This window comes from Moschus berezovskii, chromosome 5 (genome assembly GCF_049115385.1).
Source record: "Moschus berezovskii isolate FMDL1 chromosome 5, NW_MosBer_1.0, whole genome shotgun sequence".
NCBI classification, from domain to species: domain Eukaryota; kingdom Metazoa; phylum Chordata; class Mammalia; order Artiodactyla; family Moschidae; genus Moschus; species Moschus berezovskii.
Genome location: NC_142464.1, coordinates 80,395,247 through 80,683,604, shown reverse-complemented (window position 1 = coordinate 80,683,604; position 288,358 = coordinate 80,395,247). Strand labels below are relative to the sequence as shown.

The following is a 288,358-nucleotide window of genomic DNA, read 5'->3' as shown; positions in this document are numbered from 1 at the left end:
CGCTCATCTCACACACTAGTAAAGTCATGCTCAAAATTCTCCAAGCCAGGCTTCAGCAATACATGAACCGCAAACTTCCAGATGTTCAAGCAGGTTTTAGAAAAGGCAGAGGAACCAGAGATAAAATTGCCAACATTCACTGGATTATCGAAGAAGCAAGAGAGTTCCAGAAAAACATCAATTTCTGCTTTATTGACTATGCCAAAGCCTTTGACTTTGATCACAGTAAACTGTGGAAAATTCTGAAAAAGATGGGAATACCAGACCACCTGACCTCCCGCTTGAGAAACCTGCATGCAGGTCAGGAAGTAATAGTTAGAACTGGGCATGGAACAACAGACTGTTTCCAAATAGGAAAAAGAGTACGTCAAGGTTGTATACTGTCATCCTGCTTATTTAACTTATATGCAGAGTACATCATGAGGAACACTGGGCAGGATGAAGCACAAGCTGGAATCAAGATTGCAGAGATCTTAATAAAGAGATCATTAAATATCAATAACCTCAGATATGCAGATGACACCACCTTTATGGCAGAAAGTGAAGAAGAGCTAAAGAGCCTCTTGATGAAAGTGAAAGAGGAGAGAGAAAAAGTTGGCTTAAAGCTCAATATTCAGAAAAGTAAGATCATGGCATCTGGTCTCATCACTTGATGGCAAATAGATGGGGAAACAGTGGAAACAATGGCTGACTTTATTTTTTTGGGCTCCAAAATCACTGTGGATGGTGATTGCAGCCATGAAATTAAAAGATGCTTACTCCTTAGAAGGAAAGTTACAACCAACCTAGACAGCATATTAAAAAGCAGAGACATTACTTTGCCAACAAAGATCCATCTCATCAAGGCTATGGTTTTTCCAGTGGTCATGTATGGATGTGAGAGTTGGACTATAAAGAAAGCTGAGGACCAAAGAATTGATGCTTTTGAATTGTGGTGTTGGAGAAGACTCTTGAGGGTCCCTTGGACTGCAAGGAGGTCCAACCAGTCCATCCTAAAGGAGATCAGTCCTGAGTGTTCATTGGAAGGACTGATGCTGAGGCTGAAACTCCAATACTTTGGCCACCTGATGTGAAGAGCTGACTCATTGAAAAGACTCTGTTGCTGGGAAAGATTGAAGGCAGGAGGAGAAGGGGAGAACAAAGGATTAGATGGTTGGATGGCATCACTGATTCAATGGAGATGAGTTTGAGCAGGCTTCAGGAGTTGGTGATGGACAGGGAGGCCTGGCGTGGTGTGGTCCATGGGGTCACAAAGAGTTGGACACAACTGAGCGACTGAAGTGAAACTGAACTGAACTGAACCTAAAATGTCTGATTTCTTTAGTAAGAATAACTGTCAAGAAAATAAATACACAAATCTTTAGTGCCTCCAGTGTATAATCCAAATATAAGACTATTTTGATCATTAAAGAGATCACTCCAATATGGGAAGTGGTCACTTTTGTTTACTACATTCTGAACTTTTTACCTGAGAAGCAAACAAATGAGCTACATGGATAGTTTTTTGTTAGTTGGAGAGGGCAAAGCAAGACTTGTTTTCAGTTCAGTTCAGTCTCTCAGTCGTGTCTGACTCTCCGCGAAAATTCACACACCATACAAATCACCCATTTAAAGTGTATAATTGGATATTTTTTAGCACATTATATTGTTATTTTTAAAAACTAAAATATATTTAGTTAAATATATTTACACTAAATTAGCCATTTTAACCATTTAAAAATGTATAATTCAGCAATATTAACTACATTTTCAATGTTGTGTAACCAGTACCACCATCTATCTCCAAAACTTTTTCATCATCACAAATGAACAGTATCATCACCAAAAGAAATGCTACAACTATTCAGCAGTAACATCCCATTCCTTCTTCCTCCCAGCCCCTGGTAATCTCTAATTTCTGTCTCTAATTTTGCCTATTCTTGGGATTTCATATAAGTGGAATCATATAAGATTTGTCATTTTGTGACTGGCTTATTTCACTTCACATATTTTCAGTATTCATCCATGTTGTATGGCAAAATATATTCCACTGTATGAATATACCATATTTTGTTAATCCATTCATTTGTTGAAAACAACTTGGGTTGTTTTCATCTTTTGGCTACTGTGAATAATGCTGCAATGAACACTAGTGTACAAATATCTATTAAAATCCCTGCTTTCAATTCCTCTGGGTATATACCTAGGAGGAAAATTGCTGGTTTGTTTAGTAATTATGTGTTTTGCTTTTTGAGAAAAGGCAAATTGTTTTCCACCATGGTTATAGCATTTTACATTCCCACAAGCAATGTAAGAGAATTTCAATTTCTCCACACCTTTCCCAACACTTCTTATCTTCTGTATTTTTTTTTAAATAGCCATTCTAGTAGTAGTGAAATTGTATCTCATTTTGGTTTTTATTTACATTTCTCTGTTTTTTTGGGCTCCAAAATCACTGCAGATGCTGATTGCAGCCATGAAATTAAAAGACGCTTGCTCCTTGGAAGGAAAGTTATGACCAACCTTGATAGTATATTAAAAAGCAGAGACATTACTTTGCCGACCAAGGTCCGTCTAGTCAAGGCAATGGTTTTTCCCGTGGTCATGTATGGATGTGAGAGTTGGTCTGTGAAGAAAGCTGATCGCCGAAGAATCGATGCTTTTGAACTGTGGTGTTGGAGAAGACTCTTGAGAGTCCCTTATACTGCAAGGAGATCCAACCAGTCCATTCTAAAGGAGATCAATCCTGGATGTTCATTGGAGGGACTGATGCTAAAGCTGAAACTCCAATACTTTGGCCACCTCATGAGACGAGTTGACTCACTGGAAAAGACTCTGATGCTGGGAAAGGTTGGGGGTGGGAGGAGAAGGGGACGACGGAGAATGAGATGGCTGGATGGCATCACCGACTCTGTGGACATGAGTTTGAGTGTACTCCGGGAGTTGGTGATGGACAGGGAGGCCTGGCGTGCTGTGATTCATGGGGTCGCGGAGAGTCGGACACGACTGAGCGACTGAACTGACTGAACTGAACTGAATGAATAATAATGCTGAGTTTCTTTTCTTGTGCTTATTGTACAACCTCTTTGCGGAAATGTCTATTCGAGTTTCCTATTTTTAAATTGGGTTGTTTGTCTTTTTGTTACTGAGTTGTAGGAGTTCTTTGTATAGATCCTTATCAGATATATAACTTGTAAATATTTTCTTTCATTCTGTAGGTTTGTTTTTCACTTTCTTAATGATGTTCTTTAACGCAAAAGGAACTCTGTTGAAGTCTAATTTATCTGTTTTCTTTTGTTGTTCTTCATTTTCATGTCATAAAATCCACTGCTAAATCCAAGGTTCTAAAGTTTTACTCCTATGTTTTCTTTTAGAAGTTTTATGCTCTCATGTTTTGCAGTCAAATCTTTAATCCATTTAAGGGATGTTTAAAGTGTAAGATAGGAGTTTAGTTTCTTTCTTTTGCATGTAGATACCCAGTTTTGCCCACATTTGTTGAAGAGTTTTATTTTTCTCCTTTGAATGAACTTGATACCCTAGTTAAAATTCAGTTGGCCATGGATGTAAGAGTTTTTCCGAACTCTCAATTCTATTCCATTGGTCTATGTATCTGTCCTTATGCCAGTACTATACTGCTTTGATCACTGTACCTTTGTAGCAAGTTTTGAAACTGGGAGAGGTAAGTCCTCTAACTTTGTACTTCTTTTTCAAGATTGTTTGGATATGTTGGGCCCCTTGTAACTCCATATGAATTTGAGGATTGACTTTTCCATTTCTGCAAAAAAAAAAAATCATTGGAATTTTTATAGGGATTATACTGATCTGCAGGTTGCTTTGGGTAGTATTGACATCTTGACAATATTAAATCTTCCTATCCATGAACATATAATGCATTTCTACTTATTGTGGTCTTTCAAGATACTTCTTGATACCCCTTTGTAGAATAATAATTTAGGCAAAACCATCTAAATCCTTCCAAAGTTACCAAAGAACACATAGGCAAGAGTCCCAAATATTGAATGACTGCATTAAAGCACATTTCACGGCAATTCACAAAGCATCACTTTATTTTCATATAAATAATAGTCACCGATAAAGGGAAAAAACAAAATCATGACTATCAATATTTACTTAGGGAACCATTTTCATAGAACACTGATGAAAGGACATAGTATATGTATTCAGAGTGGCAGAGGACACAGGGACAAGCACACTAAATTGAAGGCATAAAAGCATATTCTCATAAGGACCAAGCAATCCTTGTTGTTGGAGGACCAAATGGAATCATCATTAATGTAAGTAGAATCAAAGTTCACGATCTGTAAGTCCTTCTTGAGGTATGCATGATTCAGCTTGTTTACAGTCCGAGCAAAGGCATATTTCGAAGCACAACTATATGCTTCCAAACTGTACACTTTCTTGAAGTGCAGATCAAAGAATGGATTGTCCTAGAAGAAAAAGAGAGCCAAGATTTTGTTTGTAGCTAAGAAAGTAGCTAGATTTCCTGGATTCTCTCATATTCTTTCGTATGCTTATTGATTGTAAGATATAAAACATATTTCCAAAAATCTAGAAATGAGTTTTCCAAAGCTACCTGGTTCAAACATATTGCTTCTAAAAAGAATAACAATAAGAAAGACCATTTTGAAGCATCTTTGATTTTTCAATATGCAAATAAAACATATGTTAGAATGTGTAGTTATCAAATCTTCCCAGGGTAGTGAATTGGAGAGGATGGAGGGGATGGAGAAGAATAAACCCACTTAGCAGACTTCCACAGGGGAGAAAAGGAGAAACGTTTTCTCAACTAGCAAGTTGGTCCTTTTTGCTATTTCAGTGGTAGAAGGGGGAAATACAGAATCAGCATTTGGCATACATGCATGCATACTTGCTAAGTCTCTAACTTTCCAGGTGGTGCTAGTGGTAAAGAGCCTGCCTGTGAATGCAGGAGATGCAAGAGCCGCAGTTCGATCCCTGGGTCAGGAAGATCCTCTGGAGCAGGAAATGGCAACCCACTCCAGTATGCTTGCCTGGAGAATCCCATGGACAGAGGAGCCTGGCAGGCTACAGTCCATAGGGTTGCACAGAGTTGGAAACAACTGGCGTGACTTGGCAGGCAGGCAGCAGGTAGGCAGGTCACCAACTTGCTGGCTTTGAAGTTAATAGCAAGGAATTACTTTTAAAGTTAATGACAAGGATCATTAAATTGTTTGACTGAAACTGACAATTTGACACTGACTCATTGGATTGAGTTAGGCTCTGTACTTCTAGTGGAGATGCTTTGGGAAAAAGTAGGCATCAAATCTGATCTAGGTCTACATGGTAAAATAATAATAACTGCTACTGTTACTAATAGTAGTAACAGCAATGCCTTGCATTTATGAAGTGCTTTTTCAATTTATAAAATGCTTTCAAATTCATCATCTGCTAACTTCTAACTCTCCTTGAGGGCAGAGTTTTTAAATCATTTATCTTTTGTGTTCCTGGTGCTTACCCATGGCAACAATGAAATTCTCAACAAACACATGTTGAACTGAGCTGAAAGTGAAGTGAAAGTGAAGTTCTCTCAGTTGTGTCCGACTCTTTGGGACCCCATGGAATTCTCCAGGCCAGAATACTGGATTGGGTAGCCATTCCCTTCTCCAGGGTATCTTCCCAACCCGGGGATTGAACCCAGGTCTTGCGCATTGCAGGCGAATTCTTTACTAATTGAGCCACAAGGGAAAAAGAGAAGTGGAGGTAAACATTGTCCTAAATGATAAGGAGGTAGAGAGAGACAAAACCAAACAACAGTACTAATAATTTGTTGTTGTATAGTGTGAAAAGCTTATAAAGTGAAAGTGAAGTCGCTCAGTCGTATCCGACTCTGCGACCCCATGGACTGTAGCCCACCAGGCTCCTCCGTCCATGGGATTCTCCAGACAAGAATACTGGAGTTGGTTGCCATTTCCTTCTCCAGAGGATATTCCCGACCCAGGGTTTGAACCCAGTTCTCCTGCATTGCAGGCAGACACTTTAACCTCTATTGCAATTTTTTAAATAGGAAAATTCTTGCAGCAGGCAGGAAAAAAAGAACAAGGGTTTTGAAGTGAGACCACTGTTTTGACACTGATATAACCATGGACAAGATCCTTATCAGATTTGGCCTTCACTTTTAGATAGGGTTGCTATGAAGTTTACATGAGGTTAATCATATAAACTGGAGAAGGCAATGGCAAGCCACTCCAGTACTCTTGCCTAGAAAATCCCATGGATGGAGGAGCCTGGTAGGCTGAAGTCCGTGGGGTCGCTAAGGGTCGGACACGACTGAGCGACTTCACTTTCACTTTTCACTTTCACACATTGGAGAAGGAAATGGCAACCCACTCCAGTGTTCTTGCCTGGAGAGTCCCAGGGATGGGGGAGCCTGGTGGGCTTCCGTCTATGGGGTCACACAGAGTCGGACACGACTGAAGTGACTTAGCAGCAGCAGCAATCATATAAACTGTGACCCTAGGATGGAGCTTAATGAATGATAGTTCCTTTTCTCAGATCTGCCGCCAGAGATTATGATACTGGTGGTAATACCACCTTGCTTTGCACTATTACAATTTTTTAAGAACAAAGCAATATTTAAAGAATGTACAAGAGTGATGTGATTTTAAGTGCATTTCCCCAACTCACACCTTGCAAAATGTTTCCTAACTGTCATAATTGCCAGTTGAAAGACACTTGTGCAGAGAATCTCAATGAAAGGAAATTACACCCATTCCATCACCAGATACTAATCACACTTCTTATGTAGTTTCCTCACAGAACCATTTGCTCCTTGTCATGTAGAAAATATGCTTTATGTTTTTGAAATACTTGGAGAGGATTAAGTTTTTCCATTAGCCTAGTAAGTGAAGTCTAAGCAGGCATGAACATAGAATACACATCTGTCCATCCCTCCCTCTTCTTCCCTGCTTCATTCCTTCCTTCCTTCCTCTCTCCCTCTTCCCCTTTCTATCTCTATCTTTCTTTGATAGAGCTAAAAGGGAATCTCATAGTTCATCCTATAATCTCTTATTTATAATAGATTATAATATAATGTACTGTAATTGTGAATAATAGTTTCCAGAGGGTTGTAGCCCAGGTCACACATGTAGTTATTGGCAGAGCCTAGATGAGAGCCAAGCTCTCAATCAGCCCAGCCCCATTTCTTGCTACATCATCCTCTCTCCTGTTGCACCACAACAGCCTCCAAGTCCCCCATCATTTTGATTTCTGCAATATAAATTGACTTCAGTTTCAATTCCATTCCATTTTAAAGTTGACAACTTTCTGGCTTCAAATAGCTCTCTTTAAAACTGTATCATTGCTATTGAGAAAAATATAATAAATGCTGACTCCTGAGGATTCAATTACAAGAGGGAAGAGAAGTGGAAATTCCCAGAACAACTGAGATATTTTTACTTCATCCACAGGAAAGAAATATTTAAAAGAACTACACTTTGGATATTACAGGTTTTCTTCTGACAGTTTAATATTTTAGGTCCTAAAGAGATGAGAAAATTAGAAATACTCAACTTCTCTTTTGTATCTATCTAGTTCACTATGAAAGATAATGATCTTCAAATATGAAAGGGAAGAATCAACAACATAGAAATGAAATTAGATGCCAGAAAAGTGGGGATAAAATAGAGCAGAGTTCGCTGCTTCCAGTGTATCTGAGTTGACAGGCTTGATTAATACATTCCTTGGCACTGACCAAGCTCGTAGAAAATAATTATGACATCAGTAAATATTTGAGAACTTACAGCAAAAGAAGAAAATGGTCAAAAAAAAAAAGAAATGGGAATGGTTAATTCCTAAAACTACATATTAATGAAATTGACATTGATTTCTGATAAAATTCAATCCAACACAGAACTTTTGGCAAATATATAAAAGTATAAAGAAGATAATAATTTAAAAATTATAATAATCTTATCACACAGAGATAATTATTGCTAAAGTACTGGTTAGTTTCATATATGCATATACATACATCTATATATTTTTGTGTTAAAATTTGAGGTTCAGCTTTCAAGTTTTTGATACTATGATAGGTTAAATATGTAAAATAAGATAATACTATAGAAAAGTTTTATATCAGGTGACTTTTACAAAACGTATTAAATGATGAACAATTGTGTTCTGAGGTATTCTTTTGGAAACATGATTTTTAATGGCCATGTAATGTTCCAGCATATTGACATGCCAAAAATATTTATTTCCTAAAGTGTTGAACGTTTAGGTAGAATGTCTTGCCAGAAAAAATGCTATGTATTACTTAGGAAAGAAAGTAATGAAATCCAGCATACTTTCACCAAGAAGTCCTGTCAAATATACCAAATTTTAAAAACAGGATTCCTGGAAGATAACAGCAGATAACATATATTGATTTCAGTAAAGATCTTAAGGGTAAAATTTAGATATTCAGACTAGATAAGTAAGGCAGAATTAAGTACTTGTGTCCATCTAACTTACCACTTATCATCAGAGCCTAGCAAGACCTAATATACCATAAATTCTCAGTGCATGAACAAATATAAAAATTTGTATAAATGGTAAACACCAAGTCCAAAGAAGATGAGTTAATAGATTTGGAGGTAAAATCTAAAGTAGTTAGATTACTATTAAATGTATTAAATCCATTACTAAAGTAGTTATTTGACCTTGGGCAAGTCAGTTAATCTCTTTATGTCTCATGTTCCTCATCTGTAAATCAGGAGTAATGCTAGAATCTAATTCATGGGTGTGACAATTATATGAAATTATATCTAGAAAGAGCTTTTTGGTTCCTGTCATTTGATAACCTTACTTAACGTTTACTAAGTGTGAGATGGTAGCATGTAGCAGTGCTACTAGTAATGGTAATAATAGCAGTAATTATGATAACCTATCAGTTACCCAAAGGTATACTTAGGTCTGCCTGCTTCATCATTTTTATTATTGACTTGAATGAAGTGCTAAATGCTGTTCAAATTAAATCTGCACCATACTACAGTGAATGTTAACAAATCAAAATATTAGAAGATTTGATAGGTGGGAACAATAGACCAAACTAAGAGTATGGCATTGAATAGGATGAAGAATAAGTGAGCTTAAATTCTAATTCATCCAACAATAACAGAAGTATTTGAATCCCTAATATCTGTTAGGCAGAAGGCTACAATAAAGATGAAGAGTAAGGGTTGCATTTTCTTATTCAGAGGGGAGACAGAGTAAGCCAACAATTGCAGTTTGTTGGATTATTTACATCCATAATGCAATGGGGTTGTAGGGCTCGGGGACATGAGTAGGACTTCACTTCAAGGAGAACCTAAGAATGGGGTAAGGGACGGAGGTGACTGGCATTCTAAGTCCCAAGAGTCAGTAGTTAAGTACTTTCACTGTATAAAGTTTTAGGGAGAATGACCAGAGATAAAGGAGCCAGATGATCAAGGGCCTTTATTTACATTTTATCCTAGGTACATAGAGGGTATGGCAGATCCGGTTAAAAGGCAATTCATGCCCAAAAGAGCTGAGGGCTCAGTTGAGTGTTTAATAGAAATAAGAATTCAGGTCAAAGGAATTATAAACAGGTCACACTAACTCTAAAGTATTGTATTTAATTCTAGAAAAACTGAAGCATTTCAGAGGAGAGAAAATAGCATAGTGGAAGGTGTCACTGCATAAAATAACAACAGTGCTATTCCCTCTTAGTGTTTGTATGGTTCTGTCATATTATCTTATTTAATCTTCTTATGAACATCATTTAAAGAATTAATGGTTATATTTAACCCAGAAAAGAAAAACTTGAGGGAACCTTATAATTGTCTTCAAATATTGGAAAGGCTGCTATGTGAAAGCAGGGTTTGGCTCGTTCTGGTTGTACCAAATTGCAAAACCAATGGGTAGATGTCATAGTGAAGCAGATTTTGGTTAGATTAAGTAGAAGGGACTTCTCCCCTGGTGGTCCAGTGGCTAAGACTCCATGCTCCCAACACAGGGGGCCCGGGTTCCATCCCTGGCCAGGGAGCTAGATCCCACATGCTGCAACTAAGACCTGGCATAGCCAAATAAATAAATATTAAAAAAATAATAAAACATAAGTAGGACATGTAAAGATAAAGGATGGCAATTCAGAAATAGAATGGACTTCTTCACGTGGTAACGAGTTTTCCATCAGTAGAATTTAAGGAGAGACTTGGGAGAACCACTTTCGAGGGGTCAGGTGAGAGATTACACACTCTTTCTCTACTCTCAACACTGAGGCTGTAGGATTTCCTAGAGTTATCAGTCCTTCTGGAGGATCAAGCAGCTAACTGGCAGTACCATCTGAAGAAGGTGAGGAAAGGAATTCCCACAACTTGTGGAGGAAGTTGGGATCAGGAGAGAGTGGTGAAAGTGTCAGATATTTAAAGTTTTAGAACAGACTAGAAGATTTTGTTTTACCTGTTAAGAAGCACTTGGGAAAGACACTTCTAAAACTAATAGATAAAATTCAAATTTAAACTCATAGAAACAGAAAAAACAAACCAGTAGATCATCCCAGTAGATTAAACCGTACTACTTAAGAACAATATGTCATCTTAATACTCAGTATATGTCAACAATGTATGAAGTAGGATATTGACCATCAAGATCTCCAGCATATTGATTCCATAGCTCCCTTACAAAACATAACACTTACTGTATCTGCTTCTTTTCCATCGATCATCTGCAGATCATTCAAAGACCACTTTTTGGTTACTTCATATTTTTCATCTAAACCTATTCTGTAGTGTTTCACCATAATTATTTTTACTTCTTCATTTTTAGTCACTGTAGGACAGAAAAAGACTTCGTTTACATAGACTCTTGCAAGATAATAAATTATTCACCAAGTCATAGTTTTCTGTATTTATGTATCTGCTTTTCATATAATGAACTTGAACATACACTATATCTGCACCCTAGTTGTGAACTCTGAGGTATCTGAAGCTTCATGAATGTTCCCTCAAATTTGCTCACTGTTCTATCAGTGTGTTAACTTTATTTTTGCTACAGTTGTGGTCACATACAGCCGCGGTAATGTCTGTCAGATAGAACACCGAGCTCTCTGCTTTCAGCTCTGAGCTTTGTGGTAGAGGCTGGAGTTCAACTCAGGGCAGGAAATAAGAGGCTTAGCGTGAGCATACAGTCAGTGCCAAAGTGTTTACCAGAACAAGTTGGAATTTTAATTTATGACAATATAAGAAAATGAGGTCAGGAAAGTAAACCATTCTGCTCACCCAGCAACCAACTGTGGAAGAGAGAGCATGCAAATAATATGCACACTTTCTTTTAAAGTTGCTGTGTGATTTTAGATGCAGGACTGCTTGTAACACAGCTTTTACTAACCTATTTGGTATTGTTTGAGGTTTCTAATCTTCTCCAGAGTGTATCTAAACTTCTAGTATTTGAAATGCGCCATTGAGACAAAAACTTTAGTACTATATTTTGAAGGGTGTGGGGAAAGCATTGCTTATTTTATGTGAACGACATAAGGGAAATAATTCTCTGGCCTTAAAATCATTGAGTTTGGTCTCATATGAACACACTAGAAGAATCAGCATTTGATGTTAGAACTCCTGAATTGAAAGTTCTCAATGGGTTATCAAGGGAGTATTTCTTAGGTATCCATAATTTGTCGGACAGAACTGTTACGATTGCCAATGGGGGTAAATGATTGACTGCCCTCTGGTAACTTATGGTTTTGTTGAAGAGAAAAGGCTAACAGACATGTCATATAAAATATGTATTATGAAGGTACACAATTATATCATAGAGGATTGGCAGTGGGAATCGAATATCTTAAGCTCTCAAGATGGTTGATATCACTTGGAGTGTGGCAGGCTGGTTCTGTCTCCTCAGAGTGAGACTGGAATTTGTCTTTGAGGAAGACTGTCTTTTGGTTCTAGAAAGTATCACTTTGGCCTGGCTTCCTAGTTAAGAAGATGAAAACAATATATTACAATATAGTCACAGTAATAGATCAGCAATTTGGAACAGAGTATATGCTCAACAGGAGTTCTTAGAAGAAAGAATATTGGAAAAGTTAAGGAAAGAATTATGGAAGAGACAGAGTTGGAGGTAGAGCTTTTAAATTAGTCCAGTTTCAGAAAGGCAGGGATGATACTGAAGGCATTTCTAGGTGAAGAATATATGAGAAACTGAGAGAACAATTGACCCTGAACTTCACCAGGTAGGATTAGAGACAGTGGATGGCATAGATTGATTGGTGTTAGCACATGATGAAGGATAAGGTTAACTAGGTTGTGAAAATGTTTTGAAAAGTGACAGAAACCATTGTGGACTTGTGGTGTTGAGTCCCCCCTCTGGTGGGAAGGATGGAAGTCTGGCCTGGATACTGAGGGCTCTAGAGTTGGGGCTGGTGAAGAGATTAGTTATCCTGAAAGTGCAGGTGATACTGAAATTAAGGCAACCAGTTGAGCTTTGAGTTCACAATGGACCTGAACTCAGTCTCCTAGAGAAGTGAATCTGAGCAGGTTGACAAATCTAAGGGGGCACTGTGTCAGGAGTTCAGCGAAAGGTCATACAGTAACACACATTCAATAAATCTCTTTCCTTCTTGAGCAAGAGACTAATACAGAGGCACCTCATTAGAGGAGTGTTTTTCGGGGATCAGTGATGCCCAAGAACATTGAAGAAGAAAAGAAAGAGGAACTGGAGGTCCATAGAAGAGGCAGTAAATCTTAGTGGGCTCTGGCATTAGACATTCTGGATTCAAATCATGACATCATCTCTTACACTGTGGTCTGAGCATATAACTTAATCATAAAGAGATTAAACCTCAGCTGTCCCATGTTGTAAAGTGGACATCAGAGTGATACAGACTCACAGGGTGTAAAGATTAAAGTATGTAAATGATATAGGATAGTGCATAGTTTATAGTGATTGTTTTTGTCTTTGTTTTGTTTTATGAGGTTGTTGGAATCTAGGCATAAGATGTGAGCAGCAAAAATAGAAGTAGCAAATCTAAATAAGATTTTAAATGAGGCATTGACAACACTTGATGGAAACAACACTGGATGGAAATCAAAATACAAAAGTATGGAGGGTGGACTGGTTGGGCAGAATAGTGAGTTTAGTTTTTGACATACAGGTGAGATCCATAAAGTATCTGGGAGGAGAAGGAGATGGAAATATGGAGATGGAGATAGTTAGGAATGGAGATATGGACTTAGGACTTTTCTGTGTAGACAGTTTCCAAGACTAGGTTTATAGGGAAAAAAGCAGAGGAAAAAGGTAGGATGGAGTAGAGAAGAAAAAAAGGTGCCAGCCGAGAGGTCTAAGAAGGAGCCATCAAAAAAGAGACAAGCCCAACAGTGTGATGCTACAGGAAACGGACAGAGAGTTTCAAAGATCTGGAGACAATCCCGTGAAGTCATTTTGTTGGGTAAAAAACAGAGTTCAGTCCTGGCACTCAATCTGACTTGGGGAAGATCATTGATTTCCTCCTTGAGGGCAATTCCTCTATAACAGGGAGCGCAGAAGACAGCTTGCAGAAGCCTCCTTCATGGACTGGCTAACACTGAGTGCCTATTGTGTACCAGTTCCTATGTTATGTAGGGTTTAGAGCAAGAAATAGGAAGGGAATAAAGACTATGATTTAGAGCACATATTCCAACAGTTTGGAAGAGGAGGGATTGCATATTTTGAGGACAAAGGAGTGATTGAGGGCCATGTCCTGAGGGGACCAAGGGTGGAAGGTTTTAAGTGGAAGATTTTAACCCTGGGTAAGAAAACTGACTCAGACTCTGTGAGTCTCCTGAAATTGTATGCAAAACTTGGTGGATTTCTGCTCATGTATACTTATCCAGCCCTAAAAATGATCTACTTCCACTGGTCTAGATGTTAGCTTTGGGAAGAGGAAAGGAAGAGAGTTGAAAAGAAGCCACTTGGTTAGTGAGTTGACGTGGAGGCACAGTAGCCTCTGTCATACTTGCTAAGGACAAGCTCTCAGAGGTGGTTGCTTCCACTAGAAGGCAGTTGTCTGTCCAGACAAAGGCTCTACCTCAGAATCAAATGATGACACTCTTGTCGGACTAGCTGCCTCACTGGCTTCTCAGGAAGTGGGAGAGGATAGGGATGGGGAAAAATAACTGGATACTGTATAAAAATATCATTTGAAGCAAATTCATGGTCTCATTGACCTGTTAGGATAACCAGCTCATTAACTGCAGACCCACTAATTTGTTTCATTAATTTGATAACTATCTGACTGCCCCTTTTGTACAAAGTCCTGGGCTAGGCACTGAAAAAAATGTATTCCTCTACAGCACAATTCATGTTCCCACTGAGATTACAGAGTGTGGGGCTTCAGAAAGAAAACACATGACTACAGTCCTGTGAACGAGGAATGAACAGGTCTTATAGGACCATGGGGAAGGGATATCTGCATCCCACTGGAGGTCTGAGAGAGCTTCTTGACAGGTTTTCTGAGTTGCAAAGGGCCGTGAATGAATAAAGGGGTACTGGGAGTTCTGAAACAGCATGTGCACAAAAGCATAAGATACTTGAATCTTCTAGTCCTCACAGGCAATTACCATTGTTAGCATGACATGGGAGAAGGAAATGGCAACCCACTCCAGTGTTCTTGCCTGGAGAATCCCAGGGACGGGGGAGCCTGGTGGGCTTCCGTCTGTGGGGTCACACAGAGTCGGACACGACTGAAGTGACTTAGCAGCAGCAGCAGCAGCAGCAGTAGCAGTAGCATGACATGTAGGGGGAATAGGTGATAGGAAACGGGGAAGGCAGGACCTGGTTCCTGAATGGTCTCGAATGCTAGGTTAAGGAGTTTAAATATTATCCTGAAAGTTATATATGTGGGGAGATTTACAGGGGGTGTTGTTGTCACTGAAGGACTTTAAGTAAACAGTCAAGCTGAAGTTTACATTTTAGAAAGTTTTCTTCAGCAGTCCTATAAAGCTGGGGTCCCCAACCCCTGGGATCTAATGCCTGATGATGTGAGGTTGGATCCGATGTCATAATAAGAGAAATAACATGGACAATAAATATAATGTGCTTGAATCATCCCTAAACCATCTCCCTTTTGCTCCAGTCCATGGAAAAATTGTCTTCCACGAAATGATCCCTGGTGGCAAAAAGGTTGGGGACTGCTGCAAGGATGGGTGGAAGGGAGGGAGTGAAGAAAGAGATAAGAAGATAGGATCGACTAGTTATCAAGTTTTCTTACATCAATGATCACTGTCCCACTAACTACAAACTAAGAAAAGAGCAATCATGCTTTAAAAGTTAACTTTTTGATACAATGATGCAGCACAGAGACAGTACTTCCTCCTTGACTTGGCAAAAGAATCTCCTCTGTAGTCAAGGAGGTTCCAAGAATTGTCTTTAGCCAAGAGTTGAAGAAGTCTGCTCAGGCTGGAGTAGACCCAACCCCTCGTCTCCATGCTTGAGCTCTGCTGCCAGCTAAAATTAAGTGGCCATATCCACATTAATGTAGTGGCAGAGTGGCAACTTATCCCACGGTCTTAAAACAGAAATGTGTTTGTATAGTTAGAATGTTGCACAGTTGGTTTTAGTGACAACAGATGTATTATTGCCCAATTATGATTTAGTGATATCTATAGACCCAGGTCGGAGAAGGCAATGGCAAGCCACTCCAGTACTCTTGCCTATAAAATCGCATGGACAGAGGAGCCTGGTGGGCTGCAGTCCATGGGGTCACTACTAGTCGGACACGACTGAGCGACTTCACTTTCACTTTTCACTTTCACACATTGGAGAAGGAAATGGCAACCCACTCCAGTGTTCTTGCCTGGAGAATCCCAGGGACGGCGGAACCTGGTCGGCTGCCATCTATGGGGTCACACAGAGTTGGACATGACTGAAGTGACTTAGCAGCAGCAGCAGCAGCAGCATAGACCCAGGTAATTTCAGAATGAACCTATTCCAGTGTCATTATTTTAGTTAGCATTTTCAGAATAGCCATCTTAACCTCATGCCAACCACTGATTTTCACTTTTAATTTTGTAATAGACATTATTGTTAATAATTGCCTCTATTATCATAGTAAAACATGCACTCATGGTAAAATTGTCATTCAGGAGGCTAAGTGGAAAGAAATTGGCCAATGATCCAATATAATTAGGCAGATAAGAGGAAAAGGAGCAACTTTTAAGTAAGCTGTACAGAAATATTTAAACACATAAACTACCATCATTTCATAATCCTAGAGTTATATAACTACTTTCATCATTGAAATTAAGTAATGGGGGAAATTATCGTGAGATATTAAAGACAAGAAGCCTCACTGAAAATGTTTTAATGTATTAGTTATGTCTTGGGATTGTTGAAAATGTTATTATTGATTTAATCAAAAGGTAGCTTTCAAATAAATTATCTAGAAATATTTTAATCAGATTGATTTGGGGGTAATACTTGGTACTACAGATTTAATGTTTGTTCCCTCTAATTCCTATTTTGAAATCTAACCCTCAAGTTAAGTCTATGGTATTAGGAGGTGGGGTCTTTGGAAGGTATTATTGGGATTAACACCCTTATAAAAAGACCCCAGAGAGCTCTCTTGCCCTTTCTGCCCTGCAAGGTCACAGGGAGAAAACAGTGATCTATAAGGACAAAGATCCTCACCAGAACTGAATCTGCAAGCACCATGTTCTTGCATTTTCCAGCCTCTAGGAATGTGAGAAATTAATGTTTGTGCTTCATAAAACACCTAGTCTCTAGTATTTTATTTTTCCTGTTAACATTTTTATTTGACACTCTTATTGTTAATATTATAAATGATTTGACAAAATTATTCAATTTTCTGCTGCACAGAGAAGTTCTTTTGGGCATCAAAATGTAATATGTATGGAGAATTTATGCATACTATTTTCATAATTCTAGCAATACTGTTTATTTTCAAATTAATTATCTATAGAGAATATTTTTCAAAATATATGTGAATACTTAAAAAATAATCTGTAGTGCAATATGTATATAATTTATGTATAAACTATATAACATAAATATACATCTATGTATTTACTGTATATTTTATTTTTATTGTAAATATTTATTTACAGTGTATACTATGTTTCTACATCTCAGCATATGTTTTCACAATACATTTTTTTCTATATATTTTAACAATATAACCCTACCTTTTATTTATTTGGAATATAATTTATCAAGTTTGCTTTTTTCCTAGTTAGGATTTAAGAAGAGAGCATCAGCTCGGTGCTCTTTGAGAACCTAGGGGGTGGGATGGAGCGGGGAGGGAGGTTCACAAGGGAGGGGATACATGTATGCTTATGGCTGATTCACATCATTGTACAGCAGAAATCAACACAACATTGTAAAGTAAGTATCCTCTAATTAAAAATAAATTTTTAGAAAAGAACACTATGTGCAAATGTTGCTGTTTAATTGTTAAGTTGTGTCCAATTCTTTTGAGATCCTGTGAACTGTAGCCTGCCGGGCTTGTCTGTCCATGGATTTTCCCAAGAATACTGGAGTGAGTTGCCATTTCCTCCTTCAGGGGATCTTCCCAACCCACGGATCAAACCCATCTTCTACACTGGCAGGTGGGTTCTATACCACTGAGCCACCAGGAAAGCCCATGTGCAAATGTAGGTGTTATTGAATATTAACTGAATATTAAATTGAATAAGTAATAGTGTTTCCCCCTATTTCACAGCTGGCAGGTGGGCAAAGTTGAGTCATTTCACTCCAGCTCTGTCTGACGCCTAGCATTCCAAGGTCTAGCCCACCATGCGATGCTACTTCCCATCCAATTATGGCTAATGCTTTCTATGCAATTTCAAGTCTTTCAGAATTTCCTTAACTCATTTGCATTCTCTTCATTGCACAAGTGACCTGTCTCTTTTTGTTCCTGCACATGATAGAGCCCTTCCCTCCTTCGTAAAAAGATGTTGCTTTTAACTCCAAGGATAATGACATTCTGGGTGGTTGCTGCTGCTGCTAAGTCGCTTCAGTCATGTCCGACTCTGTGGGTTAGGTGAAGCCAATTCCAAGGGAAAATGACCATGCAAACCCTGAGGTGCCATGAAATTCCCAAGGTAAGTACTAGCAAACTACAGAGAGGGAAATGGAATTTGTAATGTTTGTTTTTTGACCTTGATGAAGTAAAGTATCCAGGTAACAGTAAATTGCAATCACCTGGTTGGGAGACCCTTACAAAAGACAGATCAGATAAACAGAAAGTGTAACTTATTTAAACGTATCTTATTTAATCTGAGAAATGTGTAATGGGATTTAACTACCCTAGACTCTTGGCTTTCACAAATTTAGAACTGCTGGATTAGAGGCTACAAAGAGGAAATCATAACTATGTGTCTCTCTACTCCCAGAAGGTGGCCAACTTTCAAAATCTGGAGTTATCTGCCTCCACAATTGAGATATGGCCTGTCTGATTCCTCTCAATGGAGTTATTTTCTGAGTAAAGCACAGCTAAAGATTTAGAACTAGCAAGCATCACTCCGACTTTATTTTAAATTACTGTTCTGTCTAAATGCATTTGAGATGGTCATAAAGAGATGCTACATTTGGAAAAGTGCTCTCAAATTGATGGACGTGATACAGAGGACAGCCATGAAACTGGTGAATGAAAATTAATTTTAATGTTAACTTTTACCTGGAATATCACAATACCATCTCCTCTTCCTCACCTCTGAGACAATCTTGTTTTTCCCTTACTTCTTACATAAGAGAATCATTGAATTTTACTAATGAAAGTGATCACTTACTTTATTTGATCATTTTTCAGGTGAAAACTTTGACCCCTAAAGAGGTTTCCTTCACACATGTTAACAATGCCAATACCTTTTAACCAATCTTGATTAAAAGGGTTCATGTCATTTATGAAAAAAGACAGCAGGTGACCCCAGCCCACAGTGTCTTTCTCAGAACTTGAGGATATTGGGGGGAAAAATTACATCCATTTCCAAAATTTTAATTCTAGGAGTGTTTTTTTTCCCATGCCAGATAGAATAAGTTCAGTTAATTATATTGTTGGAGGGGGGCATTAAGATACATCTAGTAAATTAGATTTAAATAATTATTGGTAAATACATAAACATTATTATGATTGCTTTATTTTCATAGGATTTAAAACAATGTGTATATACTGTAATGTTACATGATGAGTAATTAGCTTTATAAAGAATTACAATAGGAATAAAATTATTAAATTTTAATGTTGGAGTAAGCATTTTCTCTAATACATTAAGTCAAAATATTTTAAGATATAGTGACCTGATGGTTTGAATATAATGCAGTTTCTAAAATTTTTTCATTTGATCTTTTTCCATAATTTGACTTTCTTTTTCCTGGACTGAGGAAGTTTTGTACCTGGCCTCACACTTTTTATTTGGCAAAATATACTAGGTAAAGTATAAGATAAATCTTATTATTCTTATTATTAAGTAGATATTAGTATACCTGTTAGAGATTATAGGATTTTAAAGAGTTCTTAGCACTTTCTTTAAAGATGTTCTACTTCTCTTACAGTACTCTCTCTTGACAACTTTTGCAAGTACTTTTAAGCAAAGTATCAGAAAGGGAAGTATAATAGACTTTCTGAAAATGTTGAACTGTGTGCCTTAAAAAGCAAAGTGTACAATGAAAGTTAGGTTTTCTAACCTCTTTCCTTAAGCCCCTGAAAACTATTAAAAATCATGGATTAGAAAAAGAAAATGCTGTATATTAAATTCAGTAGTGGCACAAACATTTCTAAGTTCAGCACAATAATTACAGGTTAGGTAAATCATAATTAAGTGAAAAAACTTATACCTACTTTTGGACAATTTTCATGAATGTTTAAAACATGAGGAAAAATATTTTAGTTGAATAGTTTAGAGAACATTTCCTTAAAGGTCCATCTTCATGAACTAATTTCTACCATTAAAATATTGTTTCTGTGAGCATACTGTGAGAAAGAATTTTTAAAAGATCATTTCTCTTTTCGAAATAAGCCACCAGGAAGTCTAAATAAACCTCAGAAGAAAATCTTAGGTCTTTTTTTTCTTTCCCAGCATGAAAAGAGAGAATGCTAGTTTTCCAGACTGGTTGGAAATACAGCCATATAACTCAGTTATCCAATATGTTTAAAAATATACAGAGAGCTTTCTGTTGAATTTTTTAAAATGAGCTCGTACACAAATAAAACTGTTTGCCATGCAAGTGAATTGAATAAAAGATTGGAGACTAATCAGATCAGAAAAAGCACATGCCCAGTTTCATTTCTGAACAATTAACCAAAATATTAATACGATACATTTTGCCTTCCATTTTAGCACTTACAAAAATGCTGTAAAATCCGAATTCTTTATCTTGCCATAGCTAAATTCTATCACAAGAAGATACATGTGCTGTTACTGTGTAGAAAAGTAAACACCCCCAAATGCCCCTCTATCACCTAAGCCTCTCAGGGTTATTTACATTTTGAAATGATAGCAGAAAGAACAGATTACCTGACACACAGAGGTAATACCTGTCCTGGACCGAGAACTCTATTTCAATAAACTCGTACAGATTCTGTGAGAGTGGCTTAAACAGTTTCTTCTCCAAGTCCTCCTTTACCAGTGATGACATTTCCTCCAGTTCCACTTGGCCTGAGGTCTTGGCTCCAGCTCACTCTTCTCTCTTTCTGTTCCCTAGATTTCTTATTTTGGTTTGCAGCTCCTCGGTGAGCCCTGCCCACCTCCCAACCCTCACTCTCAACTTCTCGCTCCTGGCCAGACCCAGGCTTTTGAGAGCACTCAGCGCGGTCAGACCCCTCACTGCGGTATCTGCCCAGTGGCAGCAGCAGCAGCAGCAGCCAAAATACAGCAGCCGCACCAGCCCCACCGTCACTCTCCAGCATCCAGGCTCAAGGAGGCTGCTCTCTGGAGCTCTCCTGTGGTTTGTTGATGGGGAACATATTTATGAACACCAGCAGATACACTTGTGGAGTCCCCTGGTCTCCCTAGCCTAGTAACCCTTTTCCCCTTTCACATGGCTCTGCAGGGGAAGACCACTCCTTCAGTGTGATTCCATTATATAAATCAGCTGTCTGGCTCTATTGATTGGGATCATCTTCCATTAAGAACTTTGCTATCATCCGTGAGAGAAAACGCCTCTGTGCTTGCTCCTGACACTTCCAACAAGTCTTTTTCCCTCCTCTCTTTCCCCTTCTGCAATTCATCCAAACCTTTGTTTCAGGAGAGTCACCATCAATTCCTGGGTCCAAATTATTTTTAAAATGGGCTCCCTGTAATGTTATTCATTTCATTACTCCCAAAGAATTCCCTAGGTGCCTCCTGGGGCAAAACATGGTATCTGTTTCTTGGGAGGCTGAATTTCCTATCCTTGAGAAGCTTGTAATTTAATAAGAGATGAGCACACCAAATAATTGTAAATATGTAAAAGTGATAAATGGCACAAGAGGAAAAGGAATATAGAAAAGATATTTGTACCTGGAGAATATCAGAGGGTGCTATGGGTAGAAGATCTGGAGAGGGAAGTATTTAAATGGAGGAACACATTCTGTGGAAAGAATGTTGTGAGGTTGTGTCCATGTAGATATAAGCCAGCGGGTACATAGGGAGGCAAATTACTCAGAAGAAAAGACTTCCTTGCCTATAAGACTCATAGATTAATGAACTTTTGGGTTAACTGAGGAATTGTAGCTTGGATCCTAAAAGACCCACAAGAGTGGACTCTAATTTCTAAGTCTATGAACTGTCCAGATCTATTCTATTCTTAGGATTCTTTTTCATAGACCAAGGAACTCTTTTTCTTTTAATTTTCAGTTTGGAATCTTGCTTCAATCACTTCTCAACACAGTCATTAAAATTTTTACATTCTCTTGCAACCACAGAATTATTTATCTGCTGAAGAAATCAGGGAGTAAGTGCCTATCTGTCCATAAGTAACAGGATCACAATGTTCAAATGATATCAGAACTTTTCCCTTTGGCACATTAAAGGAGGGTAGGTCTCCACAGAGTTCGGGGCTAAGGTAACTCATTGGTTTCTGGAATTACAGGCCTGAAATAGTTGGGAGAATACTGACAAAAGTTCTGCTTTTCTCAGGGCTGCTCTGTGGGTGCCTGAGGAGGTAGTGGTAAACACTGTGGATACAGGGTGGGCCCTAACTCTGTGTCTTCATCAGATTCACGTCCCAAAGCCCTTTTGCTTCAGCAAAATATCATGGTTTTGTCCATCCTCATACAAGTAGGTCTTGGAGTAGCCTTCAGGAGAGGAGGCAAAATATTGTTAACTGGCAGGAATAAATGTCAGACTCTGTGTGTTGGTTTTTGCAGTATATGTCATTTAACCTTTCAAGAAAGCTAAGAGAGAGGTGTGATTGTCCCCATGTTTTCCTCTTAGGAATCAGAGTACTCTGTGGAAGCATGGTAGGCCTCCTCAAAGCTTGATGAGGAAGATGATGCACCTCTGTCTCATACTTATTTATTGCTTCTATCTTTGGTAAGAATATCCTTAGTAGTAAAATGTTATTGCAACTAAATATGCATTCATAGACCCTGAACTTAATACCTTCCTGTGTGTGATTATATACCAGATTGGAAAATGCCAATCTTTTATATTTCTTAAACTTTTATTTGAAGGAATGAGGACCATGTTGGTACTAAAATATTTAACCTTTTTATACACAAAAACTCTATTACTATACCATATCATATTTTATTTAATCCAGCAAATATTTGCAGCAAATATTTAATCAAGGTATTGCTTGATAATTCTAGCTTAGGAACATTGTATGTGTGTGTGCATGTGTGTGTACATGAGTTTGTACAATGGACTGAATGCTTATTATGTCCCCAGATTCATATGTTGAAACTCTAACCCCCAATGTGATAGTACTAGGAGGTACTAGGAATTAGGAAGTGAGGTCTTGGGAGGTCATTCAGTCATGAGAGTGGAGCTCTCATGAATGTGATTAGTGTCCTTAAAAAAGAGATCCCAGAGGGCTCCCTTGCCTTTTCTGTGAGGAGGATGCAGGATAAGAACCAGGAAGTAGTTCCTCACCAAAAACGGAATCTGTTGGCTTGAACTTAAACTTCCCAGCCTCCAGAACTATGAGAAATAAATTTCTGTTGTTTAAGCCATTCAATCTGTGGTATTGTTATGGTAGCCTGCACAGGCTAAGTGAGTGTGTGTGTGTGTCTGTGTGTGTGTGTGTGTGTGTACACGCTTTGATGACTTAGGATAGATTCTAAATGGATGTGCTTTGTAAGATATTTTCTTTTGTTTCTATTTGCTTTTTTCTTTTATACTCCACATAGTCCCCTAACTCTGACTATTGTAAGAGTTACTAGAGAGGATAGCCCTGTCCCTGAGAGGAAAAGAAATGTAATTCCTTCCTTTCATGCCCTCTCTTCCCTGACCTCTTAACATTCTGCGATGAGGACTCTCTGAGGGTCTTGGTACCTCGGATTTTGGTTCATCACTAGTATTGCAGAATGTGTTAGAATAGGAAGGCTTCGGCAGTTCACAATCAGTGCCAGAGTACTCATTAGGAAAGGGCTTCTCTGACTCAGCCAGAGAGGGAGTACATTTCTTGCTCAGAATACTCTAGTGTCATTTTATAAAGCTTTGGATTTACAGAGGCAGTTTGCTTTTAGAAGTGAAAAAGAAGTTCTAAAAGTACTCTGTGAAAAAAATTTCTTTTCACAAGATATACATACAGATCCATTTTCAGGAAAGAGTTTGTATTTTCATACAATTTCACAAACATTTAAAGAAAGAAGAAAAAGGGAAGGTTTATATTTTCTTCCATAGGCTATAGAGTAATATAAGTTTTTGTTTTGTTTAAATTTGGTTCCATGGAATACATGATTTATGTTCATAAAAAGGCTACTTTAATGTCAGAGGTAATGAATATAATAAAATTATTTTTTATAGAATGGCCTCTTTTGTGAGTGCTAAAATAGATATAGCAGTTAGATGCTTCCAAAGAATATATTTTTTTTTAATTTTGGAGATAAAGGAATTTCAAATTAGTTAACAGAGAGAAAGTCGCATTTACTTGATATCCAACTAGTAACAGCAACTTCATAATAAGAGCTAACATATAGTGATTACTAGGGCTTCCCAGGTGGGGCTAGTGGTAAGGAACCTGCCTGCCAATGCAGAAGACAAAAGAGACAGTTTTGATCCCTGGGTTGGGAAGATCCCCTGAAGGAGGACATGGCAACTCACTCCAGTATTCTTGCTGGAGAATTCCAGGGACAGAGAAGCCTGGTGGGCTACAGTCCATAGGGTCCCAAAGAGTTGGACACGACTGAAGCGACTTAGCACACATGCATGTTGATTATTTATTCAGTGTTAGGATCTATTCTAAGAGCTCTACAGATGTTTGCTTATTTAATCTTCCCACCAGTCCTACGAGGTAGGTATTATTGTTATTCAAATTTTACATTTAAGAAAGCTTTCATACAAGTATCCGCTTACCTATCTCATATCCCGTTTTAATGAGACTAGATTTGAATGGCCACAATTGTGCTCAAGATTCATCCTCTGAACCATGGGGTCACGCTGCCTTTTTCTGATTTGACCATGAGCAGTATTTTAAAACTTTGCTATGAAGGTGTAGATCTATCTTTTAGGACATTTAATCTATTAAAAAAAGGTACCATTTTCTTGTCTCAGCCTTTTTTCCAGCTGCCTTTTCATTTTTATACTTTTTAATTTAGCCTGTGTCCACAAAGATGTTAGGACTAGTAAGGATGTGTGTTAGTCACTCAGTCGTGTCCGACTCTTTGTGACACCATGGACTGTACAGCCTGCCAGGCTTTTCTGTCCATGGGATTTTCCAGGCAAGGATACTGGAGTGGGTTGCCATTTCCTTCTCCAGGGGTTCTTACCGACCCAGGGATCAAACCCGGGTCTCCTGCATTGCAGTCAGATGCTTTACTGTCTGAGCTACTAGGGAAGCCCTGTAAGGATGAGCTCTTTTCATAGTAGGTGCTTAATAAATGTCTCTTAAATGGATTAAAATGCAGGATCTCTGGTGGCTCAGTGGTAAAGAATCTGCCTGCAATACAGGAGCCGCAGGAGACTTGGGTTCGATTCCTGGATCAGGCAGATACTCTGGAGGAGGGCATGGCAATCCAGTCCAGTGTTCTTGCCTGGAGAATCTCATGGACAGAGGAGCCTGGTAGACTTTTGGGATCTTAGTTCCCTGATCAGGGATTGAACCGCACCCCTGACAATGAAAGTGCCAGTCCTAACCACTGGACTGCCAGGGAAGTCCCATAATCCTTAGTCTTTTATTGTTTAGCCATTCTTAATCTAAAGTTAATAACTGCTGTTTTGTAACTGTTCTCCGTTCAAAGAGCCAATGTGGTTTCTGTCTCCAGACTGGATACTGACTGATGAAAAGGTCCATCAGTTTCCTCTGAAATTTTACATAGGGATTCTAGAGAAAAAAGATCATTCTCTCCTTACAGAATTGAGAGCCGTAAACATAAAGTAAGCTTGAAGCCATGGTTCCCAAGCGCAGAGAAGCTATTTTGAGTTAAAAAAACACACACACACAAAGATGAGGTCATGCATAGAGATAAATATATGTGAGAGACAAGCGAAGATGGAGAGAATTCTGATGAAGTCATTTGATTCCTTAGAACCAGCCTTGCTTGAAGACAGTTTTCCAGTCATATTATCAGTAAATTCCCTTTATTTTTTTTAAGCAAGTTTAAGTTAGATTTATGTCTCTTGAAATTGAAAGAACACTGATTATATTAGAAAGTAGTTTTACCACTGAAGAAGTAAGCACTCATTCATTCATTTTTTGGTTTTAACAGTATCTTTAGTTTTTAAAATGATCACTTATTTAACTCTTGTTCACAGTCTCCCAAAAGCAGACTCAGAAGGTGTCTGCTGTGAGCCCTTCTTCACTGAAGGGGGATTGGGGCATGCATTGCAGTGTCCATCTCAGGGACACCTACCTTAGTCTGAGAACCTTCCTTAGTGACCACCACAAATGACACACAATCATATATTGGAGTTGTCCAACTCCAAAAAAGTTTAAGAGTCCAAAGAGGGGAGGTGTTAACAAACCTTTATGGTATCTCTCCATATTATGCACGAAGGATCATGGTGGATGTTAGGGACACAAAACTAAATAAACTCCCACATTTTAAAGGAGACTGTATCAACTGTGTGCTTTATATTCTGTATTCTTTTGGTTTGACATCTGGGGCCTTGCTGACCCTAGAAGGGTCACACCCCCATCACCTTCCTTATCAGGTTCTCATACTCTGGGCCACCTGTCATTATCGTTTGAGGCCATGTACCAGACATCTAGGGATAGCTGTCAGTGTTAGTCACTCAGTCTTGTCCAACTGTGACCCCATGGACTAGCCCGCCAGGCTCCTCTGTCCATGGAATTCTTCAGGTGAAAATACTGGGATGGGTTGCCATTTCCTTCTTTAGGGGATCTTCTCCACCCAGGGATCAAACCCAGGTCTTCTGCACTGCAGGCAGATTCTTTACCTCTGATTCACCAGGAATAGCTGCTAGCCCCAATGCCTGCTGAAAGTAATCAAGCCAGCCAATCTTAAGCCTGCTTACCCTATTTTGTTCCTTCCTTTGAAAACTACAATAAACATCCTAGCTCATGGTTTTTCCCTCCCCCGCTGCCTCCTGACAGAGCTCGGTGCTTCTCTGAATCTCCCTCTGTGGTGTGGCATAGCATGACCCCTCCTCTTGGGATCTGTGAATATTACAAACCGTGTCTCTTTGGCGGCAATTATCGCCTGACCTACTGATCTTTACTGAACCTCCAGTGTCCTGTTTCTATACTATATTTAAAAACAGACACCATATTAGGGCAATTTTTTAAAATGTTTCCCAGTCTTAATTAATCATTGGAAAAGAGGGCATGCCCACCTATTCACCTCTGCATCCTTATCAGTAACTCAGCTGCTGTTAGATATTTATCCCCCTGGATTTCCAAACAGTGTTCATCTCATATCGCTTATATTAATTGCTTCTATCTGAGTTCTACCAACTCCACTCTACTTCAGGCTCTTACTGACTGTCCCCTAGGCTCACTTTTCTGATCATCCACTTCATCTTTCCTTCTTTCAGGCTTTTGTTCATGGTCAGTTCAAATGGCACCAGACCCACAAAGCCTCTCTTGACCCTCTCAACTAGGTGTAGGCCTTCCCTTTTATGAACTGCCACACTGACTTTTTTCAAATTTAATCACATACTTAACCTCTTGTTCTAGTCATCTGTGGCCTTGTTTTAGCTCTCTATCAGACTGTGAACCCTTTAAAGGAGAGAGCCATAAACACCTCTATATTCTTAGCTCCTGGGCTTCCCCAGTGGCTCAGTGGTGAAGAATCCACCTGCAATGCGGGAGCCACAGGAAAAGTGAGTTCTACCCCTGGGTCAGGAAGATCCACTGGAGGAGGAAGTGGCAACCCACTCCAGTATTCTTGCCTGAAAAATTCCATGGACAGAGGAGCCTAATGGGCTACAGTCCAAAGTGTCACAAAGAGTCAGGCACTACCCAGTGACTGAACACACATTCTTAGTTCCCAGCACAGTGCCTGGTAGCAGGTGTTCCATATTGTTGAATGCATAGAAGAATTTGTTGTTGTTGTTCAGTCCCTAAGTCGTGTCCAACTCTGCCACCCCATGGACTGCAGTATAGAAAAATACTGGACTGTAAATTCCTTGAAGTCAGGGACCATGTTTTACCTCTCTTTGTTTATCTTGCCACAAGATCTTGCCTATAGTTGATGTATAAATAGTGAGTTGAGTAAGCCGGTAAGGGATGTGGAATAGGTTGTATTAATAATCCCATTTGAAGGATAACAAAACTGAGATTTAGGGAAGTTAATGCTCTTCCCAAGGTCACCAAGTTAGTGTGAAGTAGTGTAGCTGGATTAGAACCAGGCACTTTGCCACCTACTCCACCAAAACTTCTCACTACTTACCATCACAATAATAGCTTACATCCTGAGTCATTCTTACATCCTAGGAGTTAAGGATGTCCTTTCATGGGGTAAGATCTCATTCTCTATAGTATATGTTTTTGTGGATTGAATGTTTATGTCGCCCCAAAATTCTTACGTTCAATTCTATTAGGAGGTAGGGCCTTTGGGAGATAATTGGGTCATGAGAGTAGAACCCTCATGATGGGATTATTGACTTTATAAAAAGAGGCTACACAGGGAAGCCTGGTGTGCTGCAGTCCATGAGGTTGCAAAGAGTCAGACATGACTGAGCAACTGAACTGAACTGAACAGCTAGCTTACTCTCTTTCCATCATCTGAGGACACAAGGAGAAGTCACTTGTCTCTAACCCACGTAAGGGCTCTCACTAGAAATGAGACCACGCTGACACTTTGATCTCAGACTTCCAGCCTCCAGAATGATGAGAGTTAAATGCTTGTTGATAAGCCACCTAATTTATGGCATTTTGTTATAATGGCCCTAACTAACAATGACATGTGTTTTTGAAACCCTCTTGATTTTCATAAGATTAGAAATGTATCATGACCTTTATTGACAACAGATACTTTGATATGTCTCCATTATCAATCTAGTAAAAAGTGAAGATTTAGAATAGCATTTCTGCATAAGATGAGGAATTGGCAGTTATGAAGAATTTAGCATTATTTTCTTGAGAATAACATATTGTAAGTTGATCTGAATCTTTTTGAATTCCCAGAATTTTGACTGGCTGGGTTTATTCCATTACCACCACCCGCCCCCTCCACAACCTTGGCAATATCTCATGAGCTATTGATAAATTATTAAGCTCTGAAGCAAACTGAAGTGCCAGGATTAACCATAAAGCTGTGTATTCATCAAGGTCTAGTCAAGAGGCAGAAAACACAATGGGTTATTTTGATGGCAAAAAATGTAATATGAACAACTGTTGACTAGATATAAAGAATCTTTACCTGAAAAGATAGAAGCAGCACTCAGCATCATGGATGCAGCAGGAAAGCAATGGCTACCCAAGGACTAGGGGAACGAAGTAAAGAATTTGAAATTATTAAAAACCTAAAAACCTAGAAACTTGGAGGAGAAGCCCCTGGAGCTGAAAGTCAGGTCTCTGAGGAGGGGTGCTGTTAGACTTGTGTGTTGAAAAGTATACCTGGGGTTGTTTTTAATCGGGTATGGTAAGACATGCAGACAGAAATGATTTTCATGCAGGAGAAAGTTTATACTTACTGATGTCTGGGAACAGACAGCACAACATTCTATGCAGGGTCACATAGGGAAGCACCAGGGTGGGTCAGGAGACCGCTGGCACAAGCTTTTATTGTGATCTCTTCAGGAAAAGCAAGGCAGGGCACATTAAACAGTTTAGGATTGAGTAGTTTGAATAATTTATTCAGGCCCTGGGCTATAGGAGTGGTTTCTAGCTATAAGTACTGACTCTAGAGTGATTTGGGGCAGGGGGAATATTGGCTTGGGTGTGAGAGTTTGATAAAGGAAGTTTTTGGGGTATGGTCTCTGGATTGGTTGCTTTGTATATAAAGGTATGTTCATGGCAAGTTGTTTGCCATCTCTAGAAATTAGCTAACGCTGGGAAAAGCAGTCCTCTGGGGTCTGCAAGCCCCTCACCCCAGTGTCAAAGCATCATAAAATATAAAAACTAAAAATAATGATTAATACAACTGGGCTGACTATGGAAAATAATATGGAGGTTCCTTAAAAAAACTAAAAATAGAGTTGCCACATGATTCTGTGATCCCACTCCTGGACATATATCCAGAGAAAACTTTAATTCAAAAAGATATGTGTACCCCAATAGCAGCACTATTACAATCGCCAAGACATAGAAACAACCTAAATGTCCAAGAATGGACAAAGAAGATGTGGTGTACTGCCGGGATCCAGCCTCGGCAGAGTCCAGGGATACCCTCAGGATGAGCAGCATTGGTGAGAAAAGAAAGAAAAACAGGCGAGTCGAGTCTTGGTAGAGTGCAGGATCAAGACTGCTTTATTTTTCTACATCAGTGCTTATATATACCCTAAAACCAGCAATACTAAAAAGGGAGGAGGGATTGTCTTGATAAAATTGTGCCAGGAATGCAGTCATAGACCATCTTCTAGAACAGTCAGTACCTTTACGCATAACTCTTAAACAATGGGCTCTTAAGACATCAAGGCCACAAGGCATGAGAAATGGCTTTATTTGTGAATCAGTTAGTCAACTGTAAAAACTATTAGCAAGCCTTATCTTGGGAGCCTCAGTTCTGGGCAGACTTTGTGACTCCCTAGGTAGCATGGTATCTGTTTCTGGGCTCTACCCCCATACATCTGCAGAGATAATTTTCTACACTAATACTATATGCTTATTCATTTTGTTTCCGGAGAAGGCAATGTCAACCCACTCCAGAACTCTTGCCTGAAAAATCCCACAGATGAAGGATCCTGGTAGGCTGCAGTCCATGGGGTCGCTACGAGTCAGATACGACTGAGCGACTTCACTTTCACTTTTCACTTTCACACATTGAAGAAGGAAATGGCAACCCACTCCAGTGTTCTTGCCTGGAGAATCCCAGGGATGGGGGAGTCTGGTGGGCTGCCGTCTTTGGGGTCACACAGAGTCGGACACGACTGAAGTGACTTAGCAGCAGCAGCATTCATTTTGTTATCAACCTTTATCTCTATGTTTTCTTCTAGTGTACTCCCAGGCACACCATAGACAGGGGGCAGGGAGACATATCAGCAAGCCCTGGTATGTGACCTTGAGGGCCAAGAGTCTCATGAGCTCCCTCCAGATCTCACTGTAAGGGGCCCTTCTAAACTCGTGAAAGGCTTTGGATCTATTTTGCTTGTGGAGTGTTTAGGCCTATTGTTAGCAGATTTAGTTTTATGCCAGGGGCACTTTGTGCAGTGAGCATTCCAAATTCTAAATTGACATTTATAACCCCAACAGAGCCAGAAGGGTTAGGATGTTCTGTGTAAAAATATTTTCTTCATTCCTGGCCTGTTTATAGGGCCCATACACCCCCAGGGACTGTATTGCTGGCATGCAAAGGCTTCAAGGGGGATATTTGAGCAGGAGTCAGAATTCTTAGAAAGCACAGGGGACTACCAAGCATCAGAAGAAGAAAAGATGGAGGCCCAGGAGTGGATGATGGGGCAGCCCCGAGAAATCCCCGGAGGTCTGGATGGCCTTGCGTGCCAGCTCCTCAAGCCAAGACCTTGTCATGGGCGGGGTCTCTCATGCCGGCTCCCGACAGTGTACACCTCAGAATACAACGGAATACTACTCAGCCATAAAAAGAATAAATAATGCCATTTATAGCAACATGGGTGGACCTAGAGATAATCATACGGAGTGAAGGAAGTCAGACAACAAATATCATATCATATCATTTATATGTGGAATCTAAAATACAACAGAAATGAACTTATTTATGAAGCAGAAACAATCTCGCAGATATGGAAAGCAAACTTACGGTAACCTAAGGGGAAGGGGGGAGATGGATAAATTAGGAGTTAGGGATTAGCACATACAAGCTACCATATATAAAAAGATAACAAAGTCCTACTGTAGAGCACAGGGAATTATACTCAATATCCTATAATAAACCATAATGGAAAAGAATATGAATGAGAATATATATAACTGAATCATTTTGCTATACACCAGAAACAAGCACAACACTGTAAATCAACTGTACTTCCAAAAAATATACATCTCCATCAAAAAAATAATAAAGTGTATAATTTAATGGTAAAAAATACAGCTGGGCTGGTATTTCTGAGTTCCAAGGGCCTCAAGCTGCTTTCCGTTCCGTTCCGTCGCTCAGTCGTGTCCGACTCTTTGCGACCCCGTGGACTGTATCCTACCAGGCTTCTCCGTCCATGGGATTCTCCAGGCAAGAATACTGGAGTGGGTTACCGTTTCCTTCTCCAGGGGATCTTCTCGACCCAGGGATCGAACCCAGGTCTCCTGCATTGGAGGCAGATGCTTTAACCTCTGAGCCACCAGGGAAGCCCTGAACTATAAATATACCTCCTCCCTCCTTTGGGGTCAGAGAGGGTAGCTAACATATACCTCTCAAAGAGGAGACAGTTTCTGCCCTATTCACTAAACTTAATAACAGTTCAAAGACTCTACAGTAGAAGTGATTGCTTATGTATTCTCGATATCCTAAAAGAATATACACACCTAGCTCCTTACCTCACTTGAAGACTTTCTCTTCTAGATTTTAGGTTCATTACTAAATATCATATATCTGTGGATAGCAAAGATGTGAAGCTACTTTTTAAACTGGAGACAAAAATGGGGGCCTGTGATGAGCATTATAGTTACTTTCTATCTCCTCTCTGTTTCCTCTGTCCCCCCCACCATTGCCTCTCCACCAGGAGATCTCAGGGAAAAAAAAAAGCAAAAGCAAAAAACATTTACCCACAATAATTGCCAGCTGACATTGTGAAAGGATATTTTTAATTTCTAGAATTTTGCTTCTCCAGAATTTGAACTCTTATGATATGAGTTGGCTGAAAAACAGAGCCCAAGACAAAGCATTCATGTGAATGTTTTATTGTGGGGCAGGGTTGGGGGGAGGCTGGGGCAATCCCTGGACAGCAGGAGTGAGGGAAAAGGGTGTGTGAGGCAGAGAGGGAGGGTGGATCATTACTGCCCTGGCCACAGGCTTCAAAAGAAAACAGCTGGTACTATGGTCCCATTAGCTGTCTCCAGGTGGGCCATTTGGAGCCCCTGCATGTTGAAGCAGTTCTTTGTGAGAAAGAAGTGAATTTATCTGTTGATTTCCTCCTTATGACTCTCATCGGTCAAAATTTGCCCCAAATTTGTTGTGTTACTTGACCCCATTGGACATCCAATGGGAAATTTGTATCCCATGCTTCACAGCCCAGAGCCTCTGTAAGTCTGTAAGAGCTTCTATGATGGAAGTCACACTAGCCTCCAGTCTTCCACTTAAAAGGATGTTACTTCAGCAGTGCTTGGAGCAGAGGCAATGGTGGCAGGGGCCAGATTTTTTAAGTGACAAGTGGCAAAGAGACCATGTGAGGATGCACATAAATTGCATCTGATGTTGAAAGTAATGTGATTGTTCAGTCACTAAGCTGTGTCTGATTCCTTGTGACCCCATGGACTGCAGCACGCCAGGCTTCCCTGTCCTTCGCTATCTCCTGGAATTTGCTCAAATTAGTGTGCTATTAATTTGCTATTAATGAGTCAGAGATGCTATCTAACTATCTCATCTTCTGCCACCTTCTCCTTTTGCATTCAATCTTTCCCAGCATCAGGGTCATTTCAGATGAGTCAGTTCTTCCCATCAGATGGCCAAGCTATTGGAGCTTCAGCATCAGCCCTTCCAGTGAATATTCAGGGTTGATTTCCTTTAGAATTGACTGGTTTGGTCTCCTTGTTCTCCAAGGGACTCTCAAGAGTCTTCTCCAGCAGCACAATTTGAAGGCATCAATTCTTTGGCACTCAGACTTCTTTATGGTCCAACTCTCACATCCTTACATGACTACTGGAAAAACCATAGCTTTGACTGTACGAACCTTTGTCAACAAAGTGACATCTCTGCTTTTTAATATGCTGTTAGGTTTGTCATGGCTTTTCTTCCAAGGAGCAAACATCTTTTAATTTCATGGCTGCAGTCACTGTCTGTTCTGATTTTGGAGCCCGGGAAAATAAAATATGTCACTGTTTCCACTTTTCCATCTATTAATGGTAAGGAGTAAATCAGAGGTTGGAAATATTTGTAAATACAAATGAAAGTAATTGGAGAGATGAAAAGTTCCAGGACCATATGTCTGGAACATGGATTTATAGAGCATGTGAGACAGAAGTCTCTAGCAACACATGGAACAAGAGTGTGTTGTGCTAGGGGAAGGGGCGTGGAGGGGCAGGGCAGCCCTGCCTCAGGAGACAGGAGACGCAGTCCCAGTGCCCTGTCTTCCCTTAGCTGTGGCATTATCTTGAATTTGTTTCTTCCCTCTGAGCCTCTGTTGCCTTATTTAAGAAATGAAAGAGAATAAAAGCTGACACTTTTCAGGCCTAAGATATATGTTTCAGAGAAACCATTTTGCAGGAGTAATTTACACGTACAATCTTCTCAAATTTTACTATAAAAAAATGAGGAATTATAGTTAAGAGCATCACCAGACAGAAACTCATTTTTAACTTAATACATGTACTAATGGATCTGACAATGAGCTACTGCCCTGGGCAGTCAGCCAATCTGACTCTAGGCCTGACTCTGTCAGCAGAAAGCTATCAGTTCAGTTCAGTTCAGTTGCTCAGTCGTGTCCAACTCTTTGCGACCCCATGAATTGCAGCACACCAGGCCTCCCTGTCCATCACCAACTCCCAGAGTTTACCCAAACTCATGTCCATTGAGTCAGTGATGCCATCTAACCATCTCATCCTCTGTTGTTGCCTTCTCCTCCTGCCTTCAATCTTTCCCACCATCGGGGTCTTTTTAAATGGGTCAGCTCTTCGCATCAGGTGGCCAAAATACTGGAGTTTCAGCTTTAACATCAGTCCTTCAAATGAACACCCAGGACTGATTTCCCTTAGGATGGACTGGTTGGATCTCCTTGCAGTCAAAGGGACTCTCAAGAGTCTTCTCTAGCACCACAGTTCAAAAGCATCAATTCTTCTGTGTTCAGCCCTCTTTATACTCCAACTCTCACATCCATACATAACCACTGGAAAAACCATAGCCTTGACTAGACAGACCTATATCGACAAAGTAATGTCTCTGCTTTTTAATATGCTGTCTAGGTTGGTCATAACTTTCCTTCCAAGGAGTAAGCATCTTTTAATTTCATGGTTGCAATCACCATCTGCAGTGATTTTGGAGCCCAAAAAAATAAAGTCAGCCACTGTTTCCACTCTTTCCCCATCCATTTGCGACGAAGTGAAGGGACCAGATGCCATGATTTTTGTTTTCTGAATGTTGAGCTTTAAGCCAACTTTTTCACACTCCTCTTTCACTTTCAACAAGAAGCTCTTTAGTTCTTCTTCACTTTCTGCCATAAAGGTGGTATCATCTGCATATCTGAGGTTATTAATATTTCTCCCAGCAATCTTAATTCCAGCTTGTGCTTCATCCACCCCAGCATTTCTCATGATGTACTCTGCATATAAGTTAAATAAGCAGGGTGACAATATACAGCCTTGATGTACTCCTTTTCCTATTTGGAACCAGTCTGTGGTTCCATGTCCAATTCTAACTGTTGCTTCCTGACCTGCATACAGGTTTCTCAAGAGGCAGGTCAGGTGGTCTGGTATTCCCATCTCTTTCAGAATTTTCCACAGTTTATTGTGATCCACACAGCCAAAGGCTTTGGCATAGTCAATAAAGCAGAAATAGATGTTTTTCTGGAACTCTTTTGCTTTTTTGATGATCCAGCGAATGTTGGCAATTTGATCTCTGGTTCCTCTGCCTTTTCTAAAACCAGCTTGAACATCTGGAAGTTCATGATTCATATATTGCTGAAGCCTGGCTTGGAGAATTTTGAGTATTACTTTACTAGTGTGAGAGATGAATGCAATTGTGTGGTAGTTTGAACATTCTTTGGTGTTGCCTTCCTTTGGGATTGCAATGAAAAGTGACCTTTTCCAGTCCTGTGGCCACTGCTGAGTTTTCCAAATTTGCTGACAAAGCCATAAGATCACCATAAATCAGTAGACATTTGCCTGTGGGCTTCATCAAAGCAAATGCTCTGGTCTCCTGTCACATTGGTCAGAGTCCCAGTGTTTGCACAGACTACCTGTGTGACCTCGGCACGTTACTGAACTTCTCTGACTCTTTTTCCTTCTCTGTCTAGTGGGGCTGACATGAGCAAATGCACATGAAATGTATGACATAAGTGTACACACTCAAGGGTTTCTTTAGTATTTCTTTAGTTGTAAAAAGAGGAAGTTAGATCTGTAGATCCCAGGGACACATTCTACTTTAACATTCCATGATTCCATACCCTGATTCATTATTTAGTCACTCCAAATGCTTAATGAGCATTTATTACATATGCAGTCTGGGCCACCTTGCCTTCAGGCCCATCCAACCTGGTTGAGACAGTCACATAAGATTAGAAACCACACACAATAATTTACACTACTGTAACAAGGAGTGATACCTTAAAATCATAGTACATTTTATTTATAGAGTACTAAGGGGTCTGGTCAAGAAACACCTGGAGTAACTGGCAAATTTGGCCTTGGAGCATGGAATGAAGCAGGGCAAAGGCTAATAGAGTTTTGTCAAGAGAATTCACTGGTCATAGCAAACACCCTCTTCCAACAACACAAGAGAAGACTCTACACATGGACATCACCAGATGGTCAACACCGAAATCAGATTGATTATATTATCTGCAGCCAAAGATGGAGAAGCTGTATACAGTTAGCAAAAACAAGACCAGGAGCTGACTGTGGCTCAGATCATGAACTCCTTATTGCGAAGTTCAGACTTAAATTGAAGAAAGTAGGGAAAACCACTAGACCATTCAGATATGACCTCAATCAAATCCCTTATGATTATACAGTGGAAGTGAGAAATAGATTTAAGGGACTAGATCTGATAGATAGAGTGCCTGATGAACTCTGGATGGAGGTTCGTGACATTGTACAGGAGACAGGGAACAAGACCATCCCCATGGAAAAGAAATGCAAAAGAGCGAAATGGCTGTCTGAGGAGGCCTTACAAATAGCTGTGAAAAGAAGAGAAGCGAAAAGCAAAGGAGAAAAGGAAAGATATAAGCATCTGAATGCAGAGTTCCAAAGAATAGCAAGGAGAGATAAGAAAGACTTCCTCAGTGATCAATGCAAAGAAATAGAGGAAAACAACAAAATAGGAAAAACAAGAGATCTCTTCAAGAAAATTAGAGATTCCAAGGGAACATTTCATGCAAAGATGGGCTCGATAAAGGACAGAAATGGTATGGACCTAACAGAAGCAGAAGATAGTAAGAAGAGGTGGCAAGAATACACAGAAGAACTGTACAAAAAAGATCTTCCCGACCAAGATAGTCACGATAACGTGATCACTGACCTAGAGCCAGACATCTTGGAATGTGAAGTCAAGTGGGCCTTAGAAAGCATCACTACTAACAAAGCTAATGGAGGTGATGGAATTCCAGTTGAGCTATTACAAGTCTTGAAAGATGATGCTGTGAAAGTGCTGCACTCAATATGCCAGCAGATTTGGAAAACTCAGCAGTGGCCACAGGACTGGAAGAGGTCAGTCTTCATTCCAATCCCAAAGAAAGGCAATGCCAAAGAATGCTCAAACTACCGGACAATTGCCCTCATCTCACACGCTAGCAAAGTCATGCTCAAAATTCTCCAAGCCAGGCTTCAGCAATATGTAAACCGTGAACTCCCAGATGTTCAAGCAGGTTTTAGAAAAGGCAGAGGCACCAGAGATCAAATTGCCAACATCCGCTGGATCATGGAGAAAGCAAGAGAGTTTCAGAAAAACATCTATTTCTGCTTCATTGACTATGCCAAAGCCTTTGACTGTGTGGATCACAATAAACTGTGGAACATTCTGAAAGAGATGGGAATCCCAGACCACCTGACCTGCCTCTTGAGAAACCTGTATGCAGGTCAGGAAGCAACAGTTAGAACTGGACATGGAACAACAGACTGGTTCCAAATAGGAAAAGGTGTACGTCAAGGTTGTATATTGTCACCTTGCTTATTTAACTTATATGCAGAGTACATCATGAGGAACGCTGGGCTGGAAGAAGCACAAGCTGGAGTCAAGATTGCTGGGAGAAATATCAATAACCTCAGATATGCAGATGACACTACCCTTATGGCAGAAAGTGAAGAGGAACTCAAAAGCCTCTTGATGAAAGTGAAAGAGGAGAGTGAAAAGGTTGGTTTGAAGCTCAACATTCAGAAAACAAAGATCATGGCATCTGGTCCCATCACTTCATGGGAAATAGATGGAAAAACAGTGGAAACAGTGTCAGACTTTGTTTTTTTGGGCTCCAAAATCACTGCAGATGCTGATTGCAGCCATGAAATTAAAAGACGCTTGCTCCTTGGAAGGAAAGTTATGACCAACCTTGATAGTATATTAAAAAGCAGAGACATTACTTTGCCAACCAAGGTCCGTCTAGTCAAGGCAATGGTTTTTCCCGTGGTCATGTATGGTTGTGAGAGTTGGACTGTGAAGAAGGCTGATCGCCGAAGAATCGATGCTTTTGAACTGTGGTGTTGGAGAAGACTCTTGAGAGTCCCTTATACTGCAAGGAGATCCAACCAGTCCATTCTAAAGGAGATCAATCCTGGATGTTCATTGGAGGGACTGATGCTAAAGCTGAAACTGCAATACTTGGCCACCTCATGCGACGAGTTGACTCACTGTAAAAGACTGATGCTGGGAAAGGTTGGGGGCGGGAGGAGAAGGGGACGACGGAGAATGAGATGGCTGGATGGCATCACCGACTCTGTGGACATGAGTTTGAGTGTACTCCGGGAGTTGGTGATGGACAGGGAGGCCTGGCGTGCTGTGATTCATGGGGTCGCAGAGAGTCGGACACGACTGAGCGACTGAACTGAACTGAACTGAAGGGGTCTGGTGGCTCAGAGGTTAAAGCGTCTGCCTCCAATGAGGGAGACCCGGGTTCGATCCCTGGGTCGGGAAGATCCCCTTGAGAAGGAAACGGTAACCCACTCCAGTATTCTTGCCTGGAGAATCCCATGGACGGAGAAGCCTGGTAGGCTACAGTCCACGGGGTCGCAAAGAGTCAGACACGACTGAGCGACAGAACGGAGAACGGAAGGGGTCGCAATATACAGCCTTGACGCACTCCCTTTCCTATTTGGAACCAGTCTGTTGTTCCATGTAAAGTTCTGACTGTTGCTTCCTGACCTGCATACAGGTCTCTCAAGAGGCAGGTCAGGTGGTCTGGTATTCCCATCTCTTTCAGAATGTTCCACAGTTTATTGTGATCTACACAGTCAAAGGCTTGCGACGAGTTGACTCACTGGAAAAGACTCTGATGCTGGGAAGGGTTGGGGGCGGGAGGAGAAGGGGACGACCAAGAATTAGATGGCTGGATGGCATCACCGACTCTGTGGACATGAGTTTGGGTGAACTCCGGTAGCTGGTGATGGACAGGGAGGCCTGGCGTGCTGTGATTCATGGGGTCGCGGAGAGTCGGACACGACTGAGCGACTGAACTGAACTGAACTGAACTGAAGGGGTCGCCAAGAGTCGGACACGACTGAACGACTGAACTGAACTGAACTGAAGAGACGCCGGCTCCAGCCGCGCGCAGAAGCGTGGCCGAAAAGAGCTACCCAACGCCTGAGGTCAGGGGCGGCGGCCGAGAGGAGCTGCCCCACGTCCAAGAGGCGGTGGCAGGAGGGCCGAGAGGAGCTACTCCACGTTCAAGGTCAGGAGGGGCGGCCTTGAGGAGATACTCCTCGTCCAAGGTAAGGTGCAGCAGCTGCGCTTTGCTGGAGCAGCTGTGAAGAGATATCCCACAACCAAGGTAAGAGAAACCCAAATAAGACGGTAGGTATTGCGAGGGGGCGTCAGAGGCCAGACACACTGAAACCATAATCACAGGAAACTAGTCAATCTGATCACATGGACCACAGCCCTGTCTAACTCAATGAAACTAAGCCATGCCGTGTGGGGCCACCCAAGACAGGCAGGTCATGGTGGAGAGGTCTGACAGAATGTGGTCCACTGGAGAAAGGAATGGCAAACCACTTCAGTATACTTGCCTTGAAACCCCATGAACAGTATCAAAAGGCAAAATGATAGGATACTGAATGAGGAATTCCCCAGCTCGGTAGGTGCCCAGTATGCTACTGGAGATCAGTGGAGAAATAACTCCAGAAAGAATGAAGGGATGGAGCCAAAGCAAAACCAATACCCTACTGTGGATGTGACTGGTGATAGAAGCAAGGTCCAATGCTGTAAAGAGCAATATTGCATAGGAACCTGGGATGTTAGGTCCATGAATCAAGGCAAATTGGAAGTGGTCAAACAGGAGATGGCAAGAGTGAACTTAGACATTCTAGAAATCAGTGAACTAAAATGGACTGCAATGGGTGAATTTAACTCAGATGACTATTATATCTACTACTGTGGGCAGGAATCCCTTAGAAAAAAATGGAGTAGCCATCATGGTCAACAAAAGAGTCTGAAATGCAGTACTTGGATGCAATCTCAAAAACGACAGAATGATTTTTGTTTGTTTCCAAGGCAAACCATTCAATATCACGGTAATCCAAGTCTATGCCCCAACCAGTAACAATGAAGAAGAAGAAGTTGAATGGTTCTATGAAGACCTACAAGACCTTTTAGAACTAACACCCCCAAAAGATGTCCTTTTCATTATAGGGGACTGGAATGCAAAAGTAGGAAGTCAAGAAACACCCGGAGTAACAGGCAAATTTGGCCTTGGAGCATGGAATGAAACAGGAAAAGGCTAATAGAGTTTTGCCAAGAGAACATACTGGTCATAGCAAACACTCTGTTCCAACAACACAAGAGAAGATTCTACCCATGGACATCACCAGATGGTCAACACCAAAATCAGATTGATTATATTCTTTGCAGCCAAAGATGGAGAAGCTCTATACAGTTAGCAAAAACAAGACCAGGAGCTGACTGTGGCTCAGATCATGAACTCCTTATTGCCAAATTCAGACAAAAATTGAAGAAAGTAGGGAAAACCACTAGACCATTCAGATATGACCTAAATCAAATCCCTTATGATTATACAGTGGAAGTGAGAAATAAATTTAAGGGATTAGATCTGATAGTTAGAGTGCCTGATGAACTCTGGATGGAGGTTCATGACATTGTACAGAAGACAGGGACCAAGACCATCCCCACGGAAAAGAAATGCAAAAAAGCAAAATGGCTGTCTGAGGAGGCCTTACAAATAGCTGTGAAAAGAAGGGAAAACAAAGGAGAGAAGGAAAGATATAAGCATCTGAATGCAGAGTTCCAAAGAATAGCAAGGAGGGATAAGAAAGCCTTCCTCAGCGATCAATGCAAAGAAATAGAGGAAAACAACAGAATAGGAAAAACAAGAGATATCTTCAAGAAAATGAGAGACACCAAGGGAACATTTCATGCAAAGATGGGCTCGATAAAGGACAGAAATGGTATGGACCTAACAGAAGCAGAAGATATTAAGAAGAGGTGGCAAGAATACACAGAAGAACTGTACAAAAAAGATCTTCATGACCAAGATAATCACAATGGCGTGATCACTCACCTAGAGCCTATTTTTTTGGGCTCAAAATCACTGCGGATGCTGATTGCAGCCATGAAATTCACAGACGCTTACTCCTTGGAAGGAACGTTATGACCAACCTAGATAGTATATTAAAAAGCAGATACATTACTTTTCCAACCAAGGTCCGTCTAGTCAAGGCTATGGTTTTTCCTGTGGTCATGTATGGATGTGAGAGTTGGACTGTGAAGAAAGCTGATCGCCAAAGAATGGATGCTTTTGAACTGTGGTGATGGAGAAGACTCTTGAGAGTCCCTTGTACTGCAAGGAGATCCAACCAGTCCATTCTGGAGGAGATCAATCCTGGGTGTTCATTGGAAGGACTGATGCTAAAGCTGAAACTCCAATACTTTGGCTACCTCATGCAAAGAGTTGACTCACTGGAAAAGACTCTGATGCTGGGAGGGATTGGGGACAGGAGGAGAAGGGGATGACAGAGAATGAGATGGCTGGATGGCATCACCGACTCGATGGACATGAGTTTGAGTGAACTCCGGGAGTTGGTGATGGACAGGGAGGCCTGGCGTGCTGTGATTCATGGGGTCGCAAAGAGTCGGACATGACTGAGCGACTGAAGTGAACTGAAGACTGATGACCTATCCAATACATCATTCTGGTAAAAGGCACTTTTGTCAGTGTTGGAGGACATGTTTATGACAGATCTTTACAGTTTTTTAAAAAATTATTTTAAACATACTCATTAGTATGTGTTCAACTTATAGCTGATGGATTATTGTTTGAAGAAGTGTACACATGGAGTTTTATTCTAAAGTCTGAATGAAGCCTGGTAAATTATATATCATTGCTTAGTGTTCAGTTCAGTTTAGTTCAGTCGCTCAGTCGTGTCCGACTCTTAGCGACCCCATGAACCACAACACTAAAGGCCTCCCTGTCCATCACCAACTCCTGGAGTTCACTCATACTCATGTCCATCGAGTCGGTGATGCCATCCAACCACCTCATTCTCTGTCGTCCCTGTCTCCTCCTACCCCTAATCACTCCCAGCATCAGTCTTTTCTAGTGAGTCAACTCGTCGCATGAGGTGGCCAAAGTATTGGAGTTTCAGCCTTAGCATAAGTCCCTCCAATGAACACCCAGGATTGATCTCCTCCAAAATGGACTGGTTGGATCTCCTTGCAGTCCAAGGGACTCTCAAGAGTCTTCTCCAGCACCACAGTTCAAAAGCATCAATTCTTCGGCGATCAGCTTTCTTCACAGTCCAACTCTCACAGCCATACATGACCACGGGAAAAACCATAGCCTTCACTAGACGGACCTTGGTTGTTTTTTAATTATATCATTTTTCTAATGAGAAAAAATTAACATTAAAATTAATATTAAAGAGGTGATTTGAGTTTAATTGAAGTGGAAATGTTTTCTGTTTCCATAAAGGTCACCATGGTTAGGTTTTAGACTCAGTACCAAAAAAGGATGCTGTTTTTTAAATCGATAGCAAAGCCTTTCTGGCTCTTCAGAACAACATTGAATGCAGGATTCAAAAAATCCTGTTCAGTTTGAATTATGAGGATAGAGGAGAAAATTTTGGAATGTATGTTATTTCAAATGAGTGTTTGGATTAGAAAAAAATTCACTTTTAACAAATAATGCTAGGAAAAACAGGAAAATCTGTAGTATTATTGTACATTCAATAAAACATGCAAAAAAATAATTTAAGAAGTCTTAAGTCAAGACTCCCAGAAGTTTTTTTTAAGATATTCAGAAAGATGCTATCATAAGGTACCATGTGTTGTGATGGACTTCCCGATAGCTCAGCAGATAAAGAATCTGCCTGTAATGCAGGAGATGCAAGAGCCCCAGGTTTGATCCCTGGGCCGGGAAGATCCCCTGGAGGAGGTAATGGCAACCTACTCCAGTATTCTTGCCTGAAAAATCCCATGGACAGAGGAGCCTTGTGGGCTATAGTCCAAAGGGTCTCACAGAGTCGGACATGACTGAATACTGAGCACTGTGCTGTGATGATGAGATGCTGAACTTTGATTTTGAACGTGTTGGTTCAACTCTTTAATCTGCTACTCACTGTTTTAGATCACCTTGGCCAAGGACTCTACTCTATGATTTGGTTGTCTGTAAAATTGAAGGATTAAAATTTTTTTTCAAATCAGTTAGGATTGTTGTTTAAAGTATTATCAAAATTTTACATGCACATAGTTTAAAGATAAATAGTTTCAGAAAGCTTGTTTGAAAACAGCATCCTTTCCCCACCACTTCCCATCTTCAAAGGAAAACACTTCTAACTTCTATTTCTTTTAATATTTTCCCCTGTGTCTCTATGTTATATGCTTAAATTTCTTATTTTTAAAATTGTGGTAAGATATACATGAGATTTTAACCATTTTAAACATACAATTAAATGGAATTAAGTATATTCACATTGTTGTGCAATCATTATCAGTACCCATCTCCAGAATTTTTTTCATCATCCCAAACTGAAACTCTGTACCCATTAAAGTGTAAGCTTCCTTGACTCCCAGTCCAAAAAATCTCCATTATGATTTCTGTCTCTACATGTTTGACTATTCTGGGAACATCATGTAAGTGGAACCATACAATATTTGTCCTTTAGCGTCTGGCTTCTTTCACTTGATATCATGTCCTCAAGGTTTATCCCTGCTGTAGTATGTGTCAGAATTTTCTTCCTTTTTAAGGTTGAAGAATATTTCATTGTTTGTATATACAATGTTTTGTTTGCCCATTCATCTGTCAGTGTACATTTGGGTTGCTTCCACCTTTTCGTTATTTTGAATAATTTTGATATGAACATGAGTATACATATATCTGGTTTAGGTCCTCTTTTCAATTCTTTTGAGTATAAATGTGAAAGTGGAGTTGCTGGATCATATGTGTTAAGTGGTAACACTTAAATTTAATTTTTTTTGAGAACTTAACAGCCTGTTTTCCATAGTGGCTGGACCACTTTACACTGCTACCAGCAATGCACAAGAATTCCAGTTTCTCCACATCCTTACTTGTTCTTCCTCTCTTTTTAAAAAATATTCAAAGTGTCACCAATTTGTGTGTTGTCTTTGTGTGGGACTATACTGATCTCTATACCATTCGAGTCTAATAAATGTGCTGCTGATGTGAGCACTTTGTATGTTTTTTCTTTCTACTTGCTGGAAGAGTTCCTTAATTTTACCTTCTAGCCCTTCTACTGAGGTTTAATTTCTGCTGCTATGCATGTAATTTCCAAGAACTTTTGATTGATGGTATCAAACATTCATGTTTCTTTCTCAAAAGAACTTTTTTTTTTTAACCTTGCCTTTTTTAGAAGACTTTATTTTTTAGAGCAGATTTAAGTTTACAACAAAACTGAGAGGGAAGTACTGAGATTTTCCATATACTCCCTGCCCTCACACATCAACATTACCAGAGTGGTACTTGGCGTAACCAAGGATAATCCTATGTTGACATCATAGTCCCCCAAAGTCCGTAATTTACATTATGGTTCACTCTTGGTGTTGTACACCCTATGTTTGGAGCAATGCTTAATGACAAAGCCCATCACTGTAATATTGTCCAAAGTATTTCCACAGCCTGAAAAATCCTTTGTGTTTTGCTTATTCATTTCCCCTCCCACCCACCATTACCCCTGGCAACCACTGATCAATTACCTTCATTGCTTCATCTTTTTTAGAATGTCATATGTTAACAGTTGGAATCATAGAGATTTTCAGATTGGCTTCTTTCACTTAGTATTATGCATTTTATGATTATTCTATGTCTCTATGTCTTTCCGTGGCTTGATAGCTCACTTCTTTTCAGCACTGAATAATATTCAATTGTCTGGTTGTACTACAGTTTATCTATTCACCTACTTAGGGACATCACAGTTGATTCTAAATTTTGACCATTATCAATAAAGCTGCTATAAACACCTTATGCAGGTTATTGTGTGGGTATGTTTTCAACTGCTTTGGGTAAATACTAAGGAGCATTGTTGCTGGATTGTATAGTAAGAATACATTTATTCTTGTAAGAAAACAAAACTGTCTTCAAAAGTGGTTGTGCCAAGGTTGCATTCCCACTAGCAGTATACAAGAGTTCCTGTTGCTCCACATTCTTGTTTGCATTTCATGTTCTCATTCAATGCTGTGGATTTCGGCAACACTAATAACTATGTAGCAGTAGCTCATTGTTTATTTGCACTTCCCTGGTGACATCTGATGTGGAGTATCTTTTCATATACTTGAGTTACTTGTATATCTTCTTTGGTAAGGTGTCTGTTAAGGTCTTTTATCCATTTTTAAGTTGAGTTGGTCTTTTTTCTCATTGTTGATCTTTAAGAGTTTTCATATATTTTGCATAACAGTCCTTTATCAGATGTGTCTTTTGCAAGTGTTTTCTTGCAGTTTGTGGCTTGTCTTCTCATTCTCTAGGTATTGTCTTTCACAGAGGCGAAGTTTTTAATCTTAATGAAGTCCAGATGATCAGTTCTTTCTTTCATGGATTTTGTCTTTGATGTTGTATCTAAAGAGACATCACTGGATCCAAGGTCACTTAGGTTTTCTCCTATGTTATCTTCTAAGAGTTTTATAGTTTGGTGTTTTACATTTAGGTTATGATCCATTCTGAGTTAGGTTTTGTGAAAGGTGTAAGGTCTGTGTCTGTACTCCTTTTTTGCACGTGGATGTGTAGTTGTGCCAGCGCCATCTGTTGAGGTGACTATCTTTGCTCCATTAGACCATCTTTACTCCTTTTTCAGAAAATCATTTGACTGTATTTATAAGGGTCTATTTCTAGGCTCTCTATTCTGATCCATTGGTCTTTTTGCTCATTCTTTCACCAATACCTTACTGTCTTGATTACTAAGTAAATTTATAGTAAGCCTTGAAGTTGGATAGTGCCTTGTTCTTTTTTTTGGGTGAAATAAATTTTCTTCTCTGTCTGGGCACTTTAACTATATCTATTTAAGGCACTATTTTGCTCCATGGTCTCTTTTTTTCCCAAGTTGGCTCCCCACAACCACTTCCTTTGTTTTCGTTTCTGTCTTTTGTGTCACAGACTTTCCTTTGGCAATCTGGTGATCCTTGGTCATCTCCTCATATTTAAGGACTCTGAGCAGATTGGAAGCTCTGGGTTTGTTGACTATGAGATTCACCGAAGGATGACCTGGCTGGAAAAATTTGTCGAATCTATAGATACTATTTTGACTACTCAGGTTCTCTAGAGAAATATTTTCTAATTTCCTGCTTCAAAGATATAGCCCTGGTTCCCTTCAACTGGAGCTCATTTAGCAAAAACATCGGGGAGGGGTGTGTGTAGGGTCTTGTCAACATTCAGTATACATTCTGTTAACACTTCTGAGTACTGAAGTACTCTCATCTGGGCTGAGCGTCCCCTAGTCCAGAAGCTCTGTTTTCTATCTCCACAGAGTAAACTTCCAGAATTTGGATGGGGTGGTGGAGAAACATCTGATCTGCTGCATCGAATGGGAGAGAGGGGTCTGAGGGTCTAATTGCTTCTTAAACAGAAATCAAGTCATTCCCTCAATTATCCTATGTTTGCCCCTATTTCAGAGGCACTTGGTGCTGCCAACCTTGATCTGGATCTTCCTGGGATTCTGTAATGGAACTGGATTGCTTCTCAACTTTCCCTCTGCAGCTTCAGGATTTAGGTCTAAGTGAGCTATCTGAGTCAATTACCACTCATTCACTGTTTTCAGGCTTATAGTATTTTGTTGCTATGCTTCTTCTGTCATCCTTTTTATCTTTTGTATCTTAACACAATCTTTTTACTGTCATTTTGGAAGAATTTGGAGGGAAGGAAATTAAATATATAATATGTGCTTAATCTTCCATTTTTCTCGAGTATGCTAATGTATTTTTTAGTTATAATAGTCTGTGAATCTAAGATGGATGATAGATTGTAAAAAATCTAATCTCAATTAGGCAAGGCTGTGCTGCACAGAATATAGATTTTCCTAACTACTGGGGCTTCCTCTACTAGCTGCTCACTTGCTTGGTTCCCTACTGTCATAGCACATGGGGGCAGAAGGTATGGTGAAATTCCCAACAACCTGCTTTACAACTTCATTTCCGGCAAAAAAGACTACAGAAAGGAAAATATTAAGGGTCATGACTGAAAGTGAGGGTTTACTGTTTTACATTATTTATGGTCTCTTAGCTTACAATTCGATTCAATATTTTAATGTTTTAAAACCATATTTCTTTGAGGGAATTACCCTGGCAGTCCAGTTGTTTGGACTCTGCATTCTCATTGTCGAGGGCCCAGTTCAATCCCTGGTTGGGCAACTAAGATCCTGCAAACCAAAAATTTTGTCCCCCCGCCAAATTAATTTTCTTTCAATTGGTAATAAGCAAAGGAATGTATCAAGATGTTGTATTTATTAAAAATACTTTCATGTGTATCATATGATTAGATCAATCACATGAGGCATGTTCAAATAAAGAAACTGAGGCATGAAAAACAGTCAGATAACCTCCTTAAGTATATATAGCTAGTGAGTATCTTTTTGGAAGAGGGTCAGAAAAATCAGTTTTCTCTTTCATCTATGTCTACTGGTAGCGATAAGAGGGTGTTCATTCTCTCGGAGCAGTCCAGTTTATGGAGGAGAGTTGGCAGCAGAACTGTTACCATCTGTAACTGCTATTTATTTAGTATCTACTAGGTGCTTGTATTGGAGTTTCAGCTTTAGCATAAGTCCTTTCAATGAACACCCAGGATCAATCTCCTTTAGAATGGACTGGTTGGATCTCCTTGCAGTCCAAGGGACTCTCAAGAGTCTTCTCCAGCACCACAGTTCAAAAGCATCAATTCTTCGTTGATCAGCTTGCTTCACAGTCCAACTCTCACATCCATACATGACCATGGGAAAAACCATAGCCTTGACTAGACGGACCTTTGTTGGCAAAGTAATGTCTCTGCTTTTTAATATGCTATCTAGGTTGGTCATAACTTTCCTTCCAAGGAGTAAGCGTCTTTTAATTTCATGGCTGCAATCAGCATCTGCAGTGATTTTGGAGCCCCCCAAAATAAAGTCTGACACTGTTTCCACTGTTTCCCCATCTATTTCCCATGAAGTGATGGGACCAGATGCCGTGATCTTCATTTTTTGAATGTTGAGCTTCAAGCCAAACTTTTCACTCTCCTCTTTCACTTTCATCAAGAGGCCTTTGAGTTCCTCTTCACTTTCTGCTATAAGGGTGGTGTCATCTGCATATCTGAGGTTATTGATATTTCTCCCAGCAATCTTGATTCCAGCTTGTGCTTCTTCCAGCCCAGCGTTCCTCATGATGTACTCTGCATATAAATTAAATAATCAGGGTGACAATATACAACCTTGATGTACTCCTTTTCCTATTTGGAACCAGTCTGCTCCATGTCCAGTTCTAACTGTTGCTTCCTGACCTCATGCGACGAGTTGACTCACTGGAAAAGAGTCTGATGCTGGGAGGGATTGGGGGTGGGAGGAGACGGGGACGACAGAGTATGAGATGGCTGGATGGCATCACCGACTTGATGGACATGAGTTTGAGTGAACTCCAGGAGTTGGTGATGGACAGGGAGGCCTGGAGTGCTGTGATTCATGGGGTTGCAAAGAGTCGGACATGACTGAGCGACTGAACTGAACCGAACTGAACTGAGGTGCTTGTATGAGTGCATGCTAAACTGCTTTAGTCATGTCTGATTCTTTGTGCCCCTATGAACCATAGCCCTCCAGGCTCCTCTGTCCATGGGATTCTCCAGGTTAGAATACTAGAGTGGGTTGCCATGCCCTCCTCCAGGGGATCTTCCTAACACAGGAATTGAACCCGTTTCCGACTCTGTGCAACCTCACAGACGGCAGCCCACCAGGCTCCCCCGACCCTGGGATTCTCCAGGCAAGAACACTGGAGTGGGTTGCCATTTCCTTCTCCAATGCATGAAAGTGAAAAGTGAAAGTGAAGTCCCTCAGTTGTGTCCAACTCTTAGCGACCCCATGGACTGCAGCCCACCAGGCTCCTCTGTCTGTGGGATTTTCCAGGCGAGAGTACTGGAGTGGGTTGCTATTGCCTTCTCCGAAAAACTTGTTGAGGTACACACAACTTATACTTGCAGGAACTGGTCTTTCTGACTTGAAAGCTTGGGTTCTTACTACACACAGCTTCCTCCAGGGCATACAGGTGAGAGGCTTAGTCTAGTGGCCAAATGGAGGAAAACGGGTGATTACAATACTGTATGCTAAGGGCTGTAGTGGGGTTACGGTATGGTGTTATGAAGGCAGTGGGACTACTTAGAGGAAGTCATCAAATCAGAGGCCTGGTGGGACAGTAGGAGCTAGCCAGGGATGAAAGGGCAAAAGAGCATTTCAGGTTGAGTAGGCCAAAAGACATTCTTGTACCTGGGGGAAGTCAGAGTAACTGAGCAAAGGCCATGGCTGGAGATGGAGAGATGGACTTGGTGAAGAGAAGAGAGGCTAGAGGGAAGTGTGGGGGGCAAGTGGAAAGAGCCTTGGAAGTCTATGGAGGGAAGTTAGGTGTTTATCCTCAGGCCAGTTGGGAACATTTAAGGGTTTTTAGCAAGGGAGGGACATATATAAAAATTTGCATTTTTAAAGACCATTCTGGTAGCTGCATGAAGAATGGATATGAGAGGGACTGGAAAGGGGGAGAAGTTGAGAATGATTTTCAGATCTTTTCATTGGACAAGTGGACAGAGTGGTGCCATTCACTGAGTCAAAAATCAGCCTCAGGATAAAAGTCTATTGCAGTATCTAGGGATGTGATCTGATTCATTAGATTCGATTTTGTACAAAAATTCAGTGAATGTTTAGCACTAACTGGACAGACCTATGTTCATAACCATGATCTACATCAGGTTCAGAATCAGTTTAAATCTTAAGAGATGTGGGTATCTTTGTACTTATCCCCGTATACTCTCCCATTAAAAAAAATCTTGATTGTGTTTCAGTTCAGTTCAGTTCAGTCGCTCAGTCGTGTCCGACTCTCCGCGACCCCATGAATCACAGCACGCCAGGCCTCCCTATCCATCACCAACTCCCGGAGTTCACTCAAACTCATGTCCACAGAGTCGGTGATGCCATCCAGCCATCTCATTCTCGGTCGTCCCCTTTTCCTCCCGCCCCCAACCTTTCCCAGCATCAGAGTCTTTTCCAGTGAGTCAACTCGTCTCATGAGGTGGCCAAAGTATTGCAGTTTCAGCTTCATACTGCTTCTTAAAAATTAAGTTGAATTATACAAGCAACAATGGCTTTCATTGATTTACTGTTTTAGGTGAGTTTCCATCTAAAAAGGGAATACCAACATGAGATTTAAAAAATATGTATTTATAACACCTGGGGCGAATTCATGTCAATGTATGGCAAAACCAACCAATATAATATTGTAAAATAAAAAAATAAAAAATAAAAATAAAAAAATGTATTTATATTGTCAAATTTGCAATTTTTCTAGGTACTGTACTAAAAACGTACAAAATTGAAGGAGTAGTGGAATCACACAATACAACTTTTAAAAACTGGTATGATGGCATGGTAAAGAAAATGTTACACAATGTAATATACTTACTTATTGATTTCTTCCTCTAATATTTATGATCTTTAGAAAATGTTACTGTTGGTTGTTCTTGGCATTGTGTAGAACATACAGTATTAAAAATAATAAAATTACAGAGCTGGAGAGAAATTTAGATAATTCAGTTCTCTCATTTTAGGATAATGGACATAGAAAGTCCCTACAGCTGAGGACTCTGAGCAAAAGAATGTCCACTCCTTTGGTTAGTGATACAAAAATCACTGTGTCCTTCGACATTCAAACTATTATAGGAAAGGAAATTGACAACTTGAATCTTCATGCTCTTTCATTGCAATGGAAAGGGGAAAAAAATACAGTTTTGTGGAGAGGATTTGTATTGTCTCTTAAATATATCATTGAATCTTAACATCTGTTTTTAGATGCAATAAAACTCCACAGCTGGTTTGGGAAAACAATAATATGAATCTTCATATTAAAGGTGCCAATAGCATATACATATGTAGGATATTGGCTTGTAAAATATGAAATGGAAACCAATTAATAGGTTCGTCTAGTCAAGGCTATGGTTTTTCCAGTGGTCATGTATGGATGTGAGAGTTGGACTGTGAAGAAAGCTGATCGCCGAAGAATTGATGCTTTTGAACTGTGGTGCTGGAGAAGACTCTTGAGAGTCCCTTGGACTGCAAGGAGATCCAACCAGTCCATTCTAAAGGAGATCAATCCTGGGTGTTCATTGGAAGGACTGATGCTGAAGCTGAAACTCCAATACTTTGGCCACCTCATGTGAAGAGTTGACTCACTGGAAAAGAGTCTGATGCTGGGAGGGATTGGGGGTAGGAGGAGACGGGGACGACAGAGAATGAGATGGCTGGATGGCATCACCGACTCAATGGACACGAGTTTGAGTGAACTCCGGGAGTTGGTGATGGACAGGGAGGCCTGGCGTGCTGTGGTTCGTGGGGTCGCTAAGAGTCAGACACGACTGAGCGACTGAACTGAACTGAACTGAACTGAAAGTGTGCCAATGAAACTGTTACTATTAAACATTTGTGGAGCTTAGAATGTTTGCAAAATATTTGTCATTTGCATAACTAGTTTCCATACTTTCTAATAATGAAATGTCTTCTTGGAAGTTGGTAAAAAATATAAATCAGTTTTAAGAGATACATAAGAGCTACATATTTCATATACACTTAACAACAATGTATATTCTAAACAGTATACTACTGTTATGGCAAAAGAAGGGAATAAAAACTTATGTTTCCCTCAGAGACAAAGCGAAGTAGGTAAATTTATTTAAATAAACTTTTGACTGATAAAATATTGTTTCTAACATGTTCAGTGACTGGTCTCAGACAACATAAAACTCCTCATTATTAGAAATTATACAGCACTGTAGACATTCTTTAATAAATTCAATGCAATATTTAGTGTATCTGATGCATCATATATGGTATAGGCTAGAGTCTGTGTATGAGAAAATAGAAAATATAGATTTTGGTTTCTGTCCCTGGTTCTTGGCACAGTGCTCCCCAAACCCTTGTGAATTCCTAAGGACAAAAGCACTAAGAAGGATCTTTCAATCTACTGAATCAGTGGGCTCCTACATGGTTCCTGGATGAGGGCTGGTCACCAGAAAGAACCACATCATACTTAGAAGCTTGAAATTTTCAAGCCGGCTCCCTACTTCTCCAGAGAGGAGAGAGGGGATGAAAACGGAGTTAATAATTCATTGTGCCTACTTGAGGAAGCTTCCATAACCCCAACAGCAGCATTTGGAGAGCTTCCAGATGAGTGAATACATTCACCTATGGAAGGGTGAAGCCTTCCCTGGTGGTTCAAACAGTAAAGAATCCACCTGCAAGGCAGGAGACCTGGGATGGATCCCTGGGTCAGGAAGATCCCCTGGAGGAGGACATGGCAGCCCACTCCAGTATTCTTGCCTGGAGAATCCCCATGGACAGAGGAGCCTGGCGGGCTACAGTGCACCGGGTCGCCGAGTGTTGGAAGCGACCTGGCGACTGAGAAACAAGAGAAGGAAACCCGGCCGAGAGGCGGGGCCGAAGGCGAGCCCGCCCCCGCCGCCTGTTCAGGGGGAGCTGAGCGCGCCGGTCGCGGGGAAGGTGAGTCTGAAGGCTCCGGTGACCAAGGCCGGGTTCCGAGCCCCTCGGATTCGTCCCGGCCGCGCCCGGCGGGGGCCAGGGGAAGGCTCCCGCGGGCGGCCAACATCCTGGAGCACGTCTACGGACTGACCCGGTGCGTGAAAAGGTAACAGCCGCCCAGGTGCCTGCAGCGGCCAGGGCCGCCTCTCCCACGGCGTTTTCCCCTGGTTCCGAAACGGCGCCGGACCGGAGGCGCACCAGCCGTCTCAGCGAGGCCAGTCCCCTTCTCGAGTTCTCTGGCAGTTCCTGCTCTCTCCTGGGAACCCTGTCTAGTCCACGCTGACCCATCCCAGTTTCTTCAGTCAGATACGAAAAAGATGTCAGTTTGGTTTCCAAAATTAGGAGAAGCAAAGCAAGAGTCTAATATTTCTGTTTGCCCCTGGAGAACGCAAGAATTGGTCCCTGGGATTTAAATGATGCTCCAAGTATGGTGTGTGGTGTGGGAACTCCCTGCTGCTTAAGGAAGACAGGTTTCATAGTTGGGGCCACACAGTGTAGGTGAGGGGGGGGGGTTGTGTTTAGTTTGGTTTTTCTGACACTAGGTGAAAACCATCTATTGAGGACCTCCCAGAGAAATAAAAATCAGCTGATGTTGAGGTTGCACCTTTCCCCCTCTTTGAGGAGAAAGAGGAAAGTTATTCTTACTTGATTCTGAACTTGGAGAAAATGTCAGATGCTTGGGCAAAAATCTCACTCCTGGGTGTGCAGCTGTGTAGGGCATTGGCTTGCACCTGGGCAATGAGAGGCCTGGTGTGGCCACCTCTGAAAAGACAACAGCAGCAATAACATTGTGATATTTATTGAGTATATGCTATGTGCGATTCTAAGTGAATTGCATATACTATTTAATACCGAGTGCTCTTTTGAGAGCTTTAATGTATTATTATTTAGTTTTGATGAGTATATGAATTAGCTGCTGCTGTTATAGTCCCATTTAACAGATGAGAAAACGAAAACAAGAGTTTTTCAAGTGGGTAAATGCCCCCATTCTCCAGCTGCTATGACTATAGGCTCCTAACAGCTCACAGTTGCACCTCCTTTCAAGAATTGCCCTCACTGATGGAGGCTGCCTTGCCGGGAAAAGCCCCAGCGGTTACATCCCAAGGCTTTTGGTGATGCTCTGTAGCTAAGGATTGCTAGGAGGGCACGTGCCTGCTCCAAGGGGAACCGCTTTGCAGTGCATTCATGGTCTACAGCTGCCTAAGGGATCAGGCTGGGGTGGGCTACAGCTGGGCCCACATCTTTGCTTCTTGCCTTTGGCTGTCCTGGTCGCCCCATTTCCTTATAGTTTCCACCTGAGAACCTCCCATCATTGCACACGAGTCTTTGTCTCAGGGTGTGCTTCTGTGAATCTCAACCTGAGACAACTGCTCTGCTCTGCAGCAGGCATACCTTGGGTTCGGTTGCAGACCACAGCAATAAATCAAATATCACAATAAACTGATTCACATGAATTTTTTGTTGTTTTCCTGTTCATAAGAAGTTATATTTACACTATACTGTAGTCTGTTAAGTGTGCAGAAGCAGTATGTCCAAAATAATGTACATACCTTAATTAAAAAGTACTTTAACGCTAAAAATTGCTATCCATCATCTGAGCCTTCAGCAAGTAGTAATCTTTTTGCTGATAGACTTACTCAATGCAAGGTTGCTACAGCCTTCAATTTGTTTGGGAAAAAAAGCAAACCAGTATCTGTGATGTACAATAAAATGAAGTATGCCTGTACTCGGTTGTGAAGTTTTCAGAGTTTTATTCTTAATTTCCTAGCAGGAATTCTATAGAAATAGAATCCATCAGTTTTAAGCATATATGTATCAGATGACGTTCTCTTCTGGTTAATATGTAAAGAGATATATAAAGGAAGTTATGCTGCTAAAATGTTATTTTATTTACATAAAGGAAATAACAGTATGGCTTCTTTTAGATGCTGTTTGGTCAGAAAAACACTATTTCTACCAGGGATGGAGGTGGCCAGAGTAGGTGATAGATGAGTATTCATTGATTTCTTGATCGATGAACCTGATTATGAGAAGGAGATATGTTAATACTGTTTTTAACAGCTTTATGGGGGTATAATTTGACATGGTGAAAGTGTATATTTTGATAAGTTGTTTTATGCATATGCCCACAAACCGTCACCACAATCAAAATAATGAAAAGGTACATCACTTTTCAAAGTTTCTTCAGCCTCTTTCTGGTTCCAGGCAACCAATGCTTTTGTTTTAGTGACATAAAGTTGAAAAAAACCTCAGAGGTCATGAGCTTCAGTAGTTGGGCATGCCTGAGCACAGGCATGCAGGGATTTCCACTGGGTAAGAGCATGAGGTAAATTGACGTAACTAGGGCCAGCCAGCCTGCTATCTGCATGTAATAAAGAAGATGGATACAAAGCTGGACACTGATGACAACTTTGGCATCAAGGCAAAGATTCCATGTGTGTGGCAAATTTTGATGAGTTTCAGGTAAACTTTGGGATAGCCAGGGGTGTTGTTACAATTAAAGGAGGCCCTGTGAGGGAGTGATGCCATCCTTGAAATGCACAGCCTAAATAAAAATATACAAATAAACCTCCACCCAAACTCAGAACTCCCAGTCAGGTACTGGAAAAGGAAATCTCCTGGGGGGTGGGGCAACTGATTTCTGCTCTTCAAGTTCATGCCCTCTTGGTTCTCTTACTGGCTGCTGCTGGATACAGGAGACATACTTTCCCCTTTTAACCCTTTGGCTCAAGTTTGCTACCTTGTGGTCCAGCTCAGACATGTTTAGAATGTTCTGAGGCACTGCTGAAAGCTCTGGCAAAAGAAGCAGATATAACACAGTGAGAGCAGATGTTCTAGATAATCCGGCATTTAAAACCTAGTTTTCTATCTTTGCTTTATGAGCCTTTCTCCCATGCCTGGAAATCCCCTTTTTTGATTCCTCAAAGTTCAAGCCAAACGCAGTTCACTGCTAACTCTTTTCACCTCTCACTTCTTTGCTCCTTTATGGAAGATTCTTAGAGCACAGCAACTGATGGTTAGCTTCATAATCTAGCCCTTGATCTTAGCAATCTAGATCTCAATGGTCTAGATCATTGCTGTCCAATAGAAATATAATGCAAGTCACAGATGTGAGTCTCACATTTAATTTTAAATTTCCAGTGGCCTCATTTTAAAAAAAGGAGAGAGGGAAGCAAATAAGTGAAATTATTTTGTAGTAATATGTTTTCAACTCAGTGTCTCCAAAATCTCATTTTAATAGGTAATCTATATAAAAATTACAGTGGCATATTGTATTTACATTGTTCTGTACTAAATCTTTGAAATCCAGTGAGTATTTATAGCTCATCTCCATTTGTATGAACTGTATCTACATACAAGTCTAGCTATAGCATCATGGCCTGGATCCACAATTAGCTGAATGTTCTGTGAAAAAGAGGCATAGAATATGCGTTTTCTTTTGGACACACTGAGTTTGGGGTGTAAGCTTTTGGAAATGCAATTCTAGAATAGCAAGACAGCACCTTTCAACTTCATTTGTCAGAGCAACATGTACCACCTCCTTGTTAGTTCCCAATTCCATCCTGTCCTTTGAACCCACACCTTAGAATTTTCCCCTCATCTTAACTTACACTAATGTATGTTCTACTCCAGTCAGTTCATCTTTACATTATTCTCCATCAAGTAAGTACTTATTATATACCCTTTTCTATTTACTTATACCCATGGGTAGAAGAACCTGGCAGGCTACAGCCCATGAGGTCGCCAAGAGTCAGACACAACTTAGCAACTCAACAACAATAAACTTATTTTGTCTCTCCTTCAGGTACCTTGAAAAGAGTTGAGCAGAAGAATGGGCACTATTTTACTTGAACATAAAAAACCATTCAGCCAGTGAACTGTTATTCAGCATGAGCAATTATTCTAAACATAACTTGGTTAGTATTTCTTAACTTCATGCTAATTAATAGCTATCTAGTTTTAAGAACCGGCTGCCCTGGTGGCTTATTGGTAAAGAATCCATCTGCCAGTGTAGGAGATGTGGGTTCAATCCCTGGTTCAGGAAGACTCCCTGAAGAAGGAAATGGCAACCCACTCCAGTATTCTTGCCTGGGAAATCCCATGGACAGAGGGGCCTGGCATGTTACAGTCCAGGGTCGCAAAGAGTCGGACATGACTTAGTGACTAAACAACAAGTTTTAAGAATAGCAAAACCTGTAATATCTCAAAAATTTTTTTTCTAATTGTAAAAGTGATGAATGATAATGACATCATTCTGGTTAAAAATTTTTTTTAAAGGGTGATAACGAGCAGTATCTCAAAGATAAAAAAGAAACGGACACTTTTATCTGTTGATGGTAGTAATATAAATTTCTACAGGGATTTTGGAGGACAGTTTGGCAATATGCTTTACAGTTCAAAATGTGCATACCTTTGTCTCTGCCATTCCAATTTTCGAAATTTATGCCACAGGAATAATTGGATAAGTGCACAGATTTGTGTGTGCAGTAATATTGATCCTATTATTGTTTGTATTTTTTAAAAAAGGAAACAACTTCCTTTTCAACAACTATTTATTGGACATTATAGTAGGTGTGCATGCTCAATCACTTCAGTTGTCTGACTCTGCAACCCCATGGACTGTAGCCCACCATGCTCCTCTGTCCATGGGATTCTCCAGGCAAGCATACTGGAGTGGGTTGCCATTCCCTTCTCCAGGGGATCGTCTTAGAAGATAGCCTTCAGTCAGTAACACTATTTTGAAACTGAATTCTGTAGGTAAAAAGGAAACATCTACTCGTGTGTAGTTTCACAGTCTGGTGCATGTGATCACTGTTCAACTGAGTTGACAGGAGAGTAAGTTACACTCATGGGGTCCCTCATACTGATAACAGGAAATATCACTTCATCATACAAACCCTCTCAGTTTGCTTTAATGGTCCTGTTGTCTTAGTTATAATCAAATTTGTCTATCAATATAACATGACCCGTGAATCCCACACTTAGTGCTTCAGTAGTTTTAAGTAAATCTGTTTCTTTATTTCAATAAAATGTCTGTGCAGAGTTAGAAGTCAGTATTACATAAATGTAACACTCTGTTACCCAGGCTATAAATCCTTTCCAAATTTTTAGAAGAAATTATGTCCATGGTGACAGATCAATGTAAATACACTTTGTTTTACAGAGTAAAGATTTGGAAAAGCTGAAAACATTGTTCATTCAATCTAAGCAGAGAAGCCCAGAAAATCTCAGAGAGGTAAACAGATAAAAAAAGATTTTTTTCTGATATATGATTATGCCAGTGTTTTTAATGACACTTTTCTTCTATCATTTTAAGCAAACATAAGTTAACACTGTAAAAGAACTAGGCCAAATTATTTTTCTTATTTTTCTACTTTCCTAATCCTTGCGTTAATTTTGGAGTTTTAGAAAACAAAATGGGATTAAATAAAGTTGGCTGTAATATTCATATTTTCTTTTGGTCTAGTGAAACAATCTTTAATTTATTTCATGTATTAATTAAAGAAATATTAATCATTGAGTAACTATTATGTGTTATATTTGAGGTATGTGTTTGAGACACTTGATTTTGAATATAAATAAATTTATTTAATATTAAAATGCTTTCTGTAATGTTAATTTACTAATATTTGAGCAAACTTCAAAGCAATCCATTATATAGACATGAATTTCCATAAGAATTTAGGTGGACCTTCTCTACTTCTGTTAAGAGTTTAATATACTTTTTTGTAGTATAGGTAAATTGGATTTACATTTTAGGCTTCCCTGGTGGCTTAGAGGGTAAAGCGTCTGCCTGCAATGTGGGAGACCCGGGTTCAATCCCTAAGTCGGGAAGATCCCCTGGAGAAGGAAATGGCAACCCACTCCAGTACTCTTGCCTGGAAAATCCCATGGATGGAGGAGCCTGGAAGGCTGCAGTCCATGGAGTCTCAAAGAGTCGGACACGACTGAGCGACTTCACTTCACTTTGTTGTTTTTAAGCCTCTAAAGAACATTTTATAAACCTGCTATAAAGTAAAAAGAAGTATTGATTTTTAGGCATTTTAAGATATAAAGCAGTTCAGAGTATCCTAAAAAATAAAGTGCTGTATTACAAATACTCATTATGTTTGGCATCAGACATTTCTGACAGTGTTTTCTGTGCTTATGCCATTGCCTTGAATCCACCTATACCATTTTAGTCTGGGAGGATTCAACACTACTATGTATCATAGCCATGTAAGTTCCTATAACTCCAAGCTGAAATTCTTGTCTGCTTACAGACAGTCCTTAACAGTGAATTTACAACTGGGAAGAAGTAGTATAAATAAACATGATTTAAGTTAAGTTTATCTTTCTCATAGAATCTAAATTTATTTATTTATTTTAGAATCTAAATTTAAATACAGAATTGTGTTCCTGAAGGTGTAAAAGTAGATATTTACTCACTCTTCATGACTCGTGAGATTTTAGTTTGGAAAACTTGGACATTCAAACTGTGTGGGTGAAAAGTAATAACTGGATATTGATGACATGTTTTTATTTTGGGTTTCAGTGACCTGAGATTTAGACCCATTTATTTGAATTACATTATTGCTGAGTATACCCCGTGTTTTGCTGAAGCTAAATTTTTTTTTAACTTTTTATGTTGATAATTTTAGGCTTACAGAAGAGTTGCAGAGATGGTACAGACGGTTCCAATAATACTGTCTATGCAGTCTCCCCATATGCTAACATCTCATACAGCCACGAGACAGTGACCAAAACTAAGAATTAAGATTAGTCTAATAAGTAACTGTAAACTGAACTACAGACTCTTTAGATTTCCCCATTATTTCCACTGTCCTTTTTCTGTTCCTGGATTCAATCAGGAGACAGTGGTGCTTTTAGTTTTCATGTCTCTTCCTTGTTGTTCAGTTGCTAAGTCATGTCCCACTCTTAGCAACCCCATGGACTACAGCATGCCAGGGTTCCCTGTCCTTCACCATCTCCCAGAGTTTGCTCAGAGTTATGTTCATTGAGTCGGTGATGCCATCCAAACATCTTATCCTCTGTCACCCGCTTCTCCATTTGCCTTCAATCTTTCCCATTATCAGGGTATTTTCCAGTGAGTCAGCTCTTTGCCTCAGGTGGCCGAAGTATTAGAGCTTCAGCTTCAGTATCTGTCCTTTCGATGAATATGCAGGATTGATTTCCTTTAGAATTGACTGGTTTGAACTCCTAGCTATCCAAAGGACTCTCAAGAGTATTCTTCAGCACTGTAATTCAAAAGCATCAGTTCTTCAGCACTCAGCCTTCTTTATAGTCCAACTCTCATATCTGTACATGACTACTGGAAAAACCATAGCTTTGACCATACAGACCTTTGTTGGCAAAGTGATGTCTCTGCTTTTTAATATGCAGTCTAGATTTGTCATAGCTTTCCTTCCAAGGAGTAAGCATCTTTTAATATTATGGCTGAAGTCACTGCAGTGATTTTGGAGCCCAAGAAAATAATATCTGTCATTGTTTCTATTTTATTCCCACCTATTTGCCATGAAGTGATGGGACTGGATACCATGATCTTAGTTTTTTGAATGTTGAGTTTTAAGCCAGCTTTTTCATTCTGCTCTTTCACCTTCATCATGAGACTCTTCAGTTCCTCTTCGCTTTCTGCCATTAGGGTGGTGTCATCTGCATATCTGAGGTTATTGATATTTCTCTCGGCAATCTTGATTCCATCTTATGAGTCATATAGCCTGGTATTTTGCTATGATGTACTCTGCATGTGTTAAATAAACAGGATGACAATATACAGTTTTGACGTACTCCTTTCCCAATTAAAAAGGTAACCGGTAGAATGAGAGAAAATTTTTGCAAACCATTTATGTGATAAGAGCTTATTATCCAAAATGTGTAAGAAGCTGTTGCAATTCATAGCAAAAAAGCAAATAACCATATTTAAAAATGGACAAAAGAACTAAATAGATATTTTTCCAAAGAAGATGTACAAGTGGCCAACAGCTATATGAAAAGATGCTTAAGGTCACTGATTGTCAGGGAAATGCAAACTAAACCATAGGATGTGGTTAGGATGGCTGTTAGCAAAACATCAAAAGACAGCAAGTATTGGCAAAGATATGGGAAAATTGGAATCCTTGTAAATAATTGTTGTTGAGAATGAAAAATGGTGTAATCACTATAGAAAACAGTATGGTGATTTCTCAAAAAATTAAAAATAGAACTACCGTATGATCCAACAGTCCCACTTCTGGTATTTTTCCAGAAGAATTGAAATCAGAATCTTGAAAAGATACTAGCAACTCTATGTTCACTGCCGCATTACTTATTTACAATAGCAGTTGGACTGTGAAGAAAGCTGATCGCCGAAGAATTGATGCTTTTGAACTGTGGTGTTGGAGAAGACTCTTGAGAGTCCCTTGGACTGCAAGGAGATCCAACCAGTCCATTCTAAGGGAGATCAATCCTGGGTGTTCACTGGAAGGACTGATGCCAAAGCTGAAACTGCAATACTTTGGCCACCTCATGCGACGAGTTGACTCACTGGAAAAGACTCTGATGCTGGGAAAGGTTGGGGGCGGGAGGAGAAGGGGATGACGGAGAATGAGATGGCTGGATGGCATCACCGACTCTGTGGACATGAGTTTGAGTGAACTCCAGGAGTTGGTGATGGACAGGGAGGCCTGGCGTGCTGTGATTCATGGGGTCGCGGAGAGTCGGACACGACTGAGCTACTGAACTGAACTGAAGATGTGGAAATATCTAAATGTCCATCAACATATGAATGGATAAAGAAGTAGTACAATGGAATGTTACTTAGCCTTCAAAAGGAATGACAGTTCTTATACACATAGGAGTATGGACGAACCTTGAGGACATTATGCTTAGTGAAATAAACCATTCACAGAACAACAAATACCACATGATTACACTAATATGAGGTATCTAACATAGTAAAACTCATAGGAGCAGAGAGTAGAGGGAATTCCCTGGCTGTCCAGTGGTTAAGACTCAGAGCTTCCAATGCAAGGGTTTGATTCCTGGTCGGGGAACCAAGATCCCTCATGCCGCATTGCACTGGCCAAAAAAAAAAAAAACACCAAAACAAGCAAACAAAAACCAGAGAGAAGGCCCAAGATGCCCTCCCGCCCTCCGGGAGGCTCACCCAACTGCTGTGAGGAGGACGCTCCCTAGACTCTGTGCCAGCCGGTTCCCTCTCCACACTTTGCAACTGCTGCTGCAAACATAGCCTCAGGAGTGCAAGTTGCTGATGAAGTATGTCGCATTTTTTATGACAGGAAAGTTCGGAAGTGCTTGCCACCAGAAGAAATCAAGAAAGGCTGTCATCTTCTGTCTCAGTGCAGACAAAAAGTGCATCGTTGTGGAGGAAGGCAAGGAGATTTTGGTGGGAGATGTTGGTTTCACCATAACCGATACTTTCAAACATTTTGTGGGGATGTTTCCTGAAAAAAATTGTTGCTATGCTCTGTATGATGCAAGCTTTGAAACAAAAGGAATCCAGAAAAGAGGAGTTGATGTTTTTCCTGTGGGCACCAGAACTATCTCCTCTGAAGAGTAAAATGATCTATGCGAGCTCCCAGGATGCCATCAAAAAGAAGTTCCAAGGCATAAAACGAATGTCAAGCAAATAGGCCAGAAGACCTCAATCGGGCTTGTATTGCTATAAAACTAGGTGGATCCCTAATTGTAGCTTTTGAAGGATGTCCTGTGTAGACTATCATCTGGTGCCACAAATCAAGAGTTTCCATGTTTAATGTTATCCTCTTGCTATATATTAGTAAAGCAGAATATAGGGACTCGCTGAAGGGGAGCTGTCTTGTCATTTGTGGGGGTAAACTATTCTATGAACATGTGCAAATGGCCCTAAATAAATGTAAACTCTAAAATTTTATCGGTGTGAAATTAAATTCTTACTGGCCAAATGCATGTTTGGATGCATTGGTTTGTTACAGAGATTTTTGTTAAAGCTCATGATTTTTAATAGTGCAGTTCACAAACCAATAGAAGGCCACAAGAAGAGAATCATTGCATCTTTGTTAACCTCAACAGTTACTTTGTTTATTTTTTGCTTAGAGAATTGATCATAATCTGGTTGTAATTTTGGCCCAAATTTATTTATTTCATTGAGCTAAACTGCATAATGGAAAATAATTCTCCTCACAACATATTACAGCATAAAATGCTAACCTGGTAATTCACCGGACGTGTGCTGGAGACCGCCTTGAGATGGTGGAGGCTTAAAACCAGCACTGATCTTGCAGAGCTGCTCCCGGACCTGGGGCCGCTCACTCCCAGGTCTGGTCAGGAGGCTGTTCTGATAGTGACCTTGCGCCCTAGAAATCAGGAGAATGTGCACCGACTTGTAACAGTGAATCATAAAGCAGATCCGGGCTCCAGTGTAACCCACTTTGTTAATGGAAACAGTGAGGGTGGTATATTGACAGACTGCAACTCCATGCTGTCTAATTAACTGTATCTCCTTCAGAACTTTGTTGCTTCTGGTACTATAAAGTATGGAAGAACAATAGGTTTACTCTAGGGCCTGGGAGAACTTATTACTCTGCTAGAGTAGCTTGCAACTGTAATTCTGGGAGCAGGTATGATTGACAACTCTCACGCTGAGGACACCTGGAAGTAACTGTTCTTCACACCATAGGCATCACACTGAACAACCTAGAAATGCAGAAAAACAGTGGGATTTGGAAGGAGCAGTACTGACTTTATGTAATAAAGGAAGCATTTTTAACCTCAAAAACCTAAAAAACCCAGAGCGAGTAGAACAGTGCTTTCCAGGAACTGCGGTGAGGGGATAATGAAGAGTTTTTACTTAGTAGTTACAGAGTTTGGGATGACAGAAAAGATTTGGAGACAGTGGTGATGGTTGCCACCAACTGCACACTTAAAAATGGTTAAAATGACATGAGAAGTTTAGAAGATGTAGTCATGATATGTAGAAGTTGATACTTAGGTTTTAAACACCCTATAATTTCAAAATTTTTAATCAAGTCGACTTTGCAGAAAACTTACATAGCAGGTCAGAAAATGAGGTCTTTTAGTTTGTGAAGTGATTTTATAAATAGTAGTACATCGTAAACAGCAAATTTCAAACAAATATTAACACAAAACTATACTCATCTAGGAATGGAATTTTAATTATTTAGTAATGGAAAGGGAAATTCAAGGATCATCCTTATGAATATTCTTCAACAGGTGAATGAAGAAACAAACCGATATACCCGTACGATGAAATACAGCTGAATAATAAAAAGGGGCAAACTGTTGATTCATACAAGATAAGTGTGCGTTTGTAGTCAATTGCTCCGTTGTGTCTGACTCTTTGGGACTCCATGGACTGTAGCCTGTCAGGCTCCTCTTGTCCATGGGATTTCCCAGGCAAGAATACTAGAGTGGGGTGCCGTTTCCTCTTCCAGGGATTGAACCAACATCTCCTGAGTCTCCCACATTGGCAGGCAGATTCTTTACCACTAGTGCCACCTGGGAAGCCTACGAGACAGGGATGATCTTAAGTGAATTTTGCTAAGCCAGGCACAAAAAGTACTGCGCTGTGTGATTCTGTTTATATCTCATGGACAGCAAAATGATAAAGAAAACAATTAGTGTTTGCCAGGAATTAGGAGTCAAGGAAGGGGTTACCTACGAGTGGGAGTGCTTGGTTGTATGATAATTCTGTGGCTTTTTTGAGTAATTGCCATACTGTTTTCCATAGCAGCTGCACCATTTGCATTCCCACCAACATTTCCCAAGTGTTTATTGCTTCATATCCTCATCAATACTTATTATTTTTCTGCTACTACTATTATCCCGGTATGGCTGAGTTGGTAAAGAATCCACCTGCAATGCCGAAGACCCAGGTTTGATTCCTGGGTGGGGAAGATCCTCTGGAGAAGGAAATGGCAGCCCACTCCAGTACTCTTGCCTGGAAAATCCCATGGACAGAGGAGCCTGGCGGTTTACTGTCATGGGGTCGCACAGAGGCGGACTTGACTTAGCGACTAAATCACCCACCACAATTATTATTACTGCCGTGTTAGTAGGAGTGAACGGTGTCTCATTCTGTATTTGGTTTGCATTTCCCAAGATGTTAAGCATCTTTTCATGTACCTTTTATGACTGTATACTTTCTTTGGAGAAATGTCTGTTCAAGTCCACTACATTCTTTTAATTGGCCAATTTGTATTTTGTTACCAAATTGTGAGTTCTTTATGTATTCTGGATATTAAACCTCTGTCAAATATATGGCTTGCAAATATTTTCTTCCATTCTACAGGTTGTCTTTTCACTTTCTTTGATAATGTCCTTTGATGCAAAAAGTCTTAAGTTTCGATAGAGTCCAATTAATGTTTTTCTGTTGCTGCTTGTGTGTTATATCTAAGAATTTATTACAAAATCCAAGGTCATGAAGGTTTACCTCTATATTTTCTGGTTTAATATTTTTGAGTCTTACATTTACATCATTGATCTACTCTTTGAGTTAATTTTTATATATGGTATGAAGTAGGGGTTATGAACATGTCTTTGTTTTTAGACCTTTTAGAAATGCAAACATTTGAAAGATTTAGTAGCCACTTCATAGTTCTTTCTCAGTGATAGCAGGCAGATGCAATATTAATGCATATTAAAACCTAATACTTTGAAAAAGGAAAAAGAAAAGGCATGCTTGAACTTTTCCCCTCAAATGTCTTCCAGTAAAGGATTCCTGGACACCATCAGATTTTATTTTTCTGGTACTTGCTTTTTCTTAACTATTTTGTTGGGCAAGCTAGGTTCTGAAATATTCCTTACCAACTTCTCCACAAAGTTTGAGGCCCTAACATCATGGCACTTTGTGAGTACAGGGGAAGACCATCTCCATACTGTATCAATGTCCCCTTCCCTTCCATAGAAGTTTTGCTCTGTTGGCATCATAACAAATTCTCATGAATCTAGATATGGAAGATTTTAATGATCACTATCTACTGCCTAAAAAATGATTAGACTTCAGAGAACACATAAAGTCTATTATTGTTTTGGTTATCAGAAACACTGAAGGGATCTGAGCTAATTGCAGAGGATCATGATCTTTTTCTTCATCCCCTTTCTAGGCTATTTATTTATTTATTTTCTTTTTTCTTTTTTAAAGCTTCAACTATATCTAAAGAGGAATAGGTCATTTCACAGTTTGCCAAATGAAGTACAGCTCCAACTTTGCCAGACCGCAATCTATCAGGAGTAAGTGACACAAAATTATTCCATTTGGGTCTTGGCAATCCCCTAAGAAAGGCAGGGACAGATGTAACAAAACTTTCAAGACGAAAGACATATTACTAATTGAAGAGTGACTAAAAGAAATATGTAATAATTTGGGGTTTGTGCTCTGTCATGTAATGATGAATTTTCCAACCAACCTGAAGGAAATTAGAATTGAAAATAGGATGAAGATCAAAACTTATAAGCAAATACCAAAGCAATTTAAAAATGACTGGACTATTGTAACAGTCTCCTTATTTGTTGAGAAAGAGGAAAAACATGCAAAATGTATTAGGTAAGGTACCCTGAATTTTGTGATAAAGGTTGAAGTTGACATTTGCAATCTGGAGTTGCCCACAATCTTTTGAAACAAACTTTACATTTTAATATTTCCCCTTAATGTTAACCTTTCCATTTCAATGTAGAATATTAACCAAAACAAAAAAACAAAAACTTACCTTTTTCAGTCCCTCCTCACTTTCTTTTAGAATATCAATACATGATTTAGATTCTGACAAATATAGCTTTATGGCATTTGGTTTGCAATTAATGGGCTTCCCTGGTGGCTCAGATGGTAAAGAATCTACCTGCAATGTAGGAGACCTGGGTTCTATCCCTGAATTGGGAATATCCTCTGGAGAATACCATCTCCAGTATTCTTGCCTGGAGAATTCCACAGACAGAGGAGCCAGGTGGACTACAGTCCATGGGGTCACAAAGAGTCAACACAATTGAGTGACTAACACTTTCACTTTTTTTTTTTTTTGCAATTAATGTATGTGGGGGAAGGATTAGACATGGGACATCCATTTTGCTGATGCAGAAACTGGCAAAAAACATGTGATTCTTTGTTCAGGTGTGGTGGCTGGCCCCAGTTTCCTGACTGTGGTAGAGATAAAATGGTTCTGGGATCTGCCCAGCATTTTCACTAAAGTTATTCTTCTAAGTTTTGCCTACAGGCTATTTCACTAACCTTTCTGCAGATTCTATAATCCAGAGATCCCCAACCTCTGTGCCACAGACCAGTACCTCCTGTCAGATCAGTGTTGGTATTAGATTACAAAAAAGTGCACAATAGATGTAATGCATTTGAATCATCCCCAAACCAGCCCCGCCCCCACCACGGCATCTACTCCATCGAAAAACTGTCCTGCATGAAATCAGTCCCCAGTGTCAAAAAGGTTGGTGACGGCTGCTATAAGCTATCTAGTACCCATGGTAAATCCTTTCTTTCTTTAAACCAGAGTAGATTCTTTTGTCTGCAACCCAGAACCCTGCTTAATATAAGATACATGGTGTATGTGAGTCTTTCTTGAAAGTGTTTAAAATAGTGCATCATTAACATGAAGCCTCATTTAAAAAATCATGGATATTTAGAAATTTTAATGGTGAATTACTTTTAAAAAGTACCAGGTCATTTAGTGAAGATTTATGTTAATATGTATTCAAATTTCCCTTTCTTTTAAATGGAGAATAAAACCAAATGAATCAATGTATCTATAAATAATTAATAATATTCATAGGCTCTCTTAGAGTTCAATATACAGTATACATGTATAGCCATATGCATATTAATGAGAACATTTTTTTGTAGTTTTTGAATGTGAAAGTATTACTCCTAATAAAAGTACTCTGATTTATGTTTCTCCACTGGGAGTAGTTGTAGCTATATTCTAAACAAGAAAAAATTATTGAGAAAGATGACAATTGGAATCAAACAGTAATTCACAAATGCGTCAAATGCCTCAGAAGTATAAAATTAAATGTTTAAGCATGGGAAACCTGTTTAATATTGGCATTCCTTCTCATCACTCATGCAGGCTATTCAAGAATCATTCTGGAGTTACAATATAATACCAAAACAGAGTACAGGTCTATGTGAATATTTTATGGTTTATTGTATGTGTGGCAGGCTTAAATTTTAATGCTGTGAAAGAAATGGGTAGCTCTGGAATCCTTGTGTCAACAAGATAGGAAACTGGTGATCCAATTAGTATAATGGGTGTCTGGCAGCCAAATGATGTACTTCAAAACCTGGCTGGGAATGACTGGCTCTCATCCACACTTTTACAATATAAAGGGAAGAAAACAGAATGTGGAATCCTCCTCCTGTTTCTGTGAGGCCTTAGCTCTGATTGAGTCTTGAATTCCAGACCTTTTCCATTAAAATGCTTGTCCTAAATTTATAAGTTCTCAGGTCTACCCACCTTCTCCTTCCTTTTCCATCACATCCTTACTGTTGGCCTTATTCTCATAATTTCTTGGTGGTCCTATGGACTGTTCTCCTACTGTTAGTTCATGGAAACTAATCATTATCTTGAGGATATTTCTGTGATGTGGCAGTTACTTCAGGAATTTTTGATATTTTTTTGAAGTCTAAAGAGCTTTCAGTTCAGTTCAGTTGCTCAGTCGTGTCCGACTCTTAGCGACCCCATGAACCACAGCACACCAGGCCTCCCTGTCCATCACCAACTCCCGGAGTTCACTCAAACTCATGTCCATCGAGTCGGTGATGCCATCCAGCCATCTCATTCTCTGTCTTCCCCGTCTCCTCCTACCCCCAATCGCTCCCAGCATCAGAGTCTTTTCCAGTGAGTCAACTTGTCGCATGAGGTGGCCAAAGTATTGAGCTTCAACTTCAGCATAAGTCCTTCCAATGAACACCCAGGATTGATCTCCTCTAGAATGGACTGGTTGGATCTCCTTGCAGTCCAAGGGACTCTCAAGAGTCTTCTCCAGCACCACAGTTCAAAAGCATCAATTCTTCGGCGATCAGCCTTCCTCACAGTCCAACTCTTAGTCATGGTTATTAAAAATTGCTGTTAACATAAACAATACAAAGTCAGAAGTCTTCACATTGTAATCTTATGATCCTCTTCTCAAAGGCAGTGAAAATAACATTGTAAAATTTCTCCTTGCCTTTTTTCCTTTTAGAACTAGAATCATAATTCTTTAAGTAGCCATCTAACTTTATTTTAAAATTCCATTCATTTGTATTATTATGTGCTGTATGTTGAGATACAGCCTGCTTGAGCCTCTTATGTTCCTATACATCTTGCTGTATACGTCCCAAGACTTTGCTGCTGCTGCTAAGTCGCTTCAGTTGTGTCTGACTCTGTGAGACCCCATAGACAGCAGCCCACCAGGCTCCCCTGTCCCTGGGACTCTCCAGGCAAGAATACTGGAGTGGGTTGCCATTTTCTTCTCCAATGCATGAAAGTGAAAAGTGAAAGTGAAGTCGCTCAGTCATGTCTGACTCCTAGCGACCCCATGGATTGCAGCCTACAAGGCTCCTCCATCCATGGGACCAGGCTCCCCTGTCCCTGGGACTCTCCAGGCAAGAATATTGGAATGGGTTGCCATTTTCTTCTCCAATGCATGAAAGTGAAAAGTGAAAGTGAAGTCACTCAGTCATGTCTGACTCCCAGCGACCCCATGGATTGCAGCCTACAAGGCTCCTCCATCCATGGGATTTTCCAGGCAAGAGTACTGGAGTGGGGAGCCATTGCCTTCTCCGCCCAAGACTTTTTTTTTTTAAACCTCGGCCATTTCTTGGAGTGTTTATGCAGTTGGTAATCCTGAGAAAGTAATGCATTTCAGTTCACAACACCTGGTCACCTTTCAGACAAACCAACTTGCTTGCTTCCTATTCTACAGCAGTGGATTTCCTATGCATAGAATCCTCCTCTGGGACTCACCATACTGTATGTGCAGGCTCCACTGGGCCCTCCACATTGCCTTGAGGGATCTGAGGACTGGTACAACAATACTGATACTCTTGTTTCTCCTGCTGCTGCAACTGGTAAAGTCCTTTGTCTTTGACTCAAGAGTCCCAGGTCAGCATCCATGGAACTGCGACAAGCTTACTTATCAACTTGTATGGTTTTTTGTTGGAAGTTATCTTGCTTCTGCGATGTCAAATTTATTGAAGTAGGGCCAAAATCCTAATAATTTATTTACAAAATATCTTCCTTTTGAATAATTTAAGTCATTGTTATATATTCCATATTTTCCCCCTAAAACATTATTATGAGGAATGTCGGTATATTCCTATTTTGTAAGTGACGAATTGGAGCTTAAGTGATTTTTTTCAAGATTTTTTAATGTGTCTAGCTCATCAAGTGCTAGAATTCAGGCCTTCTCACTGATAACATAGAGATGGTTGTGTCTTTGATATCTAATACCGCTGTCTTCTTTCCCATTCACATTCTCTGATAATTACACCTGCCTGATATGGAATAAAGAAATTATAACTGTTCTTCTAGGGAGAAAGAATTCTGGATAGTATAAGTGCTATCTGAAGATCAGAAACTATACAAATAGTTCATCAGTTCAGTTCAGTCGCTCAGTTGTGTCCGACTCTTTGTGACCCCATGAATCACAGCACGCCAGGTCTCCCTGTCCATCACCAACTCCCGGAGTTCACTCAAACTCATGTCCATCCAGTCGGTGATGCCATCCAGCCATCTTATTCTCTGTCGTCCCCTTCTCCTCCTGCCCCAAATCCCTCCCAGCATCAGAGTCTTTTCCAGTGAGTCAACTCTTTGCATGAGGTGGCCGAAGTATTGGACTTTCAGCTTTAGCATCAGTCCTTCCAATGAACACCCAGGATTGATCTCTTTAGAATGGATTGGTTGGATCTCCTTGCAGTCCAAGGGACTCTCAAGAGTCTTCTCCAGCACCACAGTTCAAAAGCATTAATTCTTCGGCGATCAGCTTTCTTCACAGTCCAACTCTCACATCCATACATGACCACGGGAAAAACCATAGCCTTGACTAGACGGACCTTGGTTGGCAAAGTAATGTCTTTGCTTTTTAATATGCTATCTAGGTTGGTCATAACTTTCCTTCCAAGGAGTAAGCATCTTTTAATTTCATGGCTGCAATAAGCATCCTCACTGATTTTGGAGCCCCCCAAAATAAAGTCTGACACTGTTTCCACTGTTTCCCCATCTATTTCCCATGAAGTGATGGGACCAGATGCCATGATTTTTGTTTTCTGAATGTTGAGCTTTAAGCCAACTTTTTCACTCTCCCTCTTTCACCTTCATCAATAGGCTCTTTAGTTCCTCTTCACTTTCTTCCATAAGGGTGGTGTCATCTGCATATCTGAGGTTATTGATATTTTTCCCGGCAATCTTGATTCCAGCTTGTGCTTCTTCCAGCCCAGTGTTCCTCATGATGTACTCTGCGTATAAGTTAAATAAGCAGGGTGACAATATGCAACCTTGACGTACTCCCTTTTCCTATTTGGAACCAGTCTGTTGTTCCATGTTCAGTTCTAACTGTTGCTTCCTGACCTGCATACAGGTTTCTCAAGAGGCAGGTCAGGTGGTCTGATATGCCCATCTCTTTCAGAATTTTCCACAGTTTATTGTGATCCACACAGTCAAAGGCCTTGGCATAGTCAATGAAGCAGAAATAGATGTTTTTCTGGAACTCTCTTGCTTTCTCCATGATCCAGCGGATGTTGGCAATTTGATCTCTGGTGCCTCTGCCTTTTCTAAAACCTGCTTGAACATCTGGAAGTTCACGGTTCACGTATTGCTGAAGCCTGGCTTGGAGAATTTTGAGCATGACTTTACTAGCGTGTGAGATGAGTGCAATTGTGCAGTAGTCTGAGCATTCTTTGGTATTGCCTTTTTTTGGGATTGAAATGAAGACTGACCTTTTCCAGTCCTGTGGCCACTGCTGAGTTTTCCAAATTTGCTGGCATATTGAGTGCAGCACTTTCACAGCATCATCTTTCAAGATTTGAAATAGCTCAACTGGAATTCCATCACCTCCACTAGCTTTGTTCATAGTGATTCTTTCCAAGGCCCACTTGACTTCACATTCCAAGATGTCTGGCTCCAGGTGAGTGATCATGCCATTGTGATTATCTTGGTCGTGAAGATCTTTTTTGTACAGTTCTTCTGTGTATTCTTGCCACCTCTTCTTAATATCTTCTGTTTCTGTTCGGTCCATACTATTTCTGTCCTTTATCGAGCCCATCTTTGCATGAAATGTTCCCTTGGTATCTCTGATTTTCTTGAAGAGATCTCTTGTTTTTCCTGTTCTGTTGTTTTCCTCTATTTCTTTGCATTGATCGCTGAGGAAGGCTTTCTTATCTCTCCTTGCTATTCTTTGGAACTCTGCATTCAAATGGGTATATCTTTCCTTTTCTCCTTTGCTTTTCACTTCTTTTCTTTTCACAGCTATTTGTAAGGCCTCCTCAGACAGCAATTTTGCTTTTCTGCATTACTTTTCCATGGGGATGGTCTTGGTCCCTGTCTCCTGTACAATGTCACGAACCTCCATCCAGAGTTCATCAGGCACTCTATCTATCAGATCTAGTCCCTTAAATCTATTTCTCACTTCCACTGTATAATCATAAGGGATTTGATTTAGGTCATATCTGAATGGTCTAGTGGGTTTCCCTGCTGCTGCTGCTAAGTTGCTTCAATCGTGTCCCACTCTGTGCGACCCCATGGACAGCAGCCCACCAGGCTCCGCCGTCCCTGCGGTTCTCCAGGCAAGAACACTGGAGTGGGTTGCCATTTCCTTCTCCAATACATGAAAGTGAAAAGTAAAAGTGAAGTCGGTCAGTCGTATCTGACTTCGCGATCCCATGGACTGCAGGCTACCAGGCTCCTCTGTCCATGGGATTTTCCAGGCAAGAGTACTGCAGTGGGGTGCCATTGCCTTCTCCGAGTGGCTTTCCCTACTTTCTTCAATTTAAGTCTGAATTTGGCAATAAGGAGTTCATGATCTGAGCCACAGTCAGCTCCTGGTCTTGTTTTTGCTAATCGTGTAGAGCTTCTCCATCTTGGCTGCAAAGAATATAATCAATCTGATTTCGGTGTTGACCATCTGGTGATGTCCATGGGTAGAGTCTTCTCTTGTGTTGTTGGAAGAGGGTGTTTGCTATGACCAGTGCATTCTCTTGGCAAAACTCTATTAGCCTTTGCCCTGCTTCATTCCGTACTCCAAGGCCAAATTTGCCTGTTACTCCAGGTGTTTCTTGACTTGCTACTTTTGCATTCCAGTACCCTATAATGAAAAGGACATCTTTTTTGGGTGTTAGTTCTAAAAAGTCTTGTAGGTCTTCGTAGAACCATTTGACTTTGGCTTCTTCAGTGTTACTGGTTGAGGCATAGGCTTGGATTACCGTAATATTGAATGGTTTGCCTTGGAAATGAACAGAGATGATTCGGTCGTATTTGAGATTGCATCCAAGTACTGCATTTGGACTCTTTTGTTGACCATGATGGCTACTCCATTTCTTCTAAGGGATTCCTGCCCACAGTAGTCGATATAAGGGTCATCTGAGTTAAATTCACCCATTCCAGTCCATTTTAGTTCACTGATAGTTCATAGAACTTCTTAATATTTCATAGAACATGTTCTGGTCTTCAGAAAAATTACTCATATCAGAAAAAAATAAATGACATTTATTCTTATCTTCAATTATGGTATTTCTCAAAGTGTGGTCCTCATCAGATAATCTAGACAGTCTTTTAAGAATAGATTCCTGGGCTCTACCCCAGACTTACCAAATCAGAATTTCAAGGGTATCAAGGAATCTTGAATTTTTTAATCAACTGCCCCTTGTCATTTCTATGTTTATTAGCACTTACCATGCATTACTACTAGGGTAGGTTCTAGAAACTAAGGGTGAACTGCTCTTTCTGGCTAAAAATTTACAAATAGGGGAAAGAAACAGATTTACAAAACTTCTCTTGAATACAGTACTTTAAAAAAGTCTTGATAGAAGGAATGCAAGTCAACATCAAATTTATGTCTCCCAGAAAGTCAAAAATCTGGCTTTATGTCATAAATTCAGCAGTATTGATTTAAAAAAACACCTGTATTTTGTGAAATAGCAGGGCTCATCTAACAAATTATTTTGTAGGGAGATCGTCTGTTCTGTGGTTGTTCGATACCCCCTTCTGCCTGTGTATAAATCCATTCAACATATATTCATTGAGTGTCGACTTTCTGACCCAAGCACCATTCTAGGCTTGGATACTATAGCTGTGGACAAGTTGACTAGGGTTCCTGCCTTCAAGGTCTTTATGAGAAGAGGATGATAATTTTATTAAGAAAATAAAAAGTAAAATTCTTTACAGAAGAAGATGACAGGATTTTATTAGCCAAAAATGCCTTCTAACTCACAGAAGAGATGTTTTTAATACTCTTTCTCCCCAGATTTGAAGCTGAAAGTATGATTCTGAGACAAGGATACGTACCCTTGGAATGCTACTTGGTTCATGCTGGACATTTAAAGGTCATGTCAAGTAATACAAGCATGAACAAAAATACCAACTCTAAAATTTTAAGTGAGTTTGAAGAAGGCCACTTCACAGGGGTAAATACTGTCTCAATTTATTAGTCTCTCATCATCATTTTTTAAAATTAAGATTAAAAAATTATATGTATCATTGCATTAAAGTAATTAACATAGTATACTATAATATTGTCCTTGAGTATTAAATATTTTAGTAATTGAAATGCTTAGTAAAAACAGTTTTCCTTAGCATTGTAGAGCCAATAGATAGCCTATTATATAGTTTGTCAATGTAGAGGATTGGAGAAGGAAATGGCAAACCACTCCAGTGTTCTTGCCTGGAGAATCCCAGGGACGGGGGAGCCTGGTGGGCTTCCGTCTAGGGGGTCACACAGAGTCGGACACAACTGAAGTGACTTAGCAGCAGCAACAGCAGCAGTAGCAGTATAGAGGACAGTCAAAATCATCAAATGACTTATGTGAGTGAGTGACTGGTTAAATGAACGAGTTACAAACCATGTAGCTCAGGAGTCAGGGTGGCATTAAAAAATAGAGAAATTTTGCTAAAACACTTATGGATTCACGGGGTTCTTTCTGATTCTTTAAAGAAATTTTATTCTTTCAAAAGATTTTATGCAAAAGGGATAAAATTTAGGCTAAGAAAACAGCTTGTATGTAATGATTAAACTTGCTTCATTTCTATATTTAGTCAAGGGCTGATTGGATTTAGAGATCCTTGAAACCAGAAGTCCCTAAGTGGAGAGGTCTTGGGTTCAGTTCAGTCCTCAGTCGTGTCCAACTCTTTGCAACCCTATGGACCACAGCCTCAATAAATTTCAAAGCCCCAAAATATTTACATTGAGAATGAATACTGTTCTGTTCTGTCCTGTCCTGTCGCTCAGTCGTGTCCGACTCTTTGCGACCCCGTGGACTGTAGCCTACCAGGCTTCTCCATCCATGGGATTCTCCAGGCAAGAATACTGGAGTGGGTTACCATTTCCTTCTCCAGGGGATCTTCCCGACCCAGGGATCGAACCCGGGTCTCCCGCATTGGAGGCAGACGCGTTAACCTCTGAGCCACCAGGGAAGCCCAAGAATGAATACTAAGGAAAATTAAGTGTCTCTAAAAAATGTTCGATCTTAATGCTCTGTGCTGTTAGGTCAGTAGATTTAATTAGATAACAAACCATCACAGAAGTATGGGAGGCAAAATTCCCCCTCTATCCTCTTGGAGTTGTTCAGCTAGGTCTGAAAATTAAACTGACATAAAACAGATTAACGAGAGAAAAGCATATACATTTCTATAAGGTTTACATAACACAGGAGCCCTTATAATGACATGAAGACCCAAAGAAGTGACAAAACCTGAATACTTTTATACCAGATTGAAGAAAGAGAGGCAGTTGTGGGAATGTAACTAAAATGTATGGGGAGGCTGAAGGAAGATTGAAAACGATAAGACAGGAATTATTTTAGCAAGGTCTGCTTGTACAGAATTCTCTTGGCTTTGACTCCCCATGGAAGAATGTTCCTTTCTCCCGATACAGAGAGGGCATCTTTCAGATAGGAGTGTTTTTTTTTTTTTAATTAATTAATTTTAGGCTGTGCAGTGTGTGGCTGCTCTGTAGTTGCAGCATGGAGGCTTCTCACTGCAGTGGCTTCTCTCGTTGCGGAGCACGTGCTCTAGAGAGCTCGGGCACAGTAGCTGTGATACACCAGCTTAGTTGCCCCACAGCATGTGGGATCTTCTGGGATCATGGATAAAACCCTTGTGCCCTGCATTGACAGGTGGATTCTTAACCACTAGACCACCAGGGAAGTCCCTACGTGGGAGTTTTTGATATTCTATATTCAGGAAGAAAAGGGGAGCTTAGAATGCCTTTCTTACATGTTGTTTTTAAAGTCTTTAGTTCTAAATAATTCTTATGTCAAAGTGGCGTATTTGGGGGTGGGATATTCTGTCACCTATCATAGACCATAAAGCTTTTACCGGGATTAAATTAGATAATGCACATAAAACTAATAGATCAGTGCCCAGCTGAACAGCACTCACTAAATGGTAGTTAACAACTACCATTTTGTTGTTACTAATTATAGTAAAAACAAATAATCATGTGCTAGTGACAGATACATGCTGTTCAAATTAACTTTTTTGAAGTGTGCTTATAATGCTGTGTTGTTGATGAAAGTGGTTGGTTGGTTCGTTGCTATGTTTATAATCTGGTCCTAGAATGCTTATTCACAGAAATGTGCTGTGATGCTGCTGCAGGAGTTGTGTGTGATTCTGTTTTTTGGCAGGTGAAGTGCATTTTGTTACACAAGCCTGTGTCAAGTGGAAAGCAGAGATTTTCATTATTTTTGGAAAGTGATTTACAAGTGTTTAACAGTTCTTACAGCAGGCTCAGGGGTGTATTCTCATTCCCATATTATTTTGAAATTATTTCTTGGATAAATCTCACGAGACGTCCTGTTAGTTTCAGGGTGTTGATGATCCAACAGCAGCTGCTCTAAATTTTTTTTTTTTTTTAATAGCACTTCAAGACAAATGGCTTTCTGAAGCTGTGTAGGCCATGTATTCCTGATCTGCCTATAAATCTTGATGTGCTAGGTACTGGCGCGATTGCCTAGTTGATCCCTTGGGAAATCTGAAGTGAAAGCATTGATTAGGTTCTTTTGGGCTGAGAGCCCTGTTCAGCTATTTAGTTGGCTGGAAGGTCTTCATTTTTTCATTAGAGAAACTAGTGGCAGGAGAGTCTTACCTCGAGCCATTTATTGCTCTTAGCATGGTCATAAGCACTGGTTACTGGCTGCTCACAGCATCTGTTGCTGAGTCATTCTGGAAGCAAAGGAAAGCACTTGAATCTGTATTTGTTTCGAATGTTTTAAATGGATATCTCTGTCAATACTTAGATCAAGTTCACGAGGTTTTCTGTGTGTTTGCTGGGATAAATCATTCTGTGATACACTCCTCGAATTCAGAGTAGACTATTCAATAATCTGATTTGAAAATGTTCTCTTGGGCTCAGATCTAGGTTGCGTTAACATGGCAAAACGCACCAAGAAGGTCGGAATCGTGGGCAAATACGGGACCCGTTATGGTGCCTCCCTCAGGAAAACGGTGAAGAAAATTGAAATCAGCCAGCACGCCAAGTATACGTGCTCCTTCTGTGGCAAAACCAAGATGAAGAGAAGAGCTGTGGGCATTTGGCACTGTGGTTCCTGCATGAAAATAGTAGCTGGTGGTGCCTGGACCTACAACACCACTTCTGCTGTCACAGTAAAGTCTGCCATCAGAAGACTGAAGGAATTGAAGGACCAGTAGAAGCACCACCATTTGATAATGTTGCTGCTGCTGCTGCTAGTCACTTCAGTCGTGTCCGACTCTGTGTGACCCCATAGACGGAAGCCCACCAGACTCTCCCGTCCCTGGGATTCTCCAGGCAAGAACACTGGAGTGGGTTGCCATTTCCTTCTCCAATGTGTGAAAGTGAAAAGTGAAAGTGAAGTCGCTCAGTCGTGTCCCACCCTTAGCGACCCCATGGACTGCAGCCTACCAGGCTCCTCCATCCATGGGATTTTCTAGGCAATAGTACTGGAGTGGCTTGCCATTGCCTTCTCCGTGATAATGTTGCTAGCCTATAATAAATGAGTTAATTTATGTAGCAAAAAAAAAAAAAAGAAAATGTCGTAGGAAATTTTGTGGATGTTTTAGTAATGATGAATATCAATTTAATAGACACATGCCATGTACTTTGTACTGAACCTGTGCTGTGGGAACTTGATGGGCTGCAAGAATTATGGCCATAGTAAGTGCCATGTACTCAAAGGTCCTATGAAAAAAAGAATCAGAAATACAATAATATGAAGGATGTGGTTTTCTTTTTAAATATTATATCTGATTTATTATTTATGGACTGTAAAAGGAAGGTAAGCTCCATTAACCCAGTGACCTTTATTTTTTCCCAAGCAGGATAATTGCATTCTAATGGAAACATAGGAACAGTAGGTATGGTAAATACAACTCCCTGTGCAAGTAGGACAGCTCACATTAGCCTCCGAAAGTGAGTTATGAGTTTCAGCATAAATTTATAAGCAACTCAAATTCTTTACCAAACAAAACAAAAATGCTGCCAGTGTGTCAGCATAGGGAAAATCTAATAATACTTCCGGTGTTAATCTGATATCTTCTTTAAGTGTATTCCTGGGAAATGGCAACCCACTCCAGTGTTCTTGCCTGGAGAATCCCAGGTACGGGGGAGCCTGGTGGGCTGCTGCCTATGGAGTTGCACAGAGTCGGACGTGACTGAAGTGACTTAACAGCAGCAGCATTCTCTTTAAAGTGATAGTCATCAGTTTGATTCAAGACTGAACTTACAGCCTTACAGTAAGTGTCACAGTGTCATATCTCAAGTTGTTGTGATGTGCCCTTACTTGGGAGTGCCATGAACATCTTACGTGAAAACCACAAAAATTTAGGGCTCCTATTCTGGCCACGCCTCACAGACTTTCTGTATTTCTTTTTTTACATCTGATCATGTCTTCTGAATCTTGAGAGACTTAACTTTGAGAACTTCCTGGGATCCAGCCACAAGAAGAATGGAGTCTCACTTCTGCTTTTGGGTCCTTGGTGCTCTGGGGTCACAGAGAGATGCCAGGGGAGGCTATCAAATGGTTCTCAAATACTAGTTCATGCACTATTGATATTCTCTGATAGTTCTTCACCTGCCAGAGAGCAGATGAGAAAGATATGGATAATGTATGGTTTTCAGAAGGCTGAATTTATTCAAAATTTAAAAACAAGATACTCTATATTTTAGAGCTCTGTCTGTCTTTCTCTTTTATGCTTAAGTATCATTTATATCATGAAATAATGTTGACAATCCTAGGTAGTTGTTTTAATGTTCTTACATGACATACACAAGAAAAACAGAGGTTGCCAGCTATATATCATATTCTTCCATCACTAAATCTTTTTTTTAAAAAAATGAACTGATCTGGGAAATCTCCAAATCTGGAAACTAATTACTTTGCGTAACTCTTTTGCCTGTATGAGTACTCAGAACCCAGTGTTGGGAAATGTCTTAAAGTTAAGTCTCTTAAGATTCAGAAGACATTTGTGTTAAGTATATTACTTGCAGTAATATTTAATTCATTTAATTCTCACAATAACTCTATTTGCTGCTATCCTTATTCCCTTTCACAGATTAATGGAAAAAAGCTAAAAGATCATTAAGAAATTGTTTCAGGGCCCTAGCCTATTGAGCTGTAGGATTCACACCCAGAGTCTTTAACGACTGTGATATGTCCATTAAGTGATTCTGTGAGAGATACAGACCTCTCATGAAGTTTAAGAGACTGCCCTGCAAGCTTGGAGAGATAGTTGTGAAACCTCCTGATATCCAAGATAATTAAAAAAGTCTTTTTATTTGTTTGTGCCAAGATTTACTATATAGCAGTCCATCCCATAATATGCCAGAATATTTGTACAAACCTAGGCTTGTGGCCTGACTCACCATCTTAATCACAGACTTGTACACTCTGTGCCAACTGTCTGGTTGAATTGTAGGCAGAAATGTTCACTTACTATTGTATATACTTCCAATTTTCCATAATTAGAGGTGGCGCTGGGAACTTAACAGTAAGCAATTGGCACTCCTAGGCCACCTGACCGGATAAGGAAATGGCACCCCACTCCAGTACTCTTGCCTGGAAAATCCCATGGATGGAGGAGCCTGGTAGGCTACAGTCCATGGGGTTGCTAAGAGTCGGACATGACTGACTGACTTCACTTTCACTTTCATGCATTGGAGAAGGAAATGGCAGCCCACTCCAGTATTCTTGCCTGGAGAATCCCAGGGATGGGGGAGCCTGGTCGGCTGCCGTCTATGGGGTCACACAGAGTCGGACACAACTGATGGTAGCTTGGTAGCCAAGCTCCTCTCCTGAGCAGTCAGAGAGACCTGAGCAGTGGAAGCTCATCTCAGGAAGTAAGTGTGTTCCAGAAGTCAGTGACTGCCTTGTATTTGGGAAAAGAGATTCATGCAGGTGTATCTAGGTGAGCTCTGTTCTCTCCAGGCAGTGGGGTTGTCTCAGTGGTATTTGCCTTTGAGGGAAAACAAATACTGTGCTGGAAACTGGGTAGCCACAGGAAACTTGAAAGTCCTAAAATTGAATGGGTGGTTATCAGCAGTATTTGATGTGGTTGCCTAAGAAAGTTGCAGTGGACATTACAATTTCCCAATTTTCTTTTACTAGTTTTATTTGTTTGCTCAGAAGTCAATACATCAAAACCATTTCAGGTTTATTGGGTCTAGAGCCCTAGGAAGGAGAGTTCTATTATCGAGAAACAGAATATTCCTCCAGGAATGGCCATGAGGCCTCTCCAGTGCCATGCTTCTGATTATTCAGCCCAGGTGCAGGTTGTATGAAAGCTTCTCTCCAACAGCCTTAAGAAACTGAGTGATTTTTAGATTTTGAATATCTTACCCAGTTACTCACAGCACACGTATAGTTTCCAAGTTTGTCTTTATTTCTGATTCACTAAGAACAATTCATTTAATATGAGCAAATTATTCAAGGAGTCTGAAATCGCTTTAGTGTAGTGAATGGAATTTTACAATCAGAGAGAATAAAGTTCTAATCCTGGCTCTGCCATTCATTTGCTGTGTGATTTTGGGAAAATGATTTAGCCTCTCTGAGCCTCAGAGGGCTCATTTTTAAATTGGGGATGATAAGACCTGTCATTCAGAGTGGGTGCAAAGTGAATTACAGAAAGCAACTCAGGTAGTTATTGAGCCCTTACTATATGGCAGGTGCTGTTCCAGGCTTCTGAATACAGTGGTGAACTTGAACTTGCTTTCAAGGAGCTTGTGTTCAAAAGGGAAGGCCCAGCTAACATGTGATTATAATAAAGCAAGGTGCAGGCTAATATTGTAGTGCGAAGCATGAGGGGCCTCAGGTATTCAGGGAAAATAAGTAACTCAGTTTAGGTCAGTGGATCTCTGCCTTGACTGTTGATTAGGATCCCTGGAGAGTTAAAAAAAAATACCAAATACCCTGAACACACCATTGACCAATTAAACCAAAATCTCTAGGCTTTAGCTTGGGGACCAGTCATTTTTAAGTCCTCTGGTGATTCTTATGTGGAGCCTGGTTTGGGAAACATGGGTTTAGGCTGTGATCCTGTGAGGGTATCAGAGGAAGCTGAATTCTTGAGGCTGAAGTCTCAGGATGGTCCCCAGTTGGCCAAATGTAGAGGAGGGAACTGTGAGTGGGATGGGAGAGTTGTTAAGCTGGTGCTGGAACACTGGGGTCTTAAATTACATTCTAAAGAAATGCCTTGTGTAAAGCAATTAGTGTTGGCTCAGGGCAGATCATCAGTAAATGACAGTGATGGCTATTAAGTTCTTAGAGTCATTTACATGTAGGATGGGAGGGACATTCTAACTATGTCTGCTCAAGGGTCTTAATGGAAAATTAATTTTCACATCATTTCAGTATCCCAGCCCCGTGAGTGGAAGAAGACATTGCATTGTCTGGGTTACTGGTTTCATTCCATTCAAATTGTACTTTCTGAGTCTCAGTTCAGTTCAGTTCAGTCGCTCAGTCGTGTCCGACTCTCCGCGACCCCATGAATCACAGCACGCCAGGCCTCCCTGTCCATCACCAACTCCCGGAGTACACTCAAACTCATGTCCACAGAGTCGGTGATGCCATCCAGCCATCTCATTCTCCGTCGTCCCCTTCTCCTCCCGCCCCCAACCTTTCCCAGCATCAGAGTCTTTTCCAGTGAGTCAACTCGTCGCATGAGGTGGCCAAAGTATTGGAGTTTCAGCTTTAGCATCAGTCCCTCCAATGAACATCCAGGATTGATCTCCTTTAGAATGCACTGGTTGGATCTCCTTGCAGTATAAGGGACTCTCAAGAGTCTTCTCCAACAGAGTGACTAATTCCTCACTTGATATTTTAATTGTGGTAAGATACACTTTGGAACTCTGCATTCAGATGCTTATATCTTTCCTTTTCTCCTTTGCTTTTCGCTTCTCTTCTTTTCACAGCTATTTGTAAGGCCTCCTCAGACAGCCATTTCGCTCTTTTGCATTTCTTTTCCATGGGGATGGTCTTGTTCCCTGTCTCCTGTACAATGTCACGAACCTCCATCCAGAGTTCATCAGGCACTCTATCTATCAGATCTAGTCCCTTAAATCTATTTCTCACTTCCACTGTATAATCATAAGGGATTTGATTGAGGTCATATCTGAATGGTCTAGTGGTTTTCCCTACTTTCTTCAATTTAAGTCTGAACTTCGCAATAAGGAGTTCATGATCTGAGCCACAGTCAGCTCCTGGTCTTGTTTTTGCTAACTGTATACAGCTTCTCCATCTTTGGCTACAAAGAATATAATCAATCTGATTTCGGTGTTGACCATCTGGTGATGTCCATGTGTAGAGTCTTCTCTCGTGTTGTTGGAAGAGGGTGTTTGCTATGACCAGTGAATTCTCTTGACAAAACTCTATTAGCCTTTGCCCTGCTTCATTCCGTGCTCCAAGGCCAAATTTGCCAGTTACTCCAGGTGTTTCTTGACTTCCTACTTTTGCATTCCAGTCCCCTAGAATGAAAAGGACATCTTTTTTGGGTGTTAGCAAGGAGAGATAAGAAAGACTTCCTCAGTGATCAATGCAAAGAAATAGAGGAAAACAACAGAATAGGAAAAACAAGAGACCTCTTCAAGAAAATTAGAGATTCCAAGGGAACATTTCATGCAAAGATGGGCTCGATAAAGGACAGAAATGGTATGGACCTAACAGAAGCAGAAGATATTAAGAAGAGGTGGCAAGAATACACAGAAGAACTGTACAAAAAAGATCTTCCCGACCAAGATAGTCACGATAACGTGATCACTGACCTAGAGCCAGACATCTTGGAATGTGAAGTCAAGTGGGCCTTAGAAAGCATCACTACTAACAAAGCTAGTGGAGGTGATGGAATTCCAGTTGAGCTATTACAAGTCTTGAAAGATGATGCTGTGAAAGTGCTGCACTCAATATGCCAGCAGATTTGGAAAACTCAGCAGTGGCCACAGGACTGGAAGAGGTCAGTCTTCATTCCAATCCCAAAGAAAGGCAATGCCAAAGAATGCTCAAACTACCGGACAATTGCCCTCATCTCACACGCTAGCAAAGTCATGCTCAAAATTCTCCAAGCCAGGCTTCAGCAATATGTAAACCGTGAACTCCCAGATGTTCAAGCAGGTTTTAGAAAAGGCAGAGGCACCAGAGATCATATTGCCAACATCCGCTGGATCATGGAGAAAGCAAGAGAGTTTCAGAAAAACATCTATTTCTGCTTCATTGACTATGCCAAAGCCTTTGACTGTGTGGATCACAATAAACTGTGGAACATTCTGAAAGAGATGGGAATCCCAGACCACCTGACCTGCCTCTTGAGAAACCTGTATGCAGGTCAGGAAGCAACAGTTAGAACTGGACATGGAACAACAGACTGGTTCCAAATAGGAAAAGGTGTACGTCAAGGTTGTATATTGTCACCTTGCTTATTTAACTTATATGCAGAGTACATCATGAGGAACGCTGGGCTGGAAGAAGCACAAGCTGGAGTCAAGATTGCTGGGAGAAATATCAATAACCTCAGATATGCAGATGACACTACCCTTATGGCAGAAAGTGAAGAGGAACTCAAAAGCCTCTTGATGAAAGTGAAAGAGGAGAGTGAAAAGGTTGGTTTGAAGCTCAACATTCAGAAAACAAAGATCATGGCATCTGGTCCCATCACTTCATGGGAAATAGATGGAAAAACAGTGGAAACAGTGTCAGACTTTGTTTTTTTGGGCTCCAAAATCACTGCAGATGCTGATTGCAGCCATGAAATTAAAAGACGCTTGCTCCTTGGAAGGAAAGTTATGACCAACCTTGATAGTATATTAAAAAGCAGAGACATTACTTTGCCAACCAAGGTCCGTCTAGTCAAGGCAATGGTTTTTCCCGTGGTCATGTATGGTTGTGAGAGTTGGACTGTGAAGAAGGCTGATCGCCGAAGAATCGATGCTTTTGAACTGTGGTGTTGGAGAAGACTCTTGAGAGTCCCTTATACTGCAAGGAGATCCAACCAGTCCATTCTAAAGGAGATCAATCCTGGATGTTCATTGGAGGGACTGATGCTAAAGCTGAAACTGCAATACTTTGGCCACCTCATGCGACGAGTTGACTCACTGGAAAAGACTCTGATGCTGGGAAAGGTTGGGGGCGGGAGGAGAAGGGGACGACGGAGAATGAGATGGCTGGATGGCATCACCGAGTCTGTGGACATGAGTTTGAGTGTACTCCGGGAGTTGGTGATGGACAGGGAGGCCTGGCGTGCTGTGATTCATGGGGTCGCGGAGAGTCGGACACGACTGAGCGACTGAACTGAACTGAACTGAAGATACACTTAAAACTTACCATTTTAACTATTTTTAAGTGTACAGTTCAGTGGCATTACGTACAGTCACATTGTTGTGTAACCATCACCACAAATCATCTGCAGAACCTTTTCATCGTTCCCAAATCAAACTATGTACCCACTAAACAGGAATTCCCCATTCCTCTTTCCCCAGGCTCCTGGTAACTGCTAGTCTGCTTTTTGTCTCTGTAATTTGACTATTCGGGTCGCGAAGAGTCGGACATGACTGAGGGACTTCACTTTCACTTTTCACTTTCATGCATTGGAGAAGGAAATGGCAGCCCACTCCAGTGTTCTTGCCTGGAGAATCCCAGAGACGGCAGAGCCTGGTGGACTACCATCTATGGGGTCGCACAGAGTCGGACACGACTGAAGTGACTTAGCAGCAGCAGCAGGTACTTTATATAAGTAGAATCATTGTTATTAGTTGTTGTTTTGTGTCTGGCTTATTTCACTTAACACAATGTCCTCTTTAAAAAGATATTTTAATAGGTCTTTTTCTTGGACCTTAAATTCTGACCTTTTAACAGCATAGGAATAGCTTCAATATTAGGGAGTTCATAATATTTCGACGTAGTATAATATGACAAAACAGTGTCCAGAGTGTATGTAAAAGTCCTGCTGGGTCTCTATGACAAAGGTATGAGCATCCTGAATTATCAGCTATGGCTTATATCTGTCTGCTTCCTCAGATGACATAAGAGCAACAGAAAGATAGCTCTTTTATGCACCTTTTTATAAGTCGTTATTCTATTTTTCTATCAATTTTATTTTTTGGCTGTAACTCATCACTGTATACTACTTATTCCCGAGTCAACTAATAGACAAATGCAGTGGACTTTAACATGTCTGGGCTTCCCTTGTGGCTCAGCTGATAATAGAATCCGCTTGCAATGCAGGAGACCCTGGTGTGATCCCTGGGTTGGGAAGATCCCCTGGAAAAGGGAAAGGCTACCCACTCCAGTATTCTAGCCTGGAGAATTCTATGGACTGTATTCCATGGGGTCACAAAGAGTCGGACACGACTGAACGACTTTCACTTCACTTCAGATGTCTCTTTTCTTCAAGCTGAATGGTGTATACAAATAGGAAGCTATTTTTAAATAATCTCATTCTGTGTTTATATTAAAGCAAGAACAACTTGCATCTTCACCACCTTGTATTATTTTGTCCAGTTACATGACTGATCTATCTTCACGGTTTTCTCTGTCCTCCAAAAATTTTTATGAATAACTACTCAGAAGGATGGAAACCACTTGGCTAGTAGTCATATGAAAAGTCATCATGACTCACCAGCAGCTTCGTCTTCCAGAAGGAACCTGAATTCTTTCTCTTTTGTCTTTACGTTTCCCTTTCTTAAAATTTTATTTATCCAAAAGCACTTCTCAGGTCCCTAATGTATGTCAAGTAGCTCAGTGGTAAAGAACCCACCTGCCAATGCAGGAGGTGCAGGAGACGGTTCAAGCCCTGGGATAGGAAGATCCCCTAAAGGAGGAAATGGCAACCCAGTCCAGTATTCTTGCCTGGGAAATGCCACGGATAGAGGAGCCTGGTGGGCAACAGCCCGTGGGTTCACAAAGAACTGGACACGACTGAGTTGACTGAGCATGCCGTGTATGTCAGGCACCACGTTAGAGCCCAGAACAAACAAAATAGATGTAGGGTCTATTCTCGAAGAGTGTAGTGGATTTGGTACCAGTTGTTGGTTTGTATAGCTGATTTCTGATTCACAGTCATCTAGTGCTAAATGCACTAGTGGATCATGTATTCGTACATGTTTCTTTCTTTCTTTTTTTGTAACGTGAGAAGGTAGAGCCACTTAAGGGGGTCTAGCTGACTGGCTGCCAAGATGCCCCACGGGGTGGCAAAATTCCTGTCACATGGCTCTGATGTTAGATCTATAGTTCTGGAACTTTATACACCAGTGCCTCGTGAAAGACCTCTTGACATGAGAGGAGAGAACAGGCTCATGTTAAGTTATGAGAGAATGGTAAAACAAATGTTGATTTATTAATTTTTGATGGAGAGTATCTGTTTCCAGCTACAAATTATTTGCTTTTATCATTTTATAAATCCTTCTTGCATCAGGGTAACTGAAGGGCTGAATTCATAGTCAAAGGGATATGAAGTAAAGACAAAATTGAAGTTACGTAGGTGATCTCGCGGAGAAGGCAATGGCAAGCCACTCCAGTACTCTTGCCTAGAAAATCCCATGGATGGAGGAGCCTGGTGGGCTGCAGTCCGTGGGGTTGCTAAGGGTCGGACACGACTGAGCAACTTCACTTTCACTTCTCACTTTCACACATTGGAGAAGGAAATGGCAACCCACTCCAGTGTTCTTGCCTGGAGAATCCCAGGGATGGGGGAGCCTGGTGGGTTTCCATCTATGGGGTCACACAGAGTCGGACACGACTGAAGTGACTTAGCAGGTGATCTCGAGGGGTTTTTTATCCAGACCAAGGGGATGCCTAGTATAAATCCAAACCCCGTAGCCAAGACCACGTGGAGAGGGAACTGATCTGATCCCACCAGTCGTGTCTACCCAGTAATGGGTCCTTACCGCGCCTTCCTTCTTTCTGCTTCTAGGCTGATTACTGGTCTGAGTGACACATTCCCTCATCACATATGCTAACATCATCAAGACTGAGAGCTACAGTCAGATCATACTCTTAATTTAGCCTTTCCATCTCTTATCTTTGCATAACTCTGATCTCATCTGTAATAGGTTATGATTGCTGGCCAAACTCTCAAGAGTTCTAGGACTCTTTTGTTCCTCTTTCTGATTAGATTGTTCTCTGCCTGCACCTATGACTGCATTTGAAGAAAGTCCTGTACTTCTTTAGGATGGAAACATTACCCTTACAAAATCCATGAGAGTTCCTGTGGTTTTTTTGGTTATGCCTTTCTATTCCTTCGTCCATTTAATCCATTTCTACTATATTTGTCTATCAACTAATTTTAAGGAAGTGCTTTGAACGGATTTAAGACCCAAGTTTTCAGAGAAAGAAAGTCTGGTTCTTCATCATGACCTAGACTCCAAGGGTTTAGTTTGAAAATATCAGTAACGCTCATTTTTCACACTTTCATCACTTTCTGTGGGATCCCATTTTCCCCTGAGGCTGTGTCAGTTTCCTCCTCTGACTGCTTGTCTTCTTCTTTCACATATGGGCCCTTTCTAAGTGGCAGTGTCTTGACTGGGCCTACTTGAATTATAACCATCTTGAATTTATGTGCCATTTTTATGAGTCATTGAAATGTGATAAGAAGCCAGGTGCTTTATCTGTCCTAATTCTGAGCCTGTATCCAGATGTCTTTATATTTTCAAAATATTGCTGTCTTAAATTTCATACTTTTATATTCTATTCCTGATAACTTTATATTTCTTAGCTGCACAGAACTGAATTCCTTTCATTCATGAACTTCTAACAGTGACTTTACACCCTGGACTTCATTATCCATTTGCCACCGTCTGTTAGTAAATACAGACTGTAGAGTTTAACCCTTTATACTTTCTGCCTGGGAATCTGGTGCAATAATATCATCTTTGTCATCACTTTTCATATTGCTTACCTCGGGAAAATCAATGTGCTGGCTAGTGGCATTTTCACTTCCCATTTTAGGACTTTTGGGTGTGATGCATTTTAAGAACTGTCCAGTATATTAATAATAGATGAGAGATGGCGTCATATGAGCACATGGGGCCTTGGTGATTAAGGTCCCTGGGGATTCAGAAGAGCAAATTATAGAGCACATTTTATGTCTTGGAAAGAGAGCAGATACTATAATGAATTTTTAAGTTAGCAATTTGTTTAGTCTCCTGAGGCCCTGGCAGCTTGCTGAGGTTACAGGGATAAAAAGTACCTGCAGAGAAGAATTTCTCAGTCAGAACCAACATTTAAAGTAGTGGTGTGTTAATGCTTAAAAAGAAATCCTGCATGCATTTTTTATAACTTCTAGCTTTTGCAGCTGGATCTGACGAATGATGCTCCAAGAAGTTGAGCCAGCTTGCCATTTTCCAGGCTCCGGCTCCATTATTTATGTCTTTTCCAATAAAGCCTATGGCACATTCTTAAATTAAAGACTTAGCTTTGCTAAAAGTACAGCCCAGTACCTGAATGGAGACTGGTAGCAAATGCCATTGGGCCTTCATTGCTTTTTCTTAGCCCTGCTGTTCTTATCTAGGTATACTCAGTGATTTAACTTAATATCAAGTAACATTTTCAGAGATTCTGAGCTCAAGTGAATTTTATATGATTAGTGTTTGGTTAAGTGTTCAAAGAAGGCAGTTTCTATCACAATGTCAAGTGGAAATGTATCATTAAAAAATTGGATCAGAACTCAAAGATAAATTGAAGATTCCATGAATTTTTATGATATTAAAAATATCATAAAATGACAGAGGAACATCATTTTAAAAAGAGAAACCACGTATTTTGGCAGTCTTCAGCAGTAGGCGAAAGAACTTATGACCTAAATTCAAATGTAGTCCTATAGACCAAAGCTTTTTAAGGGACCAAAATCCTGGAAGTAAGGAATATATAATCTACTTCCCTCTCCACCCCCATCAGAGAAGAAGCTATGGACCTTGACTCCTGGACAGGCTGACTAACTCCTGATACTTTGTTTAATATGTGAGCCCCATACAGGCCTTGATTGCAAATGTAGTCTTATTAATGTTGTTGCCCAGGTTATGGCCATGGTTTTTTCTCCTCAAATATCCCTCTGTGTTTTGGGCATTCCCAAGGTGGTATCTGCTGTGTTTACGAACTTAACCACTCAAATTCTCATCTTGCCTCCTCACTAAGCTCCTTCTGCTTCCCTGGGAATGTCTCTGGGCACAGAGCTGTAACAGGGAAGAGTCAATTTCACTCTCCATGCTAGATCTGTTTCTTTGGTGGGTTTTGTTATTATAATCACACTTAACGGCCTGCCTCAGAGAATCCTGCCCATCTGCCTGACTGTTAAGCTTAAGTGCCATTGTTCAGAACCCTGTCCACCTGTAGATGGCAGGAAGGAAGAAATTAATACACACCCCTGCCTAAGGCTTGCCATTCTAGCAAATCAGTTCAGTTCTGTTCAGTTGCTCAATCGTGTGCAACTCTGCAACCCCATGGACTGCAGCCTGCCAGGCTTCCCTGTCCATCACAAACTCCTGGAGCTTGCTCAAACTCATGTCCATCAAGTCAGTGATGCCATCCAACCAGCTCTTTCTCTGTCACCCCCTTCTCCTCCTTCCCTCAGTCTTTCCCAGCATCAGGGTCTTTTCAAATGAGTCATTTCTTCCCATCAGGTGGCCCTTAAAGTATTGGAGTTTCAGCTTTCAGCATCAGTCATTCTAATGAATATTCAGGACTTATTTCCTTTAGGATTGACTGGTTTGATCTCCTTGCACTCCAAGGGACTTTCAAGAGTTTTCTCCAACACCATAGTCCAAAATCATCAATTCTTCGGCACTCAACTTTCTTCACAGTCCAACTCTCACATTCATACATGACTACTGGAAAAACCACAGCTTTGACTAGATCTTTTTAATATGTTGTCTAGATGCTGGGAGGGATTGGGGGCAGGAGGAGAAGGGGACGACAGAGAATGAGATGGCTGAATGGACGTGAGTTTGAGTGAACTCCGGGAGTTGGTGATGGACAGGGAGGCCTGGCGTGCTGTGATTCATGGGGTCGCAAAGAGTCAGACACAACTGAGTGACTGAACTGAACTGAGGTTGGTCATAGCTTTTCTTCCAAGGAGTAAGCTTCTTTTAATTTCATGGCTACAGTCACCATCTGCAGTGACTTTAGAGCCCAAGAAAATAAAGTCTGTCATTGTTTCCATTGTTTCCCCATCTATTTGCCGTGAAATGATGGGACTGGATGCCATGATCTTAGTTTCTTAAATGTTGAGCTTTAAGTCAGCTTTTTCACTCTCCTCTTTCACTTTCATCAGTAGGCTCTCTAGTTCCTCTTTGTTTTCTCCCATAAGGGTGGTGTCATCTGCATATCAGAGGTTATTGATATTTCTTCTGGCAGTCTTAATTCCAGCTTGTGCTTCATCCAGCCTAGCATTTCACACGATGTACTCTGCATATAAGTTAAATAAACAGGCTGACAATATACAGCCTTGTTGTACTCCTTTCCCAATTTGGAACTAATCTGTTATTCCATGTAGATGGCAGCAAGGAAGAAATTAACACATCCCCACCTAAGGCTTGCCATTCTAGCAGATACTTGTAAGATTAAATGGCCTTTTTACTTTGTTTCCCCCCTTCCCTATCTCTGATCCATAAAAGGACCTGGCATCCAGACCCCGACAAGATGGTTATTTTATTTGGAGACGTTAGTCTGCCCTCTTCTCAGTTAATTGGCTTTCCAAGTAAAGTCATGTTCCTTGCCTCAGCACCTCGTCCTCAATTCACTGGCTTGTCATGTGGTGAGCAGAGCGAGCTTGGACTGGGTAACAGCCAATTCTATACTATGGCTTTCAGTCTGTGGGATGAGATGGGCATCTTCTCCAGGCCCTTCAGTTTCATAATTAAACCCTCTCTCCATCATTATTCAGCCCAGAGCTTTGGGCAGTAAAGGGGAAAACTCCATCCTATTCCATCTATCTCTCTATCTTCCCTCTTCTGGGCACCCTTGCTAACCCAGAAAATAACTGCCTTTTCAGTCAAGAAACGATCCCCTTTGATTACTGACTCATGCTGATAGATTTCTGCAAGGATCACTAGGTCACCACTTCTGCTGAACACAGGACAGTTCAGTTCAGTCGCTCAGTCGTGTCCGACTCTTTGCGACCCCATGAATCACAGCATGCCAGGCCTCCCTGTCCATCACCAACTCCCGGAGTTCACTCAAACTCATGTCCACAGAGTCGGTGATGCCATCCAGTCATCTCATTCTCGGTTGTCCCCTTCTTCTCCCACCCACAACCTTTCCCAGCATCAGAGTCTTTTCCAGTGAGTCAACTCTTCGCATGAGGTGGCCAAAGTATTGCAGTTTCAGCTTCAGCATCAGTCCCTCCAATGAACACCCAGGATCGATCTCCCTTAGAATGGACTGGTTGGATCTCCTTGCGGTACAAGGGACTCTGAAGAGTCTTCTCCAACACCACAGGACACCCAGCTGAAAATGCAGTTTTACTCGAAAACAGGAAATGAAGGAGCTTTGGAAATACACTAGTCAGTGCAGAAGTGAGTTTTCAGACAAGCTTAAAGGACAAGCAGGATTCATTCAAGTAATGTTACTACCTTTTGATTGATCCTTGAGATTCTCTGCTGGCCATGATAAATAGTACTTGTTTATTTATCCCTCATTGCTCTGTGCTGGATGCTATAAAAAGGATATAAACCCTGAAGAAACTTCAAAATGGAACATTCAGTGTTTCTATCCTCAAGAAGTAGCACCTAAAGATTATTTGTCGTGTCTAATTCTTTCATGTGTACGCTCTTTCAGTCTCTCTCTAAACACACGTGCATTCTGTATGTTATATGATATTATCTTCTTTTTTTCTCCTTTATTGCTATATATAGATTACCTTATTTTTATTAGATATATGTATATTATGTAGAAAATTATAATTTTATCAACTAGCCATCCATTAATGGATGTTTGAATTATGAAATATTGTATTTGGAAAGAAAGTAATGTATTACGAGATTATCTGTCTTTAGTAACCATTGAATGCCTGCCAATGTCACAGTGCCTTTTTCAGCAGAATCAAGTCTGAATACTTTCTGTTCTGATGATTCTAATCTATGTTCACAGCAGGAAAGAACTTTGCAGAAGGATCTTGTTTGTGCTTATTCCTTCTAAGTAAATCATTTGTGTGTTTTAATTATATATTTGCCAAAGCATTAGTGTTACGGTGTGGTTGAGAGCATAAACTCATTTCAAAAGTATGTTTGGAATTTTGTAGTTTTACAGTTCACAGCAAGAACCAAACTGATTCAATACTTTCTAATAAATAATATCTTTAATCACTGTCCTACTTAAGCTCTTATGTAATTATTCTTTGTTGTATGATAGAACCAGAACTGTGATTAATTAATTTTCTGATTCTTTCTTTCTGCTCTGTTGTGCCTGCACTGTCAGCCCCTCCCTGTCTATAGACAGATGCAGGAGGCTCTCACCCCCTGGCTTCCTGTACAGGCCACCACACTGCCAAGGTCAGCAGGAGAGGACTGTTGCCCCAGTGGCCCCACATTGTTCAGCTTGACCTGAACACCCAGCCTCTCCAAGGGCTCATTAGAACTGATCCCATCATGCTTCACATTCCACCAGAAGGCCACACCCCTCCAGGGCATCCACAGGGTCTGTGCCCTCTGCCACCACTCACCACCTCCACTCATCTGACCCAATTTCCTGCTCTTCTCCAACCTCCCAAAACTCTTGCCTGTGCCATTTGGAATCGATGGACTGTCAGGGCAAACTGCTGTTCTGAATGCCCTCACCACCTGCCTGACCTAACTTAAACCTGGGTGCTTCCTACGGACACCTGGACTCTCTCCAGTGGAAGCAGCGCATTATCAATGTTGTACTGTTTTTCTTATTATTATGTTATTATTAGTAGTAATAGTTACAGTGCAGATACCACAGGCCCTGGAGCTTGGGGTAAGTGTCCTCCTAGCACCCCATTGCAGCTTTTGGACCACAGCTCTTCTTTCTTCCTTTAAACACTCAGCTCCTTTGAATTTTGTGCCTTCAGACTCTACTGCCCATCTCTGTTGCTATTACCTATGGTCCCTAGGTTCTCCCTATTCACTGCTCACAATTCTGTTTCATTGTCTCTCATCACTAGTCCCTAGCATTATTCCAGGGGATTTGCATCTAGTACCTTGCTTCTTTGATCCTGGATTGATTCTCTCCCCTTCAGCCATTCCTACAGGCCTAACTTTAACCTTTCTGTTGCGAATAACTGGACTCCCTCCCAGATCTTTCCTGCAGGCATTCATCTCTTGACTAGTTTCTCCTATGCTTCCAACTTGCCTTTTCTAGTCATCACATTTTAGATCATTCAGACCTTTAATCCACTGACCTTTTTTGTCTCTTTGTTTTTCTTTTACTATCATGCTTTCTGCTCCTATTGTTTATTCCCTCCGTATCCAGCTTAGATTTTTTGTTCTGTCACTGTGAGCACGCCCCAGCAAATATCTGTACCCTCTCTTGTTTCCCTCCCTCTTTTAAACCTGAAACTAAATAATTAATGTGGAGAAAAAACACTCAAGCATGTTAGCCAGCTCCTCTTTAAATTCTTGGCCAGTGCACCATAGTTCCATTTTATTTCCATGATATATTAGCTTTCCCCTTCCCTAAAATGACTATTTCACTTGTTTTCCTCTCTCCTAAATTCTTCTCCCCACTTGCACTAATCGCATGATCTTGCCTTATATACTGCTTAATAAAATAAATAGTAAAACAGGAACCTTCCCCATCATTCTGTCATGATTACATCAAATAACTTCTCTCTACCTGTAACCACAGTCTCTATTTCACTTCTGTTTCTGTGGATGAAGCTCTCCTGAGTGTATTTTTTTTATTTAAAAATTTTAAGTTGAATTATAATTGGCCTACCATATTATTTTAGTCTCAGGTATGTGCTATGCTGTGTGTGATAAGTCGCTTCAGTCGTGTCTGACTCTGTATGACCCTATGGACTGTAGCCTACCAGGTTTCTCTTGTCCATGGGACTCTCCAGGCAAGAATACTGGGGTGGGTTGTCGTGCTCTTCTCCAGGAAATCTTCCTGACCCAGGGATCAAACCCATGTCGCTTGCGTCTCCTGCATTGGCAGGCAGGTTCTTTACCACTAGTACCACCTGAGAAGCCCAGTTTCAGGTATACAATATAGTAATTCAATATTTTTACACGTTACAAAATGATCACCACAGATCTAGCTACCACCTGTCACTGTACAAAGTCATTATATTATTATTGGCTATATTCTTTATGCTGGACAAACCTGAGCGTATTGAACACCACCAACTTGCCCTTATGTCCTGGTTCTATCGATTGAAAAAAACAAAAAAAACAAAAATGCACAATGTGAGAGCTGTGAGTTTCAGTTTTATTATGGAACTTAAGGCTATATCCCAGGAGACAGCCCCTTAGATAGCTCTGAAGAACTGCTTCAGAGGGCTAGGGGAGGAGCCCCTCAGGATATATATGAATTTTTTGGACTGGAGAATACGTGTAGTCAAGCATGCATCCTGGCAAAACGTTACTGCTAGCCACAAATATCAGATAGTTAATGAATTTAGTGCTTTTCTATGTATGGGAAATGCAAAATGCCATTTCAGTGGAGTCATTGAAATTCTTCCTTAGATATACATTTTAACCATCTAGGGGTTCATATGTCCGAAACACAGAATACCTCATCCTGAATTCCTTTCATGGTGTCCTTGTAGGTCAGCGGCTGCAGTGGCTAATGACTACCCTTCTAGGTAGTATACTTTGTTCTGAGTCCATGTCCCCTCTCACGCCTTGGGTACTGGGCTCCAGTGGTAGAGTGCCTTAATGGCTAAGTACACAGACTCTGGAGTCAGAATTCATGAAATTTCATCCCTGTTACCTTCGAGGGTATGAGCTTAGGAAAATTACATAACTTTCTCTGTGACTCACCTGCCCCACTTATAAAATGAGGTGTTAATGAAATCTACTCTGCAGAGTTCTTATGCAGACGAAAGGAGTGGATTTCGTGATGTGCATAGGGCGGGCTGAGTCTGCCTTAGCCCTTCTCTTCAGCTCACGGATATGCTCTAGTAATTTCACATTGAACAAACAGACCCATCCCTTCTCTTCACATTGCCCCAGCCCCCCAACTCTCAGTTTGTTTCTCTGCTCCTCCAAACCACAACATTTGATTCCACCTGCTTCTCTCTGTCAGTCTTCTCACTTTAGTCCAGGGCTTCTCTTGCCTGAATTGCCACAGTGGTTTTCTGATATATTTGTTGTTAATCAGATAATGTCACTGACTTTGAAAACCTCTCCCAGGAATAAAACCAACACTTGCATTCTGGCACAGAGTCCCGCAAGATCAGGATTCGTCAGCTATTGTCTCAGTGATACTGAAGAGCAAATCACCATAAAATCTCTGGCTTAAAACAACTCTCGTGCTCCTGAATCTGCTGATGACTGCTGGTTTGCCCACATTCTTGCAGGGTGGCCAGGAGCTGGCTGCCCGCGCATCTCAGCACAATTCTTGTGTGCCAGCTGCTTATATCACATCGGCCAAAGAAAATGTCACAGCAAACCCAAAGTCCAGGGGTCAGAAAATACTTCTTCTTTTGTGAGAGGAATGGCAAAGTGGCATGGCAAAGGGCGTGGACACACGTGTGTGTGCACGTGCACAGGTGTGCAAATGAGGGAGAGGGAGAAGGAGAGAGAGGGAGAGTCTACTGTTTCAATTTCCCACACCATCCTCTGACATCTCGCATCGGTGACCTCCTCACCCACAGCGTTCTAGCCATAGGGGTCTTGTCCTTGTTCCTTGAGCATAACCAATTCCTTCCTATTCTGGGACTGTTTGTACCACATTACACTATGCTATAAATTTACACGTAGATTTAGCACTGAAGTTTGTTTTCTAGAGAATTCCAGTGACATGACAGCTATTCCTTCTCTTCATTGTTTTTAGCCCTTAAATTTTATTTTTGATGATCTATATTCTTAGAGCCTTCATTGACTTGAAGATAGATCTGAAAGCCTTTCCGATTCACCATCAAATCAATAAAACACTTCTATTTTCCTCTAATACCGTGAAACCTGCCAAAAGATGAAAAACAAATTAATTTGCTCTACATTTGTTCAATAAGAATAATGGAGAGTAGGCAGAACACTATGAGGAAAAAGTAAATTTAGTGGAACTTTAGAATCTAGGAGTTGAGATGACTTGGATTTTGTGAACTTCTGTATTTAATAAATGTCATTTTCCAAACATTTGTGAGCTTTTTTTTTTTTTTTTTAAATTCACATTATGCAGCATGCTTGGTGGTCAGCTCAGTGTTAATTTGCCTAGTGCATCAGGCAGCTTGTGGGGTGTCCTGTCACCCTGGGGGAGCAGATTTGCAAGGATGGAAGGACTCAATATACAGCACAGATAGGGGGCGGGGATTGGCCCGGGAGGCACGTCAGCAACAGGTGCAGGGAGGAAAGGGACCAGGGAGGGGGGATTCAAGGCATTGCACTTTTTGCTTCCTCGAGAGGTGTTGGAGACCTGGGAGATAAGTCCTGTCACTCACCTCCCCTGTGTCCCCAGGAATATTTGTGAGGACAAGGAATTGGGAAGACTAAGAAGGCAGGAAGGAGGATGGATGAAGCTGGTGGGGATGAGAGCAGTTTGAAAGGGGCCTTGGTCTTGCTTGGCCCCACCCCTTGTACCCTCTGATTGGCTGAAGTGGAAGACCAAAAATAGCAGAAGCAGTACACACTGATAAGTCTTTTGCTGCATAGTCCCACTTTCATGTACCACCAAGGGCTGTTATCAGGATCAAATGAGATGACGCAGATAGTCTATTTCATGAACTGTAGTCCTAGGTATAGGGTACTTGTAGAGTTTCTAGAAATCTGTATTTTCCCCCCAAATTTTTAAATTGGAGTATAATTGCTTTACAATGTTGTGTTAGTTTCCACTGTACAGCAAAGCAAATCAGCTGTATGTTTACATATATCCCCTCTCTCTTGAGAGTCTCTTCCACCCTTCCCCACCCTCCATGTCTTTCTCTGTGGGAGGATTCTTCGTCCTCACCCCATTGCTATCAGGCTCTGTCACGTGGCTTTCTTTGCCAATAACCTGTGAGCGGAAGTCGTGTGTCATCTCTGGGCAAAAACTTTAAGAGCCAGCCTGTTGTTCTCCCGTTGTTCTCTCTTCTCTGCCTCTGTCTTTGTTAGGATGAAGCCTCTGTTGGCTTGGGTTACCTGGTGATTCGGTCAATGAGCAAGTAAAGCCCAGGGATATGCACATGAGTGAGAAATAAAGGTTGTTTTAAATTGCTGCGACTTTTCACATTCTTTGATCCTGCAGAATAGCCTAGCAGCCTGAACGATACACAGTTGACCTCTGGAAGTCTTAGGTGGTTTCTGGAAATTAGTGAACAGTTATGAAATGCAACTGCTGCTATCAGTAACCAAGTTTGAAATACTTAGAAAAAAGCAGAGGAACGATCCTGTCTCGGTTTCAGTTTGAACAGAAGAGAAAGATGCTTTTTTATTCATTGTTGTATTTTTCATTTTTCTCCATGTCTTATACTTTGGTCTTTAGCTGGAGTTTGCTTTCTGATTGGCATGTACACATCCCAGTGTGCAGAAAATACAACATAGTATATTTCTTTACTGTCAGTGTACAAATTTTATATATATTTTTATATTAGTGCTAGAGGATAAAACTGATTATTGTATTTAAAAGTATTTTATATATTTATGTTCCATTATTTTTTTATGTAGTTTTATGTACTTTATGGAAAAATATCATCTATGACATAAATTAACTTGTTTGAAGGCAGTTAATAATGTCACCACAATTTCTGTGGTAAAAATTATGCAATTTAATAATTAAGGAGAAAGTTTATTTTATTTTTTATAATTAAGTAGCATTTATTTTTGATTGTGCTGAGTCTTTGTTGCTGCACACAGGCTTTCTCTAGTTGTGGTGAGAAGGCTGCTCTTCGTTGCAGTGCACAGGCTTCTCATTGCAGGGGCTTCTCTTGTTTCAAAGCACAGGCTCTAAGCGTACGGGCTTCACTAGTTGCAGCATGTGGGCTTGGTGGTTGAGGCTTTGGGGCTCTGGTCTTGAGAGCTTGTGCTCAGGAGTTGTGGTGCACAGGCGTTAGTTGCCAGAGGCATCTGGAATCTTCCCAGATCAGGGACCGAGCCTGTGTCACCTGCATTGGCAGGTGTATTCCTTCCCATTGTACCACCAGAGAAGTCCAGAAAGATTTATTTTAACAAATTAAGGCTATCTGAAACCATCACGCATTTATTTTTAAGTGAAAGTGGAAATACATGAAAAATATTACTGTCATTGAAATGTATTCATGAAATAAATGGTGAACTTTTTTATTTAAACAAATCTGCACCCCAGGGGAGGTGTATGAGATTTTAAAAAATTCAAGTCATGTGTCTTGGCCAGAGGAAAATAGAGCAGATGACTTTACTAGCCTGCTTTGTGTGTGTGTGTCTCTGTGTGTGTGTCTCTGTGTATCTGTAGTGTTGCACGTGTATGAATTTGTGTATGTGTGTGGAGTATATATATGTGGAGAGAAGGAGAAAGATTTATTCTAATTTGTTTTTAGGATTTTTATTGTATTCTTGTACAGAGAGTACAACAATATCAAGAAACATGCAACTTCCTAAGGTAGGCATTTTCTGTAGATAGTTCTTACAGTTTTAAAAGACTTATTAACAAATTCATCTGATACTTTTGACTTCAAGTTCGGAATAATCTCCAGCAAATGTTTACTGTGGTGGAAGGCAGCAGGGGGTGTTGAGAAACACATGTGCCTTGAAGACACACAGACCTGCATCTGAGTCCCAAGGTTATCACTTCTTAGTGACGTATATTTAGGAAAGTAAATATACCTTTTACCCTCAGTTTTTTTTTCTCGTATATAAAATGGGAAAATGAGAGTAGATCATAAGGAACAAAATGTGTCTGAGTACATCAGATTCAGAAGTCAAGGTAGGGAGAATCAAGGTGAATGGGTATTTTCAAGAGAAGCTTCACCTATCAGTCTTTAGTAAAGAAAGACTATTGATCTCATAGGGGCATAGTCAGATCACCACCTTAATAGCATCTGAGAAACAGGAAAACCACTATGTATCTTTGCAAAAGATTAACCATACCATGATATGTAATGTCAATTCTAAATGACAGTGAATTGAAGAATAACTATTGATATTACGGGTACGTGTGAATTCTGTGTTATTACTTGAATGGAATAGCACTATTGTAGCTTGGGAGTTTGCTTCAAAAGTGATATTTTCCCTTCCAAGGAAAATTTAAAAATCCTTTTCAAGGTGTTTTGCTTTTGTTATTATGGAGTTGTATGCGCTATATTGGGCTTCCCAGGTGGCAACAGTGGTAAAGAACTCGCCTGCCAATGCAGGAGACATAAGAGACCTGGGTTCAAACCCTGGGTCAGGAAGATCTCCTGCAGGAGGGCATGGTAACCAACTCCAGTGTTCTTGCCTGAAGAATCCCGTGGACAGAGGAGCCTGGTGGGCTGCAGTCCATAGCACTGCACAGTCGAACATGACTAAAGTGACTTCGCATGCACGCATGCATATGCCATATTATCCTACGAAAAGACTGGAGCCCCCAGACCAGCGGAAGATTTGTGGAGGTACAATAGAGTGCATGTGGCGTGTTAGCAAGGAACTGGGTTTTTGTTGCTGGTGTTCCCTCTAATTAGCTCTACAACTTTGGACAAGCTCCTATTTTAAAGTATGTTTGGATATACGTGTATTAACCTTGCTTCTAGTGTCTGTAAATTTGATGCTTTAATATCTGCTTACATGCATGTGCTGGACATGCCTTGTTCTGGACAGCCCAATAATATACTTCAGTCACCTTCCTTCACCTCCTGCTCCCCTCATTGCCCCTCTGCCCTCCCCACCCCCCAGGAGGAGTCCTTTCTCCAGGGGTACACTTTTGCAATACAAACCAGCCAATCTAGAGTCCACATCACCAACCATCTCCTTTATCAGGCCTAATTACACTCTGGGCCGTTGCACACTTGTCCTAGTGACATTAGGACCAGGTACCATTCAACTGGGGACAGCTCCCCTGCCCTGGAGATGCTGAAATTATTCAAACTAGTTAATCCTAAACCTACTTTGTCTCCCTGTTCTTTTCAGTGGAAACCACAGTTAAGGCTCTTGATTGATCACTGTTACCCCTTCCCTCTGCTGACTGTTCAACCCTGGCTCCTCACGTGGCCTGTCCTCTTGGGACACTGTCTTTTCAGTGGCAGTCATCAATTGGCCTCACTATTCCCCAGATTTTATATGAATACACTCTATTTTAAGACAGTAAGGAATTGACTGCACATAACTATAGTGAAGAGTTGACTCACTGGAAAAGACTCTGATGCTGGGAAGGATTGGGGGCGGGAGGAGAAGGGGACGACAGAGAATGAGATGGCTGGATGGCATCACCGACTCGATGGACATGAGTTTGAGTGAACTCTGGGAGTTGGTGATGGACAGGGAGGCCTGGCGTGCTGTGATTCATGGGGTCGCAGAGTCGGACACGACTGAGCGACTGAACTGAGCTGAATTGAACTATAGTGGAGGCTTGGGAGGATGAGAAATGGGAACCGTGGAGAAAGTTTCCTAGGGGCTACTCATCTTTGCTTTGCTCCGTGTACCCCTTCATTCCTCTCGCTGTCTGAGAGCTGCTTCCTTGGCTGTCCTGCACTTGACTCATCTGCATTGCCCTCTGATGGTGCCCTTAGCTGACAAGTCTGTTCAAATCCAGCCTTCATATCTTACTGCCTTAGGCTTTCTCTGTCCTTCTTCCTAATTCCTGTGGGAAAAAAAAAATCTGATCTGGAAAAAAAAAAAAACAAAACAGTCCAGCCTTGGGTCAGCTGTCTGTTGATCAGCCATAGCCAGAAGGTAGGATGGACATGGCTTACAGAGGAGAAGTGGGAAAAGCAAGAACATTGACTAATATCTGGTACCTGAAGGCATTTTGCAGTATTTTTTCAAAAAAAATATTTAAATGGATTCTATTTTAAAAAATCATAAATAACTGAAAATATGTCTATTATTCTTCAAAATCAGATTTGTTTGGTCAGGTAGTTCATTTCCCAAAGAACAAAGGTAAAATTGAGCCATCCAGAATGCTGTTACTTCCAAGCTCCTGATAGGAATTATAAAATGAAGACTTCCTAGAGTTCTCAAGCGAATTTTGAAAAAAATCATATCTGTTGTTTACATTACAAGTAAACGATAAAGTGTATTGTTTGAAGCTTTGGGAAAGCTAAAACTTGGAAATTATTTAGCAATAAAGGAAGAGTTGTTTCAAAGACCCAGTTGAAATATTACGAAAGGCTAGGAAATATGTAGTGGTAACCACAAGTATCCCTATTAAAGCTTGAAAAGATTGAAGGTCAGGGTAAAGGGATTTGAAAAAACTGGCTAAAATAAAGAATCCAATGTTAGAACCTATGTTTTTAAAAATGGAGATGATTTAACTCTTTTGTTCTCAAGAGGCATTCCACAAATGATAAAGAAGTACAATGGAGCTCCTTTATTACAGGCTGAATGTTTGGGTTCCCCCTCCCCAGATTCATATGCTGAAGCCCTAACCCCCAGCATGGCTGTGACTGGAGATGGGATTCCTTAAGAAGTGAAGTTAGATGGGGCTATAAGGGCCCTGATCTGATAGGACGTGTCTTACAAGCAAAGACACCAGAGGGCGCTCTCTCCATACTCATGCAATGAGAAGAGGTCATGTGAGGACACAGTGGGAAGGTGGTTGTCTGGAAGCCAGAAAGAGTCCTTAGTTCAGTTGCGTCTGACTTTTTACAACCCCATGGACTGCAGCACACCAGGCTTTCCTGTCCATTGCCAACTCCTGGAGTTTACTCAAACTCATGTCCATCGAGTCGGTGATGCCATCCAACCATCTCATCCTCTGTCGTTCCCTTCTCCTCCTGCCTTCAATCATTCCCAGTATCAGGGTCTTTTCAAGTGAGTCAGGTTTTCACATCAGGTGGCCAAAGTATTGGCGTTTCAGCTTCAGCATCAGTCCTTCCAATGAATATTCAGGACTGATTTCCTTTAGGATGGACTGGTTGGATCTCCTTGCAGTCCAAGGGACTCTCAAGAGTCTTCTCCAACACCACAGTTCAAAAGCATCAATTCTTTGGCACTCAGCTTTCTTTGTAGTCCAACTCTCACATCCGTATATGACTTTTGGGAAAACCATAGCCTTGACTAGACGGACATTTGTTGGCAAAGTAATGTCTCTGCTTTTTAATATGCTGTCTAGGTTGATCATAACTTTTTTTCCAGGGAGCAAGTGTCTTTTAATTTCATGGCTGCAGTCACCATCTGCAGTGATTTTGGAGCCCCCCAAAATAAAATCTGTCACTGTTTCCTCAGGAACCAACTTAGCCTGCATCTACATCTTGGATTCAACCTCCAGAACTATGAAAAGATGAATTTCTGTTGTTTATGTCACATTGTCTATGGTATTTGTCATGGTAGCCCGAGAAGACAGACATCCTTCAAGTCTTTTTTGCCATGATACTTGTTTTTAAAACACTGTGATTGTGTCCTCTGTTAATTATGTCCATATCAAAACAAACAGCAAAAAACCCCTCACTGCTCCCTGGAAAACTCTGAGGAAGGAAGCTAATATTTTCCCTTTAAAATGTGTAAATGATGTCATCATCTTTCCTGAATTAATTAGTGCTTGGTTGCCTCTGGTTGCCACAGTAAAGTGTGTGGATGAGAAAGCTTTGTTGAAGAGTAAGATGGCCCAAATTTGAATTAAGGTATTTTTTAGCTTAAATATATTTATGAAAAAAAAAAAGATCAAATAGGATTATATCAAATGTATGGCTTTTAGGGCATATTTATAAAAGAATTACTTTGTCACTTCAATCAAATAGATCTATTTTTCCAGGTGCCTCTATCAGTTCAGTCGCTCAGTTGTGTCCGACTATCCGTGACCCCATGAATCTCAGCACGCCAGGCCTCCCTGTCCATCACCAACTCTCGGAATTCACTCAAACCCATGTCCGCATAGTCGGTGATGCCATCCAGCCATCTCATTCTCGGTCATCCCCTTCTCCTCCCGCCCCCAACATTTCCCAGCATCAGAGTCTTTTCCAGTGAGTCAACTCGTCGCATGAGGTGGCCAAAGTATTGCAGTTTCAGCTTTAGCATCAGTCCTTCCAGTGAACACCCAGGATTGATCTCCTTTAGAATGGACTGGTTGGATCTCCTTGCAGTACAAGGGACTCTCAAGAGTCTTCTCCAACACCACAGTTCAAAAGCATCAATTCTTCGGCACTCAACTTTCTTCACAGTCCAACTCTCACATCCATACATGACCACGGGGAAAGCCATAGCCTTGACTAGACGAACCGTTGTTGGCAAAGTTATATCTCTGCTTTTTAATATACTATCAAGGTAGGTCATAACTTTCCTTCCAAGGAGTAAGCGTCTTTTAATTTCATGGCTGCAATCAGCATCCACAGTGATTTTGGAGCCCCCAAAAATAAAGTCTGACACTGTTGCCACTGTTTCGCCATCTATTTCCCATGAAGTGATGGGACCAGATGCCATAATCTTTGTTTTCTGAACGTTGAGCTTCAAGCCAACCTTTTCATTCTCCTCTTTCACTTTCATCAAGAGGCTTTTTAGTTCCTCTTCACTTTCTGCCATAAGGGTAGTGTCATCTGCATATCTGAGGTTATTGATATTTCTCCCGGCAATCTTGATTCCAGCTTGTGCTTCTTCCAGCCCAGCGTTCCTCATGATGTACTCTGCATATAAGTTAAATAAGCAAGGTGACAATATACAGCCTTGACGTACTCCTTTTCCTATTTGGAACCAGTCTGTTGTTCCATGTCCAGTTCTGACTGTTGCTTCCTGACCTGCATACAGGTTTCTCAAGAGGCAGGTCAGGTGGTCTGGTATGCCCATCTCTTTCAGAATTTTCCACAGTTTATTGTGATCCACACAGTCAAAGGCTTTGGCATAGTCAATGAAGCAGAAATAGATGTTTTTCTGGAACTCTCTTGCTTTCTCCATGATCCAGCGGATATTGGCAATTTGATCTCTGGTGTCTCTGTCTTTTCTAAAACCGGCTTGAACATCTGGGAGTTCACGGTTGACATATTGCTGAAGCCTGGCTTGGAGAATTTTGAGCATGACTTTACTAGCTTGTGAGATGAGTGAAATTGTGCGGTAGTTTGAGCATTCTTTGACATTGCCTTTCTTTGGGACTGGAATGAAGACTGACCTTTTCCAGTCCTGTGGCCACTGCTGAGTTTTCCAAATCTGCTGGCATATTGAGTGCAGCACTTTCACAGCAGCATCTTTCAAGATTTGAAATAGCTCAACTGGAATTCCATCACCTCCACTAGCTTTGTTCATAGTGATGCTTTCTAAGGCCCACTTGACTTCACATTCCAAGATGTCTGGCTCTAGGTCAGTGATCACGTTATCGTGACTATCTTGGTCGTGAAGATATTTTTTGTACAGTTCTTCTGTGTATTCTTGCCACCTCTTCTTAATATCTTCTGCTTCTGTTAGGTCCATACCATTTCTGTCCTTTATCGAGCCCATCTTTGCATGAAATGTTCCCTTGGAATCTCTAATTTTCTTGAAGAGATCTCTTGTTTTTCCTATTCTGTTATTTTCCTCTATTTCTTTTCATTGATCACTGAGGAAGGCTTTCTTATCTCTCCTTGCTCTTCTTTGGAACTCTGCATTCAGATGCTTATATCTTTCCTTTTCTCCTTTGCTTTTCGCTTCTCTTCTTTTCACAGCTATTTGTAAGGCCTCCTCAGACAGCCTTTTGCTTTTTTGCATTTCTTTTCCATGGGGATGGTCTTGGTCCCTGTCTCCTGTACAATGTCACGAACCTCCATCCAGAGTTCATCAGGTACTCTATCTATAGATCTAGTCCCTTAAATCTATTTCTCACTTCCATTGTATAATCATAAGGGATTTGATTTAGGTCACATCTGAATTGGTCTAGTGGTTTTCCCTACTTTCTTCAATTTCAGTCTGAATTTGGCAATAAGGAGTTCATGATCTGAGCCACAGTCAGCTCCTGGTCTTGTTTTTGCTAACTGTATACAGCTTCTCCATCTTTGGCTGCAGATAATATAATCAATCTGATTTCGGTGTTAACCATCTGGTGATGTCCATGTGTAGAGTCTTCTCTTGTGTTGTTGGAAGAGGGTGTTTGCTATGACCAGTGCATTCTCTTGGCAAAACTCTATTAGCCTTTGCCCTGCTTCATTCCATGCTCCAAGGCCAAATATAGCTTAAATATATTTTAAAACTTGCATATTAACTTTTTTTTGGAAATGCATCGTAAACTTCAAGCCCATTAGTGCCACAGCTACTTTTCCCAGCTCTGCTCAACTGTTTCTAGTTGGGGCCAAAATCTGAACCCTGGATTATTTCAAGGCACATGGACAGTCACAGGGATAAAAAAGGTTAATGCCAGGACATCTTAACTCTCCAAGATCATGTAATAAGACTTGTTCAGAAAAAGGGGGAAATGATACAGACTTGCTGATTGAGTGGTGGTAGAGGCCCTTAGACATGGGAAAAGTGATCTGTTCAGGGGTTTCAGCTGTCAACTGCTTACTTACCCATATTCTATCATCCAGTGAATGAGTCCAAAATCCCACAGCTTCAAACCAGAGGTTGGCCTATGGGCCACTTCTGGACTGCAGACATTTTTAGGAAAATTTGCTAACATTTAAACACAGAAAAATCTCTCATAAAAATCTAGTTTTTTGGCTTCCCTTTAATAACTGGAAGAGCTGGCTAGATTGGGTTAATGTATACACCTGTGGACAAGTCATGAGGTCTCTAGGCCCCCATTCTCCACACTCCCAATGTCTTTGCCCATCCTCTCCTATTCATTCATATTACTTGTGGGTCATTTGAGATCAGAGATGTTTAAGACACTCCAAACCAGCCTTCTCTTTCTCAAAAGTCAGTGGGAATTTAATCAGGACAACTAGCTAAAACACTATAAGTTAGTCAACTTTAGTCATTATTTACAAATAAAATATGAACAAGGAGTTCTAACAGATTAACTATTTCTATGTGAAAGTGAAGTAGCTCAGTCGTGTCTGACTCTTTGTGACCCCATGGACTGTAGCCTATCAGGCTCCTCAGTCCATGGGATTTTCCAGGCAAGAATATTAGAGTGCGTTGCCATTTCCTTCTCCAAGGGATCTTCCTGACCCAGAGATTGAACTAGGGTTTCCCACATTTATAGGCAGATGCTTTACCGTCTAAGCTACCAGGGAAGCCTGATTTCTATATAAAACAGACAAATAAAAACTCGTCTTTGGAAGGTACAAACCTGTTCCTGAGCAGAAAGATTCAATCTCTGGAAGAAGCTGAATTTGGCAACTTTAAGTATATTTGCCTTTCTGCTTGAAATTTAGAAACTAATCCAATTTTTTGAAATCAGGCATAAACAGAGGAACCAGAGATCAAATTGATCCATCTGTTGGATCATTGCAAAAGCAAGAGAGTTCCAGAAAAACATCTACTTCTGCTTTATTGACGATGCCAAAGCCTTTGACTTTGTGGATCACCACAAACTGTGGAAAACTCTTAAAGGGATGGGAAAACCAGACCACCTGACCTTCTTCCTGAGAAATCTGTATGCAGGTCAAGAAGCAACAGTTAGAACTGGACATGGAACAACGGACTGGTTCCAATCAGGAAAGGAGTACATCAGGGTTACATATTGTCACCCTGTTTATTTAACTTATATGCAGAGTACACCATCTGAAATGCCTGGCTGGAAGAAGCACAAGCTGGAATGAAGATTGCCGGGAGAAATATCAGTAACCTCAGATATGCAGATGACATCACCCTTATGGCAGAAAGTGAAAAAGAAATAAAGAGCCTCTTGATGAAAGAGGAGAATGAAAAAGTTGGCTTAAAACTCAACATTCAGAAAACTAAGATCATGGCATCCGGTCCCATCACTTCATGGAAAATACATGGGGAAACAATGGAAACAGTGACAGACTTTATTTTCTTGGGCTCCAAAATCACTGCAGATGGTGACTGCAGCCATGAAATTAAAAGAGATACTTGCTCCTTGGAAGAAAAGTTATGACCAACCTAGACAGCATATTTAAAAAGCAGAGTCATTGCCGATAAAGGTCCATCTAGTCAAAGCTATGGTTTTTCCAATAGTCATGTACAGATGTGAAAGTTGGACTATAAAGCCAAGTGCTGAAGAATTGATGTTTTTGAACTGTGGTGTTGGAGAAGACTCTTGAGAGTCCCTTGGACTGCAAGGAGATCCAACCAGTCCCTCCTAAAGATCAGTCCAGAATATTCATTGGAAGGACTGATGCTTAAGCTGAAACTCCCAATACTTTGGCCCTGATGCAAAGAACTGACTCATTTGAAAAGACCCTGATGCTGGGAAAGATTGAAGGCGGGAGGAGAAGGGGACAGCAGAGGATGAGATAGTTGGATGGCACCACCGACTTGATGGACATGAGTTTGAGTAGGCTCTGGGAGTTGTTGATGGACAGGGAAGCCTGGCATGCTGCAGTCCATGGGGTCACAGTGTCGGACTCGACTGAGTGACTGAACTGGTAAGTAAGCAAGCTCCTTAGCCACTTTGAGGACTCAGCAGTACTGATGGGGTGGGGCAAGCTTATAGTGTAAACAGAGGCAAGAGAGACTGGAGAGGAAGTGAGAGAGGGAGAGGAAGTGAGAGAGGGAGAGGAAGAGAGAGGAAAGGAATGAGAGCCAAAGAGAAGGGATGAGCGTCACAGGATTCCATCACCAAGTGTTTCAGAGCCATTTTGATTCTTTTTTTGTTCTGGGCCGTTATTATTAACTAATCCACCAGGTGGTGCTCTAAAATACCAAATAAACTTTCATCCTTCATTTAAAAAATTGCATTACCTGGGCTTTCCACTGGTGACAGTGATCAAAACGAGAAAGGATACTTCTCTGATTACTCTTTATTTGAAAATATTTATATTACATAAATACATGAGCTATTTTTATTGAAAGGATGAAATTTAGAAGGGAAATTAGAATTCCATTTAAATTACATTATTTTCAGCGATCTTAAAAATGACTTTATACTTCATAAGGTATAAATTTTAAAAAAGTCAAGAGAATTAAAATGGATATTTGTGCCCCCCGCCCATCAATAAATTTACATATCCTCCTCCCAGTTTCTTAGGGCTGAAGCCAGCCACCTGTTAAAGCCACTTGACTCCACTGTGTGCCTGTGGAATGCTGAGAAAAGTTCATTGGAGGAATCTAGTTTTCTGCAATTAGCCTGGGCTCACCAGACACACCCCAGCTCCATTCTTCATGTTTTGGTCTCTGCTTTTGGTATTCCTCTATCTCCTGGGGACCCTTCAGAGCTAAGGTCTAGCTTGTTCATCCAGCACTCCGCTGCCTCCAAATACCATATCTAGGTAGGTCTGACTCTACTCCCCCTCCCAGAGCCAATGGAAGTGAATTCATGCTCTTTTGAAGTCTCTTTGTTGTCATATAGTAGCTAAATTGTATCCCATTCTTTTGTGACCACCTCCCCCGACCTTTCAGGCACCTCTGTCCATGGGATTTCCCAGGCAACAGTACTGGAGTGGGCTGTTATTTCCTTCTCCAGGGCATCTTCCTGACCCAGGAATCAAACTTGCATCTTCTGCATTGGCAGGTGGGTTGTTCTCTGAGCCCCTGAGAAGCCCTTCAGTTCAGTTCAGTCACTCAGTCATGTCCGACTCTTTGCGACCCCATGAATCACAGCACGCCAGGCCTCCCTGTCCATCACCAACTCCCAGAGTTCACTCAAACTCATGTCCATCGAGTCGGTGATGCCATCCAGCCATGTCATTCTCTGTCGTCCCCTTTTCCTCCCACCCCCAATCCTTCCCAGCATCAGAATCTTTTCCAGTGAGTCAACTCTTCACATGAGGTGGCCAAAGTATTGTAGTTTCAGCTTTAGCATCAGTCCTTCCAATGAACTCCTTTAGAATGGACTGGTTGGATCTCCTTGCAGTCCAAGGGACTCTCAAGAGTCTTCTCCAGCACCACAGTTCAAAAGCATCAATTCTTCAGCGATCAGCTTTCTTCACAGTCCAACTCTCAGATCCATACATGACCATGGGAAAAACCATAGCCTTGACTAGACGGACCTTTGTTTGCAAAGTAATGTCTCTGCTTTTTAATATACCATCTAGGTTGGTCATAACTTTAAAACCTCTAATTTATGATATACAGTTTAAGGAGGAAAAAAACAAATGACATGAGGAGAACTATGCACTTGAGGGGCTGTCTTCTCAAAGAGTTGGCATTAAATAATCATAAATATGACAAATGACAATATGAATGTAGCAACAATATCTTTGGAGTCAGACTGTCTTGAGTTCAAATTCTGCTGCCCCCATATTACCTGTGTGGTGATGGCAAAACTAGATAGCATCTTTGAACCTCAGTTTTCTCTCCTGCATAATGGGGACAGTAATTCCTAGTTTGCATGGTTATTGTGGGGATTAAATGAGATGAAAGCACCTAGTTAGTAGACTGCCCGTCAATTTCATTGGCCTTTCCTTTCCCTTCCTTACTTATACCTGTGCTCCAACTCAAAATTTGTACTCCAGCGCCAATGACAAGGACAATTCTGTGTTCCCCTAAGTCTTCTCCTGCCTCAGTAGTCTGCTTCCAGATTTGCCTGACGCTGGCCCACTGGCTGGATCTCCATCATCTTGCCACTTCCAGGTCCTCATTGCCTCGTAATCTGTTCTGCCGGGAAGACCACCTGATGTGGTTTGTTGTACCTCTCTGTGGCCAGTTGTCTGCCCACCTTCTGGAATGGCCACTATTCCCAACACCATACTCTGGGTACATCCTTCTCTCCCCTTCCCACCATGGGATCTTCATTCTCCCTGCTGGGTTACCCCCTAACTAGTTACCCCATGCAAAGACCTCTTCCACATCACTGGGCCTGTTGCTCGGGAAGAGAACTGTCCAGTCGCACTGTGCATAGCATCTGTTAGACACTTGGACATGTGCAGAAAGGTTGTGATTTTTAGGTTAGACTTGGAATCTGATGGAGTGTATGTCCTGACAGACTGCTGGCCTCTGATAGTATAGCTGGAAAGTCTGCAAAAGGACCCCTGGAGTGTTGTACCCTCATAAAACCTGGATCCCTTCAAGGCAATAGTCTACCTAGCCCCAGGCAGCATGGCAAGGTTGTAATAGTCTGAAAGGTGAGGGGAGGTGATCAAGGGAAGACTGAGTGAAGAGCTCAGAGCTGTGTCCTCAGAGCACGTGGTTCAGGCTCAAGGCCAAATACATCGTCAGAAGTAGTTACAGGAGCCTGTAGGAATGGAAAGCCCTGGAATACCCACTGGAGACGTGACTGCTCCTGTAGTTGTTAACTGGGCATTCCCATTTACATATATTTAGAAAACAATTTAATAGCTCCTGGGTATAACTTTCTACCATATTTCTGAAGTAGTTTTCATGCTATGAAGAGTCCTTTAAGTCCATTTATCTGAATTACTTTTTATTCTCCACAAATGCTTTTTCTGCCATGAAGAATTGACTCAACTTATTAAAATTTAGCTTCATGCAGATTTTACATTAAAAGCTTAAAATCCAAGCATTTAAAATTCTGAAAGGAGTAATAAACATATCTTAATAGACTCTTTGCAAGTATGCTCCTTTATTAATAGTAGAAATGATTGTGAAAACCAGATCCTTTTCCTAGATGGTATTCCTAATTACAGATACAGAAATATTGTAATAATTGGCATTTGATCAAGTTCAGGGTTCTGTTAAACTCATTGCAAATTTTATCTTCAAAACTTTAGTCTGCTTTCCACAAATAGTAACAACTATTTGAGCAATAAGCCAAAATTCTTGTGGTCTCAGTGATCCCAATGTCATCATAGTTTTTTGGAGGCCAAAATAATATGCTTCAACTTGCCAAAGCCGTGTCTTCTTAATCTCCTCCATCAGCAGCTCTGCAGCTCATTCCAAATTGCATATGCAATCTTTCTCTTTTAAAAAATGGGAATAAAATGAAACAGTAGTTATTCTGAGTGCTTTTTTCCCTAAATAGTGAAGGTGGAAAACAAATAAGTTTTGATCATACAGTGATCATTTGGTTTTATTTTAAATTTTGCTAAAGTGAACTTTAAAAATCAGTGCAGAGACTTACCTGGCAGTCCAGTGGTTAAGATTCTGTGTTTCCAAGAAAAGGGTTCCATCCCTGAGGCAGGAAACTAGGGTCCCACATGCCACACGGCATGGCCAAGGGAAAAAAAAAATCAATGTAAAGGTTGGATCTTAAGGGCAAACACAAAAAGCCAATCTCAAAAGCTTATTTACTATATGATTATTTAATAGCTTCTGAATGACAGTTATAGTAATGGAGAATAGATAGGTGGTTGGGGGAACAGTGTTGGGAGAAGGGTATGACAATTAAGTAATAACACTAGGAAATTTCTTTGTAGTGACAGAACAGTTCTGTATCCTGATTAAGGTGTTGGTTACTTGAGTCTACACTTGTGGTAAAACTTCATATAACAGCAGATCAGAAAAAGAAAAAAATGTGTGTAAAACCTGTGAGATCTGAATAAAGACTATACCTGAGTTAATAATATTGAAAAGCATCAATGTCCTGGCTTTGACAATGAGCCAAGTCTGTGTAACATGTTATTATTGGGGAAAGCTGGGTGAAGGGTCCATAGGAACTCTACTATTTTTATAATTTCTTATGAGCCTTAGGCTGTTTCAAAGGTAAAGTTTATTTCTTAAAAATCACTGGAAAGAAATAGCTATATGAATGGTTTCTTTTTCTTTTTAGTGCCAAGTGTAAGTTCTTTGAGTACCTATGGGAGTGATATAAATGTTTTAGGAAAAAAAGGAAGGTGTGTAATAATCCGTAGCAATTTTCCAGTAATACTTTCCTAGATAATGTTTGCTTTTAGTGATGGTTTCTTCTTCCCTCAATACTTTCCATTTTTAGTTATGAATTTAGTCCCTCGTCTGTGTGCATTTCTGTGTATTTCTGGAGAGAGGATGGTGTATTGGAAGAATCTTGACTAGTAGGTGTAGGTGAGGCAGAGAAGAGAACTTCTTTCTTTCTTTCTTTTTTTTTTTTTAGTTTATAGAGGGTAACAGCCTCAGCATTTAAACCTCTGAATCATTCCTTTGCATATCAAGAATGTGTTTAGATTGAAAAAAAAAGCTACAAATGAATAAAGGTACCTCCAGTTGCCCTGAAATCCCTAGATGGCTCACTTTTAGGAGTGTTTTTCAGGAGGTATTTGGGAAGGGAGTGGAATAAGCAAGAATAAAATGGTAATATTTTCTGTAATATTGGCCTTGGCAATATAAGATCATGCTCAAAATTGCTAGTTTTCTCATTCGAAGGCAAGATCTCTTGGCACAACAGGGATCAAAGTAAATTTTTCCAAAATTAAGTTTGATGCTTACCCTGAATCTTTAGGTCACTATGATACCAAATCTCAAGACAATAATCCTGAGTCAATTTTCAGTCTATTTTTAAAACAAAAATAGATGAAGAAGATCTGTTTGATATTCAAGAATGATCCTACATTGTTCAATTATTTAAACAGACTTTGGAGATTCTTGGAAATGGCTTGCTATGGTGTTGGCTACTCTAAACTCTTCTCCAAAGCCTTTGGATGTTTGGGGGTCAAGGGAGGCCACAGTAAGAATTAAAACTGCAGCTACATGGAGTGTCTGTGAGGAGTGGAAAATATGACTTCTTTTTATTAAATATGACACAAATAATTACCAAAGTGGACCCTGCTATTTACAGATACATAATACAGCTTGGTTCTGTGGCATAGTAGTAGTTGCAGATGAATCATAAAATTAATATTTATGAGACATTAATTGGATCTTTTCTAATATCATTCTGTGCCTGTGTATCTTCCCTACTTTTCAATGATTTTTGAAATAAAGAAAAAAGTGCCCTGGTTCTAGTGAGTCTTATAGAAATTACTGCAAAATATCTCTGGATGGGGTTCTTGTTGATTTAGGACTTAGCTTTGTCATTCCTTTCTCAGTGGCTCTCCAGACATTTAAAAAATATCTTAAATACCCTGAATGAAGATTTAAGGATCCTTAGGATGTAGGTTCCTTGAAGGCCAGGGTTTTATCTGTGCTTCATGCCTTGCCTCAGTGCTAGAACTGTGCTTGATACAAGTGCTCAATAGATTTTTTGTTGACTTGATATGGTCAGTTGATGTTGGGAAAGAACATTGTCTCTGGAGTCAGACTGACCTTGATTAGAGTCGTGACTGCCACGGGGTGACCTGGGACATGTTACTTCCAGGAGCTTTAGTTTTCTCATGTGTAAGCTGCAGTTCAGACAAAGCACCAAGCACAGAGCTTGGGGAGTACTGAGTGCTTGTTGTTTAGTCACTAAGTTGTGTCCAACTCTTTTGCTACCATGCAGACTGTAGCCCATCAGGCTCCTCTGTCCAGGGGATTTCCCAGGCAAGAATACTTGAGTAGGTTGCCATTTTCTTCTCCAGGGCATCTTCCTGACCCAGGGATCAAACCCCTGTCTCCTGCAAGGGCAAGGAAATTCTTTACCACTGCTTAGTGAGTGACTGTTCCCTCATTTACTCATATCAGCCCCATCTCTTTCCTGTTAAAAGACTTCTGTTTTTCAGAATGCAATTGATTTTAAATGAAGCATTTCAGAAAAGACTATCATGATATTTAAGAGGAATCTCCAGGAGCTGAATTCCTGGACAGTAGAACTCCTTTCTGTATTCCTCAGCTTTACCAGCCCTAAATCAACCAACCACTTCCACATTAGATCCATGCCAATGTACACATGCAGAGCGCCTCTTTCTAGATTTCCACCAGTGTTCACATTCATTATTTTCAGGCAGGAGGGTAAGTTTGGGTTTTGTCATTTTTATTGATTTTATTTTTCACTTATCAAATATATTTGACCTCCTTGGATGTCTAGCATGACTCAAAGAGCTACAAATCCAGACCTTTCTTTTTCCTTGACATTCATGATTGATATATTAAATTCCTCTAATAGATGATTTTCAAGCATTCTAGTCTTTGTGATTTATTACAAATTCTTATTATCACTCAGTTGTGATATAATTTAAGTCCCTGGTTTATTTCATTAATGAATGGTGTAATCAGTTGTTGATTGCTGACTATATCTGTGCATCCTAGTGCTGTGAAGGCTAAGTAAAAAAGAAGTTGAGGGTATGGGCTCTATTCTCGGAGAGAAAATAAACAGAAAGAAAAATTTTAATGTATTTATTGTGTTCATAAAATAGCTTTAGAAAGACGTTAAATAAGTGCATTTATGGTTAATTTTTATAGACAAATTTTGTATGCATTAGACAACAAGGAAAATATTTGGGAATATAGGCATATGCATGAAAGTGTGATTTAGGCCATATTTTTATGTTGTTTTGAAGAGGAAGAATTATAATAGGCTGCTTGCTTACATTGTAGGCTCCAAAGAGGCAATTGCCAACAAGGGACAAAAGAAGCTAATGGGTATAAAGAGCTGGTGCCCTTTCAGGAAGGCCCAGAGATAGAAAACCACCATGTGCAGGGAATGTGGAGAATTCCATCCTCATCTGGGCCCACGATACTGTCCAAGGGAACTGATCCAAGAGGTTCTCAGCAGGTGGGGGTAGGAACTCTTAGGTCAAGATGGTTCTCTGTAAGGCAAGTGTCAGAACTGTGGGTCAGGGAGGTCTTTCTGGGTAAAAGAGGTGTCATGGTTAGGGTGCCCTGTCTATAAGACATGCTGGGAATATGGAAGAAAGAAGGGATGGTTAAGAACTGGCTGGGACCTGAATTCAGTTCAGTTCAGTCGCTCAGACCTGAATTAGGGGAAATTAATTGGGACAAAAGGGTTGACTTTCCATTTAGAAAGGGGCTGAAAGTCCAAATTGTCAGGTCTAAGAAGGCATTCAGTTCAGTTCAGTTCAGTTGCTCAGTCATGTCCGACTCTTCGCGACCCCATGAATCACAGCACGCCAGGCCTCCCTGTCCATCACCAACTCCCGGAGTTCACTCAAACTCATGTCCATCGAGTTGGTGATGCCATCCAGCCATCTCATTGTCTGTCGTACTCGTCTCCTCCCACCCCCGATCTTTCCCAGCATCAGAGTCTTTTCCAGTGAGTCAACTTGTCGCATGAGGTGGCCAAAGTATTGGAGTTTCAGCTTTATCATCAGTCCTTCCAATGAACACCCAGGATTGATCTCCTTTAGAATGGACTGGTTGGATCTCCTTGCAGTCCAAGGGACTCTCAAGAGTCTTCTCCAGCACCACAGTTCAAAAGCATCAATTCTTCGGCGCTCAGCTTTCTTCACAGTCCAACTTTCACATCCATACGTGACCACGGGAAAAACCATAGCCTTGACTAGATGGACCTTTGTTGGCAAAGTAATGTCTCTGCTTTTTAATATGCTATCTAGGTTGGTCATAACTTTCCTTCCAAGGAGTAAGCGTCTTTTAATTTCATGGCTGCAATCAGCGTCCGCAGTGATTTTGGAGCCCAAAAAAATGAAGTCTGACACTGCTTCCACTGTTTCCCCATCTATTTCCCATGAAGTGATGGGACCAGATGCCATGATCTTTGTTTTCTGAATGTTGAGCTTCAAGCCAACCTTTTCACTCTCCTCTTTCACTTTCATCAAGAGGCTTTTGAGTTCCTCGTCACTTTCTGCCATAAGGGTGGTGTCATCTGCATATCTGAGGTTATTGATATTTCTCCCAGCAATCTTGATTCCATCTTGTGCTTCTTCCAGCCCAGCGTTCCTCATGATGTACTCTGCATAGAAGTTAAATAAGCAGGGTGACAATATACAGCCTTGACGTACTTCTTTTCCTATTTGGAACCAGTCTGTTGTTCCATGTCCAGTTCTAACTGTTGCTTCCTGACCTGCATACAGGTTTCTCAAGAGGCAGGTCAGGTGGTCTGGTATTCCCATCTCTTTCTGAACCTTCCACAGTTTATTGTGATCCACACAGTCAAAGGCTTTGGCATAGTCAATGAAGCAGAAATAGATGTTTTTCTGAAACTCTCTTGCTTTCTTCATGATCCAGCGGATGTTGGCAATTTGATCTCTGGTTCCTCTGCCTTTTCTAAAACCTGCTTGAACATCTGGAAGTTCACGGTTCACATATTGCTGAAGCCTGGCTTGGAGAATTTTGAGCATGACTTTACTAGCATAGCAAACTCTAATTCACTATTTCCCTAGGTGGCAAAAAGTCCTAGGGATGGATCATCTAGGGTACTTGTTAAAAACACATTGTCAAACCCTCCTCGGATGTCCTGAACCATCACCTCTAGGAGAAGGGCTTGGGATTCTGTATTTTTCATGAATGGACCAGTTCAACTCTAGGAAGCTCTCAGAGAGCAGCTTCAACCCATCACCAGAGGTTAGTTGTTAATAATTTAGCCCCTTAACTACCTGATTTCTCCCTGAAGCACCCACTTCTTACTATTATTCATCCTAGAAATTGTATCCTCAATTGTGTTAGCATTTTTCATTAAAGGACTTATTTTCTAATTCCATAGATATCTTGGTAGCTCTTTCTTAAACTTTCTTCAGGCTTTCCTGGCAGCTCCTGCAATGCAGGAGACTAGGTTCAATCCCTGGGCTGGGAAGATCCCCTGGAGAAGTGAGTAGAAACGCACTCCAGTATTCTTGCCTAGGAAATTCCGTGGACAGAGGAGCATGGTGGGCTATAGTCCATGGGATCTCAAGAATTGGACACGACTTAGCAACTGCACCACCACCTCCAAACTTCTTCAAGGTCTAAGGGCTTGCATTCCAGACTGAAGGCCATTCCTGTAATTGCTGGGGAGACAGGGTATCCCTCAATTTTTTCTGGGGAATTTCTGTCCCAGCTTATAATTACTTTACATATATTATGTTGTAAAATTATTCTCTGGCAGTTTATCATCAAATTATAGCTGGCTTTGTAAAATAAACCTCATTTATATATTGTTTCCTCTACATTGGCTAAATGGCAGCAAATGAAATAAGGAAATGATTATCATTTCCCAGATGTTGTGAAAGCAACTGATGCACCAACATAGTCATTTTTGGCTCCAGAGCAAACTATGAATGGAAATTAATGACTGTACAAATGTGTGGAAGTGTAGATTATTACCATGGCAATGTAAAAAGCTACAGATTTCCCCCAAATCACTACCTAATTTGTATATTTTGACCAAAATAATTCTGGAGGGAAAGTCCCTACCAGGTCATTTTTAAAAGCAAAGCATTTGTATTAGGGATGCTTGAAAAAATTTTAGGATATTTACTCTAATTTTCTGTTTATATCTGTGTATGAGGCAAGAGTAAGGAAAACTATGATTGCAGTGTAATTTTCATTCTAACTGATCTTTAAAATAGTATTTTTTATTATAATAACTATCACCTCAGATAAGAACTAGTAATTAGAATTTCTTAATGCTGAATTTTTATTTTTATTTTTCATTAATGCTTAATGCTACTCTATTTTTAAAATTTAGCCAAGTTGCTGTTTTAAGATCATGGGTTTAAGCACTCCTCCATGAACTGGAGTTTTAGGTAGTTCCAAGAAATGTTCATTTCTTTAATCTTGTTTTCATTATGTAATAAATTCAGTCACTTTAACATGGAAAAGGATATTAGACCCTCCTCCCTTAAGAGCGAGCTGTGTGCATTTATATCAGGAGCTTTCCCATCATCATCTCTGAGCTTTTTCTTGAGACAGGTTTGGATTTGGTACAGCTTGGGACAGAAGAGTGTAGAGACCAAGGCATGCAGGATCAACATGGGTGGCAATAGGCAGGGATCAGCCTGTGATTCAAGGGGCAGGCAGGGGTCATCCTGTGATCCAAGGGACAGGCAGAGTCTAATCTGGGAGTGCTTGGAGCCAACAGGGTGACATCAAAAGTCAAAGAGAAATGAGCCAGGAGCCTAGGAAGTTGCTGCTGCTAAGTCGCTTCAGTCGTGTCCAACCCCATAGATGGCAGTCCATCAGTCTCCGCCGCCCCTGGGATTCTCCAGGCAAGAACTTTGGAGTGGGTTGCCATTTCCTTTTCCAATGCATAAAAGGAAAAGTGAAACTGAAGTCGCTCAGTGGTCTCTGACTCAACAACCCCATGGACTGCAGCCTACCAGGCTCCTCCGTCCATGGGATTTTCCAGGCGAGAGTACTGGAGTGGGTTACCATTGCCTTCTCCAAATAAATGTGTAAAAGGTAAATTTCTTGCTTAGGATAAATATGTAGTCAATCTCTGGCCATATCTCTCAAGGTTTTCTGATCACAGTTTAGCAAGAAATACATCTTGTATCATGGTCTAAAAACACACAAGGGTTTTAGAAAGATCCTTGCCCTCACCATGGAAGAGACACTCTGATATATCCAGTTCTCCAAAGTCCTATTCTGTTTCATTTAAAAGTTGTTGGGAGGAGACATACAAATCTGATTTCATGATCTGCTAATTGATAGAAATCTATTACCTAAAATGTACTGTCTTAGAGATTGGGGAGACTGGGATGAACAGAGTACCAAAACAAAAACAAAGACTGGAGATATAGTGTCTGATTTTAAGGCGATTGAAAGCCCTTTGGAAAGTTAGGATGTAACACGTGAAACAAAAAAACACATTTAGAATAGAATAAGTCAAAATACACAAATTAATTAAAAGATGCTTACTCCTTAGAAGAAAAGTTATGACCAACCTAGACAGCATACTAAAAAGCAGAGACATTACTTTGCCAACAAAGGTCCATCTCGTCAAGGCTGTGGTTTTTCCAGTAGTCATGTATGGATGTGAGAGTTGGACTGTGAAGAAAGCTGATCACCGAAGAATTGATGCTTTTGAACTGTGGTGTTGGAGAAGACTCTTGAGAGTCCCTTGGACTGCAAGGAGATCCAACCAGTCCATCCTAAAGGAAATCAGTCCTGAATATTCATTGGAAGGACTGATGTTGAAGCTGAAACTCCAATACTTTGGCTACCTGATGCGAAGAGCTGACTCACTTGAAAAGACCCTGATGCTGGGAAAGATTGAAGGCAGGAGAAGAAGGGGACAAGAGGATGAGATGGTTGGATGGCATCACCGACTCGATGGACATGAGTTTGAGTAAACTCCAGGAGTTGCCGATGGACAGGGAGGCCTGGCGTGCTGCAGTCCATAGGGTTACAAAGAGTCAGAAACAACTAAGCGACTGAACTGAACTGAACTGAAGCAAATTAATAGGCAAATCCCATGAATACAAGTTAGTTCTAAACGTGTCAGCTTGAGATATGACTGGTTAAGGTCAGCTATTAGAGGTTTCCTGGAAAAGGAAGCATAAAGCCTGCTTTTGAGTGACGTGGATTGATGTAGATTGTCTGGGAGCTGGGTTGGGGCTTCCCTAGTAGCTTAGATGGCAAAGCATCTGCCTGCAATGCGGGAGACCCAGCTTCAGTCCCTGGGTTGGGAAGGTCCCCTGGAGTAGGAAATGGCAATCCACTCCAGTACTCTTGCCTGGAGAATTCCATGGACAGAGGAGCCTGGTGGGATACAGTCCATGGGGTAGTAAAGAGTTGTACACAATTGAGTGACTAACCCACACCAGGAGCAGGGGATAAATACCCCAGATAGAGTAACAGCAGGTTCCTACAGAGGACCCTAAAGTGTGCTTCTTGGTTGGAGTGAGAGTGTGTGTACTATAGAAGGATGACAAAAATAACTCCGGGGAGGGGAGGTAGGTGGAAGCTTTCAATACTGTAGCCAGCCTCAATGGCAGTGGGAGAAAACTACCTTTGCTGATAGACATGACATGATGTAATTGTGTTTAAGGATCATTCTAGTGACTTTGCTGAGAGGGGATCTATTGCCATCAGGATTTGCTGGAGACAAGGAAGACTGTTGTTGTAACCAAGAGAGTGTGAAAAACTTGATCTTGTCATAGAAGTCAAAACATAAGAAGGGGCGGGTCCAGGAGATGGGGACTCGTTTGGCTCTTGTAGAAGAGTTTTGTGACCTGTCTTCCTGGTTTAAGACTCCAGTGCTGGATATGACTGAAGAGGTGATTAAAGGGGCTTATCTCTTTGTTGGATCTGATCCAGTGTGAGAGTTGTTATCTCTTTGTTGCTTTGGCGAGGCACTGTTTTTCCTCCAACCTGAACTGATGTTACCAGTATTCATTGCTACTGGGTTAAGCCCCAAAGATAAAACTCATTTGAAAGTCTTTGTACCTGGTACGATGGGACAGTAACCTCCCTCCTGTCTCTGAAAAGTGGTGTCAGTATTTAAGGAAATCTCCCGGCTCTTTTGGAGAAGGCAGTGGTACCCTACTCCATTACTTTTGCCTGGAAAATCCCATGGACAGAGGAGCCTGGTAGGCTGCAGTCTATGGGGTTGCTAGGAGTCAGACACGACTGAGTGACTTCACTTTCACTTTTCACTTTCATGCACTGGAGAAGGAAATGGCAGCCCACTCCAGTGTTCTTGCCTGGAGAATCCCAGGGATGGGGGAGCCTGGTGGGCTGCCGTCTGTAGGGTCACACAGAGTCGGACACGACTGAAGCGACTTAGCAGCCCAGCTCTTTTGGAAAATCATCCCTAGGCCTTCCAAGGTAATGAGGGTGGCTGGATGTCAGAGCCCTGGCTCTTCTGTCTTGGGGTTCAGCTCTTGGGGATCTCCCGTTAGTGCTGGGATTGCCCTCCTCTAGCTTTCCTACCTAGGAAGACCGAGGCTGGGTTTCCTTTAAAGATCTTGATGGGTTCAGCTGCAAGAACCTACTGACCTCAAGCAGTGCTGTCCCCCAGAACCTCAGGAGTACATCAGTGGCTGCTCAGCCCTGTCTTGGCTCTCATGCCCTTGCCACCCCTGCTGTTCACTGCTTTGGTTAAAGTTGCTTGTGTATTGATACTTCTTCTTTATAAGGTCCCTTATAAATAAGGTTAATTACTCATTTATCTTCATAGCCTCTTACTGTTGAATACACAGTACCTTGCATTGGTATTTATAAGTATATTAACAGCACAATGAGAGTATATGATGTTGTTATTCTAGGTATCTCCGTAAGGCTGAAACTAAAATTTCTTGTCTTTTCTTTAGGGAAATTATCCTAAATTAATTATTAGAAATCAGTTCATCAAATTAGGTAGTATAAACAAGTTTATTAGACACTTAAGTGGAAATTAGTTTGTCAAATTATTTAGGCTTAGATTAGCTTTGAAGCCGTGGATAGTGGACATCAAGGTGAAAATCCTTAGGAAGGTGCCAAGGAGCCTCAGAGAAAAAAAAAAAAATAGAAACAGAAACGGAGAACCAAAGTCAAACTTCATGTACTTAATAGATGTACTTACCTCAAATTATTCTGCCTATACCATTGCACACTTGCTTAAATGATATCTCCTTCCTGCCCCTTTTAAATGGTGTACTTCCTCAGTATAGAGCAGAGTGTTGCTTTTCGAGACTAGGCACTGTGGGCCGTCTCTCTTCCGCCCTCCCCACCCCAACCCCAAATCTATAATCCTGGCATAAAGAAGATGCCCAATGATTGATTGTGAGCGGAAAGCACATAAAGACATGTAAAACTTCATTCAGTCTCTTTCTTGCTCATTTTATTTTTAGCCTCAGTTCAGATCAGTTCAGTCGCTCAGTCGTGTCCGACTCTTTGCGACCCCATGAATCACAGCACGCCAGACCTCCCTGTTCATCACCAATTCCTGGAGTTCACTTAAACTCATATCCATTGAGTCGGTGATGCCATCCAACCATCTCATTCTCTGTCGTCCCCTTCTCCTCCCGCCCCCAATCCCTCCCAGCATCAGAGTCTTTTCCAGTGAGTCAACTCGTCGCATGAGGTGGCCAAAGTATTGGAGTTTCAGCTTTAGCATCAGTCCTTCCAATGAACACCCAGGATTGATCTCCTTTAGAATGGACTGGTTGGATCTCCTTGCGGTCCAAGGGACTCTCAAGAGTCTTCTCCAGCACCACAGTTCAAAAGCATCAATTCTTACGGCGCTCAGCTTTCTTCACAGTCCAACTCTCACATCCATACATGACCACGGGAAAAACCATAGCTTTGACTAGACGGACCTTGGTTGGCAAAGTAATGTCTCTGCTTTTTAATATACTCTCAAGGTTGGTCATAACTTTCCTTCCAAGGAGTAAGCGTCTTTTAATTTCATGGCTGCAATCAGCATCTGCAGTGATTTTGGAGCCCCCCAAAATAAAGTCTGACACTGTTTCCACTGTTTCCCCATCTATTTCCCATGAAGTGATGGGACCAGATGCCATGATCTTTGTTTTCTGAATGTTGAGCTTCAAGCCAACCTTTTCACTCTCCTCTTTCACTTTCATCAAGAGGCTTTTGAGTTCCTCGTCACTTTCTGCCATAAGGGTGGTGTCATCTGCATATCTGAGGTTATTGATATTTCTCCCGGCAATCTTGATTCCAGCTTGTGCTTCTTCCAGCCCAGTGTTCCTCATGATGTACTCTGCATATAAGTTAAATAAGCAGGGTGACAATATACAACCTTGACATACTCCTTTTCCTATTTGGAACCAGTCTGTTGTTCCATGTCCAGTTCTGACTGTTGCTTCCTGACCTGCATACATTTTTAGCCTAGCAAGCAATAATTGCAATGAGTATTTTTGTATGAATAAATAAATTTTCTCCATGGTCTCTGAATTCCACCCTCTCCTTTTTCTTTCAGGGCTGGAACAACCATTATCTCTGACAACTTAAACTTGCACTCCCTTGTATTCATGTATCTGTAAGTATACAATAGAAGCATTACCTTCTTCAGTTAAAGTCTGGTGGGGAGCTATAACCAACAGTTATATCTCTCAGTTGACTTCCATATTTGTGATCAAGTCTAAAGCTAAGGGGCTAGTTGAACCTGACTGCAGATGACATAAATATCAACTCCCTTGTGAAATTGTTAAGCTAAATAAGTCATATGTCATTACAGAAGATGATGCATTTAAGAGCTCCAAGTTTCTTTAGTATTCAGAGTCTTTTTCAGGGTCTATATCGGACAACTGCTCAGATGAATAACTGTGTACGTTCCTGTTCCTGTGTAATGAAGACCAGTTCTTTCACCCTGAAAGAGCTCCACACCATTCCTCCACCAAGAGAAGCTCTTGATGCTACTGGTATAAGTTTAGCAAGTAAGAATATTTCTGAGTAATAGTGATGTACAAATATTGGAGTTTATTTCTGAGTTGCAGTTCACCAATTCTGGGTCTATATGCTTATTTATTTTTATGTTTATTAATTTATTATGTGAATTATTTATATAATTTGTATATTTTTCTTCCATGAAATACTTTTCAATATATTGTACCATAAAAAGAAGGCAAATGTAAAATGAACATTAACTTTTTCATTAAATTCTTCTATACCACCGTTTTAAGAAGCACTTAGTAGTCTGCCTAATAAATGGGTGATAAATGTGAATAAGTTTAAAATAAAATTTGCAGAAACACAATATCTGCTCTTATTTAACCACCCACAGTTTCTCCCAAGACTTCACTCTCAGCAGGAAGGAAGAAAATACTCGACAACAAGAAACAGGTAAGATAATTGGTTTAAATTTCACTTTTAAAAAATGGAAATATAGTTGATTTACAGTGTTGTATTAATTTCTGCTTTATAGCAAGGTGATTCAGTTATACATATATGTATACATTCTTTTTAAAATATTCTTTTCTGTTATGGCTTATCGTAGAATGTTGATTATAGCTCCCTTTGCTATATAGTAGGACTTTGTTATTTATCCATTCTCTATATAGTAATTTACATACTAATCCCAAACTCTGGGTCCATCCCTCCACTCCGCCCCTTGGCAACCAAATGTCTGTTCTCTATGTCTGTGAGTCCTATTTCTGTTTCATAAAAGTTCATTTGTGTCATAATTTAGATTCCGCATATAAGTGATATCATATGGTATTTGTCTTTCTCTTTCTGATTTACTTCACTTAGTATGATCATTTCTAGTTCCATCCATGTTGCTGGCAAATGGCATTATTTCATTCTCTTTTATGGCTGAGTAGTATCCTACTGTATACATGTACCACATATTCTTTATCCTAAATGGTTCAAATTTGATGTCTCATTGAAGATCTGGATCTTAGGTTCTTTTTTCTCTAAAATACAGGAGATTGGTCCCAGTATTCTCAAGGGATACAAAAATCCAGGGAGCTCAAGTCCCTTGTACTGTGCTTAGTCACTCAGTTGTGTTCAACTCTTTGTGACCCCATGAATTGTAGCTCACCAGGCTCCTCTGTCCATGGGCATTCTCTAGGCAAGAATACTAGAGTGGGTTGCCATGCCCTCCTCCAGGGGACCTTCCCAACCCAGGAATTGAACCAGAGTCTCCTGCATTGCAGGCGGATTCCTTACCAGCTGAGCTACCAGGGAAGCTACTATAGCCTGCCAGGCTCCTCTGTCCATGGAATTCTCCAGGTGAGAATATTGGAGTGGGTAGCCATTCCCTTCTCCAGGGGATTTTCCCAACCCAGGAATTGAACCCAGGTCTCCTGCATTGCAGGTGGATTCTTTACTATCTGAGCCACCTGGAAAGCCATTGTATTTGCATATAACCTACACAGTCCTCCAGTATACTTCAGATCATCTCTCGATGATATATGATACCTAGTATGATATAAATTCTATATAAATAATTGTAAACACAATATAAATTCTATGTAAATAATTGCCTTGTGTGGAAAATTCATGTTTTGCTTCAGAAATTTCTGAATATTTTCAATGTATGGTTGGTTGAATCTGCAGATTCAGAACCCATAGATATGAAACCCTGACTGTGTCAAGGATCTTTGTTCCAGGGGGTGCAAAATAAAGGCATAGGACGATCCCTCTTGCCTTGACACTCACCGAGGGAACACCCCAAATTCCTATGTTCATTTCTTTAAGTCTTAGATAGCACCTAGATGTCAAGCTGATAAATACTTTTTCAGGAAGTTTTTTGGATGAGTGATCCACTCTTTCTCTGTGATCTAGGGTGGTCCAGCAACCTGTTGTTGTTGTTTCATTGCTAAGTCATGTCCAACTCTTCTGTGACCCCATGGACTGTAGCCCACCAGTCTCCTTTGTCCATGGCATTTCCCAGGCAAGAATACTAGAGCGGGTTGCCATTTCCTTCTCTGGGGCATCTTTCTGACTCAGGGATCGAACCTGTGATTCCTGCATTGCAGGTGAATTCTTTACCACTGAACCACTGGGGAAGCCCAATCTAGCAAGCTAAGTAAGGTAGATAGCAATCTTTTGTAGGCTCTTCCTTGATTATGTTTAATCATGCTCTTGCTTATACTTAATTTTAACTATAAATGCACAGTAAAGTAGCAACACTGCTGAAATTTGGGCACAAGCATTAGTAAAACCCAAACTTGTAAAGAAGAGAGTTTTTCATCTCTATTTGCAAAGTGAATCATTATTTGTAAATGCTTCTAAAGAATGTAAATTATTTGTAAATAACATTTGTGCATTTTAAAAATGTAATCAATTTTCATACACACATCTATGACATAAATGGCCTGACCGTCTTCTTACAGAATCTCATACTTCTTCAGTCTTGAGACTGTGTTTCTGGGACTTTGGGTTGCTTCCAAATTTGCAAGTCCTTAGTAATGAATTACCCAAAAGAAATGTCTGGTAACTAAAGACTGGAGTTGTATTTGGTATCTACATTGATAATCAGCAGCTTGATGCCATTCCTTATGTCCCACACAAGCACATGTTCTTTGAGAGGAGGATCTAACCATTGCCTCTTCCTCCATTGATGGATACCCTATCAGCTCTTTGTAAGGTTAGTGGTTCCCTGTTTAAAGAGGGATTTCTGTCTATTTAGCATTAACTACTTCCTTCTGCTTTCATTGATTCATCAAATATTTTTTGAGCACCTACTTTATGGTGCTTCTGCTCCCTGCTTATGATACCACATGTCTTGAGCCCCAGGCATTTCCCTGCCTTTGTCAAAGTCACAGTTTTGATAATTCTTCCAGCACTGTCCTAGATACACTAGAGATGTTTCCTGGTATTTGGACAGAGTGTAAAGTAAGCTAACTCAGCTTTAATTGAATGTTCTATGTCTTATTTGATGGAACTAATGAAAATTACAAGCATTTAAAAATCTGAATTACTTTAGTAAGGACAAAGTCATTTCATAAATTAATTATCATTTATTAATTGTTATTAAATCCTTGTTAATTAAGTAAAAAAGTAGAGTTAAATGAAAAGATGGATGATTTCCTAAAGGAAATGAAATTGTGATTTAAAAATCTTCCTTAATTGGTTTAATTGACAAGCATGGCACTGTATCATTCAGAGCTACAGGCTAATGAAAGACTACACAAATAGAGCATATGGGGATCAGGAAACAGTGAGCATTATTTTCCAAAGAATAACCATAATCTATTTTACTCTACTCCAGTGGTTAATAACTTTGTCTTGGTTAAGAATCCAATATACGTAAGTCAACTAATGTTTATTGAGTATCTTATATATGCCAGGCATTTAGGGCATAAGAACTGAGGATTGATTTGAACATAAATAGATCCTTTAGAGAATTTGGTGAAAGCTAAGGGTGGAAGTGAGAAATAGATTTAAGGGACTAGATCTGATAGACAGAATGCCTGATGAACTCTGGATGGAGGTTTGTGACATTGTACAGGAGACAGGAATCAAGACCATCCCCAAGAGAAAGAAATGCAAAAAAGCAAAATGGCTGTCTCAGGAGGCCTTACAAATAGCTGTGAAAAGAAGAGAAGTGAAAAGCAAAGGAGAAAAGGAAAGATATACCCATTTGAATGCAGAGTTCCAAAGAATACCAAGGAGAGATAAGAAAGCCTTCTTCAGTGATCAATGCAAAGAAACAGAGGAAAACAATAGCATAGGAAAGACTAGAGATCTTTTCAAGAAAATGAGAGATACCAAGGGAACATTTCATGCAAAAATGGGCTCAATAAAGGACCGAAATGGTATGGACCTAACAGAAGCAGAAGATATTAAGAAGAGGTGACAAGAATACACAGAACTGTATGAAAAAGGTCTTCATGACCCAGATAATCACGATGGTGTGATCACGATCACTCACCTAGAGTCAGACATCCTGGAATGTGAAGTCAAGTGGGCCTTAGAAAGCATCACTATGAACAAAGCTAGTGGAGGTGATGGAATTCCAGTTGAGCCATTTCAAATCTTGAAAGATGATGCTGTGAAAGTGCTGCACTCAATAGGCCAGCAAATTTGGAAAACTCAGCAGTGGCCACAGGAGTGGAAAAGGTCAGTCTTCATTCCAATCCCAAAGAAGAGCAATGCCAAAGAATGCTCAAACTACCACACAATTGCACTCCTCTCACACACTAATAAAGTAATGCTCCAAATGCTCCAAGTCAGGCTTCAGCAATACGTGAACCGTGAACTTCCAGATGTTCAAGCTGGTTTTAGAAAAGGCAGAGGAACCAGAGATCAAATTGCCAACAACCACTGCATCATCAAAAAAGCAAGAGTGTTCCAGAGAAACATCTATTTCTGCTTTCTTGACTATGCCAAAGCCTTTGACTGTGTGGATCACAATAAACTTTGGAAAATTCTGAAAGAAACGGGCATACCAGACCACCTACCTGACCTGCCTCTTGAGAAACCTGTATGCAGGTCAGGAAGCAACAGTTAGAACTGGACATGGAACAACAGACTGGTTCCAAATCAGGACAGGAGTACGTCAAGGCTGTATATAGTCACCCTACTTATTTAACTTATATGCAGAGTACATCATGAGGAACGCTGGACTGGAAGAAGCACAGGCTGGAATCAAGATTGCCGGGAGAAATATCAATAACCTCAGATATGCAGATGACACCACCCTTATGGCAGAAAGTGTAGAGGAACTAAAAAGCCTCTTGATGAAAGTGAAAGAGAAGAGTGAAAAAGTTGGTTTAAAACTCAACATTCCACAAACTAAGATCATGGCATCTGGTCCCATCACTTCATGGCAAATAGATGGGGAAACAGAGGGAACAGTGGCTGACTTTATTTTTGGGGGCTCCAAAATCACTGCAGATGGTGATTGCAGCCACAAAATTAAAAGACATTTACTCCTTGGAAGGAAAGTTATGACCAACCTAGATAGCATATTAAAAAGCAGAGACATTACTTTGCCAACCAAGGTCCCTCTAGTCAAGGCTATGGTTTTTTCAGTGGTCATGTATGGATGTGAGAGTTGGACTATAAAGAAAGCTGAGCTCTGAAGAATTGATGGTTTTGAACTGTGGTGTTGGAGAAGACTCTTGAGAGTCCCTTGGACTGCAAGGAGATCCAACCGGTCCATCCTATAGGAGATCAGTCCTGTGTGTTCATTGGAAGGACTGATGCTGAAGCTGAAACTCCAGTACTTTGGCCACCTGAGGCAAAGAGCTGATTCATTTGAAAAGACCCTGATGCTGGGAAAGTTTGAGGGCAGGCGGAAAAGGAGTCTACAGAAGATGAAATGGTTGGATGGCATCACTGACTCAATGGACATGGGTTTGGGTAGACTTCAGGAGTTGGTGTTGGACAGGGAGGCCTGGCGTGCTACAGTTCATGGGGTCACAAAGAGTCAGATACGACCAAGCTACTGAACTGAAGGATTCCTTCCAACAGAATAAATAAAATATAAACATGAATATTCATACCAGCTTTTACATACGAACTCTTAGGTGGTATATAGTCTTTTAAAGTTCACCTATGGAGCCTCTTAGGTCTGTGGACTTAGTTTATGGACCTCTTCCCTATCTGAAGTTATTTGAGCAAGAAATGATGTGTGTGTCTTAGGACCAGGCCCTTCACCTCACTAGGCTTCCATATTTTTACCTGTAAAATGAGGGCAGTAGATGAAAGCCTTCCATTTCTAAAACTCTATGAATTGGTGTTATGAATATGTCTGTTTATGTCATCTGTTCTCTGTTGCTCATATTTGTGTGTTGAGATAGAAAAGAACATAACAGAGCATAGGAATCATAGAATCCTCCAGACTTTAGCGATCATCTCAATTCATCCATGAGAAGAGGCAGTGGTAGATGGTAAATGGTCCCACAGTGAGTGAATATCAGAGTTGGGAATCAACTCTTGTGTTTCCTGACCGCAGTTAGCTGACCATAGCACTATCGTGTATATATTTATATCCCACTAATGCCTGTAAGTCAAGGCTATGGTTTTTCCAGTGGTCATGTATGGATGTGAGAGTTGGACTATGAAGAAAGCTGAGCGCCGAAGAATTGATGCTTTTGAACTGTGGTGCTGGAGAAGACTCTTGAGAGTCCCTTGGACTACAAGGAGATCCAACCAGGCCATTCTAAAGGAGATCAATCTTGGGTGTTCATTGGAAGGACTGATGCTAAAGCTGAAACTCCAATACTTTGGCCACCTCATGCGAAGAGTTGACTCACTGGAAAAGACTCTGATGCTGGGAGGGATTGGGGGCAGGAGGAGAAGGGGACGACAGAGGATGAGATGGCTGGATGGCATCACTGACTCAATGGACATGAGTTTGAGTGAACTCCGGGAGTTGGTGATGGACAGGGAGGCCTGGCATGCTGCGATTCATGGGGTCACAAAGAGTCGGACACGACTGAATGACTGAACTGAATGCCTATAAGTGGGCCTCTGTTGTGGCTCAGCTGGTAAAGAGTCTGACTGCAGTGTGGGAGACCTGAGTTGATCCCTGGGTTGGGAAGATCCCCTGGAGAAGGGAAAGGCTACCCACTCCAGTATTCTGGACTGGAGAATTCCATGGATTGTTATAGCCCATGGGGGTGCAAAAGAGTCGGATGCAACTGAGCAACTTTCATTCACTCACAATGCCTATAAGTAGTTACATTAGCTTAATAACCTTTTAAAATTGATGTCAAATCAAAGCAGTTGTTTGCTTGTTAAATTATTTATCTTTAGTTAAAGGTATTAGTAATGAAAATGTTTTATAAACTGACTCCTTGGTATGAAAGACACTTATGAAATTCCAGGATGTTTGGGAAATTCAGAAAGCTTCATTAATGGTAATCCTGTGGGATTTTATGGGTTAAACTGTGTTCCCCAAAGTTGATACATTGAATTTTCACCCCCCAGAATCTTAGAATGATCTTATTCTTTACCAAGGTAATCAAGTTAAAATTAGATCATTAGAGTGGGCCCTACTCTAATATGTCTGTTTTCATAATAAAAAGAAATTTTGGGACAGATGCTCACATAGGGAGAATGACATGTATAAATAAAGGCAAGGATCAGGTGAGATTCTATAAACCAAGGAACACTAACGGTTGTTTACGAAACTGCAGAAGCCAGAAGGGCCTTGGAACACATTCTCTCTTATAGCTCTCAGAAGAAACAACCTTGATTTTGTACTTCTAGCCTCCAGAACTGTTGTTTAAACCACCTAGTTTGTGGTTTTCCAATGTGATTGTATAGTTTTATACTCCCACCAGCAATGTATAAGAATTCCTATTGTTCCATATCATTACCAACATTTGGTATTGTTAATCTTTTAATTTTAACTACTCTGATGAGGAATGTGAAGTTTTAATTTGATTTTTCTTAAGACTAAAGATATGGAGCACCTTTTCAGCATGCTTATTGATTATTTGGATATCTTCTTTTGTGAAGTGCCTGCCTAACTCTTTTGCTTATTTTTAAAGAAAATTTATTGTTGTTTGGGTTTTTTTTTTTTTATCTTTTCTGTTGTCTGTGCTTTTTTGCTTTAATAATGATGTCTTTTGGTGAATAGATGTTTTTAAACTTGATGAGATCCAGTTTATCTTTTTTTCTCTTAGGATTATTCTTTTGTGTCCTAAAATCGCTGTCTACCCCAGAGTCTATCCTGAACAGAAACAGAGAAAGGAGTTTTTTTTGAAGATTAGTAGTTCACATTGATTTTTATATTTTGCTTATTGTTTCTTGTTTCATATTTCTTTCTTATTTAGGTTTTTATTTTCTACTTTCCTCATAGTATTGATCACTAAGGCTTTCTAGTGCATTTATAGCATTAGCTTTTATTTGGAAAAAAGATCTGGAGACTTAGAAAATATATGAAAAGCCCCCACCAGACTACGTGGGATTTAAAGTGAATATCCTCTCTAAGATAGTATGATTCACTGTGTGAGGGTAATCTAGGGAGAATTGCTTATAAGCGACAAACCTGTATTTTGTGGGACTTGAAGCTTGTTATGAGTTAGGAATCACTTTAAGAAAAAGTGAGACTTTTTTCAGGAGATTCGGGTTCGATCCCTGGGTCAGGAAGATCTGCTGGAGAAGGAAATGGCAACCCACTCCAGTACTCTTGCTTGGAAAATTCCATGGAAGGAGGAGCCTGGTAGGCTACAGTCCATAGGGTCGCAAAGAGTCGGAGACGACTGCGCGACTTCACTTTTCTAAGAAGAAGTATCTCACATGCCATTTCTCTTGGGGGTGCCACATTTTGAGATGTGTCAGATATGTCAGCATGTCATCTGAGGTACCGAGATGCATAGACATGAGTCTGCTCATAGCAACCCTCACGGGTTGCGTGGTGGTGGTGGTTCAGTTGCTCATTCATGTCCGATTCTTTGCAACCCCAAGGACTGCAGCATGCCAGGCTTCCCTGTTCTTCACCAACTCGTGGAATTTACTCAAACTCACGTCCTTTGAGTCAGTGATGCCATCCAACCATCTCATCCTCTGTCGTCCTCTTCTTCTGCCTTCAGTGTTTCCCAGCATCAGGGTCTTTTCTAATGAGTCAGCTCTTTGCATCAGGTGGCCAAAGTATTGAAGTTTCAGCGTCAGTCCCTCCGATGAATATTCAGGACTGATTTCCTTTAGGATTGACTGATTTGATCTTGTGGTCCAAGGGACTCTCAAGAGTCTTTTCCAACACTACAGTTCAAAAGCATCAGTTCTTTGGAGCTCAGCTTTCTTTTTTTGGTCCTACTCTCACATCTACACATGACTGCTGGAAAAACCGTAGCTTTGACTAGACAGACCTTTGTTGGCAAAGTACTGTCTATGGTGTTTAACATGCTCTCTAGGTTTGTCATAGTTTCTCTTCCAAGGAGCAAGCATCTTTTAATTTCATGGCTGCAGTCACCATCTGCAGTGATTTTGGAGCCTAAGAAAATAACACCATAGCTTGTAGTGTTGCTGTAAATTTGTACCACACATTCATAGGAATTATAAAAATGTTTGTTTTGTAAGATTTCAGATGCTTGGAAGATGAGATGGTTGGATGACATCACCAATTCAATGGACATGAACTTGAGAGAAACTCTGGTTGATGGTGAGGGACAGGGAGGCCCTGGCATGCTGCAGTTCACAGGGTCACAGGGTCAGACACAACTTGGCGACTGAACAAGATATCAGTAAAGAAATACATATGATGCATTTTGTATTTGTATATATTGCAGATAGAGCATATTTATGGAAAAATAGAAATTCCACTTCGACTAGGAGACAAGGTCAAATCTTCAACTTACAATTTTATACGGCTGATAACTGGAAGAATTTGCCACAGAACTAGCTTCTGGCTCCGTTTCTCTCCACTTTCAGAATGCAATATTGTTAGTGCCCTTCGTCTTCATACCATGATGCCAGATGAGTCATAGAGCAGGCACTTGAATTATTCCTGGAAGAAATCACATGCTGGAAGGCTAGCATTACCTAATTATACAGAAGAGTGACTGTTAACTGCATCAGTTCATACCTCTAAATCCAAGTTAACTATGTCTCCAATTCAACTTTCACTTTGCTGGATCTTCAGAATACCTCTGGTCACTCCAATATAACTGAACATGGTAAAAAATATTAGGAGTACAAAGAGAAAGCTACCTTAAACAGTTATAATTTAAATATCTTACTTTTTCAAAATTTACAAAAATATTAAGTTCATGTGAATATGTTGTTTGAACCTCTGCTAGATCCTGGAAGGGGAGTACTTTAAAGCTTAAGATTCATTACTTCATGGTAAATTTACCTCTGTTTATTACTTTAAATTAGAAATATGAAAGAAGCATGTTATATGTTATAAGTAATTACCCCCTGCTATAAATATTAGATAATGTTGACATTTTAGATTACAGTACATTAGATGCTGATGCATACACACACATCCCCTATGTGTTGTAGAAAACAGTTAATCACTCAGCACCTGCTCAATATCAGGTAGTCAAGCCTGTTTTAGGAATGAGTGTATGCAGGAAAAAAATATTTAAAATACGTGATAGTGAGGACCATTATAAAGACTAATATGAAAGTAAGTTATCCCTAGGGGTCATTAAATCATATTATTGGAAATATTGGCAGTCTTGTGATCATGTAATAAAAAAAGTTCCATTTACGGAGTGTTACTCTGTACGCAGAGTACATCATGAGAAACGCTGGGCTGGATGAAGCACAAGCTGGAATTAAGATTGCCGGGAGAAATATCAATAACCTCAGATATGCAGATGACACCACCCTTATGGCAGAAAGCAAAGAAGAACTAAAGAGTCTCTTGATGAAGGTGAAAGAGGAGAGTGAAAAAATTGGTTTAAATCTCAACATTCCAAAAACTAAGATTATGGCATCCAGTCCCATCACTTCATGGCAAATAGATGGGGAAACAGTGGACACAGTGGCTGAGTTTATTTTTTCTGGGCTCCAAAATCACTGCAGATGGTGATTGCAGCCATGAAATTAAAAGACGCTTACTCCTTGGAAGGAAATTTATGACCAACCTAGACAGCATATTAAAAAGCAGAGACGTTACTTTGCCAACAAAGGTCTGTCTCATCAAGGCTATGGTTTTACCAGTAGTCATGTATGGATGTGAGAGTTGGACTATAAAGAAAGCTGAGTGCCGAAGAATTGATGTTTTTGATCTGTGGTGCTGGAGAAGACGCTTGAGAGTCCCTTGGACTGCAAGGAGATCCAACCAGTCCATCCTAGAGGAGATCATTCTGGAGTGTTCATTTGAAGGACTGAAGGGGATGACAGAGGAGATGGTTGGATGGCATCACTGACTCAATGGACATGAGTTTGGGTAAACTCCAGAAGTTGGTGATGGACAGGGAGGCCTGGCGTGCTGTGGTCCATGGGGTTGCAAAGAGTCAGACACGACTGAGCGACTGAACTGAACTGAATTCTATATGAGATATCTTGAGACATATAAATATACTTCCCTGGTGGCTCAGACAGTAAAGAATCCACCTGCAATGTGGGAGACCTGGGTTTGATCCCTGGGTCGGGAAGATCCCCTGGAGAAGGCAACCCCCTATAGTTCGTATTCTTGCCTGGAGAATCCCATGGACAGAGGAGCCTGGCAGGCTACAATCTATGGAGTCCCAGTCAGACATGAAAGAGTGACTAGCACTTTTATTTTCTTTCATGAATATGCTATGTTGCTGCTGCTGCTGCTGCTAAGTCACGTCAGTCGTGTCCGACTCTGTGCGACCCCATAGACTGCGGCCCACCAGGCACCCATCCCTGGGATTCTCCAGGCAAGCATACTGGAGTGGGTAGTGCATGAAAGTGAAAAGTGAAAGTGAAGTTGCTCAGTTGTATCCAACTCTTCGCAACCCCATGGACTGTAGCCTACCAGGCTCCTCCGTCCATGGGATTTCCCAGGCAAGAGTACTTGGTTTAAATTAGTATCTTCCTGAAATCTTTTTAATATTTCAATAATTATAAGGGCTATGCCTTTTTATTCAACTGAATGACTCATGTACTCACTGATGTCAACAGTATTTTGAGTATTTGAGTTAGAGTGTGGTTCCAACATTAAATAATTCTACCACATTTCACAATGAGTATTTTTAGAAAATATTTTCCAGTAAGTATTTTAGTAGAAAAATAGTAAAAATTTTCCACTAACTGTTTGCCCTGATCTGAAAAATATTTCTGGCATTCACAGTTACATATTTTGACAGTCACATGAGTCTAATATGAACAAAGCAAACTCTTAGATATTAAAAGAAGATAACATGGAAAGAAAATAACTGTTTTTGAGGAAATTTTATATACTCTGGCATAATTCAAATGCATAAAATGAAAATATTTTTAGAAAAATTATAATTTTTATAAGCATATTTTAAAAAACATGCTTATTGCTATTGGAAAAGATGCTTGAAGATGTTATAAAGTGTATTGAATATTTTAAGTCTGACATTTTTATAATGATGAGGTGGGTCAAGGCAGACATTTAGGTTTCTTAGGAATGCTGTCCTGAGAAGCTAAATTAGTTTAACCAACATTTTTAAGTTGATAAAAAATAATATCTCTTGTTTGTCCATCCTAAATGCATAATGTTTATGTGTGAATCACATTTTATTCCATTTAATTAAATAAAATTATTTATGCAAAATACCAAGATCATTGCCTGGCACAAAGAAAATTGTTAAGTACATTAGTTATAACCCCTTATTTCATAATTAAAGAAAGATGTCAGTTGTATACTGTTGTGCCCAGCTATGGTAGATTGTCTAATTAAGAAAATATAACTTTTTGTTTAATTTATTTAAGATATAAATGTAATTCAGAATTTGAAGTAAAAAGCTGTAAAGAGTAGCATTCAATCCAATAAATATTAAGTTTCAAGCTATAATAGGAATTTTTTTTAAAGATGATGACATTGCCTCTACCCTTGAGGAGTTTATAACTTTGGTGCCATAATTTGAGGATAGAACCATATGCAAATAGGTGCTCAGTTGTCTTCTATAAATGTCTGGTTGCTGCTGTTGCTGCTAAGTCGCTTCAGTCGTGTCCGACTCTGTGCGACCCCATAGACGGCAGCCCACCAGGTTCCCCCGTCCCTGGGATTCTCCAGGCAAGAACGCTGGAGTGGGTTGCCATTTCCTTCTCCAATGTGTGAAAGTGAAAAGTGAAAGTGAGGTCTCTCAGTCGTGTCCGCCCAATTTAAGGAAGGGTAGCAGCATGTCCTGGAGTGGTCAGATAGAGTGTAAAATGAATCTTAATGAATAGAAACAGCTTTTGGAAGAGTAAAATGTTTTCTCATTCATAAATAGAGCAGGTAGTTTTTAAAAACTGTTTTGTAATTTACTATACAGCTTGTGGCACTTTGTGATGCTCTGTTAGGTTTCAGGTTATAGGACCATTCCTAATGGCTACTTTGCTTAGATTATGTTCAAAATGTCCTAGAGAAATTCACAGGATTCAGACTAGCCATTGAATGTGTTTGCAGCTCAGAGGTTGCTACATAATTCAGTTTTGCTTTCATTGTGATTGTTGTTGGACCTTTTCAGCCAGGAACAGGAGTTCGGAGGTTCCTTCTCCGATTGCTCCTGAGGAATGCTGGGAAAAGGTAATTAACAACAAAATTTCTCAACCTGGAGAACTTTTCCACAGAGGTCATAGAGAAAGAAAACGGTTTTAAAATGATTAAGAATTAAACCAGAATGTGATGTGCACTCCTGAGAACCACGAAAAAATTGTAAAGACAGAAATCCTCACTCTTCTGTAGCAAGCAGATACAACCCACAGCATGCATGTTTTCAAGATAAACAGTGACTTGTCAAGTACGAGGTCTTGATGGCAACTTTAATCACACACAAGGGTTGAACTGTTAGTCACGCAGTCATGTCCAGCTCTTAGTTGACCCCAGGGACTGTAGCCCACCAGGCTCCTCTGTCCATGGAATTCTTCAGGCAAGAATACTGGAGTGGGTTGCCATTCCCTTCTCCAGGGGAACTTCTGAGCCAGGGATTGAACCCAGGTCTCCTGCATTTTGGGCAGATTCTTTACCCTCTGAGCCAGAAGGGAAGCCCAGTTTATGTTAACTTTACCTACCTGTGTTGACTAATTGGCTTTATCCAGAAAAAAAAACCAAAAACTAATTTCTCCTGTCTTTATGACAGGAGTTAGTTTCACAGCTTGGAACAAGGTCCCTCTGAAATTAGGCTCTTACCTTCCCATAGACACTGGAAGATAGAAGTGCTATCTCCATGGATGGTTACATTTTACAGAGATGACTGCCAGGTTCTTGAAAAAGACACTTCTGGGTCTTAAAGCTGAAAAATACTGATCTAGTCTTTGAAAGGATTTATATGCATTTCAAAGAGAGGAGAAAGCACTTACATTATAAATTTTCTAAAGCAAATGACCTGAGAAAAAGGAAGGGCAAGCACACAGTTTTATTTTTAATCTTGGCTTCCTAGGAGTTGCCCTCAGTCAGAGCAGCTTATTGTCCAGTCAGCATTTGCTTGGAAGTTGTGTTTATGCCACTTGTTGCCCATAACGCTTCTGCCCTGAGTTGATGGATCCTTGTGCAACTTGGAGAATGCTTCCCACTTTGCCCAGTGATTGCTTCTGAGTGGGGGCTGCCCAACCTTTGTGACCCCTGGAGCTGACTCTGATCCTGGGACACCTCTTCTTGGCTATCTCTTTTCCTATTTCTCTGTTTAAACTTCTAGCTCCTCTGCTGTTTGGCTAATTCAAAGAGCTACTAGCCACCTCTTCAGGGCTCTCCATCCAGATTGGTATTGTTTTTCAACAATGCCCTTAGGCATGGAGTTCTTCATTCTCAGTTCCAAATAAAGTCAGCACTGCAAAGCCCTTCATCACCTAGCCTGCCTGTCCTCTGGGGAAGAACCTCCTTACCACTCTACCACATTAGGATACGACGACCCACTTTTCCTGGAGCGACACCCGTGCTCTATGAGTTTGCACTGCAGTGGATGTGGGGAGGACTTGGCAGTCCCTGGTCTCCTCAGCTTGCCTCTCCAAGTGGGAAACTTTTACCCCATGAGTGAGCTGGGGTGAAAGTCACCGGAGCCCCAGGATATTTGGCCTTCTGCATCTGGGATAGAGCTGCTGCCCTATGAGTGGGAGGTTGAGTAGAGGATGAAAGACGTAGTAGCTTCCTAGAATAGATGACAAACGTGAGCAACCTTACCCTCCTGGGATGAAGCTGCAGCCCCAGCCGGTAGCTGAGGGGAGGAGATGGGGCTCCCATTTTGTTAAATGCCTGAATAGAGCTTCTTTAATGAGGAGTTGGAGAGAGATTCGAGTGGGTTGTGGTTCAACTACTACTATTTTCATTGATATTTAGTAGATTTTCTTGAATGAGTATTTCTCTATTTACTATATGCCTGTTGGGGAGTTTCCGGAGTTTAGATAAATAAAAATTATTTTTTTTACCAGTTAAATTATTTTGCGGGAGAGTTAGTTGAGTTCCTTACTCCATTCTAGAAGTCCTGCTTCTCACCTTCATTTTGAAATATGTTTTCACTAGTTATAGCATTCTTGAAATCTGGGTTGACTTTGTTTCTGAAGTATTTTGAAGAGGTAATTCTGTTGTATTTTGACTTGCATAGTTTCTAACAGTCTGCTATCATTCATTATCTTTGTTCTCTGCAAGGTTTTTTCTTTTTTTTTTTTTTTACATTTTATTTATTTATTTTTTAAATTTATTTATTTTTTTTATTGGAGGCTAATTATTTTACAATATTATATTGGTTGGTTTTGCCATACATTGACATGAATCCACCCCGGGTGTACATGAGTTCCCTCTCCTGAACCCTCCTCCCACCTCCCTCCTCCCTTTATCCTCCCTCTGGGTCATCCCCGCACACCAGCCCCGAGCATCCTGTAACATGTATCGACCCTGAACTGGTGATTCGTTTCACATATGACAACATACATGTTTCAATGCCATTCTCCCAAACCATCCCACCCTCACCCTCTCCCACAGAGTCCCAAAGACTGTTCTATACATCTGTGTCTCTTTTGCTGTCTTGTATACAGGGTTATCATTTCCATCTTTCTAAATTCCATATATATGCGTTAGTAAAGGTTTTTTCTTTATCTTTGGTTTTCAGCAATTTGACTGTAATGTGGTCTGGTATTACATGTTTTTTCTATTTTTCCTGCTTGGGGTTCTTTGAGCCTTTTGGATTTGTGTTTGTTATCTGTTACTAATTTTGGAAAAATTCTCAACTTATCTCTTTAGGTATCTTTGTTTATCTGTTTCTTTCTTCCTTCTTCTGGTACTTAAACTACATCTATGTGTGCGTATTCTCAGTTATGTCCAACTCTTTGTGACCTAATTGACTGTCACCCACCAGGCTCCTCTGTCCATGGAATTTTCTAGGCAAGAATACTGAAGTGGGTTGTTATTTCCATCTCCAGGGGATCTTCCCAACCCAGGGATCAACCCACGTCTCTTGCATCTCCTGCATTGGCAGGTAAATTCTTTACCACTGAGCCACCTGGGAATCCCTCAACTACATGTGTATTAGATCATTTGATATTGTCACCAAGACTCTTAGATATTCTGGTTTTAACGTTCCTATTTGCTTATTTTTTCCTCACTCTAGTTTTACTTGGTGTTTCACTTTGGATGATTTCTGTTGATTTATCTTCAAGTTCATTGATTGTTTCCTCCACCATGACCAGCTGTCCAGTAAGCCCTTGTTCTTCAACTCCAATGCCACACTATTTTTTTATTTCTAGAATTTTTATTTGACTATTTTATATGTTACATCTCTTTGCTAAAATTTTCCATCTGTTATTCAAGCTATCTGTTATTTCTACTAGATACTTTAACATATTAATCATAAGTAAAGTCTCTATCTGATGACTTCCCTGGTGATCCAGTGGTTAAGATGTCACTTTTCCAATGCAAGGGACCCAGTGATCTTTGAGTGTTTCCTTTCTTTCTGACTTAACAAGATAGCCCAGCCTCATCTTGTGTATTTCCTGATCTATACCTGGAATTAGACTTTTCTTCAGGAAGATCTAGTTCTTTTAGTGGGCAATAATATTTAGAAATTGTAATCTGGTGACTGTGGATGTTTTTGACAGCAAGTTATCTCTGCTTCTATACCTTATACAGTTCATAGAGCTAGGAAACGTGTGCTTTTCTTTAAGAAGGAAAAATAGCATAGTTTATACTGATAATTTTAGTTCAAATCTAAGATTATTTAATGTGTTTGATTTTACACTTGTATTATGTTATGTCACAGTTAAAATCTTGATTCTTAATAATGGTAAGATACTTATTTGCTTTATGCTGCAATGTATATGAAATACTTTCAAAATAGCGATACAACTGTTACTAACAATAAGATTCTTGAATGCAGTTTTAAGATTTCTTTGCAATTCTCTTAGTCATTAATATATACTAGTGAAGTACAAGTTTCCAACTCAAAATCTACTTTCTTTATAAGATCTTTGTGTTGATCCACTGTACAGTATGCTTTTTTTCACCTCTGAAATTTTATAATTCTAATCTTAAATCTCATACTCTGTACCTGACTCAGAAGACCTTGAATTGTCTTTTACTTATTTAAATATGAAAGTTGAGTATAAGGCAGTGAGAACAATCTTCCTGAGAGGCCTATGGAGTCAATCTAGTTTATTATTGCCACAGTAAACTCTGAAGGGCGGGTGCATATCTTCTCTTATATACCAGAAAGAGTCTTCCTTGTTAAACTGAGTGTAATTTAAATTCTTTTTAGACGTTGTCTCAGAATGACACACAGTGAATAGGTAGACTGTCTCCCAGGATCTGGAAATAGGAAGGACCCCTCAGGACTTGATGCTGGATGACAGGTGGGACTAGGGTCAGAAAAATACAGAGCAAGATATTTGAGGATAATGGGCTTCCCAGGTGGCTCAGTGGTAAAGAATCTACCTGCCAATGTAGGAGACAGAGGAGACGTGGGTTTGATCCCTGGGTTGGAAAGATCTCCTGGAGTAGGAAATAGCAACCCACTCCAGTATGGAAAATCCCATGGACAGAGGAGCCTGGTGGGCTATAGTCCATAGAGTGGCAAGGAGTCAGACATAATTGAGTGACTGAGCACGCATGCACACCAGTCCACTGAAGCTGGATAGTATGTGAATTAATGAATCTTGTGTTTAGAAACCTCTCCTTTGAAAATCATTTTCCACTTCCACATTTACTAAATTTCTCCTTTAAAAATATTTGTTCATCTCAGACAAGGACAGGAGTGTTTTGAGAAATACCATACTTCAGGGACTTGGACAAGAGGAAAGTGATAGAAATCAAAGCAAGAAAACCCCAGGAGGGAACCACATTCAGGAAATCAGAATGAGAGATAGGGCATAGTCACCTCTCCCAAGGCTTCAAGAGCTGGGCTGGCCTGTGTTCTGTTTGGGTGAGTGGCTATTACCTCCCATGTTCCCTCCCCACTGAAGCAGTGTTAGAGGGAGAACAAGGAGACCTTGAGCTATAAATTGAAAGACCCAAGCTCTGGTCCTTATTGCATATGCAGTATCAGAATAATCCCTAAAGCTCAGTGCGATCTGACAGCTGTCTCCCATGCTGACCTTTGCTCTTTTCATCCCCCAATCTCTTGGCTCATTCACTGTGCTCAGTGGAAACTTATTTCTACGTCCCAACTAACCACTACACTGTTTGCCCAGATGAACTTCCCAGGCCCTTTGCTCTCATTGCTCAGGTTTATGAAGCACTTTTTTAGAGAGGCTTTCCCATCAACATGCTGTTGCTGCTGCAGCTACTGCTACGTCGCTTCAGTCGTGCCCGACTCTGGGCAACTGCATAGATGGCAGCACACCAGGCTCCCCCGTCCCTGGGATTCTCCAGGCAAGAACATTGGAGTGGGTTGCCATTTCCTTCTCCAATGCATGAAAGTGAAAAGTGAAAATGAAGTTGCTCGTTCGTGTCCGACTCTTAGCGACCCCATGGACTGCACCCTACCAGGCTCCTCCGTCCATGGGATTTTCCAGGCAAGAGTACTGGAGTGGAGTGCCATTGCCTTTGCCCATTACCTCTTCCCAACCTTCTCTCTCACATGTCTTTATCAAACTTTTCAGAGCTCTTACAACTTTCTGAAATTATCTTGTATATCTGTTGGCTGTCATGCTCTTTGTCTGTCTTCCTCTGTCTGGATTATCAGCTCCACAAGGCACTTGATAGGCACTCGATAAATATTTGCTGAATGAATTGAATAAATGATAGGGAAGTGAGAGAGAAAAGTATATGTATGTGTATGGATGTGTGTGTGAGGGCATGCATTTGTTTATGCTTTGGTTTATTTCACAAAAGGGTATGAGGTGGCTTACAAGAAGCACCTGACCTTGAGACTAGGAGTGAATTTCTCACTTTGCTGGTACTTATGCCATTTTCACTGTGATGTTATTATTCAGTTGCAGTAAATAGCATAGATTTTACTTCCTTGTCCTCTGACACTGACTATATAAAATGACTCCTTCTCTTCTTCCCATGTCACACTCTTATTAATCTATCACTAATTTGCTAGTTATTTATCAAATCACTACTAACTATTTCAGTTGTTTTTTTTTTGCTCTGAGAGATACACTATAAAAACCTAGAACCAACTAAAACAAGTTTTATATTTTATTGGCAAAATGATCATTGCGTTTTCTTTAAATGTGACAGTACTTGTCAGTGTTTTGTTGATTTACCAGGTTTATTTCCATAAGATGTAAAATTTTAGTAAATTTGCATCTCTGTCATTATTCATGACCAGTGGAGACATGTAAAAAGAGGTCAGATTAAAAAATTTAAATAGCATAATTATAAGGCAGACTGCCAGATCCCAGATGGCTTGCTGTCTCCTTGTCAGAATTTATTTTGCCATTCAAGCAATAGAAAAATGCATTTAATTGGTTTGTTCTTATATATAATTGTAATATGGAAGGATAGCAATCCATCATTATAGTAGGAATTAAAAGGAGTAAGACTATCATCTGATGTAGAGTCCAGGGAAACCCCACTAAAGTGGTTTTCAGAAGTTGCTTGTATTTTTATTTATTATTCCTACCAGTTTCTTCCTCTGTAATCTGGAAGGTTAGACCCCCTGCTGCTGCTGCTGCTGCTAAGTCACTTCAGTCGTGTCCGACTCTGTGTGATCCCATAGACGGAAGCCCACCAGGCTCCCCCTTCCCTGGGATTCTCCAGGCAAGAACACTGGAGTGGGTTGCCATTTCCTTCTCCAATGTGTGAAAGTGAAAAGTGAAAGTGAAGTCGCTCAGTCGTGTCCGACCCTTAGTGACCCCATGGACTGCAGCCTACCAGGCTCCTCCATCCATGGGATTTTCTAGGCAAGAGTACTGGAGTGGCTTGCCGTTGCCTTCTCCGTAGACCCCCTAAGCATCCACTTCTACCTCTGAAATTCATTAACAGGCCTGTCTGCTTTCCTCAGTCTCCTTTGGTTACCCTTCAGAGGGCACCAGTAGGCATCCCCAAGCTAATTTAAATCTTCTAAAATGATCTGTTGTGAATTTGGGGTGAACAGAGAAAAAATTTCCACTTGAAGAAGTGATGGGGAGCACATCTGCTGCTGGGCATCTCTTCATGTCATAGTCACAGCCTTCTTGGACTTCCAGTCTGACCTGTGGCTTGTGGTCAGCTTGGGTGCGATGGTGTTCAAAGGACAAACATTACAAGGTACAAAGTTTCCTTTTGTTGTTTAAAAAAAGGACACGACTGAGTGACTAAATGACACGACTGAGCAGCTGTTGTTAAAAAGAATCTCCCAATTAGAATCAACTGGACATTCAAGCTTCATGAGGTTTTTTTTTACTTAATCATTTGCAGTGTTGTTTATCTCAAAGTATGTTCTGTGAACCTCAAGCATCAGAATCTCTCCCACCCCCATGCCTTCCAGTGTGTGGCTAAAATACACATTCCTTGGCCTCACCCCAGACCTGCTCAATCAGAATCTGATAGAAGCAGGTAGTCCTCAGAGATCTGCAGGTTTCACAAATTCTCCAGGTGATTCTTATTCACAGGTTTGAAAACCATCATGTTAATGAGTTGAAAGTAATTCTACTCTGACTATCCTGCTAAAAGCATAGCAGCTGGGCAGACCTACACAGACTTACTAGGCAAATCCTGCATCATGATAGCTCATCAAAGAAAATGAGCTTGACCTATATAACAGGTTGGTTTGCCTTGTAATATATATAATCTGTACAGCAACTTCATTGAATATTGTCCTCCTAGTTTCTGTTCTTGATTTTATTTTTGAGTGATTGTAAAAGCACAAAGAGTTTGTGGTATTTCTGCTTATTTTAAACTACTATTTGATTTAAAGTAATAAACTCAGTTGATTCCCTTCTAAGTTTATTTTTTTATTGAAGGATAATTACTTTACAGAATGTTGTTGTTTTCTGTCAAACCTCAACATCAATCAGTCATAGGTAATACATATATCCCTTCCTTTTGAACCTCCCTCCCATCTCCCACCGCATCCCACCCCTCTAGGTTGATACAAAGCCCCTGTTTGAGTTTCCTGAGCCCTACAGCAAATTCCCATTGGCTATCTATTTTACATATGGTAATGTAAGTTTCCATGTTACTCTTTCCATATGTCTCACTCTCTCCTCTCTCCCCGTGTCCGTAAGTCTGTTCTCTATGTCTGTTTCTCCATTGCTGCCCTGTAAATACGTTTTTCAGTACCATTTTCCTGATTTATGTCATTGAGTGTTCTTCCTATGTTTTCCTCTAAGAGTTTTATAGTTTCTGGTCTTACATTTAAGTCTTTCATCCGTTTTGAGTTTATCTTTGTGTATGGTATTAGGAAGTGTTCTAATTTCATCCTTTTACATGTAGCTGTCCAGTTTTCCCAGTACCATTTATTGAAGAGGCTGTCTTTGCCTCATTGTATATTCTTGCCTCCTTTGTCAAAAATAAGGTACCCATAGGTTCATGGGTTTATTTCTGGGCTTTCTATCTTGTTCTGTTGGTCTATATTTCTGTTTCTGTGTTAGTACCATACTGTCTTGATGACTGTAGCTTTGTAGTATAATCTGAACTCAGGAAGGTTGAGTCCTCCAGCTCCATTCTTCTTTCTCAAGACTGCTTTGGCTATTCTGGGTCTTTTGTGTTTCCATATGAATTGTTAAATTTTTTGTTGTAGTCCTGTGAAAAATGCCATTGGTAATTTGATAGGGGTTGCATTGAATCTGTAAACTGCATTTGGTAGTATAGTCATTTTCACAATATTGATTCCTTCTACCCAGAACATGGAATATCTCTCCATCTGTTTATATCATCTTTGATTTCTTTCTTTCAGTTCAGTTCAGTTCAGTCACTCAATCGTGTCCGACTCTTTGCGACCCCATGAATCACAGCATGCCAGGCCTCCCTGTCCATCACCTACTCCCGGAGTTCACTCAAACTGTCCAGAGAGTCGGTGATGCCATCCAGCCATCTCACTCTCTGTTGTCCCCTTCTCCTCCCACCCCCAATCCCTCCCAGCATCAGAGTCTTTTCCAGTGAGTCAACTCGTCGCATGAGGTGGCCAAAGTATTACAGTTTCAGCTTTAGCATCAAGCCTTCCAATGAACACCCAGGATTGATCTCCTTTAGAATGGACTGGTTGGATCTCCTTGCAGTCCAAGGGACTCTCAAGAGTCTTCTCCAGCACCACAGTTCAAAAGCATCAATTCTTCAGCGCTTAGCTTTCTTCACAGTCCAACTCTCACATCCATACATGACCATGGGAAAAATCATAGCCTTGACTAGACGGACCTTTGTTGGCAAAGTAATGTCTCTTCTTTTTAATATACTATCTAGGTTGGTCATAACTTTCCTTCCAAGGAGTAAGCATCTTTTAGTTTCATGGCTGTGTACCATTCTTTTGACTCCTTAGGTAAATTTATTCCTAGATATTTAATTCTTTTTGTTGCAATGGTGAATGGGATTGATTCCTTAAAGTTTCTTTCTGATATTTCATTGTTAGTATATAGAAAAGCAAGTGATTTCTGTGTATTGATTTTGTATCCTGCAACCTTGATAAATTCACTGATTAGCTCTAGTATTTTCTGATACTATCTTTAGGGTTTTCTATGTACAGTATTATGTCATCTGCAAACATGAGAGCTTTACTTCTTCTTTTCCAATCTGAATTCCTTTTATTTCTTTTTCTTCTCTGATCGCTTTAGCTAGGACTTCCAGAACTATGTTGAATAATAGTGGTGAAAGTGGACACTCTTATTTTGTTCCTGATCTTAGGGGGAATGCTTTCAGTTTTTCACCCTTGAGAATCATGTTTGCTCTAGGCTTATCATATATGGCCTTTACTATGTTGAGGTACGTTCCTTCTATGCCCATTTTTTGGAAGAATTTTAATCATAAATGGGTGCTGAATTTTGTCAAAGGCTTTTTCTGCACCTGTTGAGATTATCATATGGTTTTTATCTTTCAATTTGTTAATATAGTGTATCACATTGATTGATTTGCATGTATTGAAGAATCTTTGCATTCCGGGAATAAACCCAACTTGAGCAAGGTGTATGAGCTTTTTGATGTGTTGCTGAATTCTGTTTGCTAAAATTTTGTTGAGGATTTTTGCATCTATGTTCATCAATGATATTGGCCTGTAGTTTTTATTTTTGTGTGTTGTCTTTGTCTGGTTTTGGTGTCAGGGTGATGGTGGCCTTGTAGAATGAGTTTTGAAGTGTTCCTTCCTCTGCAATTTTTTGAAAGAGTCTTAAAAGAATAAATATTAGCTCTTCTCTAAATGTTTGATAGAACTCTCCTGTGAAACCATCCAGTCTGGGGCTTTTGTATTTTGAGAGATTTTTGATCACAGCTTCAATTTCAGTGCTTGTACTTGGGTTGTTCATAATTTCTATTTCTTCCTGGATAGCCTGTCCAGATCTGAAGAAATCTTCCAGGTTATCCATTTTATTGCCATATAGTTTTTCATAACAGTCTCTTATAATCCTTTATATTTCTACATTGTCTGTTGTAACATCTCCTTTTTCACTTCTAATTTTGTTGATTCTTCTCTCTTTTTTCTTTATGAGTCTGGCTAAAGGTGTGTCAATTTTATCTTCTCAAAGAACCAGCTTTTAGTTTTATTAATCTTTACTATTGTTTCTTTCATTTCTTTTTCATTTATTTCTGCTCAGATATTTATGATTTCTTTCCTTCCAATTTTGGGGTTTTTTTGTTCTTCTTTTTCCAGTTGTTTTAGATGTGAGGTTAGGTTGTCTATTCAATGTTTTTCTTGTTTCTTGACGTAGAATTGTGTTGCTATCAACATCCCTCTTAGAACTGATTTTGCTGCATCCCATAGGTTTTGAGTTGTCATGTTTTCATTGTCATTTGTTTCTAGACATTTTTTGATTTCCCTTTTGATTTCTTCAGTAACCTGTTTGTTATTTAGAAATTTATTGTTTAATCTCCATGTGTTTGTGTTTTTTACAGTTTTTTTCTTGTAATTGATATCTAGTCTCATAGCTTTGTGGTCAGAGAAGATGCTTGATATAATTTCAATTTTCTTAAATTTACTGAGGTTTGATTTGTGACCCAAGATGTGGTCTATCCTGGAGAATGTTCCATGTGCACTTGAGAAGAAGGTGTATTCTTCTGCATATGGATGGAATGTCCTGAAGATATCAATAAGATCCATCTCATGTATCATTTAAGACTTGTGTTTCCTTATTAATTTTTTGTTTTGATGATCTGTCCATTGATATAAGTAGGGTGTTAAAGTCTCCTACTATTATTGTGTTCCTGTGAATTTCTCTTTTTATGTCTGTTAGTGTTTGTCTTATGTATTGAGGTGCTCCTATGTTGGGTGCATAGATATTTACAATTGTTATGTCTTCCTTGTGGATTGATCCCTTGATCATTATGTAGTGTCCTTCCTTATCTCTTGTAATCTTCTTTATGTTAAGGTCGATTTTGTCTGATATGAGATTGCTACTCCAGCTTTCTTTTGCTTCTATTTGCATGGAATATATCTTTCCATCCTCTCACTTTCAGTCTGTATGTGTCTTTAGGTCTGAAGTGTGTTTCTTGTAGACACCATATATATGGGTCTTGTTTTGTATCCATTTACCCAGTCTGTGTCTTTTGGTTGAAACATTTAATCCACTTACATTCAAAGTAATTATTGATATATATGTTCCTATTGCCATTTTCTTAATTGTTTGGGCTTGATTTTGATCTTTTTTCTTCTATTGTATTTCTTGACTATATAAGTTCCTTTAATGTTTGTTGTAAAGCTGGTTTGGTGGTACTGAATCCTCTTAACTTTTGCTTGTCTGAAAAGCTTTTTATTTCTCCATCAATTCTGAATGAGATCCTTGCTGGGTACAGTAATCTTGGTTGTAGATTTTTCCCTTTCAATACTTTAAACATATCCTACCATTCCCTTCTGGCCTGCAGAGTTTCTGCTGAAAGATCAGCGGTCAAGCATATGGGGTTTCCCTTGTATATTACTTGTTGCTTCTCCCTTGCTGCTTTTAGTATTCTTTCTTTGTGTTTAGTCTTTGTTAGCTTGATTAGTACGTGTCTTGGCATGTTTCTCCTTGGGTTTATCCTGTATGTTACTCTTTGTGCCTCTTGGACTTCACTGACTATTCCCTTTTCCATGCTGGGGAAATGTTCAACTATAATCTCTTCAAAAATTTTCTCATACCGTTCTTTTCTCTTCTTCTTCTGGGACCCCTGTAATTCAAATGTTGGTGTGTTTGATATTGTCCCAGAGGTCTGAGACTATCCTCAATTCTTTTCATTCTTTTTACTTTATTCTGCTCTTCAGAAGTTATTGCCACCATTTTATTTTCCAGCTCACTGATTCGTTCTGCTTCAGATATTCTGCTATTGATTCCTTCTAGAGTATTTTTAATTTCAATAATTGTGTTGTTTGTCTCTGTATGTTTATTCTTTAATTCTTCTAGGTCTTTGTTAATTGATTCTTGCATTTTCTCCAGTTTGTTTTCAAGGTTTTTGACCATCTTTACTATCGTTCTGAATTATTTTTCAGGTAGTTTGCCTATTTCCTATTCATTTATTTGGACTTCTGTGTTTCTAGTTTGTTTTTTTTTTTCCAATTTTATTTATTTATTTTTTTCAAGTTGAACAGACTAAATTTCTTTAAACAAACTTACTTATACTCCAGAGTCCTTTAAAAACTTAATAGCATTTATACATTGAAGGTATTTGATTTTCTTGTAACTAGCACTTCAAATGCAACAAGCATTTGAAGCAACAAGCATTTGACCCAACAAGTAAAACTTTCTACAGTTCATAACTTTTATAAATAAAATAAATTAAATGTACAGTGAATAAGTTCTCTGAAATATTTCAATATTTCTGCAGGTTTAGTAACATCGTAAAATACATTTCAACTAAAATTCACAAATCTAAAAACCTGTTAGGCATTTTTAGGCGTTTTAAGATGGAAATGAAGACCAATGTTACATCGTATTATGCCAATTACAAATAGTACTTCAAATAGCAAATACTACAGTTTGTCCCAAACTTTAAAAACTATTCATGAACTCAACACTGAACTATTGATGGCTATGAGAATTGTTTCTGAGCCTTTTAGAAAATTTCAACCCATTTACGTTTAAGGTAATTATTGATAAGTACGATCCCGTAGCCATTTTCTTTATTGCTTTGGGTTCAAGTTTATACACTCTTTCTGTGTTTCCTGTCTAGAGAAGATCCTTTAGCATTTGTTGGAGAGCTGGTTTGGTGATGCTGAATTCCCTCAGCTTTTGCTTGTCTGTAAAGCTTTTGATTTCTCCTTCATATTTGAATGAGATCCTTGCTGGGTATAGTAATCTGGGCTGTAGGGTATTTTCTTTCATCACTTTAAGTATGTCTTGCCACTCCCTTCTGGCCTGAAGAGTTTCTGTTGAAAGATCAGCTGTTATCCTTATGGGAATCCCCTTATGTGTTATTTGCTGCTTTTCCCTTGCTGCTTTTAAGATTTGTTCTTTGTGTTTGATCTTTGTTAATTTGATTAATATGTGTCTTGGAGTATTTCGCCTTGGGTTTATCCTGTTGGGGACTCTCTGGGTTTCTTGGACTTGGGTGATTATTTCTTTCCCCATTTTAGGGAAGTTTTCAACTATTATCTCCTCAAGTATTCTCTCATGGTCTTTCTTTTTGTCTTCTTCTTCTGGGACTCCTATGATTCGAATGTTGGAGCGTTTAACATTGTCCCAGAGGTCTCTAATATTGTCCTCATTTCTTTTAATTCGTTTTTCTTTTTTCCTCTCTGTTTCATTTATTTCTATAATTCTATCTTCTAGTTCGCTTATCCTGTCTTCTGCCTCTGTTATTCTACTGTTTGTTCTCTCCAGAGTGTTTCTGATCTCATCTATTGCATTATTCATTGTATATTGACTCTTTTTTATTTCTTCTAAGTCCTTATTAAATCTTTCTTCCATCTTCTCAATCCTTTTCTCCAGGTTATTTATCTGTAACTCCATTTTGCTTTCAAGATTTTGAATCATTTTCACCATCAAAATTTGAAATTCTTTATCAGGTAAATTCCCTATATCTTCTTCTTTTGTTTGTGTTGGTGGGCAATTATCTTGTTCCTTTACTTGCTGGGTATTTCTCTGCGTCTTCATCTTGCTTATATTGCTTTGCTTGGGGTGGCCTTTCCCTCTTCTTGCAGTTTGTGGAGTTCTCTTTATTACGTAGTTTCTTCGCTGTGTGTGGGGTTGGACGGGTGACTTGTCCGGGTTCCCTGGTTAGGGAAGCATGTGTCGGTGTTCTGGTGGGTGGAGCTGGATTTCTTCTCTCTCCTTTAGAAGACAATGGGCTGCTTTTCTGGGAGCCTGATGTCCTCTGCCAGTATTCAGAAGTTGTTTTGTGCACTTTACTCCGCGTTCAAATGTTCTTTTGATGAATTTGTGGGGGAGAGAGTGGTCTCGCCGTCTTATCCCTCCGCCATCTTGTTTCTTCCTCCCCAGAACACTGGATTCTTATATTCCACTTGGTCGTGGAGTATCTCTTCCCAGCTGCTCCAGCAAGGCGCAGCCGCTGTACCTTACCTTGGAGGAGGGGTATCTCCTCAAGGCCGCGCCTCCTGCTTTGAATGTAGATCAGCTCCTCTCGGCCCTCCGGTGCCCAAGCAGCCACCGCCTCCTGAACGTGGTACAGCTCCTCTCGGCCACCGCCCTAACCCTGGGCGCGGGGTAGCTCATCTCAGCCACAATTCTGCACGTGGTCGGTAGCGCCGGAGCCGGGCGTCTCCCGCCTCTGCGCCGCCAGAGCCGGGCGTCTCCCGCGTCTGTGCCTGCGCTGCCGGAGCCGGGCGTCTCCCGCGCCTGCCCTGTGTTTCTAGTTTGTTCCTTCATGTCTGTAGTGTTTCTCTACCTTTTCATTATTATTTTTTTAACTTATTGTGTTTGAGGTCTTCTTTTCCCAGGCTTCAAGGTTGAATTCTTTCTTCCTTTTAGTTTCTGCCCTCCTAAGGTTTGTACTGTGAAGAAAGTTGATCGCCGAAGAATTGATGCTTTTGAACTGTGGGGCTGGAGAAGACTCTTGAGAGTCCCTTATACTGCAAGGAGATCCAACCAGTCCATTCTAAAGGAGATCAGTCCTGGGTGTTCATTGGAAGGTCTGATGCTAAGGCTGAAACTGCAATACTTTGGCCACCTCATGCAACAGGTTGACTCACTGGAGAAGACTCGGATGCTGGGAGGGATTGGGGGTGGGAGGAGACGGGGACGACCGAGAATGAGATGGCTGGATGGCATCACCGACTCGATGGACATGAGTTTGGGTGAACTCCGGGAGTTGGTGATGGACAGGGAGGCCTGGCATGCTGTGATTCATGGGGTCGCAAAGAGTCGGACACGACTGAGTGACTGAACTAACTGAACTAAAGGTTTGTGCAGTGGTTTGTGTAACCTTTGTATAGGTTGATATTTGTGCTGAGTTTTTGTTTGTTTGTTTGTTTGTTTTTCCTCTGATGGGCAAGGCTGAGTGAGGTGGTAATCCTGTCTGCTGATGATTGGGTTTGTATTTTTATTTTGTTTGTTGTTTAAATGAGGCGTCTTTCACGGGGTGCTACTAGTGGTTGGGTGATGCTGGGTCTTGTATTCAAGTGGTTTCCTTTTTGTGAGTTCTCACTATTTGATACTCCCTAGGGTTAGTTCTCCGGTTGTCTAGGGTCTTGAAGTCAGTGCTCCCACCCCAGAGGCTCAGGGCTTCATCTCTTTCCAAAGACCAGCCTGGGTCCAATCAACCAAGAAAAATTTCACCCAAAATGAAAGGGCCTTTACTTGAGTTCCAAAAGGCAGTGCACAAGAACACAACGGAGATCTCTGACTCAGTGGAAACTCGGCATTGCTTGCCGTGTGGACAGGTCTCCTTGGATTGCAACAGATGACTCTAATTCCCTTCTTAATGTTCTGAAAGTATATACTGTGTGCATGCATGAGTCCTCAGTCATGTCCGACTTTGCTATTCCACAGACTGTGTAGCCTGTCAGGCTCCTCTGTCCATGGAATTCTCCAGACAAGAATACTAGAGTGAGTTGCCATTTTCTTCTCCAGGGGATCTTCCCCACCCAGGGATTGAACCTGGATCTCCTGCATTTCAGGTAGATATTTTACCACTGAGCACCTGGGAAGTCCCTAAAGTATATACCAGTTTAATTTAATTTAGTGTCAAGTGGAGATATAGTATAGAATAACTTTTTTGACTAGAAACCACTCCCTCCATGAAAAAGCAAAATAAGAAAAAAAAACTGCTCACACTTTAAATGTTTTAAAACATTTTTTATATGATGACCATTGTTCTACATCCCTATAATGCAGTTTTTAATCTCTTAAGGATCATCAGTATATCAATATATTTTAAAATCATGGTGAAATACACTTAACATAAAACTTACCATCTTAGCCTGTATGAGGGTACTGTTCAGTTGTATTAAATATGTTCATGTTGTTGTACAACCAATCTCTAGTACTTTTTTATTTTGTAAAACTGAAACTCTGTACCTATTAAAAAGATTGCTGGGAGAAATATCAATAACCTCAGATATGCAGATGACACTACCCTAATGGCAGAAAGTGAAGAGGAACTCAAAAGCCTCTTGATGAAAGTGAAAGAGGAGAGGGAAAAGGTTGGTTTGAAGCTCAACATTCAGAAAACAAAGATCATGGCATCTGGTCCCATCACTTCATGGGAAATAGATGGAAAAACAGTGGAAACAGTGTCAGACTTTGTTTTTTTGGGCTCCAAAATCACTGAAGATGCTGATTGCAGCCATGAAATTAAAAGACGCTTACTCCTTGGAAGGAAAGTTATGACCAACCTTGATAGTATGTTAAAAAGCAGAGACATTACTTTGCCAACCAAGGTCCGTCTAGTCAAGGCAATGGTTTTTCCCATGGTCATGTATGGATGTGAGAGTTGCACTGTGAAGAAAGCTGATCGCCGAAGAATCGATTCTTTTGAACTGTGGTGTTGGAGAAGACTCTTGAGAGTCCCTTATACTGCAAGGAGATCCAACCAGTCCATTCTAAAGGAGATCAATCCTGGATGTTCATTGGAGGGACTGATGCTAAAGCTGAAACTGCAATACTTTGGCCACCTCATGCGACGAGTTGACTCACTGGAAAAGACTCTGATGCTGGGAAGGGTTGGGGGCGGGAGGAGAAGGGGACGACGGAGAATGAGATGGCTGGATGGCATTACCGACTCTGTGGACATGAGTTTGAGTGTACTCCGGGAGTTGGTGATGGACAGGGAGGCCTGGCGTGCTGTGATTCATGGCGTCGTGGAGAGTCGGACACGACTGAGTGACTGAACTGAACTGAACTGATTTTCTCCGTCCCCTGAACCCTGGCAACCACCATTCTACTTTCTGTTTCTATGAATTTGGTTACCCTCAGTTCAGTTCAGTCAAACTCATGTCCACAGAGTCGGTGATGCCATCCAGACATCTCATTCTCTGTCGTCCCCTTCTCCTCCTGCCCCCAACCTTTCCCAGCATCAGAGTCTTTTAATATATTAAAAAGCAGAGACATTACTTTGCCAAACAAGGTCCGTCTAGTCAAGCTTATGGTTTTACCAGTGATCATGTATGGATGTGAGAGTTGGACTATGAAGAAAGCTGAGCGCCGAAGAATTGATGCTTTTGAACTGTGGTGCTGGAGAAGACTCTTGAGAGTCCCTTGGACTGCAAGGAGATCCAACTAGTCCATTCTAAAGGAGATCAATCCTGGGTGTTCATTAGAAGGACTGATGCTAAAGCTGAAACTGCAATACTTTGTATTTAAGAGGCCCTAATTTCTGAACGAGTTGACTCACTGGAAATGACTCTGATGCTGGGAAAGGTTGGGGGCGGGAGGAGAAGGGGACGACAGAGAATGAGATGTCTGGATGGCATCACCGACTCTGTGGACATGAGTTTGAGTGAACTCCGGGAGTTGGTGATGGACAGGGAGGCCTGGCGTGCTGTGATTCGTGGGGTCGCGGAGGGTCGGACACAACTGAGCAACTGAACTGAACTGAATTTCTGATACATTGGCATTCGGTAATAGCAATTTTAAAAAGAGCAAAAACTGTAAAACTGAAAGAAATAACCCCGTTGAACTTTGTGACAAAATTTTTGAATAATTGCAGAGAGATTGAAGCCCAATATGAGAAAGTGATCAGTCTCTTATTCACAGCTCTATCCCTGGCACATAGGGACCCATCTAGAATGTAGAAGTGTACATAGAAGTGTAATCAAGGGCAGAGGAGTAGAATCTGATTCAATAGATGAAGAGAAAGATCTGGACTAGGCCCAGAACAGAAGCACAAAACAGTCCGTCCTACTGAGGGAAGAATAATGGTTAACATCAGACCCACACTCCATGCCACCTACAAATTATGATATAACTACCTGTCTTATATACAAACTGTGTATGGCTTGTCCCATAGGAGTGTATATTTTCTTAACTAACCCTTTTATATTCCTTATGCATAATTGCTTAAGGTATTGATAAGACAGATGTCAGAACTGCTGCTGCTGCTGCTGCTAAGTCACTTCAGTGGTGTCCAACTCTGTGTGACACCATAGACGGCCTCTTACCAGGCTCCCCCGTCCCTTGGATTCTCCAGGCAAGAACACTGGAGTGGGTTGCCATTTCCTTCTCCAATGCATGAAAGTGAAAAGTGAAAGTAAAGTAGCTCAGTCGTGTCTGACTCTTAGCAACCTCATGGACTGCAGCCTACCAGGCTCCTCCTTCCATGGGATTTTCCAGGCAAGAGTACTGGAGTGGGGTGCCATTGCCTTCTCCGATGTCAGGACTAGATGGGTCCAAATGACCTTTACAGTTGCCATCCTGTTTCCCAGGTTAGGTAGACAAGTCAGCAGCTCCTCATACACGCAGCGCATTGGTGTTGATTGATTAGGTCCTTGAGGGTTGAGAGGGGCATGTGAACTCTTTGTTAATCTATGTTAGATCTATGTTAGATCCTAAACCATATTTCTTTTGTGTATTAAACAACTAAACCTTTCTGCATTCATTCTCTCTTCTAGATTAGTGAAGGAGCAGAACGCATTTTTATTCCCAAAAACCTGTTTCTAGCAGAAGCCAGCACTGAATTCAGGAAAACTGCTTTGGGGTTGGATGTGCCTACCCCCACAGAAGAGGCTATTAGGGGGCATCAGAGCAAACAGTGAGTATGGAATGAGTACAACACCACTCATGGCTCAGCAGCTGAAGAGGGAACGCCGACCCACTGGCTCAGCTCATTCTTTTTTTTAATAAAAGAAAATCCTAACAGAGATTGAAAAGCAAAATTAGAAGGTTATTTTAGCCTGCACTCAGCAGTGCCTCCGTCGTGGTCAGGGCATGGGATTTATTAGTGTTGCTTAAATAAGTGATGCCACGCCCTAACTTGCTCAGAACTTCCTCATTTCGGAAAACATAATTGAAATTGAAATCAGATTAACATTTATTAATGTTAATAAACCTGATTAACATTTATTATTTTTCATGTATGCCGTGTTTGTGTGTGCTTAGTTGCTCAGTCGTGTCCGACTATTTGCAGCCCTCGTGGACTGTAGCCTGCCAGGTTCCCCTGTCCATGGGGATTCTCCAAGGCAAGAATACTGGAGTGGGTTGCCATGCCCTCCTCCAGGGAATCTTCCAAACCCAGGGATTGAACCCGAGTCTCTCACATTGCAGGTGGATTCTTTACTGTCTGAGCCACCCGGGAAGCCCAATGATGTGTTTAAGATTTAGTTATTGCTTCATGTTAAAAATTGCTCTTAGTATATTTTTTAGTGATTAAAGCATCTATAAACTATAACTAAAATGATTTCAATAAAATATGTATGAATTTTTACAGCATACTAAATGGCTTCAAAATTTAACAATGGTAGTCTGTGAATAGTGCATTTGTTTTGATGTTTTAAAATTTTCTTCTTTGGGTATTTTTGTATCTTCAAATATATTTTAATCACAGAGATTACTTTTTTAATCAGAAAAACAAAGTCTTAAAAATTCCAGTTCTGGCTAGGTTAATGCTTCTGTGAGATAAGCTGCAAATTTTGAAAGACTAACCCAGGGAATAAAGAGAAGTCTCCTAAGGAGAGCTTGATGTTGCATCAAACCTTTTTCTGTCCTAGGAAAGTTAAAGGTGGTGTCCTCCTGAAGTCCTTTAGCAGGTTCTTACTGGTACGCCAACTTCACATACTTTCAGACCACCTATGATTTCTTCTGTGTTTGCTTTGACATGTTGACAGCATCCCACTTGCAGTGCCCACTCTGGAATTGGAGTTTTGTGGATAATTGCCTCAGCTTCCCAGTCTTTGATAGAAGGTTTCTGAGGTGTGTTGACACAGTTCCTCAAAGGGTCCTGTATTAGTTACCTGTGTAACAGATTGCTTCCAACTCAGTGGCTTAGGATAACAAAAATTTCTTGTTTTTCTGTTTCTATGGGTCAGGAATCAGGAAGCAGCTTAGCTAGATGGTTCTGACTTGGAGTTTCTCACCAGAGGAACCATGTGTCAACCAACACTGTAGTCTTCTGAGGCATGACTGGGTCTGAAGGATTCACTTCTAACTCACATGGCTGTTGGCAGGAGGATTCCCCTCACTATGTGGACCCCTGCCCAGGGCTTCTCATCACATGGCTTCCCCCAGAGTGAGTGGTCTAAAAGAGAGAGGGCCAGTGCCCAAAATGAGAGCCAGTCTTTTTTATGACCTAATCTCAAAAATGACATAATATCTCTTCTGCTGTATGCTTTTGGTCACATAGACCAACCCTGGTGCGATGTGGAAGGACACTGCACAAAGGTGTGATTCCAAGGAGACAAGGATCCCTGGGGGCCACCTTGGAGACTGGCCACCACCAGTCCCCAGGAGGATTGAGTCTCAGGTGCTACAGAGAGAGATCAACTGATCATATGTTCTTGTGTTGTCTTTTTCATCTTCCCATCACCGACTCTGTGGACATGAGTTGGATGCAGTCTTAAAAACGACAGAATGATTTCTGTTCGTTTCCAAGGCAAACCATTCAATATTACAGTAATCCAGGCCTATGCCCCAACCAGTAATGCTGAAGAAGCCGAAGTTGAACGGTTCTATGAAGACCTACAAGACCTTTTAGAACTAACACCCAAAAAAGATGTCCTTTTCATTATAGGGGACTGGAATGCAAAAGTAGGAAGTCAAGAAACACCTGGAGTAACAGGCAAATTTGGCCTTGGAGCATGGAATGAAGCAGGGCAAAGGCTAATAGAGTTTTGTCAAGAGAATGCACTGGTCATAGCAAGCACCCTCTTCCAACAACACAAGAGAAGACTCTACACATGGACATCACCAGATGGTCAACACCGAAATCAGATTGATTATATTCTTTGCAGCCAAAGATGGAGAAGCTGTATACAGTTAGCAAAAACAAGACCAGGAGCTGACTGTGGCTCAGATCATGAACTCCTTATTGCCAAATTCAGACTTAAATTGAAGAAAGTAGGGAAAACCACTAGACCATTCAGATATGACCTCAATCAAATCCCTTATGATTATACAGTGGAAGTGAGAAATAGATTTAAGGGACTAGATCTGATAGATAGAGTGCCTGATGAACTCTGGATGGAGGTTCGTGACGTTGTATCTTTGGTTATTGATAAATAATTCAATCCCAGGAGGTGAGCACTGATAATAATAGTTCAAATTGTAATACACACACACACACATAGGAAATAAAATGGCATCTGAGCTTTGCTTCAAAATTATTTTAAGGGAGAATAGGTGATGAATACATGAAGTTTCATTATATTATCTTCTTTTTTGCATGTATTTAAAATGTTCCATAATACAAAGTTTAAAAAAAAGTACAAAGACATACATACCAAATTAACCATTCTCAAATGCCCGGTAAATGTCACATTTTCCCAGAGTTGGGTCATTTAATTTGTTTGGAAAATATTAAAATGAGACAATGAATCTTAAGATTCTGATGGTCACAGAGCTTAGCTTCCTGTACTTTCACCATTAATTTGACAGCCACTTCTTCACTTTTTTTTCTTTATAGCATTGAGCCTTGACACTAATTGTGTCCAGGTAATTACCTATTGGCTATGACTGAATAGTACATTGTTTATTTATATCTTGCTTGTGATGTTACATAAGCGAGCATTCAGAAAACTACATTTATAAATGTGATTCTTGATCTATGAGTCACTTCAAGCCTTAGTTAATAGGAACTCAAACAGCTTCAGTGCCATGATGTCTATATAGTTTAAATTTGTATTATGAATGGATTTATTCTGAGCTAAATGGCAAGTTTTTTGAATTATTATTATTTTACTATAATACTTTGATAAGAAGAAAGAAAAATAAGCAGTAGAAGATTGTCAAGCTGAATAGTTTAGAGAGCTCTGAGCTTTTGTAGCCGACCCCTAGAATTCAGTCTTAAAATGACTTTTTAGATGAATGGACATTTGTTAGACCCCTCCCACCTCTTCCAAAATCTTGCTCTATTAATCATCTCTTTCCTCAATTATGTATTCAGTTTCCTTCATGTTCTCACTTTTTCCAGTTTTGTGGACAAGTCTGATGTGGTATTTCTTATGTTAAAATACAACAAAACTATTCCCAGGCACAAAACTCTTATAGATGCTAGAAGGGAACAAGAGTACACACTCTAGGTGTTGACAGAGAAAGTGGAGACCGCTGGATGTCCCCAGGCAGAGGCCTTGAAGTGTGACACTGATTTGCCTCCAAGCTGCTTCTCCCATGTCATTTTTGGCAGCATGTTCCGGGATAAATGAGAGCAGACATACATTTAATAACAATGGATGTGTCTCCCACTACTAGGCCAGCAAGTAAAGAATGAAATAACAAGTTGCACAGAGAAATTAAAGGGGCAAAGGGCTCATCTTGTTCTCTTCAAGGCCAAAATCAGCTCTGAGCTATCCCTTTTATTCATTTATGATTACCTCTCCCCACTTCTCCTAGCTGAAGTGGGCTGAAAGCCTGGCTTCAATCTTCCATCAGAGGTACACAGTTTTAAAATGCAAAAGTTACATTTTTAAAAGCAATGAATTCTAAATGGGGGCTCTCACTGTTGGCAACATCCTGGCAAAGGGGGAACTTGAACTTTTCTCATCTCTGTCCTCATGCATTTGAATTCTTTGAAAGGGCTCAGTGTAAACAGATTTAGTTGGGCTTTACCTAAGAATGGTTAGTCTGAATCACTGGTGTGGTTCATTTTAGTTCTCACAGTTGCTTCCCACAAGATATTAATCCAATTTCCTTTTCTCATTCTCTGTTAATTATAGCTGTGGCTCATCGTAAAGGAGTAATTCCAATATGCAAAGTCCATAATGTGTATTTAATGAGGGTAGATATGACGAGTTTGGAGTGGACACCTGGTCCCGAATGTCATGACAAGGAGAGCATTCAAGCTGGGGCTGGACACCAACCAAAGGGCTGTCCATGAAGGGCTCGTGAACGTTTCTAAGGAACTTGGACATCATCTAGGAGCACTAGGAAACCATCAGTGGTTTTTTCAAGGGGGTGACATGATCAAATTTGCATCTGACTCGCTGCTAGGAGTGTATGTGTGTGTGTATGTATCTGCATATGTTAGAAGTTTCTTCCTTCCATTGACTTTGAACTGCCTCCATCTGACTTCTCTCACTTCTCTCAGCTCTTTCTTCTGGAGCTCTATGGAAGCAAGTCCCCTCTCTCTTCTAATGAGAACTCTTCAAATTCCAGTTCTGTTTCAGCTTCTTATTGTCCTGATCATATCTCTCTGTACTTCCTATATCATCAGTCTTCCTAAATGGGGTTCATAGAGTTGAATATGAGCCTTCAGAAAGTCTTAGAGACCAGATATATTATTTTCTGTGATCTGGATCCTATACTTACGCCACACAGGTGACCAATAGCTTTATGCTAAATTTGCAGTCTATGAAACAAGCCCAACCCTCAACTTTTTCAGGTGTAATGCATATAAATCAGAATGTATCTCTTTTTATGTTTTTGCTCTATTGTTTTTTAAAAACACAAGTAAATAAAACCGCTCTGGCTTTCAGCCCTAACACTGCCACCAACTTTCTATATAATCCTGAAAGGTCACATGTTCCCTCTGGGCCTCCATGCTTTACAGAGGGGAAGAATTCTTTTTCCACTCCTGATGTTTCCTTCTGTGTGGTGGGAACCCTATTTCTGAACCAGGCTTGGGCTCTGTCTCTTCCTCTCAGTCTTCCCAGAGGAGAAGCGACTTCACCTGATGGAGAAAATGGACATCCTTAGCTCAGTGCCTTTCTCTCTCCCCTTTCTTTGTGAGCAAGCTGGCCCACAGAAAGCACATGCTCTGGGCTGCCCTCCCCATGCTGTAAGTTTTGCAAAGGGTTTTTGCCCCCAGGGAGCTGGCAGTCATCCAGTGGATCTCTGTATTGGGAGACACACTTGTCTACAGAATTACATCAATTTTTTCATTATCTGCTTTGTCAGTAATAATGTAATAGTCCTGCCTGAATGGCCTTATGTCATTGTCTTGTTTCTCAATTGGTTCAGCACTCAATGGTAATTATCAGGCTCTCCGAAACAATGAGAGGATAACCAATGATCGTTTTCCAAAATTCCTTGTCCCTAGGAGTATGACTTTGCATTTATCCCACTAAACGTCTTTAGGTTGGTTTCAGTCCATTTTTCATTATAGCCAAAATTAGCACTAATTGGTACCCAGTGGTCTGGGGGAATAAACTCATTTCCTTAACCAATTAGTTAACTCCAAGGGAGTGGAATTGGCTCTGGAATTCATTCTAGAGAAAGAATGCAGTGTGCTGGGATATTCCATAGCTTTATTCTCGATGCCATATTACAATTTTGTTGGAGCCCCCATTAGTAAAATGCCATTTCAAAATCAGATATGCTCTGTTTTCAATTTCACTCAATTATAACTAATTGTGACCTTGTCATAGCAAGGTCACATGCCATCTGACATATTTTTGAAAAGTTTATCCATGGTGTCTGTTGTGTAACAAACAGAAGTAATCATACACGTTGATAATGGTGATGATTCAAAGTGTCAGTAGTTTATATTTGCTAAGTTTTTGTGTGATTCAAAGAATTTTCAGGTACAATATCTAACTTGAGCTTCTCAGGTGCCCTTGTGCAGCACACAGGGCAAGAAGCATTGTCCTTATTTTACAAATGAGTAAGCAGAGACGTTCAATTAAAATGTCCCAAATCACATGGTGTATTTAGTAGTAGAGTCAGACTCAGAACCCAAGCCTGCAGATATTGTCTAAAACTTGCCGCTAGTATATAGCATGGCAATGCTACCATAATCCTTGCTCTATTTTCTTCCATCCATGGCGTTGCAAAGAGTCAGACATGGCTGAGCAACTGAACAACGTTTTCTTTCCATTCTCTAAAAGTATCACATATATTCACTTCTTCCCACAGAACTCTAAAAGCTGTCTTGCCATGTTCTACTAAGCAAGCCCTTATTCTTAATAAATTTAAATTGCAGCTAGTCAGTGTAATATGTTTTACTCATAATGTTCTATGTTTTTTGGTAGATGAACTTAGCATAGATGAACTATTGAGTTTTAACAAGGTGAGAGTTTTGCAATGAACGTGCAATAGATTTTTCAAAAAGTTACAGGAAATAAAAGTGTTTGACCAGACATATTAAATGCAACCATAACAAAAAATTGCTGCTAAACCTGATAGCCACTTCAATAGTATATTATCTTCCATCCTGAATGGGTTCTTATTCATGGTGTGATAGGCACATACTTATCACTAGACGCAGTGCTCCTGGTAAGCTGTGTCTTCATGTGGGTCCCTAGGATCCATGGCATAGATGCCTGTCTGCATGAGACACCAGGATCTTCAAGAGGGACCCATGTGCTTGCTGTTCTTTCAGCACCACACTTAATGTAGAATGGCAAAAGCATACTTGATTTTTTAAAGAGCTGGGAAATGTGTTTTATATATGCCTTAGCTTTTTTCCTCTTTTGACTTAGTTTTACAGATGTGTTAATATTAATTCACAGTAGGGAATATCTCCAAGACCACAGGGGTTGGAAATAAATGTTTAGGTTGCAGTCGTGGCTCTGCCAACTGATGTTTGGCTTAGGGCAAGTTGCTTAATCTACTTGCCTTATTTTGGGTTCTCCTGAGACAAGGACTTAGGTGAAGATAATTTACTTCAGAGATGATCCCAGGAAGCAGAAGTGGAGAAAGTCAGGCTTGGAAGGAAAAAAAGCCAACAAAGGGTATATTAATGCTTTAGTTGTTGTTGGGGGAACTGGACTTAGTGTGCTGAGGACCTTCTAAGGACTTGCATAGAATTGTCATATCACCTGGTGGGGATCCTCATACAATTTACCTGCTGATTCTTGCCCACATTGGTTGAGATGACTCTCAGAGTCATTTGCCTCTCCTCACCTCCCACTCCTTGCAGATTTCTGCATGGCTGAACAATTTCCCGAGGCTTCAAAGAAGCTTCTGGCAACAAAGCAGGGAGATGTTGTGATGTTGTGGGCCATGGACCACATGCATAGACATGCACATCTAAGACATGCTGATATCAAGCGTACTAGGCATGTAGAATGAGCCTCCACAAACATCTGCTACAGTCCTTAAGCTTTGGTTATTGCATCAGTGATAAGGAGTTGCAATATACCTGTTCACAAAGTAATAATGATGGTTAAAACCAGAGAGTGTATGGTTTCTGACATACTTGATAGATGATAAATATTAGTGATAATGATGATAAGTTATTTATCTTATATTAAATCCATAGTAATTCCAACTGAAATTAAGGTCAACAGGCAGGTCATATTTTTGCCATTTCTCTGTGTTTATATTATTGGTCAGATTCTAACTCATCTGGAACTATTTATCTAGAACTGGCTATATGCTATATTCCTGCATTAAAATATTCTCTTCTTTTAAGTTTAATAATTACTAAAAATTAAAAATAGCTATTGATTTCCTATGTGTATGTCACCATATAATTAAAAACAATAAATTTATTAAGAGTACAGAGAATTGAAGTGTATGCAACGTACATGCACACATAGGTTTGTGCCTAATTTTAATAATTCATGAAAGATACAAGCCATATGGTCTTCATATTTCATAGGTTTTACATTTTGGGTGCCTAGTTATGTTAGTTTTCAGTTTGGCATTTTCTTGATATAAGATCTGATACTGTTATTCTTGTTCTCTTAAATATCACATAAGTACCTTCTTCCTTAAAAATCTTCAGTTCTTCGGGAAATACCATGACCAGTTCAAGCCCCACTTCTACTGTTGTTTACCAGCTCTGTGGCCCTTGGATCCATTACTTGGCTTCATTTCCCTCATTCAAACAAAATAAAAACTCAAAAATGTTCATACTCTTGTCTTTCACTTTCTTATAGGGAATTCATCCCCTTTCCCATTGTACTAGATGGTCCCCACAAACAGATTTAAAACTGGCAGGGGATCCTGTGGCTGTGATTCCTTGCACATTTTCTTCGTGTAGCAAAAGCAACTGGGAAATATTCACATTAGGCTGAAGTTCATTGAGCCACAGAAATGCCTTTCAAACTCAGTTCTAAACAGGAGTGGCCATTGTAACTATGACTTTCACTACAGGATGAGTTCCATTTAAAATATGACATTTATAGTGAAATTTTGGAGTCGAGTTTTTCCTTGAAAGTGAAAGTCTCTCAGTCGTGTCCGACTCTTTGCGACCCCATGGACTATACATTCCAAGGAATTCTCCAGGCCAGAGTACTGGAGTGGGTAGCCATTCCCTTCTCCAGGGGATCTTCCCAACCCAGGGATCAAACCCAGGTATTCCGCAATGCAAATGGATTTTTTACCAGCTGAATTACCAAGGAAGCCCAAGAATACTGGAGTGGGTAGTCTATCCCTTCTACAGGAGATAGACCCAGGAATTGAACTGGGGTCTCCTCCATTGCAGGTGGGTTCTTTACCAGCTGAGCTACCTTTTTCCTTATCAAGTGATTTAAAAGTTATAGGATGAAAGCTGGGACCAGGATTCAAGATTTGGGGTTATTCCTCAATGAATAGCCATGAATAGCAGAAGTGGTGATAAGACTGTGAAGTAAAGTGAAGTGTTAGTTGCTCAGTCATTTCTGACTCTTTGCAACCCCATGGACTATAGTCAGCTTCTGTCCATGGAATTCACCAGGCAAGAGTACTGAAGTGGATAACCATTCCCTTCTCCAGGGGATCTTCTCAGCCCAGGGGTTGAACCCAGACCTCCTCCATTGCAGGCAGATTCTTTACCATCTGAGCTACCAGGGAAGCACAAGGATACTGGAGTGGGTAGCCTATCCCTTCTCCAGGGGTTCTTCCTGACCCAGGAATCGAACTGGGGTCTCTTGATTGCAGGTGGATTCTTTACCAGTTGAGCCACCAGGGAAGCCCACATCCCTGAGAATTTCTGTCCTTTGGAGATATTTTCTACATTTTCCAACCTTCCCTAAAAGAGGACATATTTGGGACAAGTATGACTTACTTCAAGTTGATCAGTAGGCACTAAAAACCAATAAACAACTGCCTTACTTGAACATAGGACCTACATTTGAAATTTGGGGCTACATGCTCATGGTCATCAAGTAGTTTTAATGTCATCTTCCAGTTGGTGGGAGTTTCAGCATCTGTAAAACAACTCAGAAAATATGCATCAGGTACTGTGAGCTAGCTGCTTCAGAGGGGACATGGGGCGGAGGGTGGAGGCGGAAGGTCCCATAGGTCCTGCCCAAGGTTGCACTGGAACACTTATGAGGTGCTGAAGTGAGGGAGAGGAAAGGTGTTGCCTCTCTCTTATCTGAGTTATAAAGTACAGAGCTCTGGCCTCTCCCTGTTTCCTAAGCTGTCTCCTCCTGGTCCTGTAATGTTCTGCTTCTGCCCCATTAGAAGGGTCTGAGCCTCAGTGCCCACCCTTGCCAGTAATATTAGGATGAGTAAGCTGACATTAACAGTCACGACAGGACTTGAATGTTTAACAGAACGTTTGTGAACCCAAGGGGACCGCTGACTGGTAGAATTTCTGACTGGATGATCAGATCACAATGTAAAGATCCAGGCAGTGAGGGAGAAAGAGTTGGAGGTTTGGCAGACTGCCTTGTTGGCTGTTCTCACCCTGTCACAGGTTACATTGCTCCTTCTTTCCTTCCCCTTCAACTGCGTAGTTTGTCTGATATCGCTAAGATCATCCCCACTGACACAGAAGAGACGTTTGGGTGAGGAGCAGAGGGTGGACACAGCGATGTGACTCCTCGTGTGCACTGGGAGTCAGAGGTGCCACATTTCTGTGGACTTCCATGCTTTTTAAAGGCTCGAAACTGCTGTCTTCAGGAGAAAATTTTTTTACGATCTTATTTTTTAATATTGATTTGCTTAGTAAGTCTTGCCTCCCTCTTCCCTCCCTCCCTTTGTTTCTTTTATAGTAGATAGGGCTGAGTAAACTTGTACCCAGCAATTATCTTCATCACAAATTCCAAGCTGGTCTGAAATAATGAGCAATCACAAAACATGGGCAAGTAGAACAAAATGAATAAGCAGCAGTTTCTTAGGTGCTTAAGGAATAAATGAAAAAAATGAGTTTGATCACATGGATGAGCAAACACACACGCTTCTGTGGCGCTCTGTTGTTCTCATGTTACTTCGCCCTAATCACTCTGAATATCGAGGAAAATAGGTTCTGTTGAACAGCTGCATCCATCTCCCCCTCTCCACACCCACTGCCTGAGTCAGTCCTGAGTGTGCACAGTAGCCCTGATCTCCTGGCCCACTGCTCTCGCATCAAGCCTCCCACACTGCATTAGCATGGTCTATCTAAAACTCAGATCTTACTGTGGCATCTACCACTTGAAACTCTTGATGTATCCTCACTGCTCTCTGAATAAAGCCTGTACATCTTAGCACGGTAAGCAAAGCCCGTTTCCAGCTTCACTAAGCCCATCTCTCCAGGGCCTAGTGCCTCCATCCACTCTCTGCCACGGTGAGATTTCTCGCCGTCTTTTATCTGACCGTCCTCTGTACATTCCTACCTCTGAGACTTTTTTCCTGCTTTTCCCTCTGCCTGGACTTCCTCTTTTACTTTCCTTGCCTAAGCTGCCTTCTCAAGGCAGAAATAATCATTCCCTCCATTCCCTTATACTTTACATTGCAATTTATTGTAACATCTATTGTAGTTATTTTGTTTGCTTTTCTGTACTCCAATATAAGAAGTAATCTCTATCAAGACAGGGACGTCATTGTTTCTGGAGCATTTCAAAGATGCACAGATGTCAAGATCAAACACTAAGAAATGATGAAAGGAGTTGAATCAGTATAAATGAAGCAGAACAGGCAGAAGTAGCCATCCAGAAATATCTTCACTAAAATCTTAATGAATTAAACTACTTACAACACACACAAAACTTCTTTCCCCAATCCCACGTCTTCTTGTTAATTAAAAACAACATCTTGTCTTGTGGCTGCCAATTTTGAAGTTTCTGGTTTATGTCACTCTCAATTTGCATTTTGACAAAGAACAAGCCTAAGGGGAAAATTTTAAGTCTTGAATAAACATAATCAAAGAGAACAACTAGAAATTCATGAAATTGGAGAACATGTCCACTCTCAAAGAAAGATCCCGTGATAGAAAATAAGATTTTAAAAATATTTATTATTTTTATTTAGTTATTTTTTGCTGCACTGAATCTTCGTTGCTGCATGTGGGCTGTCTCTGGTTGTAGCGAGAGGGGGTTACTCTTCATTGCAATGCGTGGGCTTCTCATTCTGTTGCCTTCTCTTATTGTGGAGCATAGGTTCTAGGAGTAAGGCCTTCAGTAGTTGTGGTGCATGGGCTTAGTTGCCCTGCGGCACGTGGGATCTTTTTGGCCCTTGGATCAAACCGATGTCCCCTTTACTGGCAGGTGGATTCTCAACCACTGAACCACCAGGAAGGCCCCCAAAATAACTTTTTATAGTCTTTTATAGCAATGAAAATGACAAAAGTATTATTTGTGTAATACTTGTTCACCATGACACTTCTTACATGACATAGCATTGACATATGCAACCTATCATTGAGCTTCCACTATGCAAGAAAACTTGGGTTGGCATTGCCATGCAAAAAGAAATTAATAACCTGTCTTTGCCCTTAAGAGACTTAAGCAGGCTCTGATGTGGACAATACCTCCAACATTGGAACTGCTGTGTACCCCCAAATATTACTGCTAGTGAAAAGACCCCTTGTCCTGACCCAGCTCTTCATTCTTTCATTTTGTCTCTTTTTGAGAGAAACATTGAAATGATCTACAGAAATATCAGGTCAGATCCCAACTCTGGTGCCAAGTAGTTACTGTTTTCTAGTTCCTGACAGTAAAAGTCCAAGAAATAAGCTTTAGTCTATTTGTGAAAAGTTTCCCGTGTAGAAACATGCATCCCATATCTTTAGCCTAGCAGACCTCCACTGAGCACCTCCTTGCACAAGGGAGAGTGTTGGGAGCTCTAGGGAGGGTGGACCCAGTTCCTGCTCTCCAGGAGACGATGGTTAGCAGGGCTGCCAGGTGTAATTGCTGCATGAAGGCACTACCATACTTTGTGGGAAGAGTCATGTCTTTAGGGTGAGGTTTATGCTGGTCTTAGAAAGCCAGAAAACTGGCGTTATAGCTTTTTAGGAAGAGTCACAATCATGAGCAAAATCAAAGGGCATTAAGCTGAATGTCTGAGGAGCAGGAAAAAATCCAACATGACCAGATTATAAGTTAAAGCAACCAAAAGAGCTAAGGTGAATAACCAGGCTGGCAAGGGAGGTACCAGCATCAAAAAGTAGGTTAATGAAGGCTCTCTGGAACCAGAGAAGTTGTTTACTCAGATAAAGTACATAACTAGAAATGAAGGAACTGAGATAGGTACTAAAATTTTGTGCACTGAAGTTAGATTTTTGGGTATCAATCCTTGCTCCATCACTCCTTATGAGTATGAATTTAGGCAAGTTACTTTAACTTTCAAGTTCTTCCTTTCCCCATCTATAAACCAGAGAAATATGAGGACCTTTTTAAGGGTTGTGTAAGTAAAAATTAACATAGTGCCTGATATTCAGTAAGTGTTCAATAAAAGTTAGTGATGATGATAATGATGATGATAGTATTTTTTAAAGAATTCTGAGTAGAGAAGGGTGGGTTGGAATATTGAAAGAACGACGGCATGGAGAGCAATGAGGAGAATATTGGTGATAACTGGATGAGGTATGAGGAGGGCCTGAGTCACACAAATGTATGTGAGTGGTTTCCACCCCACCCCCCACAAACACCCTACCAGGTAAATGGTGTCCCTGAGAGTTCAGTCCTTTGGGACAAGCAGAAATGCATCAGCAGATTGCATTTTCTGAGACAAGTGCAACAAGATATCCCATGCTTCTCTTAGAATGTGAAGGTGATGTTGCTCCATCCAAAGGTGGGGTCTGTGTTCCTTCCCCTCCATTCTGGAGGGGGGTGGTGCTGTGAATACCAGAGGTGACATTATGTTAATTCCAAAGCCAGGTCATAAAAGCAATATAGCATCTGCTTGGTTCTCTTGGGATATTCATTCTTGGAACTAAGTTACAAAGCTGTGAGGAAGAAGACTCGCTACATGGAAGGAGACGTATAGGTACTCCAGCTGACAGCCCAGGCTGAGATTCCTACTGACAGCCAGTATCATTCACCAGACATGTGATCTACTGATACTCCTGTAGATCATTTTGATGTTTCTTTCAAAAAGAGACAAAATGAATGAAAGGATAAAGGATCTGCTGAACCTCAGCCATCATTGTTCACCAGCCATGTAAATGATCAAGCCTTCTGTAGATTCCAGACTGCCATCAGGTCACTCCCACCCTTCAAGTCTTCCCAGATGAAACTCCAGATGTCATGGACCAGAGATAAGTAAGTAGTCACCACTGAGCCTTTACCAAATTCCCGAGTCATGGGAAATTTGAGAGAAAATAAAATGATTGTTGTTTAAAAGACTAAGTTTTGGGGTGATGCAGCAACCAATAACTAGAACAAGTAATGATGCATTTGCAAGATATTTTGTAGGTAGAATTAATGGTGCTTGCTTGGTGAGTGTAAAAGTGAGATTAAATATGACTACGTGGAGAAACCACATAGTTCCTCAGAGAAAGCACATAGTCTTATATAATCTCACTTTTACACCCAACCAAGCGAGTACCATTAATACTACCTACAAAATAGTAGGTTGTAGCTGCAACCGACTCATTGGAAAAGACCCTGATGTTGGGAAAGATAGAGGGCAGAATGAGAAGGGGGCAAAAGGGGATGCAGTGGTTTGATGGCATCACCAATTCAATGGGCACGCATTTGAGCAAACTCCAAGAGATAGTGAAGGACAGGGAAGCCTGGAGTGCTGTAGTTTATAGAGTCGCAAAGAGTCGAACACGACTTATCAATTGAACAATAGGTGGTTTCTAATTGAGACACTGGCTATAAACTGTCCTATAACTGAATGGAAAAAAAACACAAAACCACTGTCCTATTGAGTGCAAGGAGGATTAAGTCTGGGTAGAGAGATGAGAGAATAGATTTAGATTTTGACACAGGGTATTTGAAGTATCTAAGGACAGCTGCATGTAGATGTCCAGCAAGCCAACGACTATCAAATCCAGAAGAGAAATTAGGCCTCCAGAGGTTGATTCAAGAGAAAACTCTGTCCATTAATCATCAGAGAAATCCAAATTGAAACCTGAATGAGGTACCACCTCACACCTGTCAGAATGGCCATCATCACAAAGAACAAAAATAACAAATGAGGTCAACTCTGCCAATTTTAGTTGTTCTGGTCCCCATTTCTGTGTTTCCATGAAGACCACCCTCTCCTATTGTAACATTCTTTATTAAGAGATGTTAATATCACACAGATGAATTCTCTCTTTCTGTTTCTGAACCAGAATCCTTTTTTTTTTTAAATGTTGGCTACCTTTGACATATGTGTGGATTTTCTCAGTCAAGTCAGTTCTTGATCTTTCCCTACCTACACTGTACTGCTCACACAAACCTGAAGAGGTAACTCACACAGCTCCTTGCAGGAAGTTACTTTTAAAACTTGTGTTTCACTTACTAAGATAGCTGTTAAAACACTGCTTGGGGAAATTAAAGAAATAACATAGCGCTATTCCCCATAAGCTATTATCAGAGATTCTAGCCATTTGTACTTTGCTCCTATATTGGTTTGTTCTCCATAAAAGTCCCTTATGAAAACCCAGAGATCTTTGGGCCACAAGCCCAATGGCATCACGTGGCTACTCAGGTTCTTAATATATTTTTTTTCCCTTTGAGGTATGCTCTCCTAAATCCTATCTGCTAACTTCTTTATTAACTTGATTTTTAAGTGTCTTTATATTTATCTGACCTCTCTGTGACTGCAGGCCATGCTCTTCATGTGCTGTTTGTGCTCATCCTGTTTTGACTAGGACATTTTAAAAATTTCTTGATGTATAGTGAATATTCACCTATTCCTTGAAGTTATAGCCTCATCTATAGTCCTAAGTCCTGGTACCAATTTATACTAGATTTTATCCATGAGTTCAATCTCATATTACTTTTAGGCTTCCAATCACTGATGGTCTTTAATTCCAAAGACAGGGAATTTGGGTTGTGTTTTAGGAGTTATGAAATTCTACTATCAAGTGAGAATGACTGGAAATCTTCCAAAATTCTAACTCATATTCTTCCTCTACAAGCCTGGGATATTCTTTTTTTTTTTATTTTAATACTATTTTTTAAGTTATACTCCATTTATAGTTATTGTAAAATATTGGTTATATTCCCCATGTTATATAATATATCCTTGTAGCCTATCTTACATCCAATAATTTGCACCTCTCACTTCCCCCTAGTCTATTAACCACTAGTCTTCTATCTATATGTGTGAGTCTGCTTCTTTTTTGTTATATACACTAAATTGTTTTTTTTTAGATTCCACATATGTGATATATAGTCTTTCTGTCTAACTTATTTCACTTAGCATAATGCCCTCCAAGTCTATCCATGTTGCAGCAAATGGAAAAATTGTTTTTTTTAATGGCCAAGTAGTCTTCCATTGGGTTTCCCTGGTGGCTCAGATGATAAAGAATCTGCCTGCAATTCAGGAGCCCTGGGTTCAATCCCTGGGTCAGGAAGAGCACCTGAAGAAGAGAATAGCTACCCGCTCCAGTATTCTTGCCTGGAGACTTCCATGGACAGAGGAGCCTGGCAGGCTACAGTCCTTGGAGTCGAGAAGAGTAGGACAGGACTGAGACACTAACATTTTCACTTTCAGTACCATTATATATATAATGGAATATGTATATTTATCCATTCATCTATTGATGGACACTTAGGTTACTTACATATCTTGGCAATTGTAAATAACGCTGCTATGAACCCTGGGATGCATTTATCTTTTTGAATTTGTTTTTGTTTTGGATATATACCTAGGAGTAGAATTCCTGGGTCATGTGGTAGTTCTCTTTTTAGTTTTTTGAGAAACCTCCATACTGTTTTGCACAGTGGCTGTACCAGTTTACATTCCTACCAACAGTGTACAAGAGTTCCCTTTTCTCTACATCTCAACCCCAGGGTATTTCAGAGTGGCTTCCTAGCGGAGGCTGTCACTGCCTCACCCAGACTCCTTCCTACCACCCCAGCATGCTCCAGCCGGCTTCCAATTGCCAGGATCTACACCTGCTTGCCTGAGGGCTTTTCCAGAGCCATGGCCTTTCCTCAGACGTAAAGGGTGGGCTCGAAGGAAGGAGTGGGGGAATTCATATCCCTGAGCACCCTCAACCAAGAACTGATGGGACTGTGTGCTTAGTCACTCAGTTGTGTCCGACTCTTTGTGACCCCATGGACTGTAGCCCACCAGGCTGCTCTGTCCATGGGGATTCTCCAGGCCAGAATACTGGAATACTGGAGTGGGTTGCCATGACTTCCTCCAGGGGATCTTCCCAACCCAGGGATCCTTCTGAACCCAGGTCTCCTGCATCGCGGTAGATACTTTACTATCTGAGCCACCAGGGAAGCCTGACATGGAATACAAACATCCAGCAACCCTTCCTCTAGTTTGAGATATGTTTCCCCACATTTCCGGGCACACTAAGCTCCATTTGCCCATGGTGATGACTGGCTTGATAACTCGCCCTTCATGGCTTTCTTCCTTTCCCTGCCACTTTCCCATCCCCTGCCCGTGCTTCCTGTACCTCACAAACAAACTACTTTCATTGCAATCCTTACGTCCTTTGTTTCTGAGCCCACACTGAGGCGTGAGATATAATGGCGAAGAAGAAACCTCCTAGCTAAAGGATCAATCAAATCAAGATGCAGAAGTTACAGCTGATGAACTGTAATGGACACAGGGCCCGGTACTTAATAGTTGTTCCATGAATGCTTTTCAAATAATCATTGCTTGTGGTCCTCCTTTCAAGGAGTGCCCAATCCAATGGGAGAGGCTGACATATAGAGCGTGAGACTGTGGTATTACGTAGTCAGTGGTACAGGGAAATGTGAGACACTTCCTATGGGGGAAGATGTCAGTGGTTCAGCAGGATGGAGTTAGGAGTGAAGGAGGGGGTTCAGGGGAAGCTTTATTGATGCAGTGATATGAGGGAGGGAAGGTGGAAAAGAGCACTTCAAAAGGAGAAGCATGAACACAGAGAGATTTGAAGAAGCCAGAAATACTGCCATGGTGAGGGAACAATGGGCTGAAACATGGGGTGTTGTGGAGCAGTGACTGGGATAAGATGGTGAGAAGCTTCAAATGCCAGGCCAAGTAGAGAGTTGGCCTCATCCTACAAGTGATGAGTCATGATATTTATGTATTAGAAAATCTTGTTTCCAGATATATATGGAGTAACTATGGGCTACTTTAGGCTTTCTCCAAGCTCAGTTTACAGAGATGGGGCTATAGAATGTCAATGGTTAAACATGTGGGGTGCCTTTATTTGAATCCCTACCCTGCCACTTACTAATTGTGTTATTAAAATAACTAGCATTTAAAAAATTGTTGGAATATATTTGGCATGGTGGTGGTAATTTAGTTGCTAAACCACTGACTCTGCAGCTCCATGGAATGTAGCCCACCAGGCTCCTCTGTCCATGGAATTCTCCAGGCAAGAATACTGGAGTGGGTTGCCGTTTCCTTCCCTAGGGGATCTTCCCAATCCAAGGATTGAACCTACCTCCTACATTGCAGGCAGATTCTTTACCAACAAAGCCACCAGGGAAACCCATATTTGGCCTACAGTATTATATTAGTTCAGCTGTACAGCATAATGACATAACGATTCAACATTTGTGTACATTGCAAAATGATCATCACGATGTCTAGTTACCATCTGTCACCATACAGTGTTCATACAATATTATTGACCGTACTACCCATGTTGTACATTACATCCCCATGACTTATTTATTTTACAACCGGAAGTTTGTGCCTCTTGATTCCTTTCACCCATTTGTCCCCCTCCCCTCCGCTCTAGCAATTCACCAATCTGTGTTCTGTATGAGTCTGCATTATGTTTTGTTTTTCTTTTTAGATTCCACATATAATTGATATCGTGGTATTTTTCTTTCTCTGTCTAACCTATTCACTTAGCATCGTAGCCTCAAGATTTGTTCACATTGTAAATGGCAAGATTTCTTTCTTTTTTTTTGACTGAGTAGTATTTCTCTCTCTCTCTCTCCCCGCCCCCCGTATTTTCTTGATCCATTTACCTATCAATGGATACTTAAGTTGTTTTCATATCTTGACTATAGTGCTGTTCTGACTGCAGCCAGGAAATTAAAAGACGCTTACTCCTTGGAAGGAAAGTTATGACCAACCTAAACAGCATATTAAAAAGCAGAGACATTACTTTGCCAACCAAGGTCCGTCTAGTCAAGGCTATGGTTTTTCCTGTGGTCATGTATGGATGTGAGAGTTGGACTGTGAAGAAAGCTGATAGCCGAAGAATTGATGCTTTTGAACTGTGGTGCTGGAGAAGACTCTTGAGAGTCCCTTGGACTGCAAGGAGATCCATCCTAGGTGTTCATTGGAAGGACTGATGCTAAAGCTGAAACTCCAGTACTTTGGCCACCTCATGCGATGAGTTGACTCACTGGAAAAGAGTCTGATGCTGGGAGGGATTGGGGGCAGGAGGAGAAGGGGACGACAGAGAATGAGATGGCTGGATGGCATCACCGACTCTGTGGACATGAGTTTGAGTGAGCTCCGGGAGTTGGTGATGGACAGGGAGGCCTAGCTTGCTGTGATTCATGGGGTCACGGAGAGTTGGACACGACTGAGCGACTGAACTGAACTGAAACATAGGATTGCATATATCTTTTTGAACTAATGTTTTTGTTTTCTCCAAATAGATACCAAGAAATGGATTGCTGTCTTGTACAGTAGTTATGCCTTTAATTTTTTTAGGAAGCTTCATGCTCTTTTTCATAGTAGTTGCACCAATTTACATTCCCACCGACAGTGCATGAAGATTTGCTCCACACCCTGCCAACATTTGTTATTTTTTGTCTTTTTGATAATATCTATCCTGAAGAACATTCCATGTGCACTTGAAAAGAATGTGTATTCTGCTACTCTTGGATGGAATACTCTACATAAAGTGATTAAGTTCATTTGACCTAATGTATTGTTTAAGGCCAATGTTTCCTTATTGATTTTCTGTCTAGATGATCTATCCATTGATGTAAGTGAGGTGTTAAATTCCCTACTATTATTGCTGTCAATTTATTCCTTTAAATCTGATAATATTTGGTTTATATATTCTGGTGCTCTCATGTTGGGTGCGTGTACATTTATAAGTATTATATCTTCTTGCTGGATTGACCCCTCAGTCATTATCTTTTATTACTTTTATTTTTTTTTTGTCTTTTTATTTTTATTATTTTATTTGTCTTTTATTACAGTCTTTGTTTTAAAGTCTATTTTATCTGATGTGAATACACCTGCACCAGCTTTCTTGTTATTTGCATGGAACATCTTTCTCCAGCCCTTCACTCTCAGTCTGTGTGTATGTCTTTACTTCCGAAGTAAGTCTCTTGTAGGCAGCATATAGAGGTTTTGTTTGTTTGTTTTTATTCATTCAGCCAGTGAATTTTATTGGAGGATTTCATCTATTTACATTTAAAGTAATTATTGATAGGTATGAACTTATTGCCACTTTATTAATTGTTTTCTGAATGTTTTTATAATTCTTCTCTCTTCCTTTCTTCTTCCTTTCTCCCTTCTCTTGTGCTTTGGTGACTTTCTTTAGTGAAAAATAGCTAATATTTTTTGAGTCTACTATGTGACTGGCATAGTTTGAAGTGCTTTTTACATGTTCTCAATTATTAAGTCACTTGCCCTGTCATTTTACATCCAGAAGATAGTACTTTGTGACAATATTTTATGTAGCTGCCCCGAGGATAGTTTGTGTAAACTTCTTATAATGGTGTCTTATACACAGGAGGCAACAGGCGCTGGATAAATGCTGTTGTTATGATTATCCTGTCCCTCTGCTTGCAGAAGAGCTCATATGAAGTAGAATCTATGAATTTGCCTAATTTCCATACATCTCAGTTCAGACATTACTGAACAGCATCTCTGGAAGGCACTTGCCCTTGTTGAAGGATAGGAGCTGATATGGTATGATACTCTATAACCTTCCTTTCCTTTTACAGCTCTAAGAATTTTCATCCACCAAGAAAGCTGCTCAACCGAGACCAGAGCCTGTAGAGAGCTGTCCTTTGGTGGAGGTGCTGAAGGAGTTAGGATAAGCTGTTCAGCTGTCAAGGCACCTGAGCAGTGTTTTTAGAATATAGGAGAACAAAACAAAGAGCATAAAGCCAGCAGTGAGTTTCAGGATCAGGGTTTGGAGCAGCTTCTGTCTGATGTACCTGGGTCCCAGGAAGTTCCGTTTTCCTATCTGTAGGACTGTCTGTGGAGCCTCCAGTGAGCACAGGGCAGGGAGAAGGTTCACACAGCTTTGATTGCCTGTGAAAAGGGCTGCTGAGTTTCCTTCTTGAAAGCCCTTACTCCTGAAGCTTCAAGTTCTAGTTCTGAATGTCGCAAGTGAAGCTATGACATCTTGAGGGACAATGGGGACTGTGGAGTAAAAAGTTGCTAAGCTTCTTATCTAAGTATATGATGAAATTGCAGGTTCAGAATTGGGAATGTGGGCTATAGGCATCCATAACAAATTTGGATTAGAATTCAGCTTTCATATTTCTGGAAACAAATGAGGTCTGGAAAGACAGCGGTGCACTGATACTATGATTTAAATTTTACATTCAAAAATTAAAATAATTGTAACCTTCTCAGAAAAGCATTGCATGACTATACTGTTTCCTTCTGTGTATCCTCCCAGATTTTTGTCCTTTTCACTGAGTCTTCTACTCTGAGGCAAGCAGAAAAGGTGGAACTCAACTTTCTCAATAAAACATGATGAACTTGAGTCTTAAGAAGTTTCATGTTCACACGGAACTGCTGGGCTTTTTTCTGGTTACTTTAAAACAATAGTAGGGAGAAGACGACCTACCATTTGTTGTGCCCATGTATGACTATTGATAATCTCAGTACACATTCTTGTCTCCTTCTTGTGAGTGTGTGTTTATATGTCTGTCTGTACTGTTGACATCAAATTATATATGCTGGCCTGAAAACTACTTTCTCTTTTGAATGATACATCATCTTATAAAAATACCTTTGACATTTACCTCACTTTAAAATTTAAAAAGATAGGTGGAGATACCATTTTTCAATTTGTGCTCCCTTGTGTAATGTAGGCACTAAATGGTATTTTTGATTTACATTCTGTAGCCAACTTGTCAAACCCGAGGTTCAACATCTTTTCAAAATAATATATATAAAACATTTTTATTGATTGTTTCACTATGGCAGAGCGCAATAAGAGAATCCATTTATGTCTACAGTCTGGAAATTAAATTACTATTTTTTAGTATCCATTTGGTTAATGTGTTAATTATTTTACGTAAAATCTGAAACATCAAGCAGGTTAAGTATCAACCAAGGAAATAACATTAGTAACTGTTATTATCAGTGAGGTAAAAAACATACTTTAGAATACCTTCATGCTAAACTTATCAGTGATACCAAATTGCAAGAGTAAAAGAAAGTTTCAGATTCTCAGCAGGGAGCATTGGAAAGCATTGACTCTCTTTGCCCCTCTGGGAGCATGTCTAAGCCCTACAAACAATTAGATAAGAGTAGCCTCACAGACTTTGAGAGTGAAATGCTTGCTACATAATCTATTTAGCAAGAGGTGAGACTGTGATTTTATGCATATATATATAACATAATTATTACATATATATATATAATTGCATATACAATACATATATGTATGGGCTTCCCAGGTGGCACTCAGTTCAGTTCAGTTCAGCTCAGTCGCTCAGTCATGTCCGACTCTCCGCGACCCCATGAATCACAGCACGCCAGGCCTCCCTGTCTATCACCAACTCCCGGAGTTCACTCAAACTCATGTCTACAGAGTCAGTGATGCCATCCAGCCATCTCATTCTTGGTCGACCCCTTCTCCTTCCGCCCCCAACCCTTCCCAGCATCGGAGTCTTAGTGGTAAAGAATTCACCTGCCAATCCAGGAGACATAAGAGAAGTGGGTTTGGTCCCTGGGTTGGGAAGATCCCCTGGAGGAGGGCATGGCAATCCACTTCAGTATTCTTGCCTGGAGAATCCCATGGACAGAAGAGCCTGGTGGGCTACAGTCCATCGCGTTGCACACAGCACAGAGTTGGACACAATTGAAGTGATGTAGCAGCACTTTTTTTTTTCTGCTACTCAAAGCATGGACCCTGGACTAGCAACATTGACATTATCTTGGAGCTTGTTAGAAATGCAAAATCTTGGGCCCTACTCTAGATATTCTGAATCAGAATCTGCATTTTTAAAAATACCCCTGACTCATGTTGCATTGGAGAGAGAAAATATTGCTGAAGGAAGATTTTGAAGTCTGCATCTATGTAATCATTTGTAGAACTCAGAAATACTCCCCAAATGAGCAAAAGAGAGAATTGAAGGGTCTCTTTCCCTTTTACTGTATTGATTCTCCATATAGTGAGGTCTACTGCCTTATGTTGCAGGCTGCCGTGGTTTGAATCGTGCCTTGCCATTTGCATAACTTCTCTTTATCTTGGTTTCCCCACCTGTACAAAAGGAAAAATAATAGTGTATCAAATAGTTGTCAGGATTAAATGAATTAATACTTTTCAGGCTCTTAGAACAGTGCTTAGCACATAGCATGTGTTCAAAAATGATTCATTGTCATCATTATCAAGGTCTGTTTTATAAGCCATTATCTTAAAACCTCAAATCTTCCTCTAAGGCTGCTGCTGGCAGAATGGTCCAGAGACAAGGCTGGTCAACTCAGAGTACCTGGGCTGGATGGATTTGGCTAAACTTTCTTTAAGGCAGGTCTAGGCCTCCCATGCTGCAGTCCATGAGGTCACAAAGAGTTGGACACGACTGGGCGACTGAACAACAGCAAGGCCTGGCATAGGACTGCCAGGTAGTAACTTACTGCCCAAGTGTAATGACCATGGGATGTTAATTGCAGTTTTCTCTTTCCCCAAATTCCACTCATTAAAAGTCACAGCAGATTTTTAGCCGATTCTCTGAATCATATTATCTTTACTTTGTGAAATAAGCCTCTTGAGTATAGTGGAAACCCCCTCTTAATATATCTCCTTATTATATAAGCTGGTATCCTTGACAGACTAGATCCTGCCATCTTCTCATTCTTCTCTTTACCCTGCAGATAACTGTAAGTAAAGTTAAGATGATAGATTGAGTGATACTGAAATGGAAGGAACCTGTTTCCATCCTTCACCAACTATCCTCCTTCAGACAGAGGAACTCTTCCCAGCTAAAGGTTTCATCTCTGGTTCCAGTGTGGGGTCCTGGGGAACAAGGAGGAGTTCTGTTGCCTAGGTCAGTGCTTCTGAAATTCTAATATACTGTTACCTATTTTATTAAAATGCAGATTCTGAGTTAATCGAGCTGAGTAGGACCTGAGATTCTGCATTTCTAACAAGCTCCCAGGTAGTATCAATGCTGCTGATCCATGAACCACAGTTTTAGTGAGGCCTAGGCTGGAACCAGCCTAAGTAGGTCAGAAAGGATTCTCCTGCACCTGTCTGCCTGAGCCATCACCTGGATCTTGGTATTCTATGCAACTGGTTCTCAGCCCTAGCTTCATGTTACAATTGCCTGGAGCTCCTGGTCCCAAACTCCAGATATTCTGATGTAATTGGTTTGGAGTTTATGGAAGAGAGCCAAAAAGAAAGGATCAGAAAGAAATGATTCTGGGAAGTCTTGGACGTTTCACTCCTCTGCATTAGCAATGAAATTCCTTCTTGGCACTATGATCCAACAAAATAAACTTACCCTTGATCCTGATCCAGATTTGGAATAGAAAGTCAAAAAGAATGGGGATCCTTGAGCTTTTCATGGTGGAATTTTTAAAAAATTATTATTTATGGCTGTACTGGGTCTTTGATATGGTGCACAGGCTCTTCGTTGCTGTGAGCAAGCTTTCTCTAGTTTCGGTGAGTGGGAGCTACTCTTGAGTTGCGATGCACAGGCTTCTCGTCACAATAGCTTCTCTAGTTGTGGAGCATGGGCGTGCAGGCTTCAGTAGTTGTGGCACATGGGCTTAGTTGACCTGTGACATGTGGGATCCTAGTTCCCAGGCCAGGGATTGAACCTGTGTCCCTTGCATTGGCAGGTGGATCCTTAACCACTGCACCGCCAGGGTAGTACCCATGGTGGTAAATTATAACTGCAGGTGATCAACGTGGGGGCTTCCCAGGTGGTGCTAGTGGTAAAGAACCTGCCTGCCAGTGCAGGAGACATAAGAGACACGAGTTCGATCCCTGGGTCGGGAAGATCCCCTGGAGAAGGAAATCACAACCCACTCCAGTATCCTTGCCTGGAGAATCCCATGGACAGAGGAGCCTGGGGTACTATATAGTCCATGGGGTCACAAAGAGTCAGACACAACTGAAGCAACTGAGCAAGCACGCATGTGATCAACATGGGTGTCAAAACATTTTTATGGAGCAATTCCAGAGTTTTTTTCAAAATGTAATGCTAAAACATGTTCTAGAAAAACATCTATTTCTGCTTCATTGACTATGCCAAAGCCTTTGACTGTGTGGATCACAATAAACTGTGGAACACTCTGAAAGAGATGGGAATACCAGACCACCTGACCTGCCTCTTGAGAAACCTGTATGCAGGTCAGGAAACAACAGTTAGAACTGGACATGGAACAACAGACTGGTTCCAAATAGGAAAAGGAGTACGTCAAGGTTGTATATTGAAACCCTGCTTATTTAACTTCTATGCAGAGTACATCATGAGGAATGCTGGGCTGGAAGAAGCACAGCTGGAATCAAGGTTGCTGGGAGAAATATCAATAACCTCAGATATGCAGATGACACCACCCTTATGGCAGAAAATGAAGAGGAACTCAAAAGCCTCTTGATGAAAGTGAAAGAGGAGAGTGAAAAGGTTGGCTTGAAACTCAACATTCAGAAAAAAAGATCATGGCATCTGGTCCCATCACTTCATGGGAAATAGATGGGGAAACAGTGGAAACAGTATCAGACTTTATTTTTTTGGGCTCCAAAATCACTGCAGATGCTGATTGCAGCCATGAAATTAAAAGACGCTTACTCCTTGGAAGGAAAGTTATGACCAACCTAGATAGTATATTAAAAAGCAGAGACGTTACTTTGCCAACAAAGGTCTGTCTAGTCAAGGCTATGGTTTTTCCCGTGGTCATGTATGGATGTGAGAATTGGACTGTGAAGAAAGCTGATCGCCAAAGAATTGATGCTTTTGAACTGTGGTGCTGGAGAAGACTCTTGAGAGTCCCTTATACTGCAAGGAGATCCAACCAGTCCATTCTAAAGGAGATCAATCCTGTGTGTTCATTGGAAGGACTGATGATAAAGCTGAAACTGCAATACTTTGGCCACCTCATGTGACGAGTTGACTCACTGGAAAAGAGTGATGCTGGGAAGGATTGGGGGCGGGAGGAGAATGGGACGACAGAGAATGAGATGGCTGGATGGCATCACTGACTTGATGGACATGAGTTTGAGTAAACTCCGGGAGTTGGTGATGGACAGGGAGGCCTGGCGTGCTGTGATTCATGGGGTCGCAAAGAGTCAGACACGACTGAGCGACTAAACTGAACTGAACTGAAGGGAAAGCTAAGTTCAGGAATTTTGAAATGCTGATTTCCTCTGACTCTGGCAAAGATATAGTCAAGTGGGTATTGGCTTCAGGTAAAACTGTATAAGTATACGATCCTTTTCTTTGAGGACCTTATACCCTATTTAGGAAGATAAGACCAATACAAGGGTGTGGTAGAAGATTAACTCAGCAGGTCTGGGGTTCCCAAAACCTGTACATTCCAAAGAAAGCCAGTCACTATAGGACCGGCCCCTGGCTAGTTCCTCGGAGTTACCTCTGATCTTTTAGAATATCCTGCTTGATAAGAGTATTTTTACATGCTTGAGCCCCAATCCTACACTGAGTCCAAACCATAGCTCTCAAGATGGTGGCTGGCCACAATCTCTACAAAAGACTCAAATCAGAACAGTTAATGAAACAAGCCACAGTCCCTACTGTTGCAAATGATCTCAAGGTTATATTGTAGTTATTTAGTCACTAAGTCATGTCAGACTCGGTGACCCCTATGGACTGTAGCCCCCCAGGCTCCTTTGTCCATGGGAATTCCCAGGCAAGAATACTGGAGAGGGTAGACATCCCTTCTCCAGAGGATCATCCCAACCCATGGATCGAGCCTGTATCTCCCTCATTGCAGGCAGATTCTTTACCACTGAGCCACCTGGGAAGCCTCCTCCAGGCTACAGTTGATATTTATTATCTACTTCCTTTGTCATCCATTCTAGATTCCCCTCACCCTAGACCTGCAACCTAGGCCAGCAAAGTACAGTCTGTAAGAAATTTGGCATCTAGAACACATAAAAGGAAATATATGAAATGTGTTGAATGTTTAATAAAATTCAAACTGATACATTGTATGGGTCTGCTGGACTCCAGGTATGGGAATTATTGCTGGCTGTGTAAATGATACTTTGTGGATTGCTGTTGTGGAAGGGAATGTGCTGTATTCCTGTGTTTTGAGGCAGAAAAGGAGATTGAAAACTGCTGATCTAGAAAACAGCTAATATTTGAAAACTTGATTTAAATTTAAAATTTTCTACAGTAAAGAAGTATCTTGATTGAATATGTACAACTGATCATCCATAATTTATGAGACAAAGAAACATTTTTTATACTAAAAAGAGAATTATATCCTGTTATTTCCTTGGCATCTGCTGAAATCCTATTTCACAACACTGGTCACTAAACCTTTTAATTTATTACTGTGGTCAAAAAACAGTAAGACAATTAAATAAAAATTTAGTATCATTCCTCTTCAACTAAAGTCACCAGAGGCTTATATTTAAGAAAAGCTTAGAAAAAAGAAACATACACACAGCAGCATTCTCTATTTCTGATTTGAATTAATTTCTGTTTCAAGAAGTCAAAAGTCAGTTTGATATCAGGTCTCCATTTGACCAAGAGACTTCATGGCATCAAGAGTTTAGTCCTGTGTTTTCGTCCCTCTAAAGAGATAATCAGGGAAAAATTTATTCAACGTAATTAGGAAATTTTCATATTATGATAACAAATGCAATAAATATGTATGAAATTATTTTATAAAAACTAAAGATGAGATAAAACTGTAAAACTCAACTTTTATTATCATTGTTGCTGTTATTATTCAGATTTCTTATTCCTTGCCTAAATCTCTTGGAGCTAGCTGTGTGTCAAAATTCAGGATTTTTTTTTTTTTTAAAAATAATACCATATGTTTACTATGTACTACAAAACAGCTTCCATTTTGCCTGGGGAAGAATCCTGTAATGAACAGATAAATATTTATGCCTCAAAATGTTGAATATTCAAAGTACATGGTATAAATAAGGGCTATGAATAGTCTTTACATTTGAGGCCAAGTTTTGCCATCAGAGTAGTTCAGGTCATGTCAGACTTCACTGCCAAATGAGTTATAAAACCTAGTTTTGACTTTTGTGATTTAAAATTGCAGTTGTGTGTTTGCAGATTCTATTATTATTATCATTACAAAGTCAAACTTGGATGAAAAAGGGCAAATATTATCTGTACCCAGAATGTTTGCTCAGTGTCACTGCTTATAAAGTGCTATTCATGGTGGAAGGAAATAGGCTTTCTTGTTAGACCTGGATTTGAATCAAACTTGAGATAATTACTTACTGTCCTTGAACTTCCTTTTTCTCATCTATAAAATATGTACAATAACTGTGAACTCTTGGCTTTCTCCCAGGATATATCTTGAGAGCTTATGAAACTACAAACTTAAGCATCTCTAGATAATATAAATTTTCTCTCAAAGTTTAGTACATTTTTACTAACCCCGGTTGCTTATCCTCTAGTTAATCTGTTGGAACTCACAGTAGTGAGGTCTGGATGGTGGAGCTCCTATGTATGCTATGTTGCTCAGTCGTGTCCGACTCTTTGCGACCATTTGGACTGTAGCCCACTAGACTCCACCGTCCATGGGATTTTTCAGGCAAGAATACTACAGTGGGTTGCCATCCCCCTCCAGGGATCTTCCTGACCCAGGAATCAAACCCATGTCTCCTGTGTCTCCTACATTGCAGGCAGATTCTTTACCCACTGAGCCACGGGGAAAGCCCATGGTGGAGTTCAAAAGAAATGATTTTGCAAATAGTAGTTGTAACAAAAAATGACTTGTTGGTTTGTTTGGTTGCCTCAAATACAACATCTGTTCGTCACTTATGTGGATACACATTTTGTTCTTTATGTGCAGCTAAAAATCTTGCCTTGGGCATGGCACATCTATGAGAAACATCCAAATATGAAAAGAAAATAGGAGGCTTAGCCTGGACTTTTTTTTATAATCATGAAAGAAAATGCTCTTTCAAGGTCTCTCTACTTGAAACACATGTGCATGGAAAGTGTTGAAAAGAGTAGTCATTTACATTGGATAACTCAATAATTTGAACTGGAAGCTTCTCCAAGAGATTGAGGAAAAATAGTAAATATATTTTTGATAATGGCTGCTAAAGCTAGGGCACTTTAAATACTTAAATTGGCAGAAAGTTTGTTCATAAAACAAACTTTTATGAACTTCTAATTTTCACTTTTCTGTTACTTGCATGTCTATACAAAAGAAGACATTTAGAAACAGACATTTGCTGATATTATTTTTAATGCATGAAAGGCATATAATTTTCAGGTACTTTTGTTAAGAATCCTTCACTTGGGTGGAATGATTGGGGAGAATGGAATTGTAGCATCTATATTATCATAAGTGACCAGTCCAGGTTCGACGCATAAATTTTCCTCTGTTCATTTCTTTGCATTTGTGCTTTTTCAATAAAAATACTTTTAACTGATGTAAAAAAAATAAATAAAATAAACATGAAAAAACAACAACAACAACAACAACAACAAAAAAAAGAATCCTTCACTTGGGACTTCCGTAGAGGTCCATTGGTTGAGACTTTGCCTTCCAGTGCAGAGAGGTGGGTTTGATCCCTGGTCAGAGAGCTAGGATCCCACATGCCTTGCAGCCAAGGGACCAAAACACAGAAGCAGAAGAAATATTGTAACAGATTCAATGAAGACTTTAAAAACATGGTCCACATGAAAAAAAATATTTAAAAAACAGATTCCTTCACTTGAGGAGACACGTGATTTAGAGCCATTTACATTTACCATAATCACTTAAAATCCTTTCGAGCTTAAGGATGGTTCATGAATCTAGACTTGTACAGGATAAAGTTAAATAATTCAGGATGCCTGGAGTGTGTTCTTTTTTGGTATATAAGATTCAGAAGTGAGTCAAATGAATTTTAAGATTTCACAATTAATAACAAAAAAATAACACTTCAGTTCTATCTTGGGGAATTAAAGGACTCTCATGAAATCATATCTTCACAGAGTAGAAAGTCACAGAGTGAAATCATCCATCAAAACTTGGAGAAGAAAGCAGACATTATCCACTTGATCTCTTTATAAGTTTTGAATGAGTACTATGTGTGCTTGGAAATGAAAGTCTGGCTGTCAAAGCTACTGACAGGCAATGAGAGCCTTCTTGCTATGTCCCAAGAGAATATTAATGCTTAGGGATGATATTTAGAATGATATCATTCTAATGATATTTAGAATGTTTTCTCTGAGCTGTCCTTTGATATCGAGTGATCAGTTATTTTGTGTGACTAGATCTAGACGGTATGCTTTTTTTGGAATGTCCTTACTGCATTTTAAAAAATGGCAACCTCTATAAAAGAGAATGCTAATGTTTGGTGGTTTTTATATCACTGATAAATGTAACAACTAACTTTTAACAAATAAGAACAAAAATAATACATTAGAAATCTATATCCAGAGGTAATTTTCTTCAGGGAACTATATCCTATCTCTGGGGATAAATCATAAAGGAAAAAATGTTTAAAAAGAATATATAAAAAAATTCATGGATTTGAATATTGATAATCTACTGGCACTAACATTACGAAAAGAACAGCAGACAGACATTAGAAATAGTCTCACTAAAATGATCTTACCAAGTTTCTTGTTTAACAAGAAAGAAATACAAAAGAGAAGTGCTAAAGTGTATCACGAGGCTTAAGTGAATAAAATTCAGATAATAGTAATAACTACCTGATTTGTTCAACAAAATCTTGCAAGAAAGTAAAAAATCATAGATGAGGCTAAGAATTATAGTTCATGGCATTCCTTTTATTGTATGTAAATTATATATTCATTTGAATCATAACATAATTCCCTTAATACTATAAATATCCAGTTCTGAATCCTCTGTTTGTGTGTAATTGATTTGTTTGAATTAGTATCTAAACAAATTCCATACGTTGCCCTTAATTACTATATTTCTAAATTCTTTCTTTTCTCCTCAAAAAAAATATTTTTATAGTGTGTTTTGTGTATGCATTTCCTTCACACCATTTCCAGTACTTTTTTGGGAATATATATATAATAAAATACAAAGTGTTCAGTATATAGCTTGATGACCTTTTGAATATGAACATGTATTTCTAATTTAAAAGGTAATTTAAGCATATTGTGAAACATGTGAAAATGAGAGAATATGAAAATATTCACATATGAAACAATCACAATTTTGGTATATTTCTTTTTATCTCTTTTTGCAGCTGCCTCAGTGAAACATACCTATGAATATATATATATTGTTGTTGTTGTTCAGTCACTCAGTCATATCCGATTCTTCGTGATCCCATGGACTGCAGAACGCCAGGCTTCCCGTCCTTCACATCTCCTGAAGCTTGCTCAAACTCATGTCCATTGAGTCAGTGATGCCATCCAATTATCTCATCCTCTGTCATCACCTTCTCCTCCTGCCTTCAGTCTTTCCCAGCATCAGGGTCTTTTCTAATGAGTCAGCTCTTCGCATCAGGTGGCCAGAGTATTGGAGCTTCAGCTTCAGCATCAGTCCTTCCAATGAATATTCAGGGTTGATCTCCTTTAGGATTGGCTGGTATGATCTCCTTGCAGTCCAAGGGACTCTCAAGAATCTTCTCCAACACCACAATTTGAAAGCATCAATTCTTTGGTGCTCTGCCTTCTTCAGGTCCAGTTCTCACATCCATACATGATTACTGGAAAAACCATAGCTTTGACTAGATGGACTTTAGTTGGCAAAGTGATATCTCTGTTTCTTAATATGCTGTCTAGGTTTGTCATAGCTTTTCTTTCAAGGAGCAAGCATCTTTAAATTTCATGGCTGCAGTCACCATCTGCAGTGATTTTGGAGCCCAAGAAAATAAAGTCTGTCACTAGTTCCACTATTTCCCCATCTATTTGCCATGAAGTGATGGGACCTGATGCCATGGTCTTTTTTTGAACGTTGAGTTTTAAGCCAGCTTCTTCACTCTTTTCTTTCACCTTCATCATGAGGTTCTTTAGTTCCTCTTCACTTTCTGCCATAAGAGTGGTATCATCTGCATATCTAAGGTTATTGATATTTCTCCCGGCAATCTTGATTCTGGTTTGTGCTTCATCCAGCCCATAATTTTTCATGATGTACTCTGCATATAAGTTAAATAAGCAGGGTGACAATATACAGCCTTGATGTACTTCTTTACCAATTTTGAACCAGTCGGTTTTTCCATGTCTGGTTCTGACCTGTGTAGAATTCATGGATTTGAGCATTGATAATCTATGGGCACTAACATTACAAAAACAAAGGCAGACAGACATTAGAAATAGTCTCACTAAAATCATTAAATATGAATCTTACCAAGTCTCTTGTTTAACAAGAGAGAAATACAGAGGAAAAATGCTAAAGGATATCATGAGCCTTAAGTGAGTAAAATTCAGATAGTGGCAGTAACAACCTGCCATATATTTAAATATAATAAACATAGTAATATATTTAATAAATATATTAAACATGTATTTAAATATAATACATGTATAGTGCTATTATTATTATTATTCACAGTTAAATATTGCTAAGGAAGTGGTCAAGTTTGCAGCTGTAAATTTTAGTAAATTGATCGTATTGAATTTGAAGCCCTAAGCATACTATCTCATGTTATTCTCTCATGTTCATATCTAAGCCTGGGTAGGTAAAGGACATATGTGTGTGTAGCAGTAGTGTGTAATTTGCCTGTTTTCTGATGGAGTGGTTTCTTTCCCTAGGGAATTCTGCACAACCTGCGCAAATTTTCCAGAGAATTGTAAATGTTCTTGTGTTGGGTACAGGGGAAAAGACAGTATTATTCCATCCATTCACAGACTCATACTCAATTTCCAGTATAGTTTTCAGTTGACAGAAGGGTTACACAGCACTTTCCTTTGACATTTTCAAGTTCTAAACTATGTATATTTTCTTGAAAATGAAGTCATGTCCCGGCATATGTTTGGATCTATACTTACCATAAACTGACTTACTCCTTACTTCCCTGGTGGCTCACACAGTAAAGAATCTGCCTGCAATGTGGGAGACCTGGGTTTGATCCCTGGATTGGGAAGATACCCTGGAGAAGGGAAAGGCTACCCACTCCAGTATTATGGCCTGGAGAATTCCATGGAAGGAGCCTGGCAGGCTACAGTCCGTGGGGTCACAAAGAGTCAGACACAACTGAGGGACTTTCACTTTTCAATCCTTACATTGGCATTCTGAAAACAGTTTTTATGTAATGCTTGAGGTGTTGATTTTTCTTGCAATCTCATTAATTCCCGTGGAAATGCCAAATTTTGTTGAAGAAGAAGAAACTATGTTTAATGATGGGCATGTTGGGGCCTGGATATTATTTTTATAAGCAGCATTTTTCTCTGGTCTGGAAAAGGTCACAGCATTTCTGTTTTGGGGGGGTGGGGGAGGGGCTACTGTTCCCTTTCCTGAGTTGTAATGAGATGCAATGGATCTATTGGCAAAAATGGCTTTCAGAGGCTGTAGATACAGTAAAATCAAGTCAAAGAAAACAGGATTATCCTAAAGTGATTTAAAAAAATAAAATAAAAAGTGGTTATCCCACTTTCTGATAATTGGCTTTTAAAAATGCCAATAGGATGAAAATATAATCAAAGATGTTACTACTCAAAAATTTTTGAGAGCCTTTTCAAAAACTATTGGGGCTTCCCAGGTGCCGAGTGGTAAAGAACCACCTGCCAATGCAGGAGACATAAGAGACCCAGGTTTGATCCCTTGGTCAGGAAGATCCTCTGGAGGAGGGCATGGAAACCCACTACAGTATTCTTGCTGCTGGAGCAATTAGACATTCATAGGCAACAAAACCGAATCAAAACAAAGGACCTTGAGTTACACTTTATACTTTATGTAAAAATTAACTTAAAAATAATCACAGACTTTGTTAAATATAAAATGTAAAAATGCAGACTTTTATATTTAAGAATAAAACTTCAGAACCCAGGACTGGATGAAAAGCTTCCAGACCTGACACCAAAAGCATGATTTTTTCATAAAAGGGAAATTGTGATAAATAGGATTTCATCAAAATTAAAAATTTTGTACCATATAATATCACTTCTAACTAAAGAATAAACTAGTGAATACAGCAATAACAACAACAAAACTAGACTCGCAGATGGGGAGGACTAACTAGTGGTTTCCAGGGTGAAGAGAAGAGGGAGGGGCAAAGTGGGGAAGGGGATTGAGAGGCACAGACTACTGCGTATAAAGTACACAGTACACAGATATTGTGCAGCACAGCGGAGATAGCCGGTATTTTATGGTAACGCTAAGTGAAGTACAACCTTTGACAATTGTGACCAGTAAGTTATACACCTGAAACTTATATAATATTGTCCATCAAATATACCTCAATAAAATTTTTAATAAAAATTAAAATATTCTGCGTGCATGCTCAGTCACTGTCATGTCCGACTCTGTGAGACCCCATGGACTGTAGCCTGCCAGGCTTCTCTGTCCGTGGGATTCTCCAGGCAAAAAAAAAAATTTTTTATTTTCTTTTTATGAGAAGGATGAAAAGCCAAACTCCAAACAAAGAAAATGTTTGTGAATTATTTATTCAATGTATGGCCTTGTATCTAGAATATAGAAAGAGCTCTTAAAACTCAATCTAATTAGAAAATGGGCGTAAGACATTAACATACATTTCATTGCCAAGAACATACAGATGGCAAATAAGCAAATGAAAAGATTCACAACATTAATAGCTACTAAGGGAGTGCAAATTAAACCCTCCAGATATCATCATACACCCATCAGAAGGCTAAGATTAAAAAGTAATGATAACATCAGATGCTGAAAAGAATACAGAGAAACTGGGTCACTGTTTGCTGAAGGGAAAGTAATGTGGTACCACCATGCTGGGAAATAGTTTGTCAGTCTCTTATAAAATTAAATAAACACTTACCATATGACTCAGCAATTGCACTCTAAGGCATATATCCCACAGAAGTGAAAACTTATGTCAACACGAAAACTATACACAAATATTCATAACAGCTTTTTTCACAATAGCCAAAACTTGGATGCCCTTTTGCCATGTAATATAATATAATAAAAGGGAACAACCTACTGATATATTTAACAATTTGAATGGATCTCAAGGAAATTATGCTGAGTGGGAAAAAAACATCATTCTCAAAAGGTAACATAGTATATGATTCCATTTATGTAACATTCTTAAAATAACAAAAAAAAACAGGAAAAACAGATGACTGCTGGGATTAGATGAGGGGATGAATATGGATAAAAATGGGTGGAACAGGGAGCTTTGTGATGATGGAATTGTTCTGCATCTTGACTGTGATGGTGGTTATTAGAATCTGTGCATTTGATAAAATTGCATAGAACTACACACACACACACACACAAATGCATGTAAAACTGATGAAATCTGAATAAGCTCTATGGATAGTACCCATGTCACTTGCCTGATTTCGATATTGATCTATTAGCTTCCCAGGTGCCTCAACAGTAAAGAATCCGCCCACCAATGCAGGAGATGCAAGAGACATGGGTTCAATCCCTGGGTCAGGAAGATCTCCTGGAGAAGGGAATGGCAACTCACTCCAGTATTTTTGCCTGGAAAATTCCATGAACAGAGGAGCCTGGCAGGCTGTAGCCCATGGGGTCGCAAAGAGTTGGACACAGCTGAGCACACACACACACATATACATACAGTCATACTACAAGGTACTACTTTTGGGAGAAAATAAGCAAAGAACACATAGCACTTCTCTGTAAATTGGCAACTTCTTGTGAATCTATAATTATTTCAAAATAAAAAAGTTTATGAGAGCTTGAGTTGTATGTTAAGTAAAAAGTCTGGGCGGTTAAAAAAAAAAAAAATTGTAATAATAGTAATTTGTCCTGTCTCCTCCTTCCACCTTCCTGAAAAATTGGTGGGTCTAGATCTTGGAAGTTTCATGTGTAAATTAATTCTCATCTTTCTTCTGTCTGTTCTTCTTATTCTAGGCATTGCCACTATTCATTATGGAATACGCAAAAATGCAGTAAAACTTTAAAGTTTTCAAAACTGTCTCTTCAATTAAACGGTTTTTCTTTCACCTCCACTTGTTAATCATTGTCAACATAGTAAAACTTCTTGTGCACTTCTTTTGTGCCTCTCCTGTTGCAAATGTAAGAATCCCAACTTAAAAGAAAAATGGAAATTTTTCATTTACTTAACTCCATCAAAGGCTGGACCTGGCTTCAGGCCTAGTCAAATGTCAATATGTATAACAATTTTCATCTCTCTCTCTTCCCCTGGCTCTCCACTTCTCACCGCTTTTGTTGTTTAGTCTCTCAGTCATGTCTGACTCTGAGACCCTGTAGCCTGCAACATGCCAGGCTTCCCTGTCCTTTACTATCTCCCGGAGTTTGCTCATACTCATGTCCATTGTCATCCCCTTCTCCTCCTATTGCCCTCAGTCTTTCCCAGCATCAGAGTTGTTTCCAGTCAGTCAACTCTTTGCATCAGGTCGCCAAAGTATTGGAGCTACAGCTTCAGCATCAGTCCTTCCAGTGAATATTCAGGGTTGATTTCCTTTAGGACTGACTGGTTTGATCTCCTTGTTGTCCAAGGGACTCTCAAGAGTCTTCTCCAATATCACAGTTAAAAAGCATTAATTCTTTGGTGCTCAGCCTTCTTTATGGTCCAACTCTCACATCCATACATGACTACTGAAAAAACCGTAGCTTTGACTAGATGGACCTTTGTCAGCAAAGTAATGTCTCTGCTTTTTAATACACTAAGTATGTCATAGCTTTTTTTTCCAAGGAGCAAGCGATTTTCGTGGCTGCAGTCACCATCCACGGTGATTTTGGAGCCCAAGAAAATGAAGTCTGTTTCACTGTTCCCATTGTTTCCCCATCTATTTGCCATGAAGTGATGGAACCGGATGCCATGATCTTAGTTTTCTGAATGTTGAGTTTTAAGTTAGCTTTTTCACTCTCTTCTTTCATCTTCATCAAGAGGCTCTTTAGTTCCTCTTCACTTTCTGCCATTAGGGTGGTGTCATCTGCATACCTGAGGTTATTCATATTTCTCCTGGCAGTCTTGATTCCAACTTGTACTTCATCCAGCCCAACATTTCGCATGATGTACTCTTCATAAGTTAAATAGGCAAGGTGACAATAAATAGCCTGGATGCACTTATTTCCCAATTTGGAACCAGTCCATTGTTTCATGTCTGGTTCTAACTGTTGCTTCTTGATCTGCATAGAGGTTTCTCAGGAGGCAGGTAAGTGAAGTCACTCAGTTGTGTCCGACTCTTTGCGACCCCATGAACTGTAGCCCACCAGGCTCCTCCGTCCATGGGAATCTCCAGGCAAGAATACTGGAGTGGGTTGCCATTTCCTTCTCCAGGGGATCTTCCCGACCCAGGGATCGAACCTAGGTCTCCTGCATTGCAGGCAGACACTATAACCTCTGAGCCACCAGGGAGGCAGGTAAGGTGGTCTGGTATTCCCATCTCTTGAAGAATTTTCCAGTTTGTTGTGATCCAGTCAAAGGCTTTAGCATAGTCAATAAAGCAAGAGTAGATGTTTTCCTAGAATTTCCTTCCTTTCTCTATGAGACAGCAAAATTTCTCAATTTGATCTCTGGTTCCTCTGCCTTTTCTAAATCCAACTTGTACATCTGGAAGTTCTCAGTTCATGTACTGCTGAAGCCTAACTTGAAGGATTTTGAGCATTACCTTGCTCGCATGAGCAATGGGTGCAGTTGTGGGGTAGTTTGAACATTCTTTGCCATTGTCCTTCTTTGGGCTTGGAATGAAAACTGAATAGCTTCTCTACATGTGGTAACCCACATGGTCCTCATATGTCAGACTCACAGAGAAAGACAGAGCCTTTGCCATAGCTCTGAGGCAAAGGCAGGGATAAATCCTTGACTCATGTGAGATTCTTATAGCAAAAGAAGTGGTTTTCCAAAGGAAGGGATGTTATGCAGAAAAAAAAGTTATACACTCCTGTTTTACAAATAGGCTTCCCTTGTGGCTCAGCTGGTAAAGAATCTGCCTGCAATGTGGGAGACCTGGGTTCGATCCCTGGATTGGGAAGATCCCCTGGAGAAGGGAAAGGCTACCCACTCCAGTATTCTGGCCTAGAGAATTCCATGGACTGTATAGTCTATGGGGTTGCAACTGAGCAACTTTCACCTCACATTTTACAAATAATCAAAACTGAATCTTTCAAAGGTTGAGAATTACCCTGTCTTTCAGCTAGAAGGTGGTACTCCCTGACTCAGAGTCAGACTGTCCAGCTCATCTGCTCAAGTTCTCAATCATGAGGTCCTACTCCCCCTAAGAACTCTTGCTCTTCTCATTAGATAATATCAGTTTCAACAGCATTTCTATATTTATTTTTATTTTCTGCCATATATTTATTGACTCTTTTCTTTATAAATTCCAGATTCTTGAGTCTCCCACACTAATTAGAGTAGGAAATACAACCCAGGAAGGGTCAAAGCAATGCCTTATACAGAGAAAGGTCGTTCTCTAACTCTGATATTGTTATAAGGGATATCACCATTTATACCACATCAAGTACTGCTAGTTAAACCATTAAACATATAGATGTTGTCATGAGAATATCAGCATTGATTTGCTTGGGAACACACCAAGTTAAGGCAGTGTTTACCCTAATTTTGTTTGGCCTGATTTTCAGTTTTCTCTAAACTTATCTTGTCTACTTTTCCTTTTAAGCTGTTTAAAAGCTCAAATTTGGGCTGATATTCAAGATTGAGAGTAGCTTACATATCTAATGAGTGAAAACATAGAAAAAAGGACCTGTGATATATTTTTGAGGAAAAGGATATTTGATCACCTCACAGATGAACAAGGAGAATAAACTACTCAACATTGACTCATTTTATTCTTCTCAGAAATATCTTAAATTTCTAAAAATAATATCATATAGTATTTAATTTAGAGCAACATGACATACATTCATATACAACTTTGAGAATTTCATATCTCTATGGTCCGCTTAAAAAATCAGAGCTAAAATTATTTGAGACACTACGCCACAGCAGCAGCCGGGAGTTGGTGATGGACAGGGAGGCCTGGCGTGCTGCGATATATGGGGTCCCAAAGAGTTGGACACGACTGAGCGACTGAACTGAACTGAACTGAAGAGAGAAAATGAGTAGTTACTACTCTTTTTATGATACTAACTGAAATGTCACTTGTTTTTATATTCAGAAACTCATTCCAGGTCTCTCTTGATTATTTTAGCATTTTTCAGAAGATCAAATAATATCAATTTTTCTTTTCATTTTTTTCAATTACCTTTGATGAAGTGCAGTAAAAAATTTTAACTTATCTATGTAGAGAAATTGTGTATTTTTCATAAATACAGATGTCTTTAGAAAATGTAATATTTTGATTTTTTTTAAATAGACCGAAAAACCAGTCTATGATAAGAAATGGTTGTACAACTTATTGTGTAGAAATAATAAATTTTACTTTAGCTATCCTTGTATTTTTATGGCTGTCGTTTAATTTAAGTTTCCATTTTTATACAGCTTCATATGTCAGGAAATATTTGTTTTGCTGCCAGCTTTGCCATGATGTGATTCATAAACACATGAAGAAAATCTAATAGATCTTTCATTAGTATGTATTAATACTTTAATTGCAATTTAAGGAACAAAGAACGATTCTGCCTTCCACGGACTGGAATTTATTTTTAACATCATGTTTCAAATTAGCAATAATGGTGCTGCCTTCTATAATGACTTTCTCCTCAGAACATCTATCATGTGAAAATCTAGCCTTGTAGATGTCAATGTAACTGCAAAAAGTTATTGACTTTTTGCTTTTTAAAAAATTCTAACTTTTCTCAAAAGGAATTTATCTCTAAAGGCTCTCTGAGAAAAATCTATGCTGTTTTCAGGCTGCATGTCAACCTTCTCTGGCCTGTACTAAGAGAATTCACCGACTGTGTCTCCACCCACATCCTCCTAAATGTAGGAGATAGAGGATATGAAGTCTAGCTCCTTTCGCAAAGGCACTAGCAAGAATGTCTTGGACATACAAAGCTATTATTCACCACTAGTCTACATCACAGTCACTGTGTGCATGGGATGAACCTGAAAAACAACCTTGAGTGAAAGGACTTCTATTAATGTTGCCCATTATTTCTGTAAACTGTTTAAAATAAATTTTATCAAGTCATTTGAAAAAAGAAGAAAAGTTTCCCTCCCCTGTAAAGGATCATGTTGTATTTCTTAAATTTTATGAGCTGCTACATATTTATTAGGGCAAAGTTAATAATCCTACAACAGAAAGTCTTAAGAAATGTGGATATATTTGATCTGTGGTCCTCCATTTATTGTATTCATTATTCTTTTGTTATCTTTTAGGAGCGTGTTTCTTCTGGGTTGATTTCTCAGTATAGTGTTGTTCATTGAAAAGTCACTCTGAATCAGGAGATTTTCCTGAAAGCAGAGAGGTTGATAGCTACCTAGTTTGAAGACATAGATGGGAAAAAGAATAGTTGGGATTATTGGAGTTACCATAAAATCTATGAAATATTATTGTTCAAAGTGAAGGCAAATACAGTTGTAAACTGGAAGTTTCATCCAGATACCAAAGATGTTTGTAGGAAAAGCTGAAAAGTATCCTTGTCACTATGTAATAGATACTCATCTTCAGAAGCAAACAGATCCCCAATCATGTGGTCTATTTTCCTGAAGTTGCCACAAATGACTACTCCCTTTGAACCCGAGCTCTGTAGCTCCACAATTGGCTTCTGCCAAGAATTCTACTTAAGAGACCATAGGCTGGACTGAGTCCTTGAAGTATTAATAGCTTGCTTTGCATATGGACCATTTTAAAAGTCTTTATTGAACTTGTTATAATATTGCTTATGATTTATGTTTTGGTGTTTTGGCCTAAAGGCACGCAAGATCTTAGGTCCCCAACCAGGGATGGAATCAGTACCACCTGTGTTGGAGGCAAAGTCCAAACCACTGGACCTCCAGGGAAGTTCCTAGAAGAGTTTGCTTTTAACTACTATAACCTCAGCAGAACTTTACTTTTCAGATTGGATACCCTTAAGCAAAAACTTTTGTTTAAATTTCAAATTTGGAATCAGGGTGGTATTTCTAAATAGATCATCCTGCATGCACATAAGAAATAAATAACAGAAAATTGGGAAGATGCATGACAGGGTGTATGTGGTCTTAGAAGAGCTAAAACAGGATACAGAATTTTTAATATTTTGTTAGTCTATAAATCTTACAGCGGACACTGGCTTAATAAATACTTGCTGAATGAATAAGTGAGTATCCTGCTAATCACTGAGAACAGGTCATCATTATTTCACAAATAGTATCCACTTGCCATTATTTATATAATGATGCTATTCATAGTTAACAGTTATATCAAAGTGACTATAAAGACCAACATTCTCCATCTGGGTTTTATGAAGTATTTTCTTTCCTGAAAGAAGTTATAGTTTGTGACTATAGCATGGTCATTGATACAGACATGTTTTAGGTGAATGGCTTCACAAAGTTTGAGAGGGGGCTGTCATAGTTATTAAGAACATCCAGGTATTAAATAGCAAATTTTGGATATTTCATGCCAAAAATAGATATTTCTTTTGCTAAATTGCAGACTGCCACCAACATTGTTCCTGACCTGGACTGCTCCTTTTTAAAAAAAAAAAAATTTTTAGATGTAATTAACATACCATAAAATGCACCCTTTTAAAGTATAAATTCAATGATTTTTAATATAGTCACATCTCCACTGTCTTATTCCAGAACGTTTTCATCACGTTTAAAAGGAAACCTCTTGCACAAGGAATCCTCCATACTTATTAGCAGTCGCTCTTTTCTCTCCCCAACCCCTGGAAACGTGTCTATTTTCTGTCTGTATGGAGTCGCCTCTTCTGGATATTATGTATAAATGGAATCATACTATATGTAGCCTTTTGTGTCTGTTTCCACTTAGCATCATCTTTTCAGTGTTCATGCATGTTGCAGTACACCTCAGTACTCCATCCAGTTTTCTGACTCTGGTGAGGATTTCTACAGTGTTCTCCCTGCCTCTACTGGGATCCCCTACAGCCTGTTCTCCAGGAAAGCCAGGATGATGCTCTTCAAATGTAAATCAAATCACCTCACTCCTCTACTTAGAATCTTCTAAAGGCTTTCTATTTTACTTAGAGCACAATTTGAACTCCTTCTCACAGTCACCAAAACCTTTCACTGATCAGGACCCGACCTTGCCTACTTCAAATATCAGCCCCCGACACTGCACTTACTCTGTAACAGTTCTGTACCAGTTCCATTGGCTTCCTTCTGCTCCTGGATCATTTCAGGCTTGGCTTTTCTTTCAGTTTCTGCCTTAGGGCCTTTGCATGTGATGGTCCCTTTGCCTGGAACTCTTTTTTTTCATAGATTGTTCCGTGATTGGTTTCTTATCTTTCAGGCCTCCGTATCATCCCCTCACATGGCTACCCTAGATGGTCCTGTGTCAAGTGTCTTTTTCCCAGCTCCCAGTCAGCATCTGTCATATCATTATTCTGTTTTAATTTCTCTATAGCATTCACTACCATCTGAAATTGTATCTGCCTCTCCTTGAAAGCCTGTAACTCCATGAAAGCAAAGACTTTAACTTAGTTATCGCTGTATCCCAAGCTTCTAAAATGGAGCCTAGAAGATGCTCAATTAATATTTGAAGGAATACATGGCTATCTTGCCTAGAACTCCTAAATCTTCCAGATCGTGCCCCTTTTCTCAGCTCCTAAAGCTGGATCTCTTTACCTGTTCCTAGACTTTGCCAGCTCCTGCCTGCCTGAGCTTCCATTGTTGTTGATTCTCCCATGCTGCTGACATTCAGCCATCCTCCCCTTCTTAATGCTCTCCATGATGACTTTTCTAGATACCCCAGTCACAAGCTAGCAGGTCTCAGTAGTTCGTAGGGCCGTCATCTAATTGAGCCTTCATTCTTATAGATTATAAACAAAAAGCAAAATCCAGTTGCCAATTTGCAAGAGAGAAATAGTTGAGAGGAATCAGCATGGAACCAAGAATCAAACTTTCAGTCTTGAACGGAGTAAGGAGGAATGCTTTAGATCAGTGGTATATACTGATGTATAGTGAAAGTGAAGTCACTCAGTCATGTCCGACTCTTTGCGACCCGGTGGACTGTAGCCTTTAGGTTCCTCCGTCCATGGGATTCTCCAGGCAAGAATACTGGAGTGGGTTGCCATTTCTTTCTCCATACTGATGTATAAGCTCAATCTAAATACAGATCAGAATGCTAAGAAAATTGTTAAGCCTCTACTAGAGAGATCTGCTGTCTAGCTTCTTTGGAATACTTGGACAAAAGGGGACCTTGGGAATCAGCTTTCTTCCATTTAGTCATTTGTGGAATGCCCCCCACCCCCTGCCCCGTACCTTTGCTCTTAGGAAAGTGTCTATTTTCTCTCATTCCCCCATCTATCTTCTCTTATCATCCAAGTCACACAATAGCATGTTCATTTGACTACAAAACTTTTGAAAAGCATTTCTTCAAAAATAACAACTCATATATACTGAGTAAAGGAAAAGCCATAAGTAGGGAGGAAAGAGTTGCCACTCGATTAACCAACAAATGCTCCAGATGCATAAAACATTTCTATAATGGGTAAGAAAAACCTAACAACCCAAAGTGGAAGAATGGAAGAGAGATAAATGACATTTCACTGAAGAGAAAACAATGATGGCCAATACCTTTGTGAAAAGATATTCAACCTCATTAGTAGTGGGAATTGCAAATTAAATCCACAATGAGATGCCACCCCCACCCGTATGGCAAAGGTTTTTACAAGAATGTGCAGCAATGGAAGCTTCATGCACTGCTGGTGGGGTGTTGTTCTTGTTCAACTGCTCAGTCGTGTCCAATTTTTTGCAACCCCATCGACTGCAGCACACCAGGCTTCCCTGTCCTTCACCATCTCCCGGAGCTTGCTCAAACTCATGTCCATTGGGTCGGTGATGCCATCTAACCATCTTGTCCTCTGTTGATGTATAAATTGGTACAACTCATTGGAAAACAATCCATAGTTTAACTGGACCTAGAGTCCCTTGGACTGCAAGGAGATCCAACCAGTCCATTCTAGAGGAGATCAATCCTGGGTGTTCATTGGAAGGACTGATGCTAAAGCTGAAACTCCAATACTTTGGCCACCTCATGCGATGAGTTGACTCACTAGAAAAGACTCTGATGCTGGGAGTGATTGGGGGTAGGAGGAGACGGGGACGACAGAGAATGAGATGGCTGGATGGCATCACCGACTCGATGGACATGAGTTTGAGTGAACTCTGGGAGTTGGTGATGGACAGGGAGGCCTGGTGTGCTGTGGTTCATGGGGTCGCTAGGGGTCGGACACGACTGAGCAACTGAACTGAACTGAACTGAACTGATGACCTAATAACACTATTGCTAGGTATATAACTCAGAAAACTCTTGCATACATGTACAAAAGACCGTGTACCAGAACATCCAGAGCAGCTTGATTCATGCAGAGGAAACTTGTCATACATGAGTCATTTCTTTTCCTGACCTCCAGAAATACTGAAAAGCATCAAGCCCACTATTTCAGGCTTCTCTGTTTTCATTGACAGCTCACCCACAAAGGCAGCCGAGACTAGTGATCTTTCAGTGTGCTTCCAGGAGATACAAGGAAGGCAGTGGGAAACCAGAGCCCCCTCCACACACCCACATCCTTACTTCATTTGCATCCTCTGTACTCTTAATGCTTTTTCACTACTTTGGGAATAAATAAAAGCACATGCAATCTCAAGTCTGTTCTCGTCCATCTTTGAACCTGGACCAGACTCTTTATAATCTGGCCTTGCTCACGTGTTTCATGGATATAAAGAACTTTAAAGTGTAGGCATTACTTTTCACTCTATCAGGGTTACTCTCTTGCCTCTCTGTATTTATGACAGAGCACTATCCCAGTGGCCTTGTAATAGAGCTATTTGAGTGTAGATTTGGGGTCCTTTATCAAACTATAATTTCCTTTAGGAAGATTAGTAAATGTATCCTTAAGGACGTGCCTTGCCTGTAGTGGACTGTACAGTGCATGTCTGATACATTAAATCCCCGATTTAGCATCTTTACAGAGTAGAATGACCAGTGGCTCCCTCACATGATGATATCTTTATATATATATATATATTTTTTTTTTAATTCACTCGGTTGTGTCCAACTCTTTGTGATCCCATGGACTATACAGTCCATGGAATTCTCCAGGCCAGAATACTGGAGTGGGTAGCCTGTCCCCTCTCCAGGGGATTTTCCCAACCCAGGGATTGAACCCAGCTCTCCCACATTTCAGGCGGATTCTTTACCAGCTGAGCCACAAGGGAAGCCACAAGGGAAGCCTGATATCCTTGGGTGGATTGTTTAATATCTCTAAGCTCATCAAATGAGAATCGTAATAAAGTACTTTCACATCCCCGAGATGCCATGAATATTAAATGCATAGCATGGGAAGGTGCCTGACATAAAGCTGTCCCTTAAGAAATGTTAGTGTATTTCCTTTTCTACCCTTCCCTCAACTTTCCTTTCAAAAGGAGGTCAAATAAGATCCCTCTTCCTTGTTTCTGGAAGAGGAAATTAAAACCACATCAGCTGGTGTGCTGGAGAAGGTTGTTTCATGGATATTCCCCCTAGGAAGGAAACTGTGGAGAGGGATAGTAGAAGTCAGGTCACTCTGTAAATCAGAATGCAGCTGCTAGGAAGTGACAGCAGGAGAAAGGCACAGAAAGGGAGGTATTACCTTAAGGCTTGCGATTCCACAGGAAAGTCAGAGACCTTCCAACACTGTTAGTAAGGTCTGTGTGGTCAAGCCTCAGCAGTCCTTTTTTTTTTTTAAATAATTGTGTTTAACAGACAACTGCTTTTCCCTAGAAGATCTCAGACCTGATAGGAATTTGGGGCACACCATCCCTGGTGGCTTAGAGGGTAAAGAATCTGCCGGCAATGCGGGGACCTGGGTTCAATCCTTGGGTTGGCAAATTCCCCTGGAGGAGGGCATGGCAACCCCAACAGTATTCTTGCCTATAGAATCCCAATGGACCGAGGGGCCTGGCGAGCTACAGTCCATGGGGTCGTAAAGAGTCGTGACTGAACGACTAAGCACAGCACCACCACCGTGGCTTCCCTGTTAGCTCAGTCGGTAAGCAATCGGCCTGCAGTGCAGGAGGCCCAGTTTCGATCCCTGAGTCGGGAAGATTCCCTGGAGAAGGAAATGGCAACCCACTCCAGTATTCTCGTCTGGAAAATTCCATGGATAGAGGAGACTGGTGGGCTGCAGTCCTTGAGGTCGCAAAGAGTCGGGCATGACTGAGCGACTAACTATCCACCATGAGCCAGTACTGCTTTAAGATTCCCTGGGCGTGTACCAGGAGCTGGGAATGAACAGGGGAACAGAACAGAGGTGCTTGCACCGAGGTGGCTCCTGGAGCTCTGGACAAGAGGTGCATCACAGTCGGGTGGAGCAGAGGAGGCTTTCCGGGGAGGGTGCAGAGCATCGCCGCCACCAAGTTTAAAAGCCGGGATACCAGCCTCTTCTGGCCGTCTGGTTTGCATTCCCCTCCGGCTCCCCTTCAGTGCCTCCAAAGAAGGGAATGGACATGCTTCGTTTTAATTCCAGGATCCTCCATTCCAGAGACCCTAGGGCGAGGAGGGTGAAAGATGCGTGGTACCCTGAGTCAGAAACTCGTGCACGGGCTGCGGGGCTGGGCGGGTTGGGAGTGACGCGAGGAAGGCCGGGGGCGGGAGGTGACGCGCGCGCGGGGATCTAGCCGCCCCAGCTCACGTGTCCGCGAGATTTAAAAGTTGGCAGCGCGTGGCGCGGGCGATCCGGACGCGGAGCCGGGAGAACAGCGCGCCGGGGACGCGGAAGCCCAACCGGAGCACTGCTCGGAGCGCGCGGCGGGTGCAGCGCAGGGGCCCGGGATGCTGCGAGCCGCGAGCCGTCGCCCCGAGCCGCCCTCGGGACGTGGGGCCGCCGGGTCCCCGCTCCTGCTGCTGCTCCTGCTGTCTTGTTGCGCGGACGCCTGCGGAGGTAAGAGGACCCCGCGCCCCCTGGGACACCCGCGCCGCGTCCAGTCCGGTGTCTCTTCTCCCCGCTCCATTCCTCGATCTCTCATCTCCTTTTCTCGTCTTTACTCTTGGCTGGTGGGATTTGCCACCCCCTCGTGCCGCGGCGCACGGGTCGCCACCCCAGGGCAGCGAGGGCGCACGTGTCTGTGGCCCGGCTCGAGCCTGGACCTGGGCCTGGGGGAAACTCCCAAGCCGGGCAGCCCCCTCAGACTCGGGATGTCCAGCCCGCATGATTTATGGGTAACAGAAGTTAAAATAGCGAAAATTCAAATGCTTTTCCTTTGATTGCAATTACTGGAGGGATTGACAATGAAGCAAAACTAGAGTGGGCGTGATACTTCCCCTGCTGATGCGAGGTCAACTTGGAAAGTGCTCAGCTTTCTTGGTGAGTGAACTCCCGGACTGTTCAGGAAACCCTGAGCAGTAACAGGCCCCTTTTTAGCAGTATGGAAAGGAAGAGCGTGGGCTCTGCCTCACAGGTTATTCCGCGCCGGATCAGGAATATAGAGTTGGAGAAGAAAGTGTGCAAGCCCGCCTTTCCGTCACTGCTGCAGCTAAAGCCATTGAAGGCAGCTACGATTTGATAGTAACAAGGACTTCTGTGCCTCGCTTAGAGGAAGTGAAAGTGTTCGTTGCTCGGTCGTGTCCTACTCTTTGAGACCGTAGCCCGCCAGGCTCCTCTGTCCTTGGGATTCTCTAGGCAAGAATACTGGAGTGGGATGCCATTTCCTCCTCCAGGGGATCTTCCCGACCCAGGGATTGAACCTGGGTCTCCTGCATTGGCACGCAGAATTCTTTACCATCTGAACCACCAGCGAAGCCGTGGCTTAGAGGAAAGATGGGGGGAAAGCAAAAACAAGGTCTGGAAGGGGTGTCCAAAGCTTGGGACTTGGGGTAGAGTAGATACAACCTGTTCCAGTGGAAAGATCACTTCCCTGCTCCCTTAAGGTGACCTTTCCAAGTAGCCTGAGGGGACCATCACTCATCTACCAGCTTTGAGCCAGGGCCCTCCTAGGCCAGCGGTAGCCCTACTAAGATCTTGAATTTTCTAGATCTGCAACGGGTCCCCTTAGTTTCCCTCTGCTCTCCTCTCAGTAGCTAAGGGAGAGCTGTTTCATCATTGTCCATAATGTTAGGACTTGAAGCCAATAGTGTGGGAACCTTCCTTAACCTGTAGCCCAGCCCCCTATTAGAGGTGGGGGAACTGACACACCATTCTTTTCCTAATAGACCTATTTTTATTGCTGTCCTCCCATTGTTTTTCCCCTTTCCTTGGGGCATTTGAGATTCAGAGAGGTGGGGACTCCTCGGCTTGAAAGGCAGGGTAATTTGGTTGTGAAATGTAAGCTGTAGGAGGTAGGAGACCTAAGCCTTCTCCATCGCATATTCAGCAGTGATACAGCATGCCTTTTGCAAAGTCATGTTAATCTTTTTCTGTTTTAAATTTGCTATCGGTAAAATTTGGATGGTCGCTTTTATCTACCTTATTCAGAAAGCAGATAATCATAGTTTAATTTTTTTCTCTGTGAAGCAAATATACTTTCCATGCATGTTAAGTACTATATGCTTGCAGTGAATTTTGCTTCAGTGAGAGAGAACTTCTTTTAGCGGGGGGATACAGGAGAATTTTCAGGCTCCTGGTGATTGGGCAGAAACTATAGAAAACAGCAGCCATTTTCTAAAAACAGCAAGTCTTGGGAGGTATTTCCAAAAGAGGGTATCTGCTGGTTGACCAATCATCTCGTAAATATCCCCACTGTTTCTCAAGTTAAGGGATGAGATACTTTTCCCTACACAGAAATCCCCCTAGACTACCCTTTTGTGTTTTCTTTCCCCTTCAGACCTGCTGTTAGTACTAAAAAATTAATTTTATCTCTCTAAAAATGTGATGAGAAGGGAAAAGGGTGAATTTACCCTCATCTGATCTGCCCTGGTGATCTGCTATATTCCTGAGCCCTGACAATAGCACTGGAGGGGAAGCTTGACATACATAAGCCAAGCTGAGAGATAATCCACCAAGGTTAATCATTATGCAAGGTGCAAGTGGATGTATCAAAAAACAACAAAGCAAATGCCACAAAGCCAGAGGGAGGAAAAATCATGTCAATAAGTGCAGCATCCTTGGCAAAAATGAGTTAGCAGAGCTGCAGTGGCAATAAAAAGGTAAAGGGCCAGCCACAGAGTTGGCTGGAAACAGTTTACCTTTCAAAGAACATTAAAATGAAGACAGAAATTTCCTAAAAGAGAGGTCCCTTTGGATATCTGCAACAAACTATCTCTTGACACAGCCTCTGACAAGAAGTGATGAAGTGCCCAGGACTAAATTAAGAAGTGTCTTTTCCTACTCATGAAATAGTTCTTGAAATTCAGTCAGCAGTAATGATTTCTGACTTCCAAATCCTACACTAGCTAAGCACTAGCATTGAGAAAAGAAAATGGACACTACTTTTAGAATAGCAGGATCTGCTTTTCTTTCTCTTACACGTGGTGTATTTACAGATGCACAAGCTGTTGATCCATATTATTTGCATTAGTTATATTGTTCAGTATAAAACTAAAGATTTCCCTTTATGAAATCTTTATGATAATAAATCTTTATGAGATAGTGTTAAGTATAAATATCCTGAAACTGAGCAAAAATAGTGCAGTTGTTAACACAACATTGTAAATCAACTCTGTGTGTGCACTTAGTTGTGTCCAACTCTTGGTGACCCCATGGACTGTAGCCCACCAGGCTCCTGTCTATGGAATTTTCCAGGCAAGAAAACTGGAGTGGGTTGCCATTTCCTACTCCAGGGGATCTTTTGGACCCAGAGATTAAACCCAACATTGGCAGGCAGATTCTTTACCACTCTGCCACCTGGGAAGCTCTACTCTTAATAAAAGCCCTACTTTTAATAAAAATTAAAACATAATTTTTTTTTACAATGCCATTTTTAGCATATAGAAGAGAGTGGCACTGTCCTGATAGTATTTGGGAAAGTATCTAGCACTACTATTTGATAATGTAAAGCCCACATCCTGGGTATGTTGAGAGGAGAAGCACATCAACTTTAGTTAACAAATAGACAAAGGGGAAATTTTTTCCTCTTATGTTTGGATTCAGTCATAGGATATTAATTCTTTTCTACAAATTATAGGTAAACATTTAAAAATTCTGGTTTCTCTAACCTTTCTACCCTGAGACTGTGTTTATGTGTTTTGTGTAAGAGCCACAAAGTATCCCTTTTTTATTATATAAATACTTGGGACTAAGTTAGACAGTGGCAGTTTTGGTGTGGCCCGTGCCAGCTTGGGGACATGGAAGGAGACAAAAGTCTCAAAAGTCTTGGTAAGGCTGTAGGGAGGGGGTGCTTCCACTTTTACTGGAGGGTGGAGGATAGTCAAGAGAAGAAAGAACATGAAATTGTGTTCTTTAAACAGAAATGCCCTGTCAAACAGAAATTAACCCTGGTATGATGAGTGGAGAAATCTAAAGTACAGGCAGGTGAAGACTGCATACAGCAAGTGAAATTCCTTGTGTATTTCCTTGCATCATACTTAACTCTGGTTCTCTTCAATCAAACGCTGCTTTCTCCCTTTATCCCCTTTTCTTTTACCTTCCTGTTTTTCAAAGCTGTGTACGCTTAGTAACAATAGGTGAGTAATGCATTCAAGCTGTAAGGAGTGGTCCAATGGCCTGTTAGATTTTTTTCATGAGAATATTTATATCCCTCTTTTGGAATTATTCAGACTTGTTAAAAAGCTTAGACCTAAAACGTTTCTTTGAGCTGCCTAGTTCTGTCAAATAAGAGGCATCCTCTGTTTCTTTCTGCAATGCAGTGCTCACTGCCTCTGGCTGTTCACTGTTATCCATGAACTAGCCGCATCAGTTTATCACCAGGAAGCTTGCTAGAAATGCAGACTCTTGGACCGGTACCCAAATCACTGAATCAGAATCTCATTTAGTCAGATCACCAGATGTTTTGTATAAAAATTTGAGAAGCACAGCTTTATCTGTTTCTGAAAACAGTCACCAGACAAAAGTGACTTTGAGATCTACCTTTGGGCTAGGATAAGAAATATATAATTGAGAAGTGTGTAAGATTGTTTGTGCACCTAGAATAGCTGTCCCATGAACGGGGATTCAAATAAATGAACTCTCGACTATGGACTACATAATCCATGTAAGTTACTTCTAATGCTGAGTACAGAAAATGTAGCTAAATACTGTTACTTTTATTAGAACTTAGCTTCAATAACAGTATAAATTTGAGTGAACTCAAAGCAAGACTTGACTGAAAAGTGGTAGAATTAGGGGGAAAAATCTGTTCAGTCAGTTCAGTTCAGTCGCTCAGTCGTGTCCGACTCTTTGCGACCCCATGAATCACAGCACGCCAGGCCTCCCTGTCCATCACCAACTCCTGGAGTTCACTCAAACTCATGTCCCTCGAGTCGGTGATGCCATCCAGTCATCTCATTCTCTGTCGTCCCTGTCTCCTTCCGCCCCCGATCCTTCCCAGCATCAGAGTCTTTTCCAGTGAGTCAACTCGTCGCATGAGGTGGCCAAAGTATTGCAGTTTCAGCTTTAGCATCAGTCCTTCCAATGAACGCCCAGGATTGATCTCCTTTAGAATGGACTGGTTGGATCTCCTTGCAGTCCAAGGGACTCTCAAGAGTCTTCTTCAGCACCACATTTCAAAAGCATCAATTCTTCAGCGATCAGCTTTCTTCACAGTCCAACTCTCACATCCATACATGACCACGGGAAAAACCATAGCCTTGACTAGAAGGACCTTTGTTTGCAAAGTAATGTCTCTGCTTTTTAATATGCTGTCTAGGTTGGTCATAACTTACCTTCCAAGGAGTAAGCGTGTTTTAATTTCATGGCTGCAATCAGAGATTTGGAATCAGTCATACCTGGTTTGAGGGCTTCCCAGGTTGCTCAAGTGGTAAAGAATCTGCCTGCCAATGCAGGAGCCACAGGAGACCCAGGTTGGATCCCTGGGTTGGAAAGATCCTTTAGAGGAGGAAATGGCAACTCACTCCAGTATTCTTGCCTGGGAAATCCCATGTGCAGAGGAGCCTGGCGGGCTACAGTCCATCAGGTCACGAAAAGTCAGACATGACTGAGCCTGCACTCAGACCTGATTTGAAATCTGCTTCTGCTACGTATGTATTTTCGTGACCTGAGACAAATTATTTAATTTTTCCTTCCTTCAGTTTCCTCATCTTAAAATGGGAATAAGTAGAATAGCTACCTTAAAAGGTTGGTTTAAAGGTTTAAGGACATGACACATTTTAATGCTTAACCTAGTGCCTGTGGATTCCCTGGTGGCTCAAATGGTAAGGAATCCACGTGCAGTGCATGAGACCCAGGTTCTGTCCCTGGATCAGGAGGATCCCCTGGAGAAGGGAATGACAACCCACTCCAGAATTCTTGCCTGGAGAATTCCATGGACAGAGGAGCCTGGTGGGCTACAGTCCATGGAGTTGCATGGACGGTATGACTGAGAGACTAACACTTTCATTTTCACAAAAGGGTATTTTCTTAATTTTAGTAAGAATAGATGTGTATATATATATATATAATAAACAATAATTACATTTAATATTTATAATTTATACAGCATGAATTAGAAAATTGAACCTGTGAAGAAAATATTACTTTAGAGGCTATAAGCTGCTGCTGCTGCTCAGTCACTTGTCATGTCCGACTCTGTGTGACCCCATAGACGGAAGCCCACCAGGCTCCTCCCTCCCTGGGATTCTCCAGGCAAGAACACTGGAGTGGGTTGCCATTTCCTTCCCCAGTGTGTGAAAGAGAAAACTGAAAGTGAAGGCTATAAGCTAGTTAACATTTTATTTCAACAATAATTAAGGCCTAAACAAGTAATTCTTTTTTTAAAAGACCTTTACTGAGATACAGTTTATGTACCATAAAATTTGTCTGTTTTAATTATGTAACTCAGTGATTTTTAAGTGGACTTAAGGAGTTGGGCAGCCATTTACTTATTCATGTTTCTTTTTTTTCTATTGATTCGAAAGAGTTCTATCCTATAAGTATATCTGCCATCACCTTTTATAAATATGTTTCATACATTTTGAGAGTTTTCAAAACTTTTAAAAAAGTTTTTGTCTTTTAATTTAAATTAAGTTGTGATTTATGGTATAAATAAGTTTTCATGAAGGTGGTCAAAAGGTACAAACTTCCAGTTATAATAAAGTGTTAGTCACTCAACTGTGTCTGACTCTTTGTGACCCCATGGACTATAGCCCACCAGGCTCCTCTGTCCATGGAATTCTCCAGGCAAGAATACTGGAGAGGGTAGCCATTCCCTTTTCCAAGGGATGTTTCCGACCCAGGGATTGAACCCTGATCTCCTGCATTGCAGGCAGATTCTTTATCATCTGAGCTACCAGGGAAGCCCCACTAGTTACAGCAAGTGATTTACATACAAATAAACATAAAGTTCACATAAAGTTGTGCTATAACATTGTATTCATACATTTACATGGATTTTATGTGATACTTCATCATCTAAGTTCTCTTTCATGATCACATTAGGAATACCCTGGAGGCATTGTCTTACTTGAAAAATGTTATTTCAATTGATTGAATATCATTCTTTATAATATTTAGGTCAAACAAGGGCTAGCACTAAACCCAAACTAAAAAAATACGTGTCTGTAATAAATTTTTGCTCCTGTGTTATCGTACATAGGGGCATAAGTGACTCTTCAAGCATTCTGAATTAAGTAGAATGGATTTCTTACTTTTTTATGCTCTGTTTTACAAAACTTTTAGTAATTTTACTTCTCCTTAACAAGTGAAGTATTGATTCAAAAAGAAGAGAGAGAGAAAGAAAAGAAAGAGTTGTGCAGCTTTCACAACAATACAATTTGCCATCACCCCCCAAAGATCTGTTATGTCCATTTGCAGTCAGTCCGCATTCCTATCCTCAGCCCTAAGCAGCCAGTAATCTTGCGCTATAGATTTGCCTTCTCTGGACGTTCCATATTAATAGATTCATACATTTATATGTATGAATATAATCTTTTGCATTTGCTTATTTGATTTAGCACAGCCTGTTTGAGATTCATCTCTGTTGTAGCATATGTCAATAGTTCATTCCTTTTTATGGACCACAATTTTCCATTGTATGGATGTACTACATTTTGTTAATTCACCAGGTGATGGACATTTGGAGTGTTTCCACTTCAGGGCTATTATGAATAATGCTATTATGCATGTTCATGTACAAGTTTTTGTGTGGACATATAAGTCTTTCACTCTTGAGAGTAATGTCTTTGTAATGTTATTAAAGTTTGTTTAATAATTATGTCTCCTTGGTTGCTGGTGGTTTAGTCGCTAAGTTGTGTCCAACTCTTTTGGGAGCCCATGGACTGTAGCCCTCCAGGCTCCTCTGTCCATGGGATTTCCCAAGCAAGAATACGGGAATGGGTTGCCATTTCCTTCTCCAGAGGGTCTTTCCCACCCAGGGATTGAACCCCAGTCTCCTGCATTGCAGGGGGATCTTTACCAACTGAACCACCAGGGAATCCTTATACTAAGTCAAACCCGGAGATACCTAATTGAACTAGGAGGATAATGATATACAGTGAAAAATGAGAAATATCATCCAAAAATGAATTATATATAATGTTTAGTTTTAGGAGAAATATTATAACATTAACTTGTGAGTATAACTTTATTTTTAGGTGCTCCAGTATTGCCTCAAGGATTACAGCCTGAACAAGAATTACAGTTGTGGAATGAGGTAAAGAATTATCATTACACAAATTAGTGGAAATTTACCCTTTTAAAATTATCACGGTAAAGTGAAATAATGTAATTGAGCTTTGTGATTTTAGCAACATTATGAATTCATAATTTTTTTTATTAAATGAAAGAAGGAAAGACGAAAAGAGACCAAAAATACTGTAAATGGTGAAGATGGCAGAAATAAATCCTAATAATAGAATAATGAGAATAAATATGAATGTGCTAAAATACACCACTTAAAAGAGATTATCAGACCAGATGTTAAAAACAGATTCAGCAGTATGGTCCATGTAAAAGTCACACTTGAAGCAGAAAACAAAAAATGGTTGAGAATGGAAAATGACACACCAAGTAAATATGAACTGCCCAAAAATTGGAGTAGCAGTCTTAACATCTGATAACATAGAATTCAAGTACATGAACCATTTTAACAGATAAACATATGTTGATAAAAGAGCAACAGAGCAAAAAGATACGGCCATCGTTAATATGTATTAACAGAAGTGAAAGTGAAAGTGACCCCATGGACTATACAGTCCATGGAATTCTCCAGGTCAAAATACTGGAGTGGGTAGCCTTTCCCTTCTCCAGGGGATCTTCCCAACCCAGGGATCAAACCCAGGTCTCCTGCATTGCCGGTGGGTTCTTTACCAGCTGAGCCACAAGGGAAGTCCAAGAATACTGGAGTGAGTAGCCCGCCCCTTCGCCAGCTGATCTTCCCGACCCAGGAATCAAACCAGGGTCTCCTGCATTGCAGATAGATTCTTTACCAACTGAGCTATCAGGGAAGCCCTTATTAACAGAAGAATCTCCAAACTTATTTAAGAATTGATAAAAATTTAGGGAAAAATAGATAAATGAACCTTTGTAGTTGGAGATTTTAATATACTTCTGTCAAAACTGATAGTTAAAGCAAATAGCACACAAGTAGGTATGTCAAAGACCTAATAATACAACTCATAAATTTGAGATATTAGAAATATTTAAAAAAACATGTTCTAAATAGTATACACATTCTTTTTGAATATAATTGGGGCATTTTAAAATGTAAACTGTGTCTTAGAAGATGAGAAAGTTTCCATAAGTTAGAAAGAATCCTTTTAAAATGTTTCCCAATTATAATGCAATAAAGTTAGAAACTATTAACAAAGCTATAACTTAAATATCCCATTTGCTTGGAAAACATATGGCATTGGTGAATAGCTCTATGTTGAAAAGAATGATATAAAAATTATATAGGTCATTATATATTATAGGTCAAAGTTTGTATGCTACAGCTAAAACAGTAGCTGGAAAGAAACTTTAACTTCACATATATTTTTCAGGACAGAAGAAAATTTAAAAACAAATATGCTTAGCATTCAGCTAAAAAATGAGGGGAAAGAACAACAGGGAAAATTCAGATAAACAGGAATGAAGTAAATAATAAAAATAAGGGCAGAAAAAGATTTTTAAAATAGAGAGGAGAAGGATAACAACAATACTAACAAAACCATATATTTATTGTTTCAGAATGTTAATAAGCACTTGCGGTGCTGATTTTTAAAAGGCAGAGGGAAAGATAAAGATAAAAAAGGACAAAGACTGAAAAAGAGTAGATCATCAACAAAAATAGAGATTTTATAAATATTTTAAATAAGTATTATAGGCAATTGACTGGTGAAGTTTGTGCAACTCTATAAATAACACTAAAAACTATTGAACTGTACACTTTAAATGGATGAGTTGTAAGAAATTGTGTCTCAGTAAGCTGTTACCCCCCTGCCCCAAGTATTATGGACAGCTATATGGTGATAATTTTGAAAACGTAAATGAAATGGGTAGATTCCTAGAAACAATACCTTATGCCCAAAAGGTGCAACATTCATACATTAAGTATTGAAGAAACAATTTCTTCTTTCCTTGTAAAGTGAAAGTATTAGTTACTCAGTTGTGTCTGACTCTTTGTGACCGTATGGACTGTAGCCCACCAAGCTCCTCTGTCCATGGAATTCTCCAGGTAAGAATAATGGAGTGGGTTGCCATTTCCTTCTCCAGGGGATTTTCCCAACCCAGCAATCAAACCCAGGTCTCCTGCCTTGCAGGCAAATTCTTTACCATCTGAACCACCAGGGAAGCCCTCTTCCAGTCAATAGCCAGAGTCCTTCAATACTATGTTTACATACAGTAAATGTAGCTAAAGGGTCTCCATAAAGTATAAATTTCCTCTAGAATTCTGTTATATAATGTTCACCTAGTTAAGGAATTTATCTTCTCCTTTCTTAAGAGTTTTGTTAATCCTAAACAAAATGTGAACTTAATCAAATATTTTACCTGCATCAACACTGAGATAAGCAACATGCCTGTCAACCACAAATTGGCACCTGCTGTGGGTGCTTGCCATCTACCTCTACAAGGATTAAATCGTGTGCAGCTGTAGCTGCTGACCTTCAACACTTCCTGAAAAAGTTCAGGGTGGAGAGCCGAAATGAGGCACTCTGTGCTTCGGGAAACTGGCAGGACAAGTCTTCAGATAGATATTCTCAGGAACTGGTTTTATGATCTGAATTTTTATATCTCCTCTTCTCTAGAAAAGCACTAAAACCCTTCATGATGACAGTTGTTTCTCGTGACTAGCAGAAGCTTCAAAAGACCTGCAGAAACTCTCCACAAAAAAATATGCGCTTGATTGCATGTACTCTCTTTTTACCAAAATCACGTATAAATTGTCCTTTCCCAGTACCTCTTTGGAGCAGTTTCTCAGAGCTAACTGGGGTGCCGTCTCCCAGGCTACAGTCCTCATACTGCCCCAAATAAAACTTAACTTGAAGCTTTCACTTTGTGCATTTTTTTTAAGTCGACGTGCCTTTTCTCCTTTAATCTATAATCGTAATGAATTACATTAACAAATTTCTTGCTCTGAAACTGTTAGAGCTAGGATGAGAATTCAGCAGAGTTTTGAATATAATACCAATATACAAGAATCATTAGCATTTATTTTCACTAAGAAAAAGTAATATGAAAATACTACATCATTCACAGTGCCAACAAAAACTATAAGTATTTAGGAACTAACCAAAAATACACAATAGCTTATGTGAAAAAATCAAATTTTAATAAAGGAATTAGAAGATAATGCAAATATTTGGAGAGACATTCTTTGCTGTTGGATGGAACAATTAATTTAATGTAAGAAAAATATTGATTCTCCCCAAATAGTTGGTGTAAATTCCATAAAAGCAATGTAATCCCAGTCAGAATTCCACTTAACTTTTGTTTGGAAAGTTTATAAATTTAACCTACAATTGATACAGAAAAATAAAGCTCTGCCAGTAGCTCAGGAAATCCAGAACTTTCCCTACCAGATATCAAAAAATACTATATAAAACTGTACTAATAAAAAAGGCATAATGAGGGTGTAAGAACAGACAAATGAACTGGTGGAACCGAGGCTAAAGCTTGGAGAGTTTAGCTGACATTGTCAGTATGCTGTCATTGTCCTTCACTCACCATTCAAGCACACTCCAAACTTACTATTTCTAACTGCAATCACCTGTGACTCTGCTGCTTTGACCTGTGCTCAGGACAGACCAGAAGTGCCTGGAACAAATGCCTCCAGCACTGAGAACAGCCATCTGGAAAGCCACCCAGATATCCCCATGCTCTAGAATAGCCTATCCTGGGTATGCAGCCCAAACGTATTCTCCTACAGAACCGTATGTGGGGACAGATACAAGAAGGTAATGGGGAGTGGGTGGTGGAGGGAACAGGTATCCATCACTGGGAAGTAGGTAGGCAACATGAGTTGGATGCACATTATAAAGGACTCTGTGGTAGTTAGGAGCAACATACTAGAGGTCCAGGAACAGAGAGTGATCTTATAGTATTAAAAAAAAAAAAGTAAGAAAATATTATACACACACACCAAACAACAGTACAGATTTTATAAGAACATAAACAAACAAAAGATACACATCAAATACACTAGAAGAGTGGCCTTTGGGAGGATGGAATGAGAATAGGCAAGGGAAATATAAAAGAATAAATAAATAAAGCATAGCCAATGATGATGGCAAGCTATAAAGTGAGAATACCTTTTGTACCTAAGCCACCCTTAACAAAATACATGATGGAAAAGATTGATGGTAAGGAAAAGATTGATGGTACTGTGCTCAGTCACTCAATCATGTCTGACTCTTTGCCACCCCGTGAACGGTAGCCTGCCAGGCTCCTCTGTCCATGGAATTTTCCAGGCAAGAATACTGGAGTGGGTTGCCATTTCCTTCTCTAGTGGATCTTTCTGACCTAGGGACTGAACCCGCATCTCCTACATTGGTGGCAGGTTCTTTACCACTGAGCCACTGGGAGTCCTCCTTGTTGCTGCTGCTGCTAAGTTGCTTCAGTCATGTCCGACTCTGTGCGACCCCATAGACGGAAGCCCACCAGGCTCCCCTGTCCCTGGGATTCTCCAGGCAAGAGTACTGCTGCTGCTGCTGCTGCTAAGTCACTTCAGTCGTGTCTGACTCTGTGTGACCCCATGGACGGACGCCTACCAGGCTCCCCCGTCCCTGGGATTCTCCAGGCAAGAACACTGGAGTAGCTTGCCTTTGCCTTCTCCAATGTGTGAAAGGGAAAAGTGAAAGTGAAGTCGCTCAGTTGTGTCCGACCCTTAGCGACCCCACAGACTGCAGCCCACCAGGCTCCTCCATCCATGGGATTCTCCAGACAAGAACACTGGAGTGGCTTGCCATTGCCTTCTCCGAGGCAAGAGTACTAAAGAGTCTTAAATAGCATAGAAACTCATAAAATCTCTTTTACGGGCCTCTGCCTTGGTATATCATGGTGTATGCTTGTTGTTTAGTCGCTAAGTCATGTCCAACTCTTTTGTGACCCCATGGACTGTAGCCCACCAGGCTTCTCTGTCCCTGGGATTTCCTAGGCAGGAATACTGTGGTGGGTTGCCATTTCCTTCTCCAGGGGATCTTCCCTACCCAGGGATGGAACCCAAGTCTCCTGCATTGGCAGGCAGACTTTTTACCACTGATCCACCAGGGAATCCCCAATAATACATGCTAGAAATATATTCATAAGATGACAAATTAGATAATGGATATTAATGTAGAATATAGAAATATGTATTTTAGCTTGAAATTATATTTCTGTGAAAAATCTTTGAAAAATACTTTTAGACAATAATGCTGGGGGAAAAATCAAATGGAGTTGTAAAACCACTATAAATTGTTTCATAAAAAATATTTTAAAAAGTAAAATCTTTAGAACATATAGTTAAGCTTTCTAACAGAGCTTTTCAAAATTACAAAGCTATTCAGACACTAGAAACACGTACTTTTCAAACCAAATACAGAGACCTAACTATTTTCAAAGGGATTCATCAATGGACTCCACAGAGTTCTCAAAAGCAATTAGTGGTACTTAAAACCATCAGGGCCATAAACTGAGTGAAATGAACAAGTGCTTACCCAAAGGGAAAGACAGCAGGCAGTGCAGCTCTGCCTTTTAAAGAAAGGAGAGTACAGAGACTGAAAAGCTTTGCAATTATCTACTAATTTGATTAACTGGAGTGTTTTCTTATTCTGATGTTTTTATTCAAGCAATATTGGTGCACTGATTAGTGAACCCCAAGTTTCAAGGGTCTTTGGACTTGACTACTTCACACAGATGGGCAGCCTGGGCTGGGGGTGGACAGTTCTCTCTTGAGCAAATAACATCTTCAGATACCTAAACATCCCTATTTGGGGAGGGACCACTTCCTCCTACCCTACTAAGGCAAACTTAATTGTGTTTGGGGATGATATACTAAGCATTGGTCACAATTCAAAGCTTAAAAGGGTATCTTTTGGTTTTCCCCTCTCAATTGACTTCTTTTTTATGTCCTACAAGTTCAGTACAATTTAATTAAAGAATATTTATTGATCACTTATTTGAGCACGTTAAATAGCCCCTGACCTCAAGAAGTTTACCGTGTCTCTCTCTCTCTCTCTCTGTGTGTGTGTGTGTGAGAGAGAGAGAGAGAGAGAATCTTCAGAATAGGGAGCAGGTGACTGGACACAGGGACAAGTAGAATAAAACAATTCTCTCAATACAAGTTTTGTGAACATAAAAAGGAGACACAAACATATGCTTTTCTGTAATACTATATGTTACCACATATACTTTTGTTATTCTCTAAGTTAGAGAGAGAATCGGATATTTTAGTCATGTTTTAGTTTACTTCATGTTTATTGAAAACAATAAGGAGCTTGAGAAATTATGATTGAAGGATATAATTATCCTTCCTTCAGTTTAGTGTGAGAAATTAAATTCAACAAACAATTCAAGAATTAAAAGGAGACCCCTGAGATGTTATGTCATAAATAGGACTCAACCTAAATCATCTCAGACAGACAAGAATCAGTCCCATTTTTTGGCCACTAAAGTAATAAATGCCATTAATTACTCTAGACACCCAGCTTAGTGCTTAACTTCTCAGCACAGTTTTTAATGATTAATATAAATCTCTTATACTACAGTTTAAAATCTTTCAAAGTTTCTTTTAAGGGTAAAAGCTGAGGACAGCTAGTTGCCAAACATAGTCAATAAACCTTCATTGTAAAATAGAACCATTTTCTAATGCTGGCTTCTTGATAGAGAACTAGAAGATGGCTCGTGTTGTTTAAGAAAAAGTTTTTACTGTACACTCTTTATTGTTTAGCACGTATGCTATTTTCCTATTACTTTAGACGATATGATTAGATTTACATGTAGTAAAGAACCATGTAACAGGATGCTCCTTAATTTTGAGGCCATTCTTTAGTCACCACACACATTTCTCAGGCTGACTAACACTAAAAGTTTTTCCCTTCAGTGTTTGAAGCATCTCTATCTCTGATGATCCCTACGACTAGATACGGGGATGTATACCCTTGTGCCTGGGGTCAGATCTTGGGGAAATTCCAATTCCAGGACTTCCTTAGATAGTTTAAAAGGCTCCTCCCTCCCAAATCCAGAGTCCTAAACAGTCATGGAACCTTCATCAATGTTTTGTAAGTAACCCAACTTTATAAAATCTGCTTTCTGTTTTTTGCTATCGTCTGTTTCCAGGATGTAACTGGAATTTTCATCTCTTTTACAGATAAGTGATGCTTGTCTGTCTTTGTTGTCCATCCATCAGCAGCCTCAGGTAATTCCAAATGGAGTTGTTTCAGAGTGATGTAAGCATTTGTGTCATGCTGAAATACTGCATTTCTCCCTTTGGACCTGTCATGATTTTATGGACTTATTAAAACATGTCAACATATTGGAAATTATGTCATCAGCAGGTAATAATGAGTGCCAAGAGTTTATGGAAGGTGCTAGGCTTTAATCTCTAAGAAAAATAGATATGCAGATAAAATACCCATATTTTAGAAAGTAAAATGTTAATTTCAAAATCAAATTCTGTGTTAAAATGTGTCTATTGCTGTATTAAGGGACTAATATCCTGGTCCCTCAATTGAGTTTTCAACCCATGGAGAGATGAACTTACAGAGTCAGATTTAGGAGATAAAAATATCATTGTAACTGAAAAGTCAGTTTGTGAATGTGGCCTTAGATATGCTGACCTTGCTAAAACTACCCCCAGAATTAAACTGAGGTTGGTCAGTGACTCAAGCCTTTGGCCAGAATCAGGTTTTGTGCCACAGGGCAGTGACAAGGCAAGAACAACTGGCCAGAGAACTGGCTACCTAAGAGGAGAGGGCTGAACAGAGCATGCCCAGTTTCTTGCTGCCAATCATCTGTCAGGTTAACTCATTCCTCTTCCCACGAGAAACACCTAAGAGAGGGCTGGGGAGAGAGGAGTATTAGTCTAGCTCCTATAACTGGAAGTGATACCACCCAGGGATCCTGGCCTCCCCTAATAAGTAGAAATTGACTAGAGGCCAGGCAAGAAATTCAGACAGAGGTTTTTTGGGGCCCCTGTTGCAGCAGAGGGAGCAAGAACAAATAACCAGTTCCCTTGCTTGCACTCCCTGGGGGTTGGGGTGGAGAGCTGGCTCCTTTTATGGAGTGGGGGTAGGGGTATGTCCAGGGGTCGGGCTGGAGGGATGGCTTAGGTGTTTTGCCCACCTCTCTGGTGGTGTCCAGTGCAGACTCAGTACTCCTGCTTTTGCTCCTGGCTCTTCAGAAGTAGCGGTTGGGTTTTTTGGTCTATTGGTATCTTTTTGTCCATAATTAGCCCCAACTGCCCAAACATCAGTTATTTTTAGTCCCATATAGTTTCTTTGTATTTTGTTGCTCAAGGAGAGCTTTGTCCAGGTACAAGCATTACAGCAAAAGGTCCTGGGACCCCGCCTGTCTCAGAAACATGGGGAGGAGTGAGAAGTAAGTGTGTCCTCCTTACACGTCTCTGCTGGATGCTGCTCCTTCTGTCTGCAGTTCTGTCTCTGAGTGCCAGTGTAGCAGAGTTAGCCTTTGTGTCTTTCGTTTCTGAATTAGCATCACTAGTTTCCTGATCAGAGGAGAGGGCTCAGCAGAGGCTCTTGGCTCAGCCTCTCTCGGTGCAGTCAGCTGTGTGTCTGGGCAGGGTGCAGTGCCTGTCCTTCACGTAGTCCTTCCAGAATGTCATCCTGGCTGGTGTGGAGTAGCAGCCTTGTAAAGTGCTGCATTTCTGCTGCCTCACTGGTTCCTCAGCCTGCGGAGGACCACTTGCAGCAAGTTACAGGCGTTAGGTGGTAAAGAGAAACCAGAATCACAATAGGTTGAGGTTTATGAATGATATTTCAAATTGCTTGAGGAACCTTGGTGGATATATAACATGGGATGGATATTAGTCAGCACACAAGCTTTTGCATTATATATAAAATTCAGGAGCACCCTCAGAATCACTTCTATGTCTGCAAAATTAAAAGGATGAATTTTAAAGCACTCATCTAAAAACCATAAAAGTAAATTAGGCTTTTATTGGCTTTGGAGTCTGTGTGCCTTTTGAGGAGAGCTTGGTAAATTTACTATGAAATCTTTTACACTAATTGATACCATTAAAAAAAATAATTAATTTTCACATTAGCTATTATGTATGTGATTCTCTGAAGAGTTCTTCAAAACATTTTTACCAAATAGAAAATAAAGTCTCTTTTAAAAGGTCCATGATAAAAATAAAATATTAAAAATCCCATATGAGAAAAATCCTTAAACAACAGTTGCAGCTCAGTGAATATTGGCTTCATGTAAAAAGTTGCTGAAGGAAATACAATTTTTTGGAAACTTTTTCTGTCAGACTTCAGTCTTGTTGCCACACCTCATCTGACGTAGAAGCTGTTTTCTAAGGAAACACCCATATATCTGAATTTATTCTTCTTTGAGCTGAGACACATGATATCACTAGACTTTTTTTTATTGTTTTGTATTTTGCAGCATTTCTAGATGGGCCATAAAAAGAAGTTTCAGGAATTTATTTCTAGATTTTTTCTGGGTGACCAGCATACCCAACAGTGAAGGGAAAAGTGAAAGATATATCAGTGTTCACACTCTATTTTTTCTCTCATCCAACTCATCTAACTCTCATCTAACTCCTAATCATAGGCTTAGCAGTAAATACCAGTGCAAAACTAGGTCAGACAACCTAGCTGTGTGTGGTACTGGGCAAGTAAGTCAGTCTCTTAGAACCTCACTTGCTTTATACGTGAGAATAACAATTCCCATCCTGTATATATCAAGCTGTGTTTTAAGGACAAAGTGTGGATTATGTGTATGAAAATGTTTTATAATTTACTGAAATACTACATACATATGAAACATTTAATATAGTTAATAAATATCCCAACAATTTGCACGGGGCAGGGAAATAAACAGAACAAAGCAGGCCTCTGATATGCTAGGAAGGGTGTTCAGAGAAGCTGCTTCATGACTCCACCTGTATCCCTAAACTATAGCCTACTCTGTTAAACATGTGTGTGTCAAGGGCAAGGGTCTTGGTGGCCCTGAATAGTCCTTCATGACACATCTTCTGAATTAGCAGCAGCAGCAGCTGTAAATCAAGCTTTACAGATCACACATTTTTTAATGCTACTGCTGTTAACTAATTGCTCTGTCTGTGGCACTGTGCTAAGAGCTTTACCACATGTAATCCTTCCAAGAATTCTGCATTGATGTTGCCATCCTTGATTTATGATGGCAGGAACTGAAGTTGAGAGAGATTAGGCAACCAGCCTAAGGTTACACAGCTAATTAAGAGGAGAAATGGAATTTGCACTGGTCTTGAGTTGCAAGCTGCTCAGCTCCACAGATACCCCCCACCCCATTTCAGCTTATTATTTCCAATACGTATTTATTAAGTAATCAGTTGTTTCTGATGGGACTATGCTGAATTCTGTGCAAAGCAGGTTTCGCCCCTGCTTGTCCCTCAGTGCTCCTCCTAACCACACCCAGCTGGCTGTGAGCCACCCTGCCCTGCTTCTACTCTCAGATGCTTTGAAAAACCTGATCCTGGGGTGTGCAGTCAGCAACCTGGAAGGGTGGGAACTCAGCTTAGGTGCGCTGTGCAAGGCCTAGGCTTCCTCCCATCCAAACTCCCATTGTTTGCAAACAATTGCAGGATTTTCAAAGCCAATAAGGAGTAAATTCAGGGAGGTTCACAGCTTTGGCATGTAGGTTCAGACTTTGCAGCAAGCTGAGAAGACTAACCCCTCTTTTTGCACTTCCCTCATTACTCTCAGTCATAGAATTTTAGCAAATACTGAAAAGTTTTGTATCTGGACCCACAGTGGAGGCCTTAATCAGTGCATATGTGCAATATATAACATTTTTTTTCCTGGTTGGAAAGACGGTTTTACTTTTAGGAGTCAAATTTTTTGTCATGAGAGAAGTTGAAGAATTTCAACAGTTTCAACGGGCCACAAGAAGAATTCTATTTAGGGTATTGAAATATATCCTCATGATCCTGACATTTTATGGTTATTTCTTCTGTGCAAATATTGTTAAAGCAGAAGCATCGTCTGTGTATCTTCTTATTTATATTAGGCATCCAGTGCACTGGAGGAGCTTTGCCTCACAATTATGGGGACTCTACCAAAGCCCCAGGTAAGGTTCAAATGGTGTTTAATTTGTAGGCGAAAACAATTGCTCAGAAATATCTTGGAATTCCTCCTGGAAGAAAATATACTCAATTTAGGAAGCATGTTAAGAGGAGCTATAAGAACAAACATAAGTTGATTTTGGATAAGGAACAAATACTTCAGTTTCTTTGATGCCTGAGAATTTAGGGTCATATTAGTGGAGTTTGCAATCATCTAACTGGAAAATCATATGTCCCCCTCAAGTATAAGATATGTTCTAGTTCTGATGAGAGAAATTTGGGGTCATTTTCACTCTTTCTCTCTCCCTAAATCATACTACAGTTGGAGAACAGATACATTTTTCTAAGCTTGGAGGTTAGGACACTGTACTTTGTCAGAGAGGATATTAATAATGCAAAAAAAAAAAAAAGCAAACTGTATTGTCCATGTCGGTTTGAAAATTATATTCTTACTGTGATGTCTTGGTTTCTTATTAAAATTATTACTTGATTCTTCTGGGAGAACTTTTTGTCCTGAAGTGAGGCAATGGGAACTTGAAAAATGGCATAATGTACCATACCTTGTTGATGCTCATGTTCATACAGTTGATGTTCTGTATCTTGTAGGTGAACTAATTTTAAAACTACCTTATTAAGGATAAAAGCCTCAGGTTCAGAAAATATTTTTCATTAGTAGTTTAACCTATTCTCGCTGGTGTATTCTGACTTCCATACTTCACACATGCAGTAATTCAAAGAAAACTTGATATTTTAGAAGCATAAATATTTTTGGAAACTAAGTGTTTACAACTGTATTTTTTTCTGATGTTTTTAATGGTAACATTTTCCAAACCACTTAATTGACTTTTTATCTAATTAAGAGAAAATATATGACAATGGTGTTTACCCATGAGTTTCTACTTATATTAAAAGCAAATGAGAACAGAAAAGAACAACAAAAAGGGAATGCTATGTCTCATTCTTAAAGACAAATTTTTGGAATGAGAGGGGACTCTAGAAAAGTTGATGGAAGGAAGCAAAAATAACTGATAAGTCTTACTATGCAGTGACAATTACAAATAGTCTGATATGATTCCTTCTAGTCTTTTTCTCTGAATATTCTATCATGTGATCCTATCAGAATTTCCTCTTCCACCACTACAGAACACTCAGGATGTTTCCAATTTTTTGCTGTTATAAATAATGCTGTAGTACAGATCTTTTTTCATACTCTTATTTATAAACAGTTTTTAGTTAATTGGCCATTTATTTTTAGAACAATATGTACTTAACTAATTTCAGTCTTATATTTTATATATAACATATGTAGCACATGTTTTAAGAATTATAATAAAGTATAAATTGTATACTCTACATTTATAATATTTTATACATATTTCTTATTATTTTCTAATGTAATATAGTGCTATTTATAAATCTCTTTTCAACAGGAAACAGATGAAAAAGATAACACCAAAAGGGTAAGGTGATTTCACAAGTATATACATTTGAAAATAATCAGGAAACCTCTGATCATTCATAGTAAAGCTCACTACTTTTTTTTTTTAACAGTTCTTATTTCACTATTCAAAGACTCGAAAGTTGGGCAATTCAAATGTTGTGGTAAGTTGTAGAATTATTTATTAGTGATCACTTGTATTTTTTAAAAAAAACTATTTTTGTAGTTTATCTCAGAGCTAGATCAAGATTCATGTTTTTTTTTCTTTAAACATTTATATATAAATGAACAAATGGAATTCAGTGTTTACTGTACATTTATTTTATATCTCAATAGCTACAAGTACATTAAATCCATTCATTTATTCATCCAACAATTATTTACTGCGTATCTTCTATGTACCACGCCAAGCACAATTCTAGGTACTAGAAATAATGGCAGTAAATGTCATGAAACTTACATTTTAGAGGCCAAAAAAAGAAATATGATTAAGTAAATCATGTTGGTTTAGATGTTGACTAGTGCAATGGAAAAAGACTTATGCAAAGTCATTCTAAGAAATATTTTAAAAGATGATTGTCAAAAATGTAGTTATTGCCTGCAATATGGGAGACCTGGGTTCGATCCCTGGGTCAGGAAGAACCTGGAGAAGGGAATGGTAACCTACTCCAGTATTCTTGCCTGGAAAATTCCATGGACAGAGGAGCTTGGAGGGCCACAGTCCATGGGATCGTAAAGAGTTGGACATGACTGAGTTACCAACACTTTTACTTTTTCAGAAATATTGACGTGTATTCCTAAGAGCTCCTTATTTGTAACTAGGCATTTAACTTGAGAATTTACTCTCTCAGATTAGCCAGATACCAGTAACTTTAATTCATTTCACTTTGAAATTGTGTGGCTGTAGTGGTGGTTTTCTTTTTGTATGCATGGATTTATAAAGTGCTAACCAACCTATTTCAGTGTTTCAATCTAGAATATTTAAAAATTACTTGACTATAATATTCTTTCTAAGCTTGTGACTCACTATCATGGACCATTTTATGGAATGAGGGACATAAGTGTATTTTAAACATATGTTTACCTGTAGGAACGTGACTGTAACTATAAACTTAGTTTTAAATATTTATCACATTGAATAACAACTCTTACATGTGAGGAGATGAAAGTTAGGTTATATGGGCTTTAAACCAAATACACGTTGAACTGATTAACAGGTAACCATTATAGGCGGTTTAAAGTAATCCGTTTGATGAATGAATTTAATGTTTGTGAGAAGGTTCCATTGAAGCCATGCCTTTAAAATGAAACTGTATCAGGTAGCCACATGTCTCAAATGTGCTTTCATTTTCTTCTGCTTGGCATCTTGATGTCTTGGGAACATGTATCTTAGTCACATTTTTCACTATCAATGACACATTGCCATTTTTTGTGTCTCCTGTTGTCTTGTTCCACATGTTCAGTTTTAAATTAAGTATATATTTTATAAAGAAGATTACTAGATGTGTGTACAGCATAATCTTCCAGTTGAACATGTTCATGACGGAAAACTGATTCTCACAGAGTTGGTTTCATTTGTCCCAGACCATTCTTAGTAAGTCTGGAAGCAGGCGGCTTTTTGCTTTTCAAAGATACAGGCAGGTGTTTTCCTTGTTGGCTGGCGATGGAGTTCAAGCCCTCAGGAAAGAGCTTCATCAACAGAATGATCGAGATTCCCAGCACAGAACTGCCAACTTTTATTCCATCTCTTGGCTTATTCTCCACCGCTCTTTGAAATGCTCACAGATGACTGTCTTAGGTCACATCTTTCTTGTTCTTTTTTGGCTGGAGCGAGTATAGTGGGTAAAAACAAAAACAGATAGGAAGCCATCTTTATGCCCAATGCTGAGAAGCCTCTGTGCTCATCACGTGTGTGTGTTCGTGTCTCTCAGTCGTCTGTCCTGCATCCGCTGCTGCAGCTCGTCCCACAACTGCATGAGAGAAGAATGAAGAGGTTCAGACTGGACGTATGTAACTAATTGCACGCTTGCTTCGCCACTCTGTGTGGGGCAGCCCTTCCTGCTTATTCCTAGGGGTGGTGGTTTATAAGATCTTCTCCTGGATAAGCCTCACGTAACAGCCAGGAAGCCTACAGAAGAGCACTTGTTTGCAGGAGTATTTTCTTTTTTTCTTTTTTTGCAGGAGTATTTTCACACTCAGAGAAAGGAGAACTGTCCCCCTCCTCATAATATGTCCCTTCTAACTCAGGCTGTGGGCAGTGAGGAAAGCCTGGTTTAGACTTCCTTTCAAGGACCGGCCCCTCCCAGTGAGGAAACCTATTCATTCTTGGTTTGAGAAAGGATATGGCAGAGAAAGGACATTCCTATAAAGTCATTAGATAGGAATAGGAGAAAAGATCAAGGACCTTTACTGACCCCTGTGTGTACATGTGGCTTGAATGGCAAGCTTTCTATCCAGGTAGTAAAGCATTAGTAAGAATAAGGTTTATGAAGTAAATATATCAGAAATTAAATGTAGGTATTTTGTTTTTTCTCACAATTACAAAAATATGGCCCAAATTCAGTCTCTTATGTTTAAGGTAAATATAACTGAGTTAACATATTTTTAAACTGGAAATTGTGACATTTTTATTGCCCTTTGAAAAGAATCCTAATTCTCTCGATGATGAAAATTTGTAGGTATTGTTCTTATGTAATGCCTTCCATTGTTGGAATACATTATAGTTTTCAGTCTTATGGGATCTCATTTTATTCTTTTGACAATTCTGTTGATACTTACATAAGTATTGTTCTGCCTGGTTTACAAAAAGAAAAACAACTCAGAATAGTTAAAGGAGTTTCCCAAGATCACAGTAGTGAATGGGATTAGAGATTACAACAATTTCTTGACTTCTAGTTTAGGGAAATATTTTTTTCCACTATGCTGTTCCCTTGGTAGTCTAATCTTGAATATTTCTATTATTTTATTGTTAAATTTTTCTTAAGTACATATTAATTTTATTATTCTACTACCAAAAGTTTTCAAATACTTTTAAAAATGCATACAGTTTAGGGAAATAAATTCCTCAAAATTTATTTTTATGATCACTATCTCCTCCCTAAATTCTTCACATGGTTGAACTAAGCTTCCATCATGGAAGATAATACTGCTGCCAACTTTAATGAGAAATGGAAGAGGAACTATAGTAGCTCCTTAAAATTTTAGAATTTCCAACATGAAAAAATCAAATCAGTTGTCAACTTTCTAGAAGTAATATATGCTTTTTGAATTAACTTTTACTTTCTGAAGAGTCTTCTTGACTTATGAATAGTGTAAGATTTCAATTTAAAAATCCAGTTTCTTAAAATACACCAGCAAACTTACTAGTTTACTACAACATTTCAGTGTTATTTGCAAAATCAAAACTACTCAGTAGTGTGGCCAATTTGGTGCTTTGTCTCAACGTTCCACCTTGAGTGAGACGATATTTTCAGATAAGTAGCTGATAGCATGAACTCTTAACTTGGTAGTAATATCTTATTGAACAAATGATAGCTCCTTAAAGTATTTCACAGCAAGCTAGGTTTCCTAGGAATCTATGAGAAAAGACAGTAAAACACGAATTTTAAAAAAAAATTACAGTTAAGTACTGACTTTTCTGGGCCTAAATCGCTGAATTTTAAACCATATTTTTAATAGTGAAATATTTTGGGTTCTTAAAGAAAATGAATTTTCAGATTTTAGTAGAGTCAAACACTTTCCTTACATTTCTTTGCTGGACATCCTCACTTCCATCCCAACATGGTTTTTAGCGTTACCTCCCAAATTCTTTTATATACTATTCTATCACCAATGATAAGACTAAAAAGAACTGTGTGTTTGAATTTGAAAACTTTAAATTTGGGCACATTTTAATCTATATGTTATCCTATCTTTCTTTTTCTCTGCTTAATAAAAAATACATAGCTGTTCTTATATAACCATATAAATATATAGTTTTTATACTTACATTTTTAAATATTAAAAATTTCCATCTTTAAAGTAATTTGGGGGGATTTATAGTCAGGATGAGAATTAGGTATAGAATGTTCAGAATTTAAGATACATTTGTTATAAAGCAAGGATTTCAAAATTTTAATAGCTGTCAGGGACATTTCTTAAAATCTAAAAATATGATTATGTTTATGGAATATTTGAAAAGGGTCTTGATGACAAATTTCATAGTGATTGCTGTCCTGATATTTATATAGGTAGTTTTTGAAAATAGAAAACTGCAAGAAGCAACTTTATAGAAATCATAAAATGTTACATATTTTTCTATTAAGTTTGAAATGAAATGTTTGAAAAAAGAAACAGTTCAAAATATATCCACTGTGAATAATCAGTTTGTTCCTATTTTTGTTTACCATTTCAGTGAATATAAGTATATGGGGAAAATTTCCTCTGAAGTCTCAATGAATAAATATAGTTTACCAAAGTTATCCCTCAATTTCAATTTAAATTCCTGTATTCATGTATTTTAGCTATGACACAGTTCTATTTTATATTTTTTGCCTGTTCATTTGTTAGTACATGCAACATGTACTATAAAGAAATTATTTTATTCTAACAAAATGCTGAAAGGAGATTTTAAATGTAGTTACGTATCTGTGAAATGTCTTCTGCCTACTTGTTGATGAATATATATACAATTGACAAATTTCCTGAATATAGAATCTGTTAGACTATTAAGGAAATAAGATTAAAATACAACACTCTGATCTAACTGCTAGTATCACTGAAAATTCTTTAGGTGTAAATACAAAAATTACTTAATGATATGAATTATATACACAAATCCTTGATTCCCTCTTTATTTAATTATGGTGGTTGAAAATAACTATATCCTCAAGAAGCATTTGCACTTACTTTTACTGTTTGATTTTTAATATCCTCATTTTCTCTTCTAGGAAGAATTCCAAGGTCCTATTGCAAGCCAAAGTAGAAGATACTTTTTATTCAGGGTATGCATATACTATAATTCTTTAAAAATTCAATCAATATCAGCATTGAAAAGTATTTTCACTGTGCATTTATTTATATTAACTTGTAAGTTTTAATTGTTTTTAAGTTTATCCCAAGATATTTGATATCAAGTGTTACATTCTGAAATTCACTTCTGTCACCACCATATTGCTCTATTATTATGGTATCTCTGATCTCTTCTCTAATCCAGTATTCATGTTAGTAAATACCTCAAATGGCATTCACTTGTTTCATAGTTTAGTTCCATAATGTTTCATGTGCAGGAAATAAGTGTCTTAAAGATGTGTTACTCCTTAAGTTTTTTTTTTTTGGTTGCACCATGTGGCATTCAGGATCTTAGTTCTGTGAACAGGGATTGAACCCATGACTTCAGCTGTGGAAGCACAGAATCTTAACCACTAGACCACTAGGGAAGTCCTGATATTACTCCTTAAGTTCTAATGAAATATTGAGCTAAAGAAATATTAGCCAATGGAGTATTTAGTTAAGGAATATCAACATTATTATAAAGTCTGCTGCTGCTGCTGCTGCTGAGTCACTTCAGTCGTGTCCGACTCTGTGTGACCCCATAGACGGAAGCCCACCAGGCTCCCCCATCCCTGGGATTCTCCAGGCAAGAACACTGGAGTGGGTTGCCATTGCTATATAGTAAGATTTGCATTTTGGAAACTATTTCTAACAACAAATTGGAGGAGAATGGGCTGAAGGAAGGAGGAAAATAATAGATAAGGAAAACACAGACAAGGAAGAAATAATACCACTCATTGAGATCATTAGTCTGCTTTCTATGAAAATTAATTTCCCTCCTCAGTTACATTGTTTTGTTTCCAACTTACTATTTTCCAGCCACGCAATGGAAGAAGATCAGAAGGTTACATTTAAAATGGTATGTGTTCACAATTCAACTCAGTTTGGAAATTTCTGTCATTTTCACATCTTCACAAATTAACCTATGCTCAGTATATTTCTATTATTTGATTAATGTATACATTAATATTCTATATAAACACTGAAAGATAGAGGCTGTGAGGACTTCATATGATGGAAAATGCTAGTGTTTTAGGGCCAGATTTTCTTTGCCCATGTTGTATGCGCCTCACACTGTGTCACAATAGTGATCATCAATTTTGCAGACATTGACTAATCATCATTTACTGTACAAGTAGAATATGTCAGAGGTTTTGTATTTATTTTGGTAATCAGTATCCACAATAGTGGGCCAGAACTTACAGACTGAATGCCTTTCTGTCCTCCAAGAATATTCAAAGATTCTTTGTAAGAGTTGTGCTTACCATCTTTCAGTTCAGTTCAGTTCAGTCGCTCAGTCGTGTCCGACTCTTCGCAACCCCATGAATCACAGCACGCCAGGCCTCCCTGTCCATCACCAACTCCCGGAGTTCACTCAAACTCATGTCCACAGAGTCGGTGATGCCATCCAGCCACCTCATTCTCTGTCGTCCCCTTCCCCTCCCGCCCCCAACCTTTCCCAGCATCAGAGTCTTTTCCAGTGAGTCAACTCGTCGCATGAGGTGGCCAAAGTATTGCAGTTTTAGCATCAGTCCCTCCAATGAACACCCAGGATTGATCTCCTCTAGAATAGACTGGTTGGATCTCCTTGCAGTACAAGGGACTCTCAAGAGTCTTCTCCAGCACCACAGTTCAAAAGCATCAATTCTTCGGCGATCAGCCTTCTTCATAGTCCAACTCTCACATCCATATATGACCACGGGAGAAACCATAGCCTTGACTAGACGGACCTTGGTTGGCAAAGTAATGTCTCTGCTTTTCAATATACTATCAAGGTTGGTAATAACTTTCCTTCCAAGGAGTAAGCGTCTTTTAATTTCATGGCTGCAATCACCATCTGCAGTGATTTTGGAACCCAAAAAAATAAAATCTGACACTGTCTCCACTGTTTTTCCATCTATTTCCCATGAAGTGATGGGGCCAGATGCCATGATCTTTGTTTTCTGAATGTTGAGCTTCAAGCCAACCTTTTCACTCTCCTCTTTCACTTTCATCAAGAGGCTTTTGAGTTCCTCTTCACTTTCTGCCATAAGGGTGGTGTCATCTGCATATATGAGGTTATTGATATTTCTCCCGGCAATCTTGATTCCAGCTTGTGCTTCCTCCAGCCCAGCGTTCCTCATGATGTACTCTGCATATAAGTTAAATAAGCAGGGTGACAGTATACAGCCTTGACGTACTCCATTTCCTATTTGGAACCAGTTGGTTGTTCCATGTACAGTTCTGACTGTTGCTTCCTGACCTGCATACAGGTTTCTCAAAAGGCAGGTCAGGTGGTCTGGTATTCCCATCTCTTTTAGAATGTTCCACAGTTTATTGTGATCCACACAGTCAAAGGCCTTGGCATAGTCAATGAAGCAGAAATAGATGGTTTTCTGGAACTCTCTCGGTTTCTCCATGATCCAGTGGATGTTGGCAATTTGATCTCTGGTGCCTCTGCCTTTTCTAAAACCTGCTTGAACATCTGGGAGTTCACGGTTCACATATTGCTGAAGCCTGGCTTGGAGAATTTTGAGCATGACTTTACTAGCCTGTGAGATGAGTGCAATTGTGCAGTAGTTTGAGCATTCTTTAGCATTCCCTTTCTTTGGGATTGGAATGAAGACTGATCTTTTCCAGTCCTGTGGCCACTGCTGAGTTTTCCAAATTTGCTGGCATATTGAGTCCAGCACTTTCACAGCATCATCTTTCAAGATTTTAGCTCAACTGGAATTCCATCACCTCCACTAGCTTTGTTCGTAGTGATGCTTTCTAAGGCCCACTTGACTTCACATTCCAAGATGTCAAGCTCTAGGTCAATGATCACGTTATCATGACTATCTTGGATGTGAAGATCTTTTTTGTACAGTTCTTCTGTGTATTCTTGCCACCTCTTCTTAATATCTTCTGCTTCTGTTAGGTCCATACCATTTCTGTCCTTTATCGAGCCCATCTTTGTATGAAATGTTCCCTTGGAATCTCTAATTTTCTTGAAGAGATCTCTTGTTTTTCCTATTCTGTTGTTTTCCTCTATTTCTTTGCATTGATCATTGAGGAAGGCTTTCTTATCTCTCCTTGCTATTCTTTGGAACTCTGCATTCAGATGCTTATATCTTTCCTTTTCTCCTTTGCTTTTCGCCTCTCTTCTTTTCACAGCTATTTGTAAGGCCTCCTCAGACAGCCATTTTGCTTTTTTGCATTTCTTTTCCATGGGGATGGTCCTGGTCCCTGTCTCCTGTGCAATGTCAAGAACCTCTGTCCAGAGTTCATCAGGCACTCTATCTATCAGATCTAGTCCCTTAAATGTATTCCTCACTTCCACTGTATAATCATAAGGGATTTGATTGAGGTCATATCTGAATGGTCTAGTGGTTTTCCCTACTTTCTTCAATTTAAGTCTGAATTTGGCAATAAGGAGTTCGTGATCTGAGCCACAGTCAGCTCCTGGTCTTGTTTTTGCTAACTGTATACAGCTTCTCCATCTTTGGCTGCAAAGAATATAATCAGTCTGATTTTGGTGTTGACCATCTGGTGATGGTAAACGTAGAAACGTAGAAAAACGTAGAAAGACAGGAGAACATGACTTCTGCTTTGGTACTCCCAGAGTTTCCATATTTGTGTTGGAGATACAGTAGACCCTTAGTAGCTATTGAATGGCCCCACACATACTTAATAAATATGTTAATCTTAATACTTATTATACTATAAATTTTAAAATTAAATGCACACTGATAGATTTACACCAGAGAAATAAAACTATATTCTACAAACTTAAGTAATCCTAAATGCAGATTCTATGCTGAACATACTTTTGCAAATATTTCATTCATATAATTTAATCTCAGCCCTTGAGTACATATTTATCTTAAGAATGTAAAATTCTTAATATTTTTTCATAGAAACAAAAATCAAATCATATATTTTAACTAAAAAAGATAACACCAAAATTATACAATTTCTAGAAAATGAATCTAATGAAAACACACATGTTAAAACTTATGGACTCTGACAGAACCATATTTTGTGGAAAATTCAAGACTTTAAGCACTATCAAGCAAGAAAGCCATGAAATTAAAAGACGCTTGCTCCTTGGAAGAAAAGTTATGACCAACCTAGACAGCATATTAAAAAGCAAAGACATTACTTTGCCAGCAATGTTCCACCTAGTCAAAGCTTTGGTTTTTCCAGTAGTCATGTATGGATGTGAGAATTGGACTGTAAAAAACGCTGAGCACTGAAGAATTGATTGTTTTGAACTGTGGTGTTGCAGAAGACTCTTGAGGGTCCCTTGGACTGCACAGAGATCCAACCAGTCCATCCTAAAGGAAATCAGTCCTGAATATTCATTGGAAGGGCTGATGTTGAAGCTGAAACTCCAGTACTTTGGCCACCTGATGCGATGAACTGATTCATTTGAAAAGATCCTGATTCTGGGAAAGACTGAGAGAGGGAAGAGAAGGGGACGACAGAGGATGAGATGGTTGGATGGCATCACCAACTCAATAGACATGAATTTGAGTAAACTCCATGAGTTGGTGAAGAACAGGGAGGCCTGGCGTACTGCAGTCCATGGGGTTGCAAAGAGTCAGACACGACTGAGCGACTGAACTGAACTGAAGCAAGAAAGAGTGAGTGAATTAGGAATTTAAGTCAGTAAGTCAAAAAGAACAATGAGTTAAACCTCAGGAAAGCAGAGGAAGAATTATAAAATGGAAGATGAAATTAATTGATTATAAAATAGTAAAATATAAGGACTTGTAAATAGACCAAAAATCTGATTTTTTAATAAAATATGTAAGAAACTCTCCTAATTTTCCTAGTCTGATAATCAATGAAAAAGAAAGAAGCTATAAATATACAAAAACGCAAATGAAAAGAGAGAAATGAAAACAGATATAAAAGTAATGGGAATCATAAAAGTACTTTGCAAGTCACTGTGGCTATCAGTTTGAAAACCTATATAAAATGGAGGCTGTATAACAAATTAGCTGCTACCAAAATTGACCTCAGAAAAAAGAAAAAAAATCTAACTAGACTGATGACTTTGTGGGGAAAAAATTGAGAACATTATCTGGGAATTCTCCCCTCAAGTTATTAGGACAAGAAATTTTGGATTTCCCAGCTCAGAGAAGGAAGAAAAATTTCAAATACTTTTATGAAGTCAGCAAATACTAATACCAAAACCTTACAAAGTTAGTGTAAGAAAGGAAACTGTAGGTCAATTTTATTTATAAATATCAATGCAAACATTAAAAATTATAGAAAATAGTATTCAGCAATATAGTGAAAGAATTATCTAACCCCATGAAGTGAAGTTCATTCCATCAACTAAGATGGTTTAACATTAGGAAGTATAAGAAAATATTTTCACCTTTAAAAGAAAAATTATATGCACTTTGCTTTACTGCACCTCACAGATATATTTTTTACAATTTGAAGGTTTGTGGCAACTCTGTGTTGAGCAAGTTTATCAGTGACATTTTTTCCAATGGCATTTGCTCAATTCATGTGTTATGTCTCATTTTGGTAATTCTTTTAATTCTTCAAACCTTTTTCATTATCACTATATTTTTTACAGTGATCTCTGAACAGTGATCTTTGATACTACTGTTGTAATTGTTTTGGGGGTGCCATGATCCACATCCATGTAAGGTGGCAAAGTTAATTGATAAATGTTGTGTGTGTTCTGACTGCTCCACTGACCAGCGATTCCACTGTCACTCTCCCTCTTGTTGAGTTTCTCTATTCCCTGAGACACAATTCAGTTTTGAAAGAAGTTCTACAATGAATGCTGCTGCTGCTAAGTCACTTCAGTGGTATCCGACTCTGTGTGACCCCATAGACGGAAGCCCACCAGGCTCCCCTGTCCCTGGGATTCTCCAGGCAAGAACACTGGAGTGGGTTGCCATTTCCTTCTCCAATGTGTGAAAGTGAAGTCGCTCAGTCGTGTCCGACCCTTAGCGACCCCACGGACTGCAGCCTACCAGGCTCCTCCATCCATGGGATTTTCTAGGCAATAGTACTGGAGTGGCTTGCCATTGCCTTCTCCGCTACAATGAATAAAATGCTATTAAACAGTATTGTTTGCTACAGAGAAATTGTTCCTGAAAGGAAGAGTCAATCAATGTGGCAAACTTCATTGTTATTTTAAGAAAATGCCACAGCCATCACAGCCTTCAGTGACTTCAGCAGCTATCAACATGGAGGCAAGACCCTCCACCAGCAAAGAGATTATGGCTTGGTGATGGCTCAGATAGTGGTTAGCAATTTTTAGCAATAAAGTATTTTTAAATTGAGGTGTGTGCATTGGTTTTTTTTTGGACATGATGCTATTTCACACTTAACTATTGTATAGTATAAACATAACTTTTCCATGCACCAGGAGACCAAAAAATTTGTGACTTTTTTTACTGAGATTGTCACTGGAACCGAACCTGCAGTGTCTCTGAAGTATGCCTATAGATACTTTGGTAAAGTGCCACATGCATTTGTGATGTTTTCAAAGAAGATCCTATAGAAAGAAATTAGAAAAGAAATTAACAATATTTATATAATGGTCTCAAACAAAGTCAGTAGAAGGCTTGATAGTAAAACATTTTGGAGTATTTCTATTAACATCAGAAACAAAACAAGGATGTTCTGTCTCCTTTTATTTCATGTAGTTCTTAATGCAATAGCCAATTTAGTTAGACAAGAAAAAAATAAAAGATACAAATATTGGAAAAGTGAAGAAAAAATTTCATGTGCTCATGGGACATACTTATGAACTTGAATCAACTATGCTATGCTATGCTAAGTCACTTCAGTCGTGTCCGACTCTGTGCGACCCCATAGATGGCAGCCCACCAGGCTCCCCCGTCCCTGGGATTCTCCAGGCAAGAACACTGGAGTGGGTTGCCATTTTCTCCTCCAATGTGTGAAAGTGAAAAGTGAAAGTGAAGTCGCTCAGTCATGTCTGACTCGTAGCGACCCCATGGACTGCAGCCTACCAGGCTCCGCCGTCCATAGGATTTTCTAGGCAAGAGTACTGGAGTGGCTTGCCATTGCCTTCTCCAAATCAACTATATCTGGTATTAACTCTTGTTTCAACAAAGGCTTATGTTACATCAAGAATATGAGCAAACATTCCTAATTTTTACTTGTTTCAAGGAACTAGAACAAAGAGTTAATGAAAAAGAAATATCTTTTATAATATTATAAATGTTGAGACATTATAAAATATGAACACAAAAATTTAATACTAAGTGGGAAAAGTGTCTGATTTTAACACCAAATTAAGTGTGAAAGTGAAGTTGCTCAGTTGTGTCTGACTCTGCGACCCCATGGACTATAGCCTACCAGGCTCCTTCATCCATGGAATTTTGCAGGCAAGAGTACTGGAGTGGTTTGTCATTTCCTTCTCCAGGAGATCTTCCCAATCCAGGGATCGAACCCCAGTCTCCCGCATTGCAGGCAGACACTTTACCATCTGAGCCACCTGGGAAGCCCATTTATAGAGATGTCTATAGTAAAGGAAGTATATATAGACTTGTATATGTATATATTCATCTACCCATTTGTATTTAAACTTTTCTTTTTTTTTTTTTTTTAAACAGAATCCCAGCTATATTCTGCAGTATCAACGCTATGGGATATAAAATGTACTGACTTTTTTTCCTTTACTTCTGAAAAGCAATTCTTGCTAAGTTTAACAAGTTTGAGAATCCCTGTGTTGTAAACATTCTTAGTAAAAGTTGACTGAGATTGTAAATGTTTAATTTATTGAAAATTAAAGAAGCATCTTAAAATATTTTTTCTTAGTGTTTAATGATAGTGTATAATAAAGCTGTAAATAATTATGTTCCCTAGATTCTTGAAGCTGTTGATGGTACTCATATACAATGTGCTTTAGTTATTTTTATTTAAGACACTTAGTAGAGCTGAGTTTTAAGGAGCTATTTTAATTTTTTCTGTTTGGATTTCATCAGCAACAAAATACCAGCTCTTACAAAATACCAGAATGTCAAAAAGCTAGCAGTCTTTGAATGTGCATGCCAATTAAAACTATTGCTAGTTGGAGGATTTGGCCATGATTAATCCAATAACCCAATAAGCAAGTTCTGATTTATATACCATAACATAGTCTGATTGCTGCAAACATATCAAGAGCCAGCTTTTTCTACCAAGTAGTGAAAGTGAAAGAAAGTGAAGTCGCTCAGTTGTGTCCGACTCTTTGCGACCCCGTGGACTGTAACCTACCAGGCTTCTCCATCCATGAAATTCTCCAGGCAAGAATACTGGAGTGGGTTATCATTTCCTTCTCCAGGGGATCTTCCTGACCCAGGGATCAAACCTGGGTCTCCTGCATTGGAGGCAGACGCTTTAACCTCTGAGCCACCAGGGAAGCAGTATTAAGTTTATTTGTTTAAATTTTTTTTTGGAATATAGTTGATATACAATGTTGTGTTAGCTTCCACTGTACAGCAAAGTAAACTAGTTGTACACATATACATATATCCACTTTTGTAAAGATTCCCATATAGGTCATTACAGAGTATTTTGTAGAGTTTTCTGTGCTATATAGTAGGTCCTTATTAATTATCTAGTTGTTTCACCCTGCAGCATCTAAAAGGCAACCAGCCTTGTTCATTACCAGAAAGAATACATTCTTACTAGTAGAGAATCATGAACACAGTGGGTGAACTTTTTTACATCAAATCAGTGTTTAGTGGGCACAACTAATGTCATGCGGATGTTGAGATTATCTCCCTTCAGTTTCCCCTGGGTTTTCCCTTCTGATCTGGCCTCTTGGATAACTGCCTTCTCTACCAGCAGGTTGCTAACTGAGTAGAGAAGCCTGGCTGTCTGTGTGGGTTCAATTAGGTCTTACATTCTTCAGAGTATCTAATAAACTTTTGTCTTACTAATGATGACCATTGATTATAGCTTAAATTATGCCTTTTCCTGACAAAGTCCCTGAATTTCACTTATTGTCAATCCATGTGAAAAACATAAGAAAGAAGGAGCAGAAGAGAACAAAAAATATCTACTTTAAAAAATGAATTGACAAGATGGGAACTTGAGACCCAGAGTGTTGCCAGAGCTGCTCTATGTCTTTGCTCAAAACCTGCCAACCCCCACCTCTAGCAAGAGTTAATATAAATCTTTAAACTAAAGGCTCCAGAGATAATAAAGGAAGCTACAAACAAAAACCAGATGTAACCAGCTGGGACCTAGATGTTCACAGATCTGACCTCCATGAGACTCTGCATCTCATTATACATTGATTTTACCATATTACCATATTAAATGACACAACTTCTAATTGGCCAAGATCTGACATTAAGAACCAAAAAGGATAAAAAGGAGTGGCATTCCATACCCCAGAAGACTAATGCATATGCCTTCCCATCATTAGTCTCACTCCTCCTCCCTTTGTCTTTACTCTTTAAAATTAAGTCCCTCTCCTTATCTGCGCAAGAAGTTAATCTGTGAACTTAGTTCCCACTTCTCCATTCTTTGGCCACTGAACAAAGCTTGTGCTCTATCTTTCGTTCCGTTCCGTCGCTCAGTCGTGTCCGACTCTATGTGACCCCGTGGACTGTAGCCTACCAGGCTTCTCCATCCATGGGATTCTCCAGGCAAGGATACTGGAGTGGGTTACCGTTTCCTTCTCCAGGGGATCTTCCCGACCCAGGGATCGAACCCGGGTCTCCTGCATTGGAGGCAGACGCTTTAACCTCTGAGCCACCAGGGAAGCCTCAGTTCAGTTCAGTTCAGTTCAGTCGCTCCGTCCTGTCCGACTCTCCGCGACCCCATGAATCACAGCACGCCAGGCCTCCCTGTCCATCACCAACTCCCGGAGTTCACTCAAACTCATGTCCACAGAGTCGGTGATGCCATCCAGCCATCTCATTCTCGGTCGTCCCCTTCTCCTCCCGCCCCCAACCTTTCCTAGCATCAGAGAGTCTTTCCAGTGAGTCAACTCGCCGCATGAGGTGGCCAAAGTATTGGAGTTTCAGCTTTAGCATCAGTCCTTCCAATGAACATCCAGGATCGATCTCCTTTAGAATGGACTGGTTGGATCTCCTTGCAGTACAAGGGACTCTCAAGAGTCTTCGCCAACACCACAGTTCAAAAGCATCAATTCTTCGGTGCTCAGCTTTCTTCACAGTCCAACTCTCACATCCATATATGGCCATGGGAAAAACCATAGCCTTGACTAGACGGACCTTTGTTGGCAAAGTAATGTACCAGGGAAGCCTAGCTTTGGTTTTTTTATTGGGCTGATGGAACTTGAAGGGATAAAGAAACCACCCCAGCCAAGACAGAGAACTAGTGCCTGTCTAGAGGCCTAAGCAAGGTCCATAGGACTTAACTTGCTAAGGAATGAGCTCTAAAGCCCCAAATGTACAGGGCAACCTGAGCTAGCATTATGCACAGTAATTCAACTAGCCTGGATTTGGGAGGGTCAGAATAAGAAAGGAAGTTGATGGCTAATTCAAGCAGCTCCCAGGGCCTGTTGGAAATCTAGTGAAACTTAAGGTCACTTAATGTTTGGAGGTGCTCTCCTGATAGTAAAAAGAAGAAAGAGGAGAAAAAGAAGGAGGGAGGAAGGTGGGAAGAAGAGGGTGGAGAGGGGAGGAGGAGGCAGGGAATAAGAAAAAGAAGAAAATATAACAAACACTTACAGGCCATTGCTGCTGCTAAGTCACTTCAGTCTTGTCCGACTCTGTGTGACCCCATAGACGGAAGCCCACCAGGCTCCCCCGTCCCTGGGATTCTCCAGGCAAGAACACTGGAGTGGGTTGCCATTTCCTTCTCCAATGTGTGAAAGTGAAAGTGAAGTCGCTCAGTCGTGTCCGACCCTTAGCGACCCCACGGACTGCAGCCGACCAGGCTACTCCATCCATGGGATTTTCTAGGCAAGAGTACTGGAGTGGCTTGCCATTGCCTTACAGGCCATTAGGAGTGCAGAATTTGTATTAACTGGGCACTACAGATGGAGAGGTCCAATGCTGAGCCCGAGTTTAAAACTGTCACTAAAACCATTTTTTCTTCTTTTTCAAATCTTTTCACATCTTTGTGATTATGGGTATAACCGTGTTTGGCAATAGCATCTGTTTTTCTCATGTTCCTGACAGCTCACAGTTCCTTTCCTTAATTGAAACACCAAGGTATCAAACTATTTAGGTTTCGTACCTAAGGACTGAGCTTCCTACGTAAAAGCAATGGGTTTTTAAGATGGAGGAGAATCATTTGAGAATCTGATGAAAGCTCTCGTCCTGAAATACACCCCCAAAATGCACACTTACAACAAAATTATGTGTGCACTGAGGGCTGGGGCTCAAGCCCTCAAGCGCTGAAGTCCATCCAAATATAAGATATGGGTCCGGGGTTAAGAACTCTGAAGGGTTTTTCTCCCCAGGATTTTGTTACTTCCCAGTGAAGACAGGACTCGGGGATTGAAGGATGCCGGAGGCTCGGACACAACGCATTCATTTGGTGGTGGCGGAGAGAAGGGTGGGAGGAATGCCAGCACCAGTATTTCGAACAGAAGAGGCACCTCGGGGCAAATGCCCAAGACCAGCAGCGTCAGGACCCAAAGCCACCTCCTAGGCCACGCCTCAGCGTTGCCTGGCAACAGAGCTGCTCCCGGCGCAGCGCGTCCTGGACGCTTGTTCTCCCCGCTCCCTTCCTGCGGGCGGTGGGAACGGCTAGGACCGCGGTGGGTTCCCTTACCGCTTTGAAGGGACGTCGGGGCCAGAAGTCCCGGCCCGAAGTTGGACGACGCCGGATTGTGAGAGGCGAGGCGGAACACCATGCAGGTGGGAATAGCTGACTCCGGTGACCGTGGGGCACCCTAAAGGCTTCCCCAGCGGTGTTCCTACAGGAGTTCAGTTCAGTTCAGTCGCTCAGTCGTGTCCGACTCAGCGACCCCATGAACCACAGCACGCCAGGCCTCCCTGTCCATCACCACCAACTCCCGGAGTTCACTCAAACTCATGTCCATCGAGTCGGTGATGCCATCCAGCCACCTCATTCTCTGTCTTCCCCGTCTCCTCCTACCCCAATCGCTCCCAGCATCAGAGTCTTTTCCAATGAGTCAACTCGTCGCATGAGGTGGCCAAAGTATTGGAGTTTCAGCTTTAGCATCAGTCCTTCCAATGAACACCCAGGATTGATCTCCTCTAGAATGGACTGGTTGGATCTCCTTGCAGTACAAGGGACTCTCAAGAGTCTTCTCCAGCACCACAGTTCAAAAGCATCAATTCTTCGGCGATCAGCTTTCTTCACAGTCCAACTCTCACATCCATACATGACCACGGGAAAAACCATAAGCTTGACTAGACGGACCTTGGTTGGCAAAGTAATGTCCCTGCTCTTTAATATGCTATCTAGGCTGGTCATAACTTTCCTTCCAAGGAGCAAGCGTCTTCTAATTTCATGGCTGCAGTCAGCATCTGCAGTGATTTTGGAGCCCAAAAAAATAAAGTCTGACACTGTTTCCACTGTTTCCCCATCTATTTCCCAAGAAGTGATGGGACCAGATGCCATGATCTTCGTTTTCTGAATGTTGAGCTTTAAGTCAACCTTTTCACTCTCCTCTTTCACTTTCATCAAGAGGCCTTTGAGTTTCTCTTCACTTTCTGCCATAAGGGTGGTGTCATCTGCATATCTGAGGTTATCGATATTTCTCCCGGCAATCTTGATTCCAGCTTGTGCTTCCTCCAGCCCAGAGTTCCTCATGATGTACTCTGCATATAAGTTAAATAAGCAGGGTGACAATATACAACCTTGACGTACTCCCTTTCCTATTTGGAACCAGTCTGTTGTTCCATGTCCAGTTCTAACTCTTGCTTCCTGACCTGCATACAGGTTTCTCAAGAGGCAGGTCAGGTGGTCTGGTATTCCCATCTCTTTCAGAATGTTCCACAGTTTATTGTGATCCACACAGTCAAAGGCCTTGGCATAGTCAATGAAGCAGAAATAGATGTTTTTCTGGAACTCTCTTGCTTTCTCCATAATCCAGCAGATGTTGGCAATTTGATCTCTGGTGCCTCTGCCTTTTCTAAAACCTGCTTGAACATCTGGGAGTTCACGGTTCACATATTGCTGAAGCCTAGCTTGGAGAATTTTGAGCATGACTTTACTAGCGTGTGAGATGAGTGCAATTGTGCAGTAGTTTGAGCATTCTTTGGCATTCCCTTTCTTTGGGATTGGAATGAAGACTGACCTTTTCCAGTCCTGTGGCCACTGCTGAGTTTTCCAAATTTGCTGGCATATTGAGTCCAGCACTTTCACAGCATCATCTTTCAGGATTTGAAATAGCTCAATTGGAATTCCATCACCTCCACTAGCTTTGTTCGTCGTGATGCTCTCTAAGTGTTCTCAGTAAGAGCTGACTTTTGTGTCCGTCTCTGTCAGGATTCAAGAGAAATGCAAATGAGTTCTAGGAGAAAGCCGTTTTTTCAAAATTTGAGAAAGACTTAAGGTTTGTCACTGAAGGAAACCTTTCACACCTAAATTCTGGAAATCTTACTGCCGCACTATTTATGACTTGAGAAACAGACCTTCACTTTTAACACAAGTGTAATTCAATTTAAGTATCCTGTCCCACTACATTTTAAAAAGGTCAGAGAGGAGACCCTAATAGTCGCATCTGTCTTGAGAAAGCCCAGGTGTCCCTGGAGTTTCTCCTACATGGTCACAAAAACTATTCAGTTCAGTTCAGTTGCTCAGTCGTGTCCGACTCTCCACGACCCCATGAATCACAGCACGCCAGTCCTCCCTGTCCATCACCAACTCCCGGAGTTCACTCAAACTCATGTCCACAGAGTCGGTGATGCCATCCAGCCATCTCATTCTCTGTCGTCCCCTTCTCCTCCCGCCCCCAACCTTTCCCAGCATCAGCGTCTTTTCCAGTGAGTCAAGTCGTTGCATGAGGTGGCCAAAGTATTGCAGTTTCAGCTTTAGCATCAGACTTCCATTAATTTCTAAGAGGGCTTCCCTGGTGACCCATCGGTGAAGAAATTGAAAGTGAAGTCGTGTCCGACTCTGCGACCCCGTGGACTGTAGCCCACCAGGCTCCTCCATCCATGGGATTCTCCAGGCAAGAATACTGAGTTGCTATTTCCTTCTCCAGGGGATCTTCCCGACCCAGGGATCGAACCCAGGTCTCCCGCATTGCGGGCAGACGGTTTAACCTCTGAGGCACCAGGGAAGCCCTTCCTGCCTGCAAATGCAGGAGACGCGGTTGGATCCCTGGGTCCAGAAGACCCACTGGAGAAGGAAATGGCAACCCACTCCAGTATTCTTGCCTGGGGAATCTCATGGACAGAGGAGTCTGGAGGGCTATAGTCCTTGGGGCTGCAAAAGAGTCCCAAACGACTTAGCGACTGAACAACAATTCATTAAAAGGCTGCTCCTCTATCTAAAGCTACGTTATTAGCAAGAAGCCTGTGCTTTTATTTCCTTTTTTAAGATCAGAGTTAAATTACCATTTTCCAACTTAGCAAATATCTTCTTTGCACCAGCTCCCCCCAATTAAAACCTTTAGGATTTTTCTAGTTTTACATATTTAATTTTGGTAATTGTGCATGCTGTGTAATTTATTAGGATATTTTGAATACAAATTAACATATAATTTTAATGGATGCTCTTTTTGGATTAATAACAGATTTCTGGAAGGTACATTTTATTCACTATGGAAAAGCATTGCACATTTGTCCTGATTTGCATCTACTCTTCAAGAAACAGGCTGAAATATAATTGAGTAAAGACAACAGCACATTAATCTTTGCTTATTTATTCATTGATTTATTCAACAGCCAGTTATTCAGTGCTTATGTGTGGCTCTAAAAAGAGGTTACTGTGGGGAAATAAGAGAGAGTCAGATATAACTATGTCATGATAAATACCATAATACTTTTATAATGTGGATTGTGGTGCCTATTTCTATTTTGTTTATTATGATTTCATAGATGATTTCTTAAAGGCAAGGGAAGATTGGAATATAGAGCATTTACTATTAAATCCCTTTGCAACTAATTCCCAGATCAGTTAAGGAGAACAGTCAGAGGTATGAATAAAACCATAAGTATGGGGTCTTCCCAAGGTATCTCAGTGGTACAGAAACCACCTGCCAATGTAGGAAATGCAGGTTTGATCCCTGGGTTGGGAACATAACCTGGAGAAGAAAATGGAAACCTGCTCCAGTATTCTTGTGTGGAAAACCCCATAAACAGAGGAGCCTGGCAGGCTAGTCCATGGGATGGCAAAAGAGTTGGATACGACTTAGCAACTAAACAACAACATTGTGATATCATGAATATCAACAAAGTATTTTAACAAGAAAAGAATGACACCCTTTCCCAAATTCTTCTTAAGAGATCAAATATAATGAATATCCACTGAAAATGACAGCATGGAGTTCATAGGTGACTTCAGAATGGTTTTGAAAGGAGTATTGGTGGTAGAAGCCAAATTTGGACTAGGATGTAGAGTGAAAGGGAGATGGAAGTGATTATAGAATATATAGCCAACTATCTTAAGAAGTTTGAGTAGGGAGGAAAAAAGAGAGATAGGGTGGTAGGGTGTGTGAAGTGCAGGGAGGGTTTTTTTTTTTTAATAAAAAGATGACTGCTGGATTTTCTGATAATAATGAACTTGGTTATTTTGACCAGCTCCTCTGCTGAATATAAGTAAAACTACCTCTGCTCCTTAAAAACATCAGAGGTAAATGATAGAAAACGATGAGGCCAAAATCAAAGGGAAAGTACAAAAGCAGGTGAATGGATTTCCAGAGCTTTAAAGCTGCTTTTACCCCCAAGGGCATCTTAACAATCTCCAGTTTGGTTCTGGGTATAATCACAGGGTGAGAACAAACCCAAGAGTTTGGCCTGTGAAAGCATGGGCAACTAATAGGAATATGAACCAGAGATAAACTCATGTCTAGGGGAATTCAAGGAACGTTGTCTTGATGCTTAGGGGAGCAGGGGATAAAAAGAAAAGCAATAAAACTTATCCCCAAGAAGTTGTGGCTCAAGACAACTCTCACATAGATTGCAACCTAAAGCATATTGTCTGGGTGATCCAAAAAACTTCAAACTGTGAATTTATTATAAATTAGTAATATACTGTATTGCTTGTACATGCCTGGAAGAAACTGCCAATCCTCTGTGGATAATGACATCTTTATCTTAGAATTCCTGCCTGTAAGTTCTCAAGGACATCAAGCAGAAGTCAGCCAAAAGTAACCATGCACCCAAGGGAACAGGGTACTATGAACATAAGCCAACAAAAGTAGAGTTGCAAAGACTTCAGTTATCTAAATGATCAGAAACAGGTTATAAAACAACTATGCTTATTATGTTTAAAAAACAAAAGACAAAATTAAAATTATCTTCAGAGAGTAGGAAACTATAAAAAGTGACATTCAAATTTCATGAAGACATTTTTATACACTACAGTGAGCACTGTAATATTAAAGGAAATTAAGAAAATAATTCCATGTATAATTACATCAAAAAGAATAAAATAGGAATAAACTGAAAACTACAAAACATTGCTGATAGGATTGGTGTCCTTATAAGACATGGAAGAGACACTAGAGCTCGTTCTCTCTAACACACAGCAGGAAGGTTGTGTGAGTACACAACAAGAAGGCAGCATCCTGCAAGCCAGAAGAGTTCTCACCAGTACCAACCCTGCTGGCACCTTGATTTTAGACTTCCAACCTCCAGAACTGTGAGAAAATAAATGTCTATTTAAATCACCTGGTCTGTGATATGTTATGGCTTCCCACGCAGACTAACACAGGCTGCTTTTGTGAAGAAAACATGGCAGCTGGTTTCCCCCAGAGTAAGTGATGAGAGAGACTAAGGAAAAAGCAGCAGCAGTGCCTTTTGTGACTTAATTTCAGAATTAAAATAGTATTGCTTCCATCATATTTTCAGTTTATGAGAAATAAGACCACAGGTTCAGCATATACTCAATGGAAGTGGGATTAAGTTTCACTTCTCATAAAAAAGGAGTATGAAAGAATTTGTGAACATACTTTAAAACCACAATAGATTAAAAAGATTAGATACAGATGAGGGCATTTTATAGTCATATGGCATGGAATGGCAGAAAACAACCATCTTAATAGGGGTTTTGGAGAGCAAAGTTCTCAGTTGGTAGCGTGGTGGGAGAATTATGTGGAAGTCTCAGAAAGAAAAATAACACAGAAGGGATAATCTTTAAATTCTGTGTGTAAGATTCACACAAATCCTTAATTGTCAGCTAAACTCCATATATAGGTAAGAAACCACAAGTTGCCTGGCAGAAAGCAGCCATTAGAAGATGAAAGAACTGAGCTGATCTGAGGTTTTGGGTGCTACTGACTTCAGTTGAAAGCGGTTGATGTTTCAGTCCAGCCAAGTTAACTGCCAGCAAGTATGAAAATCAACATACTTCAGAGGAACATAAAAAATCATGAATTTCTATGATGTATCATCCTCAATATCTAGTATACAATAAAAATTAGACAAGAAAAAAATGAAAAGCCATATTCAAAATTAAAGCAACCAATGGAAGCAGATCCTCAGGCTATCCAGAGGTTAATATTAGCGAACAAAGAATTTAAAACAGCTATTAAAAATATATTCAAGGATGTAAAGGAAATTTAATTAACAGATGGAGAATCTTAACAGAGAAATAGAAACAGTAATAAAACAATCAAATGGAAATTCTTGAACTGAAAAGGTCAACGCCTTGAAATAAAAAATAACTGAATGGACTTAATGGCAAGTTGGAGGTGGCAGAAGACTCAGGGAGCTTGGATTTATCAATATAAAGTGTCCAGTTTTAAGAACAGAAATAAAAATACTAAAAGTAAAAGAGATTGAGTGAACTGAAGGGATATCATTAAATGGATTAGCATACATCTAACTAGAATACATAGTTAACATGTATATACGTGTAGCATACTGTAAGGAATCACAGAAGGAGAGGAAGATAGGGTGGAAGGGTAGGAAAAAAATCAAGGAAATGATGGATAAAACTGTCCAAAATTTGAGGGAAGGCATAAATTAAAACTCTAAGAATTCAGGGAACTCCAAACAAGATAAATAAAAATAAAACTGCACGAAGCACACATAGACACCCTTCTGAAATCGAAAGATAAAATCTTGAAAACATCCAGGGAAAAGACAGAATATTAAGATGTGTATATTATGTATGTATAGGAGAACAGTAATATCATTATTAGCTGACTTCTCATCAGAAACATTAGAGGCCAGAAGGCCTTCAAAATGCTTTAAATGCTGGAGGGAAAGCTTTCAAGCTAAATTCTACATCCAGCTAAACTATCTATCAAAACACTGGGAAAAAATAAACATTTTCAGAAATATGAAAACTGAGAGTATTCATTTCCAGTAGATCTTCACTGTAATAAATACTAAAGGAAGTTTCTTTAGACCGAAAGGAAATTATATCAGGTGAAAAACTGTATCTAAAAAGGAGTGAAAAGTACCCTAGATGGTAAATATGTAGATAAATACTAAAAACTGAGTATATTTTTTCTTAATTTTCTTAAAAGACATTATAATTGTTTAAGGCAGAAATTGTAACATTGTATTAAAGTGATTCAAATATGTTGTAGATGTTAATATATATAATAGCAATAAAGCAAAGGGTAGGATAGTGGAAAATGGAACTATACTAAGCAAGATTCCCATATTTTATATAAAATACTCCAATATTAACTGTAATAAGTTAAAGATAGGATTACAATTTCTAGAAAAATTATTAAAACAATAATGAAAAGATGTATACCTAAAAAGCTAGTTTCAAAAAGTTAAATTCTAAAAAATATTTAATTAACCTAAAGAAAGGCATTGCCTTTCTTTGGGATTGGAATGAAGACTGACTTTTTCCAGTCCTGTGGCCACTGCTGAGTTTTCCAAATTTGCTGGTATATTGAGTGCAGCACTTTCACACCATCATCTTTGAAGATTTGAAATAGCTCAACTGGAATTCCATCACCTCCACTAGCTTTGTTCGTAGTGATGCTTTCTAAGGCCCACTTGACTTCACATTCCAAGATGTCTGGCTCTAGGTCAGTGATCACGTTATCGTGATTATCTTGGTCATGAAGATCTTTTTTGTACAGTTCTTCTGTGTATTCTTGCCACCTCTTCTTAATATCTTCTGCTTCTGTTAGGTCCATACCATTTCTGTCCTTTATCGAGCCCATCTTAGCATGAAATGTTCCCTTGGAATCTCTAATTTTCTTGAAGAGATCTCTTGTTTTTCCTATTCTGTTGTTTTCCTCTATTTCTTTGCATTGATCACTGAGGAAGGCTTTCTTATCTCTCCTTGCTATTCTTTGGAACTCTGCATTCAGATGCTTGTATCTTTCCTTTTCTCCTTTGCTTTTCACTTCTCTTCTTTTCACAGCTATTTGTAAGGCCTCTTCAGACAGCCATTTTGCTTTTTTGCATTTCCAAAATTACTGCGGATGCTGATTGCAGCCATGAAATAAAAAGACGCTTACTCCTTGGAAGGAAAGTTATGACCAACCTAGATAGTATATTAAAAAGCAGAGACATTACTTTGCCAACCAAGGTCCGTCTAGTCAAGGCTATGGTTTTTCCCGTGGTCATGTATGGATGTGAGAGTTGGACTGTGAAGAAAGCTGAGTGCCGAAGAATTGATGCTTTTGAACTGTGGTGCTGGAGAAGACTCTTGACAGTCCCTTGGACTGCAAGAAGATCCAACCAGTCCATTTTAAAGGAGATCAATCCTGGGTGTTCATTGGAAGGACTGATGCTAAAGCTGAAACTCCAATACTTTGGTCACCTCATGTGACGAGTTGACTCACTGGAAAAGACTCTGATGCTGGGAAGGATTGGGGGCAGGAGGAGAAGGGGACAACAGAGAATGAGATGGCTGGATGGCATCACCGACTCTGTGGACATGAGTTTGAGTGAACTCCGGGAGTTGGTGATGGACAGGGAGGCCTGGCGTGCTGTGATTCATGGGGTCGCAAAGAGTTGGACACGATTGAGCGACTGAACTGAACTGAACTGAACTGAACTGAAAGAAAGGCAGAAAAAGAACAGAGGAACAAAAAGCAAACAATACTAATCGAAAACAGGAAAACAGTGGCCCTACATCTAACATTAACATTTATTATATTAAATGAAGTAAACATTTCAATTAAAATGTAGAGATTATCAAAGTAGTTGAAAAAACAATATATAACGACATACTGCTAAGAGAGACACATTTTAAATACAAAGAAACAGAGGGACTGAAATAAAAGAATTGAAAAAGACATGTTATTTAAACCGTATTTAGTCTTAAGATATATAAACTATGTTAGTAACAAATTAGATATCAAGATGATGATTATTGTTGTTGCTCAGTTGCTCACTCCTATCTGACTCTTTGTGACCCCATGGACTGCCGCAAGTTACATTTCCCTGTCCATCACTATCTCTCAGAGCTTGTTCAGAACTCATGTCCATTGAGTGGATGATGCTATCCAAGCATCTCATCCTCTGCTGTCCCCTTCTTCTCCTGCCGTCAATCTTTCCCAGCATCAGGTTATTTTTCAGAGTCAGCTCTTCGCATCAGGTGGCCCAAGTATTGGAGCTTCAGCTTCAGTATCAGCCCTTCCAATGAGTATTCATAATTGATTTCCTTTAGGATTGACTGACTTGATTTTGCAGTTCAAGGGACTCTCAAGAGCCTTCTCCAGTGCCACAGTTTGAGAGCATCAATTTTCAGCACTCAGCGTTCTTTATGGTCCAGCTGTCATGTCCATACAATTCAGTTCAGTTCAGTCGCTTAGTCATGTTCAACTCTTTGTGACCCCATGGACTGCATGCAGCATGCCAGGCCTTCCTCTCCATCACCAACTCCCAGAGTTACTCAAACTCATGCCCATTGAGTTGGTGATGCCATCCAACCGTCTCATCCTCTGTCCTCCCCTTCTCCTCCCACCTTCAGTCTTTCCCAGCATCAGGGTCTTTTCAAAAGATTCAGCTCTTCGCATCAGGTAGCCAAGGTATTGGAGTTTCAGCTTCAACATCAGTCCTTCAAATGAACACGCAGGACTGATCTCCTTTAGGATGGACTGGTTGGATCTCCTTGCAGTCCAAAGGATTCTTAAGAGTCTTCTCTAGCACCACGGTTCAAAAGCATCAATTCTTCAGCTTTCTTTATAGTCCAACTCTCACATCCATATATGACTACTGAAAAAACCATAGCTTTGCAAAGTAATGTCTCTGTTTTTTAATATGCTGTCTAGGTTGGTCATAACTTTTCTTCCAAGGAGTAAGCATCTTTTAATTTCATGGCTGCAGTCACCATCTGCAGTGATTTTGGAGCCCCCTGAAATAAAGTCAGCCACTGTTTCCGCTGTTTCCCCATCTATTTCCCATGAAGTGATGGGACCGGATGCCATGATCTTAGTTTTCTGAATGGTGAGCTTTAAGCCAATTTTTTCACTATCCTCTTTCACTTTTATCAAGAGGCTCTTTAGTTCTTCTTCATTTTCTGCCATAAGGGTGGTATCATCTGCATATCTGAGGTTATTGATATTTCTCCTAGTAATCTTGATTCCAGCCCTTGCTTCACCCAGCCCAACATTTTGCATGATGTACTCTGCATGGAAGTTAAATAAGCAGGGTGACAATATATAGCCTTGACGTAATCCTTTCCCATTTCAGAACCAGTCTGTTCCCATGTCCCGTTGTGTTCCTTGTTGACCTGCATACAGGTTTCTCAGAAGGCAGGTAAGGTGGTCTAGTATTCCCATCTCTTGAAGATTTTTCCATTTTGTTGTGATCCGCACAGTCAAAAGCTGTAGCCTAATCAATAAAGCAGAAGTAGATGTTTTTCTGTAATTCTCTTGTTTTTTCTGTGATCCAGTAGTTGTTGGCAACTTGATCTCTGGTTCCTTTGCCTTTTCTAAATCCAGCCTGGACATCTGGAAATTCTTGGTTTAAATACTGTTGAAGCCTAGCTTGAAGGATTTTGAGCATTACCTGCTAACATGTGAAATGAGTGCAATTGTACATAGTTTGAACAATTTCTGGCATTGCCCTTCTTTGGGATTGGAATGAAAACTGACCACTTAGCTGGCATATTGAGTGCAGCACTTTAACAGCATCATCTTTTAAGATTGCTACTAGAAATAAAAAGGAAAATTTTATAATGATAAGAAAAATTCACTAGGAAAATATCTTAAATATAACTGTGTATTTGTATAATAATCAAGCATCAAACATATGAAGCAAAAACTGACAGAGGGAGAGATAGACAAATCCACATTCATAATCAGAGATTTTAACATCCCTCTCCCTAGTAATTGACAGAACAACTAAAGAAAAAAATATCTAATAAAATAGAATATCTGAACAAATCTGTCAACAACCTATCAATTTGTAGAGAAATAAACCCTGATCTGTGGAATATACATTCCTTTCACACTAGGTACAGCATTCATTAAGATATATTAATACCGTACGCTGAGTCATGAAACAAGTAAATGCATTTCAGAAAATTGAAATCTTAACAAAGAATGTTTCCTGACCAAGCAGAATTAAATTAGAAATTATTAATAAAATACCTAGAAAAGTCCAAAGTATTTGAAAATTAAGTAGCATCCTTCCAAATTAAAATGTGAGGAAAAAAATCATAAGGTTGGAAATATTTTAACTGAATACCAATAAAAATGCAGAATATAAAATTTTGTAGGATGCAGATAAAGAATTTGTTGTGGATGTGTCTGGTAGTGAAGGTTGTGAAGTCTGATGCTGTAAAGAACAGTATTGCATAAGAACCTGGAATGTTAGTTCCATGAATCAAGGTAAAGTGAATGTAGTCAAGCAGGAGGTGGCAAGATGAACGAAAATGGATGGGAATGGATGAATTTAATTCAGATGACTGCTGTATCTACTACTGTGGGTGAGAATCCTTAGAAAAAAATAGAGTAGCCCTAATAATCAACAAAAGAGTCTGAAATGCAGTACTTGGGTACAACCTCAAAAATGACAGAATGATCTCAGTTCATTCCCAAGGCAAACCATACAGCGTTACAATAATCCAAGTCTATGTCCCAACCACTGATGCTGAGGAAGCTGAAGTTGACCAGTTCCATGAAGACTTATAAGACCTTGTAGAACTAACACCAAAAAAGGTATCCTTTTCATCATAGGGGATTGGAATGCAAAAGCAGGAAGTCAAGAGATACCCACATTAACAGGCAAGTTTGGACTTAGTGTACAAAATGAATCAGGGCAAACAAAAGAATACACTGGTCATAGCAGACACCATTTTCCAACAACCCAAGAAATGACTCAGTATTGGCCATCTGGATATCACCAGATGGTCAATGCTGAAATCAAACTAATTATGTTCTTTGCAGCCAAAGATGGAGAAGCTCTGTACAGTCAGCAAAAATAAGACCTTGAGCTGACTGTGGTTCAAATCATGAGCTCTTTATCACAAAATTGAGTCTTAAATTGAAGAAAGTAGGGAAAACCACTAGGCCATTTTAGTTCAGTTCAGTCGCTTAGTCATGTCTGACTGTTTATGACCCCATGGACTGCAGCACGCCAGGCCTCCCTGTCCATCACCAACTCCCGGAGTTTACTCAAACTCATGTCCATTGAGTTAGTGATGTCATCCAACCATCTCATCCTCTGTCACCCACTTTTCCTCCCGCCTTCAATCTTTCCCAGCATCAGGGTCTTTTCAAAAGATTCAGCTCTTCGCATCAGGTGGCCAAAGTGTTGGAGTTTCAGCTTCAATATCAGTCCTTCCAATGAATATTCAGGACTGATTTCCTTTAGGATGGACTGGTTGGATCTCCTTGCTGTCCAAGGGACTCTGAACAGTCTTCTCCAACACCACAGTTCAAAAGCATCAATTCTTTGGTGCTCAGCTTTCTTTATAGCCCAACTCTCACATCCATACATGACTACTGGAAAAACCATAGCCTTGACTAGACAGACCTTTGTTGGCAAAGTAATGTCTCTGCTTTTAAATGTGCTGTCTAGTAATGGTCATAACTTTCCTTCCAAGGAGTAAGCGTCTTTTAATTTCATGGCTGCAATCACCATCTATAGTGATTTTGGAGACCAAATCAAATTCCTTATGATCATACAGTGGAGGTGTAATCTAATCTACAAATAGATTCAAGGGATTAGACCTGGTAGACAGAGTGTCTGAAGAACTATGGATGAAGGTTTGTAACATTGTACAGGAGACAGTGACCAAAAGCATCCCAAAGAAAAAGAAATGCCAGAAAGCAAAGTTGTTGCCTGAGAAGGCCTAACCAATAGCTGAGGTATGAAGAGAAATGAAAGGCAAGGGAGAAAGGGAAAGATATAACCAACTAAATGCACAGTTCCAGAGAATAACAAGGAGAGATAAGAAATCCTTCTTAAATGAATAATGCGAAGAAATAGAGTAAAACAATAGAAAGGGAAAGGCTAGAGATCTCAAGAAAATTGGAGATATCAAGGTAACATTTCATGCAAGGATGGACATGATAAAGGACGGAAAAGGTAAGGACCTAACAGAAACAGAAGAAACTAAAAAGAGGTGGCAGGAATATACAGAAGAACTATACAAGAAAGCTCTCAGTGACACAGATAACCATGATAGTATGATCACTCACCTAGAGCTGGACATCCTGGAGGGTGAAGTCAAGTGGGCCTTAGGAAGCATTACTACAAACAAAGCTAGTGGAGGTGATAGAATTCCAGCTGAGCTATTTAAAGTCCTAAAAGATGATACTGTTAAAGTGCTGGACTCAATATGTCAGCAAATTTGGAAAATTTAGCAATGTCCACAGGATTAGAAAAGACCAGTTTTCATTCCAATCCCAAAGAAGGGCAGTGCTAAAGAGTGTTCCAACTACTGTAAAATTGCACTGGTTTTACATACTGGTAAGGTTATGCTCAAAATCCTTTGAACTAGGTTTTAGTAGTACATGAACCAGGAGTTTCCAGATGTACAAGCTGGATTTAGAAAAGACAGAGGAACCAGTGATCAAATTGTCAGCATTAACTGGATCTTGAAGAAAGCAAAGGAATTTCAGAAAAACATCTGTTTCTGCTTCATTGACTATACTAAAGTCTTTGTATATATGGATCACAACAAACTGTGGAAAATCTTTTAAAGGATTGTAGTAGCAAACCATCGGAGAAGGCAATGGCAAGCCATTCCAGTACTCTTGCCTGGAAAATCACGTGGACGGAGGAGCCTGGTGGGCTGCAGTCCATGGGGTCGCTACTAGTCGGACATGACTGAGCGACTTCACTTTCACTTTTCACTTTCACACATTGGAGAAGGAAATGGCAACCCACTCCAGTGTTCTTGCCTGGAGAATCCCAGGGACAGCGGAGCCTGGTCGGCTGCCATCTATGGGATCGCACAGAGTCGGACACGACTGAAGCGACTTAGCAGCAGCAGCAGCAGCAGCAAACCATACCTATCTCCTGAGAAACCTGTATTTGGGTCAAGAAGTAGCAGTTAGAACTAGACATGGAACAACTGGCTGGTTCCAAGTTGGGAAAGGAGTATGTCAAGACTGTATATGGTCACCCTACTTATTTAACTTATATGCAAAGTACATTATGAGAAATCCTGGGCTGGATGAATCATAAGCTGGAATCAAGATTGCTGGGAGAAGTATTGACAGTCTCAGATATGCAGATGATACCACTCTAATGGCAGAAAGTAAAGTGGAAGTAAAGAGCCTCTTGATGAAGGTGAAAGAGGAGAGTGAATAAGTTTGCTTAAAACTCAACATTCGAAAATTAAGATCATGACATCCGGTCCCATCACTTTATGGCAAATAGATGGGGAAAAAAGTGGAAACAGTGACAGACTTTATTTTCTTGGGCTCCAAAACCACTGAAGATGGTGACTGCAGCCATGATGTGAGTTGGTTTTGCCTTTTTATAGTCTTCAAATTATTTTCCGTGACTTACAAGTTTCTTCATTAATAGTATATACATATATATTTTAGATTTATTTTTTATTAAACATCTCAGTATAACATTGAGGGTACAGGATATATTCTTTTTTATCAATGTATGTAGTTGCATTCAGTTCAGTTCAGTTCAGTTCAGTCGCTCAGTCGTGTCCGACTCTCCGCAACCCCATGAACTTCCCTGTCCATCACCAACTCCCGGAGTACACTCAAACTCATGTCCAGAGTCGGTGATGCCATCCAGCCATATCATTCTCCGTCGTCCCCTTCTCCTCCCGCCCCCAACCTTTCCCAGCATCAGAGTCTTTTCCAGTGAGTCAACTCTTCGCATGAGGTGGCCAAAGTATTGCAGTTTCAGCTTTAGCATCAGTCCTTCCAATGAACATCCAGGATTGATCTCCTCTAGAATGGACTGGCTGGATCTCCTTGCAGTATAAGGGACTCTCAAGAGTCTTCTCCAACACCACAGTTCAAAAGCATCGATTCTTCGGCGATCAGCTTTCTTCACAGTCCAACTCTCACATCCATACATGACCACGGGAAAAACCATAGCCTTGACTAGACGGACCTTGGTTGGCAAAGTAATGTCTCTGCTTTTTAATATACTGGGAAATGGGGAAAGAGTAGTCCATTTTGTTCTCATCTTTAAAACTTATTATCTAGTTTATCCGTAGAGTTCATGAATAATTACATGGTTGGAAAAGCTGCACATCAGTTTTACAAATATTGAAATGTACAACTGTGCTAATAGGTTTTAAACATTTTTTTATATAGGATCCAAATGAAGATACAGAATGGAATGAAATTTTAAGAGATTTTGGCATTCTTCCTCCAAAAGAAGAGCCAAAAGATGAAATTGAAGAAATGGTTTTACGTTTACAGAAAGAAGCAATGGGTATAGTTGTGCATTTGGTGGTCTGGGTAAAGGGAATAATACAGTTTTGGTAGTGATTATGTATTTTGTGAATTTAGAGGGAGATAGGATGTTAGAAATAATTTAATAGAAATCCCACTCATACTTTTGAAATTAGGATGCAGGCACTTAAAATTCCTAACTCGTGTATTGAAAGTTACATCCTAATATTAGAGCTGAAATGCCCTAGTATTTAACCTAATGAGCTTTTTTTCTATTACATTTCTCTGCCTTGTGATTACCTTCTATTTTTGTCATTCTGTATACATGTATTCAGTTCAGTTCAGTTCAGTTCAGTCGCTCAGTCATGTCCGACTCTCCGTGACCCCATGAATCACAGCACGCCAGGCCTCCCTGTCCATCACCAACTCCCGGAGTTCACTCAAACTCATGTCCACAGAGTCAGTGATGCCATCCAGCCATCTCATTCTCTGTCGTCCCCTTCTCCTCCCACCCCCAACCTTTCCCAGCATCAGAGTCTTTTCCAGTGAGTCAACTCATCGCATGAGGTGGCCAAAGTATTGCAGTTTCAGCTTTAGCATCAGTATCACTTGCCAGTATTTCCAGGTACTTGGGGAACTCTACATTTATGAGGTCTAGTTGATTTTCACATCTGTTTTAAAATGTAAATTGATAGTTCTGTGAACTCTGAGGGTGTAATAATATTCCAAATAAACTTGAAACAGTCAACCACAATATAGCTTTATATGGTGAAGAAACTTTAATATCAACATTAAAGATATTCTTGATCTCCATTTATCTATTGTTTTTCTAGACGTGTAATTATAAAGTAAAATTGGTTTTTAAATCACTCATTTATCTACAGCTTCTTATTATGTTTCAGTTAAACCATATGAAAAGATGACTCTTGCAGAACTGAAGGAAGCAGAAGATGAATTTGATGATGAAGATATGAGAGCTATTGAAATATATAGGTACAGTGATTCATTTGGATAATTTATGAGCTTTTGAATGAAGTATTGATGAAACTAAGGAAAAATTCCTATTTTTGTGTAGAGACTATATTTTAAAAAGAATAAAACTAATTTTTAAGTTACATTTAAAAACTAACTCACTTTAATAAGATGGATTTTTCCCCTGATCTTTTTTACCTTTGCTTAAATAAAAAACTGTTCAATAATACTCAACAGAACTTCATCAAGTTACATATGAGTAAAGTGGAAAATGTCACTAGAAGGCTAATAAAAAGAGGACCATGATTTTCCTTATAGTATGATGTCTGTTAAGGGTTTCTATCATTTAATGAATAATTCATTGCTAGTCATAAATTCTTTCAGAAGTTAGAAGAAGTGCATAGATTTCCTAATTTATTCTGATACCAAAACTAGGCAGAGAAATTGCGAAAACAGAATGCTACAGAAAAGCATCTCTTATGAATGTAGATATGAAAAATTTTATCAAAATATTAGCAAATTAAGTCCAATAATTTAAAAGAAGAATAATGCATTCTGATCAAATGGGATTGATCCCAGGAATCCAAGGTTGTTTTAATACACACAAAAAATCAGTGCATTGGGTTGGAGGCAGCAATACTCTGGTAGCAATGAACACACCTAGAATTCAGCTCTTGATTCATAATACTATTCTTCAATAAAAGGAATCAGTGTTTCTTAGAGAACTGCTTTAGTCAACAGTGTGAGTTGAGAAAGAACAGCATGAGTCAGGGGCATTATCAGAAAGTTAAGGAAGTGCTGAAAATTTTAAGGTACAAGAGCCAAACTAAAAGATTTTATAATGGCCAGAGTTGAAACAAGTTGAAAAACTAAATTATTATAATATTGAATTATAAAATAAGTAATAAAATAATTATCCTTAAGTGTATAGTAATAAAGATAAGTAAGTGAATATATGAACAAATTCAACAAAGTAACACTTCTTCCTCACTGAAGAATTCCAGTGAATAAGTGTAGATGAAATGAGGAAAATGGAAAAGTTACCATCAGAACATCACAGTAATCTACTGATAGTTGCTAAAATGAGTGGGTGAAAGTTTAAATAGAAACAGGATTTTTGCGTAATCTCAAAGTATTCCCCCAAATATTTAATAGTTATAAAGGAGGAAATAGTTAAGTTTATAGTGCAGAATATTGGCAGACCCCATCTTAGCAACGTGACCAGGATTAACATCACCAATAATACACAATAATATGATGTGCTAAGGAGGACACATCAGCTCTACGACAGACACACAATCAGTGGTATTCTCAATAATGCATCAATATAATCATAAAAATATATCAGAGAAACCCAAATTTGAGAGACTTTTCAAAAACAACTGGTCAGTTTGATGCCAGGAAAGATGGCAGAGTAAAAAGCTCCAGAAATCCATCTCTCTATCCAGGCTACAATTGTACTGGTAGAAACTGAAGTGAAGACTTTGGAACTCTGGAGTCTGTTTTGAATACTTGAAATTTCTAGCATAAACTTGGCTGGTAAATTACAATTAGTATAGGTTGATTTCAGTCCTCAGTGTAGTAACAGCTATCCATCCCTCATCTCCACAACCCCATGGGAGACAGCTGTTTCAACAGCAACTTGTTTCTGGCACAGCTTGCTGGAGCCAAGGTAGGCATTAAGGACTTTGTCCTAATGTATCAGGGTTCTGTGCTCTGATTGCAGATTGCTGCTTCTGAAAGCAGAGGTACAGACACAGAGATTGGCAGCCATTGTGTCAACTCTCCTGGCTCAAGTGGCTTCCATGGTATTTTAAGGAGCCACACCTGTTTTTTTGGTTTTGAGGGGGTCTTTTTTTTAACATTCAAAAGCAACCATATATATGGGGGAATTTAGAAAGCCTTGGGAAAGTGGAAGTCTCAGGAAAGACCTGAGATGTATGCTTTCACCTCAGGCTAAATCCTGTCACAGACACACTTGATGTAAAAACTAACAAAAAACATGAGTTAGAAGAAGAATCTGATTTCTAGTGTTATCAATTAAATGAAACGTTCAGTTTTAAAAAAAAAATCGCAAGGCATAAAAAGAAACAGGAAACTATGGTCCTTTCAAAAGAACAAAATAAATCAATGCAAAATGTATCTGAAGATGCCAAAGTGTCAGCCTTACTAGACAAAGATTTTTATGACACCTTAGTTAAAGATGTTCAAAGAGCTAAAGAAAGACATGGGTGAAAGCAGGAAAACATCATATGAACAAAACGAGAATAGCAATAAATTATAAAAAGAAACCAAAAAAGACATTTTGGAACTAAAAAGTACAATATTGAAATAAACACTAAAGTGCTTCAAAAGCATATTTGAACAAGCATAAGATGGAGAAAATTTGACGATGGGACAGTTGGAAGTTTGAGTTTGAGGAACAGGAAGAAACAAGAATAAAGAAAAGCAAATGAGCCTAATTGGCTTTGTTTGCGGTACACTGTTAGGTAAACTAGCATGTATAGTATGGAAATCCAAGCAGTACATTTGTCATACATGGAGCAGAAAGCATGTCTGTAGAAATAGTAGCTGGAAACATCTCAAATTTGACAAAAGGCATAAACCTACAGATTTATGGTGCTCAGAGAACTCCAATTAGGATAAACTCAAAGGCCCACACAAAGACACAGCTCTTAGATATCAATCAGCCAGTTTCTCATCAGAAATCTTAGAGGGAGTAAGAAAAAAAACTCATCAACCAAGAAATCTTTATTTGGCTAAACTATGCTACAAGGATGAAGGAGAAATTAAGAACATTTCCAGATGAAATATAAGTGAACTTGTTACTAGTAGAAGTGCCCTAAAAATTAGCTAAGGGAGTACTTTGGGACAAAATTAAAGGGCACTGGACTTCACTTTCACTTTTCACTTTCATGCATTGGAGAAGGAAATGGCAACCCACTCCAGGGTTCTTGCCTGGAGAACCCCAGGGACGGGAGAGCTTGGTGGGCTGCCATATATGGGGTCACACAGAGTCAGACACGACTGAAGCGACTTCGCAGCAGCAGACAGTAACTTAAAACCATAGGAAGAATAAATAAACAGGTAAAGGTAACTATATAGGTAAATCTAAAAGCCAATATTATATACTTTTGGCTTTTAACTCCCTTTATTCTATATGGTTTATAAAACAATAATTATAAATCAATGGACATACAGTATATAGCAACATTTCAGTTCAGTCACTCAATTTTGTCCGACTCTTTGCAACCCCATAGACTGCAGCACACCAGGCCTCACTGTCCATCACCAACTCCTGGAGCTTGCTCAAAGTCATGTTCATCAAGTTGGTGATGCCATCCAACCAACTCATCCTCTGTCATTCCCTTCTCCTTCTGCCTTCAGTCTTTCCCAGCATCAGGGTCTTTTCCAATGAGTCAGTTCTTCACATCAGGTTGCCAAAGTAATGGCATTTCAGCTTCAGCATTAGTCCCTCCAGTGAACATTCAGGACTGATTTCCTTTAGGATTGATTAATTTGATCTCCTTGCAGTCCAAGGGACTCTGAACAGTCTTCTCCAACACCACAGTTCAAAAGCATCAATTCTTCAGCACTCAGCCTTTTTTATGGTCCAGCTCTCACATCCATATATGACTACTGGAAAAACCAAAGCCTTGACTAGACAGACCTTTGTCAGCAGAGTAATGTCTCTGCTTTTTACTATGCTGTCTAGGTTGGTCGTAGCTTTTCTTCCAAGGAACAATTGTCTTTTTATTTCATGGCTGCAGGCACCATCTGTAGTGATTTTGGAGGCCCCAAAAAATAGTCTGTCACTATTTCCATTGTTCCATCTATTTGCCATGAAGTGATGGGACCGGCTGCTATGATCTTAGTTTTTTGAATGTTGAGTTTTAAGCCAACTTTCTCACTCTCCTCTTTCACTTTCATCAAGAGGCTTTTTAGTTCCTCTTCACTTTCTGCCATAAGGGTGGTGTCATCTTCATATCTGAGGTTATTGATATTTCTCCTGGCAGTCTTGATTCTGGCTTGTGCTTCATCTAGCCCGGGATTTTGCATGATGCACTCTGCCTATAATTAAATAAGCAGGGTGACAATACACAGCCTTGATGTACTCCTTTCCCAGAGAAGGCAATGACACCCCACTCCAGTACTCTTGCCTGGAAAATCCCACAGACAGAGGAGCCTGGTGGGCTGCCGTCCATGGGGCAGAAGAGTCAGACACGACTGAGTGACTTCACTTTCACTTTTCACTTTCATGCATTGGAAAAGGAAATGGCAACCTACTCCAGTGTTCTTGCCTGGAGAATCCTAGGGACAGGGGAGCCTGGTGGGCTGCTGTCTATGGGGTCGCACAGAGTCAGACATGACTAAAGCAATTTAGCAGCAGCATCAGTTCAGTTCAGTTTCAGTTCAGTTCAGTCGCTCAGTCGTGTCCGACTCTTTGTGACCCCATGAATCACAGCACGCCAGGCCTCCCTGTCCATCACCAACTCCCAGAGTTCACTCAAACTCATGTCCACAGAGTTGGTGATGCCATCCAGACATCTCATTCTCGGTCGTCCCCTTCTCCTCCCGCCCCCAACCTTTCCCAGCATCAGAGTCTTTTCCAGTGAGTCAACTCGTCGCATGAGGTGGCCAAAGTATTGGAGTTTCAGCTTTAGCATGAGTCCTTCCAATGAACACCCAGGATTGATCTCCTTTAGAATGGACTGGTTGGATCTCCTTGCAGTCCAAGGGACTCTCAAGACTCTTCTCCAACACCACAGTTCAAAAGCATCAATTTTTCAGCGATCAGCTTTCTTCACAGTCCAACTCTCACATCCATACATGACCACGGGAAAAACCATAGCCTTCACTAGACGGACCTTTGTTGGCAAAGTAATGTCTCTGCTTTTTAATATACTATCTAGGTTGGTCATAACTTTCCTTCCAAGGAGTAAGTGTCTTTTCATTTCATGGCTGCAATCAGCATCTGCAGTGATTTTGGAGCCCAAAATAATAAAGTCTGACACTGTTTCCATTGTTTCCCCATCTATTTCCCATGAAGTGATGGGACCAGATTCCATGATCTTTGTTTTCTGAATGTTGAGCTTCAAGCCAACCTTTTCACTCTCCTCTTTCACTTTCATCAAGAGGCTTTCGAGTTCCTCTTCACTTTCTGCCATAAGGGTAGTGTCATCTGCATATCTGAGGTTATTTATATTTCTCCCAGCAATCTTGATTCCAGCAGCAGCATACTCCTTTCCAATTTGTTCTGTTGTTCCATGTCCAGTTTAACTGTTGCTTTTTGACTGCATACAGGTTTCTCTGGAGGCAGGTAAGGTGGTCTGGTATTCCCATTTCTTTAAGAGTTTTCCACAGTTTGTTGTAATCCACACAGTCAAAGGCTTTGGGGTAGTCAGTAAAGCTGAAGTAGATGTTTTTCTGAAACTCTTGCTTTTTCTGTGATCTAGCAGATGTTGGTAATTTGATCTCTGTTTCCTCTGTCTTTTTCAAATCCAGCTTGAATGTCTGGAAGTTTTTGGCTCACATACTATTGAAGTCTCACTTGGAGAATTTGAACATTACTTTGCTAATGTGTGAGATGAGCGCAACTGTGCGGTAGTTTGAACGTTCTCTGGCATTGCCTTTCTTTGGGACTGGAATGAAAACTGACCTTTTCCAGTCCTGTGGCCACTGCTGAGTTTTCCAAATTTTCTGGCATATTGAGTGCAGCACTTTCACAGCATCATCTTTTAGGATTTGATGGAATTCAGGTGGAATTCCATCACCTTCGCTAGCTTTGTTCATAGTGATGCTTCCTAAGGCACATTTGACTTCACATTCCAGGATGTCTGGCTCTAGGTGAATGATCACACGATTGTGGTTATCTGGGTCATGAAGATCTTTTTTGTATAGTTCTTCTGTGTGTTCTTGCCACCTCTTCTTAATATCTTCTGCTTCTGTTAGTTCCATACCCTTTCTGTCCTTTATTGTGCCCATCTTTTCATGACAAGTTCCCTTGGTATCTCTAATTTTCTTGAAGAAATTTCTAGACTACATAACAGTGTAGCCTGAAACAATAGCAATATAAAGAAGGAGGGATGGAGTTGTATAGGAGCAGAGTGTATGCTATTGAAGCTAAGTTGGTATTATTCACAAGTTATTATATTAATATTAATCTTAATCCTTAAGGTAATCACTAAGAAAAAATACAGGAATGGAAAAACAGGAAATCAAAATGGTGTACCATGAAATCATCTACAATACAAAAATACAAAAAGAAGCAATGAAATGTACAAAAAAAAAGAACTGAGGAACAAAAAGCCTGTGAGAAATAGAAATACAGAAAATAGCTAAATGGCAGAAGTAAGTCCTTCCTATTCAGTAATTTCTTTCTTGTGTCAGTCCCAGCCTATTGATAATGATGTTATTGGCTAGGAATGCCTGAGGCACTCACCTGGGCCTGAATTACTTATAGTTGTGGCTGGACTGGTTCTTGTGGTTTGGAATAAGATTGTAGGGTTCACTTCAGCACGAAACCTTCAGAGAACTTTGAGGAACAAGATTCTTTACAAATCCTGAAGAATACATAGCATGCCTGAGGGTCACTCAGCCAGAGCTGATGGGGATGTGGTAGCAGGACCTGGGTCTTGTCTTTATTAGGGTCCATTGATGGGGTATCTGGGTTTCATAGGTTCACTCTATTGTCTAGTCTAGAGCATAAGAGCTGGAATTAGAGCACAAGAATGGAGAGGAGAGGTCATTCAAGTGGTCAGTTACCCAAGGCTCTGTGAAAGAAAGACTTTCATGTACAGAGATAGCCTAATTCCTTATCTAGTTATTTTGCTAGTAGCTGTGTCATACATCTGTCACTATGGTTTTCAAGATGGCTGTCTTTTAAAATGATTGCCTTGGTAATCAAAAGCTTAATGTCAGGCTTTTACATTATATACTTTGTAAAATCTCCAATTAAAAGCAGAAATCGACAGAATGAATAAAAGGAAATATATCTAGATCCTGGCAACTAAGCAGTCTTAAGAAAGAACAGAGCTGGAAGACCAACACTTACTTATTTCAAAACTTACTATAAAGGAACAATAATCAAAACAGTGTTGTAGTGACATAAGGATAGATTATGGACCAGAAGAATAGAATAGAGAGACTATACAGAAACCCTCTCACATATAGTCAAATGATTTTTAACAAGGGTGTCAAGAACATTCAATGGAGAAGGAACAATCTTTATAATCAATGGTACTAGGAAAACTGGATATCTACATGCAGAAAAATGAAGTTGGACTCCTACCTCATGTCATATACAAATTTTACCTCAAAATGGATCAAAGTCCCAAATTTAAGAGTTGAAAGTATAAAAATTTTTCAAACAATCAAACAAAACACAGAAGAAAATGTCCATCCATGACATTGGATTTGGAAGTTATTTCTTGGATATGACACAGAAAACACAGGCAACAAGAAGAAAAAATAAATTGGACTTCATCAAAAATTTAAAATATTTGTGCAGCAAAGGACACTATCAATAAAGTAAGAAGACAACCCACAGAATGGGAGAAAATACGTACAAATTATATATTTATGAAAAGGGATTGCTAACCAGAATGTATAGAGAACTCCTAAAACTCAACCAAAAAACCCCCAATTCAATTAAAAAACATGCAAAGGACTAATAGACATTTCTCCAAAGAAGGTATACAAATGGAAAATAAGCACATGAAAAGATGCTTAATATCATTAGTTGTTAGAGAAAGGCACAAAATCACAATGAGGTTCCATTTCACTCCACTATAGGGGTTTATAATAAAGAAGAAAGAAAAATAACAAAAGTATTGGTGAGCAGGTGGAGAATTTGGAACCACCATAACATTGCTGGTAGGAATGTAAAATGGTACACAGTCTGGAATTTCTTCAAATGTTAAACAGAATTACCATGATCCAGCAATTCCACTCCTAGGTATATATACCCATGAGAATTGAAAACACAAAACTTGTACATGAATGTTTAGAGCACTGGTATTCACAGTAGCTAAAAAGTACAAGGAAACTTACTGTCCATCAACTGGTGAGTGGATAAACAAAATGTGGTATAGTTATACAATGGAATATTGCTCAGCCATGTAAACAAATGATGAACTGATACATACTACAACAACACTGAATCTGTAAATGTTATACTGAGTGAAAGAAGCCAGTGACAAAAGGTCACATTTTATGTGACTGTATTTATTTGAAATGTTCAAAATAGAAAAACTTATAGACACAGAAAGATCATTAATTCCCAGGGCCTGGGATGGTGGGGATAGGGAACAACTGCAAATGGATATGGTGTCTCTTTTGGTACAATAAAAATATTCTGGAATTAGATAGTGCTGATGGATGTACAACTTTGTGTCTATTTTAAAAATCACTGAGTTATACACTTTAGAGAGTTGAATTTTATTGTGTATGAATTACATTACAATTTAAAACTAGAGATTGTGAAAGAACTTCAATTTTCATGTGATCACTTTGGCAATTTCTTCTAAATTTATATATGTATTTAACATGTAACCTATCAGATACATTCCTGGTTATTTACTTGAGAGAATTGACTTGTACATGAATATGCATAATAGCCAGAAACTGGAAACAACCCAGAAGTTCATCAATATAATGAATGAACATAAGATGAGTGGACAAACAAATTGTAGTGTATTCATGAAAGAGAATATTTCTCTGTAAGAAAATAAGCAAGCTATTGATATACACAATAACTCTAGTGAAATTAAAAAAACATTATACTGAATTTAAAAAGCCAGACAGGTGTGTATTTGATCATAATCATATACATCATTTTAAAAATATTTATTAATGACAAAAATTTCTAAAATTTACACAATAAGAGAGAGAAAAGCATAATTAAGAAGATAGCCTGTTTCCTTTATTATAGAGATGATTTTCCTCTACTTTTGAGGGCACAAATAATCCCCAAATAATCCCTCTGTCTTTAAAAGGGTGGAAAGCTTACTAATTTATTGCATATGTCATTGTTGTATTTATTGATAATATAGTCTTGCTATCACAATCAGACAAGGCTAGTACAGACAGAAAATAATAGACTAATGATTCTTAAGTTTGTTAGTCAAAATAGTCACCTAGCTTTATTGCTAAAAATTTAGATTTCTTGTATAAATTAATTTCATGATAATAAGCTAAATTCAAACCGTTTGAAAGTTTGGACGAGTATTCAGGTATACGTCAAAAAAATTTCTAGGAGAAAAAATAGAAAATCTGTGTATTAAATGAAATTTAAGAGATAATCACCACTTTATATATCTAATTTGGCTCCCCATTTAAATAAATAAACATAAAAAATGGAACTGGAATTTAATGCCACTGAACTATAGACTGAAAAGTGGTTAACATGGTAAATTTTATGTATGTTTTATCACAATTAAATACATTTTTAAATGGAGAGAATAGGATTATTTGAACAATAATCTGAATATGTTAAGGAAGTACCATTTTTAAATGTGATTATACCATGTGAGTTAAAATTTACAAAGTATTATCATCTTTTAGAGATATAGAGATATATAATGAACTATTTACAGATGAAATGACATGATGTCTTATATTTTCTTCAAAATCGCCCTTGAAATGGGGAGTTAGTGGGGTAGAAATGAAAGACTGCTGGCCGTAGAAATTTTTGATTGAAGATGTATACGTCTGGGTCTCTTTACTATTTTAAATGTTAATAATTGTCCATTACATAAAGTTAAAAATATCCATTCTTGAGACCAGCAACAAGAGGTAATATTCAGTAACTTTGGGTTAATTTCAGAAATATGTCCATCTGTGAAACCTGCCATTCCCAAGGAATTCTTATGTAGGGTGTCCACATGCCTCAACTTGATAAATACTACTTTAGATCAATCTCACTTTTGAAACATAGATGCAAAAATATTACATGCAATATTAGCAAATAAAACATTATATTAAAATAATCATATGTAGTGAATTATTAGAGTTTATCCAGTGTATGCAGGGATTGTTCAACAACCACAAATCTACTGACGCAATCACTTGTGTCATCGGAATTTATTAAGATAATGCTAGCTGCTATAACAAACAACTGCAAAATCTCAGTGGTTTCACATAGGAGAGTTCCTTACTCACCAATGATGCATGTTGTATAGTTTTTCTGAGCAGGTCTCCTCCAGGTGATGATGAGAGCTCTGGGCTCTTTTTTATTAGGAACTTCATCATCTCAGAATCTTTAACCTTCAGGCTTGTGGACTGGGAAGACAGTATGAAAGATGGGGGTGGGACATTTCAGGGATAAGGGATAGAAATGTGCATATCATTTGTACTTATGTTTCATTGAACATAATTCAGTCTCATGGCCCTAATCTAACTGCAAGGGAAGTTGGTAAATGTAGTCTTCCTGTGAGTCCTGGAAGAGAAAGCCATTCTGATGGCCATCCAAACAGTTTCTGCCACAAAGATTAAAGAGAGAGATTAAGTTCTTTCCCTTGCATATTCCACAGCAAAAGTACAACTCTGTTTCTGGTCACCAAATTCTGGAATTATTTCTGTATCTCTGCCGTCACTTTTGGGGGCTTCCCAAGTGGCACTAGTGGTAAAGAACTTGCCTGCCAGTGCAGAAGACATAAGAGACCCTGGGTCGGAAAGATCCTCTGGAGGAGGAAACAGCAACTTACTCTAATATTCTTGCCTGGAGAATCCCATGGACAGAGGAGCCTGGTGGGCTATGGTTCACAGGGTCGCGAGAGTTGGAGATGACTGAAGCATCTTAGCACACACACTGTCACTTTGGATCTAAGGAAAAAGGAAAAAATTAAAAAATTTTTACTTTAAAAATTTTACTTGTTCTTAAAATTCTGTAGTCATCTTGATAATGCTGATTTAAAGCAGATTCCTCATTTAAAGCCAAAACAAAACAGCAATGACAAAAACTTTTAAAATATTTTTTTAAGAAGCAGTTTTAACTTCACAGCACAATTGAGTGTAAGGTATAGATTTCTAATATACCTCCTGCCCCCACACATGCATAACCTCCCCCATTGTCAACATTCCACATCAGAGTGATTTGTTGTAGTTGATGAACCTACACAGATACATCAGAATCACCCAAAGACCATAAAGCACATTACAGTTCATTCTTGAATTTGAACAAATGTATGATGACATTTCGGAGAAGGCAATGGCAAGCCACTCCAGTACTCTTGCCTAGAAAATCCCATGGACGGAGGATCCTGGTAGGTTGCAGTCCATGGGGTCGCTACGAGTCAGACATGACTGAGCGACTTCACTTTCACTTTTCACTTTCACACATTGGAGAAGGAAATGGCAACCCACTCCAGTATACTTGCCTGGGAAGTCCCGTGGACAGAGGAGCCTGGAGGGCCTGTGTGGTCACAAGAGTTGGACACAAACTTAGCAACTAAACCACCACCACCATCATCATGACATTTATCCATAATTATGGTACCATCCTGGAGAAGGCAATGGCAACCCACTCCAGTACTCTCGCCTGGAGAATCCAATGGTGGGCTACAGTCCATGGGGTCGCGAAGAGTCAGACACAACTGAGCAACTTCACTTTCACTTTTCCCTTTCATGCATTGGAGAAGGAAATGGCAACCCATTCCTGTATTCTTGCTTGGAGAATCCCAGGGACAGGGGAGCCTGGTGGGCTGCCGTCTATGGGGTCACACAGAGTTGGACACGACTGAAGCAACTTAGCAGCAGCAGCAGCATGGTACCGTTCAGATTATTTTCACTGCCCTAAATATCCTCTGTAGTCATCTCTCTCCCCTGCCAACTGCTGGCAATCCCTGATCTTTTTATTGTCTCTACAGTTTTGCCTTCTTCAGACTGTTGTACAGATGGCATTTAAAGTTTCTCCATGTCTTTCCATGGCTTATTAACTCCTTTCTTTTTAGCACTGAATAATATTCTATTAACTGGATATACCAGAGTTTATTTATCCATTCACCTCCTAAAGGACATTTTGGTTGCTTACAACTTTTGGCAATTATGTAAACATCTCTGTGAAAGTTTTTGTGTGGACATGTATTCAACTCCTCTGAGTGAATACCAAGGTGCTTAATAACCAGATCATATGGTAAGAATATGTATAGTTTTGTAAAGAAACTGCCAAACTGTCTTCCAAAGTGGCTGTACCATTTTGCATTCTCACCAGCAGTGAATGAGAGAAAAAGAGAGGGTGTAAGTACTCTCAGGTACCTTAGGTATATAGAGTCAGTAACTTTTAAGTCAGAACCATTTGGAATTGCTTCATGAACTCAAGCATTTAACAACTAAATCAGAGTGTGCACATTTGGAGAGAGTTGTTTAACAATATTTTAAGGTTCTCTATAAGATGAATAGGGCTTTCCTGGTAGGTTAGTGGTAAAGAATCTGCCTGCCAATGTAGGAGATGTGGGTTGGATTCCCGGGTCAGGAAGATCCCTTGGAGAAGGAAATGGCAACCTAGTGCAGTGTTCTTGCCTGGGAAATCCTGTGGACAGAGGAGCCTGGCAGGCTACAGTCCTTGGGGGTCACAAAGAGTCAGACATGACTTAATGACTAAACAACGGTAAATGAATAGTTAGGCAACATTTATTGAACACTCGTGGGATGATGCTAGGTACCACCCCAAGAAATTTATATGCTTACATTTAATCTTGAACAGTCCCAGGCAAGCAGATTTTAGTTTTATTCACATTGGAGTTAAACTGAAACTTGGAAAGATTAAATAATTTGTCCAAGTCCATGCTACTAGTAACTGGGGGCTGACTCTTAAACCCAGTTTAGTCTGACTTTAGAGTTCATACTCATAATCACTGTTCTCTAGCATCTGTCTACCTGCAATATGTTTATAACAAGTAATTATACATGTTTACTAAAGACTTTGAACTGAAAGTCAGTTTAGCGTGAAAGTTAAGAGCTTAAAATTGGAAATAATAATAGTGTTAACTTCATTAAGCTTTTGCGAGGTTAAATTAATAAACATGCTGAAACAGTGCCTGGAAACATAGTAAACTCTCAGTAACATTAGTTATTATTGTTCTGCACGCTCTCCCTTTATTTAATCTGTACATGAGAATTTGTTGGTCCAATGTCTAAATAAACTCTCAATAACTATAATTGACTTCAGTTCAGTTCAGTTCAGTTCAGTTCAGTCGCTCAGTCGTGTCCGACTCTTTGCAACCCCATGAATCACAGCACGCCAGGCCTCCCTGTCCATCACCAACTCCCAGAGTTCACTCAAACTCATGTCCATTGAGACGGTGATACCATCCAGCCTTCTCATTCTCGGGCGTCCTCTTCTCCTCCTGCCCCCAATCCTTCCCAGCATCAGAGTCTTTTCCAGTGAGTCAACTCTTCGCATGAGGTGGCCAAAGTATTGGAGTTTCAGCTTTAGCATCAGTCCTTCCAATAAAAATAAATTTAAATCAATAGCTAATTTCTTATATTTTCTAATACCCATGATAAAGCAAATAACCATGTAAAAAGAGGAACTGCCATTATAAAACCATTAATAATTATTATTCTTTAAAGCATATGTACTGGCATTCTGTCCACATCCCTAGATTATTACTGTATATGGGAATAGTCTTAAGCATATAACAATATTTTCATGTAATTTATTTTTTTAAAAACTAGAGAAAAGCGGTTACAGGAATGGAAAGTTCTCAAGAAAAAACAAAAATTTGGGGAATTAAGAGAAATTTCTGGAAATCAGTATGTGAATGAAGTCACAAATGCAGAAAAAGATGTGTGGGTTATAATTCATCTATACAGATCAAGGTAATTATTGTAGCTTTTTATAAAAATCTAATATTCTAATGTTTTAAGATACTTATTTTTCATTTTAAGGTTGGATAAAGCATATAACAAAGATTAATCAAGAAAACAAAATAAAGTAAATCAGCTATACTTCAATTAAAAGAGAAAAATATATGTGTAGAGTCATTGGCTTCAGGGACTAAATTATTTTAATACATTTTCAGGTGTAACTTAAAGAAATTCTCATACTTATTAGAAAAATAAGTACTTTGTCAGTTAATATGAAAAGCTTATAGAAAATTTCAAACATAGAAAAAAGTAGGAAGAATGATAAAATGAGCACCCTACATACCAGCTAGGTGGATTTCAGCAATGAACATGTTGCCATATTTGTATCGTTTTGTTTGTATATTTATATGTGTGTATTTGTAGAACCATTTCAAAATGAATTACATGGTGCTTTACTCTTAAGTATCTCAGTGTGCATCTTCAAAATCCTGAGGGCTTTTTTCTGTATAACCATAATATCATTTTCTCACCAAACAAAATTAACCATAATTCCTAATAGGAACCGAATCAGTGTCTCCAGCATTGCAGGCAGATTCTTTACCGTCTGAGCTATCAGGGAAGCCCCATCTAATACCCAGCCAGTCCTTACTCAAATTTCTCCAACTAACTTCAGAATCTGTTTCATAAATACATATATTTTTGAATAATCATATTTTTATAATACCTATATTTTTTATCCCTAATCAAGGATCATGCAGTGCATTTGGATGTATCAAGTCTCTTATGCTTATTTTTTTTGACTTGCCATCTGCCAAAGGCATCAATTATTTGGTGCTCAAGCCTTCTTTATGGTCCAACTCTCACATCCATACATGACTACTGGAAAAACCATAGCTTTGACTGTACCTACCTTTGTCAGTAAAGTGATGTCTCTGCTTTTTAATACACTGTCTAGGTTGGGCATAGCTTTTCTTCCAAGGAGCAAGTGTCTTTAGTTTCATGGCTGCAGTCACCATCTGCAGTGATTTTGGAGTTGAAGAAAATAAAATCTGTCATTGTTTCCACTATTTTCCCATCTAGTCACCATGAAGTGATGGGACCAGATACCATGATGTTAGTTTTTGAATGTTGAGTTTAAAGCCAGTTTTTTCTTTCTCCTCTTTCACCTTCATCAAGAGGTTCTTTTTTTGTTCCTCTTCTCTTTCTGCCATTAAAGTGGTATCATCTGAATATCTGAGGTTGTTGGTATTTCTTCCAGCAATTTTGATTCCAGCTTGTACTTCATCCAGCCTGACATTTTGCATAATGTACTCTGCATATCAGTTAAATAAGCAGGGTGACAATATACAACCTTGACGTATTCCTTTGCCAATTTGGAACCAGTCCGTTGTTCCATGTCTGCTTCTAACTGTCACTTCTTGACCTACATACAGGTTTCTCAGGAGACAGGTAAGGTGGTCGGGTATTCCCATCTCTTTAAGAATTTTCCACAGTTTGTTGTGATCCAAACAGTCAAAGGCTTTAGTGTAGTCAATAAAGCAGAAGTAGATGTTTTTTGGGGATTTCCTTGCTCTTTCTATGATCCAGCTGCTGCTGCTGCTGCTAAGTTGCTTCAGTCATGTCCAACTCTTCGTGACCCCATGGACTGCAACCTACCAGGCTCCTCTGTCCATGGGATTTTCCAGGCAAGAATACTGGAGAGGATTGCCATCGCCTTCTCAGTCTATGATCCAGCGGATGTTGGAAATTTGATCTTTGGTTCTTTTGCCTTTTCTAAATCCAGCTTGTGCCTTTTCTAAATCCAGCTTGTACATCTGGAAGTTCTTGATTCATGTACTGCTGAAGCCTAGCTTGGAGAATTTTGAGCATTACTTTGCTAACATGTGAAATGAGTGCAATTGTACAGTAATTTGAACATTGTTTGGCATTGTCTTTCTTTGGTATTGGAATGAAAACTGACCTTTCCAGTCCAGTGGCCACTGCTGAGTTTTCTAGATTTGCTGGCATACGGAGTGCAGCACCTTAACAGTATCATCTTTTAGGATTTGAAATAGTTCAGCTGGAATTCCGTCACCTCCACTAGCTTTGTTTGTATACCCCACTGCCTATTTTGTACCTCAAATTTCATAACTAAGCCCATAGGTTGTTTTCTGATATCAAAGGTCTTGCTTATTTTTTTTATAGTTGTTCTGGGGTTAAATTCTGGCTCTCAAACCCCAACACCAAGTTTGAACTTTCAAGCAACCATTTTCTCCCTGTACCACAATCTACAGTGCCATAATCTCCTAATTCCATACTTTTCATTGCTACCACCAATTCCCACCTGCCTCCTTCATTAAGACCACTGCCCCATAAGTGGGATCATACCACTGACTCAGCTCTTATTCTGACAGTAATCATAAAATTCTTCTAATTAGATATTTGTTGATTGGCTTCACCAATTTGAGGGAAAATAAAGCTTATAAAGTATTAATGTCATGGTTTTATGTGGAAAACTGATTTGAGCTAGGTAGTACATATTTCTAATATTACTTTAAGTGTGCCATCCAGTAAAATAAAGCAGTATCTAGATTTGTAACAAGTTGTACTTATCTGTCTATATATATATTCTGAAATATAAATTAAACTGTATGCACTTTGTTTTTCTTAGCTTTTTGTTACATAAATTGATATATAACATCAGTTAGTGTTAAGATGATTTCTTTTTTTAAATTAATTTTTACTAGAATTATAGGGCAGGAGATGAAGGATAGGACAGAGGATGAGATGGTTTGATAGCATCACCAACTCAATGGACATGAGTCTGGGCAAACTCCAGGAGATAGTGAAGGACAGGGAAGCCTGATGTGCTGCTGTCTATTGGGTTACAAAGAGTCAGATGCGATGTAGCAACTGAACTACATACTTACTTTACGATGTAGTATTAGCTTCTATTGCACAGCAAAATGAATCATCCATGCATATACCTATATGACCTGCATGCATTAAGAAGATATGGAAGACAATGCATTATTGTATATAGATGAGAAAAGCTGTAAATGAGAAGAATCTGAGCCAATATCAAAGATTACTAAGTTAATGTATGTTTATATATGTCAGATGAAAACAAAATATTTAAATTAAAAAATATTTTTGTGTGATTCTCTGCTTTGGCTTTTTTACTTTTGGTCCCCCTTTATCCACTTCTCCCACCCTCTGGCAGCCTTCTAGATTCCACATATAAGACAGATCATATGGCATTTGTCTTTCTCTAAGTTATTTCACTTATCATAATACCCTATCAAATGAAAAAATTTCATTCTTTTTAATGGCTGAATAATATTCAGTTGTATATATACTGCAATTTCTTTGTCCATTCATCCACTGATAGACACTCAGATTGTTTACTATTGTAAATAATGCTGCAATGAATATGGGGGTGCATATATCTTCTCAGGTTAGTGTTTTTTCACCAGCTAAATAGCCAGAGATGGAGTTGCTAGACCATATGGTAGTTCTATTTGTAATTTTTTGAGGAACTTCTATACTGTTTTCCAAAGTGGCTGAACCAATTTACATTCCCAGCAAATAGTGCACAAGAATTCTCTTTTCTCCACATCCTTGCCACATTGTTATTTCCTGTCTTTTTAACAATAGTCATTCTAACAGGTGTGAAATGATATCTCAATGTGGTTTTCATTTGCATTTCCCTGGTGATTAATGATGTTGAGTATATTTTTATATACCTGTTGGCCATCTGTATATCTTCTTTGGAAAAATATCTATTCAGGTCTTATGCCCATTTTTAAATCAGATTCTTTGGGTTTTTGCTATTGAGTTTTATGAGTTCTTTTATATGTTTTAGATATTAACTCCTTATCAGGTATATGATTTACAAATATTTTCTCCCATTCAGTAGGTTGCCTTTCATTTGTTGATAGTTTCTTTTGGTGTGCAGAAGATTTTTAGTATAATGTAGTTTCACTTATTTATTTTTGCTTTCATTGCTTTTGTTTTTGGTGTCAGAATCAAAAAATTACCACCAAGATCTATGTCACTGCCTATGCTCTCTTTTAGGAGTTCTGTGGTTTCAGGTCTTATATTTATATCTTTAATCTTTTTTGAGTTATTTTTGTGTAGGATGTAAGATAGTGGTCAAATTTCATTTTTATGTGTGTTGCTGTCCAGTTTTCCCAACACTGTTTATTCCCATTGTGTGTTCTTTGCCTCCTTTGTCATAAATTAAGTGACCATATAAGTATGGGTTTATTTTTGGTCTGTCTATGCTTTCCATTTTTTTTTTTTTCAAGATTGCATCCAAGTACTGCATTTCGGACTCTTTTGTTGACCATGATGGCTACTCCATTTCTTCTAAGGGTTTCCTGCCCACAGTAGTAGATATAATGGTCATCCGAGTTAAATTCACCCATTCCAGTCCATTTTAATTCACTGATTCCTAAAATGTCGACGTTCACTCTTGCCATCTCCCGTTTGACCACTTCCAATTTGCCTTGATTCATGGACCTAACATTCCAGGTTCCTATGCAATATTGCTCTTTACAGCACTGGACCTTACTTCTATCACTGGTTACATCCACAGCTGGGTATTGGTTTTGCTTTTGCTCCTGCTCCATCCCTCTATTCCTTCTATAGTTATTTCTCCACTGAGCTCCAGTAACATACTGGGCACCTACCGACCTGGGGAATTCCTCATTCAGTATCCTATCATTTTGCCCTTTGTTACTGTTCATGGGGTTCTCAAGGCAAGTATACTGAAGTGGTTTGCCATTCCCTTCTCCAGTGGACCACATTCGGCTGTGGTCCATGTGATCAGATCGACTAGTTTCCTGTGATTATGATTTCAGTGTGTCTGCCCTCTGACACCCCCTAGCAATACCTACCGTCTTATTTGGGTTTCTCTTACCTTGGTCGTGGAAAATCTCTTCACAGCCGCTCCAGCAAATTGCAGCCGCTGTACCTTACCTTGGACGAGGGTATCTCCTCAAGGCCGCCCCCCCGACCTTGAACGCCGAGTAGCTCCTCTCGGCCCTCCTGTGCCCGCGCAGCCACTGCCTGTTGGAAGTGGGGTAGCTCCTCTCGGCTGCCGGTCCTGGCCTCAGGCGTGGGGTAGCTCCTCACGGCCGCACCTCTTTGCGTGGTTCGTCTCTCGCGTCGCATCTGCGCCGCCGGGGCCGGCGTCTCTCGCGTCGCGTCTGCGCCGCCGGGGCTGGCGTCTCTCACGTCGTTACAGTAATCCAAGCCTATGCCCCAACCAGTAATGCTGAAGAAGCTGAAGTTAATCGGTTCTATGAAGAGCTACAAGACCTTTTAGAACTAACACCCAAAAAAGATGTCCTTTTCATTATAGGGGACTGGAATGCAAAAGTAGGAAGTCAAGAAACACCTGGAGTAACTGGCAAATTTGGCCTTGGAGCACGGAATGAAGCAGGGCAAAGGCTAATAGAGTTTTGTCAAGAGAATGCACTGGTCATAGCAAACACCCTCTTCCAACAACACAAGAGAAGACTCTACACATGGACATCACCAGATGGTCAACACCGAAATCAGATTGATTATATTCTTTGCAACCAAAGATGGAGAAGCTGTACACAGTTAGCGAAAACAAGACCAGGAGCTGACTGTGGCTCAGATCATGAACTCCTTATTGCCAAATTCAGACTGAAATTGAAGAAAGTAGGGAAAACCACTAGACCATTCAGATATGACCTCAATCAAATCCCTTATGATTATACAGTGGAAGTGAGGAATACATTTAAGGGACTAGATCTGATTGATAGAGTGCCTGATGAACTCTGGACGGAGGTTCGTGACATTGTACAGGAGACAGGGACCAAGACCATCCCCATGGAAAAGAAATGCAGAAGAGCGAAATGGCTGTCTGAGGAGGCCTTACAAATAGCTGTGAAAAGAAGAGAGGCGAAAAGCAAAGGAGAAAAGGAAAGATATAAGCATCTGAATGCAGAGTTCCAAAGAATAGCAAGGAGAGATAAGAAAGTCTTCCTTAGTGATCAATGCAAAGAAATAGAGGAAAACAACAGAATAGGAAAAACAAGAGATCTCTTCAAGAAAATTAGAGATTCCAAGGGAATATTTCATGCAAAGATGGGCTCGATAAAGGACAGAAATGGTATGGACCTAACAGAAGCAGAAGATATTAAGAAGAGGTGGCAGGAATACACAGAAGAACTGTACAAAAAAGATCTTCACGACCAAGATAGTCACGATAACGTGATCACTGACCTAGAGCCAGACATCTTGGAATGTGAAGTCAAGTGGGCCTTAGAAAGCATCACTACTAGCAAAGCTAGTGGAGGTGATGGAATTCCAGTTGAGCTATTTCAAGTCTTGAAAGATGATGCTGTGAAAGTGCTGCACTCAATATGCCAGCAGATTTGGAAAACTCAGCGCTGGCCACAGGACTGGAAGAGGTCAGTCTTCATTCCAATCCCAAAGAAAGGCAATGCCAAAGAATGCTCAAACTACCGCACAATTGCACTCATCTCACACGCTAGTAAAGTCATGCTCAAAATTCTCCAAGCCAGGCTTCAGCAGTATGTAAACCGTGAACTTCCAGATGTTCAAGCAGGTTTTAGAAAAGGCAGAGGCACCAGAGATCAAATTGCCAACATCCGCTGGATCATGGAGAAAGCAAGAGAGTTCCAGAAAAACATCTATTTCTGCTTCATTGACTATGCCAAAGCCTTTGACTGTGTGAATCACAATAAACTGTGGAACATTCTGAAAGAGATGGGAATCCCAGACCACCTGACCTGCCTCTTGAGAAACCTGTATTCAGGTCAGGAAGCAACAGTTAGAACTGGACATGGAACAACAGACTGGTTCCAAGTAGGAAAAGGTGTACGTCAAGGTTGTATATTGTCACCTTGCTTATTTAACTTATATGCAGAGTACATCATGAGGAACGCTGGGCTGGAAGAAGCACAAGCTGGAATCAAGATTACTGCCAGAAATATCAATAACCTCAGATATGCAGATGACACCACCCTTATGGCAGAAAGTGAAGAGGAACTCAAAAGCCTCTTGATGAAAGTGAAAGAGGAGAGTGAAAAGGTTGGCTTGAAGCTCAACATTCAGAAAACAAAGATCATGGCATCTGGTCCCATCACTTCATGGGAAATAGATGGAAAAACAGTGGAAATAGTGGCAGACTTTATTTTTTTGGGCTCCAAAATCACTGCAGATGCTGATTGCAGCCATGAAATTAAAAGACGCTTACTCCTTGGAAGGAAAGTTATGACCATCCTTGATAGTATATTAAAAAGCAGAGACATTACTTTGCCAACCAAGGTCCGTCTAGTCAAGGCTATGGTTTTTCCCGTGGTCATGTATGGATGTGAGAGTTGGACTGTGAAGAAAGCTGATCGCCGAAGAATCGATGCTTTTGAACTGTGGTGTTGGAGAAGACTCTTGAGAGTCCCTTATACTACAAGGAGATCCAACCAGTCCATTCTAAAGGAGATCAGTCCTGGGTGTTCATTGGAGGGACTGATGCTAAAGCTGAAACTGCAATACTTTGGCCACCTCATGCGACGAGTTGACTCACTGGAAAAGACTCTGATGCTGGGAAAGGTTGGGGGCGGGAGGAGAAGGGGACGACGGAGAATGAGATGGCTGGATGCCATCACCGACTCTGTGGACATGAGTTTGAGTGTACTCCGGGAGTTGGTGATGGACAGGGAGGCCTGGCGTGCTGTGATTCATGGGGTCGCGGAGAGTCGGACACGACTGAGCGACTGAACTGAACTGAACTGATGCTTTCCATTGATCTTTGTGTGTTTTTTTTTTCCTTTGTGTCTGTGTTCCTACCAGTTACATAATGTTTTAATGACCATAGCCTTATAATACATTTTAATATCAGGAAACATGAGGCCTCCAATTTTGTTCGTCTTTCTCAAGGTTGCTTTGACTACTTGGATTTTTTTGTGATTCCTTACAAATTTTAGGATTATTTGTTCTATTGCTGTGAAAAATTCCATTGGAATTTTGATGAGGATTACATTGAATCTGTAGATTGATTGGAAATATGAAATATGAATATTTCCAATCCACAAGCACAGAGTATCTTTCCATTTGTTTCTTTTTCACTTTTTTTCATTAATGTCTTATAGTTTTCAAATGTTTTTTACCCCTGGGTATTTTATTCTTTCTGAAGCAATTACAAATGGGATTGTTTTCTCTGTTTCTCTTTCTGATTCTTAGTGTATAGAAACATAACTTAGTTCATTCTTAGTTATAGAAACATAACTGACTTTTGTGTATTGATTTTTTAGCTTACAACTTTAATGAATTCTTTTATTAGTTCTAACCATTTTTTTGATGGAGTCCTTAGGGTTCTCTACCATATAATAATACCATATCATAGTGACATGCTTTACTTCTTCCTTTCCTATTTAGATACCTTTTATTTATTTCTTTTTTCTTGCCTAATTGCTCTGGCTAGGACTTCCAATATTATGTTGAATTAAAGTGGTGAGAGTGGGCATCCTTGCCTTGTTCATCTTGAGGAAAGGCTTTCAGCTTTTAACTGTTGAATATGAAATTAGCTGTGGTCCTGTCATATCAGGCCTTTATTATGTTGAGATATGTTCCCTCTATACTCACTTTGTTGAGTTTTTCTAATTTGTGAAACAAGGTTAGAAAAAAAATTGATGATAAAAGCCAGAAACTGGCAAAGGGAAGACAGATTAAAAAAATATACAAAGTCTTCCCCCAATATTGATAAGACCTAGTATATTACCATTGATTTCAATTTTCAGAGTTTGTTTAAAATGGAGCAAGAACTCACAAGTACATATGAAACAATTTGAGTGCAGAAATCTTTATTATTCCTCTGACATTTATATTTGTCTGGCTTACAATGAGCTACACAACAATTTTTTTCTAAGTGATTCAAGTTTATCATGTTTCTCCAAAGCATGCACTTGATATTCTTCAGAACTACAATGACTTTTGTTGTCACGCTTTTATTTATTTGTTAATTATAATAAAATATGCAGTGTGCATAAACAAATATAGAGGGGAAAAGTGGATAAAGTCCAGGAGGGTTACCACCTGCCTGCAGCATGCAGGATATACTGATACGAGTCACTCACTTAAGAGAGCTTCAGCTTCAACTATAGCTGTGACGATTTGCAGGAGTTGAGAATACGAATGGGAATAAGATGCTTTTATGATATAGTACAAGAGATGAATTAAACATTTCATGTGTATATCTATCTATCTCTATATATAGATGTATGTATTGAAAGGACATATAAGGTGTAGTACAAGAGAAGAATGTACTAATTTTGTGTTAGACAAAGACCTTTTCTCTGATTAACATGGTTCACAGTAATCTTTCTTTCCTCTACTGTATTGTTTCAAATATGCTCCATATGAATGATGAGAAAATGTATACAAAGATGAAGGAGAGATACACTTGTATCAAATTTAGTGTTTTTTTTTTTTTTAAAGAATGCCCAGTGAATGTGTCTAGAATGAGAAGAGGGTCTAGGACATAGTTGCAAGGAATATCCACATTTGAGGTATTGACATAAGGAGTAAGTCAAAGGAGTAAAAAGTAAATTCATAGAAAAAGTTATCACAGCAATCAGAAAAGGAGAGCCTTTTAAGAAGGGAAGTGAACGACATAGAGATTTTTTAAATCTTTTTTTCATCTGGGTTGTGACCAGGAAAGAGTAGTTATTAGAGGGAGAGAGAATGGGAAAGGACTTTTTTTAGTATGAATATGTTTATGTAGAGTAGAGAAGGATAGCTTAAGAAAACAGGATTAAAGAATGGCCCCATAGGAAATGGAAAGACTGTGGGTTAAAGCTGAGGATTAGCTTTGAAAGAATTTAATAAAGCTGTGAGTGAGTGATAGAGAAAAGTGACTAATTAAAACATGAGTGTAATGAGAGTTAAGGGATACAGCTGGAAGAACTGCCAATTTTGGTTACGTTTCTGTTCAATTTCAAATTTCTGGTGAACAGTTATGGGTGTTGGGGAATAGGATATGGTATGTCAAAGAAAAGGGTTAATGAAGTTTGAGTAAAAGGAATTCAAGGAAGTTTGAGATATAAACTTCTGATGTGGAATTAACCTATGGCCGAGAGTTGGGTCTGCTTGTTTCAATCCAGAACTGCTCCTGGGTGTTCATTGGAAGGACTGATGCTAAAGCTGAAACTCCAATACTTTGGCCACCTCATGCGAAGAGTTGACTCACTGGAAAAGACACTGATGCTGGGAGGGATTGGGGGTAGGAGGAGAAGGGGACGACAGAGAATGAGATGGCTGGATGGCATCACCGACTCGATGGACATGAGTTTGAGTGAACTTCGGGAGTTGGTGATGGACAGGGAGGCCGTGATTCGTGGGGTCGCAAAAAGTCGGACAGGACTGAGTGAATGAACTGAACTGAACTGAACTGAAGGATCCCCTAGACATGTCCTGTTTTTTTTTTTTTTTCTTTCTCCTCCCCTCCCTCTCAGTGTCCTATAAACTAGGAACTTACTTGTTCCTCAATTACATTGTATTCGATTACACTGCTGCCAAGTCAAATGTGGATAGCCTTAGTTAGGCTGCAAATTCCCATGGTAGCAAGCTTCATTCCCAGACTATAACAGTTTTTGTAATGAAAATCAGAGACTGTATAGTTTATCACTACTAAAGGTAAAAATAGAGGATTCCAATTGATGCGATCTTATATTAAAAGAAAATCTAAAGATATATTTTTGTCATAAATGTTTTACTTATTTTATTAGATTGCGATAAGTAGCATGTTTTTTTAAAGATGTTGTGTGTATTGTTTCTCTTTTTAGCATCCCAATGTGTTTGTTGGTTAACCAGCATCTTAGTCTCCTAGCAAGAAAGTTTCCTGAAACTAAATTTGTTAAAGCCATCGTGAATAGCTGTATTGAACACTACCATGACAATTGTTTACCAACCATTTTTGTTTATAAAAATGGTCAGATAGAAGGCAAATTCATTGGAATTATAGAATGTGGAGGGATAAATCTCAAGCTCAAAGGTAATGATGTTACTTTTAAAATTTGCCTGTTAAGAAAACTTACATAACAAATATCATGAAAATGTATTTTCATAAAACATTAGGCTTTTCCCTTGTTTCTAGTTTCTTCTTATATTCCTTCAGATTAATTTTCCTACAGTAATACTATCATAACACACACTTGCTTAAATCCTTAATGATTCTTTGTTTCAAATACATTAAAAATTCAGAGTCATATGCTTAAAAATTTCAGCCCATCTATCCAGTTGTATTTCTCAATGTTTTCTGCAGTTTCTGCTCCAACCAAGCTGGTCTTCAACCACTGTCTCAAACACACTAACTCATTTGTGCCTTTATATTGGGTTGGCCAAAAAATTTGTTCAGGTTTTTCATAAAATATTACAAAAATCTGGATGAACTTTTTGGCCAACCCAATACTTTGTTTCATACTCTTTCTCTGTACCCTAAATACCCTACCCTGCTTTATTCTTACTTCCAAAACCTGTTCCTTCTTAGGTTTCCATGTAATCCATTATGTGATGCTGGACCAATTAATAATCTGTTTCCATGTTCTCTACTGCATTTCTATAGCATATATTCTATACACAACTTATTTTCCATTTATCTACATATTCTCAGATTTTGTTGGTTAACCCATTCCCTTTGAGTTTTGTCTCCCTGACAGGTGCAAGGACTATACCCTCTACTATTTTCTTTTTCATAGTACACAGCAAAGAGCTTTATAGTTTTACATTCTCTAATAATGTTTACTTCCAAACCTAGTTCTAAGACCTGACTCTTCAGTTAGTCATTTCTTGGAGGTGATTTAATTCTGTATTATTAAAATCTTTTCTCCTGCCATCATATTAAAGCCACTGTGAGCGGCTATTTTTAACAGTCTTTCTTTCACTCTGTTATTCCCCTAAAACTGTTTTTGGCCTTAGTAAGACTTCCAGATTTTGAATTGTTCCAGAATTTTCCTTTCCTCTTTATTTTACCATCTTACTTTTTCAGCTTGTGCCTTATCCTCTTTTTTTTTTTTCAGGGATGAAATTTATTTAGCATATTTTTCTAAATTTTTATTGCAAGATATTCGCTCTATAATATTGTACTGGTTTCTGCCACACATCAACATGAATCAGTCACAGGTACACATATGTCTCCTCCCATCTCCCACCCCTTCCCACCCCTCTTAGTTGTCACAGAGCACTGCGTTGAGCTTGCTGCGTCACACAGCAAATTCCCAATGGCTTTCATTTTACATATCGTAGTGTATGTTTCCACGCTCCTTTGAATTCACCCCACCCTCTCCCTCCCACACTGTGTCCACATGTCTGTTTTCTATGTCTGTGTCTCCACTGCTGCCCTGCAAATAGGTTCATCAGTCCATCTTACTACAATCCATACACATGCATTAATATACAATATTTGTGTCTCTCTTTCTGACTTGCTTCACTCTGTACAGTAGGCTCTAGGTTCATCCACCTCATTAGGACTGACTCAAATGCGTTCTTTTTTAAAGCTGAGTAACATTCCATTGTATATAGGTACCACAATTTCTGTATCCATTCATCTGTCAATGGACATCTAGGCTGCTTCCATGTCCTAGCTATTGTAAAAAGTGTTGCAGCAAACATTGGTGTACACGTGTATGTCTCAGTTATGGTTTTCACAAGATACATACCCAATAGTGGGATTTCCGGGTCATATGGTAGTTCTGTTTCTGTTCCTAGTTTTTTAAGGTATCTCCATACTGTTCTCCATCAGTTCAGTTCAGTCAGTCAGTTTAGTCAATCAGTCGTGTCCGACTCTCCGCGACCCCATGAATCGCAGCACGCCAGGCCTCCCTGTCCATCACCAGCTCCCGGAGTCTATCCAAACCCATGTCCATCCAGCCATCTCATTCTCTGTTGCCCCCTTCTCCTCCTAGCCTCAATCCCTCCCAGCATCAGGGTCTTTTCCAATGAGTAAACTCTTCGCCATGAGGTAGCCAAAGTATTGGAGTTTCAGTTTCAGCATCAGTCCTTCCAATGAACACCCAGGACCGATCTCCTTTAGGATGGACTAGTTGGATCTCCTTGTAGTCCAAGGGATCTCAAGAGTCTTCTCCAGCACCACAGTTCAAAAGCATCAATTCTTTGGCGCTCAGCTTTCTTCACAGTCCAACTCTCACATCCATACATGACCATTGGAAAAACCATAGCCTTGACTAGACGGACCTTGGTTGGCAAAGTAATGTCTCTGCTTTTTAATGTGCTGTCTAGGTTGGTCATAACTTTCCTTCCAAGGAGTAAGCGTCTTTTAATTTCATGGCTGCAGTCACCATCTGCAGTGATTTTGGAGCCCCCCAAAATAAAGTCTGCCACTGTTTCCACTGTTTCTCCATCTATTTCCCATGAAGTGATGGGACCAGATGCCATGATCTTAGTTTTCTGAATGTTGAGCTTCAAGCCCACTTTCTCACTCTCCTCTTTCACTTTCATCAAGAGGCTTTTGAGTTCCTCTTCACTTTCTGCCATAAGGGTGGTGTCATCTGCATATCTGAGGTTATTGATATTTCTCCCAGCAATCTTGATTCCAGCTTGTGCTTCCTCCAGCCCAGCATTCCTCATGATGTACTCTGCATATAAGTTAAATAAGCAGGGTGACAATATGCAGCCTTGATGTTCTCCTTTTCCTATTTGGAACCAGTCTTTTGTTCCATGGTGGTTGAATCAATTTAATTTCCACCAACAGTGCAAGAGGGTTCCCTTTTCTCTACATCCTCTTCAGCATTTATTGTTTGTAGATTTTTTTAATGATGGCCATTATGACTGGTATGAGGTGATAACTCATTGTGGTTTTGATTTGCATTTTTCTAATAATGATCACTGTTGAGCATCTTTGCATTTGTTTGTTGGCCATCTGTTGTGCCTTTTCCTCTTAATTTAAAAAATACATAAGTATACAAACAATAATATAGAAAATATTCATGTAATCATTACCCAAAATAACAAATGTGAACATTTGTTCATGTTTCCTTCAGCTATTTGTTTATTATTGAAATAAACAGTACAGATGTTGAAGTTGCCTATATTTCCATTCCTAGTTCTGTTCCCCTCCCTGCCTCACTAAGCAGTCACTATCATGAGTAGTATGTTATCTGGACTATACTTTTTAAAATTGTAATACTTGAAAAAAATTTTAAATCATTTAAAGATGCACATAACATGAAATTCATGATTTGAATTATTAAAAACTTATAATACAGTATTATTAATTATTGTTACCCAGCAATAAATTATATATTCAGAACTTAATTTATGAATAAATTATTTATTTAATCATTTTAAAGTATACGGTTAGTGAAAGGCACTCAGTTGTGTCCGACTCTTTGCGACCCCATATACAGTCCATGGAATTCTCCAGGCCAGAATACTGGAATGGGTAGTCTTTCCCTTCTTCAGGAGATCTTCCCAACCCAGGCATTGAACCCAGGTCTCCCACATTGCAGGCGGATTCCTTAACAGCTGAGCCACCAGGGAAGCCCAAGAATATTGGAGTGGTAGCTTATCCCTTCTCCAGTGGATCTTCCCTACCCAGGAATTGAACCGGGGTCTCCTGCATTGCAGGTGAATTCTTTATCAACTGAGCTATCAGGGAAGCCCAAAGTATATGGTTAAGTGATATTAAGTATACTTTCACTGTTGTGCCATCATCACCATTATCCGTCTCAGGAACTCTTTGCATCTTGCAAAGAGTTGCAACTCTATATCCTTAAACACTAACTCTTTATTCTCTGCTCCCTCCAGCCCCTGGCAACCACCATTTTACTTTCTAACTCTGAATTTGACTACTCTCAAAGTACATCATATAAATGAATTATGCAGTTTTGTTCTTTTGGCTTATTTTACTTGGCATAAAGTCCTCAAGATTAATCTGTATTGTAGTATGTGTCAGCATTTCCTTCCTTTTTAAAACTTTAAGGCTGAATAATATTCCATTGTATTTTTTATAGTACATTTTAGTGTAGTGTTAGTCACTCAGTCGTTCTGACTCTTTGCAATCCCACAGACTGTAACCTGCTAGGCTCCTCTGTCCATGGGATTCTCCTGGCAAGAATACTGGAGTGGGTTGCCATTCCCTTCTCCAGAGGATCTTCCCAACCTAGGGATCGAACCTGGGTCTCCTGCGTTGCAGGCAGATTCTTTACCCTTTGAGCTACAAGGCAGATCCATTAATCTATTGATGGACAGATTGTTGCTTCTACCTTATGGCTATTGTGAATAATGCTGCTAAGAACATGGATATGCAAATAATCTATTCTGGTCCCTCTTTTTAGTTCTTTTGAGTGTATAGTCAGAAGTAGAACTGCTTGATCATATAACGGTTCTACTTTAATTTTTGAGCAATAGCATACTGTTTCCCCAAGGGCTGCACCATCCAGCACTCCCACCAACAATGCAGAGAAGTTCTAATTTTTCTACATCCTTACCAACACCTGTTCATTCCCTTTTTTTCTTAAATAGTAACCATCTTAATGTATGTGAGGTGTCTTCCCCCCCACTAACTTTTGATATCTCCTATGTGGTGACTCAGAGGTTAAAGCGTCTGCTCCTATGCGGGAGACCCGGGTTCGATCCCTGGGTCGGGAAGATCCCCTGGAGAAGGAAATGGTAACCCACTCCAGTATTCTTGCCTGGAGAATCCCATGGACCGAGAAGCCTTGTAGGCTACAGTCCATGGGGTCGCAAAGAGTCGGACACGACTGAGCGACTGAACTGAACTGAACTGATGTCATTTTCAGGATTAAAAAAAGATGCTTCAATCTGTTTCTGAAGTTTCTACTATATTCCAATGGTCTGCTCTGTCTATCCCTGAATCAGTACAGTACTATGTTAATTACTGTACCTCCCTAACAATTTAGCTGTCTCTAGTAGGGCAAGTCTTTTTCAAAATGTAATGTAAATGTTGGAATTGGTCTGTGAAAAATCCTGTTGGTTATTTATTAGAATCATATTTAAAGATTAATTGTTGAAGATTTGATATCCTAATAATAGTGAATTTTCCTATTCATGAATAAGATATAGCTTGTCATTAATTTTGATATTTTTTTGGTAACTTCCTTCATAAATATAATGTATATACAGTTGGCCCTTGAACAACACAAGAGTTATGAGTAGTGACCCCCATGCAGTGAAAAATCCACACATAATTTGAGAGTTGGCCCTCTGAACTTGTGGTTTTGCATCTGTGGATTCAAACAACTATGGATTGTGTAGTACTATAATAAGCATTTATTGAAAAAATCCACATACATGCGAACCTCTGCAGTTCAAACCTGTTTGAACTGTTCAACGGTCAATTGTATTATATTTAGTAATTATTCTCTTAAGTTTATTTTGTAATTTTCCTCACAAATGTTCTGTTCATTTACACAGTGCTTAGGCATAAATTTAACAAAATGAGTAGTTTGCAGGATTGGGGGTTTTTTGTTATCAGTTTTTTTCAGTTTCACTCTTAAATATGTTTACATAATTCACATTTTTTTGTTGAAGTTTTCCCACTAAAATTTTCAAATGTATTGGCATACTTTTTTCTCATAGTAGTCTCATGGCTTTAAAATGTTTATCTTGGTTTTGCCCCATATAACTCTTTATATTGTTTAGTTTGTTTCTTTTTCTTGTGATCTTTTTTGCCTAAGGTGTGTCTATTAGTCTCTTCAAAGAACCAACTTGTGATTTTGTTAGTCACCTCTACTGATTTTGCTTTTCAACCTTTGCTGAAGTCTCTTCATTATATCCCTCTTTCTGCTTTCCTTGGATTTACTTTAATTTTTTTCTAGTCCTTTGATTTGTACTTTCAAAGCACTATGTTCAGTCATTTAAAAATAAATGTTAGCCATAATTTCTCTGTTATATCCAATGTGTATTTTGACATAGTACTTTCACTGTAATTTAGTTCTAAATATATCATCGTTTCCACATTAATTGTATTGGAGTCAACTTCTGTTTCATAGATGTTCCAAGATTTTTATCTGACTTATTGATGGGTTATTTTTTGCAGAACTTGAATGGAAGCTAGCAGAAGTTGGAGCAATACAGACTGATTTGGAAGAAAACCCCAAAAAAGCCATTGTAGATGTGATGGTATCTTCAATTAGAAACATTTCTATTTATGACACTGATAGCTCAAACAGTGATAATGAAGATACAAAATAGAATATTTAATAAATAGCTTTAAAGTGTTTATATATGGAGTGTTTTTGTCACTGCCTTTATAATCAGAGATCAGAATATTTATAAATAAATTTATTTTCATTTTCATATTAGAATTATAGCTTATATGCAATTACAAAAACTTCCAGATATTTCAGAATATTTATTGCCTCCAACAAAACTAGAATTTGTCCTGAACCCTTAATATTTTTCTGTTCTTTATCCTTTTTCTGATCCTTTTTGGACAATAACAAATATATTACAAGTCCTCTGTGTTGCCTAATCACTTCCAAAGAGGCATGTGAATAAAAATGATGAAAAAGAACCATGGGATTTAATTTACTTTAATAAATATTAAAGTCTATTATTTAGAGGCTTTGAGTGAAAATACTTAAATTTATGACCATATGCTTTTTCTTTGAAATCTCTTACCTATTAAAAAAATTAAGCACTCAATGGAAAAATGCAATTTAAAGACTCTAAAAAGTACTAAGAAACATCTCTACTCATTGTTACAATTTTTAATAGTTCTATTATTGTTCGAAAGTATTAGCTTACTAAGTAGACAGGCTATTGAATTATTAGACTTGTATAACACGTAAGTTTCTAAATCATGAGAAGTGAGAAAAGTATATTGTGAGGCTTACATATATTTTAATAGCAATCTCAGAAGAATTCATCATGAGAAAATATATAATATTAGGACACTGCAGAAGACCTGCAGCATGTTTTATCTCGGCTTAATAACTGACACCACTTTTAGAGAAAATGGTGTTAAATCCATCATGTAATAGTTTATCAACACATTCTAGTCTTCTAGTTTGTTTGTACTGGTGACGATTTTGGGTATTTACTGATGTTTTTGAGAGAATCCAGACTAAGTTTAAGTGATTAGATTACAAAAATAAATTAGAACTGAGGCAATTTAGGACTTCCCAGGTGGTGCTCGGAGAAGGCAATGGCAAGCCACTCCAGTACTCTTGCCTAGAAAATCCCATGGATGGAGGAGCCTGGTAGGCTGCAGTCCGTGCTGCAGTCCGTGGGGTTGCTAAGGGTCGGACACGACTGAGCGACTTCACTTTCACACACTGGAGAAGGAAATGGCAACCCACTCCAGTGTTCTTGCCTGGAGAATCCCGGGGACGGGGGAGCCTGGTGGGCTTCCGTCTATGGGGTCACACAGAGTCGGACACGACTGAAGTGACTTAGCAGCAGCAGCAGGTGGTGCTAGTGG

At 39.9% G+C, this 288,358-nt stretch overlaps 3 protein-coding genes and 2 pseudogenes across 11 annotated transcripts; 4 read left to right on the top strand and 1 right to left on the bottom strand.

Moving 5' to 3' along the window:
* Positions 1 to 4,088: 4,088 nt before the first annotated feature.
* Positions 4,089 to 20,669, bottom strand: EXOC1L (exocyst complex component 1 like). The gene is made up of 3 exons (XM_055434821.2): positions 20,469 to 20,669; positions 10,658 to 10,788; positions 4,089 to 4,427 (listed from the first exon to the last, which is right to left on the bottom strand). Exons 1-3 carry the CDS (start codon positions 20,587 to 20,589, stop codon positions 4,161 to 4,163), a joined length of 519 nt encoding a protein of 172 aa, XP_055290796.1. The 5' UTR covers positions 20,590 to 20,669; the 3' UTR covers positions 4,089 to 4,160.
* A 32,191-nt stretch (positions 20,670 to 52,860) lies between these two features.
* On the top strand, positions 52,861 to 236,062 carry NMU (neuromedin U). Of its 9 annotated transcripts, none has more exons than XM_088836059.1 (15): positions 52,861 to 53,023; positions 56,723 to 56,834; positions 123,332 to 123,391; positions 123,707 to 123,788; positions 124,136 to 124,194; positions 155,883 to 156,022; positions 210,762 to 210,820; positions 217,937 to 217,984; positions 221,803 to 221,862; positions 223,288 to 223,317; positions 223,409 to 223,459; positions 225,227 to 225,301; positions 228,224 to 228,277; positions 229,146 to 229,185; positions 235,901 to 236,043. In XM_088836059.1, the coding sequence occupies exons 6-14, from the start codon at positions 155,974 to 155,976 to the stop codon at positions 229,179 to 229,181; spliced, it is 462 nt and encodes a 153-aa protein (XP_088692185.1). In that variant the 5' UTR covers positions 52,861 to 53,023; positions 56,723 to 56,834; positions 123,332 to 123,391; positions 123,707 to 123,788; positions 124,136 to 124,194; positions 155,883 to 155,973; the 3' UTR covers positions 229,182 to 229,185; positions 235,901 to 236,043. The 9 variants fall into 9 exon arrangements, with proteins under 9 accessions (XP_088692185.1, XP_088692180.1, XP_088692183.1 ...); XM_088836054.1 differs by having other exon boundaries at positions 123,644 to 123,788; XM_088836057.1 differs by adding an exon at positions 125,010 to 125,085 and having other exon boundaries at positions 123,332 to 123,788.
* On the top strand, positions 53,345 to 62,790 carry LOC129561828 (destrin-like; annotated as a pseudogene).
* On the top strand, positions 77,443 to 77,786 carry LOC129561829 (large ribosomal subunit protein eL43 pseudogene; annotated as a pseudogene).
* Positions 236,063 to 239,982: 3,920 nt separating the features above from the next.
* On the top strand, positions 239,983 to 287,127 carry PDCL2 (phosducin like 2). Its single transcript, XM_088836053.1, has 6 exons — positions 239,983 to 240,112; positions 255,058 to 255,178; positions 256,041 to 256,131; positions 269,788 to 269,931; positions 280,740 to 280,948; positions 286,973 to 287,127. Exons 1-6 carry the CDS (start codon positions 240,107 to 240,109, stop codon positions 287,125 to 287,127), a joined length of 726 nt encoding a protein of 241 aa, XP_088692179.1. The 5' UTR covers positions 239,983 to 240,106.
* The last annotated feature ends 1,231 nt before the right edge of the window (positions 287,128 to 288,358 follow it).

What these genes read in the sequence shown, in the direction of transcription:
- EXOC1L (XM_055434821.2), bottom strand. Translation starts at nt 20,589, where the DNA reads ATGTCATCACTGGTAAAGGAGGACTTGGAGAAGAAACTGTTTAAGCCA. An exon ending in GTATTACCTCTGTGTGTCAG is followed by an intron (nt 10,789 to 20,468) that starts GTAATCTGTTCT and finishes TCTGTCCTACAG; the next exon opens with TGACTAAAAATGAAGAAGTA. An exon ending in ATGGAAAAGAAGCAGATACA is followed by an intron (nt 4,428 to 10,657) that starts GTAAGTGTTATG and finishes TTTTTCTTCTAG; the next exon opens with GACAATCCATTCTTTGATCT.
- NMU (XM_055434625.2), top strand. Translation starts at nt 202,914, where the DNA reads ATGCTGCGAGCCGCGAGCCGTCGCCCCGAGCCGCCCTCGGGACGTGGG. An exon ending in CCATCCATCAGCAGCCTCAG is followed by an intron (nt 217,985 to 221,802) that starts GTAATTCCAAAT and finishes TATTTATATTAG; the next exon opens with GCATCCAGTGCACTGGAGGA. An exon ending in GAAGATACTTTTTATTCAGG is followed by an intron (nt 228,278 to 229,145) that starts GTATGCATATAC and finishes ACTATTTTCCAG; the next exon opens with CCACGCAATGGAAGAAGATC.
- PDCL2 (XM_088836053.1), top strand. An exon ending in ATTCATCTATACAGATCAAG is followed by an intron (nt 269,932 to 280,739) that starts GTAATTATTGTA and finishes TTCTCTTTTTAG; the next exon opens with CATCCCAATGTGTTTGTTGG. An exon ending in GATAAATCTCAAGCTCAAAG is followed by an intron (nt 280,949 to 286,972) that starts GTAATGATGTTA and finishes TATTTTTTGCAG; the next exon opens with AACTTGAATGGAAGCTAGCA.